The following is a 262,418-nucleotide window of genomic DNA, read 5'->3' as shown; positions in this document are numbered from 1 at the left end:
CTTGAGCTCTTGATTTTAATCAATAGAAGGGTATAGGGATGGCACCATTGGGTTATGTTTGAGTTATTGGCCTTAACTAGTCCAGCAGATACATTTCAAACTGTTAGAGGACTACATTGAGGCAGGCAAAACAAAATGCTTTCAGCAATACCTAGTGTGTTCTTCATCTCTTATTAGATCCTACTAGATAAAAATTATGAAAATATTACCAACTTGTTATATATTTGAATTTTTTCTACTTGTCATATTGAGAATAATAATCCTGTGACTATAACAATGTTCCACAATACTTCTGTAAAGGTTAATATTTAGAGTATAATTGAATTTGGTGTTTGAGTGCTAGAAAAAGCAGTTTGTTTATGCTGATAAAAGAAGAGACTTGTAAATGTGAATTATCATTTTAATACTATTAGAAATCTCTTGCAGGCTTTTTCAAATTTTAATAAAGCCAATCTTAGATCATAGAAATTCATTATATTCTAATGTTTTAAAAATTAAGTAAAAAAGTTTTAAAATCTATTTGAGAAGCAGACATGGAGACAGCAAGAACCCCCATTCTCTGGTTCGCTCCCCAAATGCCCAGAATGATACATGTTCTTTGCAGTTTGTGCATAGTTACTTTTGGCCTGGCACATAGTCACATTTCATCATGTTCCATACTTAAAAAGAATGTGCACGTTGCGGCAGATTTGAGTGCAATGGATTATACCACTGCTTGACATGCCATTGTCCCTTATCTGAGTGCTAGTTCAAGTCCAAGCTGCTCCGCTTTTGATCCATCTTCCTGCTAATGCACCTGGGAAGGCAGGTGGTCCAAGTACTTGGGTCCCTGCCCCCCATGTTGGAGAACTGGATGGAGTACCAGGCTCCTGACTTAGGCCTGGTCCAACTCAGGCTGTTGTGGGCAACTGGGGAGTGAACCAATAGATGGAAGATTTCTCTCTCTCTCTCTCTCTCTCTCCCTCCCTCCCTCCCTCTCTGATTTCAAGTAAATATTTATTTAAAAAGAATATACACATATTTTTATTTGTTAAACAAGAGCAAGTTTGTTTTTTTTTTTTTTTTTTTTTTTTTTTTGACAGGCAGAGTGGACAGTGAGAGAGAGACAGAGAGAAAGGTCTTCCTTTGCCGTTGGTTCACCCTCCAATGGCCGCCGCGGCCGGCGCGCTGCGGCCGGCGCACCGCGCTGATCCGATGGCAGGAGCCAGGAGCCAGGTGCTTTTCCTGGTCTCCCATGGGGTGCAGGGCCCAAGCACCTGGGCCATCCTCCACTGCACTCCCTGGCCACAGCAGAGGGCTGGCCTGGAAGAGGGGCAACCAGGACAGAATCCGGCGCCCCGACCGGGACTAGAACCTGGTGTGCCGGCGCCGCTAGGCGGAGGATTAGCCTAGTGAGCCGCGGCGCCGGCCAGCAAGTTTGTTAATTGTGGTGTTCAGATCGCTTCCTTCCTAATCTTTCATTATGTTAATTTGCCAATTAACTATTGAAATCTATTAAAATCCTGGGGCTAGTGTTGTCATATAGCACGTGAGGTTGCTATCTGCCACCCTGGAGTCCCTTATAGGCACCAGTTCAAGTCTTGGCTGTTCCACTTTGATCCAGCTCTCTGCTAATTTGGGAAAGCAGTGGAAGATGGCCCAAGTCTTTGGGCCCCTGCACCCATGTGGGAGTCCTGGAAGAAGCTTCTGACTCCTGGCTTCTGCTACCTTGTGGCCACTTGGGGAGTGATCCAGCAGATGAAAAATCTCTTTCTCTGTCTCTGCCTCTCCTTCTCTGTAACTCTGACTTTCAAATAAATAAATTTTTAAAAATATATTAAAATCTCAAATATGGTAAGAGATTTGCAATTTTCCCTTCTGTTTTGTCAATTTTTGTTTTATGTGTTTTGAGGCCGTGCTTACAAGTTCTTCCAAGTTGAGATTATTTATACCGTTTTGATGATGTGAAAGTTTATCGTAATGTGGTGACTTTTTACCTTCTAGTAATGCTTATCCTTAAAGCCATCCTATTGTAATTTGCTACAGATAGCCTCATCAGTGTTTTATTTTAATGTGTGCTGCTGCTTTTCACTGATAGTTATGTTAAGCATACAGCCACATAGATGACTTATTTTTAAAGAGAGGTTTATTTTGTTTATTTTAAAAGGCAGAGTGAAAAGAGAGAGGGAAGGACAGAAGGAGAAAGAAATCTTTCATTTGCTGGTTCACTCCTCCAGTGGCCACAACAGCCAGGGGTTGAGTAGGAGCCAGGAACTCCATTTGGGTCTCCCATGTAGGCAGCAGAGACCAATTTACTTGGGCCATCATGGGTCACTTTCCCAGGTGCATTAGCAGAGAACTGGATCAGAAGCAGAGCAGCTGGGACTCCAAATAGTACTCCGATGTGGAGCTGGGCTGCAACGCCAGCCTCTTATCAGCTTTCTTTGGTTAACATTTGCCCACCATGTTTTTACATGATTTTTATTTTAACCTCTTCCTGTTGTTATATTTTAGATCGTCTCTTATAAATAGTATAAAATTGAACTTCAAAAAGTTCAAGCAAAACTCTTTTAGCCCATAAGCTTCGTTCACCTGTAAATATTGTGATTCAGGTTTCTTGGACTGATTTCTGAATATGATTTGTGCTATTTATTCTTTTTCTATGCTTCCTTGTTTTAACTCCTTGTTTTTCCTTTTATTTGTTTGGAAGATAGTATTTTACTTCCACTATTTTGGTAGTTTCTCTGAAATTTTTAATGTGCACATTCAGTTTAGTGGTATTTAAATCCTCAACAGAAAAAGATAAGATCCATGTAGGACCCCACAGGGGATCAGTACACTTGGGAGAAATAAGGGCAATAGTCAAGGTTCTACTCTTTAGCCAGGATGGGCCGGTAAATATATTTTTGGACAGCAAATACTCAATATAGGTAGCAAAGACAATCCCTTTTGCAGTTTTTAACCCGACCAATAAGCCAATTGACCAGATGTTCACATCACTTAAAGAGCTAACAGAGAATAGAAAACACCCATGGTATATCTCACACATAAGATCACATACTGGGTTACCTGGCTTTATTTTCCAAGGCAACACAAAGGTCGATCGTCTTATCTCCTGCAACATGGCTTCCATCGGACACCTAGAACATGCCTGTATTCTGCACCAAAAATTTCATATGTCAGCAAGCAACATAAAATTGTTTTTCCCAGAGCTAACAATGAGCCAGTGCAAACACCTAGTGCACTCTTGCAAGAATTGTGCACCCCTCACCCCGTTAGGCCCACTGCAACAAGCAGGAGTGAACCCACGAAGCCTTGCTCCTAATAAGCTCTGGCAAGTGGACGTCACCCACACTAACTCCTTTGGTAAACTTAAGTTTGTTCATGTGGAGGTAGATACTAATTCAAAGGCTGTATTTGCAACAGCGCAATCCAGAGAAAAGGCTAGTAATGTGATAAAGGCAGTTAGTTAAGTCAGCCATGCAGGTCCTTGGTGTCCCCTGGACCATAAAGACTGATAACTGGCCAGCGTATACATCACAGGAATTTAATTTCTTTCTGAAATCCTGGAACATACAGTCTACCACAGGTATCCCATACAACCCACAGGGACAGGCAATCATTGAAAGAACTCATAGGACGATTAAAGATCTCTTACAAAGACAGAAAAACAATCATATGCCCCCCAGACCCACAGCTTGCTTTGACTGAGGTCCTTTTCACCATCAATTTTCTTACTTTTGATTTCCAAGGGGTCAGCCCAGCTTATAAACACAGGGGGTCCTTTCCATCCCAGACCCCAGCCCCTATGGCTAGGTGGAAAGACCCCCTGACAGGAGAATGGAAGGGACCACACCCTCTGCTAACCAACGGCCAAGGATACGCTTGTGTCTTTCCAAATAATGCGGGACAACCCATTTGGGTACCAGCCAGAAACATCAAGCCTGCAACTGACAGTCAACCAGAATCAGCTGAACAAGACTGAGAGTCCACTTTGTTAGTGGACGCACCTGCCTTATCATCCTACCTGAGGAACTGCCCATAGCCACATCCGCCACTGTTTTATACCCCACTAGCTCTGGTCAGCCACTTGAACGGCCCACAGCCTGTGTGCAGTCACGCCATTCCTGATTACCATTGTTCCTCATTCCTACCCCTATCTGAGCAAGCACTCCTGTGGTCTCCCGTTTTGAGCGCTGGTTAGTCAACGACGGGTAAGATCCCCTGGGGGACAACCTAAGACAGGCACAGCTGCGTACGAAGACCACATGGAAACGGGGTCAACAATGGTGTGGCCAAGAATCATGCCTCCTGTTGCTCAAAAATAAACGAAAAGGGGGAAATGTGTTGGAATGAGAAGGCCATGCCAAGATGGCTGCTGGCAATGGAGCCTGCCTGGCAACAGGGTGTGATTGGATGGCTTTGGAAACCACATGGTAACAGAGCCTGCCTGGCAACAGGCTGTGATTGGATGGCTTTGGAAACCACATGACAATAGAGCCTGCCAGGCTGTGATTGGATAGCTTTGGAAAGTGCCTGGCAACAGGCTGTGATTGGTTAGTGCATAGTCCTCCCCTTGACCGGATTGGCTACCTTGGCTATTTAAGCTGCTGTACCAACTGAAATAAAGTCTACAGGCTGCTTGCCTCTGGCCTACTTTCACCTGACTCCAGGGGTCTGTGTGGTGACTCCGCACCTCTTGCCCCCACCACGCTCCGGCGTTTTAATGATTTTCCACAGCTTTTTGCTGTTAAAAGTCAGTTGTGAGTCAAATGCTGTTTCTTTGTAATTAATCTGTCTCTAGTCTACCTGCCTTTAAGACAGTCTCATTACCAGTATGCAGTTTCATTCTATTGTGTAAGTGTGATGGTTTTTGTTTTTTTTGCACTGTTTCTGAAGATTCATGCCTTTCATCAATTTTTCAAAATCATTTTCTTTTGTTTTTCAAAGTATTTTTTAGAAGATATTTTGAGGGTGGGTGATGGATGCAGTGATTAAAACACCTCCTGGGACACCCACATCCTGTATCAGACTGCTTAAATTCTAGTCCTGGCTCTGCTTCTGATCCTAGCTTCCTACTAATGCGCACCCTGGAAGGCAGCAGGTTTTGGCTCAAGTATGTGAGTCTCTACCAGCCACGTGAGAGAGCAGGATTGAACTCTGGTCTCCTGGTTTCAGTCTGGCCTGGCCCTGGCTATTGTGGGCATTTGAGGCGTAAACCCCTTTCAAATATAAATAAATAAACTTGACAGTTCATTGTTAAAAATGTATATGTGTATTTTTTAAAATTGACACATAGAAAGTGTATACCTTTATAGGGTACAGTGGACATTTCAATACATGTATGCAATGAGTAATGATCACATCAGAGTAATTGACATATCCATCACCTCAGACATTCATCTGTTCTTTCTGATAAGAATGTTCAAGTCCTCTCTGAAGCTGTTTTTAAATATTCCAGTAATTGTTGTTAACCATAATTATCCTTCTGTGCTATAGAATATTAGAAGTTACTCCTTCCTCCTGTATAGCTGCAATCTTATTGCCTCCTTCTTCCACTCCTTCCCAGGCTCTAGCTCTACCTGGATGACATCCACGTTTTAGCTTCCACATGTAAGTGACAACAAGTAGTGCTTTTCTTTTTGTGCCTGACCTATTTCACACAGTCTCCTCCAGCTCTAACCCTGTTGCTGCAAGTGACAAAATTTCATTCCTAGAGCTGAATAATATTCCAGTATTTACATATATACCACATTTTCTGTGTACCTCCCTCTGTTGGTGGACATTTAGGCTGATTCCAAATGTTGGCCATTGTGAATAGTGCTGTATATATAAATATGTGAGTACAGATGTCTCTTCAGACATACTGATTTCATTTCTTTTGGGTATTTACCCAGCTGTGGGGGTTGCTGGATCACATAGTAGTGCTATCTCTAGTTTGTTGAGAAGCCTCCATAATGTTTTCCATATGGCTGTACTAATTTACATTCCCACTAATGGCGGGGGGGGGGGGGGTCCCCTTTATCACATCCTTGCCAGCATTTGTTTTTGTCTTTTTGATAATAGTCATTCTAACTGGGGTGAGATGATTTCCCATTGTGGTTTTGATTTGCAATGACCTCATGTTTAGGGTAAATGTATTTATCCTTTCAAGCATTTCACATTTCTTTATAGTGAAAATATTCAAAAGTTCTTTCTTTTTTATAGAGACATATGCTGTAACCCAGAACTTACTACTAAATAGTTATAACCTAGCACCCATCTATAAGTCTTTACCCTATGCTCTGGTATTATTTCTTTCCTTCTACTGATTTTGAATTTGGTTTGTTTTAGTTTTTCTAGTTCATTGAGTGGCATCATTAGGTCGTTAATTTGAATTTTTTTTAAATGGAGGCACTCTTATAAAGTTAGTATTGCTTTTGCTATATCCCATGGGTTTTGGTATGTTGTGTTCTCAGTTTCACTTGTTTCAAGACATTTTTTAACTTCCATTTTGATTTCTTCATCGACCCATTGTTAATTCAAGCAAATGTTATTTAACTTTGTTAACTGAAAGAATCAAAGTCTGATTGAAAAATCAAGGTTGAGGTTCAAAGTCTGATTGAAAAATCAAAGTTGAAGTTTATTTGAACCCAGAAACAAGTCGCTTGCCTGAGCTGGCTGTTCTGCAAGCCTGAATTTCATTACAGGTTTTATACTTTCCATACAGGGTGAGTACGTGCATTAGGTCAGGTTTAAAACAATACAGATTTACGTGTGGCTATCAATCATGTTGAAAACTGAAGAATACCTCATGGAAAATGGAAGGATACCTGGTAATGGCTAACAGACTTTGTTGGTTAAGGGGCTACAGTGCATTCACCCCCCCCCCATTCCCTCATGTTACTGTATGCGGGGAGAAGCAAACAATGGGGTCATTAATCACTGCCCCCACAGTGCCCCTTAGAAGTGAAGCTCACTGCTTCTGAAGGTACAGCAGATGTTTCCTTGCCCAGAGGTCTCCTTGGCCATGGCTGAGACTTGCTGAAAGGTTGCATTACTTGGGAACCAGCTTCAGCACATCCTCACAGCCCAGACAGCATCTTGAGTGACTTGGGCCTCCGTGGTCACCATTTAAGGGCAAAACTTCCAAGTATTTGTATAATTTCTAAAGTTCCTCTTGTTGTTTATTTCTACTTTTATTCCACTGTGATCAGAGAAGATATATGCTAGGATTTCTTTTTACTTTTTTCAACTTGCTGATGTTGTTTTGTGGCTGTGTATACTGTATATATTTTTTTTAATTTATTCATTTATTTGAAATGCAGAGAGTTACAGAGGCAAAGGCAGAGACAGAGAAGTTTTCCATCTGCTGGTTTATTCCCTAAATGTCAGCAGTGGCTGGAGCTGGGCCTATCCTAAGCCAGGAGCCAGGAACTTCTTCTAGGTCTCCCATGTAACCGGGTGCAGGGGCCCAAGAACTTGAGCTATCTTCTATTGCTTTCCCAGGCCATAGCAGAGAGCTGGATAGGAAGTGGAGCAGCCAGGACTTGAACCAGTGCCCATATGGGATGCTGGTACTGCAGGCGGCAGCTTCACCTGCTACGCCACAGCACCGGCCCCTTACTGTGTCTTCTGTCCTATAGAATGTTCCATTTGCCAATGCAAAAGAAAGTGTATTCTGCAGCTGTTGGATGCAATGTTCTATAAACATCCATTGCCCATTTGGTCTAGAGTAGAGTTTGACTCTGATGTTTCTTTGTTGTTTTTGTGTGTAGATGATCTGTCCATTGATATAAGTAGAGTGTTGAAACCCTCAACATTTTTTAAAATTAGAATCTATGTCTCCTTTTAGTTTAGTAATGTTTGCTTTGCATACTTGGATACTCCATCTCAGAGCATGGTGAACCCAGCTGCAGGTATGAAGCATCCATCAGTTCTGCAGGTAGTGTGGGAGTAGGTGGATGCCCAACAGCAAGGTATGTGCCTGCCAACATCCGAGTGGGCCCCACTGGATACCTATCAGTGTCTGAGGGTGGCCAGGGTGACTCTGTGGGGCCTCTGGCAGCCAGTCTGCTCAGAACTGGCTTCCCTTTTGCTTTGTGGAACCAAGAGTGGGTGTATAGGGCTGTCTGCTTCTCACAGTCTTTACTCACTGAGCTTCTGAGATCAATTGCTCAGCTGCTTCTTCGAACTGCAGGAGGATGGCAGCTTCCTGGGAAGCCCGAGGGGTCAAACTGCTCAGAGAAGGCCACTTGGACACTTGCCAGGGGTCTGCTTTCCAGGCCTTCTGTAAGCTAAGCCCAGATATTTCCAGGGGCCAAAGGTGCAGGAGCGGGGCTGCTTTGTTGCTGTTCAGCTACCTAATTGTTCACTAGGAGAACCTGGAAGCTGAACCCTCAGAGTGGGCTGTCCACGTGCTTTCCAGGGCCTTGGGAGAGTGGGTGCAGCCACCTGACTGGCATGCAGAGGTAGGTCAGCCAGACTTCTGGGGGTAGGTACTTGGCTGCTTCTGAGGCTTCTGGGTAGGTGGAGTCTCAAAATAGTGCTGGATGGAACCTGGATGGAGGAGGGTATAATGTGGGCTGGGCTCTTTGTCCAAAGCAACTTAGGGGTCAGGAACCCCGCAGCGCCCCACACCAGGCCCAGGGCTTGTGAATCTGCCTGCTTCTGTAGCAGCCAATGCTTCCGGTGTCTGTGCTGTGAGTGGCGACTGCTGGGGGCCCTGCTTACCCTTTTCTAGCTGAGCCAAGTCCCTCCTGGTTCAGGGTGGATCTCCAGAAGGAGCAGTTTCCTTCCTTAAAGGAACATTGTGTTACAGTTACAAATGGGCCAGGGCTGTTCCATACTGGACAGTTAACCTCACCAATGATGAGAGTTGATGCAAAGGAACAGGTTTATTCAACAGGCCAATGTCTTAGGGAGGGAAAGTGGACCTCTTAAGTTCCCAAGGTGCTCTTCTTCTTTTGCAAGTTAGCAGGACTTTTAAAGGAGAAAGGGGTGTTACAGGAATTTGTCAGTCTTCCAGGGTTGTATCTGGTACTCCCCACTTACGTAGAGGCTTCTTTGATGTGCAGCTTGATTGTTTTTGGCTAATAGTCATAAATTCCCTCCTTATCTGAGGCCTGCCCCTGAAATTCTTAGGTCAGCATTTGCTTAACAAACTTTTTTTAAAAAACAATTTTAAAATTTTATTTGAAAGGCAGAGTGACATCCACTGATTAACTCCCCAAATGGCTGCAACAGCTGGGGTTGGTCCAGGTCAAAGCCAGGAGCCTAGAACTCCATCTGGGTCTCTCAAATGAATAGCAGGGACCCAAGTACTTGGACTGTCTTCTGCTGCCTTCCTGGCACATTAGCAAGGAGCTGGATCAGAAGTGGAGCAGCCAGGATACAAACCAGTGCTCAGATATGGGATGCAGGTGCAGATATGGGATGTTGGCTTGCAGGCAGCAGCTTAGCTGGCTCTGCCCCAGCACTGGCCCCTGAGCAAACATTCTGACGAGCCACAAGATTAGCAGTTAGCTATTGTTACTTACAATGTGAAAAGGAAAGGAAAAGATGTAATTACAGTTGCAGATATCAGCTGGGGAGGTTAGAATGTGAAAAGCAAAAGGAAGATGTACTCAGTATGGTTATAATCACATGTCCACTGCAGTAGTTCTTGCGTTTTCCTTCTTGTGAACCCTTGTGCAGGAGAACATGCCAGGTACCTGTCTTCAGCCACCTTGCTTACCCATAAATCTCTTTTGCAAAATTGTTAACAACTATAACTGATTTATTTTTTTCTTTCCATTATCTGTCCTACATGACTCTCTCTTTTTAAAAAAAAAGATTTATTTATTTAATTTTTTGAAAGGCAGATTTACAGAGAGGGAGAAACAGAGAGAGAGAGAGATCTGTCATCCACTGGTTAAACCCCTGGCTGGCACCAATAGCTGGGCCTGGGTCAGGCCAAAGCCAGGATCCAGGAGTTTCATAGGGGTCTCCCACATGGGTGCAGGGGCCTAAGCTCTTGGGCCAAATTCTGCTGCTTTCCCAGCCATTAGCAGGGAGCTGGATTTGAAGTGGAGCAACTGAGACATGAACCAATAGCAATATGGGATGCCAGCATCACAAGTGGAAGCTTTACTCACTATGCCACACCACCAGCCCCTCTACATGTCTCTTAAACTTAAATTTTGTGTAAAAAAAAATTACCACCTTGTGGTTTCTTCTGTCATGTAGTGAATGTAAAATGCAAAACCCAGACCACTCCAGAAGATCTGCGAGTACAAATATTCAGGAGTGACTCACTTCCCTGAGGGGTTTCCTTTGCTCCTCTGTGGGCCCATCTTTACCATGGCTGTTGCCCTTCCAGGATCCTAACTTGCTATGAAGGTACCGTTTCCGTCTCCCAGTAAAATCCTACTTTTAGGTTGTCAACACTGCTGGGGTATTCTGAGCTACATATTTTGGTTTTTGTCCACAGTTCCTGACTCATAGCTCCTTGCTCCAGGCAGTCCACAGAAACTCAGAAACTGGGTCAGAAGACCCTACTGACTATGGAGGGGTCCTACCCTCTACTCTCGAAGCAGAAATACTGGGGAATCTGAACAGATGGGCCTTGCCGAGCTTCTCAGTCAGTCCATTAGCAACCATGCCTGTGCGGTGAAGTCTCTGAAAACCCAAAGGTGCAGTGTTCAAAGAGCTTCTGGATAGCTGAACACATGGAGGTTCCTGGGGGGCAGTGAGTCCACCAAGAGCCTGGAAGCTCTGTGCCCTTCCTCCTGTGCCTTACCCTGTCCACCCCTTCATCTGTTTCCTTTGTAATAGCCTCTACAATAAATCACCAGCTGCAAGTGTTTTCCTGAATTCTGAGAGCTGCTCTACCAAATTAACTGATCCTGAGAAGGATGTTGTTAGAGTGTCATTCCTAGCTGGTTGATCAGAAGCTACCTGGGGGCTGTGATTGTTATCCTGGTGGAGAGCAGGGGGACAATACAGCCTTGGGACCAAGCCCTCAACCTGTGGGATTGAAGCTTCCTCTGTTGCCAAACAAGCCCCTAACTAGTTGGAAGTTTTGCTATAGAAACCCCAAACCTGTGTCCTACTCTCCTGATGAGCAGAAAGCCAATAATGACCCTGGTGTTGGAAGAAAAGTGGGTATTTATTGCAAAGTGCAGAGCATGGAGCAGGGGAGCTGTTGCTTTATTCCCAGGCTCCCCAGGGAGTTAGGGTGAAGGTTCTCATGGATGGAAATTGGACCTGAGAGATGCATGTTCAGCTCATGTCCAAGTTCTTGGTCAGTGGTGCTTGTGGCCTTCCTTTGGTTGGTGATGCCGTGCTGTTTAGGGAATTTTTATGATGGCCAGGTGGGCTTCATTCTGTCTGAGAGAGTTATGTAAGTGGTAGTTACCTTTTGCCCCAAACCTGGGATTTCCCTAAAAACACCCCTGTGGACCACACTGGACCATCAGGGTTTTATGTATTAGAGAAGCAGATGACTTCTTGAGTTCGGTGATTAGAACTTTACTGGGCCACCTGTAGCACTCCCTCAGTTCAATGATCTTTGTAATAAAGGACAGGCAAGGAAACCTTGGGCTAAGGGAGATAGTTGAGAATCATTAGGGGGGTTCAGACTCATCTCTGGGTAGAGAGTGCCAGAACTGAACTGGATGCCCAGAGTGTGTCCCCACACTTTTTGGGTCATGGCAGTTTTCTATATTCATTTTGTGTGTGAGAGAGGACAGTTGGTTTTTACAACACAACTGCCAAATGCACGGAGGGCAGTGAAAATCTCACTGTCAGCATTCTATTTTGACTTCTGACTTCCTTCTATTTTTAAATGGGGGGCGTGTTTCTTTTCCTTCCTTATGAGACCATCTTTTATAAATGCGACTGTCGTATTTTATCTAGCATTTCCAGATCCAGCAGCAAGGCTCTCCACAGCCAGGTGCTTGAGCTCCTATGCTGCCCTGGGGGAGGAGGGGAATGAAAAGCCTTGAGAAGGCTGCAGGGTGAGGCCTCCCTCCCCCTGGCCTCCCCACCAGCCCCTCACCCTGTGCTGTCCTCCTGTAGCCGCCCCCAGGGAAGTGCTGGGTGAAGGAACCATCACCCACCCAGTAGAGGGCGTGGAAGTGGGGAAAGTGGCTGCACGCAGTGCAGGACAAGGTGAGTGTTCCATCTGGGACACAGGCAGCAGTTAGCTCTCACACACAGTAAGCCCTCCCTGCCGTGCTGTGCCCTGCACACCCTGCCAGCTCCACACAGTCCCCACAGATCAGGAACCTAGAGTACTGCTGTGCGTACCACCTAGCTGGGAAAGTGCTTAAAGGGCAAGTACAACTGTCTGCAGGAGAAACCGGAGGTCTAAGCACTGGCAGTTTGAGGAAGGATCCCCAGTTTGCATGATGGCTATTTCTACTGCCCTGCCTCAGACTCAGCAGCCCAGGCAGACAGCACTAGCAGCTGCTACTCCCCTGAGATGGCCAGAGGGCAAGCAGGTGCTGGGGGGTGGGACTGACACTGCAGTCAAGGGTCTTGGAGCCCCCATGCCCGTTCTTTATGTCTGAGTCCTCTCTGCCCCATGTGCTAGAGAGCACCCTGGGAACTACCAAGTCCATAGCCACAACAACTGGTTGGGACGGAGAATGGTGGGTGATGAGCCATGTGGCCCTGGCTGGTAGCACATGGTGGGGTAGGGACAAGAGTCACCTTTATTTTATGTATTTGAGAGAGAGAGAGAGAGAGAGAGAGAGAATCTCCCATCTGCTGCAACAGCTGGAGCTGGGCCAAGGGGATGCTGGAAGCCTGGAACTCAATCCAGGCCTCCCCTGTGAGTGGCAGGGACCTAAGATCTTGAGCCATCCCCTGCTGCCTTTTAGAGTGCACATTAGCAGGAAGGTGGAATTGGAAGCAGACAGGTTTTTGAACCCAAGCACCTGGATATAAGATTGAGCATCCCAAGCAGAGTCTTAACTGCTGTGCCAAATACCCACGCCAAGAAAATTTAACAGCTCTGGCTGGTAAATGAACATGAGAGAGAAGAAATATACATTTATGTGCACATATGCATTTCTGTATGTATCTACATACATTTAGGTGTATGAGGGCATTTCAAAAAGTTTTGGAAAAATGAAATTAGAAGGTAAACTGATTTGGGTACAAAACTTTTGTGAAATCCATGCATAGCTTTTCATAATATACATTTCTCACAAACTTTTTGAAGACCCCCTCATATACTTTCATTTCATAAAGAGTAATACTTGGGCCTGGCGCTGTGACATAGTGGGTAAGGCCAGTGCCTGCGGTGCTGGCATCCCATATGGGCACCAATTCAAGTCCCAGCTGCTCCACTCCCAATCCAGCTCTCTGCTGTGGCCTGGGAAAGCAGCAGAAGATGGCCCAAGTCCTTGGGCCCCTGCATCCATGTGGGGGACCCAGAAGAAGCTCCTGGCTCCCGGCTTAGGATCTGCGCAGCTCCAGCCGTTGCGACCATTTGGGGAGTGAACCAGTGGATGGAAGACCTTTCTTTCTGTCTCTCCTTCTCACTATCTGTAACTCTAACTTTCAAATAAATAAATAAATAAATCTTTTAAAAAATGACTAATCCTATTTCCAGAGTTGCACATTCTACCCCTATGGGTCATGCATGCTAAGGCTTGTTTTGAGGCGAGCCTCCTTGGCTCTAGCTGTAGCCTAATTCTCTGCACTCTGAATCCACAAAAACTGCAGCTTCCTCTTAGAGTTGAAGTCCCCAGGACATCCACCTGTACCCCAGGAAAAAGTTATCTATCTAACAGTAGAACTCTGCTCAGTTTGAGATCTTGGGCAGCACTTTCCTGACATCAAAAGGAATCTGTTTTCTTGCCAATCGGTTGCACTTGTGATGACAGTGGGAGCCTGTGGAGGAGGCTGCCCACAGAACGTCAGCTCAGCTGTGTCGGGGACTCGTGACACCTCAGCCCCATCTCCATCTCCACACCTATCAGGCCACCACATTCAGTTGGCAGGTTGTGTAACCAGGTATAAAATAACGGAAGCAAACAATTTTAACTGCTTATATTAAATGTAAACCTGGGAAGTTGATGCTTTGGGGCTGGATTGCTGGCTTCCTGCTCTACCATGTCCTAGGGTGCACATTGCCTTGTTCCTTATCTCAAATTTGTTTGAAGAACTGGAAGACCTGGCCAGGCTGAGTCTCATTTCACCCCTGCCAGACTTCATGATCCTCAAGGACCACCATGATGCAACAGAGGAGGAATGTATTGCCAAGCCTCTGCACCTCACACCAGAAACCTACAGCTCGCTTGTGATTTCACCACACCAGTACCCCTTTCCTCCTAACCTCTTCAAAACCCCCAAACACCTTCTTTTTCCGGAGTGGTAGTTCTTGAGGCCGAAGTCTGCTACCCCCTCATCCGTCCACAGATTAAATGTCCTTTTTCCTTCACTTGAAACCCTTGTCCCTGTTCTTGTGATCTGGCATCAGGTGCAGGGACCAAGCTTTCAGTAATAGGCATGCACTGAACAACTTATAAAACTCCATCCCTGTTTTATTCATCATGCCTTTACACTTATTAAAATAAAACATTCTGGCAGAGGCATGGGAATCTTCCAAGATATACAAGACACCATGTGGGCTAGTAACAGTTCTGTACACAGCACTATATTCCCATATGCTAATTTCTGGACATATTGGTGCATGGACTCATGGATGCATGGATATGGTAAACATTTGGGCCTAGAAAACTGTATGAAACAAAATATCTGTTAATAATAAAGTATGTGGTATAAATTGGATTATTAAGCTGTGCTGGAGAATTCAGCATCAACCAGGCAGCCTTTGCAGGTTTGTTCCTTTACAGTCTGTCGGTTCATCCAGTTTCAGGCAGGGGAACTGGGTCAGAGCATGGTTGTAAAGACAAACATCTTCTTTTAATAGAGCACTCCTTCCCTTGGTAAAGCATGTACCAGAGACTCTTCTGAACTGCCAGCATGAACCTAGAATGGAGAAGAAATGTAGCTGTGAGGAGAAATGTGGAGGAAGGGGCTGCACACCTCCCCACCTCCTTTATCTATTCCTATTTGCATTACATTGTTTTCAAAGTGATAATGCAGTAAGGGCACAAAATGTTACAAAAAGTTATAACTTGAAAAAAACAAAAAGTATTATTAGTGTAGAAATTAGATTCAGAAAAATCCCACAAGGGAATATATACAAGATAATTGTATTTTGTGTTTAAAATATACAAGTATTGTTTTTAAAAGGATGTGACTGGATATAAACTGAGATATTGAAACTGTGCTCTTTCCTTCCTATTTCCTCCCTTTCTTTCTAAAACTTCAAGCATTCGTTACCTGAAAAAAATGAAAAGACATTAATTTTAGTTGAAAAAGAACCTAAGAAGTTAGCTTAAAACTGATATTTCCAATAAAGACTTAATAAACCAAAACTATAAATTAAAAATTACCCTGCGATGTACATATCTACAGAAGATAAATTACAAAATTATACTGGGATTCAGAAAGGAGTATTTCAGAGGTCTGTTATTCTCTGATACAGAAATTAAACATTTTCTCAGTTAATGTACAAATTGTATTAATCAACATCAATGAAAATTTCAACATAATCATTTCGTAGAACTGAATAAAATAATTCTTAAGTTATTTTGGATGAATTATCTGGCAGTTAATGACAATAATTTCAAAATAAGGAAAAGTCTATCCCTTTAATATTTTTAAAAAGATTTTATTTATTTATTTGAGAGGTAGGTTACAGACAGACAGAGGGAGAGACAAAGAAAAGGGTCTTTCACCTGCTGGTTCACTCCCCAGATGGCCACAATGGCCAGAGCTGGGCCGATCTGAAGCCAGGAGCCAAGAGCCAGGAGCCAGGAGCCAAGAGCTTCTGCCAGGTCTCCCATGTGGGTGCAGGGGCCCAAAGACTTGGGCCATCTTCCAATATTTTCCCAGGCCATAGCAGAGAGCTGGATTGGAAGAGGAGCAGCCAGGACATGAACTGGCGCCCATATGGGATGCTAGCCCACAGTCGGAGGCTTAGCCTACTTTGCCACAGGAACAGCCCCTGTGCTTTTCATATTTTAGAATGCATTGTTAATGTGGTACTGATGAATAAAAAAGAAAATTCAAGTTGCATGACAGGATGGGAAATCCATAAATATATGAAATTATATACAAAAATGTAATATGTAATGAGGATCATAAATATATGCATGTGTATGTTTGTATGAGGGAACTTTGAAAAATTTGTGGAGAAATAGAATTACTAGATAATGTAAATTGCCCAAGAACTTTATTTATTTGCTTATTTGAGAAGGAGAGAAAGAAATAGAAAAAGAGAAGGACAAAGAAAGATTTCCCAGCTGCTGGTTCACTTCCCCAAATGCCCACAACATCCAAGGCTGGACCACGTCAGAACCTAGAGCTAGGAACTCAACTAAAGTCTCTCATATGAGCAGCAGGAGCCCAACTGCTCGAGCCATTGCTTGTTGCCTTCGAGGGTGCATATTAACAGGAAGCTGGAATCAGGAGCAGAACTGAGACTTGAACCCAGGTGTCGCTCCCCGTCTTCGTGGAGGAACGACACAGGACCCTGCGTTGTTCTTTTGTCTGCTCGGCCCTCCCCGGGTTTGCTGCTGGTTCTTCCCGGGTTGGCTACTGGTCCTTCCCGGGTTGGCTGCTGGTCCTTCCCGGGTTGGCTACCGTCCCTTCCACCTCCGTGGAAGGGCGGTTCCCCCTGCCACATTCCCCACTTCCGCGGGGGAGCAGCACACCGCCGGCCAGCTCTCTCGGGGGCTGCACAGGTGTTCCTCTTAGATGTTCCCCTTAGATGTTCCTGGTGCATGTTGTCTCTCTCCTCCTTTATAGTCCTCTTCCGCCAATCCCAACTCTGCTACCCACACGCCGAGTACGCTGCTCTCCTCCAATCAGGAGCAAGATCAGCTCCTGCAGCTCAGTCAATCAAATTGGCGAGAGGCAGCTGCGTAGAAGTTGTTACTCCCTTCTCAGCGCCATATTGTGGGAGAGCAGATGCATAGAATAAGTCTTAATTCCAGTAACTTAGTCCAGTCCGGGTTGCTCCCCACACCCAGGCACTGTGATATGGGATATGTGCATCCAAAGCTGGTGTCTTAACTGTTAGGCCAAATGTTACCCCTCCATGAACTCTGTGAAGTTCTCTGGTGTATCTGTATATGTATGTACAAAATACACTTTGTCATAAGCAAGTCTAGTACCTGCTAACACTAACCGATAGAATAAATAAAGGGGAGAGTGATCCAACATGGGAAGTGAGATACTCAGCAGACTCATAGAATGGCAGATGTCCTAAATAGCACTCTGGCCTCAGAATAAGCCCTAAAGGCATTCGGATCTGGCTGAAAAGCCCATGAGAGTATTTCAGGCATGGAAAGCCAAGACACTCTGGCAAAAGATCTCTGTGAGTGAGATCTCAGTGGAAAGAACAGGTCTTCAAAGAAGGAGGTACCTTTCTCTGAAGGGAGGAGAGAACCTCCACTTTGACTATGACCTTGTCTAAACAAGATAAGAATCGGAGAACTCAGAGGGCTTCCATAGCCTTGGAAACTCATGACTGGAGCATAGGGAGATTACTGATGCCATAGACAGGAGTGTCAATTGGTAAAGTCAACAACAGGAGTCACTGTGCACTTACTCCTCATGTAGGATCTCTGTCCTTAATGTGCTGTGCATTGAAATTTAATGCTATAACGAGTACTCAAATAATATATTTCACTTTGTGTTTCTATGGGGGTGCAAACTGTTGAAATCTTTACTTAATGCATACTAAACTGATCCTCTGTAAAAAAAAAAAAAAAAAAAAAAGGAAACTATCAACTCCCAACTTGACTCTCACTGGGATTAAACATGACAATAGGTCTGATCTGATTTCATCATCATTAAAAAAATCATCTATTATTTTTCACTTTATGTTTCTGTGTGGGAGCAAACTGTTGAAATCCTTACTTAATGTATACTAAGCTGATCTTCTGTATATTAAGATAATCGAAAATGAATCTTGATGTGAATGGAAGGGGAGAGGGAGTGGGAAAGGGGAGGGTTGTGGGTGGGAGGGACGGTATGGGGGGGAAGCCATTGTAATCCATTATTCGTACTTTGGAAACTTATATTCATTAAATAAATAAAGAAAAAAAAAGAAAAAAAAATACACTTTGTAACCTCATTAATAGAATGTACCTGCAGTCCAGTCACACTAAAGGAAAATTAACTAATAGACATTTTAAAATCTAGTATTTTAGTCATCATAGCACCAAGATGAATATTAATAAAATCTCATTTACATCTACTAAGAAAAAAATACCCACCAAGTGTAATCTTCAAGTATGTCTTTAAAATAACTGGTAAACTTAAAATTTTTAAGGATTATTTATTTGTTTTGGAGGTTCTCTATCTGGCAATGTACATTAGAACCCATAAATATATCTGTATTCTTTGTTCTAGGGAAGCATATCATAAGAACTTATCTTAAAATAATTCAAAAGATGGGGCCAGTGTTGTGGTGTGGCAGGTAAGTTACTGCGTGTAATACCAGCAACCCATATGAGTGCTGGTTCGAGACCCGACTGTTCCATTTCTGATCCAGCTAATGCAGCTGAGAAAGCAGTGGAAGATGTTCCAAGTCCTTGGACCCCTGCACCCCTGTGGGAGACCCAAATAGAGCCCCAGGTTCCAAGCTTCGACCTGGCTCAGCCGTGGCTTTTGCAGCCATTTGGGGAGTGAACTAGTTGATGGAAGTGCTCTCTCTCGCTCTCTCTCTCTCTCATTCTCTCTCTTTCTCTGGAACTCTGCCTTTCAAATAAGTAAATAAATATTTATTTTTAAAAGCTCAAAAGGTAAAACTAGATTCATGATCATGCTAATTGCAACATTAATAATAAAAATGGAAAATTGGAACCCACTGAAAATGTTCAACATTAAAGTTAATGATCATGGAGAATATCATTTTAAAACCGGGTTAAACATTCTGTGTCTCTTAAAAATTAAACCATTTATTGAGCACCTGCTGTGAAGCAGGTGGTTTGGATATACATATAAACTCTCTAATTCTCATAATCACTCTGCAAGTTAAGTATTTTTCATTCTCAATTTAAAGATTTGAGGTCTAGGGCTTTAACAAGATTAAACTGATTACTCAAGGCAGTATAGCTAGTAAGCGAAGTGGTGGAGCTGGGCTTTATTGCATACCAGTGACGGTGCCTGTCTCACCCTTGGCCAGATCAAAGGGGAAGGACTTGTTGACGATCCCTGGTGAAGAAACAGCTTTTGGCAGGCACGTTCTGTTCTGTGGTCTGACCCAAGGGCAGCCAATCCAAGGTCGGGCTAGGAGCTCATGATATGGTCTGTTACAGAAAGCTCTGCCAAATGCAAAAGAGAGGAATCTCTCTCTCTCTCTCTCTCTCATACACACACACACACATTATGTTTCAGAAGTACAGAGCAAATTAGGAAGTTGTTGGGAGCTGATCCTGGGAGAACGTGAGACATGTGTAGAGGGTACTGTGAATGTCTCCCCTAAAGTTCATGTGCTGGAAACTTGATCCCTCATTTAACAGTGTGGAGAGGCAATTGGGCCAGGAGGACTCCACTGTCACAAGTGGGTCAAAGTTGCTACCGTGAGCATGGCTTTTTTATAAGAGTGAATTTGCCCCTCTCTCTGTCTCTCACCACATGATGCCTTCCACTATGGGGTCACATGGCCCAAAACCTCTCAGCAGATGTGGGCTCCTCTGTCTTGGACTTCCCAGCTTCTAGGGCTGTGAGAAATATATATATATATTGCCCAGTCTGTGGTATCTATTATGGCAACACAAACAGACCAAGACAGAGAATATTTCAGAACGCTGTCAGAACAACTGCTGACTAGGTGAGACAGAATGAAGCTGCTGGCTCCCCAGCTGCAGAAAGACCAGCCAGGAAGGGCCAGGTGGGAGGACTGAGGCAGATTCCAATCAAGCAGTAAAGGAAATAATAAAAACATGAGGTCAAGGGGAATAGTTGTCAGCCCTGCTGAATTCTGCAAACACTGCCTAATCTGGAAAACAGGCTCAGCAGGTGATCTGCTCCCTTCTCTAGGTCCCTCTCCTGCCTGTCCCTGCTCGGTCTCCTAACTCCAGCTACCCAAACTGCTTGTGTGCTGGCTGTCAGTTGATGGAGTCCAGCTACAGATTCACCCTTCTGCCTGTGTACATGGGTACTCCTTGCTGTCCCTTCTCTAAAGGGAATTTTCATCAGCCTGGCTTCTTCCATTACATCCTCTGAGCCAGCACTCAGGAGATGCCTGCTCTCAGCAGCTTTCATGGTCCTGTCCATCTGACTGAATCCACCTGAGCATAACCCCCGAGGCACTCTTAGGCCATAACAGCTTTGTATAAGAGCAATTAGTCTGAGAGCTCCAAGTTATGAATGCATTTGAAATAAGCAGAAAACTGAAGACAGGACCAAGCACCAGCTGTAGCAACCCCGAATGTCCACTGGAGGAAAGGCCCTCATCCCAAGACAGTGGTAACCACTCGGGTTACAATCACTCACGTCCTTACTCTGCTTCTTGGGTTAAGGCAGATGTATTTTGGGGCCAGTGTTACGGCTTAGCGGTTTAAGCCGATGCTGTAATGCTGGCATCCCACATGGGCCCCCAGCTTATGTCTGATCCACCTGGGAAATGCACCTAGGAAAGCAACAGATGATGGCCCCAGTACTTGGACTCCTGACACCCACATGGAAGACCAGGATGGAGTTCTAAGGCTCCTGGCTTCTTCCTGGCCCAGCCCCAGCCATTGCAGCCATTTGCAAATGAGCCAGCAAATGGAAGATCTCTCTTTCTTTCTCTCTAACTCTGCCTTTCAAATAAATAAAATAATCTTTTAAAAAACATATAGAATTTAAGATATAGTTTAAGTTATATGTATAATATATTTTACTAATGTACATATATATATATATATATATACTAGTGAAAGTCTGAAATGAACAGACTTTTTTTCCATGTAACTTGGGAAAAATTGATCTGGCCTTAAATGAATGAGAATGGCACACTGTAATAGCAATTTGGTATAAATGGTTCTTGAGGCAACCATCTGTCCCACACAAATAAATTTGTTTCTGAAACCACAAGACAGCACTCTCCCTTAGTCAGACAGAGAGTCCAGATGCAGATTTGCCTGGCTCTCGGCCTCAGCTTTGTCCATTTGGCTCATCAGCTTATGAACAAAATTCTATATAATATTTCAAAAGCCAGCTCAGGACTCTGGAGTAAAGTTGAAAGATAATAACTGAAATTTATATTTATGTAAGTAAAACACTTGTCCTCCATGCTCAGATCATTTCAAAATATTATCTCATTCATTTCCACCATAATATCAAAGCCTGGGAAAAATCAACAAATATTTTAAAAGCATGATTTCATAAAAGTATCCCCAGCAGTCTGTTAGTTTGAGCCAGACGTGGATGTTGTGTTTTCTTTGTGACTGGAGAATAGTTCTTCCAATTCAGAAACTTGGCTTTTCATCAACTAATTGTTTCCAATCACATCAATTTTTATTTCATAATCTGCTATGTACAAGATCTACCAAACATTGAACTTGAAACTAGAAATGAAAAAAATCATAAGACACAAACTTTGCCACAGAATAAACTTACAATTTAATTATTCTTTTAAAAATTTAAAAAGCATATTTATGTAAAGAGAACTGATTTGATGTATGTAGTGTATAGTTTTAGTCACATAATGATACTTTCCTCTTTCCCTCCTCCTTCCTTTCTTTTTCTTTTAACTTTTGTGATAACATACTTTCTTTTTTTTAATAAAAGATTTATTTTATTTATTTGAAAGACAGAGTTACACAGAGAGGTAGAGAGAGAGAGAGAGGTCTTCCATCTGCTGGTTCACTTCCCAGATGGATGCAATGGCCAGAGCTGTGCTGATCTGAAGCCAGGAGCCAGGAGCTTCATCTGGGTCTCCCACATGGGTGCAGGGGCCCAAGGACTTGGGCCATCTTCTGCTGCTTTCCCAGGCCACAGCAGAGAGCTGGATTGGAAGAGGAGCAGCCGGGACTAGAACTGGCGCCCATATGGGATGCAGGCGCTTCAGACCAGGGCTTTAACCTGCTGTGCCACACCTCCAGCCTGGATAATATACTTTCAATTTACTTTATAGTTAAAGACTTAATCCTCCACCAAATAAAGAATTCAACAAGTAGAAAGACCACTGTTCTGAAGGAATATAGACAAGGCTATAACCAACAATCAAATCTCAAGATGTCAATTTCACTCATATACATACATTTTTGTACAGTATATATTAGCTACCACAAATCAGAGAACACATGATATTTGTCTTTTTGAGTCTGGCTTATTTCAGTAAGCTTAATGGTCTCTGGTTGCATTCATTTTGTTGTAAAAGACAGGATTTCATTGTTTTTTATGGCTGAGTGGTATTCCGTTTTGTACATGTACCACATTTTCTTTATCTAGTCATAAGTTGGTGGACACCTGGGTTGATTTCATATCTTAGCTGTTGTGAATTGAGTGGCTGTAAACATGGGGTGCAGATAATTCTTTCATATGCTGATTTCATTTCCTTTGGGTGGATTCTAGGAGTGGGATGGGTGGATTCCTAGGAGTGGGATGGCTAAGTCAAATGGCAGATCAATTTTCAGAATTTTGAGGGATCTGCATCCTGTCTTCCATAATGATTGTACTAGTTCACATTCCCACCAACAGTGGATTAAGATAAATACTTCTGCACATCTGAGCAGCATTTCAGCTTAATTATTATTTTTTTTTAAAGATTTATTTTGTTTATTTGAAAGACAGAGGTACAGAGAGAGGTAGAGACAGAGAGAGAGGCCTTCTATCCACTTGTCCACTCCCCAGACAGCCACAAAAGCCGGAACTGAGCCGATCCGAAGCCAGGAGCCTCGAGCCTCCTCCAGGTCTCCCACATGGGTACAGAGGCCTAAGCACTTGGGCCATCCTCCACTGCTCTCCCAGTACCCAAAGAGAGCCATATCGGAAGAGGAGCAGCTGGGACTAGAACCGGTGCCCATATGGGATGCCGGCGCTTTAAGCCAGGGCTTTAACCTGCTGTACCATAGCGCCGGCTCCAGCTTAATTATTCTTAATAGGACCTTTGTACCTCTTCTAAAATAAGGTATTTATTTTCTAGCATGCTTTTGAAAAAAAGCCTTCTAACAGAATTAATATAGGTTAATTGTAAAATAAATTGAAAATATAAAAAAGTAAAAGGAAGGAAATGAAACCATTCGTAATCTTTTTTAAAAAACATTTTTTAAAGATTTTTTATTTATTTTATTTGAGAGGTAGAGTCATAGACAGTGAGAGGGAGAGACAGAGAGGTCCTCCCTCCATTGGTTCACTCCCCAAATAGCTGCAACAGTCGGAGCTGCGCCAATTTTTAGCCAGGAGTCAGGAGCCTCTTCCAGGTCTCCCATGTGGGTGCAGGGGCCCAAGCACTTGGACCATCCTCCACTGCTTTTCCAAGCCATAGCAGAGAGCGGGATTGGAAGTGGAGCAGCCAGGACTAGAACCAGTGCCCATATGGGATGCCGGCGCCGCAGACAGAGGATTAACCTACTGTGCCTGTGCCACAGTGCTGTCCCCACCATCTGTAATCTCAACACTCAACAAGAACTACTGTTAGCAGTTTGGTACAGTCTTCTTTCAGCTTTTAAAATATTTTCCTACAAATATAAATTGTATATAGTTTTACAGATCTTTTTTCTCAAATGATGCATAATATGAATTTTCTGAAGTGACTATTTTTCTGAAACTTCATTTTAATGATTGACTACTTATTTATGATATGCAGCCATTAAATATTACTTGTCATACATATCAGATTCTAACAGTTGTCCTGTTGCTTTCAGGTTTAAGTACAATGTTGGCAGATCCTACAATACTATTCTTAAATTTTCCTTTACCTCATCCCTTGCTTTTTTCATATTCTAGACTCCAGTTATGTCCAACCACTTTCTATGTATGGCATTCTGTATCACCTCTTGGATCCTGCACATTGTGGCCAGTCTAACATTTTACTTCTTTTCGCCTCTGTGTCTCCACTTTGGCTCTCACTCCTGTTTCCCAATTAACTTCTACTGATCTTTGATGGAGGGAGAGTACATAGATAGAAAAAGGAGAAGAGGCCTAGGATCAAGTTCTGGGCACTTCAGTTTTTAGAAGAATGTAGAAAAAGAGACTGAGAAACAGCCAAAGAGGAAAGCCAGATTATGGCATCACAGAAAGCAAGAAAGAAAAACAAATTTTTAGAATTATAAACCAATGGATCAGAATATAATCCAAAAATAGACCCATGCTTATCTCATCAACTGATTTTTAAAAAAGATTTATTTATTTATTTATTTATTTGAAAGTCAGAGTTACACAGAGAGAGGGAGAGGCAGAGGCAGAGAGAGAGAGGTCCTCCATTCGCTGGTTCACTCCCCAGTTGGCCGCAATGGCTGGAGCTGCGCTGATCTGAAGCCAGGAGCCAGGAGCCCCCTCCAGCTCTCCCACATGGGTGCAGGGGCCCAAGGACTTGGGCCATCTTCTACTGCTTTCCCAGGCCATAGCAGAGAGCTGGATCGGAAGTGGAGCAGCCGGGATTCGAACCGGTGACCATAGCGGCGGCCTTACCCACTATACCACAGCGCCGGCCCCCATCAACTGATTTTTAATGAAGGAGATAAGGTAGCAAAATGATGAAAGAGAAGCCTTTTCAACTAAGGATGCTAGAAGAGCTAGATACCCATATGGGAACGAAGAACTCCAATCCTTACCTCACACCATACACAAAAATCAACTCAAAAGAAATAATAGGCCAAAATGTAAGTGCATAAACTACAAAACTTCTAGAAGAAAACAGAATAAAATCTTTGAGATTTTGAAGCAGATAAAGAATTCTTAGCTAGGACATGAAAGTATCAACAGTAAGAGAAAAATCTTCATAATATGAACTTAATAAAAATTAAAATCCTCTGCTTCTTGAATAATATCATTAAACTGAAAAAGCAAGTAAGTGGGAAATGAAAACTTTCCAGCTCTTATAAAAATAAGCAAATGGGGGCCAGCTCTATAGTGTAGCGGGTGAAGCTGCTGCCTGCAGTGCCAGCATCCCATATGGGCACTGGTTCGTATCTTGGCTGCTCCACTTCTGATCCAGCTCTCTTCTATGGCCTGGGAAAGCAGTAGAAGATGGCCCTAGTCCTTAGGCCCCTGCACCCACGTAGGAGACCTGGAAGAAGTTCCTGGCTTCTGGCTATGGATTGGCACAGCTCTGGCCGTTGCAAACAACTGGGGAGTGAACCAGCGAATGGAAGACCTCTCTCTCCCTCTTTCAGCCCTTCTTTCTCTCTCTGTGTAACTCTTTCAAATAAATGCATAAATCTTTAAAAAAATTTTTAAAAAGTGAGCAAATGAACACTGCATAGGAGAAGATACACAAATAACCAAGGAGCACATGAGAAGATGTTCACCATCACTAATTGTCAGAGAAATGTAAACCCTAATCACAATGAGCTGCCATATGATACCATCAGAAGGACTAAAATGGAAAAGACAGACAATACCAGGTGTTGATGAGGAAGTGGAGCAACTAGAATTCTCACTATTGCTCACAAGAATGTAGATGATACAACCACCCTAGAAAAAGCTTGATTTTCTTACAAACTTCAACATACACTTACTTTATGACCCAGCAGTTCAAATCCTAGGAATTTATCCTAGTTAAGTGAAAATATATATCCCCAGAAAGACTGGCACAAGAAAGTTTATTTGCAGGAACCCAAACTGGAAATATTCTGAATGTCTATCAACAGGTGAATGATTAAGCAGGTTAGGTTGAAGTCTACTCATGAACTGTGTATATCTCACATCAGTAGAAATGATTGAACTACTACAATGCTTAATAAAATATATAAATCTAAAAAACTATGCTATATTTAAAAAATTAAGGGGGCTGGCACTGTGGCACAGTAGGTTAATCCTCTACCTGCGGCACTAGCATCCCATATGTGTGCCGGTTCAACTCCCACCTGACCGTCTTCCAATCTAGCTCTCTGTTATGGCCTAGGAAGGCAGTGGAAGATGGCCTAAGTGCTTGGACCCCTGAACCCACGTGGGAGGCCTGGAGGAAGCTCCTGGCCCCTGGATCAGCACAGCTCCGGCAGTTGAGGCCATTAGGGGAGTGAACCAACAGGAGGACCTCTCTCTCTCTCTCTCTCTGTCTGTAACTCCACCTCTCAAGTGAATAAATACAGATCTTTAAAAAATTAAGAAAAAATTAGTTCCTAGTACTTGTATATGATTCTGTATAAGAAAAATCTGAAGTAAGGTAATAGAAAAGTTTGGATAATTCTAAGAACTGATTGGATGGGCACAAAGGTAACTTCTGGGGTGAAAGAGGTAGTCTGTATCTTGAGTGTGGTGAGCGTTATTATGGAGATATATGCACTTGTCAAAATTCATCAAACTGTATATACATTTTATTGTTTGTGAATTATACATCAATCGCTTGATTTTCAAGAATTGGGTAACTCTACCTCTCAAATAAATAAATACAAATATTACAAAAAGAATTGAGCCAAATGATATTGAGAAGTTAGGTAAGTCAAGGACAGAAAAAGGACTGACAATATTAGAAGTCATAACTATTTCATTTAGAATAGGTTCAATGGAAGGTTAAAGACCAAAACCTGATTGAAATGTGCTGAAGAGAGAAATGGAGTTGAAGAAGTAGAAATACACAGTTCTTTTAAGGACTTTTGCTCAGAACTGAAGCAGAGAAATGGAGTGGTGATTTGGGGGGGGGGCATTAAGAGACTTTTTAATTTTGAGATTGGTATTATTAAGGCATATCCGTATACTGCTGGGAGTGATCCAGTGAAGAATGTGAGATTGATCGCATAATAGAAAATTGTCAAGAAAGTGGGATACAGAGCACGGGAGGTGTTTCTCCCCAATAGGAGCTGGAGTGCATGGCCCACTCTATTTTGAGGAGGCTGAAGAACTGGGTACAGATGCCAGCAGGTTGGTAGTTTTTTTTTTTTTTTTTTTGGCAGGCAGAGTGGACAGTGAGAGAGAGAGACAGAGAGAAAGGTCTTCCTTTTACCGTTGGTTCACCCTCCAATGGCCACAGCGGTTTGACAGGGACACTGAAGGATGGCTCTTCTGATTGCTGCTTTTACTCAGCAAAATTAAAAAAAAATATATTGGGATTGTCTTATTGAGGTAGATGACTGGCCATTTGAGGTGTTTTTTTGTTTTTTTGTTTTTTGTTTTTTTTTTTTTGGCAGCAGGAAAGAGGCGGTTCATTCATAGAAAGAGAAACCAATAGGCAAGTGTTTCTTGAGCAGTGTTCAGCTTCTGGATCTAAGACCCAGAGTAGAGTACACAAGGTCTTCTGTCTAACTAAGGTAGGCATTTGCCAGGGAACTACACAAGAAGAGCTGGGCAAAAGATTTGAGCATGGTTTCAAGAGAGCGGTCATAGAAGAGACCATTTTAGACCTGAAGTCAGATGATGAGGAAAGTGAAGACAAGCAGGGTGTTGGCTGGAGAAGTGGTCAGGTCAACAGAGAATGGGGTGTAGGTAAATGAGCTGAGCTGGCAGGCTTAGAGATGATGGTCAGGCAGAGTGATGCTCAAAGTCAAGATTTCAGACTCAGTTCTATTCTTCACATGATAAGAATTGGGATATGACTATGAGAGCAGTATCTGAGGTAGGGTAGATCTCCTGCATGCCTTTGAAATCACCAAGGACAGTGATAGAAGAGGAGGAGAGCAGTAATCCAGGGCTAAGAAAGGAGGGTGAAGAACCTGCTGAATCAGTAGGTTCATTCCACTCAGGTGGGAGCAATGGTACACTCTGATGGGTTGCTTGTCCTTAATCTTAACCACTGTTTCCTGACTACTAGGCAGAGTGGACAGTGAGAGAGAGAGACAGAGAGAAAGGTCTTCCTTGTGTCGTTGGTTCACCCTCCAATGGCCGCCGCGGCCGGCGCACTGCAGCACGTGCACCACGCTGATCCGAAGGCAGGAGCCAGGTGCTTATCCTGGTCTCCCATGCAGGTGCAGGGACCAAGCACTTGGGCCATTCTCCACTGCACTCCCGGGCCAAGCAGAGAGCTGGCCTGGAAGAGGGGCAACCGGGACAGAATCCGGCACCCCGACCGGCACTAGAACCTGGTGTGCTGGCACCGCTAGGCGGAGGATTAGCCTAGTGAGCCATGGCACCGGCCCGACTACTAGGTTCTAATTCCCGCTTAATAAAGTTTTGAAGATGGAGAGAGACAGGGACTCAGTCTGGGTCTCCCACATAGGTGATAAGGACCCAAATATTAGGGGCCATCATCCGCTGCCTTCCCACTAGATTAGCAGGAAGCTGGGTTAGAAGTCCTAAGTAACCACAACTCAAACTAGGCACTCCAATAAGGAATGCAGGCATTCCAAGCAATGGCTTAAGCTGCAGAACCCCAACACCCACTCTGGATGAGTAAAGTTTCAAGAGACCGCTCTGCTGATGGGATTAGAGATATTTCCAAAAATAACTTTGCTGAACCTTGCTGATTATTTTATGTGTAGCTCAAGATCCACCAGTTTTTTCTTGGTGTTATTTCAAGACTCCATTTACCTTCCATGGACAGACTCTAATCCACAGGTCCCTTATTTCTGTTTGTGGTATCATTCAAATAAAAAAAAACATATTAATAATAAATGCAATATAATCATTACCATTTGTTGAATACTGCTATATGCCAGACACTGCACTAGCTAGAATACCAGCAGGTAACATGTATTGAATTCTACTATGTTCAGGGCACTTCTGCTTGGATTGTGTAATCTAATTTAATCTTTGCAGCAGCCATGAAGGATTAAGGCTAAGATAGAGGTTAAGACCCAAAAATTATTGGCTGAGATCTCACAGTTATTAAAAACTGAATACAAGTTGGTCTCTGTCTCTCTCTCTCTCTCACTGTCCACTCTGCCTGTCAAAAAAAAAAACACTGAATACAAGTTGGAATTTATAAGTCTGGTTGACTCTGAAGTTTATGCATTAACACTGTGCTATATCTGCCTTTGCTCTGCACCACACTTCATACAAAGATGAATTTCTTCAGATGAATGGTTTTCATGAAGGATACTGCCCAGTAGAAGAAGGTAGATGGACCTGTGAGCAAATGGGTAGAAAACCATATGATGGGCACTAAAATGTGGGCCCTGATTATGGCAGCAGTTAGTAAGTGATGAACTCATGAGACTTTGGAAGGAAACATAGTCAGTATTTAACAATTGGCTCATTGCCTAGTTATGGCACAGCCTTGTGGGTGGTGCTGTGATTTGAAGGAGTTCTTCAAAAACTCCTGGTTGGACACTTAATCTCAGATTCATATGTTGATATTTTCAGGTGGGGTCTCTGGGAGGTAGATCATGAGGGTGTGGTTTCCACCAGGCATTAGTGGTTTCCTAAGAAATGAATTGGCTCTGTCTCACCAGTTGATGCCTTCTGTATTATGATGCAGCCATAACGCCCTCACCAGATGCCTACACCATGCTCTTTATAAATCATCCAGGCTGTGGTATTCAAGTATAGCTACAGAACACAGACTAAGATGGGTGGTGAGCTCCTGTCACCAGACTTTTCTTCTGTACCATCCTCAGTATCATTGCTGGAGGTTATCTTCCTGAAACACCTGTGCCTAACCTGTACTGATGCTCTGTTTTGCCTATTGCTGTGTCCAAACATCTGTGCTTAGTTTGTACTTCCCCCTCTTCTTTGTGAAATCCATGCCAACTCTTGCATGGAAATTTCTGTCCTAAACTTCCTATTCCTAGTAACTGACCTCCTTCCTATGTGGACAATCTCCTGTCCCACACTGGCTCCCTTCACCTGGTAGACACATGCCACCAGCAGCTCTTACACCTAACATCTATGGCTTTTTCCCATCTGAGGGCCAATTCTTCTTTACCCCATGGGAATTTTATGGGCTTGGTCTGCATTGCAAACTACGGAGCATACGCCTAAGAAAGAGAGTCATAGGCAACAGCAGGCAGTGGGAAGATGGGAAGTTAGGGCATGTTTTCCTACATGACCACAATGTAAAACATGTGACATCCAAACACTGTGAGAGGGAATGGCTTATTAAGTATGGTTTATTTGTTAAGTATGTGAACACTTGAGGAATAATATATACCCTTTCAAGTATAACTGGGAGCCAGTGTTGTGGCACAGCAGATTAAGATGAACCTTTCAACGCTGATGTTCCATAATGGAGTGCAGGTTCAAGTCCCAGCTGCTCTTTCTCCAATCCTGCTCCCTGCTGAGACACCTGGAACAGCAATAGATGGTGGCCAACTACTTGGACCCCTGCCACTCTGTAGGAAACAAGGATGGAATTCCATGTTCCTGGCTCTGGTGGCTTCAGCCAGCCTGGCCCACCACCAGCCACTGTACCCATTTGGGGAGGGAATCAATGAAGAGATTTCTCTCTCGCTCACTCGCTCTCTCTCTGTCACTCTGCCTTTCAAATAAATAAAAATAATAAATCTTTAAAAATAAATAAATACATAAGTAATTTAATGGCCTAATTGAAATGTTCATCATTTGATCAATTCCACCTAAGTCTAGATGTTCAGCAGGGCTTACATATGTTCAGGGAAAGTCACATGCCATGGGTTTCTTGAGCAATTACACAAACACACACACACACAAAGTTTCAGGCTGATATTATAAAACCAGAAAAGAAAACAGGCAAATGTAGTCCTAAAGAGTATACATTTATATCCTTCTGATAGTTGGAGAGATAAGTTACAAGAAAAGAAAAAGCAAATAAGCAATTTTGAACATGTTTTGTGGACGTATCTTATGTAATGCTTTTAGTTGGCTTTTATCATTTGTATAAACTCTTCAACGTTTATTTGATCAACTAATATTACTGAGCTGATAGGAAATATGTATCCACACTGAAGGGCTATAGTAACTTCATTCCAAACTGGAAGCAATCAAGTTGTTCTCTGGTAGATGAAGGGATAAACAAACCACTCTAGTACATCCATGCCATGGGATGTTATTCAGTGACAAGAAATGAGCTTTCCAGCCACAAAACACATGAATGAATCTTCAATGCATATTGCTATGTGAAAGAAGTCAGTTTGAAAAGGTTACATCCTGTGTGATAGTAATCATAATATATCTTGAAAAAGCAAAAATATAGGAATAATAAAAAGACTAGTGGTAGCCAGGGGCTCAAGTGGAGCACAGGGGATTTTTAGGGCAGTGAAACAATTCTATAATGTTACACTCATGGTGAATATAGGACACCATGCCTTTGTCCATTTTACAACACAAAGAGTGAAACCTTAATGTATGAAAAATTTTAAAAAGCTTTTAGAGAGTTAAAAGATCCCAGGATGGAATTCAGAGCATGACTAAACCTCTCACTGTGCTACAAATGTAAAAAATTCTTCACTGAAAGGGGTGGGGGAAGGTGCTGAACTAAGTGGAGTCTGTCGGCCAAGGCCAAGGGTATTTTTCATAAGCACCATGTTAATAAAGGTGTTTTCCTTAGAGGTCAGGCTCCACAGCCTGATACCATCATGCATGAGTACTAGAAATAAACAAGGAAGTAGAAGGCAAATGGTGGGAGTCAGGTTTCTCAGTGTTGGAGTCCGGGGTTACAGATGAAATGATCTATGTGGAAATGGATTTGAGTTGGAGACATCAGTTGGAGACATATTTAGCCTGAAAGAGGTACAGATCATGTGTATGTTTCCTGTTTCTCTTTTAATACATCCTCACAAATCTAGTGGCTTTGACAGACACATTTTCTGACAATTCTGGAAGTCAGAAATCCTCAGTCTCTGGAGATAAAGTCAAGGTGATGGCAGAGCTGGTTCCTTATGGAGGCTCCAGAGAAAGTCCATTTCCTTACCTTTCCAGCTTCCAGAGGCTGCTGCCTCACTTGGCTCATAGTGTCTCCCTCTGTCTTCTGAGTCGCTGCACAGTGTCTTCCAGTCTTTGCCTGTTTGTCCTTTGCTTCTGTCATCATATTTGCTCTGGCTTTACCCTCCTGACCTCCTTTTTAGGAGGGACCTTGTGATTATATCTGGCTCACTCTGATAATTCAGGAGAATGTCCTCACGCCCAGATCTTTAATTTAATCAATATGTGATTCCCTTTGCCAGGTAAGGTAATGGATTTGCAGGTTCCAGGAAACAGGACGTGGGCATCTTGAATGGGCAGCATTATTCTGTAGGCCATAGATGGTTATATATAGAAATACTTATAGATATGTGCATAAATATTGGTGTATATGTATTTTCTTCTGACTGCTGTGATGGCCTAGAAGCAACAGCAGCACACAAACAAGAAGCACCCCTTACAACTACATCTTGTGTTTCTGGGACAAAATTCTCCAAATAATAGAACCAGGGATTATTGGAGAAATGGCTGGGTCTGGGACTGAAGCATCTTAGAATGTCAGGAAGCAAGGAGGTGCTAAACAAATAAATGGACACACAGTGATGAGATGGTGTCAGTTACACACAGGCCCATTCCTACAGCCATGCCCCCTGCCTTTACCCCCATTGCTAGCCCTTTGGCACCCTGACCTAGCTGGATTGCTCTCAAAAGCTGGTGCTGGGAAGACTGAGCAGGAGTTCCAAGGCTGAAGAGAAGCTAGATGAGACCCTGTCATCTGTCAGAAAGACTGGTGCCTGATGGAGATTTTCCCAAAGAGTGTGTGGGCCACAGCCAGAACCACTTTATATCTTTTCCTCTTTGTGGCTCAAAGCATGAACAGGTTTTCCAGGAAAGCCCTGTGGATTGAGACCATGTCTTTTACCACTTTGGTTCTTCCTGTTGTCCTTGAGACTGAGCTGTTGCTAATAGAGCCATGGCAGCGGCAGGTACTTCCAGTGCCTATTACAGGGTTGTCCGCAGGAATAGCTGGGCCTCTCCCTTCACTTCCTGGAAGAATTTAGACCGTTGCTGTTACATACCAGTTGTCTCGGTGGGAGAAGGATGAGTTCAATAGTGTTTGAACTGCTAATTATTTGGATTTTTAAAAAAACTTTGACACACTGATCTATCTTAACCTGGTATAGTTCTCCCTATGCTGTGTCTTAGAGAGATTCCCAACTTGCCATGGTAACCTTCATACTGCCCTCATTTCCTCTGTCCTCTCTCTGGCATCAGACTGCAGCCACGCCAAGGGTTACTCTACTCTGGCTACTCTACCACTTTCACTACATTGCTCTGAACCAGGAGATCTCACTATCTCAGTATGGGCTTGAAGCCAGTGGGACGGAAGGACCTCTGGTCTTGAACAGTTGTTTGCTTTTGTTTTTTGAAGGATGGAGGTGATGGGGGAGGGGCATGCACACATCATGGAACAGCAGACCAAATGCACCACAGCTGCTGTGGAGAGAGGCACTGTGGATTCCCAAGTGTGTTGGAGAGCAGGCTAGGCCAGTAGCAGCCTCAACCACAGGATGGGGACTGTACTCACCAGAGCAAGAGCTCACTTCTTTAGCTTTTACACCTGTGTATGTGTGTGTATGTGCATGTAAAATGTCAGTACACAGTTTTTGTATTTAAATATGAAAAATGATTCAAACTACAAAATAAAAGGACGCAGGACCCAAGTGATGGCACTCCTAATGCTGAACTTGAAGTGATTTGAACATCAAAATAAAGGAAGCAGTATTGGATTATAGTTCAAGGTATGAAATAAATGCCTATGAGTTCATACTGATACAGTCATTCATGGCTTAATGATGGGGATATGTCTTGAGAGACATGTTGTTAGGTGATTTTATCATTGTGTGAAAATCAGGGGAAAGAGAGTGAGAATCTCTACAATGGTTGGCATTACCTTGAATTAAGTCAGGTTCAGATGGTCCCTTCTGGAGAAACTGAGTTCATTTGCAGAAAGATAAAACTATATTTATTTTTTAACATCTTATTTGACCATATTTATTTCATCGCTCCTCTCAAAACTTTTTTCTTGTTGCAGCATCTTAAAGAAAATCATTGACGTGGAATTTCATTCATAAATACTTCACTATGTATAGTTCATTTTTTCCCCAAAGAAACCTTTTATTTAATGAGTACAAATTTCATAAGTACAACTTTAGGAATACAGTGATTCTTCCCACTGTACCCACACTCCCACCCCTTCTCCCATCCCACTTCCTCCTTCTCCCATTCCCAGTCCCATTCTCCATTAAGATTCATTTTCCTTTTTATTTCTTATTAAAGATTTTATTTATTTATTTGATAGGCAGAGTTACAGACAGTGAGAGGGAGAGACAGAGAGAAAGGGCTTTCTTCTGTTGGTTCACTCCCCAAGTAGCCACAACAGCTGGAGCTGCACTGTTCCGAAGCCAGGAGCCAGGTGCTTCCTCCCGGTCTCCCATGCCGGGTGCAGGGGCCCAAGCACTTAGGCCATCCTCCACTGCTTTCCCAGGCCACAGCAGAGAGCTGGACAGGAAGAGGAGCTACCAGGACTAGAACCAGCACCCATATGGGATGCCAGCACCGCAGGCAGAGGATTAACCTAGTGTGCCACGGCACCAGCCCAAGATTCATTTTCCATTAACTTTAAACACAGAAGACCAACTCTATACTAAGTAAAGATTTCAACAGTTTGCACACACATGCACACACACAAAAAAACTTGTTTGAGAACAAGTTTAAAGTTAATTCTCATAATACAACTCATTGAGGAAAGAGGTCCTGCGTGAGAAGTGCACAGTGACTCCTGTTGTTAATTTAACAATTAACACTCTTATGTATGACATCAGTGATCACCTGAGGCTCTTGACATGAGCTGTCAAAGCTATAGAAGCCTTTTGAATCCACAATCTCTGTCAGTCTTTAGACAAGGCCATAAGCAAAGTGGAAGTTTTCTCCTCCCTTCAGAGAAAAGTATCTCTTTCTTTGATGGCCACTTCTTTCCACTGGGGTCTCTCTCAGAGATCTTTCATGTAGGACATTTTTTTGCCAGTGTCTTGGCTTTCCATGCCTGAAATACTCTCATAGGCTTTTCAGCCAGACCAACATGTCTTATGGGCTGATTCTGAGGTCAGAGCGTTACTGAAAGCAATTGTAATTCTATGAGTCTGCTGTGGGGACTGCTTCCCATGTTAGAACATTCTCTCCTTTTTAATTCTATTGTTATCAGACATTTGATCTTACTTATATGATCCCTTTAACACTTAATCCTATCTATATGATCACTTAACAATATGGTCACTTTAACACTTAATTTTTTTTTTTTTTTTACCACCCAGCTTAATGGGATTTGGGGTCCCATGACAAGTTTTTAAACTGTACCCGTAGAAGTAAGTCCATAAGGAACAGAATTGAAATACCAGAAATCAACCCAAACATCTACAGCCAACTTATATTTGATCAAGGATCTAAAACCAATTCCTGGAACAAGGACAGTCTATTCAATAAATGGTGCTGGGAAAACTGGATTTCCACGTGCAGAAGCATGAAGCAAGACCCCTACCTTACACCTTACACAAAAATCCACTCAACATGGATTAAAGACTTAAATCTACGACCTGACACCATCAAGTTATTAGAGAACATTGGAGAAACCCTTCAAGATATTGGCACAGGCAAAGAGTTTCTGGAAAAGACCTGGGAGGCACAGGCAGTCAAAGCCAAAATCAACTATTTAGATTGCATCAAATTGAGAAGTTTCTGTACTGCAAAAGAAACAGTCAGGAGAGTGAAGAGACAACCGACAGAATGGGAAAAAATATTTGCAAACTATGCAACAGATAAAGGGTTAATAACCAGAATCTACAAAGAGATCAAGAAACTCCACAAAAAACAAAACAAACAACCCACTTAAGAGATGGGCCAAGGACCTCAATAGACATTTTTCAAAAGGGGAAATCCAAATGGCCAACAGGCACATGAAAAAATGTTCAAGATCACTAGCAATCAGGGAAATGCAAATCAAAACCACAATGAGGTTTCACCTCACCCCGGTTAGAATGGCTCACATACAGAAATCTACCAACAACAGATGCTGGCGAGGATGTGGGGAAAAAGGGACACTAACCCACTGTTGGTGGGAATGCAAACTGGTCAAGCCACTATGGAAGTCAGTCTGGAGATTCCTCAGAAACCTGAAGATAACCCTACCGTTCGACCCAGCCATCCCACTCCTTGGAATTTACCCAAAGGAATTTAAATTGGCAAACAAAAAAGCGGTCTGCACCCTAATGTTTATTGCAGCACAATTCACAATAGCCAAAACCTGGAACCAACCTAAATGCCCATCAACGGTAGACTGGATAAAGAAATTATGGGATATGTACTCTGTAGAATACTATACCACAGTAAAAAGCAATGAAATCCAGTCATTTGCATCAAAATGGAGGAATTTGGGACACATCATGCTGAGTGAAATAAGCCAGTCCCAAAGGGACAAATATCATATGTTCTCCCTGATCGGTAACAACTGACTGAACACCAAAAAGGAAACCTGCTGAAGTGAAATGGACACTATGAGAAATGGTGACTTGATCAGCATAGCCCTGACTGTTAATGAACAACTTAATACGTTATCCCTCTTAGTATTTTTTTTGTCTATTCTACTTAATACTACTGGTTTAATTCTATAATTAATACACAGTGATTCTTAAGTGTTAAAATTTAACTGAAATGTGATCCCTGTTAAATATAAGAGTGGGAATAAGAGAGGGAAGAGATGTACAATTTGGGACATGCTCAAGCTGACTTGCCCCAAATGGTAGAGTTAGAAACATACCAGGGGATTCCAATTCAATCCCATCAAGGTGGTACGTACCAATACCATCTCACTAGTCCAAGTGATCAATTTCAGTTCACAATTGATCATAATGAAAGGACTAAGAGTCAAAGGGATCACATAAACAAGTCTAGTGCCTACTAATACTAACCAATAGAATAAATAAAGGGGAGAGCGATCCAACATGGGAAGCGAGATACACAGCAGACTCATAGAATGGTAGATGTCCTAAACAGCACTCTGGCCTCAGAATCAGCCCTAAAGGCATTCAGATATGGCTGAAAAGCCCAGATTTCAGGCATGGAAAGACAAGACACTCTGGAAAAAAAAAGGGGGGACCTAAATGAAAGATCTCTGTGAGATCCCAGTGGAAAGAACAGGTCTTCAAAGAAGGAGGTACCTTTCTCTCTCTGAAGGGAGGAGAGAACTTCCACTTTGACTATGACCTCATCTAAATAAGATAAGAGTCGGAGAACTCAAAAGGCTTCCAAGCCTTGGAAACTCATGACTGGAGCCTAGGGAGATTACTGATGCCATAAACAAGAGTGTCAATTTGTAAAGTCAACAACAGGAGTCACTGTGCACTTACTCCTCATGTAGGATCTCTGTCCTTAATGTGCTGTACAGTGTGATTTAATGCTATAACGAGTACTCAAACAGTATTTTTCACTTTGTGTTTCTATGTGGGTGCAAACTGTTGAAATCTTTACTTAATGTATACTAAACTGATCTTCTGTATATATAGAAAATTGAAAATGAATCTTGATATGAATGGAAGGGGAGAGAGAGCGGGAAAGGGGAGGGTTGCGGGTGGGAGGGAAGTCATCGGAGGTGGGGAAGCCAATGTAGTCCATAAGCTGTACTTTGGAAATCTATATTCATTAAATAAAAGTTAAAAAAAAAAGAAGTAAGTCCATAAGAATGTATGCAGAACTATACAGTTACAACTTCCTCCTCCCTCTCTTATTCCCACTCTTTTTACTGAGATCTATTTTCAATTGACTTTATACACATATGATTAACTCTATGTTAAGTAAAGACTTCAACAAATAGTATGAATTTGAGAAAAAAAAATACCTTCCTCAACAGTCAAGACAAAGGCTATTCAAGTCATTGCTTCTCAAAGGGTCAATTTCAGATTTCTATAGATTTCCTATTAAGTGCTCTTTTAGTTATCACAGATCAGGGAGAACATATGGTATTTGTCCCTTTGGAACTGGCTTATTTCACTAAGTATGATATTTTCAAGATTCATCCATTTTGTTGCAAGTGACAGGATTCCATTTTTTTTCACTGATGTGTAGTCTTCTATAGAGTACATATCCCATAATTTCTTTATCCAGTCTTCCATTGATGGGCATTTAGGTTGATTCCATGTCTTAGCTATTGTGAATTGAGCTGCGATAAACATGGGAGTGCAAATAACTCTTTTAATTGTTGATTTAATTCCCCTTGGGTAAATTCTCAGGAGTGGGATGGCTGGGTCATTTGGTAGGTCTATATTTAGTTTTCTGAAATATCTCCAAACTGTCTTCCATAGTGGCTTTACCAGTTTACATTCCCACCAACAGTAGATTAGGGTACCTTTTCCTTCACATCCTCACCAGCATTTGTTGTTTTTTGATTTAGGTATGAAAGCCATTCTAACTGGGGTAAGGTGAAATGTCATTATGGCTTCGATTTGCATTTCCCTGATGGCTAGTGATCCCTAACATTTTTTTCATGCATCTGTTGACCATTTGGGTTTACTCTTTTGAAAAATGATTGTTTAAGTCCTTTGCCCATTTTTGTTCTTCAGTTTGTTAATGTGATGTATCATATTGATTTGTGAATGTTGAACCATCCCTGCATACTAGGAATAAATCCCACTTGATCTGGGTGAATGATCTTTCTGATGTGTTGTTGGATTCTATTGGCTAGAATTTTGTTGAGGGTTTTTGCATCTATGTTCATGAGGGAAATTGGTCTGTAGTTCTCTATCTCTGTTGCATCTTCTCCAGGTTTAGGAATTAAAGTGATGCTAGCTTCATAAAAAGAATTTGGGAGGATTCCCTCCCTTTCGTGAATAACTTGAGAAGAATTGGAGTTAGTTCTTTAAATGTCTGGTAAAATTCAGCAGGGAAGCCATCTGGTATTGGTAATGGGTCTATTTAAGTTTTCTGTGTCTTCATGGCTCAATTTAGGTAGGTTGTATGTGTCCAGGAATTTATCCATTTCTCCTAGGTTTCCCAGTTTGTTGGCATACAGCTCTTTGTAGTAATTTCTGATGATTCTTTTTATGTCTGGTGTCTGTTGTTACATTTTCTTTTTCATCTCTAATTTTATTAATTTGGATCTTCTCTCTCCTTTTTTGGTTAGTTGGCATACAGCTCTTTGTAGTATTTTCTGATGATTCTTCTTATGTCTGGTGTCTGTTGTTACATTTTCTTTTTCATCTCTAATTTTATTGATTTGGATCTTTCCTCTCCTTTTTTGGTTAGTTGAAACAATGGTGTGTCAATTTTGTTTATTTTTTCAAAAAACCAGCTCTTCATTTTGCTGATCTTTTCTATTTTTTATTCAATTTTGTTGATTTTTCTCTAATTTTAATTATTTCTTTTCTCCTACTAGTTTTGGGTTTGGTTTGCTGTTGTCTTTCTAGATCCTTGAGATGCACTGACAGCTCATTTATTTGGTGCCTTTCCAATTTCTTCTTGGAGGCATCAGTTGCTATAAACTTTCTTCTTAACACTGGTTTTGCTGTATCCCATAAGTTTTGATATGTTGCATTGTCATCTTCATTCGTTTCTAGAAATTTTTTGATTTCTCTTTTCATTTATTCTATGACCCACTGTTCGTTAAGGAGCATGTTGTTCAGTCTCCAAGTGTTTGCATATGCTCCAGAGATTCCTGAGTTGCTGATTTCCAGCTTCACTGAGCCGTGGTCCGAGAAGATGCATGGTATGATTTTGATTTTTTTAATTTTCTAAGATTTGCTTTATGGCCTAGCGTGTGGTCAATCCTAGAGACAGCTCCATGCCTTCTGAGAAGAATGTGTTTTCTGCAATTGTAGGATGGAAAGTTCTGTATATCTCAGTTCCATTTGGTCTACAGTATTGATTAACTCTGCTGTTTCCTCACTGATTTTCTGTCTGGTTGATCTGTCCATTGCTGAAAGTGGGGTATTGAAGTCCCCTATTACTATTGTATTTGAGTCTTTGTCTCCCTTTAGATCCCTTTACATTTCTTTTAAATATCCAGGTGCCCTGTCATTAGGTGTTTATATGTTTATGATAGTTACATCTTCCTGATGAATAGATCGTTTATTCATTACATAGTGCCCATCTTTGTCTATTTTAACAGTTTTTGTTTTAAAGTCAATTTTGTCTGATTTAGGATGGCTATACCAGCTCTCTTTTGGTTTCTGTTAGCGTGGAATATCTTTTTCCATCCTTTCACTTTTGGTCTGCATGCATCTTTGTTGGTGAGATGTGTTTCTTGTAGACAGCAAATAGATGGGTTTTGTTTTTTAATCCATTCAGTCAGTCTGTGATTTTTAGCTGGAGAGTTCAGGCCATTTACATTCAAGGTGACTATTGATAAAAAATGATTTTGCCCTGCCATTTTCCCATAAATATTCCTTTTTTTTTTTACTTTGGATTTCCTTTATATTTTTTACTGGGAGATTTCCTTCCTTTACTTTCTTTTGTAGTGATGACCATGTTTCTGTGTTTCTGTGTGCAACACATTCTTAAGCATCTTCTGTGGGGCTGGACGGGTAGTGGCAAATTCTCAAATTTCAGTTTGTCATGGAAGGTCTTTATTTCACCTTCATTCATAAATGAGAGCTTTGCAGGGTACAGTATTCTGGGTTGACAGTTCTTTTCTCTTAAGGCTTGGAGTATAGCTTACCGTTCTCTCCTATCCTGTGGGCTTTCTGATGAGAAGTTATTTTGACCAGATAGTGATATGGCCAAGAGCTGTGTACAGACTTTAATATTAGAGGCTCAATTCACGAATAAGCATCCAAATACCCATGAAAGTAGAAAGATAAGATTTATTTACAAAGACTCCTGTCCGTTAGAAACTTACAACCACAGCACCAGAATAAAGCATCATGGGCAACACATGTAGCATTCAGGAAGCAATCAGTATCCCCTTCATTTGTTTTTCTTTTTACTTTTATATCCTTTCCTTATGTAACCCGTTACCTGACCTTAACCTTAGCAGTGCTTGCAAATCGGCCAGAAGCAAATGTTTTTAAAGTTGTCTGTGAACTGGCCTGCCCAGGGCCGTATTTCCACATAACTTGGTTAGAACATTGTTTGGAAGAACAGAGGACTCCCTCTATTCCCCAAACAGACTCTGTGCTCACCCAAGGTTGTACAGGCTCAACTCCTTATCTTGTTTACTTCTTGTCCTTGAGTCAAACTTTTTCTTTCTACTTTTAACAGTACTTTTTCATTCTCTTTACAGAAGTCCACTGTGAGTCTAATTGGAGATCCTCTGAAAATAATCTTGTATTTCTCTCATGAACATTATAGAATCTTTTCTTTGTGTTTCACTTTGGAGAGTTTGATTACAATGTCTCATGATAAAGATCTTTCTGGTCATGTCTATTAGGAGTTCTATGTGATTCCTGTACTTGGCTGTCCCTTTCTTTCTCCAAATTAGGGAAATTTTCTGTTATTATTTCACTGAAAAGGCCTTCTAATCCTTTCTCTCTTTCCATGCCTTCAGGAACTCCTAGAACCTGTATGTTGTGTCATTTGATAGTATCCTGTAGATTACTAACAGTGTTTTTAGTTTTCTAATTTCTTCTTCATATTTGATCTGACTGTAAAATTTCATGTGCTTTGTCTTCTAGGTCAGATATTCTTTCTTCTGCTTCACCGATTTTGTTGTTAAGGCTTTCCACTTCATTTTTTATTTGTTCTATTGAATTCTTCATTTCCAAGATTTCATTTTGGTTTCTCTTTAAGATCTTTGTGGGGGAAATTTTCTTTCATGTCATGTATGGATTTCATTAGTTCGTACATTTGCTTCTGATTGCTTATAAGTAATCCTATGATCAAATTTTTAAGTCCATTTCTGGCATTTCTTCAATCTGATCATCTTCACAATCTAGTATTGAAGTGTTGTGTTCTTTTTTGGGGGTGTCATGTTGTCTTCCTTATTCTGGTGTCTTGAATTGGTGTTTGTTATTCAGCATTTTTGGAGATCCTTGATGATTTCTTCTTTATTTTTTTTCCTCTGTGGAGGCTTTTATCTTTGGACTAAGTCTGTGCGAATTAGTGGAGTGTCTGCTTTCAGGGAATATCTAGAGGCATGTGGTGGGTGTGTCCAGGGAGCTCTGTTTAGTTCTCCAGAGTGAAAGGCATGTCTGAGGTGGCACACCCAGGTTTGGTGTGTTGACACACACTCTCTCTCGCTCTGTTTTTTTTTTTTTTTAATCAGAAGGGAGGTTTGTTCTTGCCTGTTGGTGTAGACTCAGCTGTATTCCTATCCCCAAAGGAAACCAGTGGCTGGGCATTAGCCCCAGTGGGTTTATTATTCGTCCATTCTGCCACAAGGACCACAAAAAGGATCTGTGCAGTCCTCAGTGTAACCTCAGATTCCCCAGCACTGTCTCTCGCCAGATAACCAGGGAGCCCTGATCATGTGGAGCCCCACAGTGACTGCCCAGTGTCCCAGCCACAACCTGAGTCCTCCCACACAACCTCAGTGTTTTCACAGTCCTGGCACACAAGCCTCCCACAGTCACAAGCACCCAGTCCCCTGTCTGTTCTCCCCACCAGACTCAGGAGTCTCCATTTGGCTGGTAGCTGAGTGCTGACATGAACTGTCACAGCTGTTACATATGTCCAAAGTGGCACCTGTTCTTGTCAGCTTGTTACGTAGGATGCAGTTGTAGGGTTGTTGGGGAGAGAGAAAACGTGCCCCCTTCTTCGTTTTTTCTCCTCTAGTTTGGCAGGTACACTATCACCCATGGGGCTCCAAGCTGGATTCCCTCTAGGCTCTTCCTGCAGCTTTTAAACCAGTGGGCTGCTGCAGTCTGGTCCCAACTCACTCTCCAACACTGTTGTGGAGGCTTGCGGCTGCTGGCGTCCTGAGTTGTACGTGTCTTTGCCCTCCATGTAGGTCCACTGTGTCCCTCCAATATGTGTAGAGTTTCCTCTGCTGTTTTCTCCTAACTCCTCACTGAGACTGCACGCTTTCTACTTTTTAAAAACTGTCTTCTCCTCAACCAGAACAGCAGGCTCCCTCCCTATTCCACCATCTTAATCCTCTCCTGAAACTGTATTTCTTATACTTACTAATGTATTTTTTATACTTACTAATATCCATTGGACAAGAGAAGGAAGTTTTAGAAAGACTGTGTTGATTGATGTGTTGGACCAGTGAATTCAGGTCAAGGAGCCTGTAGTCATGGTAGTTTGCCAGGTCTGCCATAACAGATTACCACAAACTGAGTGGCTGGTTCTAGAGGCTATAAGTTCAAAGTCAATCTGTCAGCAAAGCAATGCTTCCTGGAAAGGCTCCAGAGAAGAATACTTTCCTGCCTTGTCCTTGCTTGTAGGGGCTGCTGGCAACCCTTGGCATGCCTTGCCTTGAGACTACTGGACTTGTCTTTCCCTTCATTTCCTGTGGGCTCCCTCCTTGTGCATCCATGTCTCTGTATTCAAATTTCCCTCTCCTTATTATGGCAGACACCAAGCCATTGTTTCACCAATCCCTTATGATCTAATCTTGCCTTGATTTACAAAGATCCTATTTCCAAATAAGATTACATACACAGAGGAAGGCAGAATTAGGACCTGAAAGTGTTTTGGGAGCAGATGGCACAATTCAGCCTCATGCAGTGTTAAGAAATCAGTGGCACCTTTTGAAGATGTTTTAGTCACATAATGAGAGCAAACCCAGGGGAGATGTCCCCCAAGGAATTAGAGATGAAGATATCAGGACAAAGTGTTCTTCAGGGGGAAGAAAGAGGAGATTGACAGAACTTGTGTGGGATACAGAGTTCAAAAATCACTGTGGTATCAAGGCTGTGTTAATCCACTCTTGTTACCTTAACCAAAACACTCCAAGAGGAACTATAGTTTGGAGGTTACAGTTCTTGATCAAGTGGCTGCACATATGGTCAGGTGTCTATGGAGGCTGGTCATGGTGGGTTTGGAGGACTGGTCATACAATGAGCAGAGAAAGAGAAGTGAAGCTGAACTTGAACTCAAAATAACGAACCCTTGCAGGCTCACCATACGAGTTCTGTGCACTGTTGGCATGGGTGGGGTGATGGCATTCTTCAGCAAGAGGCACCAGAGACAAGTTTCAGTGAACATGTCCGCTGTGGGGAGCAACTCGGACTAGACTAAGTTACTGGAATTAAGACTTATTCTATGCATCTGCTCTCCCACAATATGGCTCTGGGAGAGGAGTAAACAGCTTCTACACAGCTGCTTCTCACCAACTTGACAAGCTGCAGGAGCTGCTCCTGATTGGAGGAGAGCAGCGTACTCGGTGTGTGGGTAGCAGAGTTGGGATTGGTGGAAGAGGACTATAAAGGAGGAGAGAGACAACATGCACCAGGAACATCTAAGGGGAACATCTGAATAACATCTGAGCAGCCCCCGAGAGAGCCGGCCGGCGGTGTGCCACTCCCCCGCGGAAGTGGGGAAAGTGGCAGGGGGAACCGCCCTTCCACGGAGGTGGAAGGATCGGTAGCCAACCCGGGAAGAACCAGCAGCAAACCCGGGGAGGGCCGAGCAGACAAAAGAACAGCGCAGGGTCCTGTGTCGTTCCTCCACGAAGAGGGGGAGCGACAGTCCGATTTATTAACGAGCAAGCACACCTTTTAAAGGTCAGGCAGAGGGGACAAAGAGCAGGCAGAAGGGGCATAGCTAATTCAGGGCAGCACTAATTCTATAGGATAGAGGCAATATTGGTGCTGCTGTGCTTCTCCAACCTGCTTGAAGGTCACATAGGCTACTGTAGCTTTCCTGATGGGCCTGGCCACACCCAGGAGCAGTTTACCTGGTTGGGGATGAGGGAAATGTGCCTGGGGCTCCTGACACCTGCCAGCAGTCAGGCTAACTACATGGGCTAGGCAGGCATACTCCCCGGTAGGCACAGGATCACCCACAAACTGTCTTGCTAGAACTGCCCTCCAAAAGGCACACCCCAACAACATAAAGACCACCTAGCAGCCCTACCTCCTAGCAGCCACAAGTACATCAAGTCACCACCATGAATCCATTAACAACTAATATTAAGACCTTAAAAGTTAAACATCTGCATGAGTTTTGAGGAGACAAGACCTGCTCAACCCGTAATAGAGGGCATTTGATTGTTTATGGTTTTTAGTCATTTTACCATGAATCAAATATATGATATAGTTAATCAATTGGAATTAGACTTTAAGTGAGAAGCTATAAAATCTAAGATGAAGATGGGTCAATATTTATATAATGAGGGAGGAGGGAGAAGATTTCTGAATATGACATCAAAGAGAGAAAGCTTTGACAGTATAAAACTGAAAATTGGGAGGGAGGGGCTGACATTATGACTCAGTGGGTAAAGCCCCAACTTGTGACACTGGCATCCCTTAAGAGTACTAATTTGAATCCCTGCTGCTCCAGTTCTGATGCAGCTTCCCGCCTGGGAAAGCAGGAGAAGAAAGTCCAAGTGTAGAATCCCAGATAGAATTTCAGACTCCTGGCTTCAGCCTGGTCCAGCTCCAGCCATTGGGGCTATTTAGGGAGTGAACTAGAGGATGTCTCTAACTCTGCCTGTTATAAACAAATAAATCTTAGAAAAACAACTCTGAAGTATAACTTTTAAAACCCCATACACAAAGTAAAAATAACCTAAAAATAAACATTGCAGTATGTTTGTGTATTGATTTTAGATATGTTCTTAATATTTTACAAACCAATAGGAAAAGACAATCTCTCCAATAAGAAATGATAAAAGGATAATAATAGTCAACTCAGAAGAAAACATTATGAAAAGGAAGAAAGGAAAGGAAGAAGGTAAAAGGGAGGAAGGAGAAAGGAAAGTGAATACGATTTCTGAATGATTTAGGAAGGCAGAAGGATGCCCAGACAAGGGCCAAGCCTCCCAGAGGGACTGCTCTTTCCACAGCTCTCAAAGCTGAAATGCCAGCGTGGAAAGACCGCAGACATTGGATAGGGCCTGGTCAGGAACTCGGCAGTGCAGTCAGCAACCCGGCCTCCTGGAGGCCTCGCCCAGGCCACCTCTGTGACCCCCGACAGGGCCTGGTCCCTGGGCCATTGCCATTGTGCGGTGGGCCTTTGGGGCAGGACACAGTTGCCGGCAGGACCTGGAGTTCCCACGGGACCTTTTGACAGTGGGATCCAGGTAACGTGCAGGTTGGGGGGGTCACAGGGTCTCCTATGCCCAGCACACGGCTCAGAGCCCTGTCACTTAGGACAACCGTGAAGCACTGGTCACTCATTGGGGTGACCTTGTAACTCTCTGAGTCACTTCCCCATGGAACTTCTCAGAGGCACTGCATGTGTGACGTGAGCACCTGCTGGAGCCCACGCAGCCCAGTTCTGTGCCAGGAGGGTTCAGATCAGCAAAGGAGCTGTAATCCGTCTTGGGGGAGCATGCGTGTAAGCTCTGATCTGGAAGAAAGGTCACTCATTAAGCCCCGCTGCCCCTTCTCTACCCCTTCTCCTGGTGGAAGAGAAGCTGACCGGGGTTGGGGAGGGCCCCATCCCACTGCTTCCCAGGGAAAGGGCAGACAGTCCTGTTTCCTCAGGCAGCCTCCAAAGCTGCTTTCTCCTCCCACATGCTTTGCACAGGCAAATTGGGATGTCATAGTGCTGCCAGGGGCCATATTGACCTGAACAGGTTGGAAAAAATCCCAGTGTGGGCCTCACACTGGATGGTCAAGACAACAGTAGCATGGGTGTCCAGCCAGGCTCCACCTGCAAGGGTTGGACTGCAGAGCAGGTGATCCTGCACCCCATGAGGTCAAATCACCGTTGACAATGGGGAGAACATTCCATATGGACACGGACAGCTCTGCTGAAATGCACAGCTCTGTAGACTGGGACCTCCCTGCTGTGCCAGAGACCTCAGACTCCTAACCTCCTGTGCCTGTGCCACTGAGGATGCTTGGAGACTCTCCCTCCCTCTCCCCCTGGACCAACCTCTGGGATCCATCACTCTATGCTCTACTTTCATCAGGTCAACCTCTCTGTGCCCTGCTCCAGCGTGCCCTGCTCCAGCCACAGGCTCAGCCCGAAGTCCGCCAGCTTGATGGTCATGTGCTTGTCCAGCAGCAGGTTGCCCAGCTTGAGGTCCTGGTGCGCCACGCGCTGGGCATGGCAATAGCTCATGGTGGCCAGCGCCTGGCCAAACAGGGCCCTGGCCTCATCCTTAGCCAGGCTGCCCTGCTCTAGCACGTAGCACTGGAGCGAGCCCCTGGTCGCCAGCTCCATGACCAGGAACAGGTGCGTCCTCGTGTGCCGCTCCTCCAGCAGCCGCACGATGTTGTCGTGCCTCAGGCTCCTCAGGATGGCCGCTTCCCCCTGCTCGGACAGCGGGCTGCTGGGAGAGGCGTCTCACAGGATCTTCGCTGCCACGTACTTGCCCGATGCCAGGTGCTGGGCCAGCTTCACCAGGCTGAAGCCGCCCCGGCCGAGCACGCCCACGAAGCAGTACCCGTCCAGAGCAGGATGGACGTCCAAGGTGCCTTCCATGCCGCCGGTCACCTAACTACGCTCTCTCGACTCCCTAACCCGCTTGACACACGCTAGCTAATCACCGACCCTCACTGCACTGCCTACAACACAAAGGGACCACGGGGGCCTGACTGCCCAGCTGACTAAGACACAGCACCAGCTACTCTCACTACTCTAGAGGCAAAGCCGCAAGACTATCTCAATAAAGCAGAAAACAACAAAGAGGAAAAGCCACTAAATCCTCGAACGCTGATACTTCTGAGCGTGCTAGCTGACTAGAGTGGGGGAAGCAAAAATAAAGAAAACTGCAAAATAAGGCCAAATGGGCAAAACAACAACGAGGAGGAAAACAACAAACTAAACAAAACAGGAAAAAGCAAAAACCAAACAGACCCAGAAACAAACAACCAAGAAAAAGCACAAGCAACACCAACGAGCGCAAAGGCTGGTTAGATGGGTCCTAGTTACGCAGATCACAAAAGAGTGCTCTCTGGGTAAGGCGGATGAAAACCCAGGCCCCGCAGCGGCCATATATACTTTTTGGGGGCTCACCTCACATAGTGGCGCCTTATGAAGTCAGAGCGAGAAACGGACCAATCCCAGCCCAGCCAGGGGCTCTGTAATAATACGACTTTCCTAACAGTGAGGCATTATGAAGTCAGAGCAAGAAATTGACCAATCACGGCTGCAGATAATTCACGGGGGGTTTCGCAGGAATTTTATAATTAAATTAAAAAGATACCCTAAAAGCTTTTGCCTTTGATTGGTGATAGGGATTAATACTTCATTTTTGAGAAATTCAAACCTGTAGGAGGCCTCAGTGGCCTTCAATTTCTAGTTTAAAAAATGATAAAATGATGGTAAGTTGGGTCTTTTGAAGATCTCCTAGTGTCTCCACTTAGTATATCCCCTCCTTTGCCTTTACCCTCTGAGTGATTGGTCTGTGAGTGATGGAACAACTTCTCTGGCCTCAGTAAACTCAACACGTGTTCTGTTGCCCAAGACACCGCCAGGTACACTGTCCGCATCTCTAGAGCTGAGAGGAAGGTGGCTTTGTCACCCTTTCCCCTAAGTCATGGTCAGATTTCTCGGCAGAAACCCCGAAGCCCAGAAGGCAGTGCGGTCCGTGCAGTCCAAACAGGGAAGGCCCAGTCAGTGGCAGCCGAGAAAGCTACATCCTCCGAGACTGTCCTCCGCCTGGTAGGGAGGACTCGAGGCTCTGCCAGGCACTTGGGGTTTTTCCCCTACTGTGACAACAACAACCAAAACTCCTGGCTCCCGCCTTCAGCCTGGCCAAGGCTTGGAGGTCATTTATGGGGTGTATCAGAGCTTGGAGGAGCTTCCTCCCTCTCCCTCTCCCTCTCCCTCTCCCTCTCCCTCTCCCTCTCCCTCTCCCTCTCCCTCTCCCTCTCCCTCTCCCTCTCCCTCTCCCTCTCCCTCTCCCTCTCCCTCTCCCTCTCCCTCTCCCTCTCCCTCTCCCTCTCCCTCTCCCTCTCCCTCTCCCTCTCCCTCTCCCTCTCCCTCTCCCTCTCCCTCTCCCTCTCCCTCTCCCTCTCCCTCTCCCTCTCCCTCTCCCTCTCCCTCTCCCTCTCCCTCTCCCTCTCCCTCTCCCTCTCCCTCTCCCTCTCCCTCTCCCTCTCCCTCTCCCTCTCCCTCTCCCTCTCCCTCTCCCTCTCCCTCTCCCTCTCCCTCTCCCTCTCCCTCTCCCTCTCCCTCTCCCTCTCCCTCTCCCTCTCCCTCTCCCTCTCCCTCTCCCTCTCCCTCTCCCTCTCCCTCTCCCTCTCCCTCTCCCTCTCCCTCTCCCTCTCCCTCTCCCTCTCCCTCTCCCTCTCCCTCTCCCTCTCCCTCTCCCTCTCCCTCTCCCTCTCCCTCTCCCTCTCCCTCTCCCTCTCCCTCTCCCTCTCCCTCTCCCTCTCCCTCACTGGCACTCTCTTTTCCCCTCTTCACACTCACACAAATAGAATACAACTTAGAAAAGAGGGACTCCCTGCTTCAACTCCTCAGGACCTGCACAGCCCAGAAACGACGAGACTTGGCCGCATCACAGCCTCGGATCTGTCTCCTTAAGACAGCCTCGTGCTGAGCCCTCAGGACCAGTGTTTCTCCGGAGGAAGCCACAACCTCCTCTCAGGTAGGCAATGAGCCCGGGAACCCCGCCCCACACAGCAGGTGAGCGGTGTCTCCTGCAGTTCTTGAGGAGCCCCCAGGGCCCAGCACAGCCAAGAACACGTGGTGGTCCCTCTGCACCGACTGCCCAAGCCCTCTTGGAAGAGGAGCCCTCCCTGGGGAGATGACCCCTCCTCTGGTTGCCCAGGGACATTGCACGGTGCGATTTCTCTGTGATTTCTTGCAGTGCTGGTCCCTGCCTCAAGGCTGGGAGGAAAGAACCAGCACCCCAGGAATTCTGACTACAGTTTTATTAAATAAGCTGAAAGAACAATAGAGTATGAAGACTTTGGGGACTGTTTTCCATTCAGCATGGATGAAAACTCATCGTCCTAATAAGGTTTAAGCTCTCAAAGTCAGAATCACAAGTTTAAAACCAGCAGGTTGATATAATCTAAATATGAAAACCCAAGTTATTTTCAGCCGAGAAATCTACATCCTCCAAAACTGTCAGTACAACAGTAGGCAGGAATGGAGGAGTTCCTAGACATCTTGCGTTGAAGGCTTTTGTAACGAAATACCTTGACCTCCTAGCCTCCCCAACTCTTAATACTGTGGCATCGAGCTTGAAGTTTCCATGTGAAGTTAGGAGGGGTGTGGACATTTGCCACCGCTGCACCTGCCCTATGTGAATGGGCTGTTTTTAGGCTCACACTGGACAGGAAATCCAAGCTGTAAAGAAATAAGATGTCTGGTATGGCTAGTATTCTGATCTGATCAGTTAATGCTGGTGTACATGTTGAAATATTGTGCTGTAGCCCATAAAACTAGAAGTATTATATGCTAATCCCAATTTTAAAAATATTTAAATATTTATAAATAATGCTTTCATCAATGGTTTATACTTTCCATTGTAGAAATCTTACCTTTTCAATACAAGAATTTGCCTTTTCTTTGGTGTAGCTGATGGACACGGGTTTGTTTTCTTGATTTCTTTTCAAGATGTTCTCTATTTGTAACCAACAGTGCTACTGGTTTTTCTATGTTTACCGTGTAGCCTGCAGCTTTGCTGGGGATATTAGTTCTGTCAGCCTTCTGGTGGAGTCTGGGGGTTTTCTATGTATGAAATTATACTATCTGTAAACAGTGATAATTTGGCTTTCTCCTTTGCAACATGGATGCCCTTTGCTTGTTTCTCTTGGCCAGTTGCTCTAGCCAGGACCTCCAGTATCATGTGGAATAAAATTTGAATAATCAAAGAAAGAAGGGAGGGAGATGTCCAGTCTAATTTGTAATCAAATAAATTATTTAATTTATTTGTATGTAGCTTTTAAATAAGTGAATTATGTGGCATACCAATTATATCTCAATAAAGTTATTATTTAAAAAGTAACACTGGAGGTGTGTGGCAGCATTGTGGTATAGTGGGTTAAGCCACCACCTGCAATGCTGGCATTCCATGTGGGTGCCAGTTTGTGTCCCAGCTGCTTCACTTCTAGTTTTTAAAAATATGTATTTATTTATTTATTTGAGAGGTAGAGTTATAGATAGAGGGAGAGACAGAGAGAGAGGTCTTCCATCCGCTGGTTCACTCCCCAAATGGCTGCAATGGCCAGAGCTGGGCCTATCTGAAGCCAGGAGTCAGGAGCTTCCTCTGGGTCTCCCATGTGGGTGCAGGGGCCCAAGGACTTGGTCCATCTTCTACTGCTTTCCCAGGCCATAGCCAAGAGCTGGATCAGCACAGGAGCAGCCGGGACTTGAACCGGAGCCCATATGGAGTGCCGGTGCCATAGGTGGAGCCATATGGAGTGCTGGTGCCATAGGTGGAGGATTAACTTACTGCACCACATGCCAGCCCTCAGCTGCTTCGCTTCTGATCAGCTCCTTGCTAATGTGCCTGGGGAAAGCAAGGTGGACTGAGTGCTTGGGCTCCTGGTTCATCCTGGCCCAGCCCTGGCTGTTGAGGCCATTTGTGGAGTGAACCAGCAGATGGAAGATGTCTCTCTCTCTCTTTCTCTCTCTTGCTCTTTCTCTTGCTCTGATTTCCAAATAAACGAATAATCTTTTAAAAATAAATGAGTGAGGGGCCGGCGCTGAGCATAATAAGCTGTTTCCGCCTGTAGTGCCAGCATCCCATATGAGTGCCAGTTAGTGTCCCAGCTGCTCCTCTTCTAATCTAGCTCTCTGCTATGGCCTGGGAAAACAGTAGAAGATGGCCCAAGTCCTTGGGCCCCTGAACCCACATGGGAGACCTGGAAGAAGCTCCTGGCTCCTGGCCCCTGACTTCGATAGGCATGGCTTCAGATCAGATCAGCTCCAACCATTGAGGCTATTTGGGGAGTGAACCAGCAGATGAAGGACCTTTCTCTCTATCTTTCCCTCTCTGCCTGGAACATTACTTCTCAAATAAATAAATAAATAAATAAAATTTTTTTAAAAAATAAATGAATGAAAAGTAACAATAGGTGAAACTAAACAAAAATGCAGAGAACTGTATTATGTTTGCAACTTTCATGTAAATCTAAAAAATGTACATTGAAAAAGATGATAAATAATAAAGCTATCTGTACAAACAAAAATACAGCTAGAAAAGAGAAAAGAAATAAATTGTAACCCTAACACCCTTTTATAAATAATTAATAGTTTGTTAGATATATTTCCAGAATTTTTTCATTATATTTAAAAGAACTGAACAAATATCCATTTTCATATCTGAAGTGGCTACTTAATACTTTATTGTTATTTTTTTGAATTTTCTTGAAGGGCAGTTTGTGTGTATGTGTGTGTGGATGGGGGTGGGAGAGAGAGAGAGAGAGAAAGAGAGAGAAATCCCCTCAGCAGGTTCACTCCCTAAATTCCTACAGGACCCCAGCCGGGGCTGAAGCCAGAAGCCAGGAGTGCAGTCTAGGTGTTCTCCACGTGAGGCGGCAACCCAATTACTTGAGCCATCACTAGCTACCTTCAAAGCTCTGCATTGGAGGAAGCTGGAATCAGGAATCAAATCCACGCACTCCAATGTGTATCTTAACCACTAGGCTAATTGTCCACTCCCGCTTCTGAGTGTTTTATTACCACATTTATATAATCTCTTATGGTATACATTTATACTGCTTTAATTTTTTATCATTTTCAACAACACTGTGATTAGTGTTCTTGTACATCACTCCTGTATGCCACTGTGAATTGCTGAGTACATACACAGAGTGGAGCTGTCACCACAACAGTCACTCTCAGAACTCTGCCAACACGTCACAGTGAAATGCCACACCCATTGGCAGACACTTCACATTTCCCCATAGCTCTGATCCAAATGGCCTTTTTGTCTCTACAGATCTGCCTCCCCTGTGCATTTCACACTGAAGGCCCTCAGCACTGTGGAGGCTTTGGTGGCAGATGAGGTTGGACTTTGGTATTTTAGACAAACAAAGGGGCTGCCAGGGACTCGTGATGTTGCTCCTGGCAATGTGTACACCTTCCTGAGAGAGATGTTTGTTCAGAAAGCTCCCCCTTTTAGCTGGATTGCTTGTATCTTTTTGTTGAAGAGTATAAGTGTTCATTATATATTCTGGAAACAAGTCTCTGATCAGAGAGATAATTATAAATGCCATCTCCTATTCTGTGGGTTGTCTTTCCACTTTTTATGGTGTCCTGGAACCACACAAGTTTTAAGTTTTCATGAAGTTCAACTATGTTTTGTCTTATGCTGTTGAGCTTTGGACATCAAGTCTAAGAAACCATCGCCTAATGCAAGGGAATGAAAATTTATTCATTTTTCCTAAATGTTTACTTGCAAAATATATTTTTAAAAGATTTATTTTATTTATTTGAAATACAGAGTTACAGAGGGAGGTAGAGATGAAGAGAGAGGTCTTCCATCTGCTGGTCACTCCCCAGATGGCCACAGTGGCCGGAGCTGTGCCAATCCAAAGCCAGGAGCTTCCTCCAGGTCTCTCACACCGGTGCAGGGGCCCAAGGACTTGGGCCATCCTCCTCTGCTTTCCCAGGCCATAGCAGAGAGCTGGATCGGAAGAGGAGCAGCCAGGACTAGAACCGGCACCCATATCGGATGCTGGTGCTTCAGGCCAGGGATTTAACCCGCTGCGCCAAAGCCCTGGTCTCCAAAATATAGTTTTTAGCCCTTTCATTAGGTCTGTGCTCCAAGTTAATGTTTGCATATGATGTGAAGTAAGGTTCTAACTTCTTTTTCATGTGGACATCCAGTTGTTCCTGCAGCATTTTTTGAAAAAACTGTTTTTTTCCCAGTTATCATTTCTAGAGATAACCTCTTGGCTCTTTTATCAAAAACAATAAACTATAAATGTATAGGCTTATTTCTAGATTTTTTAGTCTATCAACCTGTGTATGTCTCTTCTTTTTTCAGTGCCACACAGCCTTAATTACTATAGCTTTGCCTTAAGTTTGAAATTAGCTTTGTCCTTTTTTTTTCCCACGATATTTTGGGCCATCTAGGTCCCTTGTATTTGCATATGCATGTCTCTGCTTCTGGGGATAAAAAACCTGGAATGTCAGTAAAGGATGGCTTTGAATCTGTAGGTCACACTAAGCTGAATGGTAGCCCAGAGAAAGGCATCTCATGGCCTGAATCCTGGAAACGATGAATGTGAAATTTGGTGGAAAGGCATTCTTTACATACGAAATTAAGCTGAAGATCTCAAAATGATATCATCCTGCTTGGCTCTAGAGAGGGCCCTAATCCTAGGAGTTATCCTGAGACGACAGGGAGGAGGTTTGGGACTTAGAAACACACCAGGACCTGTGAAGACAGAGGCTGAACTTGAGTCTTGCAGCCCCAAGCCTAAGGGACACTTGGAGCCCCCAGTGGCTGGAAGAGGCATGAGCTGGGGGTGGGGGTGGGGGAAGTACAACCTGGTGACAGCTTGGTTTCAGACTTCTGCCTCCACAACTGCAGTTTGGTTTTTATTTATTTGAACATATTTCAGCTGCCTGATTTCGGGCATGGCCCTGAGACTTGTGCTTGATTAGCTTAGTGGAGAGCCAGGAACTGCATGGGGCTACCCTTCCATGCCTGGAACCTGAAGTCTCCCAGGCTTTGTCAAGGAGCTCCACGCGTGCGGCAGCATGCCTTCCACACCCAGCCAGCTAGTTAACAACCCCACTTCCTGCTCGCATGTGGCCAGCAGTGGGATCCTAGGACTTTCACAAGTCTTTCCTGAGCTCACGCTATAGCCCTTGGCTTGCACACAACCTTCTAGGAGCCCAGGAATACAGACCCCATACAGACATCTCATATCTCCTTTCACCTCTAACTTGGGTTTAGTGTTGTGCTTTGATGGGACACAAACCTCCCCCTGGTATTCCCTTGGCTGGCTGGCTACTGTGACTGTGGGCTGTGAGCTTTCATGGCTACCTTAGCACCAGAGCAGGTGGGGAATGTCAGGGCAAGGTAGGATGTCACAATGCTGGCATAGCGGTTAAGCTGCCCCTGTGAGGCTCGCATCCCATATGAGAGCACCTGTTGGAGCCCCAGCTGCTTCTCTTCCTACCTAGCTTCCTGTGAATGAACCTGGGAGTGCGACAGAAGCTGGCGCAAATGCTTGGGTCCCTACCCGCCGTGTGGGAGCCCCAGAGGGAGTTTCTGGCTCTGGCAATTGACTGGCCCACACTTGGCCTGCTGGCAGCCAGTTGGAGAGTGAGCCAGGGGATAGAAGATCTCTATCTCTCTCTGTCACTCTGCCTTTCAAATACATAAATCTTTAAAAATAAGATGTCACAATGCCCATTGTTATTTGTTTCCCTTAAGATCCCATTTTATTTTTAAAAAGATACTTCCTGATTATTTCTTTTCTTTAAGATTTATTTATTTATTTGAGTGGCAGAGTTACAGAGAGAGGTAGAGACACAGAGAGAGAGAGATCTTCCATCCACTGGTTTACTCCCCAAACAGCAGCAACAGCTAGAGCAGGGCTGATCCGAAGCCAGCAGCCAGGAGCTTCTTCTGGGTCTCTCTTGTGGGTGCAGGGGCCTAAGGACTTGGGGGCCATCTTCTACTGTTTTTTCAGGCCATAAACAGAGAGTTGGATTGGAAGAGGTGCAGCTGGGACTCGAACCGGCACCCATGTGGGATGCCCAGCACCACAGGCAGAGGCTTAACCTGCTAAGCCACAGCACTGGCACCTTCCTGACTATTTCAAGTCCTTGATGAATTTCCAGAGTTCCAAAAAAGTTGATCCTGACAATTTTTACCAAGTTCTCATTCCGTTTTATGGAGGAGAGAACTTCTGGAGATCCGTTTTCTGTCATTTTCATGGATGTCCCCCTTATGGTCTTTTTTAAATTCAGATTTTTTTTAAAATGAAAATGTTGTCAAATGTGTTTCTGCATGCTGGGGAAGAGGCTTCAGTGATTGCTTGCACTGTGTATAAGGAATATTCATGTGGGTCCTCAAAAACCAAATATTTTCTCGTGCAATGAGCTGCCGGAGAGCAGGCAAGGAGGGGTGCTGTGCGTGATTTACATCCTGACTCTTAAGTGGTCCGTGTGGTGGGACTGGGCTGGAATACCAGCAGGGAGGCAGTTTTGCTTATGCATTAAGTGGAGTAGAGATAGACGTCTGTGCTCCCCAAGCATCATTAATGAAAAATCGGGAATGTTCCGAAATAAGGAAGCCTGGATGTCTTCGTTAAAGATGATGGAGGAATATTTTCCTTTGAAAACTTCACTGCATAAAGCACTTGAAACTCATCTCTCACTTTTGTGTTTGCCTATTTTATCTTTCAAAAAAAAAAAAAAAAAAAACCTCTGAGCCGAGCGCTCACCAAGAAAACTCCTGTGCATTGTTTTTAAAGAGATTTATTCGTTGTATTCATTCGAAAGGCAGAACTAGAGAGGGAGAGGAAGATCTTCCATTCGGTGGTTCACTCCCAGACACCCCAGGCCTGGGCCGGTCCAAACCAGGAGCCAGCAACTCCACCATCTGGGTCTCCTGCATGGTGGCAGGGACCCAAGCCCTCAGCCATCATCTGCTGCCTTCCCAAGCACATTATCAGGGAGCTGGATGGGAAATGGAGCAGCAGGGACTTCTGGTGCTCTGGTATTCAATGCCAGTGATGCAAGCAGGAGCCTAACCTACTGCCCACAATGCCAGGCCCCCTCTAATTTTGTTACCTCTTTTTAAGATGTCCGGCTCTCAGACATTTTAGAGTCTTTCTTTTTTTTTTGACAGGCAGAGTGGACAGTGAGAGAGAGACAGAGAGAAAGGTCTTCCTTTGCCGTTGGTTCACCCTCCAATGGCCGCTGCAGCCGGCGCGCTGCGGCTGGCGCACCGCGCTGATCTGATGGCAGGAGCCAGGCACTTCTCCTGGTCTCCCATGGGGTGCAGGGCCCAAGCACTTGGGCCATCCTCCACTGCACTCCCTGGCCACAGCAGAGAGCCGGCCTGGAAGAGGGGCAACCGGGACAGAATCCGGCGCCCCGACCGGGACTAGAACCCCGTGTGCCAGTGCCTCAAGGCAGAGCATTAGCCTAGTGAGCCGCGGCGCCGGCCAGACATTTTAGAGTCTTACATGGTGTGTTGGGTCCCTCCATCCTCTGACTGGTCAGTAACTCAGCTCAGTACAAGGGCAGGGGCACCCTCTAAGCACCAGGCAGAGCTCGACCTGTCTTGCTACCGCGACTGCACTTGACCCACAACTCATGAGAGAAGCATCATCATGGGGGCATTCATTTTTTGACAGACGTCTCCCAAATTTGGAAGTCATTTGGTGTGATCAGTTGTAGCTGTCCTAACAGTGGACTCCCATCTGTAGTGAGGACTGTTTGTGATCAATGGTGATGGATTCCCCCATCCATCCAACAGTCGTAACCGTGGCTGTGTCCTAAGGCAGCTGAGAAGACCCCTGAGATAACGTACTTTAAGAACTAACACTGCTGCTTCCAGTGGGCACTCTCTAGTTTGGAGCAAATCACTGTAACTTACAGCACATTGCTGGAGAGATGTTCAAGGCCCTTACAAACCTACCAGTAGCTGAGCAGGCTCTTCCACGTGACCGAGGCACTGTGCCCGTTATTGTGAAACTTGGCTTCGCCCCTTTGCTCATGTGACATCTGATGGAGAAACCCAATGTAGAAAGCAGAAACGAACAGAAGGTAGTCGGTTTGTATTGGAGACAGGGACTCTGCCGTCTCACCCATCTGTCTGCATCAGCTGCTGCTGAGGTTGCAGAAAATTCAAAGCACACGGTTTGGAAGCCAGTAGACCATTCAGTCATCTTATTTCAATGTCAACATTCTTTAACTTCCTTGGCAAGCTGTGTGTATATAAACCTGTGTCAGTCCAATATCCAGCCCAGCCTTTAAGTATCTTCAGCAAACTCAACATACGGCCTGGAATCTGTCCCTTTTGCCTCATGCAAAGCTGTAAGCTCAACCAGGGATTTCATCAATGTGTATGTTTAGGAAACTACCTTGTGAGCTCAATATACCTGTTTGAAAAGCAAAAATCACAAAGGATAATGGGTCTCGGGCTTTTATATACTTTAGAAATACCTGGAAGACTTGTTAAATTAGCGGTTGTTGATCCCAGCACCGGATGCAGGTCGGGAATCGGGTGCAACCAAGAATGTGCCTTTCTAAGCAGCCCTAGGGTGAAGCGCCTGTTGCTGAGCTGAAAACCACTGTTACCAGGGGATGAGAGCAGGTGGGGTGATTCGGCTGTAACATCAGGGATTTGTTTTTATTTTTTAAAGATTTTTATTATTACTTGAGAGGTAGAGTTACAGACAGTGAGAGGGAGAGAGAGAGAGAAAGGTATTCCATCCATTGGTTCACTCCCCAAATGGCCACAGTGGCCGGAGCTGAGCCTATCCGAAGCCAGGAGCCAGGTGCTTCTTGTCTCCCAGGTGGGTGCAGGGGTCCAAGGACTTGGGCCATCTTCCACTGCTTTCCCAGGCCACAGCAGAGAGCTGAATCGGAAGAGGAGCAGCCGAGTCTAGAACCAGCGCTCATATGGGATGCCGGCACAGCAGGTGGAAGACTGCCTGCAGGACTGTGAGATCTGGAGATTTAATTTCATTTAGTTTAACAGGCATAGACTGAGTTCTTACTGTGGGCCACAAAGCACTGTGCTCAGTACAAAGAGTGAAAAGGTTTCTGCTTGGCCGGCGCCGCGGCTCCCTTGGCTAATCCTCTGCCTGCGGCGCTGGCACCCTGGGTTCTGGCCCCGGTTGGGGTGCCGGATTCTGTTCCGGTTGCTCCTCTTCCAGTCCAGCTCTCTGCTGTGGCCCGGGAGTGCAGTGGAGGATGGCCCAAGTGCTTGGGCCCTGCACCCACATGGGAGACCAGGAGGGAAGCACCTGGCTCCTGGCTTCAGATCGGCGCAGCGCGCCAGCCATAGCAGCCATTTGGGGGGTGAACCAACAGAAGGAAGACCTTTCTCTCTGTCTCTCTCTCTCTCACTGTCTAACTCTGCTGTCAAAAAAGAAAAGAGGAAAGGTTTCTGCTTGAGGAAGATTCTGTTTCAGAGGGAGCCACACAAGTTGCCAGGCAATTGCAAACTGTGGCAAGGACAGTAGAAATAAGTGTGAGAAGTGAGAGACGCCTATGTGGGTTCTGACCTGCACCATCTTTGGGGCTCAGGGAAGGTTCTTGAGGAAGAAGTCATTTGCTCTTTCTTTAGAAAAATAAATTTGGGATCCGGCATTGTGCCGTAGCATGGAAAACTGCTGCCTGTGACTCTTGCAACCCATGTGGATGCCATTTCAAGTCCCGGCTGCTCCACTTCCAGTCCAGCTCCCTGTTAATGGCCTGGGAAAGCAGTGGAGGAAGTGCCAAGTGCTTAAACCCCTCCTACCCACATGGGAGACCTGGAAGAAGCTCCTGGCTCCTGACTTACACCTGGCCCAGCCCTGGACGTTGTGACCACTTGGGGAGAGAACCAGCAGATGGAAGATCTCTCTCTCCCTGTCTCTCCCTCTTTAACTCTGACATCCAAAATAAATAAGTAAATCTTTAACAAGTAATAATAAATTTATTTTAATTGCCAAATGAAAATTGGTTATATTTATCTTGTCCAACATGATGTTTTGATACATGGTTGTATTTGCTTGTGGTTACCTTCTGTATCTCTCAAAATGATGTTGTCATTGAGTCTAAAATTCAGTTCCATTTTTCTATATTGACTGTTCCAAGAACCAAGACGCATTTCTGGCAAGTCCTGGAGCGTGACTGTCTGTACAAGCTGATGCGGAAGGGAGACTTTTGTTTTCTGTGCTTGAGCAGTAAGAACAGTAAGAAGAGAGGTTCCTGTAAATGGATTTCATTTCTATTCCTTTTAAAGTGTAATTAGAATGACTGGTCTATCGGGTAGGTTATGCTATTTGCTGGTAAACAGCGTATTGATATGTTTCTTCTGAAAGAGTAGATAAGAATGATTAAAATGCATGAGACTGAGTTTTCTGGAATAAATCATTCAAGCGTCATTTAGGTGGTGGGCATTGAATTAGAAGCATGAGAGCTTGCCTGGCTTAAATACGCTTAAATATGCTTAGCATCTTTATACTGTATTTTCCACAGAAGAGGAGTTTTGCACACCTCATAAACATTTGCTGACACCAGTCATTAAATGACTTTACACGACATCCATTTGGAAGAATAAAAGCTACTTCCTGACCAGAGCCTCATGGCCCTCGTTTGTCATGATGTCCCTGGCTTCTGCGCGTCCTTCCATAATTTGTAATGTACATGCGGGAAAAAATGGAAGGAGAAAATACAGTAACTGTGGTGGGAGAAGGGGGTTATAATGGCACATGTATCAGTATAGGGGCGCACTTCAGAAAGTTCATGGAGAGGCTGGTGGTGTGGCTCAGGGGTTAAGCTGCTGCTTACAGCTCCTGCATCCCATCTCAGAGTGCTAATTGGAGGCCCAGGCGCTCCACTTCCACTCCAGCTCCCTGCTAACATGCGTGGGAAGACAGCAGAGGATGGCCCAAGCACTTGGGTCCCTGCCACCATGTGGAAAACCAAGCTGGAGTTTCTGGCTCCTGGTTTGAGCCTGACCCAGCCCCAGCTGTAACAGCCATCTGGGGAGAGAACCAGTGGGTGGAAGATACCTCTGTTTCTCTCTCTCTCTCTCTCTCTCTCCCGCCCCACCTTTCAAATAAATAAATCTTTGAAAAAAAGTTTGTAGAAAATGCATCTTATGAACCAATTATACATGGATTGCAATTTTTGTTTTTGCCCCAAAATAAACCTACTGAATTCTGCTTACTTTCAGCTCAGTGCATGAACTGATGCTTGAGGCTTGGCCCCGGGAGTCCGCCACAGCCGGCGTCACAGGTGGCTCTAGCAGGGAAAGCGCATGTACGGTGGAAAGCTGCGTTTGTGCGTGCCAGCCATGCTCCAAACTGTACCAGCGGATTTTAGCCTTTTTACTGCCCGGGCCGCTGGGAGAAGCACGAGGACCTCCCGCTCTCCCAGCCTCGGGAGGCTGTGAATTACACGCCTCATCCGCGTCACACACTTCCTCCACCCTAGACGCGCAGCTTCCTTGAGTCAGACTCTGACACGTCCGTCCCCAGCAGGCGCTCAAGGCCACTGCCTCCCAGCGAGGACGGGATGCAGGAGCGTGAGGAAGCACCAGCGGTTCATCCCCAGGGGAGGGGAAGCCCGCTTCCTTAGTCATCGGTACCTCAGTTAATGACGATGGGGAGAGAGTTGGCCCGAGTGTCCTGAGGGAGGGGCGGGAAGGTCATGTTGAACGTCTTAGGAAGGCTGAGCCATGGTCCCTCCATTCAGCCGTCCTTTCATCACATTGTGAACGTCAACAGTTCTTTGTCACACATTTAAGGGAAATTTCTGGTTTCCAAATGAACATGGCAAAGAGAGATCTCTAGAAACAAAACACAGATAAAACACAAGTGAGCAGCAACAAGGAGATGACAATTTAGCATCCATAACAGGAAAACAACCTGAAGAATAATGGGTTTTAGAATAATGGTGTATTATATATAGCTTAAGAATTTTCACTAAACAATGTTAAATTTTGTCATAGGCATGAGAAAATATTTTAATGGATATTTAAAAATACTAATTATCAAAATTTTAAGATTGTGTTAAAGTGGTTCTTAGAAATTTAAATACATGCTTATATTACAAAAAAGGATTATTTAAAATTAATTAGCAAAGCCTATATGTTGAGAAGTTAGAAAAAATGCAATTTAAATAGCAAAAAAAATTTTAAAGATTTATTTATTTATTTGGAAGTCAGAGTTACCTAGAGAGGCAGAGAGAGAGAGAGAGGTCTTACTCACTGGTTCACTTCCCAAATGGCCACAATGGCCGGAGCTGTGCCGATCCGAAGCCAGGAACATCTTCCGGATCTCCCACACGGGTGCAGGTACCCAAGGACCTGAGCCATCCTCTAATGCTTTCCCAGGCCATAGCAGAGAACTGGATTGGAAGAGGAGCAGCCGGGACTTGAACTGGCACCAATATGAGGTGCCGGCACTGCAGACAGTAGCTTTACCCTATACGCAACAGCACCGGCCCTGCAAAATTAATTCATAGAAAACATATACTGAACACTAGAGCAGGAATGACTAAAGCAGAAAGCATAAATATAATTAGAAAAGATTGGGGCCAGTGCTGTGGCGCAGCAGGTTGGGTTAAAGCCCTGGCCTGAAGCACCAGTATTTCATATGGGTACTGGTTCTAGTCATGGCTGCTCCTCTTTCAATCCAGCTCTCTGCTATGGCTGGGGATAGTGATGGAAGATGGTCCAAGTCCTTGGGCTCCTGCACCCACATGCGAGACCCAGAACAAGCTCCTGGCTCCTGGTTTTGGATCGGTACAGCTCCGGCGTTGCAGCCATCTGGGGAGTGAATAAGCGGATGGAAGACCTCTCTCTCTCTCTCTCTCTGTGTAACTCTTTCAAATAAATAAAAATAAATCTTATTTTTTAAAAAAAGAAAGAAAAGATTAACAAAACCAAAGGTTGACTTTTTAAAAAGACTAATAAAACTGACAAACCTCTGCCAAGATAGATTAAAGAAAAAAAAATAGAGAAGGCCACAATAACCATAATATCAGGAATGAAAGCAGAATGTTATTATGAAGGCTATAGACATTAAAAATAGAATAAATAGGTTTAAATAACTGTATGCCAGTCACATTTTAAAATTTTTTCACAGAAAAATTCCTGGAAAAATACAATACAACATCAAAACTGAAATAGGACGACATTAAGAGCCAGAAAAGTTGTATAACAGACGGAATCAGAGGTTTAACAATCCTTTCCACAAAGCAAACTGGAGTTACAGGGCTTCTCCAGACATCAAAAGAAAAAGGAACTCTAATCTCCAAAAACAATTGTAGGCAAGTTCTAAAACCAGGAAGTGTTCTGGAACTCACTTTATGAGGCTAGCATAATTTTGGCCTGAAATTCCCAGGAGGAGCATATGGAAATGAGAATATACAGGCTCATGGCCAGCGCCGCAGCTCACTAGGCTAATCCTCCGCCTTGCGGCTCCGGCACACCAGGTTCTAGTCCCGGTCGGGGCGCCGGATTCTGTCCCGGTTGCCCCTCTTCCAGGCCAGCTCTCTGCTGTGGCCAGGGAGTGCAGTGGAGGATGGCCCAAGTGCTTGGGCCCTGCACCCCATGGGAGACCAGGATAAGTACCTGGCTCCTGCCATCGATCAGCGCGGTGCACCGGCCGCAGCGCACCAGCCGCGGTGGCCATTGGAGGGTGAACCAATGGCAAAGGAAGACCTTTCTCTCTGTCTCTCTCTCTCACTGTCCACTCTGCCTGTCAAAAAAAATAAAAATAAAAATAAAATAAATTTTAAAAAAAGAGAATATACAGGCTCATATGAACTAATGATCAGCAACTGCACAATGTTCAGGAAAGATACTATTTCATAGCAAGTTATATTCATGCAGAGAACGCAAGCTTGGCATTCAATTAGAAAATTAAGCACTTGACCATACTAGTAAGTGAAAAGAGAAAAACCATATAAACAACTCAATAGATGCTGAAAAAGCATTTAAGAAAGTTTAGCATCCAGTTAAGACAAAAACTATTAGCAAAGTAGAACTATGAGGGAACTTTGGTAAACGGGTAAAGGAAATTCACAAAAATCTCAAAAGCAAAGGTCATACTTAGTGGAGAAACAACGAAATTTTCATTTGAGATAGTTACAAGACAAAAGCACCTTCCAGCACTCCCACAAACTGTTTACCCAATACAGTGAACAAGACAAGTAAATAAAAGGTATATGGATTAGAAAGGAAAAAGTAAAATTATTATTTTCATGTTATATGTCTGTATTTGTAGAAAACCCAAAGATTTCAAGATAAATTATTAAGGGACCGGCGCTGTGGCATAGTGTGTAAAGCTGCTTCCTAAAGTGCTGGCATCCCATATGGGTACTGGTTCGAGTCCTGGCTATTCCACTTGTGATTCAGCTCTCTGCAATGGCCTGGGAAAGCAGTGGAAGGTGGTCACTCTTGCACCTGCTTAGGTGACCAGGAAGAAGCTCCTGGCTTCTGATCAGCACAGCTCTAGTCATTGTGGCCATCTGGAGAGTGGACTAGTGGCTGGAAGATGTTTTTCTCTCTCTCTCTCCCTCTGCCTCTCAAATAAAATAAATAAATCTCTCTTTTTTTTTAAGATTTTATTTCTTTATTTGAGAGGTAGAGTTACAGACAGTGAGAAGGAGAGAGAGAGAGAGAGAGAGGTCTTCCACCCGCTGGTTCACTCCCCAGGTGGTCGCAACAGCTGGAGCTGCGCCGATCCGAAGCCAGCAGTCAGGAGCTTCTTCCAGGTCTCCCACTCTGGTGCAGGGGCCCAAGGACTTGGACCATCTTCTACTGGTTTCCCAGGCCACAGCAGAGAGCTGGATTGGAAGAGGAGCAGCTGGAACTAGAACCGGCACCCATATGGGATGCCGGTGCTGTAGGCAGAGGATTAACCTGCTGCGCCATGGCACCAGCCCCAATAAATCTTTTTTAAAAAAGACAAATTACTAGAACTAGAGAGCTTATCAAGATTACTAGACATTCAGTATTCAAAAGCAATGGTTTTCCAATATCAGCAACAATTATAAAATATATTAAGAAATATATATTAAGAAATAAATACCATTTATATTGACAATAAAAACAAAAACCCAGGAATTTTCAAAAGAGATTCATGAAACTTCAGGATGAAAAAAACATCAATACTTGGGAAAATATCAAAATAAAATGAATAGAATGCCGATTATTCTGATGTAATTATTACACAATGTATATATTCTTGAATTAAAACATCATATTACATCCCACAAATATGTACAATTATGTTTCAACCAAAAATTAAAATAAAACAAGGAAACAAAACTAGTGGGAATTTTCAATATTTACAAAGATGTCAGTTTTCAATGGATTCAATTTGATTGTGGTAAAAATCCCAATAGCTTTTTGTGTAAGTGTGTGTGTGGTGGTGGTTTTGATTTTGAGGAAATTAAGGAGCTTATTCTAAAATTTGTGTATAACAGCAAATGTCCAAAAATAGCCAAGACACTCTTGACAAAAAGAACAAAATGCTCTTAAATGGATGACTCCTTCTGGGTATCAAGATTTATTGTAAAGTTGTAATAGGTCTAGGGCAGGGGTAAAAGTTAGCCAACACATAAAATAGAGCTGGGAGAAACAAGCCCACATATATCAAGCAGACATTGAGAAACAATGGAGAAAGCATAAACTGTTACGTAAACAGTGTTCAGGCTATCTGTCACAGGTGAAAAGAAAACTTAAATCGTATCCCAGTCTCACATAAACCCAATCCGAGTGGATTAAAGACATACATATAAAATAGAAAAGTTGAAAAGTTTTAAGAGAATAGTGTTGCGAACTTGGGGTAAAAAGAATTTCTCGGCCGGCGCTGCGGCTCACTAGGCTAATCCTCCGCCTAGCAGCGCTGGCACACCGGGTTCTAGTCCCGGTTGGGGCGCCGGATTCTGTCCCGGTTGCCCCTCTTCCAGGCCAGCTCTCTGCTGTGACCAGGGAGTGCAGTGGAGGATGGCCCAAGTGCTTGGGCCCTGCACCCCATGGGAGACCAGGAGAAGCACCTGGCTCCTGGCTTCGGATCAGCGCGGTGCGCGGGTTGCGGTGGCCATTGGAGGGTGAACCAACGGCAAAGGAAGACCTTTCTCTCTGTCTCTCTCTCTCACTGTCCACTCTGCCTGTCAAAAAAAAAAAAAAAAAAAAAAAAGAATTTCTCACACCACACACACATAGATGAAACTAACCACTGACAGACAAATCAGTGGATTAAAATTAAGGAGGATGCCCTTTGGCATGCCCCTGCCCCATATCTAGTGCCTGTGTTAGAGTCCTGGAGCCCCAACCCCAGCTTCCTGCTGATGCACCCTCTGGGAGGCAGCAGGTGACAGCTCAAGAGTTGGGTCCCTGCCACCCATGTGGAAAACCTGGATTGAGTTTCAAGCTCCTGACTTCTGCTTGAGCTACTGTCAGCATGTGGGGAGTGAAATAACAGATGGAAGATCTCTCTCTGTTCCTCTGTCTCTGCTTTTCAAATAAAATGAAACTAAATAAGTATTTTTTTTTAATTTAAGAACTGTGTTCCTTAACAACAACACAGAGAGAGTAAAAGCAGGTCACGCTGGATACTGCGTTTTCAGTACAAGTAAATATAAAGATTAGAATCCAGAAGATACAAGAATTCCATGAATCAATAAGAAAATGACAACCAACTTATTAGGAAAATGAGGAAAGACACAAGGAGATGGCACAGGAGAAGAAGCAAACATTAATTCACTCATGACCTCAATAGACGTCAAACAAATTTAATTCTAAAACATGAGATGCTCTTTAAGACCCCAAAGATTGGCAAAAATATAAAAACAAAACCAGGTGTGGGCCAGGAGGTAGAGCAGAGGCAACTCTCCAACATTGCTGCAAAGAGAACAAATGGATCCATCACTTGGGGAAAGTGCTTGGGTTTCTTAGCGAAGCAGAAAAATCCATTCCTGGATATAACTGAGAAACTGCTAGTTCTGTGTACTAGAAGGCATGAACAGAAATGTGCATGGTGGCACTCTGTATTAAAAACAAACAGGCTGATGCTGTGGCATAGCGGGCAAAGCCGCTGCCTGCAGTGCCAGCATCCCATATGAGTGCCAGTTCGAGTCCCAGCTGCTCCACTTCCGGTCCAGCTCTCTGCTATGGCCTGGAAAAGCAGTACAGGATGGCCTAAGTGCTTGGGCCCCTGCACCTGTGTGGGAGACCTGGAAGAAGCTCCAGGCTCCTGGTTTTAGCCTGGCCCAGCTCCAGCAGTTGCAGCCCTTTGAGGAGTGAACCAGAAGATGGAAGATCTCTCTGTCTCTGTCTCTGTCTCTCTCTGCCTCTGCCTCTTTGTAGCTCTGATTTTCAAATAAATAAAAAACAAAACAAAACAAAACTATATGCAATCCAAATGTCCATCTGTAATGAGATGGTGAACAAGCTGTGGGCTATTCCTGTAACAGACCAGTGTACAGAAGGAAACCTAAGAGAAGCAGAGCTACACACATCAGCCTGGATGAATCTCAAAATGCTCGTGCTGAGTGGAAATAGCAAGTTAACACATGCATCCAGTACGACCCCTTCTGTCTATAGCTTGAATGAAGGAAGTAATAGATTGTTTGGGGTACAAATAGGGGTGTCAAAATTACAAGACAAAGCAGATGGCTGACTAATGAGATGATGGTCCCCTTGAGGAGGGCGTGGGCAGAGATTTGTATAGGAAGCGCTACGCAAACAAACGAGAAGGCCTATAGATGCCCTGTTGGCTAACACTGCTCCATGAGTGTTCAATTTATTATAATCCTTGTAAGATGAGATTTATATACTCTTATATATGCTGTATTTCACAACATTTACAATTTAATTAAACATTTACAATTTTCCAAAGTAAATACTTGGATGTGTTCTTGGACTGTTTACAAATATGGTTGTCAAAACCTGACACATTAGAAATCACAATCACAAGCAAAAATCACATGAACACAAGAAAACCTAATTAATGTGCCAATATTTGTCTCTTGATTACAGAATTCTTGGGTAAAAGTGCCGAAAATTAATGAAACTTGTACTGTGTTTCTGCTAATTTGTTATTCAATAATTCAATAATTATTTAAAGTCATCTTAGAGACCCCCTCATTTCATTTCCTCTCCTCTATGAAATCCTCTCATTACCTGGTTAATGCCACTCTTAGGATCATTGGTTGCTATTCTCACCCTATCTTTTATACAACAGTGTCTGTTTAAGTGTTTACAACAGGTGATAATGGAACGAACCAAGGCCTTCAGGAACCAGCAGTCAACCAAATGCTTCTTCAGGGATATACTCGGCTCCCCACCCAGGAGACTGTGGCTGGAGACATTGCCCCGTGCAAGTAAAGAGTACCTCGTCGCCCCAGGTCACCAGGAAGTAGCTCTAAAGGCAGATCATCATCCCTCTACCCTTCCTGGACTTTTGGGACTAATGTAATTGCATACAACTCCTGCTTTATAAAAAAAAAAAAAGGGGGGGGGGGAATGTCAGGAAAATGGTGCAGTCTTATCTATGGCGCAGTCTACACCCTGACACCATCCTAAGCTCTAACCTCCTGAAGCCAGGTGGCCATGTGGCCCAACCACCGGTGTCAAGCTCCACCCCCATGTTAATGGGATTCACTGCCCTACTTCCCTGCCCACCCCCTGGCAAAGTTTTAAAAGGACCTGTTCATGGCCGGCACCGCAGCTCACTAGGCTAATCCTCCTGCAGCGCTGGCACACCGGGTTCTAGTCCCGGTTGGGGCGCCGGATTCTGTCCCAGTTGCTTCTCTTCCAGTCCAACTCTCTGCTGTGGCCAGGGAGTGCAGTGGAGGATGGCCCAAGTGCTTGGGCCCTGCACCCGCATGGGAGACCAAGAGGAATCAACTGGCTCCTGGCTTTGGATCGGCGCAGCACGCCGGCCATAGCGGCCATTTGGGGGGGTGAACCAATGGAAGGAAGACCTTTCTCTCTGTCTCTCTCTCACTAACTCTGCCTGTCAAAATAAATAAATAAATAAATAAATAAATAAATAAATAAATAAATAAAAGAACCTGTTCCTGAACACTTGATTCTCTCCTCTCGCTCTCACTCTCTTCCTCTCTGTCTCCTGAACTCTGTCTCTGTCTCCCTCTCACACGCTCTCCTTCTCCCTCTTTCTCCTTCTTTGCCCCTTCCCTCCAGTCTGCTGGGTTTTCTCCAATAAACTCTTTCCCTTAAAAAAACAAAAGTCATCTTTTAAAAAACGTATGTCTGTGTCCTAATACGTGGCATATTGACCAGCCGAGTCCTGGCAGCTGACTGGTGCAGAAACACCTGAGAACTGTGCTCGAAGAGTTTCTTCCTGGACAACCCAAACACCAGGGCCTGACTGCTCAAGGCACCTGCGAGCCGCAGCTCTCAAACCGCGGGTTCCTGAGACCCACCTGTGCTTGTTAAAGATTCTGTCTCTTGACCGTCACCCCAGGTGACTCAGTTGATCCCGAGAGGGGCATGGATTATACATCCTTAATACACACTCCAGGCCGTTCCGCTGCAAGTCATTCACGCACCACCATTTTGCTTAAGTTTAGACTGCAAATTAAGGCACATCTCTCGTGAGTTGTGTCCCTAGACGCTACAGAGTTGATCTTCCTGAACAAAACTTGGGTTTCATATCATGGACCTGCACCCTTTCAGTTCATGCCAGTAACGAGAATGACAGTGTAATTGATGAGACATTGTATGCAGAGGGTAGATCCTAACAGCTGTACCCAATGAGGACTCTAAATGGGGGCTTCTTATTGCTATAATACCATGTTCTCCTGGGAGCACTCAGGAGCCGGTTCTTTCTGTTCCTAGTATAGGGAATAATTATGCTCTTCTTTATAATGCAGCGATTTGACAGGCTGCTGCTTTGTTCAATTGAGTCTGATACTTTGTTTAAATGGCTGTCAGAACTGACAAAAGCTGCCTCCCACAGATAATGTAGATCTCAACAGAAGAAGTGAATCATTGGTGGGTTTACTGAATGATTATATCTATTTTTTTTCTAGTTCACTTGCCAGTTCTCCTAAGCAGGTGTTCATCCTATAGACACTCAATTGGGAGACTTTTTGGATTGGTTGCTGGAGAGCTTACAGTCAAGTTAGTGGCCCATCCTTAGCATGTATGTAAAATTTCTTGGAAGGTGAAATAGTGTCTAATTTTGTACTTTTTTAAAAATATTTTTTCCTCACCTGTTTCTAAATGATGGTCTTTAAAAGTTTTCTAAATTCTTGTTTTTGCCTTAAAGAGTTGTTAGAATATAGTGAGGGGGAGGGGAAGAAGAAAGTGAGAGCAACAACATGAATGAAAAGATAAAAAAGAGAGTAGATTGAAAGGACCTAAATGATTTCAGGTCAAGCTCCTAGATAGCAGGTGTTACAGTCAGAGGTGTGCGCCACTTGTCCAAGTATCCAATTCACCCTGTTACAGTCTTTCATGAATATTTCTCTTTCGAGTTATTTATCCACTAGTTCTATATTCATTAGGTAAATATTCCCAGACTAATGATATATTTTGTGGGGAGCAACTGGGAGCAACTCGGACTAGACTGTTACTGGAATTAAGACTTATTCTATGCATCTGCTCTCCCACAATATGGCGCTGGGAGAGGAGGAAACAGCTTCTACACAGCTGCCTCCAGTTCAATCAATAAGCAGCAGGAGCTGACTCTGATTGGAGGAGAGCAGCGTACTCGGTGTGTGGGTAGCAGAGTTGGGATTGGTGGAAGAGGACTATAAAGGAGGAGAGAGACACCATGCACCAGGAACATCTATCTGAAGGAACGCCTGAGCAGCCCCCGAGAGAGCCGGCCGGCGGTGTGCCGCTCCCCCGCGGAAGTGGGGAAAGTGGCAGGGGGAACCGCCCTTCCATGGAGGTGGAAGGATGGCAGCCAACCAGGGAGGGCCGAGCAGGCAAGAGAACAGCGCAGGGTCCTGTGTCATTCCTCTGCGAAGAGGGGGAGCGACATAATGGTGCCGTGACTCGGATATGAAGCCTAGGAGGCATAATGGTGCCGTGATTCGGATATGAAGCCTAGGCAGGGTTTAGTGTCGTTCCTCCACGAAGAGGGGGAGTGACAATCTTTTATGGAGAATGACCTGTTGTTTTGGTTTATAAAATGGTCTCCCTTGCCTAATAAAAAGTACAAGGTGCATGCTCTTAGTTAGGTGGGGAATCTCCCCAAGTGTTCAGTTTGGTGAATGATAGGGAAGAAGCTCGTCTTCGATTTCTCCTGGTTTCTTTTAGAGAACTTAGAAAATTTATTTTCATCTGAATTTCCAATGGTTGAATTTTCATAGGCTAAAGTCATTGTTATAAGACCAATGAGTCTTTTTTTAAAAAAAGATTTATTTATTTATTTGAAAGTCAGAGTAACACAGAAGGAGAGGCAGAGAGAGAGAGAGAGAGAGAGAGATCCTCCAACCACTGGTTCACTTCCCAGTTGGCCACAACGGCTGGAGTTATGCTGATCCAAAGCCAGGAGCCAGGAGCTTCTTCTGGGTCTCTCTTACCAGTGCAGGGGCCCAAGGACTTGGACCATCTTCTACTGCTTTCTCACGCCATAGCAGAGAACTGGATCAGAAGTGGAGCAGCTGGGCTTTGAACCAGTGCCCATATGGGCTGCCGGCACCGCAGGTGGTAGCCTCACCGCTACGCCACCTGGCCTGCCCTGACCAATTAGTCTTAATAGAACTTTGTGAGGATCACTGTTTTGAGAAGTTTCGGTTTTTCTAATGCTCGCCCAAAACATTCTCATATCTCTTCCTGAAAAGATCCAAGTGTAATAGTAATGGGTCTGAAATGAGTGTGTTTACATAATTTTTAATAAATGGAAGCTGCTCATTTTCTTTTCATTAACGCACTACTGTTTTTAGTAGCTTTCAATTTCCCTTGCCTTTTGGTAGTGCCTGCACGCTTGATGCGTTTCCTTTCTACCCAGCACGTCAGCATTCAGAAGCACCTGCAAGCTCCTTGGAGCCTACTCCCTTAAGAGACTGCTGTAGAAAAGCTTTTGCAATGAGTGGCTTAGTATTTTTAAATGTTAATAACTTCGCTGATTTGGTCCCTCCTCAGGTTGCCATTAAAATTAATTGAAAAACAACAACAAACATTCATACATTTTACATGAAAGCCGAACAGTATTGCGGAATGATGGACAAGTAAAGTAGGCTTTGAGGTAATTAACCATACACTGTCTCACTGACACTGAAATGTCCTGCATTCCTAAGTGAAGGTGTTTATTCTCATGACTTTTCTTTATAATGATTTATTTATTTATTTTAAAGGCAAAGTTACAGAGAGGCAGAAAGAGGGAGAGGGAGAAGGAGAGGGAGAGAGAAAGAGAAAGAGAGGGAGGTCTTCCATCCATTGGTTCACTCCCCAAATGGCTGCAGTGACCGGAGCTGCACTGATCCGAAGCCAGGAGCCAGGAGCTTTTTCCGGGTCTCCCACGCGGGTGCAGGGGCCCAAGTCCTTGGGCCATCTTCTACTGCTTTCCCAGGCCACAGCAGAGAGCTGGATCAGAAGTGGAGCAGCCGGCACTTGAACCCGTGCCCATATGGATGCCAGCACTGCAGGCAGTAGCTTTACCCGCTACCCCACAGTGCCAGCCACCCCTTATGATGCTTTTTAATGATTTATAAATTCAATAAGGAAAGAGAAAAAGTCAAAGTTAGCTTAATTTGATGTTCTTTTAGACACAGTTCTCTACCAGCCCATCTTCGGCCCATCTGTAATATGACAATGCTTGATGATCCCGAGATAATGGAAGACACAAACACCAACCTAGTGTACAGTTAATGCACACAGAAACCCACGGTAAGTAACTTAGCTTTGTCATTTCATTCAACACTCGGGACTACCATAGGGAATAAGTGGTGTTTAGTTTTTAGTCTGCTTTATAAACTAGGTGGGCGCTTGTGCCTGCTCGCTGTGATGACCGCTCTGCCCTACTTGCAGTAGAGTTTCCTTGTGTGTGTTAGCCTCACTGCCCTCGCCAGTTGTCCTTGGCTTTTTCTTACTAATTTCTTCCTTTGCAATTTCTCCTTCTCTTCCTAACCTCTAAATTTTGATTCCACACACTCTTAGCTCTCTTGCAATCAAGGCCTTGTCTACTCTCTCTCTTTGAATTCTGTCCTAAATTTATAATACCACCTGAGTGAATGTGACTACTCTATATGGTTTATCACCCTCCCCACCTGGTCTGATGAGCTCCTGTCACACATCTTCATGCCCCACCTGACACCTCCTCTTGGAGCCTTACAAACTCATGCTCAACGTGCACAAAACCCAACACTTGATTTTTCTCCTTGGGACTGTTTCTCCCATCTCAGTGAAGGGTATCCTCATTCATAGCTACACAAACCAGAAGCACCTTGAATTCTTCTTTCCCCTCTCTTCAAATCCAAGATGTGACTTAGTCCCTCTGAAACAGAGCTCAAAGCCCTTCATTTCATCCCAGACCCCATGTTCCTGGGCTTCTGCCAATTCAGTTGTCCCTCAGTATTGGTGAGGGATTGGTCTGGTACCTCCCCTCAGACACCAACATCTGCAAATGCTCATCTCACTTCTATGAAATGTGTAGTGCGGGCACACAACCAATGCACCTCCTGCATACAATTTAAACCGCTTCTGGATGACTTCTAATACCTAATAGGATGTAAATACTGCACAAATAGCATTATACGATATTGTCTAGGGAATAATGACAAGGAAAAGTCTGCGTGTTCAGTACAGACACAACGTTTCCCCAAATATTTTCCGACCATGGTTGCTTGAATCTGCAGCTGCAGAGCCCACTGATAGAGAGGGCTGACTGTACTCCAGCCCTGGACCACTACAATAATCATTGATTTCCCCTGCTCACTCGCTTTCTCCCTCTGAATCCAATCTCTGTATATCTACAGTTACTTTATATGTAAACTGAGTAATATCACTTTTCTCTGTACAGTCTACTGGTGGCTCACTATTGTCCCTGAGAGAAGAAACAGACTCCTTCTCATGGCTGATCAGGCCTTTGCCTACCTCTCCAACCTTAGCGTGTGCCAGTCTAGAAGATCCCACCCACACTGGCTGCCTCTCATCTTTGCAAACATCCACTCTGAAGACTTCCGGCCTGGGCCTTGCTCTGACCTCTGTCTGAAACCCCTACCCCTGGACCCCCGTTTCCATCTGTACTTGGTTCCTGCTTTTCTCTCAACTCTCAGCTGGAATGGTACCACCTCAGAAGGCCTACTTGGCCACTTTATCTAAATGAGTTCTCTAACCCCATTTTTTCCATAACCCCTGTTTGTTTTCTTCATAGGACTTTGTGCCATTGATGGTGACATACCTTTATTGGTTTGTTTATTTGTTTATTATTGCTCGACCTTACTGCACTATAAATTCTATTGTGGCAGGGATTATTTCTGGTTTATTTACCAATGCAGGCCTGAGAGCTGCTTCTAGGTAGACAATCAATAAATATTTGATAAATGAATGAATGAAGTGCACATGACTAAGTGGTGAAAATGATTTAAATCTAGATCTAACTCAAGACTCTGTTCTTAACTGTTACAATGTATGCAAAATTAGTTCACATTTGTAGAATTTTGATATGAAATTAATTTCAATTTTTAAATTTTTTTCATTTTATTTGAAAGGCAGAGAAGAGAGAGAGAGAATCATTCATTGGCTCACTCCCCAAATGCCTGCAACAGCCAGGGATGGACCTCACTAACGGCGAGAGTCCAGAACTCAGTCCAACTCTCCCATGTGTGTGACAGGGGCCCAAGTGCCTGGAACATCACCAGTTCCTTCCCAGGGTGCGCATTAGCAGGAAGCTAAAGGGGAAGTGGAGTAATGGGAATTCACACCAGGCACTCTGATCCGGGACGCAGGTGTCCCAATCAGCAACTTAACCACTGCACAAATGTCCATTCCCAATGTGAGATTCGCTTTAATAGTATTATGACATTCTAGAATTATTTTAAGATTTGATATCCATAGAATAAGCGTCCATTGGAACTCATGTACTTGACTGATTTTTATTCTCCAGATCAACAGTGGTGCTGGATATTGGACCGTTATTTGACATTTTGTTTACTAAGATGCCTTGACAAGATTGTAATCATTCTTTCAACTCTATCAAAAATTCTGTGAAATCAAACAAAACAATCTATTGTTTTTTTTAAAAAGATATATTTATTTGAAAGCCAGAGTTATAAAAAGAAAGAGAGAGACAGAGAGAATCTCCCATGTGTTGGTTCACTCCCTAGATGGCCACAACAGCCATGTCTGGGCCAAGTCAAAGCCAGGAGCTTCTTCCAGGTCTCCCTTTGGGGTGGCAGGGACCCAAACACTTGGTTATCTTCCTCTTCTTTTGTCAGAGCATTAACAGGGAGCCCCGCCCATATGGGATGCCAACATCACAGGCTGTGGTTTACCTGCTACCTCACAGCGTCAGCCCCAAACAAAATAACCCTGATCTTAACCTCTTCAAACCAGTGCTTCTTCATTTGTAAACCAGAGAAGTAACTACTCCACAGGACCATCGAGAGGGACTAAAGGAAGTGATGGAGGCCAAGTCCTCAACACAGGACTTAGCACATACACTGAGATTCCTAAAATGTATAGTTGATTGAAAGACAAATCTTTAAGGTCAACTAACCAGGGTTCCTTTTGTGTTTCTAGATCCAGAAGAGCTGGGTTGACATGTCCCATCACTGAAGAGTAATGAAACATGGGGAAAATTGGCAGAATTCCTCCATAGGGGAACCACAGGCAATCTCTAAATGTGGATGAATCGGGCTCAACATTTTCACGGGGTTCATATTCAGCAACCGCTGCAAAGGATAGCTACAGTCCCACTTTGAAGTTGGTACATTCTTGGGACTTGTATTCTCGTCATGCATTTCCATTTCCCACCGAAGTATAACTTCTTTTTACAAGAGGAATAATAGCAGCAAACATGTTTTCTCACAAATTACTTTTAAAGAGAAATTTGATTCAGTTTATGGATCCTGTCTAAACAACAGGGAAAAGGTAAGAACACTGATTTTTTCAGTGACGAGAATTTCTTTTTTTCCTTTTATTTATTTATTTATTTTTGGTCTCAGAGGACTTTGTTACCCAGAGTTTGCCAAGTGCTCTATTTCATGCGGTTTAATGAAAGTCTTGGGTCCCATTTTTCTTCAAGATCACTTTGAGAGGACCATATTTCATTCATGAAAAAATAAAACCCTCCAAGTGGCTCTCCTGTCTCAGGTTTTGAATGGTATTTGGACAAATGCAGAGGAGTTGGTGGGGGAAGCCACAGAGGTTCTTTGAGAACCTGAAAACCTAATAAGTGAAGATGAATGGATGTTGAGACATAGATCCTAGTGCCCTCTAACTTACAGGGAACGAAGTTCTACCAAACAGTCACATATTTTAGTGAAGGAAGGCTTAGAGCTAAAGCCCTAAAAATCTCAAGACTCATCAGAATGAGTTTCTTTCTTTGTAACTTATCCTGAAGTGTTGAATTTCTCTTTCTCTCTCTCTCTCTCTCTCTCTCTCTCTCTTCCCTCCTGAAGAAATAAGATAAAATGGCTGTTGGCTGGCACTGCAGCTCACTAGCCTAATCCTCTGTCTGCGGCACCAGCACCCCGGGTTCTAGTCCTGGTTGGGGTGCCGGATTCTGTCCCGGTTGCCCCTCTTCCAGGCCAACTCTCTGCTGTGGCCCGGGAGTACAGTGGAGGATGGCCCAAGTGCTTGGACCCTGCACCTGCATGGGAGACCAGGAAGAAGCACCTGGCTCCTTGCTTCGGATCAGTGCAGCACTGGCCGCAGAGGCCATTTGGGGGGTGAACCAACGGAAGGAAGACCTTTCTCTCTGTCTCTCTCTCACTGTCTAACTCTGCCTGTCAAAAAAAAAAAAAAAAAAAGAAAGAAAGAAAGAAAGAAAGAGAGAAAGAAAGAAAGAAGAAATAAGATAAAATGGAATCTTGGCTTCCCTCATGATGGGATTTGAGCTAAAGGGAATGGACAAGGAAATAGTTTTACAACATCCTAAAGAAAAATTATTAGTGTTTTTTGTGTGTCCTATGTGTTGACTTTAATATTTATTTCCTCATTGTTCTAGGAAATCAGTTGATTTTTTTTCATTTGTGATAGCTTATGTTTATTCAAAGGCAATAATGTCAAGATACTTTGGTCCTTCATTTGTATTAGTTTAGTGTCTACAATGAATTATTTTGTTAAATTCAAGCTTTCTTCTCCAGGAGAATCCTTTCTATTTCATATTTCATTTCTTGGTTCTTAATAGATTTTACTCATTGTATTATATCTGAAAAAGTCATTTTTCTGCTTCTTGTAGTATTTCCAAATACTTCAGAAGTAATGGGGCCAGCATTGTGGCATAGTGGGTAAAGCTGCCTGTGACGTTGGCATCACATATGAACTATGGTTCGTGTCCTGGCTGCTCCACTTCTGATCCAGCTCCCTGCTAATGTGCTGCGGAAAGCAGTGGAAAATGGCCAAAGTGTTTGTGCCCCTGCCACCCACATGGAAGATCCACATGGAGCTTTTGGCTCCTGGCTTTGGCTTGGCCCAGCGCAGGCCGTTGTAGCCATCTGAGGGAGTGAACCAGTGGATGGAGGATCCTGCTCTCTCTGTAACTCTGACTTTCAAAATAAATCAATCAATCATGTTTTTAGAAAGGATTAAGATCATTTTCTATTTCTGCTAATAAAATCTGCGTCAGAGTTTTAGTGAACTTTCCCTTGCTTGGCATTTGGAAGGAGGAGGAAGAGGAGGTTTGTTTGATGGCTTCTGATTGATCTGGCTCTCTCAGGGTCCCAAGGGAAGTAAAGGCCAGTGAAGGCAGCTCAATTAAGATAGGGAATAAGAGAATCAAGCCAGATGTCCATCAAATGTTGACTGGATAAAGAAATTATGGTAAAATGGTATATATACACTATGGAGTACTGCTCAGTAGTAAAAAAAATGAAATTCTGTCATTTGCAACAAAATAGAGGCAACTGGAAGCCACTGTATTTAGTGAAATAAGCCAGTTCCAAAAAGACAGATATCGTATGTTTTCCCTGATCTGAGGCAACTCATAGAGTACCTAAAGTGTAATGTACTGGAGTGAAATGGACATTGTGAGATTCAATGATTGTTTACAGCCCTTGTCTCTTCTGTTGAGGAACAATTTTTTTTTTCATACTATTTGTTGAACTCTTTTACTTAGTATAGGGTTAACCTTATGATCATTAAGTAAACTGAAAGTAGATCTTTGTAAAAATTAAGAGTGGGAATGGGAGAGGGAGGAGGAAGAAGGGTTGGAGCATGGATGGTAGGGAGAGTAGGGTGAGGAGTATCACTATGTTCTTAAATCTGTACATATGAAATACATGAAACTTGTATAATTCTAATAAAGTTAAAAAGAAAAACTCATCATTGAGTGTTGTCCTTAGGAAAAAGTCTGTGATCTCAGATTCCTTGATGGACAGGGGAAGAGACAAATATTCTCTGGGGACTTGATCTGCATGAAGGACCAGGCTTAAAAACGTGATTAGAACGCAGGCCAGTTGACATGTGCATCATGCGGTAAGTCACAGTGTGACACTGGCATCCCACATGAGCACCATTTCACATCTTGGCTGCTCAATTTCTGATTCAGCTCCCTGCCAATGCACCTAGGAAAGCAGCAGAAGACGATCGAAGTGCTTATGCCTCTGCACCTTCGTAGGAGACCTGGATGGAGTTCTGGGCTCCTGGCTTTGGCCTGGCCCAGTCCCAGCTGTTGTGGCCATTTGGGGAGAGAACCAGTGGATGGAAGATCTCTTTCTCTGTGTGTCTCTTCTTCTTTCTCCTGCCTTTCAAAATAAACAAACAAATCTTAAAGAAAACAACAACATGCACAACACCAATTAAATGAATCATGGTGAGGGGCCAGTGTTGTGGCGCAGTGGATAAAGCCCTAGCCTGTGGTGCCTGCATTTCATATGAGCGCCTGTTTGAGTCCCAGCTGCTCCACTTATAATCCAACTCTCTGCTAACGGCCTGGGAGAAACAAAGGAAGATGGCCCAAGGACTTGGGCCTCTGCCACCCACGTGAAAGACCAGGAAGAAGCTTCTGGTTCCCAGCTTTGGCCTGGCCAAACCCCAGTCATTGTATGCCATCTGGGGAGTGAACCAGTGGATAAATAATCAATCTCTCTCTCTCTCTCTAATTCTGACTTTCAAATAAATAAGAAAGTTTTTTTTAAAATGTATCATGGCTGGGGCCGGTGCTGTGGCATAGCAGGTGAGGCCACCACCTGCAGTGCCAGCATCCCATATGGGCGCCAGTTCGAGTCCCAGCTGCTCCACTTCCGGTCCAGCTTCCTGCTAATGGTCTGGGAAAGCAGTAGAAGATGGCCCAAGTCCTTGGGCCCCTGCACCCACCCATGTGGGAAACCTGGAAAAAGTGCCTGGCTCCTGGCTTTGGATCGGTGCAGCTCCAACCATTGCAGCCAATTGGGGAGTGAACCAGCAGATGGCACACCTCTCTACCTCTCCTTCTCTCTCTGTGTAACTCTGACTTTCAAATAAATAAATCTATTAAAAAATAAATAAAATATCATGACTGAGCATCTCTCAACTCACTACATTGCTGCTAATCTTAAATTAAAATTCTGAATGTTTCTACTGCTTCTCTCTTGGAGGTCGAAAGGAAGCATTTAGAAACTGGGAATTTTTTTTTCTAAGGGAAAAAATTGTGTTCTGTGCGATCCACAGTTCTTTTTCTTATTTTCTGCCTTGAATATTCTGAGAGGACACCTAGACACTTTCACATTATGTGTTAAATCACTTCCCCCATGTCAAATTAGTTTGCCAAATTGCTTTCTGATCCTGATTCCTCAGGAGGGCAGACTCTGCTCCCTGCATGGGTGGAGATATGCCTTAGCCACATTTTGCAGTCTCCAGCGCCAAGACACGTGGAAAGTATTAGAGAGGACACACTTGTAAGTCCTTGACTTGAATGATCCATGTCCTTATGTTGTCTCAGCTCCTGCTCTGTTGCTGTAACAGAGTACCGCAGACTGGGTAACTTAGAAAGAACATGTGTTTAGCTCGCACTCCTGGGTGCTGGGAAGTCCACAGCTGCCTGTTTCTGGTGAGGGTCTCTGGGTTGTGCCACAACAGCCGGGAGGGCATTGCCTGGTGACAGGGTATATGGAAAAGCAGAAGCAAGAAGGAAAAAGGGGGAACTCATCTTTTTTTTAATCAGGAACCCATCTCATGATAACTAGTCCCCTCCTGGGGTGGTAGCATTAATCCATTCCTGTTCTGGGAGCCCTTTCCCAATTACCTCCCTTTAGTCCCCACCTCCCTGTACTATCATAGCAGCAATTACATCACATGGGTGTTAGAGGGGACACTCAAACCATAGCAAATGTAAATGTTATTTAAAGACCAAGACGGTAGCCTCTGTTGTGCCACAGCGGGCTAAGCCACTGCTTGTGGAAGCAGCACGCCACATCACAGTGTTGATTCAAGTCTCAGCTGCTCTGCCTCCAATCCAGACTCATACTAACGTGCCTATAAAGACAATGGAAGGTGGCAACGGGAGATGGGAGGTCAAGATGGAGTTGCTGGCTCCTGGCTTTGGCCTGGCAGCCTCTGGGAGAGTGAACCAATGGAAGGAAGACCTATCTCTCTGTCTCTCCCTCTCACTGTCTGTAACCCTACCTCTCAAATAAATAAATAAAATCTTAAAAAAAAAAAAAACTCTACTGATTCTGGGTATATCCTATGCAAAGGTTTTTCAAGACTTAAAGTAATTAAGTATGCTGTCTTTTTCAGTAAAATAATGTATTTTTACCTAAATGAAATAGGGTAATATCAATGGATTTTTGCACCCTAAACTATTCCACAGAGAAATTCAAGAGCTAAGGGCAGAAGATCAAGAACTCCATTTCCCAGGTTTTGTCTGAAAAGGCAATTATCATTCTAATATGTCCCATTAGAAGTTGACAACTGCTAAATGAACCTATGCGCACAAGCACACATACATGAGTGGGTTTGTGTTTCTCTCTCTATTTATTTGGAAGAGAGGGAGAGAGAAAGAGAGAATGTATTCCATCCTCTGGTTCACTCCCCAAATGGCTACAACAGAGCTGGAGCTGGGCCAATCCAAAGCCAGGAATCTGGAGCTTTTTCTGGGTCTCCCACACGGGTGCAGGGACCCAAGCACTTGAACCATCTTCTGCTTTCCCAGGCCATAGCAGAGAGCTGGATCAGAAGTGGAGCAGCCAGGACTCAAACCAGCGCCCATATGGGATGCCAGCACTGCAGGTGGCGGCTTTACCTGCTACTCCACAGTGCCGGCCTCTTTATTTAACACTTTGTACCATATATAATGTTACTTCAACTTCAGATTTCTCTAATCTCTCTGTCAAAATGCAGCATGAGGGGCAGGTGTTGGGTGCTGCAGCTACACTGCTGCTCAGGTTATCTGCATCCCATCTCAGGGTGCCTGGGTTCCAGTCCCAGCTCCCTTCCCCAGCTCCCCGCTTCTTGCTAGTGCACACACTAGGGGACAGCAGGTGATGGCTCAAATACTTGAGTCCCTGCTACTTCCATGGGAAATCTGGAAGGATTTTGGGGCTCTGGGCATTGGCCTGGCCCAACCCCTGCTGTTACAAACACTTGGGCAATACATCAACAGATGGGAAATGGATCTCTCTCTCTCTCTCTCTTTTCTCTTTGCCTTTCAAATCAAATAAATAAATATTTAAAATGCAGCATGATTTAGCATCAAACCATATTAAACACAGGTAGTACAGTGCTAGGTATGGAAGATAATACATTAGCATAAGGTTCTGTCATTTCATCTAATGGGAGAATATCTTAGTTTCAAAAATATTTCACAATCAGTCTCTTAAGCCAACAAAAAACAATCGCTAACCTCGAGGCTATAGGCAAACAGAAACACACATCAAAATGTACAGTGACTATTCTTCCTCCATTTGTTTCCTTAGCAAATAGAATTTGATTGCTGAGTTCTTCATGGAACGATGAGTCTTTTGTATTTTATTTCTATCTATAGACACTGAGATCTGTCCCTCTGCCGTGGAGATGTTGTCTTATATGAGAGTCATATTTCAGCAAACATAATTAAACCATCACAAACACAGCCTGGCATCAGTCAGACCAGAGTTATCGCTGCCGTGCTGTAGACGCATACAAAAGTATTTCACATTCTACTGGGGAGGGGGGAGACCACTAAATATTTCATGTTTTTTTTTTATCAGATTGTTTATTTCTCAACATTTTAAAGACATACACTTAATTTTTCTTGACAGCTATTTCTGTCCTCATGTTGGAGAAATAGATATTAAGGGCAAAATTTGCATGGGATGCCAAGAGCTGGTATTTTCCTGGAATGATGCTTACATTGTGCATAAAAATAAATCTCATACTGTTCTCCAGAAAATGTCCTTGGCATTTGATGTGTTTTCCAAAGCTATATTCTGGTAATGTTCTGCATCTAAGGTTTTGGGGCGGCGGTGAGGCAGGGGGTGGGGCGGGAATCATAATTTGGTGTGATTTAGTCTACATTTGGGTTTCGTGCGGAAATAAAAAGCAGACACTAGAGGGTGCTGTTTGATTTTCTTTTTCACAGGGCTGTGCAGCACACTGGGGCCCTGAAGAATACCATCATGTTCTTCTAAACAGGCCCTGCGAAGTACAGAAGTGCCCTGGGTCTGGGGAGAGAGAGAGAGAACTGGAAGGTTCAGAATGGGGTGGAGGCTTCATTAATTCAGAATTAATAAAGAACTAATTCTTCATTACCCTAACCCTGTATGATCGTCATCTTTTGATAATTACTTAATTCCTTTGGTTGAAAGAAATTTTATTAGATTTCAAGCTCTCACTAAATGTCAAATGGTTCTAAAAATAGCTAGAATATTAGACAATGTTAAACAATTAGTGCTCTCAAGTTTTGCCATTAGGATTTTGAGTAGCACACATACCTAATACTGGTTAGAAACTAATTATAGAACTCCCTATTGTCACAAATGCCAGACCCCAAGATGTTGTTTTTTTTCACATCAGACAAATACCAAGCCAACAAGACTCCCAATTAACTTCCATTTTAACCTTTGCTAAATTTGTACGTTTTTGTCTCCCCTCCTTGAGGCAAATTTTTTTGAGCACAAGGAAAAAAGCAATGTTCTGGAGTTTTCTTTCTTTATACTATCATATCGCTTAATATTTGTCTAGTTTCATTTCCTAATGTAAGAATATTTGGAGAAAAAAATTCTTAGTGTGCTCATGCTATAGAGGAGAAAAGGAAGGCATTGGCACGTTGAATGGTTTGTGTTGCAAACAGAATTAGTAGAAGGGGCAGGGTCATCTCCACACTCTTCTGCCCCACCCCAGGAAGTCACCTAAGGGGCTGTTTGGTACCAGTTCTGTAGACGTGCTTGTCTTTAACTCAGGTGTGGTGCCCTCCTAGGCATCCTGAGAGCCATCACCACCGATGCCTGCATCTTCTCCCTCCCGGGTAGAGGGGAAACTTGTACTTCCGAGTCTCTGAAAGCTGCAGCGATGTGACTTGTGTGGGCCAACAAAATGGAAACAGCAGCACCACGTGTCACTTCTGGGCAGAGGCATGAAAGAGCCGGGCTGGGCTTCTCCAGGCTCACCTCCCTTGCTGAAATCCACACGTGGAATCGGCAGCACCGGACGACAGCGGCACCTTGAGCGACCTCCATGCCAGGCTGACAGTGAGGAGCAGAGTCTGCTCACATGAGTGACAAGGAAATCTTTGCTGCTAAGCCAATTAGACCCTAGAGTTTTCTGCAGCCTGGCCCAGTCCCATGGTAGACAAGTGAGGGATGTCAATCAAGTGAGCAAACCAATGACCAGGAATAAAGGTGTGGCAAGAACGGATTTCATTAAAAAGCAAATAAACAATCTATAGTTTTTCTTAAAGATTTATTCCGATTCAATCCCATCAAGGTGGCATGTACCAATACCATCTCATTAGTCAAAGTGATCAGTTTCAGTTCACAATTGGTCATAATGAAAGGATTAAGAGTCAAGGGATCACACAAATAAGACTAGTGTCTGCTAATACTAACTGAAAGAATTAAAAAGGGAGAGAACCATCCAACATGGTAAGCAGGATACACAGCAGACTCATAGAATGGCAGATGTCCTAAACAGAACTCTGGCCTCAGAATCAGCCCTTAAGCCATTCAGATCTGGCTGAAGATCCCATGAGAGTATTTTAGGCATGGAAAGCCAAGACACTCTAGCAAAACAAACAAACAAACAAAACAACTAAATGAAAGATCTCTGCAAGTGAGATCCCAGTAGAAAGAACGGGCCATCAAAGAAGGAGATACCTTTCTCTGAAGGGAGGAGAGAACTTCCACTTTGACTATGACCTTGTCTAAATAAGATCGAAGTTGGCAAACTCAAAAGGCTTCCATAGCCTTGGCAACCCATGACAAGAGCCTAGGGTGATTACTGATACCATAAACAAGAGTGTCAATTGTTAAGTCAACAACAGGAATCACTGTGTACTTACTCCTCATGTAGGATCTCTGTCCTTAATGTGTTGTACTATGTGAATTAACAGTATAGCTAGTACTCAAACAGTACTTTACACTTTGTGTTTCTGTGTGGGTACAAACTGTTGAAATCTTTACTTAATATATACTAAATTGATCTTTTGCATATAAAGATAATTGAAAATGAAACTTGATGTGAATGGAATGGGAGAGGCAGCTGGAGATGGGATGGTTGCGGGTGGGAGGGAGGTTATGAGGGGGGAAAAGCCATTGTACTTCAGAAATTTATATTTATTAAATAAAAGTTAAAAAAAGATTTATTTATTTGAAAGGCAGACTTAGAGAGAGAGAGGGAGACACACACACACACACACACACACACAGATTTTCCATCTAGTGGTTCACTCCCCAAATGCCTGCAATGGCTGTAGCTGGGCCATTCCAAAACCAGGAACCAGAAGCTTCCTCCAGATCTCCCATGTGGGTGCAGGGGCCCAGCAACTTGGGCCATCTTCTACTGCTTTCTCAGGCACATTAGCAGGAAGTTGGGTCAGAAGTGGAGCAGCCAGGACTCGAACTGGTGCCCATATGGGATGCTGGCATTGCAGGCAATGGCTTTAGCCACTACGCCACAATGCTGGACCCCAAAATCTATATAGTTTTTAACCTGGTCATTTCTAATGACTTTGATATGAGAATCAACAGAGAAGTCATGAAATAAGTAATATATCATTTCCTCCTTGTATATTTTTGTGTAAACTTCATCTAAGGAACTCAAGCAAAACACTAGGTGTGATGTTATTGTGTTCAGCTCAGCATCTGTCAGATTTTGAGAACCTACGCCTTCAACAGTGGGAACGGAACAGGTGCAATAACTCCTTGGAATCTTCAGCTCTCCACACGTGAGGTGGCGGGGAGTTGAGGTTTCATGTAAACAAAGAACATGTGCACGACACCCGTTTCTAGCACGTTGGAGGAGCAGTGTGGCATCGCAGCGAGCGTAGATGGTTGACTCCTTGATTCATCTCCGTGCTCAGCATTTTCCCAAAATATCTCGCAAAGACCCAGCAGGAGTAGATAGATGCTCATTGTCCTCCACCTGTGCTGGTTGTCCTGTGTGGCTGCCAAGCTGAGCTGGGGCTCTCTGACCCTCCCGGGGCTGGGAGAACAGACCGTGTACACCTGCCGCTTCAGCCCCATGACCGTGGGCTGCTGCTGCCTTCGACACACAAGACAACAGCCATGGCACTCGCACCCACGCCCAAGGGTGCTAAGCAGCTTGGCTCTGCTTTTTTGGAGTTCCCAGAAAAATACAAAAATATTGTCGGCTTCAAGGCAAGACAGCTGTGGAATAGATGTGAAGTCGGTGTGACTGCTTTTAACTGTAGAGAGGAGAGCCTCTCCAGGGATATATTTAGCAGGCCCTCAATTTTGTGGTTAATTGTGGTAAATGTGTGTTTATGTGCCGCTTATAAGAGAGGGCACTGCCTGCTTCTCTTGTGCATGGCACCTAAATGCTCTGGAAGTACACACGGGACCAGAACACAGTGCACTACAGCTCGGACCAGCACTGCATACCAGGCCCAATGGCTGCGGCTTATTCTTTTGTGTATTATATTTTTTAATTACAGCATTCGACTTAGTATGCAAAGCTTAGCGTCAATGAGAATGATTCGAGCCACCTACTAATGAGAATATTTGAACACAAAGTTTATTTAAAGATAAAACACATTAAAAATCATTTGGTTGATTTGTAAAAAGAGAAGGGGCTGGGTTTGCAAACAATGGCAAGGATGGAGGGCACAGTGGGTGGGGAAGGAGCTCATCACAAACAGAAGAGAGCAACGCATGCGTATCACAGATCAGACATTTCCAAAACAGCAGGAAGAGGCCCTGGAGGGAGTCAGACCTTCCAGTCATTGCTTCAAAACCATTGCCACAGGCCCTCTCTCCGTACAAGCTGTGATGCCAAAGTGACACTGGCTCAAAGATTTCTCTGGTCAAATTTCTGCTCTGTCTTGGCTAACCAGGTGTTTTGTTTATTCTTTTTTTTTTTTTTTTTTCCTTTAATGACTTTTCATAGGAACCAAAGGTTCCGGTGGCAACTATTTGGGAATTTTCGGCAAGACACACGCTTTCCACAACTGGCTTTTAAAAGCCCTGTTTTGTGCTTTGAAAGAGGAGCTTGGGATTTCACTCACTTCCAGACCTGTGACCACTGGGAACAGGGGGCGTCACGTTTAGGTGCTGGACACTTTCAAATAGGTTTGGACTTCGGGGCACACACGTTCTATCCTACAGGGAGCTGAAGTCAGTAAATTACAGTACTTCAAATGGCAACCTTGAGTTCCTTATGAGGTCGTGCCTGATTTATAGACAAAATGCCATAATGAAATCTGGGTCATGATGAGAAGGAGTGTCCAGACGTGAAGTTCAGCTGAAGAATTGGAAGCTGTAAACGGAGAGGAACATAGGAAATCCCATGAGAAAACAAATACCTGTGAGTGAGCCTGCAGACATATTTGTGGTACCCAACTAAGTAAAGGAAATGTCCCTGCCAAGAACCCACTCGATGCAAATGGCCCTGACTAAGGCAGAATTAATCCACCTTGGAGGAGCGTCCTGTTAACATCACAGGTGCAGCGAGATCCCGGGTGAGGGCCAGGATTTTATTTATTGGAGCAAACATCTCATTCCCGACCTCAGCCCATGCAGCCTGGGCAGACAGATTTGTAAGGCCAATTAAGGTCCTTACGTGGTGGGATAACTCACTTTATTATTAAAAAAAAAAATTATTTTCATCTTTTCAATGAAAGAGCAGGGACTCAAAGGTTTAAAAAGGGGGTGCTAGAATCCCTTGGGCATTTTCCCCATCTTTCCTTCTTAGTCGCTGGAACTTTCACCGTAAGGTCTGACTGAATGGGCTTCAACTAGGACTTTCTGCCTCGCCTGTGAAAGAACTTCCTGTGTCCCCCAGCTGCCTGCCCGGAAGCAGAGGGGCAGCTACCTCTGCAGCTCCGGCCATCTTCCTGCAGGGTTCCGGTCACACAGCTGCACAGAGGCCCGTCCACGCGGCTCGTGCAGATCTGCTCACAGCCCCCATTGTCCTCACACCAGTCCAGCCCTGAAAACGGACAGAGGAGCGAATTCAGTACAGGCGGTGGCACCCTCCAACTGCTCCCTAGAGGCAAGGTTTCAAGAGAGGAAAGGGTTCGGGAAAGGCCAAGGTCGTGGAGTTTTGAGGACAAGGAAAAGATTTCCTTAAGGAGGTGGGCAACCTCTCGCACCGGTGCCCCCAGCACCGGCCTCCTCATCCCTAGACTCACAGCACAGGAGAGAGACCGCCACGTCTTCACGGCCCCTTGCTTTAATATTTATCGTGGGTTTTAGGGAACATACATACTTTTTCTCCTAATAGGTCCCACTGAAATGATCTGTTCTTTGGGTTCTTTTGTATAATCTGTGGCAATCCTGGAATTTTGTGGGCAATTCTGAAAAACAGAACACCAGAGGGGAAATTTCACACAATTAAGCTGATAACTTATTCCTCACCATGTTTCCACCTCCAGAGAGGCAGTGGCTTCAGCCTGGAGCATTGTCGCTACTCCGATTAATTAGAACCAATGCATTCTTGATCATTGAGCCCACTGGGACTCCAGGCTTTAGGTTGAGCAGAATTAAATATATTCTCCACACTAGAATGAGATTCAAAGGGCCTCTGTGCTTGGGAAGGAGGCTTGTTGTGTCTCACCGGATGCTAATGTATGCAACATCATCTGTAAGTAGCTCTGACCGTAATTCATATCTTGATTCTGCAAACACAGGGTGAGCATAATGCTGGAATGTTGAATGGTAGAGGCCAGGTTCCAGGGCAATCCAACCATAAGGAGATAGCCCTACGTGGTAGGGATGTGATGCTAGTGTGGAAGAGATGATGGGCTTGCCACCTCATCCTATTTGCCCCTCGCGTGCAGATCAGGTGACCCTGGTCTACAGGACCCCTGGGTAAACTGGACCCTGTGCCCAGGAGTTTGGTTCAGTAGTGGAGTGGAGCTCAACCCAATGGTCATTAAAATCAGGTGGCTCTACTCATACGCTCCCAGCATACTTCTCAACCAGGTCAACCTGCCATCCCCAGGGCACGTGTCACAATGTCTGGAGACATTTCAGGGCTGCAACTGGGGTGTGGAAGCTGCTGGCATGTAGTGGGTAGAAGCCAGAGGCGCTACTAACACCCTACAGTGCACACAACAGTTCCATATGGCAAAGAATTATTGGGTTCAAAATGTCAAGAGTGCCAAGGTTTGAGAAACCCTTGTCTAGTGATAGTTCAATGACCGGTTGACATTTCAGAGAGAAGATTCAACGTACTGTTCTCTCTGTGTCCCCCGAAAGAAGACAAAGCAGCCATCCTTAGCACCTGTGGGTGATTCCAGTTCAGTCACCTGGCGTTCAGGACCGTATGCTGGGCCAGGGAGAAACAGGGCTAAGCACTTCACTCTCTCACTCTCACTTACGATTTTACAAGAATACTTTTCTGAGTCACAGAGCGACACGGCACAGTGCAGATGGACTTCATCATAATCCCCAATGAATTTAAAGACAGTGACGTGAAAGCGACAGGTTAGAGACACTCCGTTCTCCTCGATGCCAATGGTGTTATCTTTAATGTTCTGACACCTAATTGGAAAAAAAAAATAATGGGATCTTGGCTTCAATCCTCATCTTCCTTTCAAAAGTTCACATTTCACATCAAACCGTCATGAAGGGTGAAAATGTCTGCCTTTGAAAGCGACCTCTGATCTGCATGGGGCTGTCATTTATTACCACTGCCTCGTGGGTTCATGGTTTGAAGCTCTGGAACACTGAATTCCACTTCGAATTAGTATCCCAGCTGCAGCTAGAAGCTAAATGACTGCAGGAATGGCACTTAATTTCCCCACACTTCTGGTTCTCATTCCTCCCCCTCATAATGCTGTGTTTTACTGATAACAATTTAACAAACACAAGATTAGTTCTTACTTCTTCTGTACTTTCTTCAGTTAATTATCAATGTTGGCAGGAGCCCCCGATGCAAACCCTACTGGGAAATCTTCCCACGCCTTAGAATAGGTAGGAGCTAGAGGGGAAAGAAGAGTGGCTAGGGAGGAGGTTAGAATCGTTCAAATGGAGGCGACAGCCTCTTGAGAAAAACTCCCTTCCTCTTGGTGCTTTGGAGCCAAGTCACCGCCGAGACACCCCTCCGGCGCAGACATCTTGCTGCAACTCCTTAAGAGTCCCCCTCACAGTCTCGCACGCTCCCGTGTCTTTTCATGTACAGCTTCCCCACCTGGAAGATCTTTCTGCTCTTCTTCCCGCGCATAACTCCTGCTCGTTCTTCAACCCAGTCACGTGCCCTCCTTTATAAAGATGCCTGCCGGTGCCCTCAAAGGCAGGAACAGGTGGCCTTTCTTGGGTCTGCCAACAGCGCCTCGTTGAACTCCTCAGCGCAGGAACCACGCCCTCACCGTGGCACCAGCCATCACACAGCACGTCACAGGTGTTCAAAAATCTTCCTTGGGTGAGTGGGTAAATGCCTTGTGTTTCCATAGCCAAGGTGGGCCCATGGAAGCCAAGAAGTTCTTCAACATGATATGGATAAAAGCACTCTTTTTCCTGTTTCCTTTCCCTAACCCAAGGATTAAGCTGCTTAGCAATAAGGAAAATTAAAACTTGAAGTTAGCCTTCAGCGTTCCCACACCTATTAAGTTAGGTAATTAGTCTTGTAGGCAAAATGCTAGCTGCTTTCCCAGGCAATTGTCTCTTAAATGCTTTCAAACAAAAACCCACATGCTGTACTCTTCCTCGTTGCTGTTAGTCATTTCGATGGTCTAAACTGGCTCAGGGATTCTAAAGTGGGAGCAGCCCCCAATCTTCACGTAGACTCTCCCTCCTGACCACCAGCTCTCTGCCAGGGACATGACCTGAGGTTTAGGTATCAGAAGAGCGTGGATACAAAGGAGGGGGTCCAGGTGAGCAGGAGGGCTGGCTGGGCGCCTTCTCAGAGCAAGCGAATAAGCCAGGCACGAGTGTCTTCTATCCACTACCAGAGGGACACCTGTCTTTTCCTCTTTCAAGGAACACAAAAAGACAAGACAGGGTCCTGTGTGTGTTCACACTTCGGAGCTACTGGTAGACGCTGGTGATGGGAAGAAACAACTGACCCCCACAGGCTGGACACACCTTACTATTCATTTATTAACCAGTGAATATCCGTTTTCCCTTAAGTTCACTTGAACAAAGCAATAACCCATCTGCCCAAGAAAGGTTAAAAAGGACCGATGGAGTCAAATTCTCCTACAGGATGACGTCACCTCCCACCCAACAATAGTGTGACTTGAAGATCTTTATACAGACATACACTAGGGGGCGCTGAGATTTATGAACATGCTGGTTTATTCCCCCTCTCTGGGTCAAGTCTGTCAAATGTTATTTTATTGTTAGTTATTTGAAAGACAGAAGGGCAGGGAAGAGACAATGAGAGGCAGAGGGCTTTCACCTGTTGTTCCTCTCCAAATGTTTGCAGTGGCTGGGGAGGGAAGGAGCAGAGCAGGACGCTGGGAACTCCATCCTGGGGGGCAAGAACCCAACTACTTGGGCCATCACTGCTCCCTCCCAGGATTTGCCTTAGCAGAAAGCCGGAGTCAGGAACCAGAGCCATGTATCAAACCCAAGTGCTGTAGTATGGGACACAGCTACTTTAATCCACTAGGCTAAATGTCCATTCCCCCAAAACGCCTTTTAAAATGCTAAGCGCCAGCTCATCTTTCAAACACCCAAGCCCTATCAGTTGGGTTTGCATTTGTGCAGTGGCTTCTGTCTTAGCCCATTTATGTTGAGAAAGGAAAGTGATGAGGGAAGAAAGGGACACGGAGAAGGAGAACTGTGATGTCCACCCACGCATCAAGGCCTGTGAGACACCAGGTAGTCACCAACTCCCTCCCTTTGCTTCTGAAAACTAAATTCAGTTCAGAAAGGCAGATGCCCTAATGGGTTCTTTGCTGAGGATTCCACGATATGCCTTGGTAACATTTGCTATGCACCATGCCGTATCAGTGAGGGAGCCAGCATGTCCTTCTCTGTCCCTTGCTGCTTGGGTGGCTTTGGGTCAGCTATGTCGCTCACCTCTCCAAGACTGTTTCATCTCCAACATAGCAGATGTCCATTATTCGCCCAGAACCACACCCCTTTTCCCTTGGAGAACCATTCCTCTCCACCCTCCACTGCCAGCCATAAAGCTAATTCCAGTGTCCACAGCACTTTGCATGCTACACAAGTGGATGCTGACCCAAGCATCCCCAGCCCAGAACAAAGGCTAGCCATGTAAGCCCAGACATGCTACTCATGGTCCTTCCCTGGGACTGCCTGGATTGGAGGTATAAGAAGTACTCTCTCCCAAGTTGCGACAGTGTAAGGAGATGAATCTAGGGTTGCCAGGATCTACCAAGGTTAGTGAGAGAGACAAAAGAGGCAGAGATGAGAGAGAGAGCAAGAGGAGGCTTTGGCCAGCATCTAGCCCCAGATGCCATCATCCCAGAAGCTGTGTCCTGTGCTTTGGTGTTGCAAATGCTTTGTGTTTTTATTTATATTTTTTGTATAAGCTGGTTTGAATTGGTCTCTGCCATTTACAATTGAAAGAATTCTGATTAACATCGTCACCTGCTTTAAGAATTCTTTGTATTGGAGTGATGGAAATGTTCCAAAATTAGATTATGGTGCTGTTTGTACGCCTCTGCAGATTTACTAAAAAATCATTGAATTTTACACTTAAAGCAAGTACATTTTATTGTATATAAAGTCTGCATGCAATAAAGCTGTTAAAAATGAATTATTGTAAAATCAATTATAATACGTGCAAACTGCCTGACAGAACCAGGAAGTGTTTTTTAAAAAAAGAAAGATAGCCATTCTTATTGTTGATTGATCTATAAACTTTTCTTGTCATTTATTCACCTTGTCAATTTTAATGTGCAACCACTATGTGTTAGGAAGTACATTACGTGGTGGGCCTACAGTGGTGAGTAAAAGGAAACTTGCTGAGTTTACAAGGTATTATCAGAGTGCAGCCCTTATCCATGGTTTTGCTTTCCCAATTCCAGTTACCCATGGTCAATCACAGTCTGAAAATATTCAGTGGAAAATTCCAGGAAAGAACCAATCGCCAAATTCTAAATGCACCATTCTGAGAGCACAATGAAACCTCGTGCTGTCCCAGTCCACTCTGCCCAAGATGCAACGCATCCCTTTGTCACTGTATCCGTGCCACCCACCCATTAGTCACTCAGTAGCTGTCTCTTTATCAGATAGACTGTCACATACCTAAGTGCTTGTGTTTAACAACCCTGATGTAGTATCTTCACACCCCATCACAATGCTATGTCATCTATCTCACGCCATCTCATCACATATGGCCCTAATGTAGTATCCTCACACTACAGCACAATGCTGTGTCATCCATCTCACACCAACTCATCATGTACGACCCTTATGTAATATTTTCATGCTCCAGCACAATGCTGTGTCATCCATCTCACACCAACTCATCATGTATGATCCTCATGTAGTATCCTCACACTACAGCACAATGCTGTGTCATCCATCTCACGTCATCTCATCACATACAATCCTCATGTAGTATCCTCACGCTACAGCACAATGCTATGTCATCCATCACACACCATCCCATCACGTAGGCACTGTGTCATCTCGCATCATCACAAGAAAGGGGGATTACAGCATAATAAGATCTTTAGAGAGAGAGAGAGACCACATTCAGGTAACTTGTATCATAGTGCAATATTATAATTTTTCTCTTTATAACAGGTTCGGTTGGGACAGTCTACCCCCAAACAGGGATCTTCAACCATGCCTGCTAACAAGGAAAACATGTGAAAACACACACAACTTGATTTCCACACCTACTCATGGTAGTAATTATTGTTCATTTCTTTCTATGAGTAATTTACAAATTGAACTTTATCATTGGAATATATGTACTGGGAAATGTGTATATATACATTATATAAATATATAATATACACACACAAATGTCCAGTACCACCTGTGGTTTCGGGCATCCACTGGGGATCTTGGAATGTATCCCTAAGACCAATGGAGAACCACTGTCTTTTAAATTCTCTTTTAATTTGATAGACTTCCTAGTCATTAACATTTAGTTTTTCTTACTACATCCTTTCTTTTGCAGAATTCCACATTCGAAGTAGGCAGATCACAATCCCTGCTTTGATCACACCCAGAATAGAGCATCTTGTCATCAAGTCACACAGCCTGGGGGGATCCACCACTAAACTGCTGTGTGACTGTCAATATTTGGCCTGATCCCATCTGTAAAGTGAAGTTTATCACATCTACCTCACAGGTTGCTATGAGAATGAGATGAATTAAGAGACATAAAGTGCTGGTCCTGTCAACAAGTATTCAGTCCTGCTCCCTTCCCCCCAGAAAAGGCTGCAGATAACACAGCGTCTATTAGGGAACTACTCACCCCCCTTCGATGATGAAGTACCGGAGCTTATCATTGCTGTCGCGGGAGGGGGTGGCGTAGCACTTGTTGAGCGTTAGGATCAAATGCGTGGAGTCAGCTCCAACCACAAAGACGCCTACATACAGCACGTCTCGAGTTGTCAACACCACCTCGCCCTGGCGGTAAGGATGCTTGTAGGAGGCGTTTTTGTACAGTGCCATCTTGGTGGTGAAGCTGCCTTCCTGGGTTGGAACTGTCAGGTTAATGACACTAAAAGGGAAACAACCATAGGACAGGGAACGCCAGACGACTGTGTCAATTCAGACGTGCCTAGCACGTCTCCAGCCGACAATGCAGACAGAAGGCAAAGCAAGTAGCAGGAGGGTCTAAGGCCTTGCTATGCAATCTGGTACCCACTAGCCACAAGGAGCAATTCAAATGGAAATGAAAAAAATTAAAAATTCAATTCCTCACCCCTGCCTCCAAGCCACAAGTCACATTTCAAGTGCTCAGTGATTGCATGTTGCTATCATATTGGAATAGTCTACAAAGTTCTATGGAAGGTGCTGGTCTAAAATATTTAGGTCCAGGAATTCTGAATTATATCTCCACTAGTGCTTCAAAGACAAATGCTAGCAACCTTGACTACACCAACCTTAACTGTCAAGGAAAAGACAAAGCAATGTTGAGACTGCATGGGATCCTTTACCTTAGCATAGGTTTCACGACAGAATCCAAGGAGATCTTGATATCCAGTTCATAAGCACAGGAAAACTCCACATTGATCGTGCGGTCCCTGGTGATGATGTTGCCAGTGTTGTTGGCACTTTCGATCCAGATTGTGTTTTTATACATGATATGAGTGCCATTGGACTGCAGAGCGGGGGGGGGGGGGGGGGGGGGGTCAGAAATCATTAAACCTTGGAGTGGGCATGGGGCTTGCATTTCAAATGGAGTGGAGAAATGGCTTCATTCCATACATAACCCAGAATCCATCATAAATCAGCATGGAACTAGCCTCAGCAGGGGAAGAAAGTATTGTGATGGATGTCAACAGCACCCTCCAGTCTGATCACCTTGGGTGATTTCCTACTCCACTGAATTCTGTCTACAACTGGCTTCCAGTGATCTGCAGGCCCCCAAGCTGGAGACAGCAGGGAGAACTGCCGTTGTGAGGTAACACACATCTTCTTCAGTCCTTAATTTGAAATCTCCCTTCCACCACGTCTTTTACGAGACGCACTTACAACTGCCAAAATGACCAGGTGCACGTTTGATCTCTGACTCCTTTCACTCTCTGATAAGAACGTTAATAAACAGAGCCATGAATAAAAGACACAGCAGGGAGAAGCAAGAAGACGAGAAGCAAGATGAGAAGCAGGATGCATCGCTAACCCAAATAGCTCCAAGTTGAAGCTTGGCTACAGATCTACTCTCAATTGTTGAATGTTTGGGACACCTGACCTCACTCCCCCCCCCCCCCCCCCGCTTCCCAATAGCTGAGCCCAGTTGTATTTAGCCGGAAGAACGACAGAAACTTAAGAGAGACAAACAACAATTCTGTGAACATACAAGGGAGGAGAGTGGGACAAGAGCAAGCGTGGAAAGAAGTATGTCACTTAAAGCACCTTTGGGTCAACCAACCAGTAAGCACCGAAGGATACTGTCCTTGCTGCCTCTCATTTTGATAACAACTTACGCTGTTCTCCCTAGAGCCTATTTCTACGTAGACCACCCCCGGAGTTAGACTTAAGAAAGTCCCCGTGCAAGCACTAAGAGCCGTCACCATCTCTGCGGGGTGCCCAGCCTGCTCCTGGCTCTCACCTGCACGATGTTTCCACAGTTCCCTTTGGTGTTGTTGATCTGAAAGGAGATAAAATCTTCCCCCTCGATGCCGGTGCACTGCCTGTCGTTGATCCTCACACCCTCCCTCTCAAAGCCGAGCTGGAAGAGTTTGCACTTAGAGATGGACACTTCCATCTGGGCTGGCTTGCAGGTCACCTCCGCGTCAATAATGTCATGTGAGTCTGCGGGAACAGTCAGAGCGGGGGCACACCAGTGGCAGTGAGCCCTGCGGCAGGGGTGGGAGCGAGGCCTCCTATACCACTCTCCGCCAGAAGACGCAAATGATCCCCGCTCAGAGGCTGCTGCCTTTCTAATTAAGCTTTGATCAGACCAAATGAGTACACGAATTCACTCCAAGCAATAACTTGGGCGTCGGTAAAGGCAATGCTAATAAGGTTGTCTTTTATCTTTCCTCTACAAATCCAGCCCCCCTCATCCCTCCCACACTTGTGGCAGCTAATTTTCTGTAAGTGACAAAGGGAATATGGTACACTGTGGCCTGGCTAAAGGTCACCCACTCCACAGGCAGCAGCACTGGCCTGGCCACCCTCCCACCACCCCACCACCCCCTTCACTGAGTCTAGCTCAGCAGAAACCCTAGCAAGTCCCAAGCGAGCACCAGGAGCTGGCTTTTTGCCACGGCAATGCAGCCATTGACATTTTCTCTGAGTATATAAACACTAGGTGATAAGCACCGTGGCAACACAGAGAAACATTTTCATCTGCTTAGCTGAGCCCTTGAACAACAATGTTGTCACCTCCTATGGAGCCTTTTAGTCAATTAGGCTTTCGTTCTCAGTGATGTTAAATGTAGCCCTGATGTCTGAGCTCCTTGGCTCAGGAAAAGGCACCCAGGGCGGGAGAAGCAGCAGCTCCCCTTCAAGTGACATCCAGGTGGGCTCAGCTGAGAACAAAACCAGTCCAACCTCAGGGAGCTACAGTTAGGAACGAGACCTAGCCCTCTTGCTTCAAACATTTCAGTTGCATCTTCAAGACCAAACAGCTTCGGGTCAGCTAAAGCAGGCTGTACACCAGCCTTACAGCGCCTGGCACACTCGTCCTAATTCTTACATGTTGGCGTCAAACCACTTGACTCCCTCCTGAGTCTAAAATATCAACCTGGCATTCTCTGATGTTGAACTTGGCCTCTGACAGAACTGGCTGGCTCCATTCATGTACAAATTTGCAACCTATGATTTATTAGAGAAAAGAATGTGGCTTTGAAGAAAGAACATCTACCTTGAGGCAGTCCAACTGTTTCTTTGTTCTGCTAAATGCCTCCTGAAAACTTGGGGTTGGAACCTACAGAGTGGGACGAATCGGGTCCCTCCATGGAGCTTCCCTATGGCGCTGCCAGACCTCCCGCCTTGGGCCTCTCGGACTGGGAGGTGGCCCAAACAGTCACTCACTGTTTCCATAGGGAGGTGGCTCAATGCAGCCGCACAGTTCCCCTCCGTTCTCCAGCTCACAGGTTCGGTTGGGACAGTCCGCCCCCACACAGGGATCTTCAACCACTCCTGCTAAAAAGGAAAACACACGGAAAGACACACAACTTGATTTTCACACCTACGCACGGCAGCATGTGGTCAGACTCCGGACTTGCCACTTTCATCAAATTGGATATCATGAAATGGCAGCTGCAGGAGCGCAGACAGGGAAGCCTTCCAGAAAATAATGACAAGAGATAGAAATTGAGTGCTTGCGTTGGGCCTGGCCCTGTGCTTCATGCTTTAGCTGAATTGTTGGCCTCTTTGACCCTTAATAAATACTCCTCAAGCTAAATACTATAAACCCTCTTTCATAGATGAAATTCATCCAAGGTCACAAGTGAAGACAGGTGGTGAAGATGGAATACAAAGACACTCAATTGCCAAGATATACCACAATGACTGCACCTATGACATTGGACTACAATTACTTGCATTTATACCTGTATGAAGAGTAGAGTTCAAATCACTTATCTCTATATTCCCAGCACTCAAGCCATACAACATGATTTTCACACCTGCACACGGTAGCATTTGGTTCCACTCTGACTTGCCATTGTCATCAAATTGGACATCACAGTTGGTGCTCAGTAAATCTTTGTCAACCATGAAAAGTTTAGAGCCAATATGATCCCTGAGAAGTCCCTCACACCAGGGCTTCTTAGTCTGTTTTGATTCACGGCCCACCTTCCCCATAAACTTTTGCTTAATTTTATAAAAATAGACAAACTAAAAACCCACACACAACTCCATCAGCATTGACTTGGATTAATGGTGCTGTCTTGTCAAAAGGACAAAACTGTAAGTAAGATATCAATGCAGGTGACATATCCTCACCATGGTATTATGGACAATATTCCCGTAACAGATGACTCCACCTGCAAGATAGTCAACACTTCGGCTTGAAAGCCACTAATTGAGAGCATGTTCTTCTAGACACTATTTACAGCTTCTCTCTATCAAACAGAATCATCTTCCTGTACATCAGGGCAGACGAAGATTAGTGCTACAGAAACAACTTGCCATTCCCAGCAGGTACCAAGCAGGCTTCCAGAGTTTTTGTCAGAGAGCTTTAAAAGGACACAACATTTCAGCTAGCCAAGAGGAATGAGTTCGTGAGATTGATGATACGCCATGGAGAATATAGGTAATAACAATATAGTGTGTGTTTGAACATTATTAAGAGAGTGCATTGTAAGTGTTCTCAACACACAAAAGGACACACAGCAAATAAAAGAGCTTTGAAAAAAAAAAAAAAAACCCACACTGTCCCACAGCTGCCTATGTCTACCTCAGTGGCCATGCCTCCTGGTAACTAATTGTACCATGTGGGCGCACATGGATGGCTTCATCTCTGTCTGTCTGCGTTTCTGGCAAGATGACTGAAGGAAAGTCATGGCACCATGCAAAGATATTTACTTTTTAAAGACTTCCTTTTGAAAGGCCCCTTCATTTGTCCAAGGTGTTCAGTCCCTAACAGTGCGAGGCACACAGCAGGCAGTCAGCGAGTGTCCTGGTTGATGAACACAGCATGGGAAGGACCAAAGAGAACAACAGAAAGACTGTGCGGAAGTTGTAGCCAGCAGGAAGAAAGCAAGCTCATGTACAGGTGAGGTGGTCCATCTGCCAGCCAGCAAATACAGCATGGCCACGGACAGAGAAGCGCTGAGGTTTAAAAATGAAAAAAAAAAAATTGAAACTATATATCAGACAATTTTCAGGTTATTTAAAAAACTGCTTATTAACAGAGAATAAGACAGCAAAGTTATCAAATAAACCATTTCCTACAGAGACCATTAATTCGCTTATTTTTGAAATTGCTGAATACATACTTTAATCAATAACATAACTTTTAGGCTCTAAATTAAGTGAATTCCTATACGGGCACAAGTAGACTAGACTGCAGATTACCAATGTGTGCATCTAGCCTTGGAATGGGCCCGTCTCACAGTGAAGCCTGTGCATACCCTGGGTTTGTGTTGGGAGTCAGGTTACACACACACGTTCTGTGGGTCACAGACTCAGTACATTAAGGAGACCGACATGGACATTGACACACATACGTGTTTATGACATATGAACGTGTTTATGTGCATTTATATTTGTCCCATCTATGTGATCAACATGGTGAGGAAAGGAACAAATTGAACAATGGTGATGAACTTGCCCCTCTGTATCTGTAGGTTCCGCACCTGCAGATTCAACCAACCATGGGTTGAAAATATTTGGGAAAAAAACGATGTCTGTAATGAACATGAGCAGACTTCCTACCTGTCACTCCCTAAACAACACAGTATGACAACTACTTACACAGCAGTTCCTTGTATTACATGATGTAAGTAACAGAGAGATCATTTAAAGTCTATGGGAGGATCTGGGTGGGCTCGATGCGAAAAATACATCACTAAACACAAGGGACTTGAACATATGCAGAACTTGGTATTTGAGGCAGACCCTTGAATCAAGCCTTCATGAATATCAAGGGCCAGCTGCACACATCAAAATGGTTTTATTATAGGAAAAATATATATGAATCTGTGAGTCTTACAAACTTAAACAAAAGTACTTCAAAAAGCTCATAGGAATTGATTATTACTATTATTATTTGTGCCAATAATTCTGAAATCCATGCAGTCTTCCTTTTAATTTTATCTATTCAAAAGGCAGAGTTACAGAGAAAGAGGGAGTGACAGAGAGAGAGAGGTCTTCCATCCACTGAATCACTCCCCAAATGGTCACAATGCTTGGGGCTGGACCACGCTGAAACCAGGAGCTTCTTCCAGGTCTCCCACATGGGTGCAGGGGCTCAAGCTCTTGGGCCATCCTCTGCTGCTTTCCCAGGCACATTAGCAGGGAGCTGGATCAGAAGTGGAGCAGCATGTCTTAAACTGGCACAATATGGGATACTGGCCTCGCAGGAGGCAGCTTTACCCACTATACCATGATGCCAGGCCTCCATGCAGTCTTTTCAGATGAGCTTTCTTTTTTTTTTTTTTTATTTGATGAGTAGAGTTACAGACAGTGAGAGAGAGAGACATAGAGAAAGGTCTTCCTTCCGTTGGTTCACCCCCCAAGTGGCCACCACGGCCAGCGTTGCACCAATCCGAAGCCAGGAGCCAGGTGCTTCTTCCTGGTCTCCCAAGTAGGTGCAGGAGCCCAAGCACTTGGGCCATCCTCTGCTGCCCTCCCGGGCCACAGCAGAGAGCTAGACTGAAAGAGGAGCAACCAGAATTAGAACCCGGTGCCCATATGAGATGCTGGCGCCATAGGCAGAGGATTAACCAAGTGAACCACGGTGCCGGGCCCTCAGATGAACTTTCAATAAACTTTTTGAAGATGACCTCAAATGCATGGGTTTCAAAATATTTTGCATCCAAATAAACTTCTCTCTTAATTCTGCATTCCACAAACTTTTGGAAGTGTCCTGGACTACCTGATTCATCCACAAATCCAGCTGTAGTTTCCCTCCAGCTCAGGCAAGTCCAGCCAGCTCAGTTCCAGCCCAGCTCGCCCCTCACCATAGGCCTTCCCTGTCACACACATTTAAGGAGCCATAGGAGAGCTGAGTTGAGTTAAATCAATCAGGAGTCCCAGGCTATGTCCCTCCACCTCACAAGTCCCTGCACTGGTGCTCCTCTAACATGGGGAACCTCAGCTTCCCAAGTGCATTTGCCAATATCTGGAATTGGACAGGAGCTGCAGGGGAATGAGGCTCCATGGGAAACACCACTCCTTGCACCTCCGCTACAGCTCACAACGCTGCTCTCCAGCCCTGGAGGCAGAGCTATGAGAAATGCCGGAGAGGACCAGCCTCGCCGAGCCAAAGCAACACGCCAGCAAAGCCACAAACAACACGATTCTCTTACAGCAATTCTCCTTCTCAATCCACTCGGTGCTGAGGATCCCGAAGGAGCGGCAGGACTCCCCGTAGGCGGCCAGGGAGCCGCAGAGCTGGAACTTCTTGTGGTTGTAGCAGCCGTCCAGGTAGCAGGACTCATAGAAGGGGAGGGGGTCCAGCAGCCCGTAGCAGGGCTGGAAGAAGCCCTTCATGTCGGTGAGCTTCAGGCAGTGGCCGTCTCCCTGCATCGTCTGGATGTGCACGTTGTCACACGTGGCTGCATACTGGGAGAACTGCAGCTCGTTGCAGCTGGGGACAAGAAGTCTGGTCAGAATAAGCGAAGCCAAGATGGTGATCTGAGACATCCGGCGGAAGGTGAGACCACATCCGAATCCATTTTGCCATCCCGGGAGTTGGTGCAGTATGCCCAAACCAAGGCTGATTAGCTATGGGGCCCTGGGAAAGTCAGGTACTACTGGGCTCCGTCTACCTTAAGGAAGTGAAACGGGTGCTCCTGTTCATAGCACTAGGATACAAGGAGGACACGATAAATGAATGGACTAGTAGCCTAAGTGCCTCACGAAAGGCAGGTATTGATGGAACAACCATTAACCCTTTAATATTGATTGATATAACTAATATAAAACCATTGACATGTGTTGGTTTAATAGCCAACAGCAATAGTAACATGAGTGATAGCTGGTAGATTCAGAAGAAATTCAAGAAGCCTTCTAAGCTGGTTCTAGTTCAGCCATCAGAAACCAAAGACAAAACCTCCGCAACAAAATTGGGATCCAGCTGATGATAGTTTGTGCAGGAAGTGAGGGAGTGGAGGAGTTAATTCAAACAGAATCTCGACTTCTCAGAAAAAAACTGAACCTTTCTTATCTTTGGAATGCTCAGCATGGCTTAAATGTCCAAAGCTGACTTCTTTCCTATCTGTAGTCAATGAGTAGCTTTCTAGAGAAAGCATCAAATGAAGAATGTTGGAGTCTGGCCCTGCCTTTGTCATTGACAAGGGCTCCTCATGTAAATTCGTCAGTGTTTCAGCCTCTGTTTCACCCAAGAAAGAAAGCAAGAGACTGGAATAGATATTGCCCAGGCTTCTCCGCTCTGGATCCCATCACTCACAGAATAGTCTAATGTGCAAGACATTACTCAATCTGTGCTTGGAGCAGCATCCAAGAGAGCTTGGGGCATCATTTCCACAACTGGACATTCAGCTGTCATCTGGCATACAAAGCACAGGGGGATCAAACCATTTTACAAGCAAAGAGAAACCAAGAAGGAGGAGCACAGCCACAGACCTGGGGAGCAACCATTGTGGTTCAGCAGCCTGGAGGAGCCCCACACTCAGAACCTTTGCGGTAACTTGTTTAGGTCATTCTGTCTCCGCCAGCCAGAGGTGGGCCTGAGGACAACTTTGTGACTTGATTTTTTAAAAGGCCAACCTGATCCTTACCCATTTCTGCATGCATGGACACAGCTCTTCATTCCACCCCAGCAAGGGTACTTGGCTCCCAGGCAGACACGGGTTAAGCCCAATTCCTTCCTCTGCAGCTCAAGGAATCACCATGACTTCTGAAGTGCCTATTTGTACCATCACAAACCCTAAGCCCCTTGACTTTGCTCTGTAGAAGAGGGTGGACCATATTGAGGGCAGTATATTCTCAAAGAACACTTTCCATGGAGATGGGAGGGTCTGGGCCACTGAGTCCAGTGACCTAAACTCTTGGGACACCCTCACCTCTTCTGCATGCCATTGGTCTTCCAGCTCTGGGCCAGCACCACACTGCTCACCACCGGCTTCCCCCGCAGGGTCACGTAATCATCCGTTAGGTCTCCGTTGAAGTTGCCACAGAGGCCACACACTTTGTTCTGCAGCCTCTCACTGATGCTGATTTTAATGACGTTGAAGCCATTGTAGTGGATCTGGATGTCGGGGCTCGTGTCAATCACCAGAAAGCCCTCGCTGCTGTAGATCTTGGTTGCCAACCCAGTTACGAACGGGACATTCACCTGTGTGCCATTCACCTATAAGGGGGATTGGAGAGGAAGGGGTAGTAATTAGAGGTGGAGTTGGGCAATTTTTTCAGGAAAGGGCCAGAGAAACTATAGACATTGCAGGCCCAACCATGTCTATCCCGGGTACTCAAGTCCGCCCTTGTGGCCCTACAGCCGCTGGAGATGATGTGTAACTAAGTGAGTGGGGCTGAGTTCCAACAGACCTTCATTTTCAAAAACAGGCAGAAAGCAACTTGGCTGCAGGCCATGGTTTGCCAACCTCAGCCCTAGAGTTCAAGGGCGTTCACTCCCTCTGCTCTCCACAGTTCCCCCTACAACAGAAGCCACTAAGTGGGCAGACGAGGAGGAGGGGATGAGAGAGAAGAAAGCATTGGGAAAGTACAGTCTACCAGGAAGAACTGCAATCATGTATAAAACTTTCCACAGCACAAACCAATTACTGAAAATGAATCCCAATCCTGTGCCAAGGAGAGTCTATTACGGTTAAAATAAATCTGGGGGTCATTGCCATGTTTATTGTTTTCTTGTTTATAATGTTCAAACCGCAGGTCCCCCCAGAGGTCCTATCGGCACAGTATTCTCCCCATTCGTCATTTTCCTGCTTTATAACATTTTCTTTCCTTAGCCCTGGGGACAGAATATAATGTGCTTTTCCTGTACTTACAAAATAAATTGGTTACGTTCCCCAGGTTATTAGTAACTTTTGTTTCATTAAAAAAAAAAAAGGACAGGTTTTCAGAACACGTGGCTCTTCACTGTGTTGGCTGGCTGGGGGTCTTTCATTCTGCCACAGAGTCAGGTGCTGCTCTCTCAAGTGCTCATTTTCACTTTCTAGCTCCTGTATTCTGCACAGTGCAATCGTGTCTGTATAGGCCAATTTGCAAAAGGAATTGGAATGTCACAAACAGTAGCGGCTCTCATTGAGTTAAAAACCACTATTATAATCCAGACTCTTCCTTTTCACCTTGCAAAACACTGCCAGGCTTTTTTGCCTAACACTGGGATACTAAGCTACTTGATGACTCTTCAAATAAAAATGTACTCAGTTCCTGATTATCTGAGCTGACGGGAAAAAGCAGATACACACACAATAACAATTCCAAAAAGGCTAGCGTGGCTCTCGTCTCGTCTCTCCCTACCTGTGCTTACAGCACTGGGGCCTGGCTCTGTCTTTCATTTCTACCTGCTCTGAACAGCGTGGTTTGGCTCAGAGAATGGGGAGCACTGTTACTATTTCATCAGAGTGGATTATCTTCTTAAATCGAAGGGATGGGAGAAATATAAACCAAATATGAGTTATGGGGTAGACAGGGGACACGTTGAAAGAGACACAAGACACCAGGCTAGGGGCCTTACTAAGGAGGGGCCAGTCGAAGAGAAAGTCACTGTATTCAGCCCCACTTCCTGCCACTGGAACATCACCATGGGGCCCGCAGCTAGTGGGGATGTGCCATTGGGTTGTATTCAGGCAGTTGTTTTTATAGGCAAGTGCTTGCCTTCTCTTAGCTTTTAGAAAGGACAGCAGGGGCAGACACTGTAATGCAGTGGGTGAAGCTACTGCGTGAGACGTCTGTGTCCCATAGCAGGCTATCAGTTCGAGTCCCAGCTACTCTGCTTTGGATCCAGCTTCCTGCTAGTCTGCCTCGGGAGGCAGTGGAAGATGCGTGGCCCAAATACTTGGACCCCTGCCACTCACATGGGACACCTGGATGGAGCTGCAGGCTCCTGGCTTCAGCCTGGCCCAGTCCCAGCTGTGGGCATCTGGGGAGTGAACCAGAAAATGGAAGCGCTCTCTCTCTCCTCCCCCAACCCTGTCACTCTGACTTTAAAATTAAATAAATAAATAATGCCTACAGAAAACACGGCAGAGATGAAAGGCTGGTCTTAGCACACATAGGAAAAGTCAGGAATAATTTTTAAAAGATTTTAAATTTGAGAGGGAGAGAGAGAGAGAGACCATCTGCTGGTTCACTCTCCATATGTCCATAGCCATTGTGCCTGGTCTGAGGCTGGAACCAGGAACACAATCCAGGTGTCTCCCATGTGGGCGGTAGGGACCCAACTACGCAAGCATCTCTACAGTCTCCCAGGGTTTGCATAGGCAGGAAGCTGGAGTCGGAAGCTGGAGCCGGGAATCAGACCAGGACACTTTGATGTGGGGTGTGGGCATCTTAACCAGCAAGCCCAATGCCCACTCTCCAAGAATAAAAGGCTTTCAAAGCAAACGGGATGCTTTGTGGAAATTCACCCAGAGCGAAAGCAGACTTACTGACCATTTTACCACCTGAGGTTCTATTAGCACCCATGCCACCCATTACACTGGCCGCTGTGGCCCGTTCTTACACCTGTAGAAATGTGCTGTGAGTCCAAGGTCCGGTCGTCTGGGTAAGGTGCAGTGGAAGCGCCAATGCCAATCTCGGCCCCTAAGCCTGAGCTATCCGGGACAATCGCCAAGAATCAGGCGACCAGCCCGGCCCCCGTTTCCCCAGGGCACGTTCCTTAGGGAGCTCCTACCTTGACAGTGTTGCGGTCATTGATGAGAATCTGCTCTTCGTTAATGTAGAAGTAGACGGGAGAGATGATGGTGAGGTTGGGAGAGGACCACTTGTCGAAGTTGATGATGAGCTGGAAGGAGATGTCAGGCAGTTTCTGGCAGATGGTGGACAGCACGAAGGCGCAGTTGGCCGGGAAGCGGAGGAAGGCGCCGTCGAAGGTGCGGAAGACGCCCCCGCCGGCCGCCAGGCAGTAGGAGGTCTTGGTGCTGAAGCAGCCGCGCACCCCGTTGCGCAGGGCGCACTCCTCATCCGACTTGCACTGGCGCGGGTCGCACTGGATCAGGTTGCGCCGGAAACAGCGACAGCGGCGCGTGCAGTCGCTGGTCCAGAACAGCTGCTTGGGCTGCAAGAGAGACCCAGGGCGTAAAAGGCAGGCTTGTGCTCAGGGTCGGGAAGCCCCAAAGGCCGGTCCATCTGCTCTCTTTTCCAGGCTGCACTGACCTGACTTTATTGGGGCTGCACTGAGTTCTGCTGCAATGCAGAACCTCTGTTTCTCTATGCCCTGCCTGTGAGGCATCCAGGGAACAGGCGGGGACGGTGAAGGGACACTTCAGGATCAGAGCACCAGGGTTTCCACCCCAGCCCTGCAGCCAACCTCCCAGAGCGTCAGTTTGCTCATGCCTCAAGTGGAGATAATAACGATAACTTGCAGGGCACTTGTATAAAGCACATTTCCCGACATGCAGCAGGCACTCTTTAAGTAAGAGCAGCTGTTCTCATTACAGGAGAAGAGCCACACGTCCTCGCTCAAAGTGAAGGGATTACATTAAATCACACACAACACCCACAACAAAGCCTACCCTTAGCTGGAGGCAGCCATTATTTGCTGATCTTCCCTCAAATGCGCAACTGTTCTAGACACGTCCCTAGTTGGTGGCATTTGTATTCTTGATCTTGTACTTGCTTGGCGCATTGTTGGAAATGGGTTGTGACTGTCCACGTGTGGTTTTATCCAAATAAACCATGTCAGAGATGTGGCACTCAATGCATCACAGGCTGAGTAACTCTCATCCAAAATTACTCTCATCCAAAACGCTTGGAAAAAAGTTTTCAGAGTGTTGTGGGGAATTTGGAATATTTGCATGTACATAATGAGGTTTCTTGGGAGTGGGACCCAAGTGTAAGCATGAAATTCATTTATGTGTTATATACACCTTATACACATGGCCTACGAGTAATTTTATACAATATTTTAAATAATTTTGTGCATAAAGCAAATGTTCATGGTGTGGAATTCTCCACTTGTGGCATCTTCTTTGTGCTCAAAAAGTTTCAGGTTTGGGAACATTTTGGATTTTGGATTTTTTGATTCGGGAGTCTTAGCCTGTATCCCTTTACCAAAGCAGTGCTGACCAGAAAAGTGGTAGTAATCTTCTCTCTAGCCACTGTTTTCTGCTTGACCTAAAGACTATTGAAACCCTGGATATCAACTCCAGCTACGGCTCAGGATCGAGGGTAACCGGGTAGCCGGGAGATCTTCCAGTCCAGTGCACTTCAAGATGCCATCGCTGATTCTGTCACCATCACAGTGAAGTCGTCCCTGGAACCCAGTTTTCTCCCCTTCCACAGCATCACACACCGACTCCACTGCTCTTATCAGATTTACAGAATAATTTAGTGGATGGTCTGACCTCTCTCCGATAAGAAGTCAGACATTACATTGGTGGAAAAAGAAAAATAACTTGGCGTGTGTGGATACGATCAAAGGTAAATAACTCATTCGCAGGAGAGCTCGATCTTGAACTCAGCCCCCCAGGAGCGTGGCTGGCCCGCTGCCACTTTCTGTACTTTCATTAGACGTGACAACAGCAACTGGGTGATTACCCTCCATGCTAGTGGCTAGATGTGTCGCCTTTTTATTTCCAAAGAAATCCGCTATGTAAACAAGCCCCCAAGCGTGTTTGTGATATAGCAAGTAGATGTGGATTATTTGTTCTGCGAGTTTGCTACTTTCTAGATATAAACTGTTGTCAAAACCCACTCACTGACTGAGACGAAAAGCAGATAATAATGTTTCTCCTACTAATAGCTGCCGAGAGCTGCCCTGTGCCTTTCTTGAGAGCGCCAAGGGCTTTTCTATGCATGGCTGCAATTACATGCCTGCAGATTTTATTTACAAAATGTTTCCCAAGAGAACAGCAACAACAACAATAACAGTAACAGCCGCCAGTGACTGAACAACTGGGCGACAGGTTGTAGCCTGGGCACCTGCTGCGGACTGTCGACACAACAAGCCTGCAGCGCTGGTACTGGCAGCCATGTTCACTCGTGGGGCGGCTGAAACTGCAAAAGGACACAGTGTGCTCAGTGTCACGCCCCCCCTGGCACAGGTGGGACAGCCAGGACCAAGCCCAGATCTTGTTCCATTACACCGCCCTGGCACCCAGGAGCCCCGCTGAGGGGTGCGGGACCCAGCTCAGAGTTTAGAAGAGTGTGTTTGGATTCTTATGCCTCATTGTATGTCCTCCCCAACTGTAGGAAAACAGCGCTGATTGGTACATTCTCCCACATGTTCTGCCTTTTCCTTTCAAATACTAGTTTCTAAGAGCCAACTTCAGCATCACCTCTTCCAGGAAGCCTTCTTTGATTGACTTTTCTTCACACCTGCCTTCATTGAAAATGAAATTAAAAGCAACCTCCACAAGGCTTTCCTTTTGTTTAAAGTACAGTCGATGTAGCTCTTGAACAAGTGAATGCATTTTTTACCAGAAAGAGACATTATTTTTATTTATTTATTTTTCGCCTACTACATTTCCAGTTCAGGCATTTCAATGAGGTTTCTTTTAAATGCAACTATTCTTTTCCATTTACAATGGATTGGTTCTGTAGGGTGTTATTTTTCACTTGTTGATATGTTATTTTGTAATTGTTCTCTTGATCTTTAGAGTACATTTCCCCCCCCTCTGCTAAATAGATTTTTAAGTTCCTTAAGGCAAGGAGCATACGCTCACCCCACAATATCCCCCAGCAGAGTGACTGCCAAACAGCAGAGATTCAATATTTGCGACTGTTCGCTGTCTGCTCACCCACAGGAGGCTCTGATGTCACTGAAACAGAGACTAGGCTGCAGGCAGAATCTTGAACTTGACGCTGTCTTTGAGCGAGATCTTTCCTAGTACAGTGTTGTGGCAATTGAAGAACCATGGCACAGTCCAAACAGCCGAAAGACTTAGTGAGTTGCTGTGTTTTACAGAGGGTGTCTCATCCCACTCACCCCACGGCCAGGGAGGCAGGGGATGGGCGGGGGACACTGCGGGGTGAGCGAGGGGGTGCTCGGCCCCAAGCAGGCCAGCCTGACTCTGTAGCAAGGCAATGACCAAGGGCAACGTGCAGAAGGTGGAGCCACGGCTCCCTCTCGCGCAAGTCCGGCAGCCAGAGAGAATGGCGAGGCCATTGCGCCCGCCCTCAAGCGTCCTCAGCCAAGACAGCTACGGACGGATGTCAGCTTCCCAGCCTCTGTGTTTCCAAAGCAGAGCCACAGGGGAGCTTCCCGAGACAGGAGAGGAATCCTGAAGGGTCTCAGCTCCAGAGAGAGACCCACACATCGAGAAGAGAGGAGGTGGGGGGGAGGAGGAAAATGCGCAGTGCGCAGGACGCTCCACCGACCCAGCAGGTAACCACCTCGGCCCGCCCCTGCTCCCTGCCAACAAGCGGGGCACACGGTGGGCACGCGGCTGGATGCGGCCCGGCCGCCTGGAGCTGCAGGAGACCACCGGGTGGCCGGCAGCGAGGACCAGGCCGGGCCCGTCCGTACCTCGTAATACTTGCCGTCGGCGTAGCAGCCGCAGTTGTGCGGCAGGATGCAGCTCCTGCCGTTGAGCACGTAGCCGGCGTCGCACTGGCAGCCCTCCACGCAGTAGTGGTTGCAGTCGCTCTTCAGGCGGATGGCGGCGCAGCGGGGCTGGCAGACGCTCACGCAGCTCTCGTAATGGCTGTTGGGAGGGCAGGTGACCGCTGCAACGGAAGAGGCGGGTCAGGACTTGACGGCGGCCCCCTCTGCCCGGGGAGAGCCGCCTTCGGACTCAGTCCTGCTCTCACAACCTCTGTTCTCTCTCCAGCCTTGGTTTTTGGGGTCCTCCCGGGGCCACCCTCCTAGGGATCTCTCTTATTCCTGCCCTGCTTGGTCCTTCCAGCCTTTTCCAAATCCCGGTTCCTCAAGCCCCAGTCTTATTCATATGGTGCCCTCCTCTTACCCCGTGGCCAGATTGTCTTCATCCCAGAACATCCACAGAACCTTATTTTAAACCATAAGTTTATCAGCGGTAGCTCCCGCCCTCTGCGAAGGCAAGCGTGCACCGTGTGTACGTGCACACGCACCTGTGTGCACACTGGCTCATGTCAGGGCTGTGCTACAGTTTTTCCAATGCAGGGACATGCTTTTTGGGAAGGCAGGGGGCTGGTGAGGAGCAGGGGCCCTGGAGCCAGCTGTCAGAGACACAGAGGGAGTACTCAGCCCTCTTGCCGATACACTGCAGACATCATGATATGTACGGCGTGGCTGGCTGTAAGAGACGGCAATTGTGCATTCGGAATAGTGCTAGGCACACGAGCGTTAAACAGTAGCCAATCACTCAGTGCAGGGGCTACTATTTATATCAATACGCACTAACAGCTCAAACACCAATATGTGGGATCTCTCTTCTACACAATAATATACAGTATTATTTGGGGGGTTATTTTGTTTTGTAGATCATCTAGTGGGGCAACATATACTCTCAGAGGGCACAGATCTGTGAATTTTCACACATGTGTAGGTTCATGTAGCCACAACACATGAGTGCTATCTATATTTTTAAACATTTTCAGTTTAAAAGATAGTACCTGCCTATGGTACAAGACGTATAAGACCTGCCTATGGTACCTGCCTGTGGTGCAAGACATATAATTAAAAGTGTGTTGAAAAGGCACCCTCTGGTAGCAAACTGTAGTGGATTCATCTAGAAATATTCTGTGCATGTATAAGCACCTGTGTGTGTGTGTGTGTGTGTATGCACACAAAGGTGTGTATCCCATACCCACTTTGGTTTTTTTTTTTTTTTTACATAAACTGGAACATAATAGACACACTCTTCTGCTCATGGCTTTTTCTCCCATTTAGCCTCAAATGATTGTTTGTGCACAGTTGCGTGGTGTGTGTATTTTATGTTTATGATGCTGCTACAGCCAATGCCCCTCTCCATTCGTCTTTGTCCTCAGGAGTAAGTGAATCTATCAATTCCTGCGAGTGGAATTTCTAAGTCAAAGGGTGTGAATGCCACTGAACTGCCCTCTGAGACGGCGATGCCGGTTCTCTCCCAGCAGAGCTATACAAGAGGTTTGCCTTCCCGCGTCCTCGACCTCACTGGCCCTTAACCAGCAAACCTTCTGATCCTGGGAGATAGGAAAGGCAAATGTGCCCTATCTGCATTTCTCTCGTCTGCCTGTCCTTGTGAGGCTGGCCATCTTTCCTTTGCTTATCAGCCATTTGTCTTTTTCTGTGAACTTCATTTTCATGTCCTTTGCACGTGTTGTTGAAATTTTTCATTATCAAATTATAGAAATTCTTCACAAATTACGAAGAAACTGCATGTGCTACAGAGCATTTATCATTTCTCTTTTGACTTTGCTTCATTTTTTTCTTTTATTTTTGTACTTTTTTAAAATTATGTCTTAGATATATAGAAATGTGAAAATCTTAATGTGGTCAAATGTATCAGCTTTTCCTTTATGGAAAAGTCAGAGAGCCCCTCTCCAGGATGGGGAAGGTTGGTCACTGAGCAGTGAGTTAGAGTTAGCCAGCAGAAACCAGTCCTGGTGTGCTGTGCATGGTGAGGGGACTAGATAACAGCAGCATACTACGCATTTCATACAAGGATTTTGAATGTTTTCACTTGGCACAAATGACAAATATGACTATCTTGACTTCCATATTGCACAATGCATACATGTATTGAGACATCATGTGGTATTCCCACTATATGTACATTTTGTGTTGATTTTTTCATGAAACAAGGAAAGGCCTTATCCACTGCAAGATTACAAAAAAAAAAAAAGCCTGTGTTTTTTTCTAATACTTTTCTATTTTTTTATATTTCATGTCCCATATTTGTTCTCTCTGGGTTTTATTTTGGAGTGGGCAATGAAGGAAGGATTTCAGCTCTTCACAGGGGTCTCCTTTGCCTCTGCAGCTCACTGGGTGATGAATGCCTTGTGCCCAGTGATTGAAATTCCAGACCTGCCACATCCTAATTTCTCTTTAGTGTTTGGGCCTGTTCCTGAGCTTTCTCATCTTCTCACTCATTGGTCTTTCTGTTCCTATGCCAGTACTAACTTGTTTGATTTTTATTATTAACTTGTTCCATGTGCCAATATTAACAGTGACTAAAGCTCTACAATGCATTGTAATATCCTGGAAGATGTAGTATGGATTTGACGATGTTTGTCATTCTTTTAAGTTTTCAAGCAGGTCTTTTTCTAACTAGACTATAAACTCCATATTTTATACTTGCAATTCTTCCATGGCACCCAAAACAGTGCTGAGAACATGGCAGATGGTTAATAAACATTTGGTTCTTGGAAACAAACTTTCAAATTTCTAAAACTGACTTGCTGCTTCCCCTTCCCTCCAGATGAAGTCCTGAGAGCTCTGGAGTGACTGGCTCTGCACCTGCATTTACTCCATGGTCAGGACTGGGTCTACTGCTGTGTCCACCTTAGCGCCTCGGGAGTTGGCAGGATGAACAGCCCCCACGAAATGCCCCTGGGGCTTTGGATCTGAGATGAGATTGGGTCCTGCTCCACCACTAACGAGCAGTGTCACACTTGGCAGGTGAGGAATCTGCTCTGACCCTATATTCTCATCTGTAAGAAGGAGGATTATAATGCCTCCCTCATCAAGCCATTGTTAAGAGGAAGTGAGATGCAATGGAGAAAGATCCGCGGACACTGCCTGGTACTTGAGTGATAGCTTCTGCTAGTAATGGCAGCCATACCGATGTACAGAGAAGTCAGTTAAAAAAATCTCATTACCAGACATTGGACTCAGGAGTCTGAAGTAGCAAAACCACCTCTCAAAGAAGGGAAAATGGTGGTGGTAAGTAACTTTGACCTCTTACCACACACCAGGCAGTGGGTGCCCAGGGTCAGAGAGGCCCACCTTGCATAGCGGGGAGTGTGCTGTCTCTGGAGCCCAGTTCCAACTTATGCAAACCATGTTCCCTGGGAAGGTGACTCTAGTTCTCCGTTTCCTCCTCTAGAAAATGGGATCATTGCTAGTGTCTTCAGGGCTGGTGTGAGGAGTAAATGAATCCATATATCCCACTTAGAATAGTGCCAGAGGGGGCAGAGGTTGTGGTGCAGTGCTGCCAAAGATGCCCCACATGTGGGAGACCCGGATGGAGCTCCAGGTTCCTGACTTTAGCCTGACCCAGCCCTTGCCACTGCAGCCATTTGGAGAGTGAACCAGCGGCTGGAGGATCTCTCTCTCTCTCTCTCTCTTTCTCTCTCTCTCTCTCTCTGCCTTTCAAGTAAACAATTAAAAAAAAAAAAAACAATACTGGTGGAACATAAGAGGAGCCAAGGAACAGTTATTTCTGTGTTAGTTGTGTTTTCTCTGACTGTACCCTCACCATCTAGGACTCACTTTATGCCTCCCGTTGAGGGACTGAAGACAGCTGTAGGAAGCTTAAGGAAGGGCTCCTAATTGAGACAATTTACCTCTGTCTCCAGCCTATTTGTTCAGCTTGTGTGACCGAGGATTTCTAATGTGTTTACAAACGCCATAATTGAGTAATAAATTATGCCGTTGATAGGGACAGCCAATACTATTGGAAAACACCAGCGTCCTGCTGTGTTCCCAAGAACGTGCAAGTTCATGGTTTAACCTCTGTTCTGAAAGCACCATTGCTGCTCCCTCAACGTGGGAGTGTTGGATTGGATTGATTTTCAGTGAAATTGTGTGTGTGTGTGTGTGTGTGTGTCATGTCTTCACCTCCCAGAAGTGAAAGTCCAATCAAATCCGGTGATAGACAGCCACGCGCAAGCTGGATGAATGTGTTCACCCATCTCTGGGTTGGGTGGCTAAGTTAGGACACAGTCTCCTGCAGCTTTTTTTTTTCTTTTCTTTTTGCCATTCATCACCACCATACCCTCAGGGGCTCTGTCTTTTCAGGCTCTTCCCCTCTCCTTAAATGACAAAGTAGGAGAAGGTCTACACCTCTTTGTGATGAGGATGAGTCTAAATTCTCTGCTGGTCCTGGGGCACCAGGCTAAGATGGAGGGCGGGGGCAGCTGGTCCCAGGTGGGGATGGCCCCCAAGACTGAGGCAGGACTGCCTGTGAATGCCATGGGTAGAGTTCCCCATGATGAATTTAGCCACCAAGAGAGAAGGCAGCCCATGTCTTAAGGACAGGAGTAGGATGGGTCACTGGCAGAGGGGACATGAAGATAAGAAACGAAAACTCATCTTCATCTTCTTCATTCCTGGCTGAGACCCGTAAGGGTAGGCTGACCCTCTTCCCCAGACATAAGGTGATGGGGGCTGGTGATGGGACTTGAAACTCAATTCCTTTGTTTTCCCACGAGTGACACAAATTGAGACCCGGCAGTTGGAGTGAGGCTTCCTGGCAGTGGCCATGTTCACCTAAGCTAGAAGCCCTGGTTTTTGGCATCCACCGTGCTGGCTTCCAGCCCTGCCACCCACGAGAGCAGTAGAGCAGTAAGACCTTACACACAGCTACAAGGAAAGAGGGAACTCTGTATAGCAATTCCCGCACCTCCCTTCTCGTCCGGCGCTAGGTTTAGTGCTCTGGGTGCAGAGCCTGGTTTTCTGATTTAGAGGAAGGCGAGCTCTCTGGTCCTGCTGTGCTGGCCGCAATGAATCCAGGGTAGCCCTGGAGATTTATCCAGCCTTCGAGTCTTTTTCTAGGCCTCGTTATTTTACTGAAATCACCAGGGGCCAGTTTTTCTGGACAGTCACCCCTAGTGACAGCATCTCCCCCACCCATCTTTCTTGAGACTGAAATCTGGGTGAAAGGCCACTGGCACCTTTCCCGCCTCCCCACCAGGTTTACTTGAATCCAGTTCCCATGTGTGGGATGTAAGCTGACCGTGTGGACACTAAACCTCAGCACTGCTTCCGGGTTTTTATCTGAATTTCCCTCTTCCTGGATGAGAATGGGAGTCCACTCTCCAGGAGCACTGTCATGTCTCTTACTTAGGGTTCTATGTATTCAGCCTTGATTTGCAGCCTATTTTATACAGTCAGACCCTCCAAAAGAAATTTGCTATCGAGAAAGGAAAACAGACCAGGGCAGGTTAGCCAAAGAGCAACAGTGGTTCTCCTTCCAGCCTTTTCCAGTTCTACTGTGCTAAAGGCAAGCAAACAATTCCACCAGTGTAGGGCAGGAGTGGAGAGCACAGATTTGGAGGTTAGCAGGTCGAGTCCTGACTTTGCCATGGAAATCGTGTGACCTCAAGCAAGTTATTGAACTCCTCTGAGTCTCAATTTCTCCCTGCCCACTTGGGTAATTGCAAAGAAGAAAGGACAAAATGTTGACAAAGTCTTTAGCACCATGCTTGGCTCTGAGCAGGCCATTGCTGTGCTAGTACCACTTAGCATGTGTAGAGCATGCTGGGCTTTCAGGCGCCTAAGATGACCCTTCTCACAGTCCTGGAGCAGAAATGGTATAGGCAGCACCATCCTGCTGCAGAGTGGGAGCTGGGAACCAAGGAGGAAAAGTGAACAGCCCCAAGGTTACACCGATCCTTAAGGACAGAGTCCAGGCCAGACTCCAGGAGCTCAGTCCCTCCCTAATGCTCATTATATTCTTCTGTTTCCGAAGCCCAAAGACTAGAATGTGACCTATATGAGCCAAACAGAAAACATGAAATTATCAGTACACTGATGGCTCCATGAGTTTCTAGAACCACTGAGCTGACTAATGAATTCTTCCTCCATTAGTCTCTTACTAGCATTGTATACTTGCTGAGTCCAAATGTCACCTGTGCTGCTCTGTGCCTTAGACACATGACCTTGTTTCATGCTCATAGCAATGCATGAAATAAGTGGTAGCACCATTTTACAGATAAGGAGATGGAGGCTCCAAGGGGCTACTTATCCTCGTTCAGATGACAAACTCAGATGACAAACTCATGGCCACAGTGCATACTTCAATTGCTTTACTCAATTCACTGTGGCCGCTATGGAGTTGACTCCCAGGCCGATCAAGATCAAGGGGAAGCCACAAGGAGAGATAATGAGAAGGACTCACAGCAGGACGTGTAGTTCCTCCAGCCAGTCACTGCGATCCCCTGGGTCTGGCAGGTGCTGGCATAGTTCTGCAGCCAGCTGCAGGCGGTCTGCACCGCGCCCCCATCAATGCATGAGTCAAACAGGCAGTTCTTGTAGAAGAAGGTGGGGTTGACTTTGCTGTGACACTTGGAGAAGCCAGCGTTCTGGCTGGGGATCAGACTGCACAGCTGCTGCACCTTGGCGAAGCCTTCGACCTTGTTACAGGATGGACAGCGGTCCCCACAGCCCACCTGGCAGAAGGTGTCCCTCTTCACCCAGCTCTGCCCAAACTCATTGACACTCAGTGCAGGCAGACCCATGGGCATCTCCAGGTCATCGTCAGGGTTGCCATTGTAGCGGCCGCACAGGCCGTAGGTGCTGTTCTGCATGCTCCGAGGGACCGTGATGGACAGGAAGGTCTTCCAGTCATACACAACTTTCAGGCCAAAATCAGTTTCCACTACCACATGGAAGCCAAAGGAAAAGATATTTATCTTCCCTTGTCCCAACTTCAGGGGCAGATACAGCCGTTCGTCATTGACCTGTGAGAGAAGGAGAGTTGCAGTGGAGAATACAGTTGGCCCAGAAATTTCTAATTATTCATCTCTAGAAAAGCAGGTTCCAGAAGGGACCTTGGGCAGGTTGAGCACAGTCTTTGCATATAGGTTCTTTTTGTCAGTCAACTATTATTATTAGGACTCGAACAGACTTAAATGACTATCCTTTGTACACTAATATACCTATTCATTTTGGTGCCTTCTGTTTACACAGCGTTATTTTCCCCAGGAGTTCAAATTGTTTTCTCCAAGGTAATGAGAGGGTAATAAGAATTCAATTAAAGTTTAGACTAAAATACCCAAATCTAAAACTCCTGTGTTTCTATTTCCAGCTCTACTGGGGATTTATTTTGGGTAAGCCCCAATTTATTAATTCCTTCAGGACTTTTTTTTTTTTCCTTGAAGGATGACTTCACTTTGCTGTTCCCTCGGCCTGGGATGCCATTCTTCACCTGCCACCATCCCTCTCACCCCACAACATCGTGTCCTTTGTAAAGCCAAGATTTTCCAAGCCCGAGCTTATGGTCAGAATGAATCACTCCTTTGTCTGGGCAACAAGAGCTTGTTATTTATATTTCTCTTGTGTCATTTGGCCAAGCCCAAGTCTGTGCGCCCTGCCATTGAAACACACACCACAGTGTGCCTTATATTACAATTAGCTACATACACTCTATCTCAACTACAAGTTTATGAGCAACCAGTGGGCAGGAGTCGCATTTTATTGGCCATTATACCTACCATCCCCTGGTGATCCCCCAAGCTCCCAACACCATGCCTCACAAAGAAGGAGAACTAGACACATGTTTTTTCCCATATCTTTTTAATTTCAGACAGCAAGGAAATCTCTTAACAGTAAACTCTGGAACTGCGCTGACCTTGAAATGTTTTGATTCAGATGGGTCACATCCTATAGCCTGTGGCTGGGTTAGTACGTGATAGAAAATAGAGGCTGCCCGCTGGCTCACAGCAGTGAGGGCAGAAGGAGAGCTGGCCTTCTTCTGGAGACGCAGGTGCTTCGGGATTGCTCTCCGACCAGAATCCTTTCCACCGGCCTCCACTGTCTCCCAGCTGACACCTCTCCTTACCCCCCAGGTCCTGCTGTGGTACAGATCCTTGTCCCTTCTTACCTTGACTACTGAGTCACCCACTAACTCGTCACCCTGGCTCCAGGATTGCCCTTCACCTCCGTTCCTGCATCACTACTAGTCCAACATTTTTACACACAATTGGAAGTAGTAAGCCTAGTACCTAAGGCCCTCTCCAGGGTTTGGGCAAATGTCTGCTATGTTCTGCACAACCCGCTGGGTTTTCCAGGAGTTGGCCTCGCCTCTCAGACCCAGCCACATGCCTCTTCCTTGCTTGCACTACCCAACAGTTTGCCACCCCACATGAGCCAAGTTGTGTCATTCTACCCTGCCATTTCCTATGCCACACATATGAAGCTTTCTATCCCACCAGCCCCTCCCCAAATTCCTAATCACCGTGATTGAGGATAATGATTCATTCAAAGCTGGTCTTGGTTCGGTGGGAACTACTTTGTCCAAAGGGTTGTAAGTCAGGCTCTAATCACTCCACCTCAAAGCTAGTCCTTAGCTAATGACTGATCAACTCTGTGGTATAGGTCATGCACCAGCTCTCCCAGCAGCCCCTGCTAACACTGGGCTCATCCTAGACCATGTACCTTCCAAACTCTCTCCCCTGGTGCTTTGCCCCCATTTCCCACCCCTGCTTGCTTTCTCAGGCAGCCCCAACTCGGACCTGACTTAAAATAGCAAAGATGCTCCTGCCTCCTACCCCTCCTCCACAGGGCCGTACTCACCCTTCCAAACACAGCTCAACAATCTCCTCCTCTATGACTGTCTACCCAGGCAGAATCCATCCATCCACCACAGACAGCATCGTCGCACTACTGTGTGCCAGGGACTGTGCTAAATGCTGGGGTAAAGCAAAGAGCCTTTTCTCCAGGACCTCACGGGTATATGGCAGACACAGCACATGAGGAGATAGTAGCATCACCCAATAAAGCACAATAGAGATAAATAGGTGCTCAAGCACCAGGCTCTGCCTGGGGACAGCATAGTGAGGTCTGAAAAAGATGATCAGTCCCAAATGGTGGGTAGGGGTTGGCCAGTCAAGCAAGAATGAGAGTAGGGGAAAAAAAAAGCGAGTTCCAAGAAAAGAGCTCAGCCCAAACAAGAGCCTGGATAAGAGGAAAAGGTCCCAATATATATGAAGAATTGCAGCAATTTAGTGCTGCCAGAGCACCAAGTGTGGCCTTGGGAGTGGTAGGGATGGAGATGGAGGTGGCAAGGGCCTGCACCAGGGAGGGCCTTGTATGCTGTGCCGCACATGGCCAAGGGGCCCGTGAGATAAAGCCTGAAATCTACTCATTCATTTTTCAAAAAAAGAAAAGGCAGCAGTGACCTTAATAAGAGGATTTTTAAGTAGAACACAAGGCCAGAAGTCAGACTGCAGAAGCAAGTAGCAGTTGGAGAATCAGATGCAGAGACGGTGCTCTCAGGGAGCTTGGGAAGGAGAGAGACTGGATAGAGACTCATAGAAAGGGACCTCGCAGAAGGGGAAAGATTGAAGACATAGGAAAGAGGGGGGATGGCAGATAGGCAAGACCCCAGGGAAGGCAAAAGAGAGAGAGAGAGAGAGAGGGAGGGAGGAGGGTAGAAAGGAGGGGGAGAGAGAGAGAGAGAGAGAGAGAGAGATGGGTATAGGCAGAAAGTGATAGGCAGAAAGTGATGTGGGGAGAATGCTACCTTCTCCATGCCTGGAAGAGAGCATGTGAGGAGGATGCTATGATGCACCACTTCAGTGTCAGCGTGCAGGCAGGTGGGGACAGAGGCGAGATACTGCCAGGTGAGCACAGCTTTCTCTGAGCACAGGCTCAGCAGATCAGCAAGGGAAGCAGAGGTATAGAGACCCTGCCCTGCCCTGCGGGCTCATAACCAACAACTGGAAGCTGTGCACTCCAGGGCTGATGCATGTGGCTCACTTGCTTCCCAAGTCTCCCTTCATTCCAAATTCTAGTGTCAGGCAGGAGCACCGCCATGGGGAGGAAAGATAATGAGAGTCAAGCTAAAAGGCTTGCAAATTTGGTCCTTGCCAAGGAGTGCCCTGAAAAAGAAACAGCCTCCAATGCAGACAAGCGGGGCTCTGCTCAGTCTCTGTGGTCTCCATCCAGACAACTGTCCCGAGTCTCTCTCTGCAAGTGAGAGGAAATGGAGGGAAAGAAGCTGTTAAGGGAGCGGAGATCGGAGGGAAAGGAGGAGGTTAGTACGACAGTGGAGCTTGGCAGGTGGAGGAGGAAGGCACAGAGAGGGCAGGAGGAAGTGTGAGAATAAGTGTGGAGAAGGTGCTTCACCTGCTGTAGTACAGCTGCCCCTCGGGATCCACGGGGATTCATTCCTGCACCTGCCTCAGACATCAAAACCCACGGATATGCAAATCCCTTGTAGAACACGGCACCATATTTGCATGAAACTTACGTACTTCCTTCTGTATTCTTCAAATCCTCTCTGGATGATTTGTAATACCTAATTCAATGCAAGTGCTATGTACATTGTTGTTGTACTATATTATTAATACAAAAATTACAAGACAAAATGGTTCTGCACGTTCAGTACGGCTTTTTTTCAAGTGGCTTCAGTGCTGGTTGGCTGACTCTATGGATGCAGAACCCACATACGTGGAAGGCTGATTCCATGGGAAACAAGACCACACATCAGAGCTTGGGTAGAGATTTCCTCTACACAGGAGGCCCCTATCTCCGTCTACAGCCTCATCTGCCCTCACTCCCGCTGTGTTGCTACCCTGCGGGGTATGCACTGATGCTCCCTTTTCCTGGCTGTCCTCACCCAGTAGATGCACACAGAGGTTCAGGGCTCAACTCCAGGTCACCTTTTCTAGAAATCTGGTTGAAACATCTCCTCCTTTGTGCTTTTGTACCCCTCTGGGTGTTACCTGTTAACAAGTCCTTCTGTCCCACTAGGCTCTGAGCTCAGTTAGGACAGACTCCCGGGCCCTCCCCATGGTCTTAAAGGGGCTTACCCCCTGAATTTACATAGTACACTAACCTCAAACTCATAAGTTCATGGCATTAAGAGCGGGGAAACATAATCCAATTCCAGCATTCAGGACATGGGACCTAGGGGGAGGCTGTGAAGTCATTGGGGGCATGTCCCCAGAAAGTAGTTCCCATGAGAGGGTTATTACACAAACCTGACGTAGGTCCAACCATTCTGTTTTCTCCCCAGCTCACCACGGGGTCCTCCCTGCACAAGTGCCCCACCACTGCCACCTGCCTTCCCCAGCACATGCCAACCCAAGGGGGCCACTGGATCTTGAACTTGAAGCTCCAAAACAGGAGATGAGCAAACCTGTTCTCATTACAAAGTTAGGTGCCTCCAGGATTCCCCTGTAGCAATGGAAAGCTAACTAATACAGAAGCTGTGTTGGTTCCTTTATTTATTTATTTATTTTATTTATTTATTTTTTGACAGGCAGAGTGGACAGTGAGAGAGAGAGACAGAGAGAAAGGTCTTCCTTTGCCGTTGGTTCACCCTCCAATGGCCGCCGCGGCCAGCGCGCTGCAGCCAGCGCACCGCGCTGATCCGATGGCAGGAGCCAGGAGCCAGGTGCTTCTCCTGGTCTCCCATGGGGTGCAGGGCCCAAGCACCTGGGCCATCCTCCACTGCACTCCCGGGCCACAGCAGAGAGCTGGCCTGGAAGAGGGGCAACCGGGACAGAATCCGGCGCCCCGACTGGGACTAGAACCCGGTGTGCCGGCGCCGCAAGACGGAAGATTAGCCTAGTGAGCCACGGCGCCGGCCTCCTTTATTTATTTTTTCATGTTTGATACCATTTTTCCAAAACTCCTCATCTCTTGCCACAAAGTCGGCATCTGTTCAGGCTTACGGAACAAGACTGTGCCAGGCTCATGCTCAGAACAAAGATACAGACGGTAAAGGCCCTGAAATCCTTCCTGTTGGCTTGTCTGTAAAGGCTGTGGCGTGCTGGCGGCTGGGAGTGGTGGCAGGAGAGAGGCCGTCTCTGCTGAGCTCCGGCGCTGGCCGCTGAGACTGGGCTCAGCAGTGCCCCCCGGGAGTGGCTCGCTTTCTGTCGCTCACCCCCATAACCCTGTCTGGTCTATAGATAGTGTGTTTATTTTCAGCGTCTTTTGGCTTGGTGGATATTCCCACATCCTGCAGGGCTGCTTAGTGCAGAGTAAGGTCAGAGTCATAGAAGCAAGCACCCTGTGTCCCAAGAAATCCCTCCCACGGCCCCCTCCACTTCTGCAGGCCCCAGCAGTGACCTGGAGCTCTGGGCTCTGGCTTTGCCCTGCACTTCACTCACCCTGTTATTACAACAGCTATTATTCTTCAGGCTCACGGGTGGAGGGTGACTAATAATAACATCATGGGAAAAACAAATGCAAATCATCGAATAAGCAGATCCTGTACCACATATTAATAATTCAAAGTAACTGCTACATCTACCCCCCAGGTCCCAGAAGGAGAGAAGAACATTGTGCACCCTGCTCTCGCTCTTCTCGGCAGGCATTACAAAGCAATGCGTTATGTTCCCAGCTTGGGCACTTGGTGCTTCTAGGTGACATGGAAAGAAGGGCCCTGGCCACTTCAGTACTTTCCCCCACAATGGCCACTGTGTTCTCCTGACCCTGTTCTGTGGCTTCGATTGTGCCCCCCACCCCAAAGGTATGCTGAGGTCCTAACCACCAGTACTTGTGAATACAGCCTTATTTGGAAATCAGCTATACATAAATGTAATCAAGTGAGGTCATACTGGATTAGGTAGGCCCTAAATCCAGTGACTGGTGTCCTCAAAGGACAAGGACACTTGGACCCAGGCAGGAGAAAGCCATGTCAAGATGGCAGCACAAACTGCAGTTTTGCAGCCACAAGTCAAGGTATGCCAAGGCCTGCCTACGATCACCAAGAAGCTAGGAGAGCGACAAGGGACAGATGCCGCTCCAGCATCTCAGAGAACAGGACCCTGCCAGCACCTTGACCCTGGACTTTGCGTCTCCAGAGCTGAGAGCAACTAAGTTTCTGTTGTTTAAGCCACCCAGTCTGCAGTATTTTGTTCTGGCAACTTTAAGAAATACATACACGCCCTCCCTCTCCACGTGAGGAAGAAATGAGCTGTGTGATTCTTGCGACCTTCGGCTTGAGCAATGAGGCAGTCTCAGGAAGCTGGCCAGGGCACATGCCTGCAAGGTGAGCTGACCTATTAGGGTCTTAAGCCTGACGGGGAGGGAAAGGGAAGGAAACATCCAGAAAGACTGGGGAATCGATTACCATGAAGGAGAAGGAAGGGCTAAGCTGAGAAAGGTAGGTGCTCATCCAGATCCATCGGCCTCCATGCAGAAACAGCCAGGAAGGAGCCAGAAAGCTACATGTGTACCCTCAGCTAGCTATCTACCCAGCGGCTGAGAGCAGGCAACGCAAGGCAGGGAGTGGGGTTCAGAATAAGCAGGCTCCATGAGGAGATCCTGTTCTTTAAGGAAGGAAGAAAATCTGAAAGATGGCAGAGTATTGCACGTCAAGTGACTTCATGAAAATGTGTCGGTCTCAGGGTGGAAACAGATCAGGTGAGGAGACAAGGACACGCATGACGCAAGCCCATGGACACAATGATGGATGGATTGTTTTTTTTTTTTGTTTTTTGTTTTTTTTTATTTTGTTTTGTTGACAGAGTGGACAGTGAGAGAGAGAGACAGAGAGAAAGGTCTTCCTTTTTGCCATTGGTTCACCCTCCAATGGCCGCCGCGGCCAGCGCGCTGTGGCCAGCGCACCGCACTGATCCGAAGGCAGGAGCCAGGTGCTTCTCCTGGTCTCCCATGGGGTGCAGGGCCCAAGGACTTGGGCCATCCTCCACTGCACTCCCGGGCCACAGCAGAGAGCTGGCCTGGAAGAGGTGCAACCGGGACAGAATCCAGCACCCCGACCGGGACTAGAACCCGGTGTGCTGGCGCCGCAAGGCGGAGGATTAGCCTAGTGAGCCACGGCGCCGGCCGGATGGATTGGTTTTAACCTGGGATGAAAACGGAGTCGAGGGAAGTCGCCCTGAAGGGCAGCCTTGACCATTCAGGCATCTGCTACATAGCCCGAGTGACGGCAAGCAGGGCATCTGCCGAATCCCCAACTCGCCTCTTTGTTAATTCAGTCTCTCAGATCACCAAAGAGGCCACCGGCAGTTACAGGAAAGTCACAGGCACCTTGGGAGAAAGGGTTATGATGTCATCACATTCATTCACTTGACAAGTGTTTTGAGTGTTGCTATGTGCAGAGCACCGCACATTCATCCAACATGAAGGGGAACGAGGTATGGTCCCTGCCCCTGAGAAGCCCACAATTAGAAATGAGGGAGTTAGGGAGATGGAGGGAAAAATACAATATGATCAATGCAACAATAAATACAGGAATAAACTGTTATGAGAAGCATAGAGGAAAACAACTGGGATTGGGATACAGGTTCATACTCTCTGAGAGGGGAAGAAAATGAGTGTGGTGAGCCTTCTACCTTCCATGCTAAGAAGGCAGACCTTCCAATAAACCTGAAAAGGAAGATAATTTAAGGAGCGTGCAAAGCTCTCTCTGTCGGAGAAGAAGGTTAAGGAAATCCCAAGGAAGAGGAGAGCACAGTAGCACTGCCCAGGGATCTCTTTAGTTCGGCGTACTTAGTTTAGCTCCGTTTGGCTCAGAATTTTAAAGAGAATGTACACAAAATGAAAAAGAGTCCCCTCAGAGACAGATAGATGCTGATGCAGGTCTGTGAGTGTAATGTCGAGAAGGCCAGCGCCCTAAATCAGCTGCTCCGAGCTGCGGGGCCAGAGGCTGCGGGCCTCCTCCAAGCTGCGGGGCGGCCGCTGTCAGCCTGCTCAGGCAGACACAGACGACTCCCAGGCCTGCTCCCCTCTCTTCACAGGCAGGGCAGTGCTCTTTGGTTGAAGGGGTGGCAGAGGTAGGAAGAGGGACCCAAAGTCCAGGTGAGTCAAGAAATCCCGAGTGCTCCTGATAGGGGAGTGGCTCTTGAATTCTGGGTCCCATGGGACCAGCACGGAGACTGGGAGAGGGAGGGGAAGCCAGAGCAGGCTCCTGTCATTCTGATCTCCAAAATGGAAAAGGGGTGGATTGGGACAACAGAGAGGACACTTAGAGAGGTTTAGACCGTGCCAGGCGTGAGTTCCCATGGACAGATGAACCGAACTGGGATGTGACGTGACTGCCTGAGGTTGCACGTGGTGGCCCACCTCCAGCACAGCCCGCTACAATACAACAGGTGTCATTTCTGCCACCGACTCTGTTCCTGCAACTCGGGCAAATCTTCCTCTTTCAGCCTCAGTTTCCCTTACTGTGAGATACAGTCAAAGAAATAACCCCAGGGTCTCTCTCTGCTTTACCAAGCTAAGATTTTCTTGGTTTCAGCTACAACCTGTCTTGCCGACCCAGGCGCCCCATCCTCACGCCCTAGACTCTCCTTGAGATCAGCCCGTGACTACTCACCAGCACCGTGTGCTTGTAGGCCCGGTGAATCACAATACTGTAGCCAAATACAGTCACGTCCACCTGCTTGACCCACAAGGCCAATGACGGGTCCCGGTCCTCATTCTTGGCTGTGACCATGAACTTGGGGAAAGAGTCTGAAGTTGGCCTGCTCCCTGTGGTGCAGAGGATGAGCGGGCAGCTGGTCTGGAAGTCAAACGGGTAGCCATCGAAGGTGAGGTAGTGGCCGTAGCCGGAGACGATGCAGGAGGCGTCGGTGCGGGCCTGGCAGTGGTACAGGCTGCTGCCCTCCATGCAGTATTCATCCTCCTTACAGGGGATGGTCTCACAGTGGACGCTGTTGTCCGTGCCGTTGCAATAGCAGAAGATCTGGCAGTCCTGGTCCACCCAGAAGCTCTCGTTGGTAGCAAGCTGGTGCCCCTCAAAGTTGCAGCCACACTCGCTCCGGGGGACACACTGGCTGCCCTGCAGGGCATAGCCCTCGTCACACTGGCACCCCTCGGAGCAGCTGTCCACACAGATGGGCCCCAGGGCCAGGGTTTCACAGGTCTCCGTGCACGTCACGCACTCCTCAAAATGGCTGTTCTCCGGGCATTCCAGAGCTACAGTGGCCAAGGAAAAGACGGACATTAGTAAGCGGCAGAGGTCAGAGAGAGAATGTGTGTGCATGTGTGTGTACATTGTGTGCGTGTGTGTGAGCGTGCACGTGAGTGTGTACAGCACAGGATGCTCTGTGAGTGCCGTGTGGCTGGAACCACTGGCGTCCTCCTTAGGCAGGGAGACTGACCTCGTCCAGCGAACCCCTCACTCGCGTGCCCGGCTGGTGCGGGTGCTGAGTCCCTGTGTACCTTAGCTCAAGAACCAGGAAAGTAAGGCAGATCTCACCAGCCCTATCTTTGCGTGAGGAACCTGCAGTTCAGCGATTTAACACAGAGAAGGAGGCAGGCTCTGGAGAGCGGGCTGTGCGGGAAGGGGCAAGCGCTTCCGGGTCAGGGAGCCTGCACCACGCCCTTAAATCGGCCGCGGTATTTAACATCTCTGAGCTCCGGGTTTTCCTTCTTTCAGCAGGGAGCGTATTTACCGACTAGTGTTGTTCTGAACACTGACTGCTGGCATGAGGCCCTGGAGTCTCAACACACAGCACTCCCTGCCCCCTCTCAGCGCTTCCTTCTATCACACGGAGAGGCCGAACGGAGGGGTCTTGACTCTGCAAGCCGGCCCAGTGTCGTGGCCTCTGTGGTCCTTTCTCTGCTGCTGTTGCCCTCGGGCCTCCTGCACCTCCTCACCATCCTCTGCACACACTCACCCGCACCACCTGCACTTGCACTCCTGATGGCCCTCTGCAAAGCCGCTTCCCACCCATCCTTAAAGATTCCTTTCAGACTGCACTAGAAGCCCTCCTTGCTAGATCAAGTCTCTGTACCAAAAAGCAGAGCCCATGCACTGGCACGGCATGGGGTTCGGGGTACACTTCCCACTTGTCTCCCCGACGCAGGTTGGTCCCGGCGTGAAGGGGGCAGGGACAGGAGCACAGAAGAAATCAACCTACAGGTCCTTGTAACCTACGGATCCGCCAAGGTGCCCACCACCTTCCGGAAAGATAAGATCTTTCCTTTAAAACTTCCTCTGGTTCTTGTACATACCATCAGGCCTTAATAGTGTTTTATAATCCAAGGACACGGAGGACACTACAGAGAAATAAATTGCACGGCAGTAATAGCTCTGCCCACGAGTACCGACTCAATAGTTCTGCACTGTGTACTGGAAGCCAATCTTTTTTTCCTCTGGGCTAAAGGACTATCTCCCTTCCCATTGACTACAATACTGTACGGCGTTGGAGTTGAAGGCTAGTTCAGCACTGATTATATACGTCTGTATAGAGGGATTTTCACATTTGTCTCTAAATTATGAATGTTGTAACACTGACTGCAGGTTTATGGTGATAGCAAATAACATGACTTATTTAAACGGCTCTCGCTTTATGACTTATTGTGTTGTCTGAATTTGTCTCAAAGTCTGGAACATGCAGACATGGAGTAATAAAACTTCCCCCAGCCCCTGAAATGCCTCTGTAAAATCATTTAATTGGGCAGCCTGACTCTGCCAATGGGAGGGCTGGTTAAAAATAACTGAAAAAAAAAAAAAAAACTGAAAAGCAGTGGTTGTGGCTCTAGGTTCAAAGGAGGTCGCGTGCCTGATTGACAGCTGTTGCCCAATCCAATTCTCACTCCAAAAGCCCCTGGCCAGATTAACCCCCTTGTACCTGGAGACATGATTAATCAAATCTCGATGCACCCATCGTCACCGGACCCAAGGATACCAAGTCTCGATGAGACGTCCTAGGGAGCATCCCAAGCGTGAAGCCTGGCCCTCCATCTGAGGAAGCCCTGTTCTACGCGGCTGCTTCTGCCCAAGCCGTCTCTAAGACAGGCACTTCCAAGCACTTGCTCCCGCTCTGCTGGCCCAGATGGGGCGGAGTGAGAAGCTCTCCTCAACAGCCAGGGGATGGAGGAGCATCGGCACTGTGTCACTGTAACTGGGCACGCATGCTGCCACCAAACTGTGCAAAGAAAATCCAGAAACAAGCCTCGCTGGCCAGGAATGACTAGTCCTAAGGAATGGCCCAGCAACGAAACAGACTTGGTATGGGGGAGACGTGGTCATTCTGCATCCTATGAAATACAACTAGAAAGCTGGGTGTGAAGGCAGGAGTAGAGATCGCGTTGGGTAAGCCAGGGATAGGACAAAGGAAGATGCTGAGAAGTGGACTGAAAAGAAGGATTTGGGAAGGTATGATATGGTCCCATTGGATGTGGTGGTCAACAGAGACCACGGAAGCGCTCCCCCTGCTGGTGACTATTTACAAGGGCTCCCAGAATTCCAGCTGTAGGATCCATAGCTTCTGCTGTTCCCTTCCCCGGTGCATAGCTGCCCTCCTCTGAGATGACAGCCACCAAGCCTTTGGACTTACCAAGCTAGAAATAATAGATTTAAAAATGTGTGTGTGTGTGTGTGTGTGAGAGAGAGAGAGAGAGAAAATATAGTGGCAAAGCAAGACACTCCAAGAGCAAGGGGTTCCCTTCACCCAGATCTTGGTTTCTAATAAGATCTGCTCCCTCCCCCAGCATATACTGGGGCTTCTTGGAGTAATGTTCATTCCATTCTTGGGCAAAGAAGGTCAAGAGGTGAGTGTGAAGCATCTTATTACACCAGAAAGTAAGAAAGTATTCAGAAACAATGACAGAAGTGTGCCCAAGAGACACAAGAGCTGGCTTGAGGGGCTCCAACAGGCCAAACCTGAAACAATGTATTAATGCCAAAAGTAGTCAACAAGTATAATATGAAGTCATTGGAAAAATAGGAATCCCCGTCCACATTGATAAGATGAGAGAGAAGCATAGGATGGACGGATCGAGTGATAGGCAGACGAAGGGAGGGCTCTCGCTTACAGTAGAATGACAACTGCTGCCTGGTGGCAGTGGGGAAGGGGCTGGCCTGGGAACTGTCTGTGTGTGATCCTCACGCACAAGACTGAAGCAAAGCAAAAATCAATGCTGGGCGCTGGATCCAGGAGGGCAGTTTTGATGAAGAACAGGATACTTGTACAATCCTAAAGTATCCACACAGCCAGCTCATTATCTGTAAGGGGAAATACGGTGACTGTAGAGCAGGGGACCAGTGTGCGCATCACCATGGGCAGGACCCCATGAGAAACCCAACAGAGCCTAGGCAGGAGGCTGAGCGGGTGTGCATGGCTGAAGCTCGTCCCGGGGAGACGTCAGACGCCGGTGAGGGCCACCGAGTGGGGGATGCTGCCTTCCTCCAAATGCCAAGGTCGTGAAAGACAAAGAAGGCTCAGGGACCCTTCTCCTAAGGGAGACGGAAACGACATAGCGACGCAATGCAACAGCGTGTGGTCCTGGACTGGATCTCTACTGAAGGGAAGAAAATACCCACATAGCACCCCGAGGGATGTTCCTGTGTCAGCTGGCAGCAGTGGGGCATGCATGCTCACTTATTGCATGCGGGTCTGTCTCCAAAGACTGACGGCTGTACCGTGGCTACGTGAGTGGGTGTGCTTATTGTAGGAAGCACACTTGCAGGTTTTAGGGAGAAGGGGGCAAGGGGAGGAGAAAGCCAACGGGATAACTTGTGTTAATCCAGGGAATGGGTGCGTGAGTGCTCTGGCAACTTTTAAATTACTTTGAAATAAAAGTCAAGCAAACTAAGTTCAGAAGCAAGGTAAAAGGACAGAGCTTAAGAGCTGTGCAGGGGGCCAATGCCCTGGCCTGAAGTGCCAGCATCCCACATGGGTGCTGGTTCGAGTCCCAGCTGCTCCTCTTCTGATCCAGCTCTCTGCTATGGCCTGGGGAAGCAGTAGAAGATGGACCGAGTGCTTGGGTCCCTGCACCAGTGTGGGAGACCCAGAGGAAGCTCCTGGCTCCTGGCTTCAGATTGGCACAGCTCCGGCCGTTGCAGCCATCTGGGGAGTAAACCAGCGAATGGAAGATCTTTCTCTTTCTGTCTCTACCTCTCTCTGTAACTCTGTCTTTCAAATAATAAAATAAATCTTTAAAAAAAAAAAAAAAAAAAAGAGCCGAGCAGGATGCAATCTAATGGCGACGTTCGGTTTGGTTTAGGGGCTGGGTCCATGGATCCAGGTGAGGGGTTTGGTGCTCCAGGCTCGGGTCCCACCCTCTCAGCCACTCCTTCTCCTTCTGCCCACCCCGATTGCTCTTCCCTGTGCTCTGCTCCCAAGAGCCAGGCTGCCTCAACCCTCCCCAGCCAGCAGCCATCCTAGTGGCTACTGGTGCTGCCACAGCCCTGCAGAGAGAGACGAGGTAACTGTGGGGACAAAATGAAAAACCTGCAGCATGGGGCTCTCTTAGTGGCCCTGTCTAGCTTGCTAATCTCTACAGCCTGGAAAGCTCCCTGGCTGGTTGTCTCCTATCAGAATGAAGAGAGCCCTTTTGGCCAAAGGAGAAGGTACCTATGGAGCCAACACAAAGGTTTCTAGTCCTTTGATACAGAGTTTGTACCTCTGCTAGATAAAACAACAAGTCAATGGGATGGCTAATTGCCCTTCAATTAAAAGTTATTGTATAGGAGCTGACGCTTTGGAGTAATGGGTAAAGCTGTCGCCTGCAGTGCTGACATCCCATATGGGCAGGCACTGGTTCAAGTCCCAGCTGCTCCACTTCCCACCTAGCTCCCTGTTGATGCACCTGGGAAAGCAGTGGAGGATGGCTCAAGTCCTTGGGCCCCTGCACCCATGAGGGAGACCCAGAAGAATTTCCTGGATCCTGGCTTTAGATCAGCCCAACTCTGGCTGTTGCGGCCATTTGGGGAGTGAAACAGCAGATGGAAGATCTCTCTCTCCCTCTCTCTCTCCCCTACTCTCTGTAACTCTGCCTGTCAAATAAATACATATGTAAATCTTTTAAAAAGTTATTGTATAACTAGAAATGAAAACATAGGTGAAAAACTTTCTGGTTTGAGCCTTCTAGAAGAAGCATGAGACTAGGGAAGGGATCCACAATGCAATTGTCCTCAAGTAACCAATGGAGATTGGTTCCAGGATCCCCTGTGGATACCAAAATCCACGGATGCTCAAGCCCCTTACATCAAAGATCATAGCAGGGGCCATAACTGTGCTGTGTTGCAGTGGGTTAAGCTGCCACCACTTGTGACAGCAGCACCCCATATCAGAGTGCCTGTCCTAATCCTGGCTACTCACTTCTGATCCAGCTTGTGCTAGTGCACCTGGTAAGGCACTGGAAGATGGCCCAAGTGCTTGGACTCCTGCCACCTGTGTTGAAAACAGGAGGGAGTTCTTGGCTCCTGACTTTGGCCAGATCCGGCTGGGGTGGTCATTTTGGGAATGAACCAGTGGATAGGAGATTGTGTGTGTGTGTGTGTGTCCCTCTCTCTCTATCACGCTGCCTTTCAAACAAATAAATAAATCTTGAAAAACGGCATAGTAATTGCAAATGACTTATACACATCTTCTCATACATTTGAAATCATCTCCAGATCACTTATAATACCTAATATAATGTAAATAGTTGTTATACTGTATTGCTTTGGGAATAATGACATGGAAAAAATCTGCATGTGTTCAATACAGATGTAATTTTTTTGGGGAGGGAGGATATTTTCAATCCACAATTGGTTGTATCCCACAGATGCAGAACCTGGATATAAAGGGTCTGCTGTAAGCGCAGTCCCACCAGAGGGCCAAGTTCTGAGTAAGAAAGCGTAGTGTGGCATCAATTCCTCCCCCAGGCGGCCTCCCCCACAACGCAGCCCCCACTTACGGCAGAAGTCATAGGTGCGCCAGGGGCCCACCTCCACGTCTGCGTTCTTGCAGGCGCTGGCATACCGGGCCACAGAGTCACAGAGTTCCGATTCGTTGCCGCCACTCTGGCAGAGGCGGAAAAGGCAGGTGCGGTAGTAGGCGGTGACATTGACCACCCCATGGCACTCGAGGAAGGAGCTGTTGGAGGGGTCGTTGATGATGCCGCACCTGGAGCGGCTGCGGTAGAACTTGAGCAGCTCCGAATCATTGTTGCAGGCCTTCAGCAGGTCCCCACACTCCCCGTTGCAGATCTCCTCGAACGTCGTCCAGCTCTCCAGGAACACGGCCAGGTTGTCCGTGCACTTGCCATTGGGGAGGCAGAACTCGTCGCTGGCGTTTGCGTTGAAGAAGCCACACAAGCCCCCGGTGCAGTTGAAGTAGATGGTGGACAGTCGGATGTACAGCAGGCCTGTGTCTGAGTACTGCACAGTCACGATGCCCTTGGACTCCACCGTCGTACTGTTTTTGTCCCGGTAAATTTCCAGCTTCCCCAAAGGATGGAAAAAAGGTAATTCCACTTCCTGACCATTCAACTGGAAAAAATAAATAAGTAAACAAATCACGCGCGTGAATTCTGGAGACACACAATCCCCACCACTTCCTGGGCGGTCCTGCCCCTGATTAGCCCTTTGAGCAATGTGGAAAAGCTGTCGGTCCAGGGGAAGCACACAAATACCAGATGTTTTGTCAAGCATCTCCTCCTTTCGTGTGGGACTCCCACTTACTTGTGTGTGTTCAAGACCCTAGGGTAGCCCAGAGCAAACGAAATTAAAATGTGCGCAATGATCATTCTGAATGTTTGCTTCCTGTGCCCTACAGCTCCATTTCAGTAGCTTTTTCCAGACAGCTCCCTGTCGGCCCCACCCTTCCGGCCCCTTCTTTTCCCTTCAACACTTGCTTTCCCGAGCCCTATGCCTTGCAGACACACAGTTCACTTATCATGATCCAACTGCCCAGCTACCCAGCTGCGTCTCACTACTCCTTTAATGAGTGCATCTCTGTCCATGCATCCATGGGAGCAAAAACGATCCTTTCAGTTTTTGGCTCTGTGTTTTGTGATCGCTCTGGACAGTCAAATGGGCTGACTTTTGTTTCTCTGCACAGGAGTCGTGTGATACCATTGAAGTGCCCACTGGACTGGGATAGGGGAGCTCCCCCCTGCCACACCCAAGCGCCAGCACAGTTAATGGGGGCTTATTCACCAGCCCTTTGGAGTGTTCATGTGGAAACAAGGAATTGCACCAGATGATCTCCAATAGTCTTCCTAGAACTACCGTCTACAGGTATGGGTGCCTAATGACAGGTCTCTATTAGGGCAGGTTAGAGAGGTGAGAGGCGCCCCATGCACTACCCCACGTGGGTTCTCATCTACAGGGAGGAGTTAGTTAGGACAAAGGTTAGGAGCACAGATTCTCGCGCCGGACTGCCTGGGCTTGCATCCTGCTTTGTGGCTGTGTATCCCTGAGGAAGTCACCGTGACTTCTCTGTGACTCAGTTTTCTCATCTATAGAGCGAGGACAATGATCTTGTCTAAGAAGACTGAGTGTGACTTGGGACAGTGCTCGGCACACAGGAAGCTGTCGGTGAGTGTTGGCCATGAGGGAGGGCTACTCGCACTCTGCCTATCTAATTAGGGAAATTCCAGCTTCATTCCGAGTCTCCACGGCAGAATCTCAGTCCAGGCACATGGTTAGAAAACACTCCCATTTCCGAGTTCTCGCCTTCCTAGAATCCACTTGCCGGAGGAGGCAGACGACACACCTGCAGAGACTGGCAAGCTCCTTCACTTGGCGAGACTCATCCAAACACCCTCCAGGGGAGCGAGGACGCTTACCTTGACTTCTGAAGCCCCGACTCCTCCTATCTTGACCTCCTGGTCGGCCACCAGGATCCGAAGACCTCGCAGCCAGGCAGGCCCTATGTCAGGCTTCCTCTTGTTGATATCTATCTCCAGGTACTCCGGGCGGTCGGGGCAGGTCTTCAGGAGCGTGTAGGAAAACTCGGAGGGGAAGGCATAGGCGGCGCCGTCAAAGGTATGCAGCACCTGGTTCTGGTTGAGCAGGCACACGGTCTCCCGCTTGGGGAAGCAGCCCTGGTAGCCGTCCTCCACTGCGCACACCTCCCCACTGCGGCAGGTCTTGTTGAAGCAGTAGATGTCCCCGCCCTCCTCGCACAGGCACTGCACCGTGCAGTTGGCCGTGGCCCAGAAGAACTCCCCCATGGTGTAGTAGTGGCCGTCAAAGTCACAGCCGCACTTGTGCAGCGGCACGCACTGGCTGGTGCTGAGCACGAAGCCCTCGTTACACTCGCAGCCTTCCGTGCACGGCGTGGCGCAGTTCTGAGAGGCTGTCAGGTCTGAGCACGTGTCGGGGCAACTGCTGGTGCACACGGAGTAGTGGCTGAAGCTCGGGCACTGCACGGTGGACACTGGCGCGGGGAAAGGAAGAGAGTGTGGTCACAAGGTGAGTGGACCCCGCGTGCTAAATGGCCAGAATCAACTAGCACAGGGCCCGGGAGAAAAGAAGCCTCCTTCTGGGAGTGAGGGCCAAGCTGAGGCTTGAGGTGGGGCAGAAAAAAAACTTCCACTTGCTTACTTGCCTATGACTACGAAGCAGTTGGATGATGAACTTGTACTTGAATTTGATCATCTTGACTGAAAGTAAACTTCAGGTCGCTATCTAACTTGACAAGATCTGTTACCCAATTTTTTTTTTTTTTTTTTTGTAATTTGGTTATCTGCAACCATCAGCATGTGTAGTGGTCTTCAACCGATGAACACACAAGGTGATCTGAGTTAAAAGAGCCTAGCCCATTCCAAGGAGAAACTCAATCCAACTTCCAGGAGAAGTGGGAAAGGCAACTGTTGGAGGAGGAGCTTGGAAAATCGGAAATTTCTATGTGAGAGGAACTTGAAATACACAAGAGCAGCCAAGAGAGAACTCTGGGGACGAATTCACTGAGACATCCAAGTAGAAGAAAGGACCCTCCTGTCTGAGGAGACTGTGTGCTTGTTCCACTGGAAGAAGGGGCTGGAATTAGATGCCTTCTGAATGTCTGTCTTGCCTTAGGAACCGGCAACTCCTATTTTAAGAACATCTGAGTCTACACATACATTTGAATCCAACAGGCAGAGCTCAGTAAACTACCTTTCTGAATTAAATATAATTCATCCACTAATGGGATGGGGGAGCAAGGGAGGAAGAGAGAGAGGAGGGAGGAGAGAGAAATGTAGCAGACGAGAGAGTATTACCATTAGAAAAAAAATACATAGCTATTATAGGAAAAATTTTCCTTGGGCAATTTGGATGCTCTTGGAATCTGTCAGGATCAAAGAGAAGCCACATTGAACCTCAACTTGAATCATGATATGGCTGCTCTGGGTATAATAAAGGCTGTTCAATCCCACAGTAAGAAAAATACACTGTGGTGCAGCAGTTTGACCAATGCTCTGAGATTTGAATCCAATACATGATGATTTTATGTGAATCAGACCGATAGTTACAGAGGGAAAAATCTCCCTCTGGTCTCGGGCTTCAAAGAAAGTTCTAAATCTTCTCACCTCCAAAGCACTCTCAAATGCACGGGTTATAATTTCTGGTTTATTCACGTAGAGAAAACCAAGGACCAGGAAGAAAGCAAGCTTCAGAGAAATTGCCTGCTTTTTTTTTTTTTTTTTTTTTTTTGTCGTTGTAAAATTTTAGATAAACAGGACAAGAGATGTTAGCAGCTGAGAAGGAGAAACTGAGGAGGTAACTAAAGGACAACAAAGCAAAAGAGCCTGGACGCCCCCAGAGTCAGGGCTTTTCCTAGTCACTGCTTGCACTCCAGAACAAGAGGGCTTCTTGATGAGCCTGGGGCACTGCCTGTCTGCAGCCACGTCTCCAATCAGCAACAGTGGGTCAGTGACGCGCACAAACCCTAACGCGTCTGAAAGTGGAGAGTGAAGAACCCCCGAGCAGTGGCTGGAGTTTCCACCCAGGAGCTGACTGTTTTCCTGAAGGCCGGTTTTCATCACCCAGGCCAGCATCTGCCCTGACTCCATAGCCACAAACACAGCTCCTCCTGCCCCTGCCTCTCTCAGCCCTGGGGCCGCCATCCATCCCGGCTACAGAGTCTTCCTCCAGCCAAGTGCGTCCTGCGCGTACAGCATATTTCCAGACCACTCATGCTCACCAGTGGATTCTTATTTCCTGGCTAGGATATTGGGTTGGGGTGGGGTTTGGGGGAAGGGAGGATAAAGACTGCTGCAGTTCATTCTTTATAAAGTGTGATAGCTCAGCCTTACCCGACTCTGGGGCCAGGAGTGTTAACGAAGACATTTGGAGGAGCCCTGACACCCAGTCCCTGCCCCCTGCCCAAGAGATCTCTCATAGGGATGGGATGCCAGCTTACCACACCCAGTCTGGATTCGCCAGTCTCCAATGGGGATGCCAAGGGCTTGGCACACAAGTGCATAGGCTTGGATGGCTTGACAGAGAAGCGTGCCATTGTCCCTCACACTGCACAAGTCATAAACACAGCTGTGCACAAAGGCCGTGGGGTCCACAACGGTGCCACACTCCCACAGGGGACCGTCCGTCTTGTTGAGAAAGCCACAGTAGTCGGAGCCAAAGTAGAGGGCTTCGGTGGTGGCATCGCACTGGGTGCAGTTGTCCACGCAGCCCGAGTCACACTTCCAGTCTGCGTGGTAGACACGCCAGCTCTCTCCCAGATCCAGGACGGACATGGCGGGCCGACCGTCGGGGCGGAGGAAGTCGTCCAGTGGGTTTTTGTTGTAGTTCCCACAGAGCCCACAGGTGGAGTTTATGTAGGAGCCTGGGATGGAGATGGAGGCGTAATGCTGGCCATCAAACGTCACTAAGAGCCCAAAATCTGTTTCCACGGCAGTAGACATGCCACTCGGGTAGATTCTCACTGCCCCCAAGTCTAAGGTGACGGGCAAAGAGGTCACTAGGTCATTCACCTGCCAACAACAGCAACAGCAAAGGGCCAGTGAGCAGGTGCCCGGGCAATGAGTTCCAGCAGAGCTCAGGGAAAGAAGGCAAAGTAATTCAGTGCTCCAGAGAGAACAGCCACCCAAAATGTCCAGGCTCCAGCGGGCTTACCTCTTACGAAGGCCAAGGCCTGGCGGGGTGGGGGCGGGAATTTTTGAACAGCACTGTGCATTTGAGCCAAGATAGCTGTGGCATCGCTGGTACCACGCCAGCTCCTCTGGGAATCGGGCAATTGTCAGCCCGCCCTGACTGTCTCTAGGCTAGCTTCAAGTCTTCTCTTGAAAACACAGTCCTCTCGCTTCTCCTCCAAATATCCATTCTTTAAGTCTCAGCTTAGATTCCAAATTTTCCTTGAACCCCTTGCTACCATCAGCCCTCCCTGGTCCTCCAGCTGGCAGAAGTGTGTGCCGCACAGCTAAGCTTTGAGCTCATATGTGATTTGCCCTGTCCCTTGCTGGCATTCAACAACAGCAAGTCTGAGCACCTGCTAGGCACCAAGCACCATGTCAGGAGCTAAGAAGTAAAGGATTTGGATTTTGAGAGCTCCCCTCAAGGAGCTCCCAGCCTGCCAGAGAAAGGGGACACAAACTGATATTTATAGTGCACTGTTTTAAATGGGAATCGATAGATGACACACTAGGAGAACAGTACATGAGCACTTAATCCAGCCTGGGGAGTCATAGAAGGTTTTTACAGGCAGCTCCATCTGACCGGGGTCTTCAGAGATAAACAGAAATGTCCAAAGCAAGAGTGAGGGGCACAGGATTCCAGAACAAGAAAAGCAAAGCAGGGGGTTAGAAGCAGCAGCATGAGGTTGGGGAGCAAGGACCCAGGTCGCTGGGCACAGAGGGCAGGGGCAGCTGGACGTGAACTGGAGGTGTAGCGAGACCCGCTCATTCCACCAATATCCACGCGGGCCTTTCTGTGTGCCGAGCGAGCGCTGATCCCACACGTGGGGATTAGCCACGAGTGAGACAGACAAAAACCCTTGTCTCATGGAACTTCTACGTAAGCTGGGGAAACCAACAATCAAGCAGAAGGTGATAAAATATTTACCTACATCAGATCAGTGTTACATAGAAAAAGAAAGTGGAGAATATGGATCAAAAGTGTCAGGAAAGGGGGTTTCTAACGTTCAGCAGGGGAGGAGCAGGGCAGGCTCTGTGGTGCGATGGTTGAGAGCTGCTGGGGATGCCTGCATCCCATATTGGAGCAACTGTTCAAGTCCTGGCTCCTCTGCTTTGGGGCCAGCTTCATGCTTACGGTGCCTGGAAAAGCAGTGGAAGATGGTCCAAGTACTTGGGGCCCTGCTGCCCATGTGGGAGACACAGATGGAGTACTGAGCTCCTGGCTTCAACCTGATCCGGTGCTGGCTGTTGTGTGCATTTGGGGAGTGCACCAACAGATATAAATAAACTCTCTCTCTCTCTCTCTCTCTCTCTCTTCCACCTCCCTTCTCCCTCCCTCTCTCCTCCCTTTTTGTCTCTCTCCTCCCTGTCATTCTGTCTTTCAAGTAGATGAAAATAAATTTTAAGAATAACATTTGAGAAAAAAGAGAAGGGCACATTTGAGATGAAGAAGCAGCCATTGCCTAGGTTGATGGTGGCTTACAAGAGGGAACAGCCAGCCTTTGAGTGGGAACCGGACTGTGCACTCCCAGAACTGCAGGGGCCAGTGCGGCTGGGGAAGAAGGTGACAGCGGGCAGTGGCGGACAATGTCAGAGAAAGAACAGTAGTCTGTCAGCCACCCTAAGGACTTTGGCTTTGACTCTGAGCATGACAAAGTGCCAAGGGGATGTTTAGAGCAAAGATCGACAGGATTTGACTTCCGCTTCAAAAGAATCACTTTGGCTTCTGTGTCGAGAACAGATCTTGGAGGGCCTTTTAAGCCATGTTAAAAACAAAACAAAACAATACTTGGATTTCTATTCTGGAGGGAATGACATTGTCAGATCTGCATTTTAGAAAGTCGGTTCTGGCCAGTGTGAAGGACTTACTAAAGTGAATCAAGGTTACAGGCAAAGAAACCAGACAGGCAGCTGCGGCAGGAGGAATCCAGGGAGCCACAAGGCCAAGGGGTGAGGCTGGATGCAGCAACCAAGGGTAGCGTGAGCTGGCGGCGCCCACTCAGCTGGCCCTGGTGGGTTCTGTAACGAGGAGTGAGCAGTGGGCAGAAACTCGCTTAGCTCACATGAGTAGGGGGCTTGATGAGCCTCCAAAAGAGAGAGGTCATTTTCTTGCCACACTTCCAAGCCAGGCACCTACAGACATCTTCGTGGACTGGGATGAATGAATAGTCCCAGAACAGCCCTCAGTGGGCTTGGCTGTAAGTGCACTTAGACTTTCCAGGCTGCCTCACACCCATCCTGGTTTCTGGCACATTGGAAGGACAATGATCTTACCTGCTACCATTGTTGCAACTCTCCAAGTGGTCTAGGAGCTAAGGCAACTGACGGCCTGAGCACTGCACCCAGATTTACCATGGCAGTTGCCACGTGCTGCTCTCCATCTCTAGAGATCAGCCACCGACCCGCACCAGACTCGCCTTTAGTGGGCTGTTCATGGCAGTGCAGGTTTTGCTGGCATGCACCTCAAAACTCTTCCAGCCTCTGCCCATTCCCCCAGTGCCAATGCAGCTAGCACATGTTTAAGCATTTGTTAGAGCAGCAGCCAACTCCTACTACCTGTCCTTCGTAACAAAACACCATAAGGCACAGGAATTTCTTTCTTATGGTTCTGGAGACTGGGACGCCCAAGGTCAAGGTCAAGGTATTGGTGGATTTGGCGTCTAAGGGCCAACTTTCTGGCCCACAGAGGGCACCTTCCCGCCATGTCCTCACATGGTGAGAGGAGCAAACAAGCTGGGTGCTAATCCCACCCATGGGGGCTCCCCATTCAGGACCTCCGCAAGCCCCACTCCTAAAACCAGCACCGTGAGGGTTAGGACTTCAACATCTGACCCCTGGAGGACACAGACATTCAGTTCATAACAGTGCAGGAAGGGGACATGGAAAAGAGGCCTTGAGAAAAAAAAAAAATCCTGCTACTAGAAGAGCAGAGAAAAACCCAAGGAGTTGACTAATTTGTCCTTATCTGCCAAGTTCAAGGTTAGCCCACAGAGGTGAGAAAAGCCATACTATAAGAAAGGTCAACTAGAACGAATACTGAACAATCCTTACCCGTGTTCTGTGCTAGGATGTGGGAAGGGGTCTTCCTAAGTTTGGTGTGATTTTAAATGCCAAATACATCCATGCCCAAGTGTTCTCTCTCACTTCAAGGTGTGCTGACAAGGGGCAAACTCCACGTGTCCTACAGCGGAAACCACGGGGTCATCTGCTCTGGACGTCCCTCAGCATTTGTTCTTGCCCCATTCTGGCCGACCTTCCTGTGGATGCCGGTAATGTTCCTGTGGACACCTTGCTTCCTGGCAGGACTGTTTGTCGCTCCCCCTTCTGGTCTCACCACAAATTATAAAGTCATTGGGCTGTGACCCAAGGCCCTGGAGCAGGAGCTCCCAGAGAAGTCCTACCCCAACCCCTCCCGGTCGGTCCTCAGTCCTCACGACAGCTGAGGGATGACGACTGCTGGCACTTGCAGGTGTCCAGGCCTGGCCCCTATCAGTCCGGCTCCAGAGCCCTGTTCTCTCCCCTGTGCCAGCACCCAGGGTGCCCAGGTACCCTGTCTGCAAGACACTGCCATCCCATCTCACAGATGGAGAAAATGAGGTTTAGCAAGGCCACCCCACTGGCAGTAGTGGCTCAGGGATGTGAGAGGCCCCATCCTGGAATCTGAGCTGGTTGGCACCCTATACTAGTTGTCCTTGGCACCTTGGTCACTGGAGCACCCAAAACTACTTAGGTTCGTGGGGAAGAAATAGGAAAACTGACATTATTTAAAAGGAGAGATTACTATTTGGGAATTTGTAATTATCCTAGCTTTTTGGGGGAGGGGCCACTAACATAATAACAAGCCTACATTCTTTGCTATTTGAGAGTAGTTTAATGGGGAGAAAAATCCCTAGATAGAACTGTTCCCAACCCCAGCCTCTGGAGACCGGTTGGAGGAGGGCAGTCTATGGCTGGGCAGAGTGGACCTCAGTGGCCGTTTGTGGCCTGGCACGGAGTGACTGGAGAAGTCAGTTACCTCCCAGCCCTCTCCCGCCTGTCCCCAAGTCACCCGGGGCTGGACCTCTGCTGTCCATCGAGCCACTCTCTTCAGCAGAGCAGGTGTATTCAAAGATACTTGGAAACCATTTGGCCAAAGAAAAAGGAAGCCATTGTTAGCTTGCAGTTGGAGTCACATAACCTTTTCTTTCTGAAACATTTACATTCAGAGCCACATCTCCTGTCGCTACAGAAAATTGAGGAATCCGTGCCCTGCGCCTGGACGATGGAACACAGCCACGCAAAATTAGCAGAGCTGCTGGGCCTGAAAGAAATGACAGTGTCCCTTTCTTTCAAAAAAAACATTCTGAGTGAGTGAAAAGGAATTTTAATCAAAATGGAAAGTAGGAATAGAGCACAGGCTTTCTTTTTCAAATGCTGATATCATACCTATCGTCCGCATAATTCAGGCAAGGAGAGGGAAGCTGGTGAAAATGTTTCTAGCTTGAAATGCTAGCATCTATCTAAAAGGCTAAGTATAGTGTTCAACAGCACAATATAAATTTAAATTGGAAGAACTCCAAACTTCTGTACCCGAACTCTTAGCTTGATTTGATATACAGCTCTATCCCTAGAGAGACTAACCAAATAACAAGCAAATTGGCATTTCAACTGCAGTAATAGCTCACTTTCCTAATTATGAGACTGATAAGCTACACAGAACCAAGAAGGGCAGAGCCAGAAAAAAGTAGAATTAGTTCCCTGGTCCTGTCTTTTGTTGGACATGCTACATCAATTAAAACTACAACACGTTAGTTTTTTAAATAAGAAAGAAATCCCTGCCTTGGCATTGGTTCTGGTTTGTCATCTTGGCAATGACCTCCATGCGTGGGGATTAAGGACTGCATGGGTTGTAACGATCAAGCCCTTGTGGTCCTGGTGATTACTGCTTGAATAAATACATGGTTTGCAACAAGGTCTTTGTTAATATTATGAAAATTGAGGCCTCCATAAATTGAGTAATTGCTAGTGGCTTTTTGCTCTCTGTCTTTTGACAACATCCCTGCTTGAAATGCAGGTGGACAGGGACAGACATCATTTTCATATGCTTAACAGGCCAACAGAGACCCATATTTTTCTCCATTATTCTAGGCAGGGATTAGAGATTCTGATAGAAAGTGTTTGGGTGAGACTTTCAGGGGCCTTTCCCCGTCCAGGCTCCTCTAAGGAAGTCGGTGTGGTTGCTCCAGGCGCTGGAACGGGGAGTGCCTTAGGAGACATCAGCCCCTGTGATGCTGTCTCCGAATGTGAAGCAGCACTGTGGGGCGGGGTGAGGATGACTAATGCAAGGCTGCACGGAATTAGGGGTACTGTACTTTAGGTTTGCACCATGGCCAACCATTGCAGGGCAGGTGTGTGGAAAACTAAGCTCCCTTTTCTTTCTGGTTACTTCTGAGCTGTGCATGTGTGTGTGCACGTGTGTGCATGCCTACGGGTGTTCTTGAGGGAAATGGGACTGTGTGTGTATAGCAGACATTAAAAAGTAGCTAGACATGTTGCGGAGCCAGGTATACACCAGCCTAGTCAAGCATTTTGCGAGACATTCACCGGGTAGGAAGAGCCACATGTCCCTTTGGTATGGCAGAGAGACAAGCAGCAGAAGCGGTAAGTGTGGGAAGCTCCGGCTTCTCCATGTCCCTCTCACCTTGACTTTCCCGTAGCTTCCTTTGGGGATGAGGATCTTGTAGCCATTCACCTCCACGGAGAGCTCCTTCACCCAGGAGACTGCTGAGCCCCCACGGTGCTCATTCTTGGCCTCCACACTGAAGAAGGGGAGGCTGGAAGTCTGCAAACACTGCCGGGCCAACAGGTAGGCACAGGAGCCTTGGAAGTGGAAGAGGAAGCCATCAAAAGTGTGGTAGTGCGGCTCCCCAAACACCACGCACGTGCTGGTCTCCACCGGGTTGCAGGAGAAGAATTTGCCTTTGGGTTCGCACACCTCGTAGGGGCTGCAAGAGGCCTCCTGGCAGTAGATCTCGTTGTTGAAGTCCAGACAGCGGCACTTGATGGTGCAGTTCAGGTCGTCCCAAAACACCTCCCCTCGCCGAAGGAACTGTCCTGGGGAAGAACGACATCAGAGCTTACATTTCTTGAGTACCCCTCCTCTGTGCCGGACACCGGACTATACGCATCACTTCCATTATACAAGGTCCCTGTTGGGCAGGTGTTGTCACCACACTGACAAACGAGAACACTGGGCCTCAAGAGCCACACATTTGCCCACTGTCACCCAGCAACTCAGCGGTGAGGCCAGATTCCAAGTTGAGTCTGCGTGAACCTGGCCTAAGCCCTTTGGCCTTACTGTCACCACAGCTGGGGAGCATACCCATTCCAAGGAAAGACATGGTTTTTAATCCACAGGAACGGCTGGGACACTCCAGAGTCACTGCAGGAAGGGTATTCTGAAAGAAGACCCAATGTATCCAGGCAACTGAGCAATCCTGTATGTGTACTAGCTAATTTGTTCATTCATCCAAAACACATTTGTTGAGGGCCAAGTGAGTGCCAGTAGAGGTCAATAGCACAAATCAGGCATCAGATGCACAAATATAAATCCCAGGCTCGCTGGGAAGGTTCTGGAAAGCGCTGACTGCTTGCCTGGCGCTTTCAAAGCCTTGTAAATCCTGCAGACACTGCTCAGGCAGGACTCAGACCCACACAGGTTGCCTTCTCTCCCCCTCTAAGTGCTGTCCGAGTCTGAGACGCCCCTCTCCTTGCCCCTTGGACAGAGAGTAGCTTTACTTCTTGACAGATCTCAGTCAGAAAGAGAAGAATGAGGTGGAGAGAGGGGACTACCGCTAAGGGATGCGTCAATTTAGAAAAAATGTATTCACTGACTACTTGGTAGACATGCTGTCTTTAAAACCATTTCTCTACATAAATGACCTCCCTCCACAAAATATCTGAAATTTGGCAGCTGCCAGCATCGACCACCAAGTACAAGAGAAACAGCTCTGAGTTAGGAGCTGGGACACAGTTCTGGGTTGAGGGTTGGGGTCAAGAGGACTGGACAGTGGCCTCAAGGCCGCGGTAAGCTCCCAAGACAACTGATCTAATGTCCGCATGTCTCCCTATGTTAACCTGCACAATGTGGACAGGGACGCCGTGGCACGCCGACACGGGTTGCTGGAAGCATTTGCAAACCGACAGAGTCTGAAAGGGAAAGCATCAAAGACACAAAATTAAGAAACACAAATAACATCACGCACTGTTGTTTGGGAAAGGATTGGCGGAGATTTCTCGGGTTTTTGTGCTGCCGGGTGTCTAGTGAGTAGCACGAGGTTGCGAGGTTAGCCCAAGCAGAAGGCATGGCTGCCGCCTCGGTCCCAGTCCTCTCCACATCTGTCCAACAGGACCCATGTCTCAACAGGCAATTATGTTCTCTGCCTGTTGAGAACAGAGCTCCAAAATGAGATAATAGATTTGTTCACTTTCCCAGTAGGTCAGACGCGTCAGCCTGAAAACAGGCCCTCCGTCCTCAACGCACTTTGGCACTAGTTCAGAGCTGCATATATTGTAACAGCCTCTACTCAGCATCGTTTCCAGTCTCTGCTTTTTCAGGCTCCCGATAAAGGATGGGAAAGTGCCTTTGAAGAGGGGAGGTTTGGACCAAAAGGTAGCCTCTCTGAGCTAATTCTGTTTGTGAAATGATGATATAATAAACCAGCTCTACAGAGCTGCTTCGCCTGCCCTAACCCAGGCCAAACCCCAATCTCATTAGATTGATATATGTCCAGTGGCACATGAAAATGCACAGCGGTCTGGAGAAAGATATTGAATTTGTCCCCTATTTGAAACCCAAATCCATAATTCAGAAGGAAAAGAATGAGGTTGAAGTGAGGACCCTGTACACAGCTGGCATGTGATCAACCCCACGGCTCTGCAAACCAGGGTTTTCCATGGTCATAGAAGCCATCCCTAGGACTTGGAGAGAGGCTGTCACTGGGCACTTGATGGCATGTGCACAGCCGTCAGCTGTGTCATGCTGGCACCAAGAGGAGAAGTGTTTTGGTAAGTCTGTAACTTATCAGGGCCGTAGCCCCAGCCAGAAAGGGGTAGGAGGTAATGTGGCATGGGGTTGGTATTGTTCATGGACCTTAAATGATGCTGTGTTTATGCTGTGCAAGGGAGGAGGACACTAGTTCAGAAATCCTAGTGAGGGGCTAGTGCTGTAGCATAGTAGGTAAAGCCACCACCTGCAGCGCCAGTATCCCATATGGGCGCCAGTTCAAGTCCCGGCTGCTCCACTTCTAATCCAGCTCTCTGCTGTGGCCTGGGAAAGCAGGAGAAGATGGCCCAAGTCCTTGGGCCCCTGCACCCATGTGAGTGCTTCTTCTTCCAGAAGAAGCTCCTGGCTCCTGGCTTTGGATTGGCGCAGCTCTAGCCGTTGTGGCCAGTTGGGGAGTGAACCAGTGGATGGAAGACCTCTCTCTCTCCCTGTCTCTGCTTCTCTCTGTGTGTAACTCTGACTTTCAAATAAGTAAATAAATCTTTTTTAAAAAAGAAAGAAAGAAATCCTAGTGAGCTTTGGGACTGGATTCTTTCCTATCCAGTTTAATACCAGCTAAGCTCCAAAACATTTTTCATGCTATTCTGAACATGGGCGACGCCACTGAGCCCACGGAGGTAAGCATGCCCAGACAGACCATCTTCACACACACACGTGACCTTTCCTTGGCACAAAGGGGGAGGGCTAACAAGCCTGACCACAGGGCAGGAATGGGGGCGCAGGGCATGGGCCTGCCAGAGCGCGTGAACGTAGCTTCTTCTGGAGATTGAACAAGTCGAAGCTGAGCCAAGAGAGAGGCCTCAGGCTTCCCCAGGCTGCCAAAACATGCAGGCCATCGGAGGGAGGGAAGAGACCGCAGCGTCCAGGCCAGGCTTTCTTGGAGATCCGGAACGCCAGCCCAGGGTAACCCTCCGTACTTCCACAGCATCCGGCACTCACGGCTCTGCTACGATTCCCTTGGTTGCGTCCTCACTGCCCCCAGGGCCGTCTCTTTCACTATGGTAGAGTTACAGAAGCTGCAGCACCCTCATCTCCAGCTCCTCACAGAGTGACTGGCACCCCACTGGGGCTCCCCAAATGTTCTTTGGGAAGATACAACTGCTGAATGGGTGAGTGAGTATATGGAGAGATGGGCGGTTTGGTAGAGATGGATGAGTGGGTCGAAGTAGATGGACGGGTGGGCAGGTGTATGGGTGGGTAGGGGTATGGCTGGTTGGGTAGAGAGATGGGCGGAAGGGGAGATGGAAGGTAGGGGATGTGCTTGGATGGTGGGACAGATGGACATGTGGACAATTTCCTACTTACTGCCATGTCCTCCATCCCTGCAACCTGAAATATTGACAGAAATCCTTTTTCTGAATGCTTCTGCACACACAAAAGCAAGAATTCTATAAGTGAGGATGATCCTGTGAGACTCCAGAGCTGCTTTGCACATCCGAAGAGGTGTCGAAGGTTCCAGAAGGCTCCAAACGTTGGCTGTCGTTGTAAAAGAAGCCCACCGTTGTGCACCTGCAGCTCGTTCGCAGAGCCCTGAAAGCCAGCCTGGACTCTCCCCAGCTCCTGCAGGTTCTGCTGCTGCAAGGAGGGTTTCAGAAGTTACCCTGAAGACGGTGCCACTGTTTGTTTCTCTCTCGTAGTACTAGCAAGGACTGATTTACCCTCGCAGGGACTTGGCTGGGCTCCAGATTCGCCCACTCCGGTGGATTTACAAAGTGCAGATGGCAGAGACAGAGCAAGGATGAGAAGAAAAACTTACAGAGGGGCGGGGGGAGGGCTGACAACAACAACAAAAATAATGTTCAACAGGAGGGCTCCCTTCTGTCCCTCTGGCTGAGACATCACTCAAGAGCCTGGTCCACTACACCGTTGTTCAGCGCTGATCACGCACTCACACCCCAGGCAGGGGCTTCTGCAGCCGCCGGGTAGCAACTGCAGGTTTCAGCTCCCAGGGTGATGAATGTGCATGCTAAAATTACCTTGATCTCCATTACCCAGCTGAGAGATGTCAAAAGAGTAAGGCATCAGGAATGAGTCCGCCCCCATGGCTGAAAAGCTCGCCTGTCAATCTAAACCAAACAAACCCTGCTTTGCCATAGAGAAAAAGAAAGGCTTTTACCCCTGGAAGTGCAGCCGTTGGCTGGGTCAATTTCCTTCCCGTCAACCTTAAATGCCCAGCGCCCCGGGACATTGACATTTGTGGTCTCTTGGATATTCACAATCTCAGGGGTTCTTGACCCTGGGAGGCTGAAGAAATTGGTGAGGTTTCCACCATTAAATCCTGCCTGGAATAGGAAAGAAGACAAGACTTTTGAGCAAACCACACCCTCCTTGGTTAACTGGCCCAATCACCTTATTTTCAAAATCAGGCAGCCCCTTGCCTGCAGTCAGGGGGCCGCCATTCCAGATGAGAAAGGCCTGCCTGGTTCGTCCCACCCATGTCCAAGGTCCACGATGGGTGAGACTAGCCCCTTAATGCACCTGCCAGGGGTGAGACTAGCCATTGAAGGCACTTGCCAGATCAGACTGGCTTCTCTAGTTAGGAGCTGCTGGCAGGATTCTCTCCAGGATGCTGCATAATAGAAGCAAAGTGCAGTGATTTAAGCCTGCAGGGAGGTTGGGGGGAGAACCGAGTACCTGCGCCATCACTCCACCAAGACCTGTCAGGGGGTCCCCACCACTCGCTGTCCCAGTGGTCCAGTTGATTTCATAATAATTGAAGAGTGTGAATGTATAGGAGCCATCAGACACCAGGACGGCCTGGAAGGTGTTCACCTGGAAGAATGGAAAAGATGGTCTCATAACTCACGGTCCTCCACCCCATGGGGGCATCTCCCCTTCCCCTGTGTCTCCCCACTCCCAAGCAGCTCAGAGCTGCTCTACAGCCAGCCCTCACGCTCTGCCTCCTCTCTGAATTTGTTCTCGCCTCGACTGGGAAAAACAAGACATGTGGCATTGTGCCTCCAAAAGACAAATTGCCTGAGATAAACCTAGAGTCTGACTCAGCCCCTGCTCACATCTCTAACTTCAACCAGAGAAAATGCAGAGGCTCTGCTAAGCATGTGATGACACAAGAGCGCCTATAGATGGCAGCACGAGCATAAACTATAGGCACCCGTCACACCAGGCCCAGGCCAAGGCTACCTGTTCCCACAGCTGGGTGGGTGGGGTGACACCGGGAGGGGAAGGCGAGCCAAGGCAGGACAGTGTGACTTAAGTGGTCCTGTGCGCTGTGCTTTCGCCGTTTCTGGACAACACGAATCTTGACAGATGCCTCTCCTTTTAGAAAGGAAGCTGGGAAGCGATTTTTAAAAAGCGTTTGCAGGAGAAATCGCTCCTCTAATTGAGCATTTATGTGCCACTTTATATCTGCAGAATTCTCAGCATTCATCCGCACCCCAGCCCAATGCTATAACAGGTGAGTTTTCTTTGTAGGGGGGCAGGGCGTTGTTGGGGAGCAATTCCCATCTTATAGCTAAGAAAACTGAAGACTAATGGAAATGAGTCACTGGAAATCTCAGTGGTCCAGGATCAGCACCAAGGCTCCCAGTCTCTCTCTCTATGCTCTGTCACTACACACTGTCTTCATTTGATGCTTTTGGGGACAGAGATGTTATATAAATTCAAACAAACCTTGCAAACAGTGCTCAGACATAATCGGTAGCGAATTTATCCTTTACAATTTCTCCTTGCTAATCCCTAGCCCCTTGACATGTGTTTTCAGGAAATTCAAATAAAAATAGAGTTAAAAGGAGAGGCTGCATTGACCTTTCTCTATTCAAACCCAGCGCTTTCCCCAGCTGCCCGGTGCCATCCCAGTTAACATTCTGTCTGACACAGAGGAAGGCCCAGACCCTTATCCTGTGTAATCAAACTGGGGTAGAGGATCTTGGAGGCCCCAAATCTCCCCATCCCATACAGTCCCAGGGAGGCACAAGGTGCAAATAAAGAAAAGCCCTTTTTGTAATGAACTTTCTCCTCCAGTCTTGCGCTTGCCACAGCTGATGGCGTTTACGATAGAGGTGCCCAGGGATATGCCTTCATCCTTTGGCCCCATTCAGCAAAAGAAGAAAATGGGACACAGAGGTGAACAAGCAATCAGCTCAAGATTGCGCTGAGGTCACTAGCAGGGTCAGGCTTAAGGGAATAGGTGCAACATCAAGGTCAGATAAAGGACTAACCCTGGACCAAGAAGTGAATTTCCTCTCCAAAATAAAGTTGGAAACATCCATGCCCAAGCAGACATTGAGAGCAACCAGTTTCTGACCCAAAAGTCACGCCCAAACCAAGCAGCCATGCTAATGATGCCCAGAAGCTGCGTGCCATGCACAGGTGTGCCGGCTCACCCCCACGCACACTCTCACACACCCCTACATGCATATATATATATATATATATATAGACAGGAAGAGTGGACAGTGAGAGAGAGACAGAGAGAAAGTCTTCCTTTGCCATTGGTTCACCCTCCAATGGCTGCTGTGGCTGGCGCGCTGCGCTGATCCGAAGCCAGGAGCCAGGTGCTTCTCCTGGTCTCCCATGCGGATGCAGGGCCCAAGCACTTGGGCCATCCTCCACTGCACTCCTGGCCACAGCAGAGAGCTGGCCTGGAAGAGGGGCAACCGGGACAGAATCCGGCGCCCCGACCGGGACTAGAACCCAGTGTGCAGGCGCCGCAAGGTGGAGGATTAGCCTATTGAGCCGCGGCGCCGGCCCCCTACATGCATATATTTTTTAAACATTCATTTCAAGATCCCTCTGAGTCTGTTTTTGCAAAAACATGGGGCTTTTTAAAATTTTTTTAATATTCTTGTAAACCCTTTTGTGCCCCTAAAGGACTTGCAACGATCCCTGGTGGAGGTCGCTGAGTAAAGTTCAAGATTCAAAGTTGGCAGATTTTCTTTGAACCACCACTCTGTCTGCCTCCTGGGGGTTCAAATCTCCCTTCTTCCTGCTTGGGCAAGTTATTGCCCCTCTCTGGGTTTTCTCCATTACCCTGAAAGTGGAAATTGTACTTGTAAGGAAAGGTTTTTGTGAGAGATAAGTGATAAACCTGGAGTAGCCTATCACAGCATGGGACGCGTGCTAAGTCCACAGTTCATACAGCTTTTATACTGCCTGGAAGCCCACACGACCCTCCCCACCTCCTATCTGTTGGACTTCCGTGAACTTTCTGCCTCTAAAAATTCTGTCCAGCCCAGCGTGCAGTTGGCTTGATGGTATGCGTTCTTGTTTGGAACAGGTGGAGCCAGTCGCACGGCTGGGGGTGGATGGATACTGCGGAGCTGTAGAAAACTGTATCATCTGTTGCCTCCAAGGAGCTCAAAGCACTTAGATGCTCCCTCATTCATCCTCATAGAAAGAGTGCTCACCTAGCTCAGAAATTTACTTCAAAGTACAAACCAGAAAGTATCTAAATTATCTTGCCATTTTTATTGCCAATGGAAGTTTCTTTGAAAAAATGGTGGTCAGCACTTGATGGGCATTCCTTCTCTTTTCTTCCCGCACTGACACTAAAATTTATGGATTGCTGGCATCCTGCATTCTAATGCTGTAAGATACGAGGCTTAAAGGCCATAAAACATCACCCAAGGAGTTGTTAGCCATCCATAACGTGACAGAGGGAAACGGATGCTTCTTTAGAGGTTATTTCAAGCCAATGCATCCACTGTTTAAACCAGTGTCTTTCTGTCCTGCAGAACCTCTTAGCAATAAAGTGCTTCGTGACGCCCTGGCCAGAAGGTTCTCGAGCTGCGAGTGCTCACTGTGTCGCAGCCCTGGACTGCAAGGCTAGCAAGCACTTCCTCCCGTCTCTCTAACTCGGGGTTCCAGTTCCACCCCTAAACAACGGACTCATTGCCAGGGCGAGTGGAAAACAGATGGAACTGGAGGTAAGCCTCAGAAAGCAGAGGGCAGGCTTTTGAGGGCCTTTGCTTACTGGGAATTTTAGAGTTGAAGATGCCTACGTGTTCTGCTTCTAACACCCCCACAGCTAAAGTCACCTGGAAAAAAAAAAAAAAAAACAACCAGGCTTTCGGGAAAACCGCATTCTGTCCCTTCATGGAGAAAGTTGATTATCTCCGTGATAATGCCAGTGATAATCTTTCTTATTTGACTTTTATTTGACTGCCCATTTGGGATTTCAGAGCAGATGTTGAAACTTTATCCATGAAACGCTTTAACTGCCCACTCTAATTAACATCAGATATGAATAATTTCAGCCCTGGTCACAATTTTAAAAAATACCATAATATAATAAAATGAGCGGGGCCATTTGTACCCAAATTCAGCACCATTTTCTTCTTCCCACCAGATTTTTTTGGAGGGGGGAGGGAGCTATTGATAGAGATATTGTGCCTCTGATCTTAGATGGGCCCCCTAGTGGCGTGGCTCGGACCAGGTCTTACTGCCTCAGTCACTCTCCCGAGAAATGGGAATGCTACCTGCTGCAAGGAACCTGTGGAAGGCTCCTTCCTAGAAGCCCGTAATGAGCTGTGATTGGGGTGAGACATCTTCTGCCACATGACAGCTGCCTGGGCCGGCTGGCTCTGATATTTGCCTCTGTTTCCCGGAGAGTGGGCGGCAAGACCCGTCAGTTTAACTCAGGGGAGCTGACACGTCTCTGCTCTAACAGCTAGACTCCTTCACGGTAGTGAGGATGGACAGGAATTAGACGTCAGGATATGAAGTGGAAAGTGGAAAGTTTGAATGATTACAGGTGTGGTGCTGCTGCCTCCGTAAAACGTGACTTCCTCCCACGTCACAATGAAGACCCAAGTGGCAGAGAAGGTCGCCATGTCTTTGAAATACTTCCTGATGTCCTTGGTGGCTCTTTTCAAGATGACAGGATCCATGGTCTCTCTGTAGTAGATCTCCCCTCGAATCCCATTGTGCACGTCTGCCCAGAACGGGGCGATGAAGGCCCTCCCATCCGTCAGGGGAAAGGATTCTGGTGTGAACTGGCTCACCAGCACATTGAAGGAAACGACTCCGTTGTTGTTGACCTACAAAAACAGGAGAGGCTCGCACAGTGGCTCTGACACGATGACAGCATCAAAGACACAAACCGAGATGGACGTTTGCCTAATTGTATGAACGAGAACAACTTTCAAGCCTCTGACTTTGAGCCCCTAACATCAGCTTCTATTGTTCAAACTGGGAGGTTCGTTTACTTCCAGACAAACTCATTGGTTTCCTTTCACTTTCAATTTGTCGTCAGTTTAGTTTCTTATTAATCATCAGTCTCATTTTCATGTTCTCTGTCCTATCTCCATTTATAGTTATCCAATGCTACAGCATTGTGGTGTGCATGTGTGTGAATGTGTGTGTGCATTATATGTGCATAGGTGCATACAAACTAGACCAGCCAGGGGTAATGACAGCGATAAAGACAGATCCAGAGTCCCAGATGTAAAGTAGACAGGAAGAAATAGGCAAACAAGGAAGCAAAGTTAAATTTTAAAATGGAGGAGCTCTAAGTCAGACCTTGATTCCTATCTGATGACCAACCAGGAGCATCAGAGAAAGAGAAATCAAAGCCTCCTTCACTGAACTCAGATCTCAGGCTGAACCGTCTGCTGCTCCAGACGGGGCATGTAAAAGACTGCTATTGATGTCACAACCACTCCTGTACTCAGAACAAGAACAAGGTCAAGACCTAGAGATGACCAATTCCATTCTGGCTCTTGCAGTTCAATAGCTTTGTACCATCACTGCATAAAAATCAGGACACGAACGCTTTACACCGTGTATGTAAATGACTAGCTTATGGTGATTTCTTCATGATTTGTAAGTGGCTTAGTAAACTTATTACATTATGAAATCTTACTGCAAATCACAGGCCAGTACGTTCCCCCTGCTTACACAGGACCTGCACAGAAGCGGCCTGTGCCTGTACCTGCGGCTCTGTATGCACGTTCAAGAGTGATGACCTGACTTAACCTCGTGGCTTTCATGGATTCAGCAGCTGAAATGTCTGTGGTGGACATACTTGCAGTTCCTGGACACGGGAAAACTGGAGATCCTTTTCCTATATCTTCCCACTGTTAGTTATGTTCCTAGTAATCAATAACATATAGACACAGTGACCCAGATCCTAAAAGCAATTATCTGCACTTGACGAGGGACACCTTGGCCAAGTTTGAAAGCCAGGATGTAGGGGTGTGGAAAGAGAGCCAGAGACCAGGCAACAAGGACACAGAGCATCTAATGTCTTCAAACAATAGGTCGGGGGACAAGTCAAATTTTTTTCACATAGCTTTTCCATAAAAAGCATTTCTATGAACTTTTTTGAAGACCCCTCGCATTCATGGGTTTCAGAATTATTTTGCACTAAGACAAACTCATGTTCGAATCTCCTTTTCCATGAACTTTCTGTAGTACCCTAGTACATGTATCCTAGAGGCCTAGGAAGCTAAGGCTTTTAGAATGGAAGTCCTATCCTCTCTTCTCCAAAATCAGGTCAAAATATTCCGAGACTTATGGGCAGCTCTCACAAACACAGACTAGGGAGGCCCTGCTGGGAGAAACACATAAAAGGCGTTTTAGGATGCCAGAGCAATGTGTTTGCTAGGGAATAATAGGTGTAATTAAAACACACAGACTAGCAGAGGAAGCTGGCGATGACTCACATGTGCTTTGATTATATTCTATGGCTTAGATTCGTGGCTCTCCAACTTTTGTGGGCCTTGGAGTCACCTGAAGGGCTCCTTAGCCTCTCCCCTCCCAGACAGGGTGGGGCCTGGGACAAGACACTGCTAACACGTGTCCAGGTGACACTGCCAGTAGGTCCGGGGACCACCGGTCAGTAATGGAAGAGGGAACTGTTTTCTGGTGGGATGCAACCCTGGGCTGTAAATCAGACAGTGGAGAAGGAAGGGGTCCCAGAGGAGGAGGTGGCCTGAGGCAGAGGTACCACCTACCTCCCCTACGCAGGACACGCACTAGGATGGGATATGGTATAATCCATATGTCTCCCCTAATCTGTGAAGGCCAAAGCTACTAAGGGGCCCAGCTGCTCTGAGCCTGGCTCTCGGTATGCAAATCTCGCTAGCAACAAATCCAATGAGCCAAAGAAATAACCTGCGAACACAGGTGCCCAGGAGCGCTCCGATGGCAAACGGTGCCATCGTTTGGCACAGGCTCGACAATGGGACCCTCTGGCATAGCTGCCGACCCAAGGAGGGCGGCCAATTCTGCAAACAACTTTTATGTGATAATAGTTGATTGTCCCTCTACTGTGCTCCAGCTCCGCTCTGAATTGGTAGGAAGCCCAAGAACAGCAGATGCCTAAACTTTTCACACCCCCAGAAGGGAAAGAAAAATGATATTGCTCCTATTGTGGTTCATTGTATCTTTTTATCTTGTCGACTAGCAGAAATAATGTTCATGGCATTGGGGCCTCTGCTTCACTTCTGTGTTTAATCACCCACAAAAGCAATTTATTGCCTGTATACTCCTCTACTATGAACATTAGCCATTAAATATACCTTTGACTTTCTTAATCATAAAACCTATCAGCTCATGAAGTCTTAGAAGTTGTCGTTTTGGCTGCTGATAAATCCTCCATTCCCAGAGCCCCGGAAGAGAGTATTTAAAACGCTTTCCTTGATGACAAACAAAAGGGAGAGCCACAGGGCAACAGCTGGGCTGCTTCTCCACTTACATAGACAGTGCGGTAAGGAACGCCAAAGAAGAAAACTGGGATGGCCAACTTAATCTCAGATGAGCTTCCATCGTCTACTTTAGGGGTTTTGGTGTCATTCTGCCAAAACGGATACATGAGCTCCCTGGGCTGAGCTGTCGAGAGAGATGGGGGTTAGATAGATGGCGGCTCCCTCTTCCGTTTGGCCAGCCACTTCCCTCCCACGGTCTCAAGGCTCGTAAGCTGAGTGCGCAGCTGACTCTTCATTCATCCTAACCCTGAGCCACACACACACAGTGCCTTATCTTCCGCTCCGGGACAGGCAGGGATGGGCGTGATACCGTTTGTCCTTAGGGCAGAGTTCCTTATGCTTCCTCCCTATGCATGCATGCATTTTGAAAGGAGCAGTGGTGGCAACGGTGGGAACATCATGACACCCCCACAGCCTGGAGTTCGCAGAGGACCGAGCGGCAACCTCTACGGCCGGCCTGGCTTGGGAGGACTTGGCTCCTCCTTCGATGGCAAGGTGAGGAGCAGGTGCCACAGCTATGTGCTCCCTGATCGCTGAGGAAGACTCCTGTGGTGCCTTTTCCTGAAAGGAGTCCCCTCCCTCCTGCCACACAGTAGGAGGAGACCGAGATCCCAGAAGGAGATAAACACCAGCTGGAGCCGGGACAAAAGTGGGAGGAGAGGGTTTGTTGGTCACCGGCCTCTGAGTGACCTTGATCGACGGAGGGCCTGCCTGGCAAGAGGCTGTCTGTCCAGCTCCCATTGGCAAAAGACAGACAGGAGCTTGTCCAGGGGATGGGGGCCCTTGAGAACTCCTCAAGAGGGTACAGGGCTCTTGCTTGCCCTCCCAGTCCAAGGCAGGAGCCACCCCCAAAACACAGCCAGCACCCCACCTGGACAGTGCCACCTCTTCTACGGGCAACCCAGCTTGTTCCTCGGACATTTCCCATCCAAACCGTTGCAAGGTGTGACCCAGTTTGGCAAGAAAAATGAGACCTTCTCCCCAGGGGCTGTGCGACTGAGGATCACGTCCAGTGGCATCTTCGGAACAACGTGCGTTTCGGGTGTCACTTTTCCCTGCCTCTGTCCTTTCTCCCCTTTGAATGACAACAGAACAACAGAACACCATCCTTTTTCTTCTTAAAAATGTGTTTGCTGGCATTCATGGGTTCTTGAAGTACCTGCTCGGAGGCCGATGCCTCATTCTCGTATTGGGCCCTCTGCTTGGGAGAGTCCCTGCCCTGCACTGATGGAGCCGATAGGCCAGTGAGCAGCTGGCCAAGGACTGCCCTCTCCACTGGGAGCCTTTTAGTGAGCAAACAACAGCTCGTGTGAAAAAGAAGGCAGAGTGGCCAGAGAGCAGCCCAGGCGGAGTGCCAGGTCGCCAGTTCTCCTGGGGGAACGAGGTCTGCCTCGGCAGAGAGGTGATCCCTTAGCCAGGGCTCAGGCACGGGAGACTGGGAAAACTAGTTGGGTCATTGGTGTATACATTGTTTCTCCAACCCCAGAAGTCTCTGGGAAGCCGAGCAAACCTTAATCTTTACAAGGTGCTGTCGCTGGTTTAGTCCCGGGAACACTCAGCCAATGTGCTGCCCTTACTGCTACAATCACAGAATAGTAACAACCTCCAAATTCCTAGAAGGTATGGATTTTTCGAAAAATGTCTTTGTTGTCTTTGCCATCACATTATGCCCAAGTGCTTAAGGCATTTGAAAAGTGATAAATTTTCTCAAATTAATTGCAACAAATCAAACCACCTCGCCATGGATTTGTCCTCTAGGGGAGCTTTTCAGGAATCATGAATAAGGGTTCAAATTCACATGGAATTGCCATCACTTTCATGGAAAGGTTAATTGGCATTTTGGGCAGCGCTGGCCACTCTGCCTGGGGAATGTGGAAACCCTGAAAGCTCTCAAGGAGACAGGAAGCCGTGGCCGTGGGCCTCTTCCTAACTTCTCTGCCTGCTCTGTTTGCAAGATTCCTCTCTTCACGGGTGGTTCTAACTAGTGCATGATTCTGGACAGGAAAATGTTAAGAAGAATGCAAGTAATGAGGATATTTAATATCATAAAGACTCAATAAATATTTGTTGAATGAAAAAGAGATGTTGAATAAAAGCTTAAACTACAATAATTTCCATCTCAGAAGCCATTATTATTTTAAAAATCTAACTTATCTAACTTGCTTATCAATACACAGTTTATCAATAGTATTAGAGATACTAAAAGAAAGACTATTTCTGCTTATGCTTGCTCTAAGTTGGAACATCCATAATAAACATGGACTACATCTCCAAGATTTTGTTCTGCTTTGTGTTTACCAAATAAAATGTACTTTTCTGGGGCAAGGGTAGGCGGCTGGAGTTCGTGGGTGTCTTGCACTGTTGTGGGATTTCCCACTGTGGTTCGCAAGGCACAGATTCACCTTTGCACTTACAGATGATCTTACAGATCTGTGCATTTCAGACAAGCAACAAGGTGCCCACTGAATTAACCAAACACGCTAGCAAATAAGGAAAGGCGCTTTAGAATTTTCACCATAAAATCTTCAGATTTATGTCCACTGTCCCATCTTTCTTGTCTAAGATTCAAAAACAACAGAAGATAGAATGTAGGTGGCCTCACATCTTCCCAGGGCAACGCCACAGAGAGAAACAGAAGGAATCACTGGGGGAGGGGGCTCTTATTCACTTGGATTTTTAGTCACTGTCATCAGTGCCATTGTTACTTCCTAGTTTTTGGCTAAAAGAATTATATCCTTTAAAGTCTTCGCCACAAGTTAAACTCCTGAATGGGAATCTACGAGCAAGCATAGCATGCACACAGACGACTCTGTCCATTTTAAATGATGTTTCCATTTGCATTATTTTAAAGATCTTCTTGAGTCTATACAAACTGTGTTCAAAGTTAAGAAAAAGTGAGGATGTAAGTGAACATCAGTCAAAGTTAATATATTTTGCCCTTGACAACAGAATTTAATTTACATTTTCCTTGTTGTATCTGCAGACACATGTACACCTGCCCTTACAATTATGCTTCCAACAAAATCTCTCTTTATAAATTCAAGAGCATGCTAATCAAGAGCTTTATGGAATGCTGTGGTACTCACCTTGGTGCCGTACAAGTGCGAAGATGAAAGAGACCCAAATTCTAAGTAATGATGAATAATTCATCCTGGAATTTTAAAAAGAAGAAGAAAAAAAAAATCCCCAGCTTGCCAGAGTAAACAGAACACCAGGTGTGTTTGGTGGCAAATCCCAAGACACATCACAACCATCGTAGAACAAATTCACGTAACAACATCAACAGTTCTGAGGCTGCTTGAAATTCCCAGGGGGCTGGCAGGTCCTCCTAGGTTCAACACTTCACAGGTAGATTAGACCCCCAGAAAAAGCCAGGCTAGAAGCATAACGAGATCATTCAAATCGTCAGGTAACCGTATAGAATCAATGAGTAAAGGGACGGGATCTACTTTGCATTTAATAAAACACTGGAAAAGGGCGCCCCTTGAAAGACGCAGGGCCCAGACTGTGTGTTTCTAGAAGAGAAGCAACGTCCTCCTCTGTGAGACCTGCTCTCCTGATTTCCATCAAGATCCAAGGAGAGTTGACTAAAACCTGGTCTATGCCTACATTTGCTGTCATCTTCTCAACAAAACACAGCCAGCCCACCCTTTCGACAAGCAGACTCATGGGGACCTATACCTCTGCTGACTCTCCCCAGGGAAGTGGACAATAGATATATTGATCATAAAAAAAGAACCACAGCAGGGTCGCTCCATGGAGTTACAGGGAAAACAGAACCCAGTGCCTAAGTAAGTTGCAGTTAATTGACGAAGGAACATCACCAAACTGCACTTGTTTTCACGTGCGTTTACAATCAGTTGAGCCATTGGTTTTACCCTCTGCGAGCAGCTCGGATGATCTGTGGCGTTCTGCAAAGCTGAGGCGCAGACACACTTGCAAGCTCCAAATTAGACATCTACATGCTTTTTACGAGTGTGGCTGGACCTTGAGGTTTGCCGCTGACAGGGTTCTTAAAAATACAAACCCTCCTCTTATCATCTGAAGTTATCGCAACGCTTCCGCCACACGTTCATGGCAAAAGCCATGAATTTATCCTGTGAGTGTTTTATTGCAAATCTTCCGCCCTCAAGTATCAGCATTGAAATTTCAAGCACATATGAAAGATTAGGCAGCCTTGCTGGAAATGGTACAAAGCTTTTAGCAGAGATCACTCACAGCTTTAGCGGAGGCAGGTGCCCTGCAAGTTTAAGGCTTGAGCCCTTAGGGACCCAGTTCAGAGAACAGTAAGGAGGATGCATTGAGATATTGGTATTTATGAAAAATGTCACTAACCTGTTCTGTAGAGACTGGAAGAATTGAGTCAGAAATATTAAGTCAGATCTTGGTAAACCAGGAAAAATTAGGTAAAACAAGAATTCATGTCAGTTCTCCTCAACTTGCTGCCAATTATTTCTGATTGCTGAAATGATGTCTGAATCTCGTACTCCTAAAACCAAAATCCAGTTCGTCCTGCGCTACAGTCAGCTAAGTGTTGAGTTGCAATCAAGTTTTTTCTCCCTATTGATTAAGGAAAAGTAAATCTAAAGATCAGTTTCAGGAGTGCTTAGAGAGGTTCTTTTCTTGAAAAACTAGACCTCCTCCCCCACCCCCTGCTTTAAAAAAAAAAAAAAAAAAGTAGATTCAGATGGAAATGTCAGGCACTTGGAGCTGCAGCCTTGGTCCTCTCTGATCGGAATCACTTTGCACTGAGAAACACAAAAGAAGCCCCCCCTTCCCCCTTTGTACCCGAAAGAAGGCAGCCGGCTAGCGTTACAGAATTAGCATCCATCAGCTTGGGACTAAAACCCCAAACAAAGTGGCTCCCTCCACCATTTACATGAAGGTGGGTTTTCTGCTGTCTTGTCTTTGTCGTGGCTCTGGGTTCCAACAGTTGTCACAGACAGGCTGGCCTCTGCGTTTCACAGGTGGGCATGGAGTATTTAAGGGAAGTTTTCCCGGCTTGATTCCTGCCCTCTTCTCTCAGACACTCCGCTGTGGACAGGCCACTCCACTTTCCGGCAAAGTCGAAGGAGGCACCCAGCGTCAGGCTTGATCCTTCTCCAGGGCAAAACCTAGCAGGGCCCCTGGAACTTGTCCCCAAGGGCCCCGTGAGGGTCTTTGTGGAGGAGGGGAAGAGACAGCCTCTTCCTGCTGGCAACTGGCACAGCACCCCGTGACTGTGGGGTGAGGAAAAATGGGTGCAGATCTCGGCTAAGTCCACTGTTTTAAATGAAATGGATCAAGAAGGAAGTGACTTGAATGCAGCAGGAAATTTTTCTTGTGGAACAGTGGGAATTTAAAATGTTTCTCTGTCCAGACTCTTAAATGCTGATTGTACCAAGTTATACACACACGCACACACATGTGTGCACACACACACACGAACACACACACACACACCTGTGGGCTGAGCAAGTAATCCTAAAATGGACATTAGTGTTGATGGGAACTACATTTTTAGTTGCAATTACCCAGTGTTTTTCCAGAAACCTGGGCGAATCCGGTATACTCTGCAGGTATATGTGCATCCCACATATATTTATTTAAAGTTCATAGGCTAACAGGAAGTCTAATCTTTTAAGTGCCTCTTAAAATTAAACCCAGGTCTGGACACCCCGAGAGAAGCACTCTGCTCGCCCAGTCTCTGTGAAGGTTCGAGTCCAGGAGGCCACCCACAGGGTTTGAAGCCAAAGAGCTGCTCTGGCCTTCTCTTTCCATGCACACGAGGGTATTTCCATCTGAGCCTGTAGCACCCACGGTCAGGGCTCATCCCCCGTGAGGCAGGGCTGTGTGGGGGATCCGCGGCCACCTGGGCAGCCGCGGGTACACAAGATGGTGGCGCCCATGAGAATCTGGCTGCAGTCGGGCTGGGGACACGTGGGTCTCGCTTGCACTGGGTGTAACCTGCATGGTCACAGACGGACAAAGGACAAAATCTTGTGCGGGCAGGCACAAAGGGACCACTGGGGCTGAGGCGGCAGGGGAGTGCGCCTTAGAGCCAGCCCATAGCTGGACGCTGCTTTTCAGACCCCTCACACAAACAAAACCACACTAGAATTGCTTAAAACGACCAGTAAGTAGGGTGCAGCTTTGTGTTGGATTTCTTTTTTGAGTTTTGCAGCTCCTCGGTGGAAGAGATGGTTGTACCTGAGTTAGTGTGAAATGATGCTGTCACAGACACGGCCAAGACAGGTTTCAGAAGTGTGCTTGGCTCAGTCGTACCACTAGAGTCAGAGGCCGCTCTTCCTGGGGTGGCCCTGGGCCAGCGACTGGGCAGGGTTGGTGGTACGATGGCCTAGCACTTTCCACCCACAGCTGGGCTCCCCCGGTGGGCAGCTTTCGCCCCAGAAGCCCCTGTTGAGTGATGAGAAAGAGCTGTATCATGGCACAGTCAGAGGCTGACATAAAAATGTCCATTATGTATGTGTGTGTATGTGAGTGTATTTTGGCTACATCCAGCCTATATATTAGCTCCGGCTGGAGAGATCCTGTCCAAGATTTTGATTTTCCGAGTTTCCCCAAAACTTCTGCGCCTTCAGACATATCCCATTCCACCCCATTAAAAGCTAAGGTTTCTGCCGGCTCCGGAAGACAATAGGGAGGATTTTCCCCCACAAGGCAATGGTTGTGCCCCTCAGGAGGTGCTCCCGTTTCCTCTCCTGCCTGCTGGGCCCAGAGACAGGGTCAAGTTGCAGCCTAAGCCAGGCGGAGATGTGCTGGGCCTGATGAGAGAGGCAAGGCACTGCGTGCCCACAGGCGCGGCCGGATCTCGCCAGCGCACAGAGGCATGGGCTAGGGGAGGGGAGACCCAGGGGACTGCACACCAAGGGGCTCTGTCTAGCAGGCAGGGCTGTAACACAGAAAAAGAGTTCACTGCCTTGGGGCACTTGCTAGGGTGGCAGGCTCTCCCTGCGGGTCCAGAATCCCAGGGGATGGTGCCAATTCTCTCCCAGGTCTCCTACAAGCCTACAAAGAGTGATGGCTCGCAGCGAGCCTTGGTGAAATGCCTGCATTACCGTGGCAGGTGGCAGGAGACAGGATTGAAAGGCTCAGTGAAGGGAGCGAGCTGGAATCCATCAATTCTGTGAGCCCGAGGCCCACACCTGAAGGGAGGCCCAGAGGACAGACGCGCCATGCACCCAGGTCAACAGGAACATGCTGAGGAGGGAAGCACTGGTATCACCAAGAAGTTCAGGGTGCTGGGGCCGGCGCCGTGGCTCACTTGGTTAATCCTCCACCTGTGGCGCCAGCATCCCATATGGGCACCGGGTTCTAATCCCGGTTGCTCCTCTTCCAGGCCAGCTCTCTGCTGTGGCCCAGGAAGGCAGCGGAGGATGGCCCAAGTGCTTGGGCCCTGCACCCGCATGGGAGACCAGGAGGAAGCACTTGGCTCCTGGCTTCAGATCGGCACAGCGCTGGCTGTAGCGGACATTTGGGGAGTGAACCAGCAGAGACTGAAGACTGCTCTCTCTGTCTATAACTCTACCTGTCAAGTAAATAGAATAAAATAAGAAGTTCAGGGTGCCTCCCCTCTGCAGGCCAGGGCCAGTGGCAGCGGAGGTGAGCTCGGAGGTGATGACGGGCCTGAGGCAACAGAGGCCAGGGGACAGCATTTTGCTGCCTGAAGTTATGAGGAGGGGGTGGGAGGACGACAGTGGTATCATTTTTCTAAAGGCCTGGAAGAAGACGGTTAACACAACTTGGCACCCAAGGGACCAAGTAGAAGGGCAGCCAGCAAGGTTATACTGCTTAATGTATATGCAGAAGCAGTAATGGTTGAGGGAAGGCTGAGAGCAGTCGGCCCAGTGAAAAGTCACAATCCCGTCCCTGTTTCTGGATGTGGTCCGTTCCCAAACCCAGAATCCGTAGTTCTGCAAAGAGCAGGACCCCACAGCACCCTGTGAAGCGTGTGTGGTGATGGTTCTACCCGTCTGTCCCTGTGCTACTTACTCAGGGAACTGCAGACTTGAAGGGGAATGCCCAGACATGCTGAAAGCTCTGAGACAAGCAGTTCAAGCTATCGTGGACACCTAAAGACTCTGTTCGAATGAGCACACAGAAGGCTGGGGGTGTAAACGGAGTCAGTCTGAAGGGAACCGCTGGAGGCTGCGGACGCACCTGGGATGGGATTTTCCCCATCTGCACATGTAATTGGGATTGATGTGGGTGGCATATCGGGTCCTTGGTCTGTAGGGTAGCTATATACTAAGGAGGGCAAGTGAAAACCTCTGAGACCACGCCCCTTACTGTAGCCAAGGTAGCAAAGACAAAAGAGTATTGCATCCTGGGCTGCTGCGGGGACGGCCAAGATGAGCGCTAGTCTCAGAGAGCAGGCGTGGCAGACTGTGTCCTGTGCCATTTAACTGCCAGGATAGAGCCCGGAGAATGGCCGGGAAACTGCAAGCTTAACCAAGAAGCCACCCCAGTTGCCATGGGTGAACTAATGTAGTGTGTTTGCTAGAGCCAATTGCCACGGCTTTGTGTACATGACAGGTGGCCATTCATTTGGCAAATGCATTTTTATTCCTATCTGAATCAGGAACAAGGATCAGAAATAGTTCACATCATCTGGAACAGACAGCGATACACATTTAGTTTTGTCCAGTGCTATGTGAGTCTCCCACCTTCTCTCTTACTATAATGCAAAGAGATCTGGCCATCTGGGTCTCACGGAACTTCACCTCGATGCGTTACAGTGAGCAACAGCAACGGATGGGGCACTTTGATGGGCAGCAGGCTGCAGAAGGCAGGTGCGTTCCAAGAGGAGGCAGAGAAATCTCACGAAGAGTCAAGGTTACTACTTCTGTAAGCTTTGTAGGAATTCAGTGATCAGGAAGATGCTGGAACATCTCCTCTAAAGTAAAAGACAGGGCCCTGTGGTGTGGTGTGGTAGGTTCAGCCTCCGCCTGCTTCACACCCATCCCATATGGGTGTTGGTTTGAGTCTGTGCTGCTCTACTTCTGATCCAGTTCCCTGCTAATGGCCTGGGAAAGCAGCAGAAGATGGCCCAAGTGCCTGGGCCCCTGTACCCACATGGAAGACCTGGAGTAAGCTCCTGACTCCTGGCTTTGGATGAGCTCAGCTCTGGCTATTGTGGCCATTTGGGACATTGAACCAGCAGATGGAAGACCTCTCTCTCCATGTCTCTCCCTCTCTCTTTCTGTAACTCTTCTCCTCAAATAAATAAATAAATCTTTTTTTTTAATTAAAACATAAAGTAGAAGACAAATTCCTGAGTCGCACACCCACCCTGCCTAGAGGTTCTTTCTTCTTTATAACAGGCTTTTTTGGGTTCTGAGGTCACACATTCCAAACCCAGAGAAACTGCTCCAGCCCATGTTCTGGACTGTATGGAATTCAGCCAGCTTTTGGTTGTACTGAGAGCATGAAAGAATCCTGTAACAGCCCCAAGCTTCAATGTAAGCAGCTCTGCCATTTGGACCATGTTCAGTGGAGTCTTTTAAGATTTATTTTATTTATTTGAAAGGCAGAGAGAGAGAGAGAGAGAGTGAGAGACTGAAATTCTATCCACTGGTTCACTCCCCAAATGGCTACAATAGCTAGGGCTGTGTCAGGCCAAAACCAGGAGCCTGTAACTCCATCCAGGTCTCCCACATCAAGGGTATCAAGGGCCCAAATACCTGGGCCATCGTCTGCTGCTTTCTCGGGCACATTAGCAGGGAGCTGGGTCAGGAGTGGAGCAGCTGGGACTTGAACCAAAGCTCATATGTGATGCCAGCATCGCAGGTGGCTGCTAACTCCCTCTGCACTATAACCTCAGCTCCTCAGCAGAGCCTTTGATCTTGGAGGCATCGATGTTGGAAAAAGATGAAGTGTGAAGTATATTGCACACCCCAATGGGGAAACTATTATGCAGGTTCCTGGAGTTCTGGAGCAAAGTCATGTGACTGGCAGCATAAAACTACATGTGCATCTGGATCCTGAGATGGAACATTTGACCTAGAGACAAGTGGCCATGTGTCCAGAACTTCCCATAGTGATCTGGGCCCTGTTGGAACTAGGAAGTCAGGTGGACCCAATCTGGAACCAAACATGAGCAAGTAGTGTAACTAGGTGATTCAGAGTCCATGTCACCTGTTACAGTTGTTCCAACCCAGATCACACATATGGCCATATGTGGGGAGGTGCACATGACATGATGTTTGGATGGATTGGCTCAGTGTGTGCGTGTGTGAGTGTGTGTAGCCTAAAGCGGATGGTGATTGCCTCACTCAGGGGTGCTTTTGAAGGACAGTGATAAAGGAGAATCTCCCCAATGTGTTGGTGCCTAGGTGATACAATTTTGTTACATACTCTGTGTCCAAAGAGAATTATTCTGAAGTTAGACTATGAACAAATGTGTAGCCAGTACAGAAGCACACAGCCAGCTTGATAAGGGGTTGGGCAAGAAAAAATATTGGAAAACCAGTGGCAAAGAGGCCCGGGGTAGAGACCTATGGATAGACAGACAAGAATGAACACCAGCTGGAAATGTCTTCATATCAGATGTTAGCACCAACCAGAAGGCATCCACTACAACCAAGTAGACAAAATGACTCGGCCTTCATCTGTGTTGGTGCAATGGACACATTCCATAAAGCAGTCCCAGCAGAGGGACAGAGGTCGTCATGGCCCAATAGCGTGAACTCCCATTGAGCGGGGTTGGTACAGCTACTGTGGCCTCTGACCATTCCATCTGTCATTGACAGACACAGAGCTGAGCCCTCAGTTCCTTGGGGTAGCAGATGGCTAGATGGTGGCAAAATGATCACATCGGACCTCCTTCACATTGGAAAGGCCAGCGATTCCTTCTGATGGGTGTTTACAGTACTGTAGTCTGGAAATGAATATGCCTTTCCTGTCCAGAGACTTCTAGGTAGCGCCACCAAAGTCTGGTCCATGGGCATAGAATTCCATGCAAAATACCACCTGAGGAGGAAACCCACTTGATAGAAAAGGGGGGTGTTAGAGTGTGTTTACAATTAGGGGGTCCTCTGGTGGGAGCATAAATAGTATAACATGGAAGATGATGGCCTGGCCAAACATTGAAATGAACTGTTTAAGAAGCACCACATGAGGATGAAGTGCCAGCCTCCAGGACAATGGAGACACAGCGAGTTAGAGATCACTGCATGGTGCAGTGTGCCCAAAAGGACGACCGCACGGATCAAGAAGCCAAGGTGTGGAAGTGGGGGTGGTTCCAGCTGCCATGACTCCCAGATGGTCACCGGGCAATCTGTGCTCCCAGCTCCTCGACTCTGAGCTGCACAGAGTCAGAGGTCCTGGTTCCCCAAGAGGGCACTTTCTCACCAGCAGACACAGAAAGGGTCCCCCATAGCTCTGAGCTATGGGCACTTTGGGCTCCCTGTGTCCAAAGACTAGCAGGCAAGAAGATGAGCCATCATCTTGGTAGGACCAGAGGGAGGAAGGCAGGCTGCTGTTACACAAAGGGTCTGAGGGGTTGTGTGTGACACCCAGGTGACTCATTTTGTACCTCTTAGTTCTCCCTTACCCAACTGTGACTGTGACAGACAAGTGTATCAACTCTAGGTTGGGGAGGAGAGAGCTCCCAGGGACCCAGACTACTCAGGAATTAAGGTTTGGGTTAAGCCTCCAGGGAAGCCACTAAGGCCAGAAGAAGTGACAGCTGAGGTGACACAATGAGTGGTAAGAGAGAGGTCACGGATACCATGCCCATTGCAGTGACAGTCGCCTAACCTCTGTCTTCATTTTCACCTTGGGAAAAGCTGCCCACCAGAGCCCCATACGGGGAGCTCCCTGTCAGAGAGAACTGGATCTAAACCTTGCTTGGGATCGGCTGTGGCACACACGAAAATGTACAATTGAGATGCAGCTTCAAGAATGATTTCCAGCTAGGAGTACGGCTGGCTGACGGTTTTCACCTGCTGGCTGCTTCGGTATCTCCATTAGTGTTTATGCTGCGGTTCCGTTCTTGCTGCATTCCTCAATCGATCGCTGAGAAAAGCGCTGTAAAAAGGCCTGGGCCACTTCTGCCCAAGGTGTTCCCACCCCAGGGGACAGGCTGTCTTTGCCAAGTCTGTAGCGTGCTCTGATGCCTTGCCTTCAGAATCCTACTTCTTCCTCATTCTTTCACAGCTACTCCTCAATAAACCATCTGATTTTTAATTTTTATTTATTTACTTATTTGCATTCTGTTTAAAAGGCAGAGAGAGAGAGAGAGAGAGAGAGAGAGAGAGAGAGAGAGAGAGAATCTTCCAACTATTGGTTCACTCCCCAATGCCTACAACAGCCAGGGCTGGGCCAGGTTAAAGCCAGGAACCCTATCCAGGTCTCCCACATGGGTAATGGCACTCAGGTACTCCTACCAGCATCTGTTGCCTCCCAGGGTGCATATTAGCCCGAAGCTGGATTGGAAGCATACCCAGGACTCTATCCGGGTACTCTGATATGATAAGGGGTGTGGGTCCTTAGGCCACTGTGTCAAACTCCTGTCCCTCCCCAATAAACCTTCTACACTACCAATCACACTTTAACATCTGCCTCCTGGAGAACCTGTGACACTGATGCCTTGGATAAATTCGCAAGCCCTCCACCATGGGTCGCTTTGCTTCATCTCGTAATCTACCACAAGAAACTCGGGCATGTCTGCAGGGCAGGTGTTTCCATCACTTATCTGCCAATCAGAAGATGTCCAACCTCTTCAGTTTAGCTCCCTAAGGTGATTACATCTGTGGCTCTACTTGCATTCTCCCTGGCGATGGTCACGTTACCCATGGCCAGATGAGGTGACAGGGAAATCATGACAGTGTCCTTGAAGATTTCTGCTAAACAGCACAGACATTCCTAACAGAAAGGGGCTCAGCAGGCGCCCATCTGAAGCCGGCTTCTCTTCCTTCTGGGCACTGGGCTAGCTTTCACAAAACGAGATGCTCATGCACGCTATTAGTTTTTCATTCTTAAAAAGCAGATTTTAAAAATCCTGATGTAATATTTCTAAAACCTTTCATATGTATTAGTATCATGGTAATACGCATTTAACTGCAAGCTGTAAGCATCAAGAATCTAAATTGTGGAATAAATGCTTTATAATCCATGCTTTTAAAGAATTAATATTATTTGCCTGTAAGTTATATTTTTGTGCTGGCCCTATTCATTCTAGACTCTTGGTTTGAGCTGCTGCTAATAAATATGGTTTAATTATAAGGAATATGACATTGGCTCTTTGAAAACCACGTTGAATGACATTTATTATTATTTATTAACCAACCAGCAGTATTTTCTAGCTTTAAGAGCTCAATAATAAAAGCTGTTCATCTCTGAAATTTAAACAAGGACTCAAAGATATTTTCTGAAGTATCTCCAGCCAAGGAGTTTGCAACAGCTAATTCTAAGTAGAATGACAACCAAAACCCGATATTTGGCCTTATTCTAATATCCCTTGCTAGCACATGAGCAATCAAGTTGAGGGGGATCAGGGATGAAGGCTGACACACTATATTCCCTGTCCACCACGGAGCGGCATATAGTTCCATCCATGCAGAAGAAATGTCATAGTTCATAGTTCACGGCGAAGAAATTTCACTGGTAGGCAAGAATGAGCTCTGATTAAAGCTTACTCTAGACAATAAGCAGAGATTTCGGGGCAATTAATCCATCACTTTCCAAGGGCGCTCAGCTGAAACAAGTGTTCACACACTGTTAAGGATAAATAATTCTCAAAAACCTTGTGCTGGAGAGGGGAAATCTCACCGATGATTAAAAATTACAGGTTCCAGAGGCAAAATGGCTCACAAGACAAATGATACAGGTGCCTCACCCTATCTATAACGCGTTGAATTCACATGCCTAGATTTGCATGCTTAATTGGAAAGAATGTTATCTGGGTTTCAATAGCCAGGAAGCACATCTAAGCCCAAGATCAGTAAAGTCTTCTTTGACTTTGCAGGGTTGTGACAAATAATAAACAGGAAAAAAAATGCTCGTTTTGTATAACCCCAGTGGAGAACAATTTGGCAATACCTACCAAAATTACACACACTTTGACCTTTTGATGTAGCAGTCTCACTTCTGGGAATGTATTCTACAGATGTAATTCTAAAATGTAAAAGAACATATGCTGTTTACTACAGCAAACTGAAAATAGTAAAAAATAAAGAGACTGAGAAGAAGAGAACATCTCAAATGTCAGTTAATAGAGTACTGTCTAGGTAAATTATAGTGCACCTATAAAATCAATACTTATAAACAAAGGTACGGTAATCCCCTATGTTTATAGAGCACTACAGGAAGCTGTTGAAGCACAAAAAAAGCAAGGGCATGGTAATGTGTGATATGTAACTTTTGCTGTATAAGAGGGAATAATTAGACTCTATATATTTTTGTTATTTGTGCAAATTTTGGAAGAACACAATAAACTAATAAGATTAGAATGGGTCTTTTTGATGTATATCTTCTTCATTGTACTGTTTGATTTTTGAACCAAGCTGTTATCTATTTAAAATTAAATTTAAATGTTTTTAAGACTTTTTAAGCAATTGACTTTACAGCAAATGAAATTTTAACATAACCAAGATAGTTTATATCATCCTAGTTATGTTCCCTAACAATGGAGTGAAGCTTCCATCTGCCCACAGAGGTGTCTTGTGTTTCAGAACCTATTTTTCTCTTTTACTATGTATTCTCCACGTCTGCCTTCCCTATTCCTATTCTTTATTTAACACCTTAATTGTATTGCTTAGAGCCACTAAGAGGCATTCAAGGGTGATAAGTCTGTGTAAGACTTGACAAACTGAAATTGCATTGTAATTTTTTTTTTTAGCAGGACTGGATCGTGCGGACCATAATAGATAACCTGTCTCCTCTATTTGGTAAGCAATATTTATATTCCTCACCAGGCATCCCCTTGAATCTTAAGGAGGAACAACAGGAATGACAGGCTCATCCTTCCCCATCACAAAACCTTTGATAAAGTCTCCACCGCGCTGCGAATGCTCCTCTGCCTTTACCAGCTCCACTTTTAAGTGCTCTGTGCCTCCTTGAGGGGAGTCTGAGGAGGAGCTCAGTGACCTCTCTTGCCTTTGGCTGTTTGCTGAAATCATACTTTACAATTCTAGAAAGTCCTAGGTTAAAAGCCAAGTACACAGTCTCCCTGCATCCTATTACTGGCACACTTACTCTTGTCGGTACACCTGCCACAAGAGTACAAAATGGCATTTCAGAGGAGCAGGGAGGACAGCAGATACGTCCCCACAGCAACTTCAGGGTTTTGGAAATGGCACAGTTCTAGTTGAAATTGGAGCTTTCAGCCTCACCTGTGATTCTGCTGCGGAGTGAACGAATCCAGGAAGCGGATAGTGAGGAACGTCTCATTTCAGTGTTTCAGTGCCAAGTTCAAACCAACAGTAAAGGTCTGTATTTGAGGGCAGCTATGGGAGCAGCCTTAGCAGCAAGTGCTACAGCGCACTTGTCAGCGCATGGACTGTGCAGCCGAGTCGCTCGGGCTTGCATCCCTGCCTCTGCATTTTCCAACTGTTTGATTCTTATCAAGCTACTTCTCCTACTTGTCTGTTTCCTTCCCAGTAAGAAAAACAGAGATAATCGTGCCGAAGCCTTAGGGTTGTTGGGAAGACCCAATGGAACTTCCTTTCCAGAGAAGAGTAGGGAAAAGAAATGGGACTGCAAAGGTCCGCCGTCTGGTTTTGCAGGCACTCTGAGAGCCTGAGAGTCACAGTGTCGCTCAGTACAGTCAGCGCTGGTTGTCTTGATAGCTCTTATCTTCCACGTGCTCAGAAAAACTCAACAAAAGTAAATGATCATTTAGAGGAATATAGAAAAGAAGTTAAAATGACAATTCTTTGAAATCTGAATATAAATAATCTCAATTTTAAACAAATCATGATACGTATGTCTGCAGGGCCAGTATGCCACGTGGGTGCTGGCTTCAGTCCTGGCTGCTCCACTTCCTACCCAGCTCTCTCCTGTGGCCTGAGAAAGTAGCGGAAGATGACCCAATTCTTTGGGTCCCTGCACCCACATGAGAGACCTGGATGAACCTCCTGGCTTCTGGCTTTGGTCTGCCCTAGCCCTGAGCATTGTAGCCATTTGGGGAGTGAAGCAGAGGACAGAAAATCTCTCTCTCTCTCTCCCCCTCTCTCTAACTTCTTTCAAATAAACAAATATTAAAAAATTATTTTTGAAAGGAAAATAGTAGTCCTTGAATAAGAATTGGCAATTTTTATTTCATCAAAATGAGGTTTTTGATCTTTCTTAAAATAAACTGATGTCAAATATCTTAAAAGAGAGGTTTCATTCTTAAAGAATAAAAGTATAGGGGCTGGTGCCATGGCACAGTAGGTTAATCCTCTTCCTGTGGCACTGGCATCCCATATGGGCGCCGGTTCTAGTACCAGCTACTCCCCTTCCAACCCAGCTCTCTGCTGTGGCCTGGGAAAGCAGTGGAGGATGGCCCAAGTCCTTGGGCCCCTACACCTGCATGAGAGACCCGGAAGAAGCACCTGGCTCCTGGCTTCGGATGAGCACAGCTCTGGCAGTTGTGGCCATTTTGCGGGTGAACCAACGGAAGGAAGACGTTTCTCTCTGTCTCTCCTCTTACTGTCTGTAACTCTACCTCTCAAATGAATAAATTAAAGAATAAAAGTATAAAACTTTGCTAACAAAACAACTACTATTATAGTTCCTATCAATCTTTGTTCTGACTTTCGCAAAATTCCAATTGTTTGTTAGAATGGTCAGAATCTCCCTAAGGTAGGCCAAAAGAACCTGTGTCTGTTTTTACCTATATGAAAACAAACTCCACACTCCAGGAAAAAAAATCAGAACACAAAAGGAAATGGACTTGGATTTTTAATTTTTTAAAGATTATCTCTCTCTATATATATGTTAATAAAAGTGCAAAGAATAGACCTTCATGTTTAAATTATATTCTGAAACAAAATATATATTTCCATTAACTGCAGGAGACAACCGGCAAGTAAAGAGCCTGAGAGAGTCCAGTCCCTCTCCATCACTACACATGGACATAGATTTTAAGGAAGCACCTATGGAAAACAGTAGAGTGTTCACAACACATCTGGTAACACAGATAGCTTCAGGATGTGCTTGAAAGCAGTTTGCATTTTCACTCTAACATGTATTGAGGGGAAAAGTCAAATTCATAAACAGAAATGACATTGCTGAGAACAGTCTAGTGTCCTGTATTCGTGTTTTAATGCCCGGAGCCTGGCATCTCCCACGCGGCAGGCCACACTCCCGTGTGCGTTAGCGAGATGCCAGCCGTGGGCCTCAAACGCTGAGCGGCTCTCTGTGCCACAAGGGTTCTCTGTTCCTAACACCGCAGGTTCGCCAACACAGCTGAAATACTGAGTTAGAAATGAATTTCATTTTTTCCCTCCCTCCCTCCCTCCCTCCCTTCTTCATTCCTTCCTTCTTTTTCTTTCTTCTTAGGGAAACAGAACTTTTGTAAATCATTGCATCATAGCTTTCTGTCCTGTTATACGAAGCTATGCTTATATTTTGGGCTCGTCACCAAATGGTCTTTTAAAACAAAGGGCTTATCATATCTGCTGCTTTCTTGTATATCATGGCAATGGTGATGAGGAGTTGCAGTAACAACATAAACTTCTAATAATAAAGACAGAGGACTCTGGACTTTTTTTTTTCCTTTAAAGCAATCTAAGTTATTTCAACAATGAAAATTCAAAAGCTGATTTCTACTGTGGCTTCAGTAGCGATGTAGAAAGGGTCCCTTGGTTTTGATTTGGCTTTCTTTTATTACTTCTTTCCTTTTTCATAACTGAAAAAAATCCTATTTTAGAAAACATATGTTCTATACACTGTGCCTGTAGCAACACAATCTGTAATACTGGTGATGACAGCATTTTGCCTCACAAATGTTAATATATGCTCTCACTAAACTGGACAGATCAATATTAAAATACAGATAAGCTATAGACAACCAAATATGAATAACTTGTGGACTCAGAGGTCCTTGGTCTCTTCTCTCCTTCTTCTGGGCCTGTTATAAAAATAATTTTGGTTACAAGTGTCTACACAGCACCAATTTTATTCCAAGCGCAGCGTCTTTACTCAGCCACCCAAATGAATCTATAAGTACACATGCTCAAATAGCTTTTCTCATTTACCTCTGTTCATTTACTCTAAAAGACCAGTAATTGTATTAGATTTTTTTCTTAATCAAAAATTATTCAGCAATTATTAAAACTATCAATTACAACACCCTAAAAATACCCATGTCTGCTGAATGAAATGAGAAGTTCCCTTCACATGCAACTGTATAATAAAAGGAATTATGTTGCAGTTGATATTCACTGCGTTCTGTAAGAACAGAAGAAACAGGTCTCTAATAGTAAAAAAGCATTTCATAAAACTTTGTCATATAGAAAATATCTTATTAATTGTGACCATTCCACCTTTGATAACACAAGTGTTCATTCTGCCTTCTGCTGTGGGACAGCCAGGGGTCATACGACTTCAAAAAATAAGAGAGCATCTGTTTCCCAGGTTGACAAAAGCAACGGGCTCAGTTACACCATTCCTCTCTCAAACTCCTCTGCACTCGTGTGCACACACACAAAGCACCCACAGTTTTCATCTTCACAACACTGTTGCTGCACTATTTCCCCACTTCCAAACATCTGCCAAAAAAAAACGTGATTACAAAATAACTTCTCTTGTCTAAACCCAGCCTGGCTCTCCACTGCTCATTTATGATTTTGAAAGATAAAAGTCTGTAGGAGGAGATCAGGCCTCATGCATCATCTTTCTCAGACCCTTTGGTTTCCGTCTTTAATGTTACAATGAATGTAGATTTGACTCAGTGGCCTGGGCCAAATTTTTACAGATACTGAACCTGAAGTGCATTAACAGAAGGAACGTCTGCCACAGGGAATAGGAAAATAAAAACATAGCAATAATAAGCACAACTGCCTACATGTGAATAATTTACGAGAGCCATCCAGAGATTTCAGAAGAAACTAAATTTGTAGGAGGGCTGGAACCACGTAACAAAGGTCAAATGCAACCAGAAAATCACTCAGCCCGCACACCTCCTGCTCTGGTTCTGCCACGTCTTTCTCATGACTCCCACTGACAGACATGGTGGACACAGAAAGAATGACACTGAAGAAAGGGGTTCCATCTGATTAGTGAAGGAACAGAACAACAAACAAAAAGATGTCAGAGCAGGTGAGGGACTGGCTTTTAAAAGGGAAAGTGCTTGAAATTTGCTTTTGCAAAAAAAAAAAATAGGACTTGGAGGCAATTCTGAAGTTTTGACACTTACATCTTTACTTGTAGATTAGGCAGAGCTGTTCTTCTCTAAACTAAATTGAAATGTAAAACAGAGAAAAGTGCTCATTTATGACATCACAAAGTCCCAAGAAAGAACTGGGAATCAAAGCTCCCTTTGATTAAAATTTCCCACCTTTAACCCTAAGTGCAAAAGCAGGGCTTCAAATAGATGACACAGGCCAGGAAGTCGTAAAGTTCGGTCTCTCACATCCCCCCACTCCACTTCCTCACACACACCAAGGATGGTTTATTAGCTGAGTCTCAACTCCCCTGGCTGTATATATTCTACTCTCTCGGCTTCTTCACGAAGTCAGGCCTCTAGTCCCAGTAGTTTAAAGTAATCAGAGATACAAGGAAATACATTCAACAAGCAAAAGTCAAAGAACTCTGGAACCGGCCATGTTTCATGTTCTCAAAGCAATGGCTGATCTCATATATGAGGAACATAAAAAGTGAGATAGTGACAAACACAGAGACCAGAACACTCTGCCTGGGCTCCCAGAACAACAGCGAGTTCTCCCAGAGTTTACCTCTCCATTTACTCTTCTTCAACATCTCAACAGGGCTACAGGTTCTTACTGAGTACCTGAGATCAGAATCAGGCTGAAAATGTTTAAAACATTTAAAATTATTTTAAAAGGGAGAAATGAGACGGCAGGGCAGGGGCAATCACCAAGTTGAGAAATAAGAAGGTAATGATGAGCAGAATGGAACTATCAGGTAAACACGTGGTGGCGGAATTCAAAGTACAAAACTGAACCCAAACAGGAAAAAGGTGGCAGAGCAGGGAAAAGGAAGAAGCAGGAGAGAGAAGTGCGGGCCCTCCCTGCGCAGGCTCCTGCTTCCTGGTGGAAAGACCCCAAGATCCCCATCTGAGGGGCAGCCGCAGTGCACGCTGCCTTCACCAGCACAATCCTGGTCCTCTGAACCAGGCAGGCACGCCCCGGAGAACATAGTAACAAGTCGGCGACTTCTTGGTCATCTTTCACGAGAGAGGGCCCGCGGACTGGAGAAGCGGCCAATTCTGCTGGCTGAGCAGAAGAAATCTGTGGTAGAAAATACCCAAAACGGCCCCCTTCCCGTTCTCGGTGGGGGAGAAACATACAAAACCCCTCCCAAACCTAAACAAAATCAAACCAAACAAAAGCAGTCTTCTAAAGAAAACCATATTGGAAACAAATGCCCTGCATAAGTCCTCATGTGTGGGTTTTTACAAGGCCGGTAGAGGTTACTTTGTTTTGGATTCCACATAAATCTTATCTCCATCCCTAATGCCGAAGGAATGCAAGGCCCGGGAACTGTACTTCATTTCCTCTGGGCCAAAGGGCGCTTCGTGGTCAAAATAGTAGAGAAGCATGTTGCTCGTCGGCAATTGCACTAGAGTTTTTAATTGTTTCTTGAGTTCTGCAACTGTCTGGTCCAGGCGAATGCTCATCTCTTCCACCTGATCATTAAAGTGGACTTCTACTTTCGCACTGCTCTGGGGTCTTAGGTCCACTTCTGCCAAAGGCTCCAGCTTCCCATATTTTGTGATCAGTTCATGATACCTAGAAGGATAAAAACAACAGAGTCAACTTAGACCAGAAGCACAGGAGCAAAGGACCTCTTCCTTCCAAACCACAGGGAAACCGCACTGCTATTCTCAACATCCTTCGAACACCTTACTCTATCTAACGTTACCCTTTCCGTCGCTGTAAGTATGTATTGGATAACCGCTGTGGATTCTGGGATCTGACAGAGCTGCCCTGTTGAGGCCACAGTAAAGCTACATCCTCGTGGGCAGCAGAAGTGTTTCTGCGAAGATAGTCTCCACGGCTGCTGCTAATCATTACATAGTCATAGGCTTAGAAAGGGAAGTGGGAACTAGACAAGTAGACTCTACAAAGATAGAGACGTCTGATCTGCCTGCAGAATGGGCTTCCTTGGGTGCCATCAAGAAGGGCAGATATCTAAGCACACATTGGCCTGGAACATCCGCGACTTATAAACAAAAGCAAGTCAGTCTATGTTGGCCAATAACCGCATCTCACTCTTTCTGTGAAGCACCGTTTGAACGTTCTAAACTAGTCCCAGCTGTAAAACAAGAAATTTATAATGGAAGAGTCAAGGATATGGATCAGTGCTGTGGCCTAGTGGTTAAAGCTGCCACCTGTGGCACTAGCGCTTCTATGAGGTGCTGGTTTGAGTCCCACTTGCTCCACTTTCAACCCAGCTCCCTGCTAATGTGCCTGGTAAAGCAGTGGAAGATGACCCAAGTCCTTGGGCCCCTGCACCCACGTGAGAGACCTGAAAGAAGCTCCTGGCTCCTGGTTTCAGATAGGCCCAGTTCCAGCCACTGCAGCCATTTGGGGAGTGAACCAGCAAATGGAAAATCTGCCTCTCTCTGTCTTTCCCGCTTTCTCTCTCTGTAACTCTGCTTTTCAAATAAATGCATCTTAAAAAGCAAAAAAAAAGAGCCAAGGATATATCCTCAGGAGAAAGGGAGGACAAATAGGAACTACATGTTCTGCCACCAAGGCAGGAAGAAAGAGTAAAAGATACCAAGAGGAAAGTGAATGGGGCTGGTGTTGAGGAGCAACAGTTTAAGCTGCAGCCTACAACACTGACATACCATATCAGAGGGCTGGTTTCAGTCCCAGCTCCTCCACTTCTGATCCAGTTACCTGCTAATACACCTGGGAAAACAGTGGATGGTGGCTTAAAAGCTTGGGCCCTTGCTACTCCATGTGGGAGACCCAGATGAAGTTCCAGGCTCCTGGCTTAGCCTGGCCCAGCCCTGGCATTTGCAGCCATCTGGGGGGTGAACCAGAGGATGGAAGATATCTACAACTCTCTCTCTCTCTCTCTTTCCCTCTTTATGTGTGCCACTCTGTCTTTCAAATAAATAAATAAATAAATAATAAATAAATAAATAAATAAAATAATCTTTTTTTAAAAAAAAAGAAGAAAATAAATTATAGAGATGAGAATAGGGCCCAAAAGATCAAGTTTCTGAAGTGAATCATTTTTGTCTTCACCGCAGCCTTGGAGGTTCTCGGACTGATTTTAATGAGGAAGGGAGGCAGTTTTCTACACACCAGAGACAGAGAAAACACTGAAGAGACTTAAATACGAGTTTTATTAGAACTAAGACACACTGAGGTTAATTAAGGATCGGAATACAATAGTCACATAAGATCATTCTCTAACCCCCCAGCCCACTTTTGGCTTTCACTCAGTCAAATCAATGTCAAAATAAGGTTTGTAGGAACATTCAAGACATAATAAGCCATCTGTGCTTGGAGATGGAGGTAATCGTTTCCATTAAGTGGAGTAACAGGGTATGGTAAAAATAGCACTGCTTCTGACTTCAGTGTTGACTCTGTATTACAATTAGCTATGTGACTTGGCAACACACTCAATCCTTTTGGCTCTCTCTTCCCTGATTAGTAAAATTAAGATAACAGGTCCTGTCTTTCATGCCTTCATAAAAATTAAGTACCAGATGAATAAACATTTTTAAAATCTAAGTTCATATACAAATAAAAATATTAACATTTTATTGCTGCTGCTCCTGAGCTTACATTTGAAATGTTTTATGTTTTTTTTTTTCTTGACAGGCAGAGTTAGACAGTGAGAGAGAGAGACAGAGAGAAAGGTCTTCCTTTGCCGTTGGTTCACCCCCCAAATGGCTGCTATGGCCGGCGTGCTGCGCTGATCCGATGGCAGGAGCCAGGTGCTTCTCCTGGTCTCCCATTGGGTGCAGGGCCCAAGCACCTGGGCCATCCTCCACTGCCTTTGCGGGCCACAGCAGAGAGCTGGCCTGGAAGAGGGGCAACCGGGACAGAATCCGGTGCCCCAACTGGGACTAGAACCCGGTGTGCCAGCGCTGCAGGCAGAGGATTAGCCTAGTGAGCCGCAGCGCAGACCTTATGTATTTATTTTAACTTATTTGAAATGCAGAGAGGGGAGGGAGGAATGGAGGGAGGGAAGGGGGCGGAGAGAGAGATCGATTTTCCATCTACTGGTTCACTCCATAAATGCCTGCAACAGCAGGATCTGGGCCAGGCTGAAACTTAGGATCTGGTACTCAACCAAGACCTCTCACGTGGGTGGCAGGAACCGAAGCTGTTGACTCCTTACTACTGCATCCCAGGGTATGCATTAGCAGGAAGAAGGAATCAGAAGTAGAGCCAGGGCTCAAACCTAGGTGCACTGGTATCTGGGCATTCCAAGTGGTACCTTAACCTCCGCACCAAAAACCTACTCAGAGCTTCCATAATGCAAACATCCACACACCTTTAGAAAATACAAGATTGAAATCTGCTTAGACAGGACTTCTTGGAAGAGGTAATTCTATGATGAGACAGGTGACATAGAATCTTCTCCCAGGACTTCATACAAAACTAGTATTTTTAAGGGGTTAAAAAAATCAGCAGCAACAACTAACAAAAAAAGAGAGGGCATACCTTTATTACCATAATTTTTTCAAAGGAACAAAAAACTCTGTACTATGTGGTCTAGCTAAGCAAAGATCCTAGTCCAACCCCAGAAACCACTATGGAGAAAGAAATTAAGGGAAAAAATTCAGAGCATACTGACAGACACTTCCTAATTACAGAAAAGTGGACTGAGAGGGTATGGAGCCAGGTAGAGGGGGAAAAATGTCGAGGATAAGAAGGTTCTGTGGTCTCACTACCAGAGCATCAGATTTTAGCAAAGGCAAACAAAACAAAAACGTTCAAACAAAAAGCAAAGTTACCAAGACTTTAAATTTTCCCAGGAACCAAAATGCAAAGGTGAAAATATTCCTTCTCCCACCCCACCTCCTAGTATATGCCTTCAACTATGTGAAACTAAGCTATGACAGTTTAACAGGATCTCAGGAAAGACAGCAGAAACTATGTGGTCAGATAAGAGTTGAACTCAACTTCAGAGATGTTTTCCCTTCCGATTACAGAACACTAGACAGAATTATGATGCTCTAGCTCTCCAGCTTGGCCTGGGAGGAACAAGAGAGACCACAGCAAGGAGTCAAGGAGAGTTCATGCGTACTATATTTCAGCAAAGACTGTCTGCAGAGAAGGACCCACTTTTAAACACAAGCAGTTAGATAGGACATAAAATGGTGACCCAGCACATACCATAGCAAGAAGAAGCAAGGAAAGGAACACATAAATGAGGAACAGGCACAGGCAGAACTCCACTTGAAAGCAAATATGACTGAAGGAAAAGGAAATGTACCACAAATAATCAAAGTGCAAGAATATTAAAAAAAAAACAAGAGCTCAGAGACAAATGATAAACAGTAGAATAAGATGAAAAGGGAGATTACAGAGCTAATGAAACAAAAAGAGGAGAAAAACATCATTCCTGGCCAAATAAATAAATTAGAAAGGACAGTCTAAGAATATTATACCTAGCCAAGTTTTTTTCAGAAATGAATTTAACAAGCAGATATTCTGAAAGAAGAAAGAATTTAGGAAACAGAAAAATTTGTCTTTCAAGGGAAATAACCCCCCAAACACTATTTCACAATGATATTAAAGAAGTAATGGTAAGCCCTCAACTTATTTAAATGTAAAAATAAAACTTATAGTTAACCATTGTATACTGTTAGACTCATTTATATTTGACACTACAGCAAACTGAATTTTCAGACATATTTATTTATATGAAAAATTATAAGCTATATGCAAAAATTAGCCTACATGTTATAAATAGGAAAAAATCTACAAAATATAAGACCTGTAAGTTGGTACACTGCGAAGTCCTACAGTTGTCTAAAATCATTATGTCCAGGGGGAATTCATTGCCATTCCCCAAATAACTTTTCTTCCTCTCTCATTTAGCACCAAGAACTACTTAATTATCCTAGTTAGAAATTTGACAGTCATTCCAATTTCTTCCTCTCCTGTCTCTCCTTTCTACTTCTACTGACTGAGAATCAATTGCCATGCCCTGTGACTTCTCCTAAGTAACTCATGAATCTATCTCCATCTATCTTGCCCACTTCTCTTGTAAATTCAAGCCATTATGATTTTTAAAATAATTTTTTGAAAAAAGATTTTTTATTTATTTGAAGGGCAAAATTACAAAGGGAAAGGAAAGAGAGAGAGAGAGAGAGAGAGAGAGAGAGAGAGATCTTCTACCTGTTGGTTCATTCCCCAAATGGCCACAGCAGCCAGGGCTGGGCCAGGACAAGGCCAGGAGCCAGGAGCTTCCTCTGGGTCTCCTATGTGAGTGGCAGGAGCCCTGGCACTTGAGCTTCTGCTGCTGCTTTCCCAGGCACATCAGTAGGCAGCTGGATCAGAAGTGGAGCTGACAGGACTCAAACCAGCATACAGGATGCTGGTGTTGGCAGGCAGGGGTTTAACCCATTATGCCACAGGGCCGGCTCCAAAACACTATGATTAATAAACTGCATTGCTGTAGCTTTCTGTGGATGCATAAACTAGATGAGTTCTCTCAATATCTGTTGAAGTTTTCTCCTGAAAGTCCTTCCTGTCCTGCAAGACTGGAAAGCTGAACTCCCTTGCGAGTGAGATTTAACATCTATCAATCAGAGTCAGCCCTGTGAAGAAAGGCAGTGGATCTAGCAGACAAGCTGTGAAAACAGTTTTGGGAGAGGTTTCCTAACTTCTGAAGTGCAGTTCAAGCAATACGCTCCCAGAGTCAACAGTCCTGGAAGCAGCTTGATGATCGCCAAGATCAGTTAAGGTGGTGAGATCAGCACCAGGGACAGCAGCCTGCTGGCTTTTTTTTTCTTCTTTTTTCCCCTCCTTGATCTGATTCTGGAAGAGGTAGCAGTGATCTGGGTAGGCCAGTTCTCTGGTACTATTGTAGCAGCAGTCATAGGGAAGCAGCTTATGTCTCCTCCCCTAACTCTTCCAAAGATTTTTGTAAGCATATTATATACTGTCTGAAATGCCTTTCTTCTTAAAATTCTCAGGAGCCCCCATGACTGTCAAGGTAGTCTCAAGACAATCACGGTCTACGTTATGGCCAAAGCAATTGTTAAAAAACAAAATTGATTATGTCACTCTCCTTAAAATCAGACAATAATCGTCAGAGCAAAACCCTAACATGTTTGAGGTGGGCAGAATTTTAGCTCCCACATCTGAGAGGGCCTAATCTAATCATATGAACATCAAAAATAAAGAAGTTTCTCCAGCTAGTAATTGAAGAAGTAAGTCAGATTCAAAATATGAGAAGGACTTGACAGACCACTGCTGAACTGAAGAGAGCTGGGTCACATGGAAAGTCTAAGAAGGAACAGGATTCGGTCACCATGCTGAATGACTCTGCAACAGGAGGCTTCTCAACAGCCTCCAGTAAGGAAAACAGCCCTGCCTGACAACTTGATTTGTGAGGCTTTATGCAGAGAACCCAGCCAAGCCAAACTGTGCCCAGACTTCTGAACCACAGAAACAGTAAAACTGTTAGTAGGTTTTTTTTAAGCTACTAGGTTTATAGTAAGTTGTTATAGTAATAGCAGGAAACTAATACATTGACTATAAAAGGCCCTTAAAGATCTGGTTCATTCACAATTTTGCAATCTTATTTTGTACCATCTCCAGGATTGTTTTCTGCATTTGCTTTTCTACCTGTTTAAACCTTAAAATCTCCATTTATTTACTAATATGCAGCTCAGACAGGTAGATTTTTGTACATGGGAAAGACTTTGGACGTAGGCTAAGAAACAGTCACTGTTAAACACAAATGAAGAAAGAGTATTAGAGCTGTGATTCATTACACGCATTGATAATACTGGATATGGTCCCTGAAACGTTACATCAATGAAAATTATGTTTTCAAGACAATCTATCTACTTCCATCTTTATTCTCTGCCTTATCTTAAGCAGGAAAAATCGGGAAATATAAGAAAGATATTTTATTCATTATTCAAAAGTCCATCCAAACTGGACTAAACCTGCCCACTATGTATCATCGGAGCTTTTCTTAGCATCTGTTCAATGATTTCCTGAAGCTGTACTCTTTGAGAGGTAAATGGTTTCTGATGACTACGTAGTCTTCAAAATGAAGGATCTCAATTTATATTTTATCAATCAGTGTCTTCATCTATTAACAGCAAGTATTTGATATTTATAAGCCTTACTTATGAAGTGGGCAAAATGCCATAAACCTACTTTGGAAGATATTATTGATAAGAATGCAGTGCAATCATCAAATGCTAAAATGTAAAATGGGCTGTATTTGTGTTCAGAAGTTCTCTGTTCCGTTCTGTCATGGCTTTCTAACAGAAAATGACCAACCACAGGCAAAACACAATCTACTACACACAGCATAAAGGCCAGCGTGACCACATGGGCAACAGGGAGTGTGTGATGAATGGAAACCGAGTGCCAGCTGTGACCTTGTGAAGAACACCGCCCACAGGCAAACTGCTGCGGAGCTGCTTTTTCCTTCCTGTTGAATAAAAACACCCACTTTGAGAGACAAGCTGCTTACCACTTTAAGGGTTTTTGAATCAGCAGCAGTCAGAAATTAGGCAGGGGTTGAAGGTGGCACTAAAAATAGGGGAATGGAGAATGTGGCCACCTCCGTGGAGCCGGGTCAGCTCTTCTGCCAGTGCAAACCAGCGAGGCTTCCCACGGGAGGAGCTCTGGTCCGGGCACCTGCCTAATGGGATGCATGAGCAGATGACAGTGGCACCGCAGTCACCACGCAGCACTTGGAGAGGGATTTCCTGCTGCTTCTCGTTGCCCGCCCTCACTCTGGATTCCCGAGGCCTAGGAGCACTTCCTCAATCGCCAGTCCGACATAAGTCCATAAAGGAAGGCTTGTATACGGCTTGAAAACGACTTTGTGTCCCAGCCACAAATCTTACTCTGAGGGTGAACTGATAATAGATCTCAAAGATGGATAGAGACAGAATGTTAACTTCTTAGCTCTGGAGTAGCCTTGTAAACTATCCTAACTAAACGCTACAAATAGTACACATTTTACATAATTTTTAATAAACTAGAAAACTAAAGTATGCCTGGTGACATGTTTTCGTTTGTGGCAGAATGCTTCCAGATTTGGACACTATGTCTCCAAACACATAGAAAAAGTAGCTCACAGAACATCCTGGAGACAAATGAGGGCCTTTCCACCTTGTGCAGGTGCCTACACCATAACAGAATCATAAATATCCTTTAGGTGTTCTGTTCATTCTTTACAACTGGCTAGAAGTGTTTTCACAGGTGACCTATGTGGTAGTTTTCAAACTAACAATTCTGTTACTCTATCATCCCTCAAATCCAGGTCCATATTGAATCAAATAGAGTCTTTAAACAAAGATATCGTACTCCAAAATAAATCCCTACTGCATATATCTGTCTTGTTAAGGAATGTAACGTATAAAGCATGAAAAAAAACCTGATGGTTCACTTGGTTAAATCAAATCATTCAAGTATAACTAGAAGAAAAACTTTGTTTACTTTGTCTCCTCAGGCATTTTGATGGATTCAAAAGTATATTCCAAACATAATCTGAATGCTGTTTTCTAATCACTTTTGTTATAGTATGTTTTCTCTCCCTTTGATAGGGTATCATATCATGGGATTAAAGAAATCACCTTAATATTCTATCACATTCTACATTCTACCGAAACAGTTTTCTCAAGGTCATCAATACTCCGTTTATTAAAACACATAAATATAACATTTCTGAGGTAGAAGGAGTCACATAGACAACTTATTACTTACTTTATAGATATAATAACTAAGGCCCAGTTGGTTAACCCAAAGGCTTTTAGCTGGTGGAAAGCAAAACTCAAGTATTTTCTATTTTGAGATTTACTTATTAGAAAGGTAGAGTTATAGAGAGGGGGGGTGCAACAGAGAAAGCAAGAGTGAGTGAGACAGAGATTGATCTTCCATCTGCTGCTTTACTCCCCAGATAGCCACAATAGCCAGGGCTGGGCCATGCCAAAGCCAGGAGCCAGTAGCTTCATCTGGGTCTCCAATATGGGTGGCAGGGGCCCAGGCTCTTGGGCCATCCTATACTGCTTTTCCAGATGCATTAGCAGGAAGCTGGATTAGAAATGGAGCAGTCAGGAGGCAAACCAATGCTCATATCTGATGTTGGTGTTATAGGCACTGGCTACAATGCCAGCCCCCAGAACTCAGATCTTGTTCTCAGATTACTGTTTATCTTGGTTCTCAATATCCTAGTGCCTTTTTGTGTGAGTATGTGATAATGAATATTATTCTAGAACCCTCCTTATTATATATCCAATGCCTCTTTTCAATCTCTCTTCATGGGTTCTCATTCTTCTTTTTAACATCTACACTTGGGACAGTCCTAAGAATTTACTGCTGGCCTCTATTCTCTTTTCTGTTTATGATCTGCCTTCATAGGGCCCAATCTGTTGCTTAACTTAAGCCATAACTGCTTCCCAGTTGTTTGCCTCAAGTGTCTGTAGTTCACCTACCTGCAGAGTTAGTTATCCTCACCTTTCACATATAGCATAATATCTTGAACTGAACTTAGCAGTTTTCATATAGTTTTTAAATCGAAACTTAAGTCATGGAACTATATTTGTTTCAATTTACTATTTTGTAAAATTTAAGTTTTGGCAAAACTACCCAGTGAATGGGTAAAAATAATGTGACCTATATATATATATAACAGAATACTATACAGCACTTGAAGGATTTCAACACACCTTTCACAGTATGATGAGGACTTTGGTCATAATAGTCCTGGACATTCACATTTTAATGCACTTCTGCTCCAAATTCAGAGTAACAGTGAGTAAATATTAAAGGTTGCAATACAAGAAAATATAGGACAAGCTCAAAAATAATCAGCATCTTTATGGACCAGAAACTGAACAGAAATACAAATCACAGAACTGAAACCATGAGATCATTGGCCTCAAAATCCACAAGAGGCAATAGCCAAGTATTCAGGTCCTACAAAGCAAAGGAGATTAAATGTGCTCCATGGGAAAAGAGAGGAACAGGAGCTAGGTTCACTGTTTAAAGCAGGGGCAGAGTTTGGGGGTTGTGAGGCTGGGCAGGAAATAAGAATTAAAAAACTACCACAGATCCATTGCATAGGTCTACCTCTCTACATCACTAGGCCTAGGTGGAAGAAGGAAAACGAAGGGGCAGCACTATAGTACAGTGGGTTAAGCAACCACTCGCAATGCTGCTCTGCTTCTGATACTAATATGCCATATAAGATGGCCTAAGCACTTGGGTCCCTGCCATACCCATCTAGAGACTTGGATAGAGTTCTTGACTCCCGGCTTTGGCCTGGTCCAATCCAAGGAAGGGAGGAAGGGAGGAAGGAAGGGAGGGAAGGAATAACTAGCCAGAGTTGAATCAAATCCTGCCTCTGCATTCTTTGTAACTAGTGCAGGAAAAGTTCTCCCAAGTCCACCATAGTAGTATTTGGGCCAGGAGTCTAGGGAGCTGGTTAGAGGCAACTGCAAAACAGTTGAGCTCAAACAGAAAGACACAGCAATCCAGACTGTGCATGTATCTAAAATAGATACACACAGAAGATAATGAAGCAAAACCTGTTGAAACAAAAAGTGAAAACAGACAAATCCACAACTGTACTTGGAGACAACACTCTTCTCTCAGTAGTGGACAAAACAGATAGAAAATTGTTAACTGTTTAAGAGACCTGAATAACAGTTAACAATTTGATCTGACATCTATAAAACATATCACCCATCAGAATGCACACTTTTGTAGTGTACAAGGGATTATTAGCCATGTTCTAAGACTCAAAGATACCACAGCAAGTTTAAAAGAATTAAAATAACACAGAGAATGAATTACAGATCTAAACCAGTCATATTAAGTAGAACAGATAAAAAAACTACTAAGAGGGATAATGTATTAAGTTGTTCATTAACAGTCAGGGCTATGCTGATCAAGCCACCGTTTCCCATAGTGTCCACCTCACTCCAACAGGTTTCCCTCTTGGTGTTCAGTCAGTCGTCACCGATCAGGGAGAACATATGGTATTTGTCCCTTTGGGACTGGCTTATTTCACTCAGCATGATGTGTTCCAGATTCCTCCATTTTGTTGCAAATGACTGGATTTCATTGTTTCTTACTGCGGTATAGTATTCTAAAGAGTACATATCCCATAATTTCTTTATCCAGTCTATCGTTGATGGGCATTTAGGTTGGTTCCAGGTCTTGGCTATTGTGAATTGAGCTGCAATAAACATTAGGGTGCAGACCTCTTTTTTGTTTGCCAATTTAAATTCCTTTGGGTAAATTCCAAGGAGTGGGATGGCTGGGTCGAATGGTAGGGTTATCTTCAGGTTTCTGAGGGATCTCCAGACTGACTTCCATAGTGGCTTGACCAGTTTGCATTCCCACCAACAGTGGGTTAGTGTCCCTTTTTCCCCACATCCTCGCCAGCATCTGTTGTTGGTAGATTTCTGCATGTGAGCCATTCTAACCGGGGTGAGGTGAAACCTCATTGTGGTTTTGATTTGCATTTCCCTGATTGCTAATGACCTTGAACATTTTTTCATGTGCCTGTTGGCCTGGTTTAGATCTGTAATTGATGCACAGTTATTCTTAAGTGTTGAAAATTAACTGAAATGTGATCCCTGTTGAACATGGTGGTGGGAATGGGAGAGGGAAGAGATGTATAATTTGGGACATGCTCAGGCTGACTTGCCCCAAGTGGTGGAGTTGGAAGCATACCAGGGGATTCCAATTCAATCCCATCGAGGTGGCATGTACCAATGCCATCTCACTGTTCCAGGTGATCAGTTTCAGTTCACAGTTGGTCATGGTGGAGGGACTGGGAGTCAAAGGGAGCACATAGACAAGTCTAGTACCTGCTAACGCTAACCGATGGAGTAAATAAAGGGGAGAGTGATCCAACATGGGAAGTGAGATACTCAGCAGACTCATAGAATGGCAGATGTCCTAAATAGCACTCTGGCCTCAGAATCAGCCCTAAAGGCATTCGGAGCTGGTTGAAAAGCTCATGAGAGTATTTCAGGCATGGAAAGCGAAGACACTCTGGCAAAAGATCTCTGCGAGTGAGATCCCAGTGGAAAGAACAGGTCATCAAAGAAGGAGGTACCTTTCTCTGAAGGGAGGAGAGAACTTCCACTTTGACTATGACCTTGTCTAAACAAGATAAGAGTCGGAGAACTCAGAGGGCTTCCATAGCCTTGGAAACTCATGACTGGAGCATAGGGAGATTACTGATGCCATAGACAGGAGTGTCAACTGGTAAAGTCAACAACAGGAGTCACTGTGCACTTACTCCTCATGTAGGATCTCTATCCTTAATGTGCTGTACATTGAGATTTAATGCTATAACGAGTACTCAAACAATATATTTCACTTTGTGTTTCTATGGGGGTGCAAACTGTTGAAATCCTTACTTAATGCATACTAAACTGATCCTCTGTAAAAAAAAAAAAAAAAAAAGAAAGAAATTATCAATTCCCAACTTGACTCTCACTGGGATTAAACATGACAATAGGTCTGCTCTGATTTCATCATCATTTAAAAAAAAATCATCTATTATTTTTCACTTTATGTTTCTGTGTGGGAGCGAACTGTTGAAATCCATACTTGATGTATACTAAGCTGATCTTCTGTATATTAAGATAATCAAAAATGAATCTTGATGTGAATGGAAGGGGAGAGGGAGTGGGAAAGGGGAGGGTTGTGGGTGGGAGGGACGGTATGGGGGGGAAGCCATTGTAATCCATAAGTCGTACTTTGGAAAATTTATATGCATTAAATAAAAGTTTAAAAAGAAAAAAAATAACACAGAGAATGTTCTCTAACCAATGTAGAATTGAACTAGAAATAATTAATAGAAAGATAACTGGAAAATCCCCCCAACTATATGCAAAATAAGCAACACGCTTATAAATAACTCATAAATTAAAAAGGAAGTAACAGGGAATTTAGAAAATATTCTGAATTCAATGAAAATTCAAGATATTGAAAAGTATAGATATAGTTAAGGTAGTACTTGGAGAGAAATTTATAGAGCTAACTGTTTATAACATAAAACAAGGATGATCTCAAATAATGATCCAAGCTTAAGAAACTAGAAAAGAATGAGAAAGTTAAACCTAAAGCAAGAAGAAGACACATAAATATGTACACATAAATCAATGAAACAGAATATAGATTTTTTGAAAAAGAGAAAAATCCCCACAAAACCTAGAGCTGATTCTTTGAAAAGGTTAGTAAATTTGACAAATTTCCCAGACTGATCAAGAAAAGAATATGCCAGCCGGCGCAGTGGCTCAATAGGCTAATCCTCCGTCTTGCAGCGCCGGCACACCAGGTTCTAGTCCCGGTCGGGGCGCCGGATTCTGTCCTGATTGCCCCTCTTCTAGGCCAGCTCTCTGCTATGGCATGGGAAGGCAGTGGAGGATGGCCCAGGTCCTTGGGCCCTGCACCTGCATGGGAGACCAGGAGAAGCGCCTGGCTCCTGCCTTTGGATAGGTGTGGCACCGGCCACGGCGGCCATTGGAGGGTGAACCAATGGCAAAAGGAAGACCTTTCTCTCTGTCTCTCTCTCTCACTCTCCACTCTGCTTGTCAAAAAGCAAAAAAGAAAAAAAAGAAAAGAATATGCCATAGAAATTTAAAAAGGTGTTATCACCACAGACCTTACATTAAAGGCTTATAATAAGTGAACATTATGAATAACTTTATACTCATTAGTTCAACAACCAAAATAAAATGGACAAATTCTTTCAAAGATACAAATGACTAAAACTCAGAAGAAATGAGTAACTTACACTAAAGCTAGCAAATAAATTAAATTCAATGTTAAAACCTTAAAGAAAACATCATATGATTTCCTGAGAAATTCTGCAAAATATTTTAGAAGGAAATAATACTGATTCTACACAAACTCTTTCAGAAAAGACAAGAGGAAAGAACACTCACAAATTTACTTCTAAGACCAGTGTTAGCTGGTATCAAAACCAGATGAAAATATTATAAGAATATTGCATACCATCTATTCCTCACAAACATAGACATGAAAATCCTTAACAAAATATTAGCAAATCAAATTCACCCATATATGTAAAAAGATAATGCATCACAACGAAGTGAGATTTATTCTGGGAAATCAAAGGCAGTTAAACATTCAAAAATTTAGTTAAAATAAACCACTGGTTGACACTTTAAGAAAAATAGTATGAACTTCTTAAGAGATACGGAAAAAGCATGTGATTAAATTTAACAACCATTCATGTTAAAAAAAAATAAACTCAGCAAACGTGGATTTCAAGGGAATCTTTTAATAATTTTCACAGAAACATAGAACTGAATGAAAATAAAAATGTGATTATCAAAACATTTGGGATGCTATAGAGGCAACAGTGAGAGGAAAATTATAGTGCAATACACTTATTAGGAAAGCTTCAAATAAAAAATCTACATCTCTACATGAAAAAATACAAAATGAAGAGAAAATCAACCAGAAGGAAGGAAATAAAAAGATATAGACAGAAATCAATGGTATTTTAAAAAGGAAAACAACTTGGAAAATGATAAAATATTGCTGACATCAACGTAGACACATAAATGGAAAGACATACCTGGTTCATAGACTGGTATAATTAATACTGTCACACTTGATCTTAACCAAAAGGCTAAGAAGTGATAGGCATACTTAATACTGTTAATACATCTATCTATATTACCCCCAAACAATTTACAGATTCAACACAATCTCTATCACAATTCCAATAGCAATTTTTGAAAAACTAGGAAAAATCATTATAAAATGTCTATGGAATTTTATTAGACCCCAAATAGCCAAAACATTTTTTTTTAAACTTATTTGACAGGTAGAGTTAGACAGAGAGACAGAGAGAAAGGTCTTCCTTCTGTAGGTTCACCCCCCAAAATGGCCGCTATGGCTGGCGCTGCACCGATCCGAAGCCAGGAGCCAGGTGCTTCCTCCTGGTCTCCCACGTGGGTGCAGATGCCCAAGCACTTGGGCCATCCTCCACTGCCTTCCCAGGCCACAGCAGAGAGCTGGCCTGGAAGAGGAGCAACCAGGACTAGAACCCAATGCCCATATGGGATGCCGGCGCTACAGGCAGAGGATTAGCCAAGTGAGCCATGCGCTGGCCCCCAAAGCAACAAAGAAAAAAGTTGGAGGACTTAACACTTCCTAACTTTAAAACATACAAGTATCACAGTCACAGTAATACAAATGGTGTGGTACTGGCATAAAGACAGATATACAGGCCAGCAAAACAGAATGGAAAGCCCAGAAACAAACCATCATATATTTGATCAAAGGATCTTCAATAAGATTGCCAAGATCACTTACTGGGGGAAAGAATGGTCTCTTCAACAGATGGTGTTGGGAAACTGGATGTCTACGTGCCAAAGAATGAAGGTGCACCTTGATCTGGTGCCATATGCTAAAATTAAACAAAGACCTAAATGTAAGAACCAAAGTGATCAAACTTTTCAAAGAAGACTTAAGAGGAAACCTTCAAGACATTGGATTTGACAATGATTTCTTGTATATAACACTCAAAAGGCAGAGGCAACAGAGGCAAAAATGGACAAATGGAACACCAAAGCATAAAAACATTGTGTATCAAAGGATACAATCAATAGAGTGAAAAGGCAGGCTACATAATGGGAGAAAGTATTTGCAAATCACATATCTAATTAGATGGCTAATATCCAGACTATATCAAAACCTCCTAAAACTCAACAACAAATAACTAAATGATCTAATTTAAAAAAGGAAATATATATATAGATAAATAGATATAGATAGATAGATAGATAGATAGATAGATCGAGAGAGAGAGAGAGAGAGGTCTTCAATCTGCTCCCCAGATGGCTGTAATGACCAGGGCTGAGCCTGGAGCTTTCCCTGGGTCTCACACATGGGTGGCAGGGGTCTAAATACTTGGACCATCTTCTACTGCTTTTCCCAGATCATTAGCAGGAAGATGGATTGGAAGTTGAGGTGCTGGGACACAAACCTGTGCCTATATGGGATGCCAGTGTCATAGAGAGTGGCTTTATTATTTATACCATAGCACTAGCCCTCAAAGTAACAATTTTTAAATGGGCAAAAGATTTGAATAGACATTTCTCCAAAGACGATACACAAATGACCAGTAGCACATGAAATCATTAGAGAAATATGAATCAAAAGATACTAGTTCACACCCATTAGGACTTTAACAGAAAATAATAAATGTGAGTGAGGATGTGGAGAATTTGAAATCCTTGTGCCATGTGGGTAAGACTGTAGAATGGTACAACCACTATGGAAAACAGTACAATCATTCTTCAAAATACTAAAAACAGACTTACCATATGATTCAGCAATTATATTTATGGGTATAGATCCAAAATAATTGACAGCAGGTGCTGAAAAAATATATTTGCATACCCATATTCACAGCAGCACTATTTACAATAGGGAAGAAGTAGAAGCAACCCAAATGTTTATCAATAGATGAATGGATAAACGATATGATGTATATCATAAAAATATACACATACTTTATACATATATAATGTATATAGTATTATTTCATTCAAAAGGGAAGGAAACCCTGTCATACGTTATAATATGCATGAAATTTGAGGATGCTATGTTAAGTGAAGTTAAGCCTTAAAAAGACAAATACTGTATGATGCCACTTAAAGTACCCAGATTATTCAAAATCACAATGATAGAAGGTAGAATGGGTTGGAAAGAGAGAAAATGTGGAGCTGTTATTTAATGGGTCAGAATTTGAGTTTTGCAAGATGAAAGGAGTTCTGGAGCTAGGCTACAGAACAATGCTAATGTATTTAACTTGACTAGACTGAATACTTAAAAATGGTGAAGATGGGGGCCAACATTGTGGTGTAGTGGGTTAAGCTGCTGCCCGTGATGTGGCAATCCATTGGGCCCCAGTTGGGGTCCTTGCTGCTCCTCTTTTGACACTGCTCCCTGCAAATGCACCTGGGAAACCAACAGAAAATGGCCCAAGTATTTGAGCCCCTGTCACCCACATGGGAGACTCAGATGGAGTTCTAGGTTCCTGGTTTCAGCCTGACCAAGCCCTGGCTGTTAAGGTCCTTTTGGGAGTGAAACAACAGATGGAAGATCTTTCTCTCTTGGTAAGTCTGCCTTTCAAATAAATAAATAAATCTTCTGAAAAATAGCTAAGATGATGAATTCTATGTATATTTTACTATAATTTTTAAAATGGCTAAGATGATAAATGTTATGTGCATCTTGCCATAATTTAATGTTTAAAAAACCATTAACTAAGGGAATTAACACCAATTTTATACAATCTTTTTCAGACAAAAGAAGAGGAGAAAACACTTTCCAACGTTATGAAGTTAGTGTTATTCTGGTATCAAAAGCACAAAAAAGTTGAAAAAAATTATAAACCAGTATTTCCCATGAACTTAAATACAGAAATGCTCAACAAAATATTACCAAATCAATATATAAAAAATAATTACACACTATGACCAAACGGGATTCATTCCAGGTGTGCAAAGCTAGTTCAGCATTTGAAAATCAATTAATGCAACTCCCATATGAACAAACAAAAGAAGAAAAGTAAGGTATTAATTGATACAGAAAAAGCACTTGAAAAATTGACCAACCAATGAAAACTTTCAGTAAGTTATAAATAGTGAAGGGTGAGCTCAACTTGATGAAGAACATCCATGGAAATCCAGCAGCTAATATTCCACTTAACAGTAAAAGACTGATTGCTCTTCCCTAAAATGGGGAGAGGAAGATAAAGCAAGGATGTTCACTCTTACTCCTCTCATTCCATACAGAACTAGAAGTTCTAGCTACTTTACAAAGGTAAGAAAAAATAAAATTCACACAGATTGAAAAGGCAGATAAAGGGGCCAGCACTGCGGCACAGGCTAAGCCTCTGCCTGCGGCGCTGGCATCACATACAGGTACCAGTTCATATCCCAGCTGCTCCTCTTCTGATCCAGCTCTCTGCTTTTGGCCTGGGAAAGCATGAAGGACAGCCCAAGTCCTTGGGCCCCTGCACCTGCATGGGAGACTTGGAAGAAGCTCCTGGCTCCTGGCTCTGGATTAGCTCAGCTCCAGCTGTCAAGGCCATTTGGAGAGTGAACCAGTGGATGGAAGCCATTTCTCTCTGTCTCTCCCTCTCTCTGTCTGTAACTCTACCTCTCAAATAAATAAATAAAATCTTAAAAAGAGAGAGAGAGAGAGAGAGAGAGAGAGAGAGAGAGAAAGAAATGAAGATGCCCATATTTTCAAATGACATGAAATAAGTAAAATTCTTATAAAACATGTTTATGTCTTATATAGTGAAAATTTAAAAGTACTAATAGAGGGAACCAAAGGAGACCTGAATGAAGAGACATATTGTGTTGATACACTGCAACACTCCACATAGCAAAAATGTCAGTCTTCCCCAAACTCATCTATAGGTTTAATAAAATTCCTATCAAAATCCCAGCAAAGCTTTCTTGGAGATAAACACAAGTTTAGTTCAAAATTTTTATGGAAAGGCAAAAGTCCTAAAATAGCCAAAATAATATGGAAAAAGAAAATAGGAAGAATCACTCTGTGAGATATTATCTTACTATATGGCTTAAGTAACCAAGATAATGGTATATTGATAGAATAACAGACATACAGATAAATAGAACAGAATAAAGAATCCAGAAACATCCATGAAAATATACTTCAGATTTCTGAAAAATGTGCAAAAGCAAAACAATGGGAAAAAGATCATATTTGTTAAAACTAACGGTGTGGGAGCAAATGGACAATTAGAAGCAAAAAAAAAAAAGATGGAATTTGGTCTAAATTCACATTTACACAAAAATTAACTCCAAATGAATTATGGACTTAAGTGTAAAATTTAAGACTATAAAGCTTTTAGGAGAAAAAAAATCAATAAAATCATCTAGAGCTACGGCTAGGCAATGGGCTCTTGACACTGAAGTCACAATTTGTAGAAGGAAAAACTGACAGACTTCAAATTAAAATTTTTTGTTCAACAACAGATAGTGTAAAAGAAAACAAACCACAGACTAAGAGAAAATGTTCATAAGCCAATATCCAACAAAGAACTGGCTTCTATATAAACAGCTCTCAAAGTTCAGCAGTAAAGAACAATTTGATCAAAACATGGATGAAAAACATGCAGATGCTTCACCAAAGAAGCTGTACAGATGGCAAATAAGCACATGAAAAGATGTTCAATATCCCCAATCACCAGGGAAATGAAAGTCAACAATCACCATGAGACAGCACACACCTATCACAATGGCAACAATAAAAAAGTAGTGGCAAGCCCAAATGCTGACAAGTATGCGAGAAACTGCATTACACAGTCATTGCTAGTGAGAATATAAAATGCTATAGTTGTCCTGGAAAACAGTTTGGTAGTTTCTTATACAACTAAACGTGTGATTGCCATATGACCCAGCAATCACACTCCTGGGCATATTTACCCTAGAGGACCAAATACCCACATTTACACAGAAATCTGTACATGAATGTTTACGGATTCTTTTATTTGTAAAAATCAAACACTAGACTCAATATAGATGCTTTTCAGATGCCCTCCAGAGAGTTAAACAAATTGTGATTAAAAGAATCAACATATACAATAAAACAGAACATACAGAGAGAGTGAGAGAGAGAGAGCGATGATTACAAGTTAGAGAAATCTGAGAGAAATCTGAATAACATCAAGGGACTGTATCAATATTAAGATCTTGATTGTGCAAAGGGATCACACAAACAAGACCAGTGTCTGCTAATACTAACTGATAGAATAAAAAAGGGAGAGAACGATCCAACATGGGAAGTGGGATACATAGCAGACTCATAGAATGGCAGATGTCCTAAACAGCACTCTGGCCTCAGAATCAGCCCTTAAGGCATTCAGATCTGGCTGAAGAGCCCATGAGAGTATTTTAGGCATGGAAAGCCAAGACACTCTGGCAAAGAAAAAAAAAAAGGGGACCTAAATGAAAGATCTCTGTGAGTGAGATCCCAGTGGAAAGAACAGGCCATCTAAGAAGGAGGTACCTTTCTCTGAAGGGAGGAGAGAACTTCCACTTTGACTATGACCTTGTCTAAATAAGATCGAAGTTTGCCAAACTCAAAAGGCTTCCATAGCCTTGGCAACTCATGACTAGAGCCTAGGGAGATTACTGATGCCATAAACAAGAGGGTCAAATTGTTAAGTCAACAACAGGAGTCACTGTGTACTAACTCCTCATGCAGGATCTCTGTCCTTAATGTGTTGTTCAGTGTGAATTAATGCTATAACTAGTACTGAAACAGTATTTTACACTTTATGTTCTGTGTGGGTGCAAACTGATGAAATCTTTACTTAATATATACTAAATTGATCTTCTGTATAAAAAGAGAATTGAAAATGAATCTTGATGTGAATGGAATAGGAGAGGGAGTAGGAGATGGGAGGGTTGTGGGTGGGAGGGAAGTTATGAGGGGGAAAAGCCATTCATAAACTGTACTTTGGAAATAAAAGTTTTTTAAAAAAAGATCTTGATTGTGACAACTTCTACAAAATGTTATAAAATTTGAGTGGGTACCTGGCTAAGTGGTTAAGATGCCAGTTAAGCTATCTATCCCACATCAAAGTGCCTGTGTTAGTCTCCTGGCTGTGGCTACCTATTTCAGCTTCTTGCTAACGTAGACTCCGGAAGGCAGCAGTAATGACTCACTTAGTTGGGTTCCTGAAACCCAGGTGAGAGATCTGTATTGAGTTTACCCACTTCCGGCTTCCAGCTTCAGGGCCCCCCAATCTTTGCCATGTCCCACTGAGGCCATTTGGGGGATTAAATCAGCAGACAGGAACTCACACTTTCTCTCTCTCTCTCTCTCTCAAATAAATAAATAAATAAATAAATTAACAAATAAAGTATTTTTTAAAGTTACAAATGAGGAAAACTAGGTAAAGGGTACACAGTATCCCACTGTATTATTTCTTACAACTGCATATGAGTCTATAATTATCTCAATAAAAATTTCAATTAAAAACAGACCATATGTGGACTGATTCCATTTATACAACATTCTGGAAAAGTCAAAACTATAAGAACAAAAATGAGGTCAGGGGTTGTCAGAGGGTCAGTCCAAGCCAGTCCCTCCTGTTGCAGGCCTTAGGGAGTGCACCAGCGGATAGAAGCTCTCTAGCTCTTTCTCCTCCATCTCCTTCTGTAATCTGTCTCTTCCACCATCTCTCTCTCACTCAAGTAAATTTTCTACAGTTATGCAATGACTAGCAATGGAAACCATAGTAAGTAGTTGCCTGGAGACCAAATAGCTGAGTGGTTGCTAAGGATATGAGTGGACAGGTAACTTATTTTTCTGTATATTTTTAAAAATAATTGTTCAATCCCTCAAATGAAAATTTTTAAAATATTTTAAAAATTCAAATATAATATTGTAAATGGATAGAAAAATTTTAACCTAATGCATTAATTTAATTGCAAAATAGGGAATGTTCAGCTCAATTCATTTTAAGATGCTAGTATGCCCTTCACAAGACCAGAAGAGAACAATATAAAATTATAGACTGATTTTGCATCTAAAAGTATATGAAAATATCCCAGATAACAATATATATAGTTAAACTCTGCATGTTGAAAAAGAAAATCTCATATTTCACAATAGAACTGACTCTTTCAGGAATGCAAAGATGGTACATATCTGAAAACATATCATTAAGATTCAGATTTATAAGAAAATATGTTCATCTCAACGCAAAAAAGCATTCTATAAAATTTGATGCTCATTCATAATAAAAGAAACTTAGAAAAACACAGATGGAGGCTTCCTCATGCAAGCTGATGAAGGGTATCTACTGAAAATGTACAGAAAAGTCATACTCTGTATAAAAATACCTCACTCTGAAACTTCAGGAGCATTCTGTTTAAGTGAGGAATGAGATAAAAATGGTCTCTTTAATTGCTCATTCTTAATATTATACTGGAGGTCATATCCAAGAACAAGGAAGAACTATTTTGGGGCTGGCACTGTGGCGCAGCGGGTAAAGCCGCCACCTGCAGTACCAACATCCCATATGGGTGCCAGTTCAAGTCCCGGCTGCTCCGCTTCCAATCCAGCTCTCTGCTATGGGCTGGGAAAGCAGTGGAAGATGGCCCAAGTGCTTGGTCCCTTGCACCCACATGGGAGACCTGGAAGAAACTTCTGGCTACTGGCTTGGGATCAGTGCAGTTCCAGCCATCGCAGCCAACTGGGGAGTGAACCATCGGATGGAAGACCTCTCTCTCTCTCTCTCTCTCTCTCTGCCTCTGCCTCTCCTTCTCTCTCTGTGTAACTCTTTCAAGTAAATAAATAAATCTTTTAAAAAAAAGAACTATTTTGAAGATACAATTGCTTATAAGTCACAGAAATCCAAATGAATGCAAAGAAGAACTATTCTGTACATGATAGATGAAAACCATATAAAAATCAACAGCATTAGGGCCAGTGCCGTGGCTCAATAGGCTAATCCTCCTTGTGGCGCCGGCACACCGGGTTCTAGTCCCGGTCGGGGCGCTGGATTCTGTCACGGTTACCCCTCTTCCAGGCCAGCTCTCTGCTGTGGCCAGGGAGTGCAGTGGAGGATTGCCCAAGTGCTTGGGCCCTGCACCCCATGGGAGACCAGGAGAAGCACCTGGCTCCTGCCATCGGATCAGCACAGTGTGCCGGCCACGGCGGCCATTGGAGGGTGAACCAACGGCAAAGGAAGACCTTTCTCTCTGTCTCTCTCTCTCACCGTCCACTCTGCCTATCAAAAAAAAAAAAAAAAATCAACAGCATTCATATACACCAACAATAATCAATTAGAAGCAGTGACAGAAAAAAATGATTTCACTTAAAACAATGACACAATGAGTAATTCATCTAAAATTGATTTAACAAGGACGTGAAAAGCCTTCGGGAGAAAATTAGGAAAGATTGCTGAAGGATATAAAAAATGTTCTTAATTAAATGGAAAGATACTCTATGTTCACAGAAAGGAAGACATGTTAACATTAAGATGTCAATTCTTAGGGCCAACATTGTGGCATAGTAAGTAAAGCTACTGCCTGTGACTCCAGTATCCTATATGGATGCTAGTTCATGTCCTGGCTGCTCCACTTCCAATCCAGCTCCCTGCTAATGGCCTAGGAAAGCAGTAGAAGATGGTCCAAAGTACTTGGGCCCCTATACCCACATGGGAGACCTAGATGATGGTCCCAGTTCCTGGCTTCAGCTTGGCCCAGTGCCGGCAATTGTAGCTATCTGGGGATTGACCCAGCAGATGGAAGACTGATCTCTCTCTCTGTCTCTCTCTCCCTCTCCCTCTCTCTCTCTGTTTCTCCCTCTCTCTCTGTCTCTCCCTCTCTCTATATAACTCTTTGAAAATAAATAAATCTTAAAAAAAGATGTCAATTCCTCCCCCCCAACACCCAAAGTCAATAAATTCAATGCATTCAGAGTTCGAATTACAGCAAGACATTTTGTGAAATTTATAAGCTGATCTTAATATGAAAAAGTATGTACAAAACTAAGATAATATAAGTAATGGCAATAAGGTAGGGAAACTTATCCTTACCAGGAATTAAGACTTAATATAATATAAAGTGGTTTACAACATTGTAATGATACAGAGATGAACAAGTACACCAACAGAACAGAACAGAGCCCTAAAACAGAAGCATGCAGACAAGAAACGAGACCAGTGACTGAGAGGCATTGTAGATCAGTGGTGAATACCAATTTCCCACGCAAGGGGAAAGAAACTCTCAGATCTCCCATTGAAACTACACTCAAAAATAAATTCCAGTCAGATCAAAGCCACAGCTGTGGAAACACTTTTAGAAAAAAAAAAGAGGAGTTTTTTTGGATGGGAGCAGATTTCTTTAAAAAAACATACAATAAAAATAAAGCATAATTTAAGCCTTCAACAAAATACAAAGTAAAAAGACTAGATATAGTTTTGTAAAACTTTGTTTTATACCTTTGTGAAACCTATAGTTAAAAATGTTATACTACTATAGTTTTAATGATCTGTTGATTACTTTAAAATTTACTGAGTGAAATGGTCATTTTTCCATTTAATTATTATTTATAGCCATTGTCTATATTCCCACTAAACTTAAGGGTTTTTTTCTTTTTACTTGTTAAACTTCTTATTCAGTGAAGTATTAAATTCTTTTACTGTAATATAAATTTAAAATGTTATTTCAAAAACTAAAAAAAAAAAGAGGGAGAAGGAAGAAGGGTAGGAGAAAGGGAGGGAGAGAGAAGGGAATAGCATTATTTCTTATAATTGTATCTATAAAGCACACTGGATCTGTTAAAAACTAATTAAAAAATTAAAATAAAAAATAAAATAAAAAAAGGCTAGACTGAAAAGCCACAGATTGAGAGAAGAAAGAGGAATGCAGATTGACATGGAATTATAATATCTTAGTTTACATTTTAATGAAATTATAAAATACACAAAATAGACACCAAGGATCCACAGCAATGCTTGCTAATAGTTACTGAGAATGAGGAATAGGACTGAGAGCAGAAATACTTCAATTTTATCTGTAGAATTATTTCTTTCTAGTTTAAAAAAATAATGTGTCATACAGCAAATATGAGTTATCATCAGCTTTAATATGTGAACAGCAATGTCTAGGTGTATTTTTTTAATTCTAAAAAGCAATCAAAACAAAAAGAGATAAAAATGGCCCCTGTCCTGGACAAAATAGAAGCTCAGACAGCAGAGACATCTGCCCCCAAGACCCTGATTTGGGAGGGCTGGTTCTCTCCTCCCTTTGCAAGCAGGTTCCAACACTCATACATATCTCCAATCAAGATTAGGAGGGGTCACTATCTTCTGCTGGCTGGGAAAGCAGCAAGAAATTAAAAAAAAAAAAAAAGTCCCAGGTAACTGGGATGACAAAGGCTGAGAGCTCGCGTTTCAGAGGCTCTCCCTGGTGCGCCGGGGAGAATGCCCTTCTGTTTCCCCTGGACTCAGAGCTGAATGCGCACGGTGCTGTGTCACCGCCTTGACAGCGGATGATGGAGCCTGGCAGCACGGAGAAGCCCAGGAGACGCAGGTCCAGGCTAGCAATGTTCCTCACAACAGCAGGTCCTCTGTGTGCTAGGGAGAAGAGGGAAGGGGCACAGGGCACTAGGATTTCTCCAGCATCCAAGACAAAACGAGCCTTCATCCGGGTGGCGTCCAAGTGCAGGCCGCTGGCCTGCTCTCACCATGGCCCCAAGAGACAATCCCCGCTCATCAGAAAGGCCATCGGTCTGAGGCAGGAAAAACCAGACTCTCCATATGCTACGAAGCACTGGCCACTAAGGACCGTCAAACAAGCATTGAGGAATTCCTAATATGATCCTGGACATCATAAAGAAGGATTTTCCCGGGACGCACTGTAAGGATTCTTCAGGACGCACAGAAGGTGAGGCACCAAAGGAGAGTAACGGCCTCAAAGTTTCTGGCCTTGCCACCCTGTCTCTGACAAAAGCATTTCTTTCTGCCATTAAAGAATTGTTCACTGGAGCTATGTCTCTGCTAACTCCCTTTATGAAAAGCAAAATTTTTGAAGCGTGAAAAAAGAGACACCCCAAATCAATGCGTTAACTTCCCCTTGCTGTCCACAAAAACAAAATCCCTGAGCCTCAAAGGATACAATATGTTGATTTCTAAAAAAAAAAAAAAAAGTTGCATCTTTTTTTTCTTTCTTTCTCTCAAAGATTAACCAGAGGAGGATTGTGTATGAGTATTAGTTAGGTACTAACGAGGTAATTTAATTTAATCTCTTGGAGGAAATGGAGAAAGAAAGCAAATAAAGGAAAAACCAATACATAAAGGCAACACTAGATAGACATCTGCTAAAAGGCAAAAATATTAATCATGAACACATTAATGTGTGCAGGAGCCCTGGGTGTGGAGCTTTCTTCCTGTCTAAAGGATACGTACACAACCCTAAAGAACCTAGGACTACCAGCACCAGAAAACAACTTAACATGTTTTCTGAGAACCACTTCAAATTCTATAGTGAAATGCAGTGCTAATGTGTGTACTTCTCTAAACAGTGTCCAAAGCTTGTATCTTGCTTACTAAAGTCTCCACTATTTTTTTTAATTTTTTTAAATTTTTAAATTTTATTTCTTATTTTTTGACAGGCAGAGTAGACAGTGTGAGAGAGAGAGACAGAGAGAAAGGTCTTCCTTTTGCCGTTGGTTCACCCTCCAATGGCCGCCGCGGCCAGCGCGCTGTGGCCGGCGCACCACGCTGATCTGATGGCAGGAGCCAAGTGCTTATCCTGGTCTCCCATGCGGGTGCAGGTCCCAAGCACTTGGGCCATCCTCCACTGCTTTCCCGGGCCACAGCAGAGAGCTGGCTTGGAAGAGGGGCAACCGGGACAGAATCCGGTGCCCCGACCGGGACTAGAACCCGGTGTGCTGGTGCCGCAAGGCGGAGGATTAGCCTAGTGAGCCGCGGCGCCGGCAGTCTCCACTATTAACTAGGGGTCGGGGTGTCTCCCAGCTTCCCCTTCAACAGCAAACCAAGATCTGCCCTTGTGACTTCCCTACCCTAACCCCATGAGAAAGCCCTCACCTCCTAGTGCACCATACTCAAGTCTCCAAAGCCTGTCCAGGCTCCCACCTTTCTCCCCACGTCCTGCCTGTCTCCAGTCCCACCACATGGAAAGTAGTGTACATACCAGACACATTTTGTAGCTCTGGGCCTTTACATCCCGTGTTACTCACAGCCATCTGGAATATTCTCCCCTCACCTTCACCAGGTTAACTCATTTATTTTTTAGGAAAGGAATCTCTGGTGGCAGACCTAAGCCCTCTCTTTTGTGCTCTCATAACATAACGCAAATATTCCATCATATTTTTTTATGATTTCTGTATTTATTTAAAAGGCAGAGTTACAGAGCAAAGAGAGTGAGGGAGAGACACACAGAGAGAGTGAAGTCTTCCATTCACTGGTTCACTCCCCAAATGGCTGTAATGGCCAGAGCTGGACCCATTTGAAGCCAGGAGCCAGGAGCTTCCTCCAGGTCTTCCTCGTGAGTGCAGCAGCCCAAACATTTGGACCATCTTCCACTGCTTTCCTAGGTACATTAGCAGGCAGCTGGACTGGAAGTGAAGCAGCTGGGACTCAAACTTGCACCCCCATGGAAAGCTGGCCTATCAGGCAGCAGCTTAACCCACTATGCCACACGCTGGCCTCATTCCATCACCTTACTAACAGTTGCTCCACTGTCAGGCACTGATCTGCGTGCTAGGGAGATAGCAAGGCACAAAACAGAAAATGTCTCAACTTCCACGGAGCTTACAGCATGGCGGAGAGAGACAGAAAAGGTACAAGAAATGTAGGTCAGGTGCTGATAAATGACAAGGAAACAAAAGCAGTTTAAGAGAATTTCAGAAGTGTGCTATTTTAAACACAGGAGGCAGAGAAACAATCCTAACAGCGAAGTGCAGCGAGGGAGAATCAAGCAGGTAACTGGGCACATTCCCAACAAGGGGAAAGGCGCAAAGGCCTGTGGTAGGAGTGTGCAAAGTGTGTTTGGAAATAGCAGGGGCCATGCTTTTTTTTGTTTGTTTGTTTTTTATAAACTTGAGTTTTTATAACATGGCTACTATATGGAGAAAGGCTACCTTGGAGCAAGGGAAGATTTCGGGGCTGGTGAGCAGATTACTGTAAGAACACAAGTAAGACATGGTGACAGCCTGGGGCCAGCACTGTGGTGCAGTGGAAAAAGCCATGGCTGCAACAAAAGCATCCCACATAGGCACTGGTTCATGTCCTGTCTGCCCTACTTCCTATTCAGCTCCCTCCTAGTGTCCTGGGAAAAGCAGCAGAAGATGCCCCAAGTGTTTGCGCCCCTGAACTCATGTGGGAGACTGAATGAAGCTCCTGGCTCCTGCCCCTTGGCTTCAGCCTGGCTCAGCTGTGGCCATTTGGGAAGTCAACCAGTAGATGGGAGATCTGTCTCTCTGTCTCTCCCTCTCTCTCTGTAGCTCTGACCTTCAAATAAATAAATTTTTCAAAAGAAAACAAGAAAGAGAGAAACAAAAAGAGGGTGAAGGCTTGAGCTAAAGTGAGTGGTAAATGGTGACCATACGCTATGTATATTTTTTGAATGTACAGCTGAAAGAAAAAGAAAAAAAGCAATGGGCTAGATGTGGTGGGGCTAGGTTTAGGAGAAAGAAGTCAAGGGCATGAATGGGAATATGGAGGAACCTGGCAGAGGAGCGGACATGGTGGTGGAGGGGTGGAGGGCAGGGCACAGGTTATGGAGGGTGTCAAGATCACAAGTTCAGTTTTAGATACACTAGGTTTAAACATCCAGGGGAGATGTCAAGCAGGTGGTTGGAAATTCTAGACTAGAATGTAGGAGCAGATCAGAGCCGACGATACAAAGTTCGCACTTCTCAGAAAACAGAAGACATTTAAAGCCATGGACTGGCTACAAGTATGTGGGAGATGAGTACAGAAGAGATGCGATCCAAGGACTAAGTCCTGGGGTAACTTAATTTTCAGAGGCTGGGAATGTGAGGAAGATCCAGCACAGGTAACCGATCTCCAGCTTGGCCCTAACAGCAAGCTTCTTGAGAACAGACACTACTTTCTTGTCTTTTTATCTCCTGCTTCTGGCCCAGTGCCTCTTCATAGGAGGTATTCAGTCAATAAATGAAACTGTCCTTTGCAATCCAACTACAATCTAGAGTCACTTCCCAGAAGTTCTCCTGCTAAGGCATGAGAGTCCTGTAATTGAAACAGGACCGGGCCAGTGAGGACATCCTGTCAGCCACCTGCAGCACACTCTGAACTTATTTGAAACCCACACCTCTGCCACACAGGCCACGAGCAGACAGGCACAGATGAAAACTTGAAAAGAAAGAGTGTATTGATTGGAAAACCCAGAACTCTAATGTCCAAAGGCCAAGGGTCAGAAGAAGGTTTTTCATCTTCAGTGGTTTCGCAAAGTAAACAAATATGACACGTAAGACTGACTGCTTAGTTTTTGTGGTAGTCCATTACCACCATAAGCATCTATAGCACGGAAGTGAAACATTCAACTCCAACTCTTAGTAAAAAGCAGTAAAAAGGATAATTGAGCACCTATAAGAAATTATAAGCCTCTTGCAAGATAAACTTTAAAATGTATACATATGTCTCCCATTAGTCCCCTAATTTTTTATTCCTTTCATCATAAAAAATTCAAATGTTTCCTGTAACTGCATTTTGTTCTGGGATAGGGAAGGAGAATGCATAAATCTCTGCATTATCTTGAAAGTCTCCTACGGCCAGCACCACTGAGCAGATGGAAACACGTGAATAATCCAGCTGACTCAGAAAATAACTGTGCTGCCACAGCGGACATTCAGCTGCTCGCAACGGCTCTTTACCCACGCCCTCAAAGACTTTCTGGGTAATTTTTCTTCCTTATGTCTAAGTTAAGTAGAGCTATAGCTCATGTTTAACTGGTACAATATAGGAAAATTAAAGGAGAAGGAAAAGCCAGGGACTCAAACTAAGGGAGGATTGTTGTAGAAGTTAACATCTATAGGAAAATCAAAATAAACACAAAAATCCCATGGTCAAATGAAAAGGAATGCTTCCTCAAAAAACAAACAAGCAAACAAAAAATAATCGATATCTTATTCTTAATGCAAACTAAAACTCAAATGTGACTCTGGATGACACATGAATTATCTACAGGGTCCAATTTTTGCCTTCTAACTATGTACTGTGTTATCATGATTCATTTGTATTTTAGAGAAAGACAATGCATATAGCTTGTAAAACTTGCAAGAGATAAGTACAGCACAAATACTGCTTATCACTATTCTTAGTTCATAACAATGCCATTAGCATGAATGCTATTATAGTTCCTTTTTTTTTTTAAGTGCCTAACACGGTTCCTGGCACATAACAAGGGCTTAAAAAAGTATTTGCTGATAATGGATAATTCTACCAAGGGACTTAGATGAAAAACCACTAGGAAAAAGTATTATGGTAGATATATGTTAACTCTGGCTATCCAGCATCTATTGGGGTAGGGATGATAAGGCCTGAAAAATCAAAATAGCAGGATAATTTCTTTATTTACTTGAAAGTCAGAGTTACACAGAGAAAGAAGGAAAGGCAGAGAGAGAGAGAGAGGTCTTCCATCCACTGGTTCACTCACCAGATGGCCACAAAGACCAGAGTTGCACAGATCCAAACCTAGGAGCCAGGAGCTTCCCCCCAGGTCTCCCAGACGGGTGCAGGGGCCCAGGGACTTGGGCCATCTTCTACTAATTTCCCAGGCCATAGCAGAGAGCTGGATCTGAATTGGAGAAGCTGGGACTTCAACCGGCACCCATATGGGATGCCAACACTTCAGGCAGCAGCTTTACCTGCTATGCCACAGCGCCAGCTAATTTTTAAGTTGATAATTTTGTGTGGCCCACAAATGATATTATAAATATCCAAAAGATCCTTGGCAGAAAGAAGGTTCCCCACCCTTGGGGAAGCCTGGGGGAAAACCCAAGACAGATAAGAAGGAAAACCACTTTTCACCACAGAAAGTGAAGAGGGGTGCATACTCTCTCTCTCTCTCCTCCCTGAAAGCTAGAACATGGAGAGGTAACACAAATCTAATTGTACCTGGAATTTGAAATCTTAAAGAGTCATGCAAAGACACAAGGGCTAACAGGAATTATAGAAGATATGGAAGTGTCAAGAATTCAAAGGCATGGCTCTAAGTATTGAGAACCATGGAGTCCAGAGCCCAGCAGTGTCCCGATGACTGCCCAATGCCCAGCACAGGAAGAACCCTGCTAGTACAGCAATTAACAGAAACCTTCCTGTGCCTTGTTTCCGTTCAATCTTGCCCAGGCCTAATCGTCTCCTCTTCTTGTCAATTCTCTGGGCTCCATAGTTTGCATTATTCTGTAGTAAATTCCCAGCCTACTTACATTGGCCAGAGTTGATTTCTGTTGTTTGCACTAAGAAATTGATACCAGGGAGTAGATTACTGGCCAGATCCTCAGGTAATTAAGGGAAATTTTGGATTTCTTTCTGGCAGAGAATATCATATTAATGTTCATAGAAAGGGTTAAGTCCTTACCATGACTAATAAATATGATTATCACCTGTGGTCACATGGAATGCTATAGTTGACTGAAAGAGCACTACCAAGAATAGTACAATATGAAAAGTTCTACTACGAGTTAGAGCACCTGATAGTCTATGGGTGCAGATAGCTTAAATGAAAGGAGTATTAAGGTCAAATCCCCATAAACTAGGCTTTAGGCACAATCTAGAACCAGGTACTATTAAGAAAAGGACCTTTTTCCCCCCTCATATAACAACAGAGATGAAGTGGTCATGAAAGCAAACACATGACATTTAATGCTCTGGATTGCTGAATTACAACTCAGTTAAGTTTGCATCCACATTGAGACTATCACATGAAAGTTGGAGCCTTGGTAAGAGAAAAAAAGAAAAAATAAATGGAGGCGTACAGAAGGATCTGAGAAGTTGGCAGCACCCCGAATCCCTCACCTTGTGTAGGTCCCCCTTGCCAGCTGGCGAGCCCCTCCTCCTTTGTTGAAGAACATTGTCCCTCTCTTGCTTGGAAAGGCAGTCCAATCTGCTTGCCCAAGGGAATTTCATTTGCAAGAAGAGCAAAGCAATTTCCTAGTTGCTTCACCCTTGCCCACATACATCCACTTCCAATAACATCAGAAAAAAGCATACTCTGTGAGGTTAATTACAAAAACACCACAAGAATGATAAGATTTTGGTCATTTATATGGACAAACATACAGCAAGTAAATACAGGAACAGATTCTGAGTGCGTTAAACCAAAGAAGGAAAAGCAATTTTAGATCTAGCTTTGTTGATATAGGCATGCTTATCAGAAATTCTGAATTCACTCTCAGTGACTGAGAGTGGTTCTAAATGTTTGCCCAGTTGGCTAGCTGCAAATTGTAGTCAATGATAACCTATGCTTAAAGGAAGCTGAGATGCCACATATTTGAGAGGGTAATGTGGAAGGACATCTTCAGGACACATGAATAATGTCACTCATGTTACCCCTCCACCACATTCTCCATCTATGAACCCTAAAAGGACCCAAAACACTCTTCCTACTCCAACACCTTGAACATATACTAGCAAGTAGAGTACCCATACCTCTGAAAAACTATTAACCAAGGATATAGGTAGGAGACATTGAAATCAGGTTGCCCATTTTGATTTCAAGGATAGAAGAAAACAAGCACAGGCATTTTAATGAGTGGAAAAGTAGTTTTAATTCCATTAATAGGTAGCAAGGCCAGAGAGTAATTAAGATAGACTGCATGAATAGTTTGCAGGAGCTAATCAATCATGGGGTCTTTAGGATTAGAATGAATAGGTAGTCTCTGACCCCCTTGCAGCCAAAACACTAAACCACAGCAATAATGCTTCTCTAAAGGGTACCACAAAGGCAGTACCACCACTAGATCAGTTGGGATGGGTCTTGAAGAACAAAAGGGATGTCAGTTATTCCTTGGTCAAAAGAAATAGTTCTGCATACCAAAGAGCGAAAGGGAAAGACATGATATATCTGTGATTACATTTGTGACCAACTTGCAAAAGTGTTGTTTCATATTCCTGAGTTCTACTGGGTTGAGAACCTAAGAGAGAAATATCTCCACTAGTACTATAAGTATTCCAACTGGCAGCTGAGACTGCCAACTATGTGGTATAATTTCTATTAATCACAAACCCAAAAGTACCCCTCCAAAAAAAAAGTTTTAAGCCAAGGGATAATAAAAAAAATTGTTATCTCCTGGTATTACCAGGCCTAGTGGTAAAAAAAAAATCAAGACTATGAAAATACTACCAAGGATACAGATCCCACCAGAGAAAAAGACATCCATTCTCAGTCTCCAAACAGATAAAAAACCATGCCTGAGAAAGTTACCTGAAGGCAAAGTCAGTTATAAGCAAATGAAAAGGGCAGACAATGAAGAGAGAAGTCATAAATACCAATTATGGCCTTAGGACCAGAGTACAAAAATGACAGTATCAATCCATATTTATATTTTGTTCCTTGCTGTGTCATATAAACATTTATAAATTTTAATCAATCTTCATTTTATTTCTTGTCATTCTTCCCATTATTTTCTAAAGGGTATACTGAAGTAGTTAACTTTACAACTGAATCAGTAAGTTTCAAAATATAGAAGTAAAAGAGAAATGGACAGTATGCAGATATCAAAACTTGAAGCCAAATGTAGCATTTTGTAAGACGTGGGTTATCTGATTTTAGGGGAGAGAAGTATGCTTTCATTTGTACAAGGAATACATTATTGTGGGGAAAAATAATTTTTTAAAATATTAATATGGGGTGAGGGGGCTAAACTGTGGTGTAGTAGGTTAAGCCTCTGCCTGCAGTGCCGGCACCTCATATGGCACTGGCTTGTGTCCTGGCTACTCCACTTTTGATCCAGCTTTCTGCTGTGGCCTAGGAAAGCAATAGAAGATAGCCCAAGTCCTTGGGCCCTGCTCCTGAGTGTGAGACCTGGAAGAAGCTCCTGGCTCCTGGCTCCTGGCTTCAGATTGGCCCAGCTCATGCCATTGCAGCCACTTGGGGAGTGAACCAGCAGATGGAAGACCTTTCTCTCTGTCTCTCCCTCTCTCTGTCTGTAACTCTACCTCTCAAATAAATAAATAAAACCTTTAAAAATATATATAACTATGGAGAAAACAAGGCACAGATGTTGGAGAGTTCAAGTGACAGACTACAGTGTATATTATTTTTGTCAAATTGTTCATGCTTGGGGGAAAGTCCCAAGATCAGGGAAACAAGATTCTACCTTTTTTTTTTTTTTTTTTTTTTTTTTGACAGGAAGTTAGACAGTGAGACAGTGAGACAGTGAGAGAGAGAGAGAGAGAGAGAGGTCTTCCTTCTGTGGGTTCACCCCCCAAATGGCCGCTACAGCCCAGTGCATTGTGCCGATCTGAAGCCAAGAGCCAGGTACTTCCTCCTGGTCTCCCATGGGGTGCAGGGCCCAAGCACTTGGGCCATCCTCCACTGCACTCCCTGGCCACAGCAGAGAGCTGGCCTGGAAGAGGGGCAACCGGGACAGAATATGGCGCCCCAACTGGGACTAGAATCCGGGGTGCCGGCGCCGCAGGCGGAGGATTAGCCTAATGAGCCGTGGCGCCAGCCAATATTCTACCTTTTACCACAAGAGCGAGAATGGAGCAGATAATCCCTCTCATGTCTTGGGACAGAGTGTGAGCACATGCCCTAAACATATCCAAGCAGTGGGCCTCATGTAGATTTCTGACTCCTGGGGACAAGGTAAAGGTCAGTGCGAGGTCCCAGCAGAATGTGAGCTCCATATTAGTAGAACACTGTTCATTTTCATTACTGCACCTGGGGCATCATCAACCACACAGTAGTTATGTGAAAAATATTTTCAAATGGAAAAGGAAAGGTCAGTGAGAGATTACTTTCAACACTCATAGGAGAATCAAAGATCCAATGACACTGTTGCAAATGTCCAGTGGTCGATTCCAGCACTACCGTGTCTAGAGATGACAGTGCCAGAAGTGATAAAAGAAGTAGAATATGAGTTGACACCAGGGCTGTCATTGTCTCTCTTGGGGCCTGTGCAAGCTTCCTCATACCGTCCAGTGATTCTTTCAGCTTCCCCAATGCCCTTGCAATAAATCCTCTCATGATTGAAGTTTATCAACTAGGGGTCAGCATTGTGGGGTAGTGGGTATCTACTCTACTTCCCATCTAACTCCTTGCTAATGCACCTGGGAGAGCAGCAAAAGATGGCCCAAGTATTTGGGCCCCTCACCCATGAGGGAGACCCAGATGAAGCTTCCGGCTCCTGACTTCAGTCTGGCCCAGTCCTGGCCTCTCTCTCTCTCTCTCCCCACCCCCACTTCCTCCTTCTCTCAAACTCTACCTTTCCAATAAATAAAATAAATCTTTTAAAAAAGTATCAACTAGTATATAAATGCACAATAGGATAATTATACCAGTGTCATCTCCTTGTAACAGAATGGAGTTAAGTAAACTATAATGATACACTTATGCTCAAAGTTAGAACATTTACTTCTTCCACTAATACGTTAGATGGAACTACATGAAAATATAAATACTGGGCCATTTTTTTTAACTTAAAAATATCTCACATGGTTCAACCCAATATGTTTAGGTTGTTAAAAGATACAGTATCTGCACCTGGCTGTTCTTAGTTGATTTTTAAAAGTGATATCATTCTTAAAATCATTAAGGAAGGAAAACAAATAACTTTTTTGGTAAGCAATTCTAGTGAACAACAACTAGCAACCCGTTTTAGTCTTTCTTGTTTATTTTCCTGTTTCATACCTGCTCCTTTTTTTTTTTTTTTTTTTTTTTTTTGACAGGCAGAGTGGACAGTGAGAGAGAGAGAGACAGAGAGAAAGGTCTTCCTTTGCCGTTGGTTCACCCTCCAATGGCCACCACGGCTGGCGCGCTGCGGCCGGCACACCGTGCTGATCCGATGGCAGGAGCCAAGTGCTTATCCTGGTCTCCCATGGGGTGCAGGGCCCAAGCACTTGGGCCATCCTCCACTGCACTCCCGGGCCACAGCAGAGAGCTGGCCTGGAAGAAGGGCAACCGGGACAAAATCCAGCGCCCCGACTGGGACTAGAACCTGGTGTGCCAGCGCTGCAAGGCGGAGGATTAGCCTAGTGAGCCGCGGCGCCGGCCAAATACCTGCTACTTTCCTTTTACATTAATAGGGTATTAATAATGCACCCTCAAAAATATGCATAATGATACATGCTTATCTCCCAGGCCTTTTCTCATAGTAAATGAGCCTGCTACACATTTGCCAATCTTCCATTCTGCAGAATTCAGTCTTTCCTAAAAGTAGAGGCAATATGAGTGAAGAGACCAATTTTGGGGGTAGGTTTTCAAAAATATGAAGAGGATCAAAAGGAACTGATGATGTGGACTAGTAATTTGAGTTAGTGAAATACTCATTCAGTTGTTCTTACTGTAAGTGCAAGGCTAGAGGAAACGCATTGTGGAAAATGAGATAAAATAGGTTTGTTTTTGTATTTCTTTTTTTTTTTTTTAAAAAAGCTATTATCAGAGGCCTCTAAGAAGGATCCAATAACAGATTATTAGATTTTGCTCTAAAGTAGTACTTCCTGCGCTGCCTCAACACTCTCTGAAGCATCTTAGGGAGATGACAAGAGACTCTCTACCTGAATGGCACTTCTTCCTGCGGCACGTCCACGTAGTAACGAATGAAGAATCTTTCAGAATCTTCTCGTTCACCATCAGTAACAACACTGCCATTAAGCTTGGAAACCGAAGGCAATCTGCAAGTAAAGACATTTTTAAACTACTAAAAATATTTAGTTTTAGAAATAAAAATAACTGGTCTGAGGCCCAGTCTTATTCTCTTGAAAGTACATGTTTGATGTAGTTCTGCTTGTGTGCAGCTACTAAACATGAACCAAAGTGACAGAAAAATAAAGGACAAAACCTAGTTTCATATGTGGATGTAAAACTGACCTTCATAATTATATTTCACCTTTCCAAATAAGATTCTAGGCAGCACTGCCCAACTTAAATAAATACAATACAAGCCACAAATGCAATTTTAAATTCTCCAGCAGCCATCTTGGAGAAGTGAAAACAAAACAGACGAAACAAATTTTAATATGTGTACTTACTTTAATATATCCAGAATATAATCGTTTCAGCAGGTAATATTAAAAATATTTAATGTGTTGCTTTTCACGTTCTTTTACTCATATAACGTATTTAGAACTCAGTGTCTATTTTACACCAATAACACATTTCAGTTCAGGTAAGAAATATTTCAAGTGCTCACAGCCATACATGTTCAGTGGTTACCTAGTTAAATAGCCCAGATCTACAGAGTAATTAGTACAATTTGAGTACAAAATTTAAGAATTAATTTATTATGTTTGTAAAAGTATTGTGTAAAGAAAATAAAGTATAGGAGCCTACTGTAAGACTTAATATTCTTAAAAGAAAAGCATGCTGACAGTTTTTCTTTAGTGAGTTATTAATGTGTACTCACGGATCTGCTAGGCATTAGCTGGTCAGAAAGATCAATACCCAGTTTAAAGAATCACTCTTCTTTTGGGAACAGTAAGGCCTACTGCTCCCCTTCCAAAACTAATATAAATAATGCACAAAGAGGACAAAGCCAAGCTCCATGTCCACATCCAATTCAGCAATGTAGCTGAAATTCTATTTCTGCTGAAGGTTCAGACAAAAACAAATGCTCATGGGAAATCCCAGGAGTCAGTGGGGGCAGAATCCGAGACACGAAAGGCCAGAGGAGTCAGGGGATGCAGACAAAAGTTACAGCAGTCCATCTCTATCCCAGGGCAACACATAGATTCTCTTCTCTTGGCTTTAACACTAGAGCAATAGCCCAGCTTTCAGGTAATTACACTTGAAAAAGCCACTACGGTAGCAGACAAATTAAGGACAACTGTGACAGATTCCATGTTATGTGTAGACTTGTGCTTCGTGATTTCAAATTTTATTCAAATATTCTAAATATTGAATAACACAAAAATAGATCTGTGAGAGAATCTGTCAGAGGTCTTGGCAGGCCAATTACATCTCATGCTTTCCTCGCCATACTGCATCCCTTTCAGGCAGGATTCGGAGCTACAGAAGCCGCTCCTCCATGTACATCCTGCTCAAACGGTGGATAAACCCATGGGGCACCCCTCCCCCACAACAGTGCATGGGCCCTTTAATGACATAATAAGAAAGCAGAAAAAAACGGACAACAGACCTGGCTACCACCAGTTTCCTCCGCTCCTCAGTGGTATATGGCTGCAGAAGAGGAATTCCTAACAATCTCACTTCTTCAAGTTTGGGGAATGAATTTAGTTTGTCAATGTCTTCCCAAGACTGCAAACCTAATTTGAGAAAAATATTATTAGAGTAAATCGAGAAAAGCACACGAATCAGAAGATAAATGAAGCAAAAAATTACTTCCATAATTTATGAAATGTTAAAATGATCATAAATTAGAGAGCCTGAGGTTTTTCTTCAGTGAAGCAAAGAGTAGAATACAATTAAACACCATAAACATGCCCCATAGCCTCTCTCTGTATGCGACCCTAGTGGTCAGGGAGAGACAGCTCCTTCCCACTGACTGTCTACCAAAATGGCTAACAAGGAGGGTCACTGGTAGTTTCAGTGAACTGGGCGGGTGCCAAGATTATATAATTTTAAAAAGTGACAGGACCAACCCATTTTCCTCACATATCGGCTCACAGAGTGTAACTAGTGATCACAGTTGATGTGCCATCCTCAGATTTGTACCTGACAACTTCTGAAATGGGGCATGGTTAACAGAACCAGAAAGGAAGTACTGTCAGTTCCACACCGTCGTCATGTTGGTGACAGGGGAAATATCTAACATTACAGTTAAAACAAACAAAAACAAAAAACCTGAACCTTTGAATAAGGATAACATGCAGCAAATTAATATTTTTGTACCAATAATTCTGAATGAAATTGTCCTTATACCTGTGTGCACATGTATCATCCAAAACACTCGACTTCTAATTCAGGGAAAGGTCCAAGTAGGAAAAATATTCAGGTAATAATGAAGCTGGTCGATTTTACAACTTACTAAACACATTTCAGGGAACAACAAAGTCCCTTTCCATTTCCATCAACCATTAGCCGGCTAAAGGCAGAGGAGCAACTTAAGAAGGCACTGGTACAAAAACACTCCCAGTCACAACCATGCTGTTCCCTTGTAATGGCATTTCCAGTTAGGAAAAGCATAGAGATGGACCACGGTATGGGAAATTGTGCAACAACAGCTTCCTTGTGCAAATACTCATCTTTAAAACTTAGTGCCTATTCTAATAACCCTAAGGTAAATTAAACTAAGTTTATGCAATTTTAGTTTTTTTTAGCTGTGTAGTTGTTTTAAGAAATAGGCAGATCAGATCTGGTGTTGTGGCACAGTGCATTAAGCCACCTCCTGCAACATCTGCATCTCACATGGGTGCCGGTTCAAATGCCAAATGCCAGGCACTGTGGCCTTCTTGGGAGTAAACCAGAGGGTGAGAGCTCTCTCTCTCTCGCTCTCTCGCTCTCTCACTCTTCCTCTCTTTAATTCTGCCTTTCAAATAAATAAATAAAATTAAAACGCATAAACACACACACAAAACCTCAACAGTAAGGGGACCAGAAGCAAGATAGCAACAGAGTAAGATGCTCCCGGGATGCTCTCCCCACAGCACACCAATGTGAACAGCTGTTAACATAGCAAGAAACCCATAAGAATTAAGGAAGCTAGGTGAGAAACGACAGTGCCTGGTTTAGGACAATAATAAGAAAAGATGAATTGAAAAAGTCACAAAGGAAGGAGTTTATATCACCCCTCCCCCAGCTCCAAGCAGCAAACAGGGGAGAATAACACCTTGCTCTCACTTGCAAGGAAGGAGACTGAGTTAAGTCCAGACCTAAGAATTGAAACCCAGTACCAGGGCCGGCGCTGTGGCACAGTGGGTTAAAGCCCTGCCCTGAAGCTCCGGCATCCCATATGGACACTGGTTCTAGTCCCGGCTGCTTCTCTTCTGATCCAGCTCTCTGCTATGGCCTGGGAAAGCAGTAGAATACAGCCTAAGTCCTTGGGTCCCTGCACCCACATGGGAGATCCAGAAGAAGCTCCTGGCTCCTGGCTTTGGATTGGCACAGCTCTGCAGCTGCTGCAGCCATCAAGGGGGTAAACCAGCGGATGGAAGATCTCTCTCTCTCTCTCTCTCTCTCTCTCTCTCTCTCTGTAACTCTGTCTTTCAAATAAATTAAATAAATCTTAAAAAAAAAGAAAGAAAGAAAGAAAGAAAGAAAGAAAGAAAGAAAGAAAGAAAGAAAAAGAAACCCAGTACCAGGCCTCCACAGCAAAACACAGTCCCAGACAGGACCCCACAGCCCATGCTCCTAGGCCTATTCTTGCAGACCAAACAAAATTGACACTTTCAAGCCAGAAAGCCCTCCCCAACTCCTGTCCCTACTGCAGATAGAGAGTGGAGCAAGACTAGAGCTACTGAGGACTGGGGTGAGAATGTGAGTACAGGACTTTGCCTTGGAGCTCTGTGCCAGGCCTGTTATGGTAAGACCCAGCACCAGAAACAGTCCAAAGGCGCCTATCCTCAGATGGAGCCTCTAGACCTGCCCCGACAACAGGTGAAACAGTACACCACAGTGGGATGGACCCGGCAGGCACATTCAGGCATGGGGCACGCCCACACGGCCATGGCTCAGCTGTGACCCAGCTTAGTGTAAGCCTGGGTGGTCAAGGGACTGCCTTCATAACCCTCCTTCAACCTCAGGCAGACAGCAGGATTAAGATTGTAACTGCAGGAGAGCAGGACAGGAGAGTAAGATTAAGGCTTTGCCTTGGAGCTCAGTGCCAGTGCTGCTGTGACCTGGTACTGAGAGAGCCAAGGTTCCTACCCTCAGGCCAGAACTTGTAGGCACAGCCTCTAGATCTACCCAGCATCAGGTAGGGGCAGCTGGGTAGGATGCCATCCTGTTTCAGCCTGCATCACTACCAGCCTCACATGGGCCTAGCGCACACCCTCCAGGTTGTGCAGGACACGGCAGCTGGAAGACCCAGACACCAAGACCCGGCTTGCTGTCAGCACAGATGGCCAAGGGACTGCCTTCATCCCTTACCCAACCTCAGGCAGACAGATGCAGAATTCAAAATATTGTTTTAAGAAAACTCAATGAGCTTCAAGAGAACACAGAGAAAAGGTTCAATACTCTAACAGAGAAACTTAAAAGAGCAAATATATAAATTATTGGAGTTCAAGAGGGACTTCAGGAAGCAAAAGGAAAAAATGATATTAAAAAAAAAAATCTGGCCGGCGCCGCGGCTCACTAGGCTAATCCTCCGCCTTGCGGCGCTGGCACACCGGGTTCTAGTCCCGGTCGGGGTGCCGGATTCTGTCCTGGTTGCCCCTCTTCCAGGCCAGCTCTCTGCTGTGGCCAGGGAGTGCAGTAGAGGATGGCCCAAGTGCTTGGGCCCTGCACCCCATGGAGACCAGGATAAGTACCTGGCTCCTGCCATCGGATCAGCGCGGTGCGCCGGCCGCAGCAGGCAGGCTGCGGCGGCCTTTGGAGGGTGAACCAACGGCAAAGGAAGACCTTTCTCTCTGTCTCTCTCTCTCTCACTGTCCACTCTGCCTGTCAAAAAATAAAATAAATAAATAAATAAAAAAATTAAAAAATAAAAATCCAAAACCTAAAGAAAGTCAAATTCAACTCAAACAAGTCTATCCCAAGACAAAATCAAGCTCTCCAAGATTAAAGATAAAGGATTCTCAGAGCTGCAAATGACAAATAAAGGTGTCTGAACCTGCCAGACTGCAGACTTTCTGGCAGAAACCGTACAGGCCAGGATAGAATGGAAGGAGATTTTCACAACCCTGAAGGAAAAATCTGCTAACCAAAACTACTATATCCAGCAAAGCTATCTTTTAAATGAGAAAGAGAGATAAAGACATTCCCAGACACACAAAAGTTGAGAGAGTTTATCACCACCAGACCTGTCCTACAAGAAATGCTAAATGGATTTTCAAACTGAAAGAAAGAGATGCTAGAAAGTAAGAAGAAAATATCTGAAAGTATCAGAAACTCACCAGTCACAGTAACTACACAGAACAAAGAGTGCTCAAATATTATAGACATGGTACACAAACCATTCGTATCTTTAGTAACAAAACTAAAAAACTGAACAATTAAAAATAATAACTACATAAATAAGTTGATAGGTAGGCAATATAGAAGGATGTAAAATTCAAAATGTAAGGGGGGATGTAATACAAGTGTAGAGTTTTTTACTTTTTTATGTTTTTCATTCTTTGTTTCTTTTATCTTTATAATCAGTGTTAAGTTGCTATCATTTCAAAATAGCTTGCTATAATTAAAAGAACTTTTCTGAAAGCTTCTTGGTAACCACAGGAAAAATCTATAACAGACACACTAAAAAATGACAAGCAAGGAATCCGAACACACTATTACAAAAAAATCTCTTAACCAAAAAGGAAGATTGTAACAGAGGAAGAAAAGGGAAGGGCAGGGCAGGGAAGGGACGGGAAGAAAGCTGGAAGCATTTCCACTAAGATCTGGAAGCAGACAAGGATGTCCACTTTCACTATTGCTATTCAATATAGTCCTTTTTTGAAGATTTATTTATTTATTTGAAAGAGTTACACAGAGAGAGAGGGGCAGAGAGAAAGAAAAAGAGAGAGAGAGGTCTTCTATCTGCTGGTTCACTCCCAGTTGGCTGCAATGCCGGAGCTGCGCTGATCCGAAGCCAGGAGCCAGGAGCCAGGAGCCAGGAGCTTCTTCCAGGTCTCCCACATGTGTGCAGAGGCCCAAGGACTTGGGCCATCTTCCACTGCTTTCCCAGGCCACAGCAGAGAGTGGGATTGGAAGTAGAGCAGCTGGGACTAGAACCGGCGCCCATATGGGATGCCGGTGCTTCAGGCCATGGTGTTAACCCTGCTGCGCCACAGTGCTGGCCCTCTCAATATAGTTCTGGAAGTTGTAGCCAGAGCCATTGTAAGAAAAAGAAATCAATGGGATACAAATCAGAGAGGTGGAAGCTGAATTATCGCTGTTTTAGATGACATGATCCCATATACAGGGAAACCAAAAGACTCCACCCACTAAGAGACTATTGGAACTCATAAGAGAGTTTGGTAAAGTTGCAGGATATAAAATCAACACACAAAAATCAATAGCCTTTGTATAAACAGACAATGCCATTGCTGAGAAAGAACTTCTAAGATCAGTATCATTCATAATAGCTACCAAAAAATTAAATACTGTGGAATAAATTTGATCAAGTAGGTGAAGGATCTCTACAATGAAAATCAGAAAACATTAAAGAAAGAAATAAAAGAAGACACAAAAACAGAAGAACCTTCCATGTTCATGGACTGGAAGAATTAATACCATCCAAATATCCATACTGCCCAGAGCAATTTACAGATTCAATGTGATCCCAATCAAAATACCAATGACATTCTTCTCAGATCTAGAAGAAATGAGGCTAAAATTCATATGGAATCACAAGAGAACCTGAATATCTAAATCAATCTTAAACAACAAAAACAAAGATGGAAACATCACAATACCAGATTTTAAGACATGTTACAGGGCAGTTATAATCAAAGCAGCCTGGTACTGGCATGGAAATAGACATGCAGACCAAGGGAACAGAATAGAAACCCCAGAAGTCAATCCTGCCATCTACAACCATTCTTTGACAAAGGAGTTAAAATTAATCCCTGGAGAAATGATAGTCTCTTCAAGCAATGGTGCTAGGGAAATTAGATCTTCAAATGCAGAAATATAAAACAAGATCCCTACATTACACCTTATACACAAATCAACTCAAAATGTATCAAGGATTTAAATCTATGACCTAATGCCATCAAATTACTAAAGGAGAACATTGGAGAAAATTTGCAAGACATTGGCATAGGCAAAGACTTCTTGGAAAAGATCCCAGAAGCACAGGCAATAAAAGCAACAACTAGACAAATGGGATTACATCAAGCTAACAAGCTTCTACACTGCAAAGGAAACAATCAACAAAGTGAAGAGGCAACCAAGAGAAAGATGGAAAATATTTGCAAACTATGCAACTGATAAGGGATTAATATCCAGAATCTATAAAGAGCTCAAGAAACTCAACAACAATAAAAGGAACAATCCAGGGGCCAGCTTTGTGGCGTAGGGGGGTAAGCCTCTGCCTGCAATGTCAGCATCCCATATATGTGCTGGGTTCAAGTTTCAGCTGCTCCACTTCCAATCCAGCTCCCTGATAATGTGTCTGGCAAGGCAGCAGAAATGGCCCAAGTACTTAGGCTCCTGCAACTGCATGGAAAACCTAGAAGAAGCTCCTGGCTCCTGGTTTTGGCCTGGCCCAGCCCCGGCCATTGGAGCCATTTGGGAAGTGAACCAGCACATGGAAGATCTCACCCTCTCTGTCTCTCTCCTCCTCTCTGTATCTTTGCCTTTAAAATAAATAAATAAATCTTTAAAAAAAGGAAGAAAGAAAATGAACAATCCAGTTAAGAAATGGGCAAAGGACTTGAACAGGCATTTTGCAAATGGTAAAATTCAAATGGCCAACAGACACATGCAAAAATGCTCAAGATCACTAGCCATCAGGGAAATGCAAATAAAAACCACAATGAGGTTTCATCTAACCCCATTAGAATGGCTATCATACAGAAGTCAAAAAACAATAAATGCTAGCTAGGATGTGGGCAGAAAAGTACCCTAAAATACTGTTGGTAGGAATGTAAACTAATATAGCCATTGTGGAAGATAGTATGGAGATTCCTCAAAAAGATGAAAATTCTAGATATACCATATAACCCAGCCATCTCATTCCTGGGGATTTACCCAAATGAAATGAAATCAGCATATGAAAGAACTATCTGTACTCCCAAATTCCATAGTGTATGTATACCACATTTTCTATATCCAGTTATGGGTTGGTTGATGGACATCTGGGTTGCTTCCATAATTCAATTCACAATAGCTAAGAATTGGAAACAATCAGATGTCTATCCACCAATGACTAGATAAAAAATGTGGTATACATACACTAAGGAATATTACTCAACAATAACAAGAATGAAATCCTATCCTTTGCAACAAAACAGAAGCAACTGGAAACCATTCTATTTAGCAAAATAAGCTACTCCCCAAAAGACAAATATATGTTTTCCCTGATCTATGGTAACTAACAGAGTACAAAAAATTTAATGTATATGAGTGAAATTGACATTTTGAGATCTGATTATTGTTTACAGCCCTTGTCTCTACTGTTGGAGGAAAAGTACTTTTTTATTTTAATAAAATCAGAGATGAAAATGGAAACATTATAACTAACATTACAGAAATACAAGATTGTTAGAGATTACTCTGAACAATTATATACCAACAAATTTGATAACCTAAAAGAAGTGGACATATTCCTTGGTAAAGTTACTTTATAAAGATTGAATCAAAGAAAAATAATTCTCAAATAGATCAATAACAAGTAATAAGATTGAATCAGTAGTTTAAAAAAGACACTCAGACTGTTCTTTGTCTCCCAAAAAAGTCCGTAGGCTCCCAACAAAGAAAAACTCAGCATTAGATGACTTCATTGCTCAATTCTACTAAACACCTAAAGAAAACTGACACCAATTCTTCTCAAATTACTAAAAATCAGAAGAGAGAATTTTTCCAAACTCATTCTATGAGGCCAGCATTACTCTAACACCAAAATTAGAAAAGGATACAACAACAGAAAGATAAAGCTACAGACCCAAATCCTGATGAACACAAATGCAAAATCCTCAACAAAATACCAACAAACTGAATCCAATAGCACATTAAAAAGATTATTCATTATGATCAAAAGGGATTTATCCTAGGGATACAAGGACTGTTCAACAAAGGCAAATCACAAAACGTGGTGCACCACATCAACAAAATTAAAGACAAAAATAACACATTAATCTAAAAAGATGCAGAAAAGACATCTGATGAAATGCAGCATACCTTCATAATAAAAACTCTTAACAGAATAATGTACCTCAACATAATAACGGCTATGAATAACAAGTCAACAGCTAACATCGTGCTAAATGGGGAAAAGCTGAAGGCTTTCTCTCTAATATCTGAAGAAGACAAGGATGCCCATCGCCACCACTTTTATTCAACTTAGTACTGGAAGTCCTAGTCAGAGTGAATGGGCATGAAAGAGAAACCAAAGGTATCCACATTGGAGAGGAAGAACTGTCAAATTGTCACTATTGCAGATAACATAACTTATACATAGAAAATCTCAAAGCCCCATCAAAAAACTACTACAGTTAAGAATAAATTGAGAAAAGTCCCAAGATACAAACATCAAAATACAAAAATCCATGGTGCTATTATACCCACTAGCAAATTATCTGGAAAAGAAAATTTTTAAAAATCTTATTTCAAATAGCTACAAAACAAAAATATCTGGGAATAACCTTAACCAGACTTTTAAAAACAAGGTGAAAAGGGCCAGTGCTGTGGCGTAGCAGGTAAAGCCGCTGCCTGTGAAGCCAGAATCCCAAATGGGCACCAGTTCAAGTCCCAGCTGCTCCACTTCTGATCCAGCTCTCTGCTATGGCCTGGGAAAGCAGTAGAAGATGGCCCAAGTCTTTGGGCCCCTGCACCCATGTGGGAGACTTGGAAGAAGCACCTGGATCCTGGCTCCTGGCTCCTGGATTGGTGCAGCTCTGGCCATCGCGGCTAACTGGGGAGTAAACCAGCAAATGGAAGACCTTTCTCTCTCTCTCTTTCTCCCTCCCCGACCCCCTGCCTCTCTCTCTGTCTCTTCTTTCTCTGTGTAATTCTGACTTTCAAGCGAATAAATAAATCTTTTTTTAAAAAAAAGGTTACAAATCTCTACAATGAAAACTATAAAACACTCATGAAAGAAACTCAGGGGGGGCACCAAGAAATACAAAGACATTCTGCAATCATGGATTGGAATAGTCAATAGAGTTAAAATGGCCATATTATCCAAAGTCAAATACAGAGTCATTGCAACTCCTATCAAAATAATAATGATATTTTTCGCACAACTAGGGAAGAAAATCCTAAACCACACACACACACACACACACACACACACAAACACCTGAATAGCCAAAGCAATCTTTAGCAAAAAGAGCAAAGCAGGAGGCATAACACTACGTGACTTTAAAATGTATTACAAAGTTATAATAAGTAAAACAGTATATTGGCATAAAAACAGATACATATACCAACAAAACAGAATAGAAAGCTTAGAAGCAACCCCACACATTTACAGTCAACTCTTCTCTGACAAAGGAGAAGAACAGACTTTTCAACATGTAGTGCTGGAAAAACTGGATATGCACATGCAGATGAACAAAACCAGAGTCCTGTCCCTTACCATATACAAAAATTCAACTCAAAATTGATTGAAGACCTGAAGATAAAACCTGAAATTATGAACTACTAGAATAAAACACAGAGGGAATGCTTCAGGACACTGAAATGGGCAAGAATTTACTGGCTCAGATCCCAAATGGGGGAAAAAAAGCAAAAATAGATAAATAGGATTTCATGAGACTAAAAGCTTCTGTGCAGCAAAGGAAACAATCAGCAGAGTGAAGAGACAACGTATAGAATGGGAGGAGACATTTGCAAGTTAAACATCTGGCAGAGTTAATAATATGTAAAGAATTCAGTTCAAAGACAAAAAAACTAATTTAAAAATGAGCTGGGGCCACCGTTGTAGTGTAGAGGGTAAAGCCTCTGCCTGCGATGCCTCTATCCCATACAGGTACCGGTTTGTGTCCAGCTGCTCCACTTCCGATTCAACTCCTTGTTAATGGCCTGAGAAAAGCAACTGAAAATGGCTCAAGTGTTTGGGGTCCTGATGCCCATGTAGGAGATCCAGAGGAAACTCCTAGCTCCTGGCTTTGGCATGGCCCAGCCCTGGCCATTGTAGCCATCTGGGAAGTGAACCAGAGGATGCAAGATCTCTGTCTCCCTGTCCTCTGTCTCTCCCTCTCTCCCTGTAACTCTGATTTTCAAATAAAAAAATAAAATTTTTTAAAATGGGTGATAGATCTAAGCATTTTTTCAAAGAAAGGCATGCATATGGCCACAAGTGCATGAAAAAATGTTTAGTATCACTGATCATCAGAAAAATACAAACCAAAACCAAAATGAGCATTTCACTTATTGAATGGCTAAGACCAACAAGACGAAAGGTAACACGCCCTAGTAAGAATGTGGAGGAAAGGGAATCCTTGCACACTGTTGGTGGGAATGCAAATTATCACAGCCATTCTGGAAAACAATATAGAGTTTCTTCAAAATAGAACTACCTTATGATCCAGCAACCCACCACTGAGTGGATGCACAAGGGACACGAACTCACTCTGGCAAGAATCACCCTGATCCAAAGAAATTCTGCATTCCCATGTGTATTGCAGCACTCTTCACAACAGCCAGGAATGGAAACAACCTGAGTACACATCATCTGACGAATGGATAAAGACAATGGGGCACACGTATACACAGTGGGAAACTATGCAGCCACTATGCAATCCTCTTATTTGCAATAATATGAATAGAATTGTAGGACATTCTGTTAAGTGAACTAAGCCAAGCACAGACAAGTACTGTATGATCTCACCCATGTATGCAATCTAAAAAAGTTGACCGCATGAAGTTGAGAGTAGAAAGGTGGTTACCAGAGGCTGGGGAGAGTAGAGGGAAGGAGGGTGGGGAAAGGTTGATTACTGGGTACTAAGTTATATTAGATAGGACAAAGAAGCTCAGGTGTTCCATTGCACAATCTGGTGATTTTAGGTAATGATAATGTCATGTGTGCATGTGTGTATGTGTATACATATATATTTAAAAGGCAGAATTTTCCCTTTAAAGGTATTATTATTTCAAATTTTACATATCTTAAAAGGAAAGCTAGAATATCCATCACAAATAAATGATAAATCTTTGATGAGACAGATATGCTTACTCTGATTTGAACGTGACATAATGTATTCATACATCAAAACATCACATGGTACCCCACAATATGTATAATTTGTATATATCAGTCAGAAATTAAAAAAACAACTTCAACAATAAGAAATCAATAGCTTGACTGAACAATGGAGCAGACACTTCACCAAAGAAGACAAACAGGTGGCAAGTAGGCACATGAAAAGATGTATAACACCACATGCTTAGAGAATGATAATGAAATACCACAACACACCTATTAGAATGATTACAATCCAATACACTGAAAACACCAAATGCAGGTAAGATGTAGAGTAAGAAGAATGCTCAATATTGGTGGTGGGCATACAAAATGATACAGCCACTGTGGAAGACACTTTGACAGTTTCTTATAAAATTAAATATACTTTTACCACATGATCCAGCAATCACGCTCCTTGGCATTTACCCAAGTGAACTGAAAACTGAGGTCCACACAACCCCCTGCATGTATAGGTTTATAGCATCTTTATTCATAATTGCCCCAAAACTTGGAAGCAAACAAAATGTCCTTTAGTGGGTGAGTGGATCAATAAAATATGTTGCATCCAGAAAATGAAGTATTATTCAGCACTAAAAATAATGAGCTTTTAAGCCATGAGGATATATGGAAGACCTAAATGCATATTACCAAGGGAAAGAGGCAATCTATAAATCTACATACTATGTGATTCCCACTATATAATACTCTGGAAAAGGCAAAACTGTAGAAACACTAAAAAAATCAGTGGTTGCCAAGGTTAGGGGCATGAATATGTAGAACACAGAGGGATGTTAGGGCAGTGAATCAATTCTGTAAAATACTCAATGGTAGATGCATGGCATTACACATTTGTTAAAATACAAGAGGGAACCCTAATGTAAACTCTGAACTTGGTGTGAAATGATGTGTCAGCGCAGGCTCACTGATGGAAGTGGTGCAAATGTACCACTTTGGTGCTGATGTTGATAGTGGAGGAGGGTGTGTAGGAAGCATGGGGACTCTCTTTACTTTCTGCCCAATTTCTGCCCAATTCTCTCCCTACTATACAGCCTCCACCAAAACCAGACTGTCCGGAACTCCTGGTAACAGAATTGTTTATACTGAGAAGGTTGGCAAGGCACCAAAATCTGCATGTGGCATGTGCCCAGGCAGACGTCGAGGGGTTTGTGCTGTGAGATCGAAAGCTCTGATGAGGTGGTCTAAAATGAAAAACCTGTCAGCAAGGCCCATGGGAGTTCCACGTGTGCTAAATGTGTCCATGACAGGATCAAGCGTGCTTTCCTTATCAAGGAGCAGAAAATCGTTGTGAAAGTGTTGAAGGCACAAGCAAAGAGTTAGAAAGCTAAATTAAAAAAAAAAAAGTTTTTTTTTGAGTAATTAAAAACAAAACCTAAAACTACTCTCAAGAATAAAATTGATTAATTTTAAAAAGGGAAATAAGTTAAATATAATCATGCCTATGATCCATGGGATCAGATGGCAATAAACTGCCGACCAATTACACACAGACACTAGGAAAGTGCGCACTTGAAAAAGCACAGCGGGTCAGGATTCTTTAAATTATGTACGGACATTATGGCCTCATTGGTAATTCTTTGTACCCTTTCTTACTTTGCCTTTTCCTTTTAGATTCATCAGTTTCACTTCACTCCTTTCTTAGCATGACCCTTTTAGCGTATAAAATATAAATTGCTAACAGTGCTCTGCCACTTAATATTTATCAGACCATTCATGAAAATGAATGCTTCTACTTAGCCAATCAATAGACATCTGCATGTCATGTTGAAAATTCATCCTCTAAAAGGGTAGAACTATGACTGAAAGAAATATACTCTCATTGGACTTCACACACAGGCTCAGATCAATTTGCATGTAGAATGAAAGCCAGCCTGTATCTCACCTGACTTATGGAGGCTGATGGATCGCAGATTGGGAAACAACCTGGCTAATGAATCATCAGGCTCCTCAATAGCATTCAGATGATTGTTGGCCAGGACAAGGGTATCCAGTGAAGGAAACATAACTCCTAGCTTCCGTATTTCAGTCCAATCTTGGAGGTTATTGTCTGTTATATGTAGTAGCTTAAGAGAATGACAGCAAATAGAAGGACAAGACACTGTTTCATAGTCATTAAGGCACAGGAAGAGCTCCTCCAAACTGCAGAGAAAAAAAGGAAATATTTCATTGTTAAAGCAGTTTTACACTCATTTTCATTCAGTTAGTAAATATATAAATGCCTACCATACACAAAGTAACTCAAGATAGCAGGGAAGAGAAAACCTACACTACATAAGAGAGCAGAGAATGATATAAGCTTGTACTAAATTAATTTTGTGCTTAAATGATTAAGTACTAAAGTAAGTGGTAATAACTGAAAGTAATAGTAGTTAACATAGCAATGAAATTGAAATTTCAGTCAGAAGGATTCATGGCCTGAAGGAGGGGGTGGACTTGTACATATTGAGAGAAGATAGAAGAAAATTCTATAAACAAAATGAACAAATGTTTAGAAATAATAACTAACATTTAATGAGTTTCTACCCTATGTCATGCCCTTTGCCATACATTATAGATTTTACTTCTCTTTCTGCCAGGTAAATACAATTAGGCCCATTTTATAGAAAAGGAAAGCTGTTGAGCTCAACTGTTAGGTCACTCATCATAGATCATATGGTAGATAGTGGGACTGAAATTTTAAATCTCATTCTACCAGGATGGATTTTGCATGCAGTGAGGAAACCAATTTCATTAGAGTGAGAGTGAGAACTAATGATGGAGTAAGACAGGATTCTGAAGGGCTTTGATAATTTTTTCAATATTTAGGCAAACTACAGCTTCACATATTTCTTTAAACTACAAAAAAGAGATATAAACAAAACATGATAAAAGGTTTCCAAACTGATCAAAAAAGGTATAATTTCTTTTTTTTATTATTGAAAAGAATACTAAGTCCTATTTTCCATCAGACCAGCTAGGTATTTAAACATCTAAATGCTAACATATTTCAGAGATATTATGATCTTCCTTCCAAAGGCCAGAGGCAGAATTCTTACATCGGGTAATCAGAAGATTAAAACAGAGAAAGACTAGTTGACCTAGAAGTGTTAAGTGCTTCTCAGGGGTATTTTCTAGCCAAAGGATGACATATCCTATGTCTTGGCGCTACTCAGCACCGAACAAGGATTCCATTGGAAGTGCTACTACATTACCCTCCTACCCTCATTCTCATTGCTTCATTTTTCTAGCCTCTTTCTCCACACAATCTGTAGTTCTAGTATTTCTGAGATGGGAGATCAGCAGTAATTCTACATATGAACACAGGTGGCAACATAGCTCCCTCCTGACCCTGCTCCCTGGACTTACTCTGGTAACTCCTGCAGTATCGTGTGGACTGTCTCCCATGAAGCTTTGATGTTGTTGAGGACAAGTTTGCGAACCCCAGAGAAGGACCCAGCACATGTTCTTTCTAAAACCGACAAATTCAGAGGGTTGGAACTCAGGTTTAGAAACTCCAACTGGGGAACATTTGATACAATTTTACTGACCTATGGGGGAAAAAAAAAAGAAAAGCATATCAGGTAGTAATCAGAGCTTTTAAATAGCAATCATGTTCAAGAAAGCCTAAGTGAGTGTGCCTCCAGGCAAAGGACATTTACCTCAGGGAGTCCTACTTAGCAATGGTGCCCACAGAAGGGACAGGTGATTTCAACAACTCTTGGTAAATAATTTATCTCCTTCTATGAAACAGTAGCATGACAATTAATGGTACAAAAGAATGATTTCCTGTGTCCCTTGAGCAAGATTTCCAATTCTGCTCTATATCATATTCCCTTTGATAAATGAAGAAAAGATAGTTTAGATGCTATTTTAGGCTATAAGTTTTTAAAGAGCTGAGATTGGGTCATGTAATTCTGAGTATCTCCTTTCTCTCATATTTTCATAACACTAAGACTAATTAAAGGTTTTAAAACCACTTGGTAACCATGCATATGCTCACAAATATGTAGTCACGATTAGTAAGAAAACTGTTTCAATTTGACTAAAAGACACCAAACCTTAAAAATACATTGACCAAAAAGCAAAAAGCATCCATAACTATTAAAAAAAAAAATAAAAGGAGTATGGGACTGGCCCTGTGGCATAGCAGGTAAAGCCGCCGCCTGCCATGCCAGCATCCCATATGGGCGCCGGTTCAATTCCTGGCTGCTCCACTTCTGATGCAGCTCTCTGCTACGGCCTGTAGCTACGGCTACAGGCTCTCTTCTATGGCAGTAGAAGATGGCCCAAGTTCTTGGGCCCCTGCACCCACGTGGGAGATCCAAAAGAAGCTCCTGGCTCCTGGCTTCAGATTGGCTTCGGCCATCGCAGCTGTTTGGGGAGTGAACCAGTCTCTCTCTCTCTCCCTCTCCCTCTCCCTCTCCTTCTCTTTCTTTCAAATAAAATAAATAAATAAAAATAAAAATAAATAAAAAAGGAGTGCACAAGTGGCATAGTGGTTAAGAAGCCCATATCTCATATTGAAGTTCCTGGGTTCAAGTCTCACTTCTACTTTGGATTCCAGCTTCCTACGAATGCACACCCTGGAGACAGCAGGAGATGGCTCAGTAATTGGGTTCCTGACACCTCTGTGGGAGATCTCGACTGATTTTCTGGTTCCTGGATTCTGGCATGGGCCTGGCCCAACCCTGGCTATTGCAGATATTTGGGAGAGTGAACCAGTGGATGGAAGATCTCTCTCTCTCTCTCTCTTTCTCTGTCTCACTTCTTCCCCCTCCACAACTGCCTTTCAAATAAAATGAAAAATAAATTTTAAAAAGAGAAAATATTGGCCGGCGCCGCGGCTCACTAGGCTAATCCTCCGCCTAGCGGCGTCGGCACACCGGGTTCTAGTCCCGGTCGGGGCGCCGGATTCTGTCCCAGTTGCCCCTCTTCCAGGCCAGCTCTCTGCTGTGGCCAGGGAGTGCAGTGGAGGATGGCCCAGGTGCTTGGGCCCTGCACCCCATGGGAGACCAGGAAAAGCACCTGGCTCCTGGCTCCTGCCATCGGATCAGCGCGGTGCGCCGGCCGCAGCGCGCCGGCCGCGGCGGCCATTGGAGGGTGAACCAAAGGCAAAGGAAGACCTTTCTCTCTCTCTCTCTCTCTCTCTCTCTCACTGTCCACTCTGCCTGTCAAAAAAAAAAAAAAAAAAAAAAAAAGAGAAAATATTATCATCCATTTAATGATTTTGCTAGCAACTTAGCAGACAAAAAAATAAAAAATAAAAAGAAATGAGCATTATGGACCTTAACTTTTTGCTCTGCTTAGTACCAGTCTCTTTAACATAGCTTATTTCACTAAGTTCTCAAAACAACTTGCAAGATAAATACTCCCATTTTCATTTTAATAAATGAGCAAAGTAAGGCTTAGAGATGTTAAATAATTTGACTAAGGTCTCACAGTCACAAAAGCCAGTACTGGGATTTTTCATTGTTTTTTCTAATATACTATAGTGAATAGATCATAAATATAATAAGAATAATGAATACAGATCATTGAAGCATAATCGGCACAATCAAGAAGAAGGAACAGCTTAAACAAACATGAAATTAATGTAATATGCTCTGGGAGTTTATTAAGCCTTAAATAGCCAATGTGGTAACAGTTATGAGAAAGGGAATAGAAAAAAGTAATTAGGATTAATTTTAGAGTTGGAAACCCTGGGTTCAAACCAGGTTCCAATGCTTCCTGGGCATGTGGTCTCAGACAAGTTACTTAACCTTTCTCAGTCTCACTTTCCTCCAAAAGTACAGCACTACTGGCAGGATTAACATGGAATGTGCTCAGCACAGCCATCAGCACATCTTGTTCAACCGCATTCCTTTGCCCGCTTCCCCAGCAGCACATAAACTCTATGAAGGCAGGGAGAGCCCTGACCTAGTTCACTACTGTCTGGAGGACACTGATATTTATTGAATGAGTTAATAGCACAAAACCTTCAACAAATGTAACAATTACTAAACCAACATCTCAATGCTGACTATCCATCAGAATCATTGGTAGAACGTTTAAAAACACATTAATTCTCAGGTCCCACCACGACTGCTGAATCAGAAGCCTTCGTAGATGACGAGCTCAGTGGTTGGGACCTGGAGATCTTCTCTTGGCAGCTCCAGATGTACTGCCAAGAGTGTGCATCCAAGGAGAGAACCACAGGTGAAAGAGACAGGAATCTTTTTTTTGTAGCAGCCCTATTGAATACATCTCCAGCTCAGGAGCTGGAAAATCACTGCGAAGTGGATCTGAAAACTCCAAGGTGGTTCAGAGGAGAATATCAGAAAGGCCTCACGTTCACTGTTTCATCCATTTCACTCACGATGTGAAGAAATGAACTACGTTTTACACAAAATATATTAAGCTTCTGCTTGAAGTATAAGAAATCTATACCACTCTACATAAGCTCTTGCTTGATCTCATTTGTGACCAAATGATTCCAAACCTGTTTGCAATAATGGCTAGAATTGGGAGTTCAGTCTATGACCACAGTACAGACACAACACAGGAATGCCCATACTGCATTCTAGGACCTTAACACTAGCATGAAGAATTTTCATAGAGAAGGTGGTGACCCGCTAAAATTTACCTCTCTCTTTCATTTTTAAACAGCTTCTTATTTATTTGAAAGTCACAGAGAGAGAGGGGGGTAGACAGAGAGATCCTCTATCCGTTGGTTCATTCCCCAGATGGCTGCACCAGCCAGCACTGGACCAGGCCAAAGCCAGAAGCCAGGAGCTTTATCCCGTTCTCCCACATGGGTGGCAGGAGCCCAAACATTTGGGCCATCTTCCACTGTTTTCCCAGACCATTAGCAGAGAGTTGAATCAAAAGTAGAACAGCTGGGACCCAAACCAGCACTGGTATGGGATGCCAGTGTCACAGGCAGCAGTTTTACCTGCTATGCCACTATGCCGGTCCCTATACTTTATCTCTTTTAAGGCAAAAAAGGACAGGAACAGCTCTCCAACTAAACTGGAAAAAATAAGTGCTAATTACAGAGCAATTCCAGTAAATGAAAAACAAAACAATCTTTTTGCTAAGCATTCCCCCCCTACATTTTGTTTATTAAGTGTACTTCAAAGGATTGTAGAAAACACATATTATGAAAAGCTATGCATGGATTTCAATTTTTTTTTTCATCAAAAATATTTATCTTGGGGTCGGCACTGTGGTGTAGTATGCTAAGCCTCAGTCTGCAGCATTGCCATCCCATGTGGGTACTGGTTCAGGTGCTGGCTGCTCCTCTTCTGACCCAGTTCTCTGCTGTGGCCTGGGAAAGCAGTGGAAGATGGCCCAAGTCCTTGGGCACCTCCACCCACTTGGGAGACCCAGAGGAAGCTCCTGGCTCCTAGCTTGGGATAGGTTCAGCTCCAGCCATTGCAGCCAGCTGGGAAGTGAACCAGCAGATGGAAGACCTCTCTGTCTCTCCCTCTCTCTGTGTCTACCTCTCAAATAAATAAATAAAATCTTTTACAAAATTTATCTTTTAATTCAATTTTCTCATGAATTTTTAAGTAGTAATTTGTCTATAATAAATTGAAAAACACTTAAAAAAATTTAAAAGCTCCAAGGAGCCAGTGCTGTGGCATAGCAGGTAAAGCTGCCCCCCCTGCAATGCCAGCATCACGGATGGGCACCAGTACATGTCCCAGCTGCTCCACTTCCAATCCAGCTTCCTGCTAATGCACCTGGGAAAGCAGCATGGCCCAGGTGCTTGGACCCCTGCACTCACATAGGAGACCTGGAAGAAGTTCTTGGCTCCTGGAAAGTCTCCCCCCCCCCCGCCCCTGTAACTCTGCCTTTCAAATAAATAAATAATTTTTTTTTAAATGTTTCAAAACAATTCCTGGAGGATTTCTCAAGGCCAGCAGATATGCAGAATAATCTTCATAGTCTGCATGTTTACTACTACATGGTGAGAATAAAAATTTAGAATAATTATTCCTCAACAGTGCTGAAATAGCCTATAAAGACAAAATTGGACTAGAATCTGCCCACTCAAGCACAAAAAACAATATGTTAGAATTAAATAAATACTTTCTTTAACGGGCTGAAATTAAAATCTATTGGGGTAATCTCAAACTAATGATAAGATTCAGGAAAATAAAGTATTCACCACACAGATAAATTTACTAATGTTGGAAAAGTTTCCCAATAGCAAAGGCTGACAAACATTGAGTTTTTAGGTCAGTGCATTGATTTCTCTTTGTTAAACTCTACAAATAAAAAAGATTCCCCAAGCTGAAATAAGTTAAGTACGCTTATGTGCAGCAACACAGAGATGAACTTAGATCACCTTTGGGTCTCTACAATCCTGATTTAATAGAGGATCCTCCACTCTGGCTTCTAAAAAGGAAGAAACTAAACCTATAAGAAAAATGAGGAAAGGGTTTTAAGATAACAATCTGTAACTTATACCCAACCTATTCTCTACATTACCTGAGTGGCTAATTCCTCCCTCCTTTCAACTATTTAGTTTAATTTCTTTTATTGAAAGGTTTTGATAAGATGGGGAGAAATAAGGAGACACCTTGGGAAAGGTCAGACAAATTTTACTCAGCCAAAAATTCAAATCAAAAGCAAAAATATGCATTTCTTTACATGTGGGTACCCAATTTTAAAAGAGTATATATACTTTGCCTCCCCACAAAGTATTCCATTTTTTACCCACATCCATGTTAGTCTCTGAACATTTAGCAGCCAGCAGTTTAAACTACATAAGATGCCAATCCTAACTCATAGTATTAGTGAACACTCAAAAACATAATAGAACAAACTGTATTATTTTGTTCCACATTGCTATAGCAATATTGGCTGAGGCAAAGTTGATGGCTAAGGACAAATGATCGTTTTGGTAATCTGGGTTGTAATGGGGTTGAAATGTAGTGTCTCAAAATCATGACCTATGAGGCATTTGTAGCCTGGCAAATAGTTTGACCAAGACCCCCAAATCAATATTTTTTCACTGTGAGAATTTCTTCCATTTCTCTGTGCTATGATAGATACCCTCAAAGATTGAGATCAACTACACTTAAGGACAGAAGGAAACATGAGGAGATGATAAAGACAAAAATAGGGGTCAGCACTGTAGTGCAGCAAGTTAAACAGCAGCCTGCAGCACCAGCAAGCCAAATGGACACCAATTCAAGTCCTGGCTGCTCCACTTCCAATCCAGCTCCCCGCTAATGCTCCTGGGAAAGCAGCAGAAGATTGCCCAATGCTTGCACCCCTACACCCATGTGGGAGGCCTGGGGGCTCTCCTGGCTCCTGGCTTTGGCCTGGCCCAGTCCTTGCCATTGCAGCCACCTGGGAAGTGAATCAGTAAACAGAAGCTCTCTCTCTCTTTTTCTCTCCCTCCCTCTAATTCTGAGTTTAAATAAAATAAATCTCTAAAAAATAAATAAATAATAACACATTGGAAAATGGAAACCTGAAAGTAGCAGCAAATGTCTACTTGAAAAGTACCTAACAGCAGACTATTAAGCACTTATGGGAATACACAGAGTATAAATACAGCACAAATAATTACAGCCTTCTGGCTATATGTCAGTGTAGCCTGAGAAATATTTAATATAGACCTTTGTCTAAGCACAGGAAAAACCTGAATTGCCTGGCGTAAACAGTGTAGTGACCCAGGTGACATACATCTTCCTTGTGAGGCAGCACCTACGCCACATCAACTACATTAAATTCGTCCCACCATTTAGCAAAAGCTCGCGTACATACTCAAAGCATAGGTCAAAGCACAAAACCTTTGTGAAATTTTATAGTCTTGAGGAAACAAATGTCAGAGACAGCCGGTGAACAGAGCGGCTGCATGGGCCAGGAAACAGGTCCATGCAGGGCACACATCTCACAGAGATTCAGCAGCAGGATGGTTAGGAGAGGTGTAGAGGAGAAGGAGGATTTTTGCATTTGTGCAGTGTAGACAGATCATGCATGGCAATTAAGTGTCTCAAAGGACCAAGAAGGCGCAGGCTGTAATCTGTGCAACAGTGAACCATTCTAGTGCTTAAATAAGTAAATATACAAGTGCAAACAGCTATTATTTTTTAGAATAGTCCTATACATGTATTTACATTAATAAATCACTTGCATAAATAAATACATGTATTTACAGTAATAAATTAATAAATATACTATACATGTATTTACATAAATAAATCACTACTTACATTAATAAATTTAGAAACCAGGTAGTGAGGAGAGGCTGTGTTGTGGCAAAGCAAGTTAAGCCCCTGCCTGCGACTCCAGCATCCCTTACAGCTCCTGATTCAGCTCCCTGCTAATGTGCCTGGGAAATCAGAGACAGATGGCCCAGGTGCTTGGGCCCCTGCACACCTGTAGGGAGACCGGGAAGAAGCTTTGGGCTCCTGGCGTCAGCCTGGCCCAGCCCTAACTGTTGCAGCCATTTGGGGAATGAACCAGTTGATGGATGATATCTCTCTCTCTCTCTCTCTCTCTCTCTCTCTCTCTTTCTGTGTAACTCTGCCTTTCAAGTAAATAAATAAATCTTTAAAAAAAAATCAGATGACATGTATCTCCAAGTTTTGGTAAAAAGTCTAATAAAAATAGGAACTCTAACTACAAGCACAGTTACCAGATTAAACAAGACTAAGAAACAGGATAATATACAAAAACTGAACAAAAATACTTATTGATCAGTTTTTCTTAAACAGGAAATCTGTCATGGAATTTGTACAGCATTCAATATCTACAAAGTATTTCTCTGATCATTTTATCAGCAAGCCTGGCCTACAGATGAGCTAACTGAAGCACTAGCAGAACAAAAGAGTTCCTTAAGATCGCAGGAAAAGTTGGAGTAATTGGTCTTAATCAACTCTTAACATATGATCATTTTATTCATTAACACAGTCAACAAACAAACATCTGATCACCTAATATTCTCGGCACTGATAATAAAAAAGATAAAAATCTCTACTCTGTGTAAGCACATAGGCAGGAAAATTGTCAGGTAAGCTGAGACAGGAGCTCTGGGATAATCTGACTCTGCCCAAGCATGTGCCAGGGGAAAATACGGAAGACTAGCAACTTTGACCACATCTTAAAGTATGGCAAGGGGGACAGAGAAAGAAAGCAGTGGGTCCAGGATGAGTCAGGGCAAGGGGGATTTTCAGGTCAAGAGTCTAAGGCAGAAGCAAATGGCTCAAGATGCAGACAAAGTGCTGGAAATCACAAAGGACCATATGACGGAGGCCATGATTACAAAATGCAGATCTTAGTCCCTATGTAATGAAAGAACCGAAACGCTTCACAGAGAACACTGTCACGGTCATGTTTCATTCATTACATGGAGTGTGACGTAGCCCTGTGAAAACAGCTTAGAGACAGCAGGACACAAGCAGACCCAGGAAAATCCATTAGGAAATATTATCAATAGTCAAAGCAAGAAATAAGAACCTAAATTAAGGCAGAGACTGAACCATGCAGGGAGAATTAAATTTCCTTATTCTTTGGGGTAGCTTCTATGAGGTAATGTTATAATCAGGTAGGTAAATTATGTACAACAATAAGAGAGAATGATGTGATATTATTATTTAGGTACTTAGTCTAGAGTTACTCTAAGGTCCAAAAACCTCAGCTCTGTCGAACCACTGAAGAGATTTGATAATATAAGTTCTAAATTATTAAGGATAAATTTCAGTAACCAGAATAAATATTTTTATAAACCTTAGTTTCAAGATCTAGCAAAATTTTTTTTTTAATTCATAGCAATACATATTGCAGTAGAATAAGCATGGGATGGATGTGTAGAGTAGTGAAATGGTAGGGAATTTAGTACTTGGCAGCCTAAACCACTGTAGTCTCATTAACCTCCTGAGGCCTGGAAACAAATTAGCAATAGCACAGCTATTCAAAAAATCATCATAGATGCAGTTGATGCTGTCAGTTATTTATCTTGAGACACACAGAAAATGAGAGTCTCAAGTGAGAAGCAGCAGTCAGCAGAACACATAATGACACAGACGATGATACAAGGCCTCGTGCTGCCCTTTCACAAAATGCAGCACTGTAAGGACTTTACCTCGTGCCAGTCTTCGAGCTTGTTGTCAGAAAGATCTAGCTCCGACACGTGAGCGCAGAAGGCAGCAATTTCTTTTTCATCTCCTGCACAGGTTATCCCACAGCTGTTCAGCACTAGCACACTTGGGAGGTTGAGGCGATCTGAAGCACAGGGAACATAAAACACTTTCCACATCAGCCCAGTTCTTGTGTGTGTATTCTCAGCCCCCAGAAACTGTCAGGAAACAAACATCAAACCCTGAGAAATTATGTAAGACCTGGAAAATGCAGGATAAGAATGAGATCCTAGGAAAGTGAATGCTAAGAGGAGACAGCCAAATATGGCCCAGGAGGAGCTCAAAATTACTGAACTAGTACCACCAACAAAGTCCTCTAAGCTTTAACTCTCAGCAGGATTGCTCATCTCAGTTACCAACAACTGAGCCCCATCCATGCTATCTATCCTCTTACCATCCCAACACCAGCCCCACACAGTTCAGGCTGGACCACCACTTCCTTCTTACTGACCATGATTCTTTGTTTTCAAAAATTTAGTTTAAAAGTAGCCTTGACAGCTCTTTTCTCTGCCTGCTGTGTATCTTCACCTTTTGCTGCCTTTGAAAATTATTCCAATCCACTGATCTATCTGCTAAACCTCTTCTCTTCAAGTTCATTACTACTCAAGTCTCCTTCACTTAAGTAGAGCCATTCAAAACCTGCATCACCTTCTCTCACATTTGGCTATGAATTCTTCTCTTTCATATCCATGTATAATTTGTCCCTTATGAAAATTAGCCTTCTTTGTAACAGGAGAAAGTATTTCAGGGTCTTAAAAGATTCCATGAATTTAGGTCAAACTAAAGTAATAACTCTCTGAATATAGCCTGGTTCAAAACTGTGTGTCAACAAAAATCACTCTTACTATCTCTATAAAAAGAACAAACACGTGAATTCAGCTCTTCATTACCTATTTGGTATATTACTTCTGAAGACAGAAACTATAAATTATATTATTTTCAACTTCATACTTGTGAATATCATATTTCTCAGAATAAGAATGGATCCTAGACGGTGACAACTAACCAAGCACCAAAAAGGAAACCTGTTGAAGCGAAAGGGACACTATGAGAAACAGTGACTTGATCAGCCCTCATCCTGACTGTTGATGTACAATTTAATACTTTATCCCTTTTAGTATTTTTTTTGTTCTATTAATACTATTGGTTGAACTGTGTAATTAACACACAATTATTCTTAGGTGTTTAAATTTAACTGAAAAGTGATCCCTGTTAAATATAAGAGTGGGAATAAGAGAGGGAAGAGATGTACAATTTGGGGCATGCTCAAGCTGACTTGCCCCAAATGGTGGAGTTAGAAATGTGCCAGGGGATTCCAATATAATCCCATCAAGGTGTCATGTACCAATGCCATCTCACTAGTCCAAGTAATCAATTTCAGTTCACAATTGATCATACTGATAGGTCTAAGAGTCAAAGGGATCACACAAACAAAACTAGTGTCTGCTAATACTAACTGATAGAATAAAAAAGGGAGAGAATGATCCAACATGGGAAGTGAGATACACAGCAGACTCATAGAATGGCAGATGTCCTAAACAGCACTCTGGCCTCAGAATCAGTCCTTAAGGCATTCAGATCTGGCTGACGAGCCCATGAGACTATTTTAGGCATGGAAAGCCAAGACACTCTGGCAAAAATGAAAGATCTCTGCGAATGAGATCCCAGTAGAAAGAACAGGCCATCAAAGAATGAGGTACCTTTCTCTGAAGGGAGGAGAGAACTTCCACTTTGACTATGACCTTGTCTAAATAAGATCAAAGTTCGCCGAACTCAAAAGGCTTCCATAGCCTTGGCAACTCATGACTGGAGCCTAGGGAGATTACTGATGCCATAAACAAGAGTGTCAAAGTGTTAAGTCAACAACAGGAGTCACTGTGCACTTACTCCCCATGTAGGATCTCTGTCCTTAATGTGTTGTTCAGTGTGAATTAATGCTATAACTAGTACTGAAACAGTATTTTACACTTTATGTTCTATGTGGGTACAAACTGATGAAATCTTTACTTAATATATACTAAATTGATCTTCTGTATAAAAAGAGAATTGAAAATGAATCTTGATGTGAATTGAAGGACAGAGGGAGTGAGAGAGGGGAGGGTTGCAGGTGGGAGGGAAGTTATGGGGGGAAAAGCCATTGTAATCCATAAACTTTGGAAATTTTTATTTACTAAATAAAAGTTTAAAAAAAAAGAATGGCTCCTAGAAAAAATTACCAAGAACAAAGACTACTTCTTGCCATTTCAGGTTGCATAGAATAATAAGATAATTGCATGAAGATAGAAAACAGTAACTAAAACACTGAACCTATCTTAATCCCCCATAATAACAAAAAACTATTTCTAAGAACTATTAATTTCAACAGTAGGCTAAAGGGCAAACAAAAACATACCTCATAAATTCCTAGTTAAAGAAATTTGCTCACCTCTAATCCCTCTCCTAGAATACCTTTCTCTCCTCTCTAACCAATTTTACATTCCTTTGTTTTTAAAGATGTATTTATTTATTTATTTGAAAGAGTTACAGAGAAGAGGTAGAGACAGAGGAAGAGAAAGGAGAGAGATCTTCCATCTGCTGGTTCACTTTTCAAGTGGTCCCAAGCTGGCTGAAGCCAGGAGCTTCTTCCAGGACTGCCATGTATGTGCAGGGGCCCAGAGACTTGGCCCATCTTTCGCTGCTTTCCCAGGCACATTAGCAGGGAGCTGGATTGGAAGTGGAACAGCTGGGACTCGAACTGGTGCCCATTATGGGATGCAGGCACTGTAGATGGTGGCTTTACCCGCTATGCCACAGTGCCAGCCCCCAAATTCTACATTCTTAAAGGATGAGTTCAAGGCACACAGCTTTGAATTCTTTCCTGATCGTTTCATATTAATTGGCTATGTTCTAAATTTATTTCCCAATCACTATGCTATTCTTTGGCTCAACAAAAGTACCTTGTGTTCTATCTTTGTAAATGTGAATGTTTTAATGCAACTAAACTTAAGGTCCTTCAGGGCACAGCCCAGCCTGTCCCCTCCACGTTCCTTGAAAGAATATGCATTTGAAATATTGTCACTCAAACAGTATTCCTGCCTGAGTGCAGCCAAAACATCTCTTGATCAATCTGGAGGAAAACTAGTCCTGTCTGGTTCTTAAGAAAATAAAAGTCATAGAAGGAGGAAAGACTATTTGACTCCTAATTCAAAATAAAGAAAACCATCTGCAAACCAAGGCAATATCGTAGCACCTTCATAAGTAAGCCCCAGTAAGTAAATGCGTGGGTCCTGTCAGTCTCACCTTTCATAGGAGAGCCCTGAGGTGTGGCAGGGACATGAACTCCCATCCCGGGACCACGGCGGTAGGGAAAGTTTTCTGGACTGTATTTTTCACATAACACTTGCATAAAACTTCTTCCACTAGGCTGATCCATCTTTCTTTCCTAAAATTCTGTAAGAAAATGAGAAATCATCAAAATCATTTATTTATGTAAGAAATATTTATTGAAAACCAATTATTTATAAGGCATTACGCTAGGCATTGCAGGCATAAAATCCATGGTCACTACCTCCTGAGATGTTACAATTTAGAGAGGATTCTTATGCAGATAAATGACAGCAATAACTGCCCTGCATATGATGTTTTTTTAAAGATTTATTTTATTTATTTGAAAGACAGAGTTACAGAAGAGTAGAGACAGAGAGAGAGGTCTTCTATCCGCTGGTTCACTCCCCAGATGGCCGCCACGGCCGGAGCTGTGCCGATCTGAAGCCAGGAGCCAGGAGCTTCTTCCGGGTCTCCCACGTGGGTGCAGGGGCCCAAGTACTTGGGCCATCTTCCACTGCTTTCCCAGGCCACAGAAGAGAGCTGGATCAGAAAAGGAGCAGCCAGGACTAGAACTGGCACCCATATGGGATGCCAGGGCTTTAACCCACTACGCCACCGCGCCAGCCCCTGCGTCTGATATTTGCAATAGAGAGGAAAAGTGCTATGAGATTCAGAAGAGGAGGCAGTCACTTCCTACCAAGCATAACAGGAAGACTCTGGGCTGGTGCAGAGGGTTTGTGTGCTGAGTAACTGGGAAAAGGGCCGAAAAAGATGGTATAGATTGAACATTAGCTAAACAGCTTGAATGAATTCTGTAATATCTGACCTTCACAATACATACTCCCCTTCTTTCAGAGGAAAAGGAACTTTCTAACTTTATATACATGGCTGCCTGTATACAGAAGTGACTACGTGACTAGTTGTAGCTGATGGGATAGTTATAAAACATTCTGGGGCAGCTTCCAGAAATCACCCTTAAAAGACGGCCAGAGTCTGCTATCTGCCCGCCTTCTTTGTGTCTTACTCCATTTTGTTGCTGAGAAATGTTATCTTGATGCCATCTTGGCCCATTCACCCATGAAATATAATCCAAGTAGGGTGGGACAAAGGGCTAAAAGGGGCCTGAGTCCCTGAGGACTTCATGGTAGCCAGGGGCCCTACTGGTACATACTTGGGATTTTTCAGTGATAGAGAAATAACCCCTTTATTTAAGCCACTGCTCTTTTCCATTTTTTTGGTTGGTTACAACAGGACTTATTTTAACTAATACAGAATATCACTGGTTCTAAGTTTGGGTACAGTCTTTCCTATTTTAACCTCAGCTATGGGTCCAAATATTCAGTAACTGTGGCATTGTCTCAGTACTCATGCCTACGTTAAAATAGGAACAATTAACGTGCCAAATTCTGACAGCTTAAGAGGCTGGCCTATGCTCTGTATTAATTATTAATCAAGAAGTAGGCCCCTATAACTGCCCTCTGTGATTCCAACTACCAAGTAGCAGGCTATTTTATTAAAATACTACTAAGAGTGAGAGAGACATGGAGTGCTAAAAATAGAAGGGATATCATGGGCAAAGGTCCAGCAATGAGAATGAACAATGGTGTTCATGAGTAACTACTAGAGATCTGGAGTTGCCACAGTGGCATGACCATAGAATAAGAAGAATCTAAATGGGAAACTCACAGGAGATCTTGTGATCCACATCATGAGGGTGAACTGTGTCTTACAGGAAACAGGAAGAAACTGGAAGGTTTTAAGAAAGAAAATATAATAAAAAAACAAAAAAAAAACAACACTTTTTCTGTGTAAACTCATCCTTGGGGCTGGCATTGTGGCCCAGTGGGTTAAGCTGCTGTTTGCAACACAGGCATCCCATATGAGCACTGGTCTGAGCCCCAGCTGCTCCCTTTCTATCCAGCTCCCTACTGATGTGCCGGGGAGGGCAGCAGAAGATGGCTCAAGTGTTTAGTTCCCTGCACCCATGTAGGAGACACAGATGGAGTTGCAGGCTCCTGCCTTTGACCTGGCCCAGCCCTGGCCATTGCGGCCTTTTGGGGAATGAATCAGCAGACAGAAAATCTCTGCCCCCACCTCCCAGCATCCTCCTCTCGTCACTAGCATCCAGGATAATTGGAATGGCAAGAAAGGAGAACTGAAGACGGGGATTAGGTGTAAGCACCACCCAGCTCTCACTGCCTGATAGTTGTTGCCCTCAGATAAGCTACTCCATTTCTCTGGGACTCAACGCCTTCATCTATAAAATATGATATTAATATCAGTACTACTTGGATTTCAGGGTTGCTGTTGAGCCCTAAAATGTATCCATGCACTGCTTGGATTACAGGGCTCTCCAAAAGCTCTACCATATACGAATGCTATTAACCATCAGAGGAAGTTTTAGTAGGGTAAAAAGCACATGGAGTTAGGAAATGAAGGGTCCCTTACTAGCTGGGAGAAGTTTGGCTAGTTACCTAACTTCTCTGTAATTTTCTCATGGATGGGTGCTTCAAACCTTCCTCTCAAGTGTGTAGTAAGAATTAGGAAAAAGTAGGATCATAAAAGTAGTCATGAAATATGGCCTGTGCCCTAGACTTCTACCAGGACCAAGTCTACAGGACTCTGTGAAACCAATTCACCAATGCCTGGAACACAGCGGCAGGCACTCACACAGCACAGGTCCATCCGTAGGAAAAAGGTTGTATGTGTAAGATTTACCAAAGTTTGACCACGGAATACATTTCATAATGAATATACCACAAGTCACCTTGGAAAAACAGGGCTGCTCTCTATGCAAGATCCTCATTTGTGGAATTGACATTGTGGCACAGTGAGCGAAGCCATTGCCTTTAATGCAGGCATCCCATATGAACACCAGTTCTAATCCCAGCTGTTCTACTTCCAGTCCAACTTCCTGCTAATGTGCCTGGAAAAGGGGCAGATTACGGCCCAAGTATTCAGTCCCCTGCCACCCAGTTGGGAGACCTGGATAGAGTACCAGGCTTTGGTCTGGCCCAGCCCTGGCTGCTGCGGCCATTTGGGGAGTGAACCAGTGCATGGAAGACCTCTCCCTCTCTCTCTCTCTGTCTTCTTCTTTCTTCAACTCTGCCTTTCAAATAAATAAATCAATCTTAAAAAAATCCTCACTCATATGTCTAGGATTAGAGCCTGTTTAGTACAAGATTACCCACATGGAGTGGAAAGTGCCTGCCTAGATGCTGTCCTCTATCCCAACGCTGATTGTGTAAAAACTGAACTGTGTTGTGTTCCTCTAGGGCTTCAAGAACCTTCAGGATGAAAAGTACTTGTTCAATGTAAACTTATCACCACCAACAGCGGACCACACAGAGCAGGCATTATGCCACTAGCCACAGGCACCACGGCTCTTATCAAAGACCTATCTCAAGCAGGATGCCAACAGAATTTTTTGAAATGTTTCACCAAAAAACTCAAAGAAGTTACATTGCTATCTTTCACATAATTGGCAGTTCAAAATAAAAAGTGTGTGGCTAAGGAAGGGTTTACTGTCACTATAAAAATAATGGTCAGCAAGTTTTAGCAGCATATTTTACATGCAGGTTTTAAAAGCACTTCAATTCAAATTATTCAATTGAAGGCTGAGAATCTTACATACAATTTAAATATAGAGTAGAGACACATTTAAGTTAAAATATGTCCTAGTAAGCAAGCAAATCTGGTGACTTAGAAGTTTTTTCCTCATGGCCAATGCCTTAATAACTCTTGCAAATAGATTTATTTGTTCTTTATATGGGTGTTTTTCTAGTTCTTCTTTTTCTAAGACTAAAAAGCAACAGCAAGCACCTTCATTGGTCATTTTCCAAGATATCCTATTGGACTTGCTTTCCAGGAATGCAGATGGTGTGCACATTAATACATGAGTTTTGAATTAGAACATTTAGATTGCAAAATGGATTAGTAATATAAATCCACTCAAAATCTGTTGGGGGGCAGTTTGAGGAGGAACAGCAGGTGGGAAAGGAAGGTTGAAAACCAAACATTGAAAAATGAGAAAATACAGGATGGAAAAAGATCTTTAACTGGAGTCATTTAAAAGGTTTTTAGGTGTGTGTGTGGAAAGGGGCCGCTAATCTCTGACTTTCTGGAAATAACAGGCATCAAATTACATTAATCTACCTCAACAGTTGGCTTAGCTCTAACACATTTGTAAAACCATTCTGAATTGGTGCTTAAAGCCAGGGAACCTGGAATCTTGGGTGATGTCCCTTCATTCCATTACCACGTAGTGGAGTGCGTGTGTGAAAAATCTCAATTCCCTTTTTGCCTCAAGATCCTGACCATAATGTTCTCTTGTCAGGAACTTGGAAAAAATCAGAATAAAGTGCAAGTTGGAGGATGAGGTGCCCAGAACAGTTTTGCCAAGTGGATTACTATCACAACAGAACATCCAGCCACCTAAATACTCTCCACTGCCATCAAACAATTGGTTCTTTAGGTTCCCAACAAAAGGGTCAGCTCAAAATTAGGATAAAACCCAAAACAACTGAAAACAGAAATATGCTATGCCTGACCCCTAACCCCAAAAGATACATGAAATATAAGCTCATGCTGGGATGCCAGTGCAGAGTAGCATCCTTCAGAAAGCTCACATATTTCCAGCTTTGCTCACATCTTCCAAAAAATCTAAATACCACCGCAAAAGTGACAGGGTACAAATTTTAAATCTGACAAAAATAAAATTATGTGCTTGTGTATGCCTAGAATATTTCCAGAAGGATAAAACAGAAATGAATAAAAGCAGTGCCAACACTGACCCCAGAGAGAAGAAATGTGGAACCTAGTGGAAAAGATTTTTCTATTGTTTACCTTGCAGAACTACGTGAGCTCACCAGATGCATATATCATCTTTTCCAATACAAAATATTTTTAACTAACATATTTGGGAATGATCTACTAACACATCAAGAGGTTTACTTCTTATGATTATAAAGCTCCTATAAAAAATCAAATTGAAAATTTTGAATGCAGAGCTTGCAATATTAAAAATAATTTTCAAAGAAACAGGGGAGAGAAGATGAAAAGAGAATGAAATGAATGGCCAAACAAAACTGGATAATTTTGTAAAACAGAATCAGGAAAGTAAAAGCAAGCAGAGACAAACACACCTGAACCTCAGCACTGACGTACAAGGAGACCCGCAGGAGGGGCGGAGAAGGAGGTGGATTAGGACGACAGCTAGATCTGTGTTCTGCTCTTGGTGACCAGGGCTTGGACAAGGACAAAGCACAAGCTCCAAGGTGGACATCGGGAGGCTGGAAGAAGACGAAGATGCCAAAATAACATGTTTGCAAAAGTAACCCAAATCTTTCACTCAAACCCTCCACAGTTTACCCAAATTATTCTGAGTCTGCAGTGAAACCACACCAGAAAGTGATGTTCCCTGGAAAGCCTGGGGAGCTTCAGACCTCCCTGCCACCTGTGAACAGGAACATGAACCAAGACAGGGAAAGATGCCACTCCTGCAGGTTTCAACTTATTGGAATAATACAGTTGGAACAGATTTGCACACTTGAAAAAGAAATCACAATGATTCAAGATGTGCATTCACTTAAGACAAGATCAAATCTCTGAGAAGAATTTTCATAAAAACAGAGAAATGGAAAGTATTCTCAAGAAATTTAAAATAGGGGCCAGCATGGTGGTGTAGCAGGTTAAGCCTGTTCCTGTCCCAGCTGCTCCACTTCTGATTCAGCTCCCTGCTAACATGCTGGGAAAGCAGCAGATGGCCCAGGTGCTTGGGCCCCTGCCACCCATTGGGAGACACTGTTGAAGCCTGGCTCCTGGCCATTTGGGGAGTGAACTAGCAAATGGAAGATCTCTCTGTCTCTCCCTCTCTCTCCTTAACTCTTCCAAATAAGTAAATGAATATTTTAAAAATTTTTCATACTTTCATACATATGCTATGGACCCATTTATATATAATTAATCAATCTTAGCTATTCAGAGAAGGGCAGAAAAAATTGCAGGCTAAAAGATACTTGCAGATATTTGTTTCCAAAAATTTGAAAACAAATCTTACATTAAATATACAAGCCAAAGGTTCCACAATTTCTCCTTAGGACATTTCATTCCAGTAATTTTTTTCTCCACTTAGGCACCTACTTCCTTCACAGGACAACCTAAATGAAAATCTCTTTACTAACTGTTTAGTAAAAATGGAATAAAAATATATTTTTTGCTCTATTTGCACCCTAAGTGATACTAATTAAACTTATTTGTCCATTCACGTATTTATAAACTGTGTGTCCTAAACAAGCTTACGCCACCAGATGCTGAATCTGTGCAAAATACAGTGCTAAGTACTAAAGAAATGGAGAATGAATAAAACCCAAACTGTCCTCAGGGCATCCATAATCTAGAAGGAAACACAGGAGATGGCACAGATGTAAAACCAGCCGCACAAAAAGAGGAAGTTAAAACATAAGAAGTGATTAACTTTTAGACGTGTTATCAAGACAGTAGGTGACAGCCCCGGTGCTATGGTGTAGCAGGTGGAGTCGCCCACCTCCCGTGGTGCTGCACCCCATGTGAGCATGGTTGCTCTACTTAGGATCCAGCCACCTGCTGATGCACCTGGGAGGGCTTTGGAGGGCCTGAGTGCTTGGGCCCTTGCACCCACTTGGGAGACCAGAAGGAGACTGTTGGCTCCTGGCTTTGGACCTGCCCAGCTCCAGCTTGCTGTGGCCGTTTGGAGAGTGGACCAGCAGATGGAAGATGTCTCTGTCTCTGTCTCTCTCTCTGTCTCTCTCTGTAACTCTTCCTTTCAAATAAATATATAAATCTTTTTGAAAAAAGAAAGTAGGTGAATTCTGAGCTATCAAGGAAGACCAGGTTACAGGGTAGGAAAGGACAGAGGCCCAGACAATAGAGCATGAACAGTCACAAGAGACTGAAACAGCGGTTGTCAGCAGGACTGCTGAAACACAAATGGGGTGGGGGGGTGGGGGGACAGAGGCAGGAGACTGGACCTGGGCCGTGGGGATAACAGTGGTCATCAAGACTGTCCCTGCTCAGGCCAGACTTCATCCTGCAGGGATAAAAGAAAAATCCCTCACAGATCACTCTAAATAGAATGCAAGGATGAGACCTTTACATAGAATATGGCAAGGTAAAAAAATAGTAGGAATTTTTAAGTTCCCCAAGGACTGTGCCATGAGGAGTTTGTCTAAAGGATGCATTTTCAGTACCCATTCAAGCAGGTGGAAGCCATGGACTAGGGGATTAAGGGAACAAGTAAGTGGAGATAATCAGTGAGGATGAATCACATCTTTGAGAAGCTTAGATGAAGGTAGAAGAGATGGCAGAGTTCACCAAGAACAACCAAATGTTAATAAAGAACTGTTCTCTCTTAAAAATGGACAAAAGCACATAGGCTGAGTCTGGGGGCCCGAGGAGAAAATACCAGGGATGGCTTCAAAGACCCTCTCAGGATTACTACCTCTCTAAGCAGTTTTTTTTTTTTCTTTTCAAAGCCCATTTAGCTTTCATTCATGGATTCCTCTTCTAACTTCATTCCCAAAAGCTTTATTTTTTTAAACAACTCCCCAACTATAGTCAAGCCCTCACAGATTCTTGGGCATTTTAGATGGTTGCAATTTTTGCTTATTTGTTTTGTTTTCTAAATCAGCCTTTCTGATCCCTAGCATTATCCCCAATAAAATAAAATTACTCTGGGAAAGTCTGTGTGTGTGTGTGTGTGTGTGATATTTTCCCTCCAAGAAAGATAAAATAAATCAATAAATAAAGGTATATTAATAGGCTTTTTAGTAAGTATTTGATTTAAAAAATACAATATTCTTTCTGTACTTTTAAAAATTCCCAGTCTAAAATAACTTAGAACATCAGCAAATTCTGTAACCCCTACCATGTGGTATCCTTTTTTTATTAGCTACGCTTAAGATGTAAATAACTGTGACCAACCGCTTTTCATATCTGAAGTGTATTTACAGCCATGGCCATACCAAGAGACTTCAGTGACAGATTTAGCAAGTAGATTAGGCCTGTGGATGCACCTTATGGTGTATATCTTTCCAGACCATTTTTCTATGCTATGTAGATATATGAGTATGTATTTTAGCAGAAAGATTAAATTACTTTTAGATATATAGTTTTATAACCTGATTTTTTGCTAAGTAGCTTATGAAAAACTTTCAGTGTCAATAAATATATATTCATATAACCATTTTTAAGGTTTTTCAAGTATTCCACTAATAAGCTTTTGAGCCGATGTCACAAAAGACAGTCATTTCTTCCTATAGAAACACTTCAAGCCATCGTCCAAGACAGTGTAATGAGACTGGGCAGGGTGGCCTCATTCTCAATGGCACGTCTAATTTAATCTATCCTAAAGTATATATACATGAAGTTCTATATCAGTGCTATCCCTAAGCATTATGCCCCATTTGGACAAAAAGGAAAATAAACTAATTAGAATAAACTTTTAGAACTAGTCTTAGAACTATAGTTAACTCACTACCTCAACTGCTAGCATTCCAAGTGCAAAACTTGAGTGTAGCTGATAAATCCATTATCACAACACACCATGCCGCTATGATTTCATACCCTACTAGGAACCACACTATTTCTCAGGCTCTGTTTCTCAACTGCATGCTACACCACAATCAAGTATAATAACACTGGGGCTGGTGTTGTGGTATAACAGGTAAAGCCACTGCCTGTGATGCCAGCATCTCATATGGGCACCGGCTGGAGTCCTGGCTACTCCACTTCCAATCCAGCTCCCTGCTAATGTGCCTGGGCCCCTGTACGCACATAGGAGACCCAGATGAAGCTCCTGGCTCCTGGCTTCAGACTGGCCCTGCTCCAGTCATTACAGCTATTTGGGGAGTGAACCAGCAGATGGAAGCTCACTTTCTCTCTCTCTCTGTAACTCTGATTTTCAAATAAAAAGTAAATCTTTAACAATAAAATAAAAATACAATATAGCACAGCAACTTTTTTGGTAAATTAAAACAAACAAAAAATCTGGGGCAGTAATTTGGCCTAACGGTTATGACACTGGTTAAGATGTCCATGTCTCATTTTGAGTACCTGTGTTTGACTTTCAATTCTGGCTCCCGAGTCCAGTTTCCTACTATTGCAGACTCCAGGAGGCAGAAGTGATAGCTTACAAAACTGAGTACTGCTACCCACATGGGAGACCTGGATTGTGTTCCTAGCTTTCAGCTTCAGCCCAGTCCTTTGTGGGTTGGCCATGAGGGACATCTGAAAAGTAAACCAGCCCTTTCTCTCTCTGCCTCTCAAGTAAGTTTTTAAAAAAATCCAACACCGCCAAATGAAATGTGAATTTAGTTTCCTAGTCATTCTCTGAATTATGCTACTAAGTCAGGAAGTGCTACCCACTTTCTTATCATAACACCACAAACACTAAATTCTCATCCAAAATTCTTCATTTCACCGCATTAGTGACACTAAAGATGTGTAAAACCGTGACTGTGTTATCAGTGAAAAGTACGGCTTCAGGACCATCAATACACTCAGTAAGGAGAGGCGCTGCATACAAAGCCCAGCTGATGTCAGACAAAGAGACAAAGTTTTCTCCTCTCCAGCTGCACACCAGCAGACACGACTGGCTCGCAGGCTTGCAATTCACGGAGTGTTTCGGATCCAAATGCACCAGCCCAAGAAATTTATGATTTTGATGAGAAATTTGAGAGAACATTAAGAAAACATTGCTATTTAGACTGAATTGTTTCTTTGAAAATATTTCTAAACACTTCTTCCTTGATTTCCATACCCACTATTTGTCCAAAAATGTTGGCTTAACCAAATTGTCTGCATCTCCATCACATTAGGCTTTTGAATACAGAACAAAAATACTTTCCACAACCACAACAATAAAAATGGTTTAACATCCGCAACACCTTTCACTTCAACAGGTTCAAGGAGAATTCACCCTCACCACCCACTACACACATCCAGCTCCTTCACAAACAAAATCACATCCACCCTTACCTTTCACTTGGCCCAGATTCTAGCCGGGAAAACTGCAAGCCTTTACCGTGGCACTTACTCAAAGCAGGAGGAGATAGTCACCCTTGTTCCCAGACCAAACGTTCCACACTGAGATTAACAATCATTGTAAAGCCAAGTATTTTCTACTACCACTCTCTGAAAACGACAAACTAATACTTATCTCTGCTTACAGACCAGGAAACTGCGGGGACTTGCTCATGTTTCGGTGCCCCATCGTGCTAAGTCATACTTTCTGTGGCCCTAATCTGTTGAGCCATGTTGTCTCTCTTAAAAAAGAAGTACTTCATGTCAACAGTATACAGCACCACACAGAAATGTAACTTAACAAGTATTAAAATGTATGAAACCATTACAGCCAAAATATCTCTTATGAACACACGAAGTAGCTGGACCAAAAAAATAAATAAATATAAACAGCAGAACTAACTGGCCAAGTCAACAAAGGGGAAAGAATTATTTTCAACTTCTCCATCCTTCCAAAAGCAGTGTTTGTTTTTTCCTTGAATGGATTGGGTTTCATCAGAAGAAAACTGTATATGCACATGTTGTTTCAGCTGTGAGCACACAAGTTTAAGGTCATTATTTAGTTGTTTTCAGAATAGATTACCTCCATTATCTCTGCTCTACAGAAGCCATCATGTAGAGGCGAGGCCTCATTGGCAACAGATACTAGTTCATTACTCCGCAGCCTTCTACAGGAGTTCATAAACCACTCTGGCTCATATCCACAGGCTGCCAGAATGTCTAACATTAGCCACACAGAGAGGTTTCAGAACTTTACAGGCCAGTTACAATTTTTTCACTAGCCCCTTTCACACTTAGAGCCACAGCAATTTTGCCTGATGTACTAAGTGCTGAGTCTGCAACTACACCTGCTGGATGTAAACCATGACTGACCAGGACTCTGTGGAAAAGTCACTGACATTCGCCAAGTTCCCATACCCTCATCCACAGGAAGGGGTAATAGATGGTCCCTAATTCCTAGCTCACTGGGTTGCTGAAAAAATGAATAAAGAACATAGTTAAAAAAATGTTTAGCACAGTGCCTGACTCATGGAAGGCACTTACTTCCCAGGAGTAGGCTAATTAATGCCAATTAATGAGTCGGCACAATCATGTCTGACACTTACAATGCTACCCCTCTTTAACTGGATGATCTTGCCCACACCTCACTACCTGTCTAAATGTTACATATCATTCAACACTCGACTCAAAACAGACTTCAGAGATAATACCTTTTCAGGTATCTCTTGTGACCATGATATTTCCTTTGAGCTAAGCCCACAATACCTGTTACCTAAAATATTCAGTGTGCAATTAATTTGTTACATATCGGCATTCATTTCTATCCTTTATAACATTTTTATTCAGTTCATACACAGTGATGTGATTTTCAGGTGTTCTTGTGATCTCAGAGCCCACAGGTCCTGAAGGTAAGAACCATATCCTAATGCTGCTTTGTGCCTATCACACACTGGAACTTTTTGCACAAGATTGGCACCCAGAAAAGGTGCTAATGTAAGGTTTTCTAGTCACTTCTGATTGTGCATATCACATACATTTTATATGAAAATCAGATTTATTAATACATTCTGAAATCAGAGTAGTTAATTAAAAAGTTCCGTTCCATAGCTACAGCTTGGATACACAATTATGCCTACTCCATGGGGTTCCTAAAGAGGTGACATACAGCAAAGAACTAATAGTAGAAATACCTGCTCCTCTACCACGTCAAATTCTCTATAAAAACAACAGCCACAACAGATTTAATACTGAATATATGATTTTTATATCCCAACACTACCTTACAACCCATATGCAAGAGTTAACGATTAATGCCCTATTTCAGAACAACAGGCACAACTAAAGATTTGAATATTTGTGTGTTGCAGCTAAGAATGTAAAATGGTTTAGCTGGTTTGGAAAATGGCCTGGCAGTTCCTCAAACATTCATACACAGAACTGCCATATGATTCAGCAATTCTTCTTCTGGCTATATACCCAAAAGAACTGGAAGCAAGGAGTGGAACAGGTATGTGTAGACCCATGATCAATGCCAACGTGATTCACAACAGCCAAAAGGTGGAAACCAACCAGGTAACCATCAGTGGGTGAGTGGATAAACAAAATGTGCTGCATATGAGGGTACTTTAAAAAGCTCATGAAAAAATAGAATGAAAAGGATGAGTTTTATTTTGGTGCAAAACACCTTTGAAATTCATGTATAGTCTTTTCATAATATGTAAGTTCTACATAGGATGGAAAACAATTTTTTTAAAGATCTACTTATACGGGCTGGTATGTGGTGTAGCAGGCTACACTTGATCTTAGCCAAAAGGCTGAGAAATAATGGTATAGTATCTGGTTGTCAGGAGTTAGGGGGAGTGGGGAATGAGGAGTTACTGACGAATGAGTACAGAGTTATAGTTTGTAAAAATGAAAAAGTTCTGGAGGTAGATGGTGGCAATGCTTACATAACAATACAAATGTACTTAATGCCACTCAACTGTACACTTAAAAATGGGAATGATCACTTATTGGCCTTTTGGCTAAGATGAAATGTTTAAAAAGAGGCAAGCATGGAGCCTCAGAGTCAGAATGCTGGCTAAGTGGCACATGTCCCATACTGGAGTACCTGGGTTCAGTAACCAGCTCTGGCTCCAGACTCCTGCTTCCTGCTTCCTGCAGATTCTGGAAGGCAGCAGTAATGATCATGTGATTAGGTTATCACCCACAGGAGAGACCTGGATTGAGTTCCAAGCTCCCAATTTGGGTATTTAGGGAGTGAACCACTTGGGAGTACTCTATCTCTTTCTCCTCTCAATTAAATAATCTTTTTAAAAAAAGTTAAAATGGTAAGTTTTATTTAATTTGTATTTTATGAAGTTTTTTTTAAATAAAGGAGTATATTCTATGCTAAAAACAATTTATATCAAGTCCAAAATTTCTGGTTCTTGCTGTTAATGGCCTTATCAAATTAATGTAATTAATTCACTTGAGGATCTTAAACCATGAGTAAGGGGAAAAAACAGCTAATTCTCAACTAATGCATTTATTGGAAGATTAGATTTGTGATGTATAAATCTTTTTGCTGTTGTTGCTGGAATCCTTTACCAATGTTTATAAGGAGAAATATCACTAACTGAATGAGGAACTAAGAGTTGATCTTCAAACTTCAACCTCTAGAGGATATCTGGCTTCACAAAACTTATACTTTGAACATATCAGTAATGACTATAAGAAAATATAATCCTCATATGAATCATAATAATAAAGGTTTAATAATTTATACCTGGTTTTAAACATTTCAAGAGCTGCAATTCTTTCCTAAAATTACTGCTTTCAAACATTTACCTATGAATTACACTAACATAACAGTACCATGATTAAAAATATAAGTATATTTCAAAAAGTTTGTGGAGAATGGAATTAAAATTTTATGTAAGTGCAAAACAATTGAAACCTCTGCATAGTTTTGTATAATATGCATTTTCATGAACTTCTTTTGCACCAAAAAAACCCTTATCTTTTAATTCCATTTTCTACAAACTCTTTGAAGTACCCTGTGTAAAAGTATTCTAAGAAAGAAGTCTCTTGACAGAGATAATGGCATCTGTCAATCAGAACATTTAGTATTTGAAGGAGTTACTGCACTATTCTCTCAAAATAAAAATGTTAAAATGATATGTGACTAAGTATGACAAAGAAGAGAAAGTGCAAAAGCTAATGTTTTCATAACAAACCGCCTTTCAATATTTCATAGGTCAAGCCTCATTCATTATGCATTCCATATTTGCAAACTCCTCTATATGCTAAAATTAAAATCCACGCATACATAAGGGGTTTTCAACAAATTCATGAAAACACATATTTATTTCTAACCCCACAAATCAACACTGGTAGCATTGCTGTGGTCACTTGCAGTTACACACAGAGCAACCAGAACAATGTGACTTGCCCAGTGCGCATGTGCCCACCTGCAGCAGAACGAGGCAACCCTCCGCTCCCTTGTGTCAGCTCTCGTACTGTACACAAGTGTCCTCTGGGTGGTCTATTTAGTGCTGTCTCTGACATTTTGTATGCTTCTTGGGATGTCACTATTTAAAATGGCTCCCAAGAGTAGTGCAAAAATACAATCTAGTGTTCCTGAAGCACAAGGAAGCTGTGATGTGCCTTACAGAGAAAATACATGAGTGAGATGGCTTCATTCAGGCATGAATTAGACTACTGTTCACAGTAAATTCAGTGTTAATGAATCAATAATATATATTAAGTAAAGTATCCTGAAACAGAAACACATATAAAACAAGCTTAAAGTTGATCATTTGATGAAAATGTTATGTCATAGGCTCACTGGAAGCGACTTCTATATTTCCCCTAGGAACAATGGTTCAATATTCATTAATTCAGTGTTCATGGCAACTTTACATAAAAATATGGAGAATAACAAAAATTTACTGCGCTTTGTTAAAAAAAATAAAAAAGACAACTCTGGGGAGAAAAAGAGACCAACAGAACAGAAAACAGAGCCCAGAAACACGCCTATGTAAATCTGGCAGGAACTGGCATAAATATCAGTAAGAAAAGCTTCAACTATTCAATAATTGATGCAGGGACAGTGAATAGCAATCTGGGGAAAATGAAAGTGAACCTTCACTTCACAACAGAAAAAATTTCAACTCTAGATAAAATGTGAAAGCGAAATTTATTCCCTTGAGAAGAAAACAGTTATTTCTTCTAATAAGAGAAGAGCTTTATGATCTTGATTTAGGGAACTATTTCACAAACAAAACATTAAAGAAATACACAAAGTAAAAGTTAGTCAATAAAATGGAAAAACTTTGATCATCAAAAGACATAAAAACATAAAAAGACAAGCCAGAAACTGGAGAAAAATAAAGAATCTTTGCAATTCATGTAACTCACACAAAGAATTCTTCAAACAATAAAGAGGTAAACAACCCTATAGAAAGACAAGAACACGTATTTGACAGAAGAATAAACTCAAATGGCTAAGAAATACATGTAAAAGATACTCAAGTTCAATAACAGGAAGACAAAAATTAAAATCTCAACAAGATACCATTTCATATAAGTTAGCAAAACCTAGAAACTGACAATATCAAGTGTTGGGAAAAATGGAATGGGAACTCTCACATTGTTAGTGGGAGTATAAATTGGTACAAGTGCCTTGGAAAACAATTCGTCGCTGTCTAGGAAGGTGAGGATGCACATACCCTATGATCCAGCAGCTGCACTCCTCAGAGTAAGCTCCACAGGAACTTGGACATGGGCACCAGGAGACAAGTATAAGAAAGTCCATAACAACAGCACTGTTTGAAATTGTAAAATTCCTGGTGGGGGGAGCCCTTACATCTAAGAACAAGCAATTGGATATATTATAATATATTCACAAAATAAAAATAACAGCATTTGAAATTAACAATTGATACTTCATTATGCCTGCTTCCTTATCAATACAAGTGACTTTTAAAAACCAGTGTTGAATAGGTAAACTGACTAATCCTAAGAATATATTCAGTAGAATTCCATTTACACAAAATTCAAAAACATAGAAACTTAATCATCTTATCATTCAGGGTCACAGACATATATGATAAAAACTGTAAAGGAAACACAGAAAATATTAAATACAAAATTCAGAACAATGATATTCTTGGTGAATGGAGGTGTATGATCAAGAAGCACTCAAGGGCTGAATTTTAATTCCCTCTTCAAATCTGCTCCTCATCCCATCTCAGAAGCTGCTTTTGACTTTCTTCTTCCTCTCCCACCCCCGTGTAATTAATCAGCAAGACCTAGCAACACCACATCCAAAATGTCCCACACCTGACCTGTTCTTTCCTTCTCTGCTTGCAACACTAGCTCAAGCCATCATCAATCTCCCACTAGGATGCAGTAGCTCCTGCCCTCGTCTCTTCTGACTTCTGCACAATTCACTCTCCACAAGCAGTCAAGTGGTCTTTTCAAAATGTCAAATTATGTCCTTTAAACTTGGCAATGGGTTCCTTTCCCACCTAAAATAAAATCCAGTCTCTTAATTATTTATTTATATTTTATTTCATATGAAAGGCAGAGACACAGAGAGAGAGGTATCTACTACCCACTCATTCAATCCTAAATGCTACCAACAAGACAGAAGCTGGGAAGTCAATCCAGTTCTCCCACATGGGTGTCAGAGACCTAAGTACTTGAGCCACTAAGTGGCCTTCCGGGGTGCACATTAGCAGGAAGCTGGAATCGGAAGAAGAGCTGGGACTTCAACGCCAGCACTCCAGTATGGGATGAGGGTGTACCAAGCACCACCGTAACCACCAAACCCCCACCCCAAAATTCAAGCTCTTTTTTCTAGTCTTCAAGGATGCTTGTACACCAATCTTTGCTCACCTCACGAGCCCCACCTCCTTCCACTCTTCGCAGCCCACAAGGCTTCTGCCTGCTGGCTTCCAGCTTCTCAAATTTCCCAACCTCACCTGGCCCGCCCGGCAGCCTTTACACTGGTCAGACTGGCCTCTCCCGGCTCTCAAGTGTACACATGAATGTCACTTCTCCAAAACCCTGCCTCTCCTCACCCCATCAAAAGCACACTGCCATGACCAACCACTCGGTGTCACTTCCTCCTCTCTCTAGCTCATGGAGAAACATAGTAAGAAAAAAAATGTATGCATGGATTACAATTTTTGCCCACCAAAACAAATTTACCTTCTAATTTCTTTCTTCCACACATTTTGTTGGATGAATGGAAAAGTGAATTTTATTTTAAATAGGCATGAAGTAATATATTCTGACAGTGAAATGAAAATCAAAATATACCAGTGAGGACTATGGCAATGTGGAAGAAAGAAAAATTTTGCAGAACCACTGGAAAAACATTCTTCTAAGAGCAATTTTGGATTAAACCATGTGCCTCAAAACAGTACTTGTTAGGGACACCTTCTTAAGGATGATTAACGAATGTTTCACACAATGACAAGATCCTGAGTTTTGGAAATATGTCACCTCATTAAATCTCGTGCTGTTAGAAGAAGAGCACTGTGAGTAAAGCATGAGCTTCAGTTGGCTCTGAGTTCAGTTTCAACTGCTGTGCCCTTTGGGGGGGTCCCTTACCTCTCTACCCCTGCCCCTGCGTTTGTAGCACAAAGGTACAGTCATGCTTCGCTTAACAAAGGGAATGTCTTCTGAGAAATGTGTCTGAACCCAAGTGTGCACTTACACACACTGAGATGGCTCCAGTGTCACTAGATAATACAATGGGCCATCATCATATATGCAATCAATACTTGACCAATACGTTGTGCAGTGTATGACTGTATACAATAGCTATTTCTTGGGGTTACTGTGAAGATTAAATGAAATAAAAAGTATCCAGTTAAGTGCCTGCATGAGCTTAGGTTTGGTGGGGAGCATCTGTCTAGTGGTTAAGACATCCCTTTGGGACAGCCACATCCCATGCGAGAGTGCCTAGGTTGAAGTCCCTGTTTCAGCTCCCACTGTCACCTTCTGCTGGTGCAGCACCTGGGAGACAGCAGGTGTGAGCTCCAGCAGTTGGGTCCCGTCACATAGCAGACCTGGACTGAGGTCCTAGCTTCTGGCGGCAGCCCTTGTGGGCGTGTGGGGAGTAACCTGTCAGATGGGAGCTCTCCGTCTCTGCATCTCAAATAAAAATGCACAGGTTAAAAAGTAAGTGCCTGGCATGTAGTAGGTGGTCAAGAAAGTGTGGCTATTTTTGTGAAAGCTGAAAGTAGGGAAATAAGAGAAAAACGATGAACTGATATGAATCAGATGACAAACGTCCTCCCCTGCTGGCAGAGGTAACTGCAGACAATGTGCCAGGAACACAGCCCAGGACCAAATCCTGGTACTAAATCCAGGACTACAAGCATGGGAAGGATGGGCAAGGCGTTTAGAGAAACCGAGGGAGCGTCTCTCTTCTTTACAGAGGCTGGTTACAAAGTCTTAGAGGAAGCAGCAGAAATGTCCTAGATGAAAAAGAAGGGGAAAGCCTGAGTAAGAGAAGAGACACAAGATTCAGCAAGAAATGTAGTGTAGCTGGCACACAGCCTGTAGGGGAGGAGGGTTCGGAGATAGAGAGGGACTAGTAGGGCCAGAAAGTAAGGGGTTAAGTTGCCTGTTCCAAAAGTTTGCACTTTATTCTTTAGGAAGCAGGGAAATAAAGGGAGAAAAATTTAACATGCTAATTTGATAACAATTCTTCTTAAGAGGCAAAATACCTTTATGCCTTTAAATAGCATATAAGTCCACAATCTGTTAACCTAAAATGGAAAATAATATTTTAAACCTAAATTCTTGAAATGGCATGAACAATTTGTTTATTAACAATGACTGAGCTGGAACTAATTCTCACAACTATGTTTCATTCCATGGTAAGTGTCCCTTATTCAAAATGCCTGTGAGGCCAGAACTATTTTTGGCTTTCAAGGTTTTTTGATTTTAGAATATTTGCATAAACATGAGGTATCTTGGGGTGGGGACATGAGTCTAAATGCAATATTCACTTATGTTACCCTCATATCTACCTTAGAAACATAACCTGAAGGCAATTTTATACAGTATTTTAAGTGCACCTGCAATGACTTGCCATCTATCACAGGACATCAAATGTGAAATTTTCCACTTGTGCTATCACATCCATGCTCAAAAACTTCTGAATTCTGGAGCACTTCAGATGCTGGACTTCTGGATAAGGGATGTTCAGCCTGTACTATGATGACCACTGTTGTGCTACTCTTCATCATAATAGCATATAAACCATTTATTGAGAGTTTGCTATGTGGCATGCACTGTTGTTTTCCACATATTATTTCACTGAATTCTCACAACACTCTTACATACTATTCACCTACTTTCCAGATCATAAAACTAAGCTAAGACAGCTTATGGCCAGATGGTTAGCGAATGACAGGGCCGAAATTCAAACCTAGCCTGAGTCAAAGTTCTAAAATTCAACCAATCTGCTGAGCTACGTGATATTGTTCAATTCATTTACGTTATTGACTCAAAAATGACTTGTGTGTATCGACTATAATTTAAAGCATCATGCTAGATCAGTGATTTTGAAATTTTACTGCACAGAAGCAGCACCTGGGCAGCTTGTTAAAATGCAGCTTCCTAAACTCTACCAGAGATTCCAATTCACTAAGTCCAGGGTAGGATTCAGGGGTCTCCATTTTTAACCCTAAATTCAGTCAAGTCTGATTCACTCGGTCTATGAATCACACTGAGAGACCCTGTGATATTTGAGTGTCCTATTCTTGACAAACTTACCATATAAAAGGAGTAAGAATGAGGTGAACACACAATACGGGGCAACATAGGAAAAGCAGTAGAGACAAGTCAAGCAAAAAGGACTTCGCAGAAGAGAGGCCATCTGAGATGAACCAGGATGAATGAGATTTCATAAAGGAAGGGAGCACACTTTGTGCAAACACTTGAAGGGAGAATGCTGCACACAGAAGCACGTGTAAGGAGTACAGGCCTCAGCAGGAAGAGGACCAGCATTTGGGGATAGAAAGGTAATGTTACGAAATAGGTAGAGAAAGGCTGCAGTTGATCCTGAATGGCAAACTTAATAGTATGGGCTTTAATCACTACTGGCACTGGACAGCAGCTAATTTTTGCGGGGGGAGGTAAATAAAACAATCACAGCAACATTTCTTGAAGAGTTCTTTCATGAAACTACGTGAGACCATCTGGAACTAGAATAACAGACAACGGGTATAGTTAGCCTAGTGACATTCCAATCCCAGAGAAATAAAAGCCTAAAAAGGGAGGAATGGTAAATCTTAATGACTACTTGTTTATAGGGCAAATATAACAATCACAACTAAATGGTTTCTTTACCCTTTAAATCCAAATTGTGCTCTACTACACTTATCACAGCACAGTTCACAGTAGCCAACATATGGAACCAACCAAGCTGTCCATCATCAGATGAATGGGTGAAGAAAATGTAGTATATGTACACAATGGAATACTATTCAGCCATAAAAATATAATGAAATCCTGTCATTTGCAGCAAACTGGATGGAACCAGAAGACACCACGGTAGGTGAAGGAAGTCAGACAGAGAGATAAATATTGTATCTGTAGGAGCTAAAAAAATTCAATCTTAACAGAGAATATTGATTTCTAGAGGCTGGAAGGAGTGGGAGGGATAGAAGAGGTTTAGATTAAAAAATAGGGGAAGCTGGGTGTGGTTCATTAATTGTGACAAATGTACTAACATGAGATGTTAACAACAGGGGAAGCTGTGTATAGTTTATGTAACGAATATATCATACTAATAAAAGATGTTAACAGGGGAAGCTGGGTGTGGAGCATATATAGAAACTCTTTGTACTACAGCTTTTGTTTTGTAAATGTAAGACCAGTCTGCAATAAAAAGCTTTTAAAAATGAAAATAAACTATCTCACAATTCATTTCACATTACTTCTTAGAACTTTTTCTTTATACAGATGACTAAGCCCAAAATATATAGCAAACATTTAAACCACAGTCCAGGACCAAGAGATCAGTAAATAGGCCTCTGAGCAGTCAAAATACATGTCACACAGTTCATACACTAAGAAAAGAAAAAGAAAGTAAACATATATTCAGAGGTCACAATCTCATTTTACACAAAATTCTAACGAATCCAAGTATTAGATTTCCAAACCCACAGCAGTTTGGAAACAAACATTACCAGGAAAAAACAGCCTGGTACAGGTAGACACACGTAAATAGTCTGAGGGTCAAGAGGAGAATTGAAAACTATAAAAAAGCACACATAATCACTCAGGGTAAGTTCTCCACAATTGTTTATTGACAAGCATACATAATTCCCAGAAAAATGAAATTAATGAACATCTTCCTTAATGTTCCAAACACCTACCACAAAGGGAAATCTTCTTTAAACATTCTTTCAAGCTAAATATTCCAAAACAAATAATATTCACCTGATTAAAAGAGGTAATTTTTAAAGGATGGCTGACACAAGACAACACAGCCCCTCTCATCTGTAACCAAGACATAGTCAATAAGTGGTTAAAGGCAAGAAGGACACATTATGTAACACACACAGATTGAAGGTGATAGAATGCTCTCAAACGGCATCCAATCAAGAATGGGAGCCCACTGATGAAGTCCGATTTGGGCAATACTTTCCTGATGACTGTGCCTTTGAATTCTGTGTTCCTAATAATACGAACTCGTCCTACACAAAATGTAACACTATTAAGCTGGTCTTAAATACCTATCCTATACATTTACCTACTGAAATTAGGCAACATCACTTGATACTCAATGTCCTCAAGCAATAGGCTATGTGACAACTTTTCAAAAACACTTTAACATGGCAACACATGGAACCACTTACTAGTCACCAATACTCACTGATATTTTTTAGGAGTTAATGTGATTTTTCTAAGCATATCCCCCATTGTATAAATAGATTAAAACATTGTTTTCATAGAGGAAGTTAAGACCTTAATTTACTTAAAGTCATACTTAGGTTTAGATTATACAGTAAAGCCATGAACCTTCTAACCCCACTGATGTTGCAAAAGGTATGCTATACTGTAATTACTGGAGTAAGAAGACTTTGCAATGTTTTTAAATATCAGAAAAGCAAATCAGTGTATCCTTAGAACACTGGAAGAGTAAAATAAAATTTCCTTAACTATGTTGTAGTGATACAGCAACTAAATGAAACTAGGCCTCTCATATTTCTTAAACAAAGCAAAGGATAGGGAAAATTAAAACATACACACACAATTTTGTCAAATGATCAGGCCACATTAATAGACCACAGATTAAGATTATGGTACTTCAAAAAACATGGGTCAAATGTGCTCTACATTACAAGCACCTAAACAACTGATCAGTCATTGGCACCTGGCTGTCCTGCCCCCTCAAAAAAATCCATCTTCTTAGAATCACCCTTGCCCTCTAAAAGCTTACAATATAAGGATGCTGATGGAAGCCCAAGAAATGTGTCTCAGCAACTGTGTTTTTCAAACTGCAAGTTGTTACCCATAAATCAATGGGGTGAATTTCTGTCATCATTTTTTAATGAAGAGAAAGGAATGTAACAAATTCTCATAATGCATCACAGGGAATAAGGGGTAAATATTGCTCTGTGAAACTTTTCATTCATTCACATGCAGGTGTGTACCAGATCATAATGCAAGACGTACTTCTGTGAGGCCGATTTAAAAAGAAAGAAAAGAAAAAGAAAAATGAGAGCTGTTACCGCAGAGAGCTAATGCCTCAGCACCCACTCCTCTTCCTGCTCAAGATGGAGCCCTGGACACTGACCTAGGAGCTCCAGGGAGCATACAAAGCAGAGCGGACAAGCCCCAGCCAAGCCTGTACTTGGACCTGGAAGTCTTACCAGCTTCCCCCAGACAGCCCTGGGCGGTGCCTGCAAGTTCTCTGTAGCTTAGCAACCTACAGCGTACAGCTCCTCCCTCCCACACCGGCTGTCAACAGTTCAACTCTTCCAAGCAACTTTCCTCAACTACCACCTCGGAGTCCCAACGGAAGGCAGTGGGCCACCTCGCCCCTTCCCCAACTCCCGGGTCGTCTTCCTCGTTCAGGGCTAGCGCTCTGTACCCCCATTCTCCGCAGAGAGGCTCCACACAGATCCTCCCTACCCCCAGGATCCCAAGGACAGGGCACCCTCCCGCCGGCCCCATCCGACTCCCACCCCGTCCGTTAACTGGGCAACTCTCAGCACCTCCTTTGATGACCAGCTCCGGGAAGGGGCAGGCCGAGTACCTCAGGCCCCGCGACCGCCCGCTCTTTCCCCCACCAAACCTCCCAGGGGTAGGTTCTTCCTTTTTGGAGACAACTTTCCTAGTTGCCCTGCAGCCCCCGACATGTCTCCATCTCCTCTCGGCCACTGGGCGCCGTCCCATCCCGCCGCCTCGGGGTCACGGTGAGAAGCCTAGATTCTCCCAGGAGCTCGGCCAGGCGTCCCTGCAGGGCCCCCTCCAAGCTGCAACCAGCCCCCCCCCTCTCCCAAGCCAGGGCCCTCCCCGCTCCGCCCCGACCCGGCCAGGCCCCGTCCTCCGTCCAGCCCGGGTCAGGCCTCTCAGCCCCGCAGCCGCTGCAGGCAGACCCCCGTCTCGCCCCGACTCCTTCCCCGAGCCTCGTCTCCCGGCGCCCCACAGGAGCGGCCCTCGGCTCCGGAGGGGAGCGCCTCGGGCCTCGACAACCCGGCAGAGCCGGCGGGCCCGGGCTCCACTCACCCCTCAGCCCGGGAGGCGGGGGAGCTGCTGCGGCGGCGCCTCCGGCTGCGCCTCTCCTCCCCCCTCCCGGCCGCGGCCGCGGCCGCGGCCGCCGCCGCCGCCGCCGCCGCCGCCGCCGCCGCCGCCGCCGCCGCCGCCGCCGCCGCCGCCGCTGCCGCTCAGCCTCCGGCCTGGTCCCCAGCCGGCCCTGGCCCGGCTCCTCTTCACCTCGTCCCCCAATCCGGCCGCTGGAGCCCAGTGTCCTGCATTGACCCGGAAGCAGCTCTCTCTGCCCAACAACAACACGTGACCTTGGCGCACGTGTCACGTCGGCTGCGTGGATGGGAGGGGGTGCCGGAGGAGCAGGTCCTCCCCGACCAAGCTGGGGTTGCCATGGCGACAGGGATGCTGCGCTGGTCTGGGCCTCCCCAGAAGCTCAGCTCATCTGTCTCCGGTTCCTTGCCTGTGCATTGAGGGGACATCCCCGGTGAGAAACAGGGCTAGGGTTGTCACATCGGCATGAAAAGGAGCCAGGTCGGAGCAGGGGCTGGGCAGTTCACAGGAAGGAGCCGGGCAGAACCTCACCAGCCACACTGGAATCCTGGCCTGCTGGGGCCCTGGTGTGCTGGGCCATCCTGATCAAGTCAC

The 262,418-nt window shown here is 44.4% G+C and overlaps 2 protein-coding genes and 1 long non-coding RNA gene across 25 annotated transcripts; 1 reads left to right on the top strand and 2 right to left on the bottom strand.

Moving 5' to 3' along the window:
- Positions 1-39,323: 39,323 nt before the first annotated feature.
- On the top strand, positions 39,324-82,476 carry LOC103349194 (uncharacterized). 9 transcript variants are annotated; one of them, XR_011378208.1, is made up of 6 exons: positions 39,324-48,359; positions 49,504-49,630; positions 72,382-72,502; positions 75,356-75,706; positions 78,121-78,253; positions 82,317-82,476. It is a non-coding gene; the product is annotated as an uncharacterized lncRNA (long non-coding RNA). The 9 variants fall into 9 exon arrangements; XR_011378194.1 differs by having other exon boundaries at positions 49,461-49,630; XR_011378195.1 differs by lacking the exon at positions 39,324-48,359 and adding an exon at positions 48,394-48,699 and having other exon boundaries at positions 49,461-49,630.
- A 3,381-nt stretch (positions 82,477-85,857) lies between these two features.
- Positions 85,858-160,489, bottom strand: TECTA (tectorin alpha). Its single transcript, XM_051819395.2, has 25 exons — positions 160,235-160,489; positions 158,381-158,605; positions 157,132-157,196; positions 154,036-154,169; positions 151,088-151,375; positions 147,012-147,149; positions 146,494-146,659; positions 142,014-142,426; positions 135,604-136,174; positions 133,046-133,638; positions 131,171-131,744; positions 124,854-125,455; positions 115,740-116,301; positions 109,244-109,443; positions 105,449-105,832; positions 102,657-102,943; positions 100,938-101,218; positions 96,994-97,104; positions 95,564-95,766; positions 94,449-94,612; positions 93,761-94,009; positions 88,734-88,896; positions 87,620-87,707; positions 87,224-87,340; positions 85,858-86,668 (listed from the first exon to the last, which is right to left on the bottom strand). Exons 3-25 carry the CDS (start codon positions 157,193-157,195, stop codon positions 86,568-86,570), a joined length of 6,453 nt encoding a protein of 2,150 aa, XP_051675355.2. The 5' UTR covers position 157,196; positions 158,381-158,605; positions 160,235-160,489; the 3' UTR covers positions 85,858-86,567.
- Positions 160,490-170,919: 10,430 nt separating this feature from the next.
- Positions 170,920-262,138, bottom strand: TBCEL (tubulin folding cofactor E like). 15 transcript variants are annotated; one of them, XM_070047302.1, is made up of 10 exons: positions 261,999-262,016; positions 253,757-253,895; positions 243,629-243,775; positions 238,458-238,607; positions 235,124-235,263; positions 226,408-226,589; positions 224,945-225,201; positions 212,230-212,356; positions 210,650-210,766; positions 170,920-174,945 (listed from the first exon to the last, which is right to left on the bottom strand). In XM_070047302.1, exons 4-10 carry the CDS (start codon positions 238,588-238,590, stop codon positions 174,627-174,629), a joined length of 1,275 nt encoding a protein of 424 aa, XP_069903403.1. In that variant the 5' UTR covers positions 238,591-238,607; positions 243,629-243,775; positions 253,757-253,895; positions 261,999-262,016; the 3' UTR covers positions 170,920-174,626. The 15 variants fall into 15 exon arrangements, with proteins under 15 accessions (XP_069903403.1, XP_051675397.1, XP_069903426.1 ...); XM_051819437.2 differs by lacking the exon at positions 261,999-262,016 and adding an exon at positions 261,792-261,907; XM_070047325.1 differs by lacking the exons at positions 253,757-253,895; positions 261,999-262,016 and adding exons at positions 189,697-189,790; positions 248,499-251,387.
- Between the last annotated feature and the right edge of the window lie 280 nt (positions 262,139-262,418).

Source organism: Oryctolagus cuniculus, chromosome 1, assembly GCF_964237555.1.
Source record: "Oryctolagus cuniculus chromosome 1, mOryCun1.1, whole genome shotgun sequence".
NCBI classification, from domain to species: Eukaryota; Metazoa; Chordata; class Mammalia; order Lagomorpha; family Leporidae; genus Oryctolagus; species Oryctolagus cuniculus.
The sequence above is the reverse complement of the archived record's forward strand: the minus strand, read 5'-3'. Positions and strand labels throughout refer to the sequence as shown.

Excerpts from the sequence above, each read along its gene's own strand:
- TECTA (XM_051819395.2), bottom strand. The coding sequence starts at position 157,195 with ATGAATTATTCATCATTACTTAGAATTTGGGTCTCTTTCATCTTCGCA. Across the intron at positions 154,170-157,131 it reads CGCACTTGTACGGCACCAAG|CTCAGCCCAGGGAGCTCATG; the intron begins GTGAGTACCACA and ends CTCTCTCGACAG. Across the intron at positions 97,105-100,937 it reads GATTGAGAAGGAGAATTGCT|CAGGAGTGGTTGAAGATCCC; the intron begins GTAAGAGAATCG and ends TTTCCTTTTTAG.
- TBCEL (XM_008260555.4), bottom strand. The coding sequence starts at position 238,590 with ATGGATCAGCCTAGTGGAAGAAGTTTTATGCAAGTGTTATGTGAAAAA. Across the intron at positions 226,590-235,123 it reads AGCTCGAAGACTGGCACGAG|GTCAGTAAAATTGTATCAAA; the intron begins GTAAAGTCCTTA and ends TTTCCCCCATAG. Across the intron at positions 225,202-226,407 it reads ATACTGCAGGAGTTACCAGA|TTTGGAGGAGCTCTTCCTGT; the intron begins GTAAGTCCAGGG and ends TTTTCTCTGCAG.